This window comes from Pristiophorus japonicus, chromosome 2 (assembly GCF_044704955.1).
Source record: "Pristiophorus japonicus isolate sPriJap1 chromosome 2, sPriJap1.hap1, whole genome shotgun sequence".
NCBI classification, from domain to species: domain Eukaryota; kingdom Metazoa; phylum Chordata; class Chondrichthyes; family Pristiophoridae; genus Pristiophorus; species Pristiophorus japonicus.
This window is the reverse complement of record NC_091978.1, coordinates 255,140,521-255,428,878: the sequence shown is the minus strand read 5'-3', so window position 1 is coordinate 255,428,878 and position 288,358 is coordinate 255,140,521. Positions and strand designations below refer to the sequence as shown.

General features: G+C 45.4%; 2 protein-coding genes and 1 long non-coding RNA gene across 6 annotated transcripts in view; 1 reads left to right on the top strand and 2 right to left on the bottom strand.

Annotated features, from left to right (window-relative positions):
* The first annotated feature begins 58,305 nt into the window (after nt 1–58,305).
* On the top strand, nt 58,306–202,195 carry ap1ar (adaptor related protein complex 1 associated regulatory protein). 4 transcript variants are annotated; one of them, XM_070871255.1, is made up of 10 exons: nt 58,306–58,597; nt 121,639–121,687; nt 124,334–124,360; nt 131,220–131,245; nt 137,910–138,006; nt 146,149–146,247; nt 150,193–150,257; nt 156,155–156,231; nt 179,016–179,138; nt 201,671–202,195. In XM_070871255.1, exons 1-10 carry the CDS (start codon nt 58,464–58,466, stop codon nt 201,934–201,936), a joined length of 963 nt encoding a protein of 320 aa, XP_070727356.1. In that variant the 5' UTR covers nt 58,306–58,463; the 3' UTR covers nt 201,937–202,195. The 4 variants fall into 4 exon arrangements, with proteins under 4 accessions (XP_070727356.1, XP_070727360.1, XP_070727366.1 ...); XM_070871259.1 differs by lacking the exon at nt 146,149–146,247; XM_070871265.1 differs by lacking the exons at nt 58,306–58,597; nt 121,639–121,687; nt 124,334–124,360 and adding an exon at nt 127,043–127,292.
* On the bottom strand, nt 141,248–192,082 carry LOC139245734 (uncharacterized). Its single transcript, XR_011590077.1, has 2 exons — nt 191,965–192,082; nt 141,248–142,261 (listed from the first exon to the last, which is right to left on the bottom strand). It is a non-coding gene; the product is annotated as an uncharacterized lncRNA (long non-coding RNA).
* Nucleotides 202,196–265,467: 63,272 nt separating the features above from the next.
* LOC139233704 (TRAF-interacting protein with FHA domain-containing protein A-like) overlaps nt 265,468–288,358 on the bottom strand; it is a 24,426-nt gene continuing 1,535 nt past the window's right edge. Inside the window, exon 2 of the mRNA XM_070864120.1 lies at nt 265,468–266,093. Coding sequence (XP_070720221.1) covers nt 265,522–266,076 — 555 coding nt within the window. The 5' untranslated portion in view covers nt 266,077–266,093 and the 3' untranslated portion in view covers nt 265,468–265,521. The remainder of the gene's footprint in view (nt 266,094–288,358) is intronic.

Here is a 288,358-nt window from a genome sequence, read left to right as displayed (position 1 = left end):
GGGTAATGTACTGGTGTGGATAGAGAATTGGTTGGCATACAGGAAGCAGAGAGTCGGGATAAACGGGTCCTTTTCGGAATGGGAGGCAGTGACTAGTGGAGTGCCGCAGGGCTCAGCGCTGGGACCCCAGCTATTTACAATATACATCAATGATTTGGATGAAGGAATTGAGTGTAATATCTCCAAGTTTGCAGATGACACTAAACTGGGTGGTGGTGTGAGCTGTGAGGAGGATGCTAAGAGGCTGCAGGGTGACTTGGCCAGGTTAGGTGAGTGGACAAATGCATGGCAGATGCACTATAATGTGGATAAATGTGAGGTTATCCACTTTAGTGGCAAAAACACGAAGGCAGAATATTATCTGAATGGCAGCAGATTAGGAAAAGGGGAGGTGCCAACGAGACCTGGGTGTCATGGTTCATCAGTCATTGAAAGTTGACATGCAGGTACAGCAGGCGGTGAAGAAGGCAAATAGCATGTTGGCCTTCATAGCAAGGAGATTTGAGTATCGGAGCAGGGAGGTCTTACTGCAACTGTACAGGGCCTTGGTGAGGCCTCACCTGGAATATTGTGTTCAGTTTTGATCTCCTAATCTGAGGAAGGACGTTCTTGCTATTGAGGGAGTGCAGTGAAGGTTCACCAGACTGATTCCAGGGATGGCAGGACTGACATATGAGGAGAGACTGGATCAACTGGGCCTTTATACACTGGAGTTTAGAAGGATGAGAGGGGATCTCATAGAAACGTATAAGATTCTGACGGGATGGGACAGGTTAGATGCGGGAAAATTGTTCCCGACGTTGGGGAAGTCCAGAACCAGGGGACACAGTCTTAGGATAAGGGGTAGGCCATTTAGGACTGAGATGAGGAGAAACTTCTTCACTCAGAGTTGTTAACCTGTGGAATTCCCTGCCGCAGAGAGTTGTTGATGCCAGTTCATTGGATGTATTCAAGAGGGAGTTAGATATGGCCCTTATGGCTAAAGGGATCAAGGGGTATGGAGAGAAAGCGGGAAAGAGGTACTGAGGTGAAGGATCAGCCATGATCTTATTGAATGGTGGTGAAGGCTCGAAGGGCCGAATGGCGTACTCCTGCACCTATTTTCTATGTTTCTATGTTTCTAGAACACAAATAACTTTGTTTGCGCAGAGATTTTGGGAAAAAACATATAATTAAAATGGAAGGCATGGAGGAGGCAACACAACATGGGGGGGGTGAGGATGCTGACGAGAGCAATGAGGTGGGAGAGGAACTAGAAGTGGGAGGTTGAAAACGAGTTCGGAGATTCTCTGATGAGGGGAATGCCTCCCTCCTGCAGGAGGTGGAGTCACGTTGGGGTCAATTGACCCGGGGTGGGCATGGGAAGCCCACCCCAAAGGTTTACCAGAAGATTTGGGCCGACATAGCCGAGGTGGTCTCGTCAGCGACGAACGAGGTGTGTGAGGGCAACCAATGCCGCAAGCGCTGGAACGAACTTGTCGGATCCGCCAGAGTAAGTATTACATTTATTTACATTTAATTATATATTTATATAATTTGATTTGTAAGTGTAATGAGTGATTAAAATCAGATGTGATGTCTTGCCTTTATACCGGGAATGTTTTACTCAAAGCCTGCGTTCGCGGTATACGTCTTTGGGTAAATAATGATAAGTATCATAATAATCATGATTACATCTGTCGGTTATGTGTTGTATCAGTCTCTGTGACAGAATCTAGCAATGATCTCACGCAATGATCTCATGCCATGTCGTGCTGTTGTTACCTTTTGCAGAAGAAGCTTTAGAAGAATAAGGCCGAGCTGCGGCGTACGGGTGGCGGGCCACCAGTCAGTGAGCTGACAGACATCGAGGAGCGGGTGCTGGCACTAGTGGGGAGCCACCCCCCGGTTGGCCACGCAAGCAGCAGCAGAACCTGATGTGATGCCACGTAAGTAAAGTATACACCATTGTGTGATGTAAAGTCAAAAGATGACACATCCCTCATATCCGAACAATAATATATGATAGATGATTGATAAAAGTGTTATCTAAATAATGATGGCCTCATGAAAATTATTGTAATGCAGAAGTTGGTCATGGTCATGAAATGTGATGTTGGTGATGATTTTGATAGCGGTGGTGCTTTTTTGTTGCGCATATGCTATGTGTAGTGCTGGAATCACCTTGTGACCCTAGCATCCCCTTCTCCTCTAATAACCTCATTTATGTTTGTAGCTCAGCCAGCAGTGCGGCCCCATGCAACACCACCGAGCCAAGAAGTTGTGGGTCCGGAGGCGCCCTCGGCGGGGATCATCAGACTGGTGCTGAGGAGCCCCGAATCTCGCCTGTGGAGTTGCAGGATGCCTTCTCCACTGATGACAGTGCCAACTTTGAGTAGCCTGCATCAACAAACTCCATCATCTATGCAACCCCGATGACATCTAGTGCTCCTGCAGCCATGTCCTCCTCCACCGTGGAGGTCACGGGCCCAAGCACATTTCCGCAGGGCACCCCAAGTGTCTCCATGATAGCGCGGACCCCGCGTAGGTTGGTTCGATGCTGCAGGACTGCTCCACGAGTGGCAGATCTGAGCGGGGACATGGTGCATTTGTCCAGGAGGAATGTTGACATAGGTCAGCAGATCCTCCAGACAATAGGAGGCATATCCCAACAGTTGGCCAGCATGTCCGCCACCATGACCGAGTATGTGCCACGGATGGTGGAGGCCCTGGAGGTGATAGCCAGGAATACTGGTGCCAGAGGGCTACCCAGTGGTCCTGGAGCGCGGCACTGCACCCCAAGGTGCCGCATCCCCATTGCCAACGACACATGCGAGCCAGGAGGAAGGTCTTTCTTCTGGCTCGGAGGACGTTCCCTCCTCGGGCGTCCTCTCCAGCATCCGGCCAACCAGCAGCTCTGCCGACAATCCCCTCCCCCAATGAAGCAGCGCCTGAGGAGCAGTGCGGCAAGGCGACTTGGAGTCGGGAGGGGAAAAGGAAGGGGTAAAGGTGGGGAGGAGAAGCGACAGGGGGAAAGGAAAGTGAGGTGCATGGCCGCAGGAATTGTATTGGTCACAGTATTTTTATGTTGTTGTTGCTATTTTGTTGGGAGGTTTGGGGGAAGGGGGAGGGGGTATTTTGTTTTTTTGCATTTGTGTTCTAAGTTTCTGAAGTTTTGTTGGAAATGATAAAAATTGAATGGATTTTATAAATGTTATAAATTTGTTGCAGGGTGGGGTGTGGTGGGGTGTTTTTTTACAGCCATAATTATGATTTTATACAAATGTTCTTATTAAATGTTTTTTATTTCACATAACCTTGTTGCTCATTATCTCACATAGCTGCAACATTACACATTGGTGATTCCTTAACATGAAGGGGGATAATTCAATGTCACTTGAATCAACTTAAACTTTAACTGTCACCAAGGTAATGCACACCATTCATTTATGAGCTGCAGACACGGAGTCTTGCAGCTATGTAGCCACCCCGGGCCTTTTCCTGCAGTCTAAAGGGGGCGGGGCATGGTTTCATCGTCAGCCTGATTGTCTGCCACGAGGTCATCCTCCACCTGCTCGTCCTCCTCTTCCTCTCTCTCCTGAGGTGGACCGGCAGTCCCTTCTGGCAATTTTTGTCCCCTCCTGATAGCCAAGGTGTGCTTCTGCACACCACCACGAATTGAGCTACCTGCTCAGGGTGGTATTGTAACTCGCCTCCTGAGCGGTCCAGGCATCTAAAGCACTGCTTAAGCACTCCAATGGTATTCTCGATGATATTGCGTGTGTCTATGTGGCTCTCATTGTATCGGTTTTCGGCTTCTGTCTGGGTGTTACACAGGGGGGGTTATCAGCCAGGTGGCGAGGCCATATCCTTTGTCACCAAGCATCCAGCATTGACCTTGTGGCTGACTGGTAAATCAGATACAGTGCTCTCACGCAGGATGTGAGCATCATGGATGCTGCCTGGGAATTTTGCATTTACTGCCATTATAATTTGCTGGTGGTCGACAATGATTTGCACATTCAGGGAGTGGAATCCCTTTCAGTTCCGAAAAACCTCTGCAACCTGAAAAGGTGCCCGCATGGCGATGTGCGTACAGTCTATTGCTCCCTGCACCTTGAGGAAGTTTGCAATTCTGGAGAATCAAAGAGCCCTCAGTCTGAGCCTCCCTTGTCATAGGGAAGCTGATAAAGTCCATCCTACATGCGTAAAGGGCTTCAGTGACCTGTCGAATACAGCAACATGTGGCATGCTGAGATATAGCGCAAATGTCGCCAGCAGAGGTCTGAAAGGAATCCGATGCATAGAAGGCTAGTGCCACAGTGATCTTGACCTCAATGGACAATGCAGTCCTAATGGTGCTGGCAGGCTGCAGATCTCTCCTCATGAGCTGGCATATCTTATTGATAACCTCTTTCCAGAAGTGCAGTCCTCTAAGGCACGTGTTATCGTGCAAGTTCAGGTTAGACCGCTTCTCCCTGTAAGTGCATGGGGTGTAAGTTCTCGTCCTCCCTAGCAGTCTGCCACCTCTTTGATTGGGCACATAATGCTCTTGAATATACCTTCTGCCATCTCTAGTCTGCAGCATGTGCATATTCATCAAGATAGGCTGAGAAATTACAGGCCCCATTACAATCACAATCAGTATTATACCTATTGTTCACAAACATTAAATTTACCTACTAAAACACCTAAAATAAATTCAAATTGTCCACAGTATGATAAGATGTTTGTTCAGATGTTCAAATCACCTTAAAAGAATTCCAGAGTACATTAAAACTCCCCAGAAGTTGAAGCAGCCTTTTATATGAATTGACCTCCGATTTATAAAATGGCGTCCATACCACTAGGTTTAGTCCAGGAGAGAGCAACTTTTTCTCAGCGCTTTTTTTGGCGAGCGATATTTTCGGCGATATGCGGGCGAGGTGCCAAAAGGATCGCTTGCCGATATTATGGGCGTTAGTTTCATCCATTCTGATCTTTACGGCAAATAAAAGTGGGCGGGGGGTATTATTCTCGGCGTGAAGTAGATGCCAAATGTAACACTGGGCGATAAGTGAGCGATACATGGGCGTTAGTTTCCATTTTGTTGCTAAATGGGCGATATCTGGGCGTTATACCTCATCTCAGCGTTAAAATGGACGTTAAGTGGACGGTATCGATGCAAAAATAATGGAAAGTCTAGCCCATGGTCCAGCCACCTGGCTGATGACTCCCCACCACAACCCCACCACCTCTGCTGAGCAGCTCTACAATCACAGCCACACCGCCACCAGGAACATAATAGAGCAAACTATCAGGGGGCTGAAGCAGCATTTCTGCTGCCTTGACCGCTCTGGAGGGACCCTTTAGTACTCCCCTGATAGAATGTCCATGTTGACCATTGTGTGCTGCATGCTGCACAACATGGTCATCATGAGGTGCGAGCCATTGCCACCAGGGATGGCAGCTGCTCCTCAGGAGGACGAGGACGATGAGGAGCAAGATGAGGAGCATCAACCTTGGAGGAGGCAGCCTGAGACTGTTGCCGCTGCAAGAGCTGCTCATCAGAGACTCATCGCCCAACGATTCCAGTAAATGACGCAATACAGGCTGAGTAGCGAACCTAGTCACCTGGCTATGTGCTGAAGACATCGCGCCCCACCCTGCAAGCTTCTGAGTATATAAATCACACCACAATAATGTAAAGTGGCAAATGGTACTTTATTCACACCAAATAAAGTGTTCCCTAAATCAGCACAACACAGACCCATCAGCAGCAGCAAATTATGAATGAAACAACACCCCTCGAAACATAGAAACCCACAAGCAAGTGCAACTATATATCCCAATATCCCATCTGAAATAACAACACAACAGGCATGAACAAAATTGCTGAAACCATTCTTCCATACACAATAACGATTAAACACCAACAACTATATACATGCCTTAATATTCCAATAAGATCCCCAGATATGGCCATGCTGCGATGAGTCCTTAGTGGGACTTACTCCCATATTTCTCACCCCCTCCCTTTTCACCCCTCCCACATCTACTGCTCCTCCTTAATGGGGTCTCAATGCCTGCAGCAAGGCTGGTTGAAGACTGATCTGTGATGCAGAGACTACTGATGGCCTATGAGGACATCGCCGACCAGTTCAGGACCTGGCTGTGGACTGCACCACCTCAGGATGGGCGGTAGCAGTCTCGGCTCGATGGGTTGCAGACAGCAGCAGGTGCAAAGGCAAAGTGGCAGTGGTGGGAGCCATAACGATGTCCTCCTGAGAGAGGACATCACATTCCATCTCGACCGACACGCTGCCACTCCCCAGGAGCAATCTGGTGGAGTTCAAATTGCTGGCCTGCTTCAGCACCGTAAGCTCCCTGTTGAACTGCTGGGAACCCACACACAATGGTAGCAGTCAGTACTTGCGTGACATCAATGTGACTCTGCATCAGAGCAGAGTCTGCATCAGAACAGAGAGTGCATTGAGGCCTCCACGCACGGAAGACATATCAGCATTCAGGCATGGCGTGGATTCGGACTTGCGTTCAATGGCTACTGCCACATCAGCCATGGCACATGCCATCATGTCTGAGACCCCCATGGTCACTTGTGGCTTCCAACATCCATTAGTATCTATCAAGGATGGGCTCGATGGGCTACTGAGAGGCAAGGGCAAATCTTGAGGTGGACTCCTCCATCCTCACAGCAAATGCATCCAGGCTCTCGGGCACCCTTGCCAATGCACCCAACAGCTCGCTGTGCATCCGCAATGATTGTCTTGCGACAACCTCCAGCTCGGGCTCCTCATCAGAGTCCTGCTGAGCAGCACTCAGGCGTGCACTCACCCTCCAGGGAGCTGGCCCCCAAGTTTCCCTTCCCCCCTGGCGTTGCTGCAGGCCACTGGGTCGCCGAGCATCACCCACTTCAAAGCCCCCGAACAAGCTCTAATCCACATAGATGGTGTCCCCGTTCGCTGAGGCCGCTGGCTCCTCGATGACTGAGAGCGAGGTGTCCACCCCTTCATCTTCGTCTCCACCGACGTCGGCAGTCGAGGGCTCAAGGACAGGCTCCTGGGCCTCTGGTCATTATCTGAAAGCACAAAGCCAGAGAAGAGTGATTACCTGCAGGAGAGGGGCCAGGAATGGAAAAGGCGTTCAGAAATGTCAGTTTCATGGAAAGTGGGAAAGGATTGGGTATCAGGGCTAAGTGGTCTGATAGAAGATGCAAAGGTCCTCAACATACCGTCATTGTCCCCAGGGGGCTTGGCCTCAGCCAACGCCACTGCACCCACATATGCACCCATGAGGGCAGACACTCATTCCTCCACGTCGTTGAGGGCGTGGAGGTCAGGCTTCTCTCCTCCGCTCCGCATCTGCTCCCACTGGTTATGCGCTAGCTTGACCTGCAAGAAGAAACAGAACATCTGAGTTAGTGTGTCTGTCCAAAGTGCCTTGCATAGTTGACTAGCTGTTACTGTAGTTATGGTAGTCTTCAGATTTCGATATAACTCTGAATAGCTGCGCACACTTGGTGTGGCAATGCTGGGATTTGGGAGCCACCACCTAAGAGTTAAGGGAAGGCTATCGTCTTCCACATGCATATGAAAACCAGGGGTGAGTCTCAACAGCGGAGCAGGAAGGTTAAGTGCGCATACAGGCTCAGGGTGCGGCTGAGACTGCAAACGCGAACTTTGCATCTGTGTTCACCAACGAAGAGTATGGGGTCCTAGACATACTGATTGAGGAGAGACTGCACACTATACACTGTGCTCAGAGCCTGACATGCTAAGGTTCATGTAAAAGATACTCACCATGATGACCAGTGCCAGGCCAGGTTGTTAAACTTTTTGCGACACTGCGTTGCTGTCCTGTTTCTTGCGGATACGTGCTGTGTCACCTCCCTCCATAAACGGCAAATGGTCTGTGGCTGCAGTCTCCTGCCAGTATCTATCACAGCAATTCCTACTACCTCTCGACTGAGTCAAGGAGTGCCTCCATGGCGGTATCAGAGAACCGATGAGCATGCTGACGACCTCTTGCCTCTGCCATCTTCCCCCTCTGAGTAAGAGTGCGCAGACAGCGATGATCAGCATGAGGCTGTGCCATGTCATATAACCACCTCAATGAAATCCAGATGGTGCCAGTATGTCTGTTGTGCAGCTACAAATGCAAAATACCGCCCTGAGCTTACCGTTCCACTTACTGCTGTTTAGCATCTTCAGGCGGTAAAACTGAATTTTGCGGTAGACGGCGGTACTGATTTTCTCCCGCTGCGTATTTTTAAATGACTTTTTTTTCATTTTATAAGGGATCGACACTGCTTTCTAAAATAACAGGCTCACCTTCAGTGAATGCTGACTCACTCCAGGGGCGCTACGGCCATTCTATATTGGGCCTCCCGCTGAGACTACTGCCTGAAACAGTGGGTGTAAGGGGGTAGAAAATACAGACAGATGGTCACCAAAGTGGGTACTGAAGGTAGTGAATTGATCTGACACGTAAAATGGTCCAGATTAAAGGGCTTATCAGTATTAGGGGGTTGTGAGGAGTCAGAAGTTCCTCCACCTCAAGGTACGGATTGTAAGATATCGCCTATTGACAGTATATGTAAAACTTGCTTATAAATTATAGAAAATGGCCGTATAACATAAAATGGAAACTTTAGATATTTAAGACTGTAAAGGAATGGCATAGAATCAGGTTGAAGGGAATAGCTTATAAAGAATGCAGAACTGGCTATGAGAAACCAGGACAAGGTTAACACTGTAGAACAACACATTCCAAAAGGCCGAGATCAGACCACCTGCAATGGAGAAATAAAGACGCTACAAGACCACTCAGCAGCTAGACTGATAAGGCTTAACGAATCAATGTAACGCCGTAGATCAGTTGTAAGCCATCATCATAGGCAGTCCCTCGGAATCGAGGAAGACTTGCTTCCACTCCTAAAGTGAGTTCTTTGATGGCTGAACAATACGAGAGCCATAGACCCTGTTACAGGTGGGACAGACATTCGTCGAGGGAAGGGGTCGATGGGTCTGGTTTGCCGCGCATTCCTTCCGCTGCCTGCGCCTGACCTCTTCACGCTCTTTGCGTTGAGACTCGAAGAGCTCAACGCCCTCTCGGATGCACTTTCTCCAACTCGGGTGGTCTTCGTCCAGGGTCTCCCAGGTGTCAGTGGTGATGTCGCACTTTACCAGGGAGGCTTTGAGGGTGTCCTTATAACATTTCCGCTGCCCACCTTTGGCTCGTTTACCATGAAAGAGCTCCGCATAAAGCATTTGCTTAGGGAGTCTCGTATGTAGCATGCGAATTATGCGGCCTGCCCAGCAAAACTGATTGAGTGTGGTCAGTGCTTCAATACTGGGAATTAGCCTGGGCAAGGACACTGATGTTGGTACGCCTGTCCTCCCAGGGGATTTGCAGGATCTTGCGGAGACATCGTTGATGATATATCTCCAGTGACTTGAGGTGCCTTCTATAGCGTGAAGAGCCTGGGCAGGACCGGAACCAATGTCCTAGGGGGAGTGTTTGCTAGTGCTGTTGGGGAGGAGTTAAACTAATATGGCAGGGGGATGGGAACATATGCAGGGAGACAGAGGGAAATAAAATGGAGGCAGAAGCAAAAGATAGAAAGGAGAATAGTAAAAGTGGAGGTCAGAGAAACCCAAGGCAAAAAACAAAAAAGGCCACATTATAGCAAAATTCTAAAGGGGCAAAGTGTGTTAAAGGCTCTGTCCCTCAGTGCGAGGAGTATTCGGAATAAGATGGATGAATTAACTGCGTAGACAGCAGTTAACGGATATGATGTAATTGGCATCACGGAGACATGGCTCCAGGGTGACCAAGGCTGGGAATTCACCATCCAGGGGTATTCAACATTTAGGAAGGATAGGCAGAGAGGAAAAGGAAGCGGGGTGGCGTTGCTGGTTAAAGAGGAAATTAATGCAATAGTAAGGAGGAATATTAGCCTGGATGATGTGGAATCAGTATGGGTGGAGCTGCAGAATACCAAAGGGCAGAAAATGCTCGTGGGAGCTGTGTACAGACCGCCAAACAGTAGTAGTGAGGTTGGGGACAGCATCAAACAAGAAATAAGGGATGTGTGCAATAAAGGTACAGCAGTTATCATGGGTGACTTTAATCTACATATTGATTGGGCTAACCAAACTGGTAGCAATGCGGTGGAGGAGGATTTCCTGGAGTGTATTAGGGATGGTTTTCTAGACCAATATGTCAAGGAACCAACTAGAGAGCTGGCCATCCTAGACTTGGTGATGTGTAATGAGAAGGGACTAATTAGCAATCTTGTTGTGCGAGGCCCCTTGGGGAAGAGTGACCATAATATGGTAGAATTCTTTATTAAGATGGAGAGTGACACAGTTAATTCGGAAACTAGGATCCTGAACTTAAGAAAAAGTAACTTCGATGGTCTGAGGCGAGAATTGGCTAGAATAGACTGGCAAAGGATACTTAAAGGGTTGATGGTGGATAAGCAATGACAAACATTTAAAGATCACATGGATGAACTTCAACAATTGTACATCCCTGTCTGGAGTAAAAATAAAACGGGGAAGGTGGCTCAACCGTGGCTAACAAGGGAAATTAAGGATAGTGTTAAAGCCAAGGAAGAGGCATATAAATTGGCCAGATAAAGTAATAAACCTGAGGCCTGGGAGAAATTTAGAATTCAACAGAGGAAGACTAAGGTTTTGATTAAGAGGGGGAAAATAGAGTACGAGAGGAAGCTTGCAGGGAACATAAATCTGACTGCAAAAGCTTCCAAAGATATATGAAGAGAAAAAGATTAGTGAAGACAAATGTAGGTCCCTTGCAGTCGGATTCAGGTGAATTTATAATGGGGAACAAAGAAATGGCAGACCAATTGAACATATACTTTTGTTCTGTCTTCACGAAGGAAGACACAAATAACCTTCCGAATGTACTTGGGGACCAAGGTCTAGTGAGAAGGAGGAACTGAAGGATATCCGCATTAGGCAGGAAATTGTGTTAGGGAAATTGATGGGATTGAAGGCAATAAATCCCCGGGGCCTGATAGTCTGCATCCCAGAGTACTTAAGGAAATGACCCTAGAAATAGTGGATGCATTGGTGATCATTTTCCAACAGTCTATTGACTCTGGATCTGTTCCTATGGACTGGAGGGTAGCTAATGTAACACCACTTTTTTAAAAAGGGAGGGAGAGAGAAAACGGGTAATTATAGACCGGTTAGCCTGACATCAGTCATGGGAAAAATGTTGGAATCAATCATTAAGGATGAAATAGCAGCGCATTTGGAAAGCAGTGACAGGATAGGTCCAAGTCAGCATGGATTTATGAAAGGGAAATCATGCTTGACGAATCTTCTGGAATTTTTTGAGGATGTAACGAGCAGAGTGGACAAAGGAGAACCAGTGGATGTGGTGTATTTGGACTTTCAAAAAGCTTTTGACAAGGTCCCGCACAAGAGATTGGTGTGCAAAATCAAAGCGCATGGTATTGGGGGTAATGTACTGACATGGATAGAGAACTGGTTGGCAGACAGGAAGCAGAGAGTCGGGATAAACGGGTCCTTTTCAGATTGGCAGGCAGTGACTAGTGGAGTGCCGCAGGGCTCAGTGTTGAGACCCCAGCTCTTTACAATATACATTAACGATTTGGATGAAGAAATTGAGTGTAATATCTCCAAGTTTGCAGATGACACTAAACTGGGTGGCAGTGTGAGCTGTGAGGGGGACGCTAAGAGGTTGCAGGGTGACTTGGACAGGTTAGGTGAGTGGGCAAATGCATGGCAGATGCAGTATAATGTGGATAAATGTGAAGTTATCCATTTTTGGGGCAAAATCACGAAGGCAGAATATTATCTGAATGGCGGCAGATTAGGAAAAGAGGAGGTGCAACGAGACCTGGGTGTCATGGTTCATCAGTCATTGAAGGTTGGCATGCAGGTACAGCAGGCGGTGAAGAAGGCAAATGGTATGTTGGCCTTCATAATTAGGGGATTTGAGTATAGGAGCAGGGAGGTCTTACTGCAGTTGTACAGGACCTAAGTGAGGCCTCACCTGGAATATTGTGTTCAGTTTTGGTCTCCTAATCTGAGGAAGGACATTCTTGCTATTGAGGGAGTGCAGCGAAGGTTCACCAGACTGATTCCAGGGATGGCTGGACTGTCATATGAGGAGAGACTGGATCAACTGAGCCTTTATTCACTGGAGTTTAGAAGGATGAGAGGGGATCTCATAGAAATGTATAAAATTCTGACGGGACTGGACAGGTTAGATGCGGGAAGAATGTTCCCGTTGTTGGGGAAGTCCTTACCAGGGGACTTAGTTTTAGGATAAGGGGTAGGCCATTTAGGACTGAGATGAGGAGAAACTTCTTCACTCATAGAGAGTTGTTAACCTGTGAAATTCCCTGCCGCAGAGAGTTGTTGATGCCAGTTCATTGGATATATTCAAAAAGGAGTTAGATATGGCCTTTATGGCTAAGGGGATCAAGGGGTATGGAGAGAAAGCAGGAAAGGAGTACTGAGGGAGTGATCAGCCATGTTCTTATTGAATGGCGGTGCAGGCTCAAAGGGCCGAATGGCCTATTCCTGCACCTATTTTCTATGTTTCAATGTTTCTATACATCGTCCATGCCTCAGATCCATACAGGAGGGCGGGTATTACTACAGCCCTGTAGACCATGAGCTTGTTGGTCGATTTGAGGGCCTGGTCTTCAAACACTCTTTTCTTCAGACGGCCGAAGGCTGCACTGGTGCACTGGAGGTAATGTTGAATCTCCTCATCAACGTCTGCCTTTGTTGATAAGAGGCTCCCGAGATATGGGAAATGGTCCACGTTGTCGAGGGCCGCACCGTGAATCGGTAGTCGGGAGCTAGTGTTCACCTCGAAAACTGTATAACTGTGCATGTAGAACCCTTGTTCATTGAAGGTTCATTTGGAATGTTTCCCCTGCATATGCTTGAATAAAGATTGGAATATTGAACCAAGGTTTCGTCTGAGTGATTCTGTGGTCGCTATATGGGCGGGTGTCGAATCCTTATTTCAAGGAATCCACCTTGAAGAAGAGAAGTCTTCTTTCTACCCCAACAGTAGGTTACGCTGCTTCCATTCTTTTTGCGGTCGGCCGATTACTTAGGCCCGCAGTGGCATTGGCCATTTCCCGGCCTAATCTGATTTCTAGGCCACAATTTCATCTACTCCATTAAATGCCCTTCTAGAGAGGAGTTTTTAAATTTAGTTTTATTTTTAAATTGTGTGCATTGAATCAAAGTCCTGCTTACCTGATCTCCATTTTAGCTCTCCTTTCTTCTGCACAATGGGCATCTAGTCTTTCAGAATTTATATTCCTATGCTGCTAGCCCAGCTGATATAATTGACTTGTGGCAATGTTCATTTTCAGTATGACGGTGTCACACATTGGTACTCTGACACGCTGTATCATGAATTTGTTTGTGAGTTTGAACACCATGATCCCTCCCTGCATGGACAGTTCCCCATCACAATTATGCATTCGTCTAATAGCCTTTCAATACTCACTGTCCAAGCTCACATAAAGCATAGAAAATGGCTATTCACTCAAAGAACATGAATATTTGGAGATGTAATCACTGCAGACCACTTTCATATACATATTATTGCATACTCAGCTTAAGAGCAGCATTGCCAGTAATCTGGGGCAAAATTTAAGAGATTCTCTAAATATATATAGCAGAGTTATTGAAGGAATGCTTTAGAACAGCTGAACAATACATGCCTAATTAATCTACTTGCTGCTACAATTGCAGTTAGATGTCAGGTTCCACATGTACGCTGATAACAGCCAGCTCTCCATCACCACCACCTCTCTCTCTCGACCACTCCACTGTCTCTAAATTGTCAGACTACTTGTCCAACAACCAGTACTGGATGAGCAGAAATTTCCTCCAACTAAATATTGGGAAGATTGAAGCCATTGTCTTCGGTCCTCGCCACTTAGCCATTTACTCCATCCCTCTCCCTTGCAATTTGCTGAGACTGAACCAGACCTGTTTGCAAGCTTGGTACCATATTTCTCGATGCCATTATGCACTTTGGAAGAAAAAAATCGAAGAGCAAGTTATTATTTAAATGGAGAAAAATTGCAAAATGCCACAATACAGTGGGACCTGGGGGTCCTGGTGCATGAAACACAAAAGGATAGTATGCAGGTACAGCAATGATCAGGAAGGCCAATGGCATCTTGGCCTTTATTGCAAAGGGGATGGAGTATAAAAGCATGGAAGTTTTGCTATAGTTATACAGGGTATTGGTGAGGCCACACCTGGAATACTGCGTGAAGTTTTGGTTTCCATATTTAAGAAAAGATGTACTTGCTTTGGAGGCAATTCAGAGAAGGTTCACTAGGTTGATTCTGGAGATGATGGGGTTGAATTATGAGGAAAAGTTGAGTAGGTTGGGCCTCTACTCATTGGAATTTGGAAGATTGAGAGGTGATCTTATCGAAACGTGTAAGATCATGAGGGGGCTTGACAAGGTGGATGCAGAGAGGATGTTTTCACTGATAGGGCAGACTCAAACTAGGGGGCATAATCTTAGAATAAGGGGCCGCCAATTTAAAACTGAGATGAGGAGGAATTTCTTCTCTCAGAGGGTTGTACATCTGTGGAATTCACTGCCTCAGAGAGCTGTGGATCATTGAATAAATTTAAGATAAAGATAGACAGTTTCTTAACCGATAAGGGAATAAGGGATTATGGGAAGCGGGCAGGGAAGTGGAGCTGAGTCCATGATCAGATCAGCCATGATTGTACTAAATGGCAGAGCAGGCTCGAGAAGCCGTATGGCCTACTCCTGCTCCTATTTCTTATGTTCTTATGTTCTCCCCGAGATGAGTATCTGATAACATAAGCACACCATCACAAAGACTGCCTACTTCCATCTCCGCAACATTGCTCGTCTCCATCCCTGCCTCAGCTCATCTGCTGCTGAAACTGCCATCCATGCCTTTGTTCCCTCTAGACTTGACTATTCCAATGCTCTCTTGGCCAGCCTCCCAAGTTCCACCCTCCATAAGTTTGAGATCATCCAAAACTCTGCTGCCCCTATCCTAACTCGCACCAAGTCCTGTTCATCCTTTACCCCTGTGCCTTCTGACCTACATTGGCTCCCAATCTGGCAATGCCTCAATTAAAAAATTCTCATACTTGTTTTCAAATCCCTCTATGGCCTCGCCTCTCCCTATCTCTGTAATCTTCTTCAGCCGAATGGCCTCACTAGGGCTGCGTGGATAAGGCTCCTCCCACCCGACCGGACCCGACCCGAACCCCGCTCTCCCCCTCCCCCCACTCCCCCGGCGACTCGATCTCTGCTTCCCCCCACCTCCCCCCCCGGCGACCCGACCTCCGCTCCCCCACCCCCCGACCCGACCAGACCAGACCTCCGCGCCCCCTCCCCCCCCCGGACCACTGCGACTCTCTCTCCCCCCCACCTCCCGACCTCCGCGACTCCCCCCCCCGACCTCTGCGACTCCCCCTCCACCCCCCGGATATCCGCGACTCCCCCCCCCCAGACCTCTGCGACCCCCCCCCCCCCCCGAGACCCAACGCCACCTACCTGTAAATCCAGCCCAAAGTCTTGGGCCTGGCCGTTCAGCCTCCTTCGCTCCCTCCCTCCTCCCCCCTCCCCCTGCCCCCTACTCTCTCCTTCCCTCTTCTCTCCTTCCCTCCCTCCTTCCTCTCTCCTTCCCTCCCTCCATCCTCTCTCCTTCCCTCCCTCCATCCTCTCTCCCTTCTCCCCCTCTTCTCTCCCTCTCTCCCTTCTCCCCCTCTCCCCCCTTCTCCTCCCCCCTCTCCTCCTCCCCCCACCCCCCCTCCTCCCCCCTCCCCCCTTCTCCCCCCCACCCCCCCTCCTTCTCCCCCTATCCCCCCCTCCTCCCCCCTCCCCCTTCTCCCCCTCCCCCCTCCCCCCTTCTCCCCCTCCCCCCCACCCCCCCTCCTTCTCCCCTATCCCCCCTCCTCCTCCCCCCCACCCCCCTTCTCCCCCTCCCTCCCCCCCACCCCCTTCTATCCCTCCCTCCCCCCACCCCCTTCTGTTCCAAAGTGAAACTGTTTTAACTGACTAGAACTGGAGCAAACGAAATGCCGAGAATTCAAATTTCTAAGATACTCCATTCTAAACCAGTTGCTCCAAAAAAGCAGGAGCAACTCAGGCCGAAACTTGGCCCCTATTGTTAGCAACAAGGAGCGATTCTGACCTTGTTCGTGGGAGATATATACTGCTGGAAGCTCAGATCTCGCCCAGCTGCCTGATAAGCATATGTTTTGCAAGGCTAGTAACACTGATGGAAATATTTTCACAAAGATAAGTGCAGATGATTTTCCTTATAGCATCAACTACCTTTTCAGATTTTGCCTCCACTCCCCAACCTATAAGAACATTTCAGATATTAATCTGAACTTGTATATATCTTTCAAAAGTTTGTATTGATGTCCTTGTCTTGTGGATGTTGTTTGACTTGAAGTAATGCTCTGGATTAATCCTTTTTACCAAATAATATCATATATATTTTGAGACAGTCCTTTCCATTTGTCTCTTTTCAAGACTGAACATCGCAAATTTCTCTAACTTTTCCTGATGACTATGCCTTCTAACACTAGAGTCCCAACTTTCTAAGTCCGGCAAAATTGATATTGCTTTTACTAATGATACAGGCACGAGGAAGTCTGCCTCACTAAATTTTGCAAAGCAAGCTGTTCCCCTTTATTTGAATAGGTGCCCCTCACGTAGATAAAATGCACAGGGAGTCAGGCATGGACATCGCAACATTGTTCATGTGCGTTATGAGAGTAGCTCCTGCCTTTATTAATGACTCCAGGAGGTGCAAAGGAGGAGGGTGTTTTTGTGCCAATGGGCACACATCTGTAAACTCTCAGGTACAAGCTACATAGATGGGAGTATCTGAGCGACTGAATGTGGTCTTCCAGGTCCACTGTAGCTGGGAGCAAATGAGGTAAAAGTTCAGTGAGCACCAGAACTGCCAAGGCAATTGTAGGCACCTCTGTATACATACATACCCTTTTCTTCATATAAGGCACAGACCCAATATAAATATTTACCATCCTAGAAGCTTACTGAAGTTTCCCCCCAACCTATTTGAACCTTTGTTTTCGCATTCCTATTGCTTTCTCTTTATGAATTTTTGTCACATAGGAGACTTGTTGAATATCTCCTCAGCTGTATGACCCTAGGACATCTTGTAGCTCTTTGGAACTCAACAGCACATTTGTTTGATTGTCTGTGACCAGTATCAAAATTGATGAAGTTGGCAGCCCTGACAACCAGAGCATTTGTAACTTGCTTAATGCTGGTGTGAATTGTAAACTGACTAATCTAGCAGGACTCACCTGTTGTACTTTGGAATCTACCAATGACATAAAAATTTAGTTCAGTGTTCACTTTCTCTGCTACAGTAAGTCTGGTCCTTGGTCTGGAGATAGTTTGCAGTTTTGGTAGCAACACTGAATATTGCTCCTCCAGGGCATCAGAATTGAATTGCAATCTCCTCTGACTTAACTCCAGAGAGATATTCAAAAAGGTTCTCCTCGGTCTGTGAACCGTGTTAAGAACATAAGAAATAGGAGCAGGAGCAGGCCATTTGGCCCCTCGAGCCTGCTCTGCTACTTAATAAGATCATGGCTGATCTGATCATGCACTCAGCTCCACTTCCCTGCCCGCTGCCCATAACCCTTTATTCCCTTATCACTCAAAAATCTGTCTATCTCCGCCTTAAATATATTCAATGACCCAGCCTCCACAGCTCTCTGGGGCAGAGAATTCCAGAGATTTACAACCCTCTGAGAAGAAATTCCTCCTTATCTCAGTTTCAAATGGGCAGCCCCTTATTCTGAGACTATGGGCTAGACTTACCTTGTTTTTTGCATGCTTAACGTCCATCTTACCGCTGAAATGATGTATAACGCCCATATGTCACCCATTTAGCCACAAAATGGAAACTGACGGGCATTTTTCGGAAACTTATTGCAGAGCGTTACTTTGCCCTTGTGCGAAATGCCGGGAAAAGATAATACCACCCGCCCACTTTTGTGGGGCGGAATCATCAGAATGGGCGAAATCAACACCCATAATATCGGCCAGCGTTACTTTCAGCACGGAATTAATGCCGAGATTCAATAATAGCGCCCGCCCATTTTTTTTTGTTGTAAAGAGCACATTTGGTGAAACTAACGCCCAGGAGATCGCCCAGCGTCACTTTCAACACCTCGCACACATATCGCCCACAATATCGCTCGCCCAAAAAAAGTGGAACTGTTCTGAACTAAAGCCAGTGGTGAGGCTGCCATTTTTTAAATCGCAGGTCACTTCATTCAAAAGGTTGCTTCAACTTTGGGGGAGTTTGCACTAACTCTGGAGTTCTTCTCAGGTGAAGTGACCATCTCAACAGACATATTTTCAGACTCTGGACAATTGGGGGTTTAATCTAAGTGTATTTTAGTAAGGAAATTATTGCTTCTGATCAATCGCTATTATACTTTCATTGCAATGGGGCCAGCCATTTCTCAGCCTGCATCGATTAATACGCAGATGCTGCAGAGTGCAGATGGCTCAATGTGTGATGCACATCATGATGTCCCCAATTTAAGACGTGCAAGAATGAGGAGGAGGGCCAGACCGTACACAACCCGCACATACAGGGAAAAGAGGTCTTACCTCGATGTCTCCGACCACATCTGCCTTCGGAGACTGCGCTTCCACAAGGTGGTGATCAATGAAATATGTGAGCTCATCAGGCCACACATGCAGCCTGCCATCAGGACATCTGTGTCGGTCGCGGTCAAGGTCACCATGGCACTGTCTTTCTATGCGTCCGGTTCCTTTCGGGCCTCCGTGGTCGAGATTTGCCCTCTGTCTCACTATGCCACCCATCACTGAATTAGACAGGTCACAGAGGCCCTGTACATGAGAAGGATGGACTTTATCAGTTCCCTATGACCACCGAGGCTCAGACTGACAGGGTTGGAACATTCTACTGCATGTTTAAGTTCCCTAGGGTGCAGGGAGCAATACAGTGCATTCACACCGCCATGTGGCCACCATCTCAGGACCCGGAGTGTTTTCGTAACAGAAAAGAATTTCACTCCCTGAAGGCCCAACTAGTTGTCGATCACAACCAGATCATAATGGCAGTGAATGCCAAATGTCCGGGCACCTTCGATGAGGCTCACATCCTGCATGAGAGCGCTGTCTCTGACATCTTTAAGAGTCAGCCACAAGGACAATGCCGGATGCTTGGTGATAACCGATATGGCCTAGCCACCTGGCTGATGACCACCACCCCCCTGCGTGACATCCATACCAAGGTCGAGAAGCAATACAATCAGAGCCACAGAGACACACGCAATGTGGTCCACAAAACAATAACTGTGCTTTATGTAAGATTTCTAAATCTCTGGCATTAAATTGACAGCGAGACTGGTTCTTTTAAAACAATTCGGAACAGTTTATTAAACACACACACACGCACATTTATCAGCAGTCATCAGTTACCCTCCGGATCTACTTAGTTACAACAAATACATTGTTACAATAATGATTTATAAAAAGGTATACATCACCTCGTAAGGTGTAGGTGACACGTAGGGGATTTACTATAGTACAATAACATCTCCAGCGGAGAGTCTCCCCTTCCCATATCCTCAGTGCACCGTCGCTTCTCAAAGCACATTGATAATGTTCGTGAGTCATGATGCAGCTCTCACTTCTCCATTTTCCCTCGGCTTCAGTCGTGGACAGTATCGTCCTGACAATCATGAGGATCTGTAACATGGTCCGTGGGAAACAAGATCAGTGCAGTATTTACTCTTTGGCAGTTTTTAACAGATTAATGTGAAACCACTTCTTGTACTTAATGCCCTTTTCCTCCGGTAACTGAATCAAATAAACCACGGGGTTCAATCGGTCTATAATCTTATGCGGTCCCCACCACCTGGGGTCAAAGGCAGCTTCTTTTTCCCATAATTTGGAATCATTACTGAGTCTCCCACCTCGTATTCACAGGGACGTACTTTCTTGTCAAAGTACCTTTTAATTTGTCTTCTTCACTTCCCCAATTTGGTGGCCACAAATCGATTGATCTGATCAGTGTGATCTACCACTTGTTCCAGCCACTTGGAATTACATGTTTTCATTGTCAGGGGACTCATCCCTGTTAGTGTTAGCTGGCCTGGTGTTCTCATGAGCCTCTCCGTCATGGCCTGATAAGGGGAGACCCCTGTTGTTCTATGAGGTGTGGACCTCATTGCCATTAAACACATTGGCAGCATGTTAGCCCATTGAATGTCCACGCACTATTTTTTTAACATTAACTTGAGGGTCCTGTTCCTCCTTTTGACCCCTCTGGACGAATGGGGGTGGTAAGCAATATGTAATTTGTGTTTTATCCCCAACATTTCCTGCAGGTGGGTAAAAATTTTACCAGTAATGTGTGAACCTTGATCGCTGTCCACCGGTAAAGTGTGAACCTTGATCGCTGTCCACTTGTACTGGTACTCCCCACCTACAAAACAAATGATTCAATAGTGTTTTGGCTGCTGTGATTGCGGCGTTGGAGCGGCAGGGGAATGCTTTGATCCATTCAGTGAATTGATCCACCACCACTAGGGCATGCTGAAAATAGCCTTGCGCCTGTGGAAATGGCCCAATGAAGTCTATCTGGATGTGAGTCCATGGCCCTTGAGGTGGGGGCGCACTTTGAAGCATGTGAGAAGATTGTGTTGCAGGCACAGTAGGCATCGTGCCACGTATTGGTTGATTGTTTCCCTTATGGAAGGCCATCAAGCTATGGATGCCACATTTCAGAAGGTTACCAGGGCTGAATAGTGCCCTGTTGTGGAGTGAGAGTGAATGAGGGAGAGCAGTTCCTGACCCACCTCTGGTGGAACACACACCACTGCGCAGGTGTTTGGCTTTCTTTTAAACATCAACAACTGCTCATCTGAGTCAGGGGCAGTGGCTAGTATGGTATTGGGAGCCCAGGCTGTTGGTTGAGGAAGGGGTCTGCCTTCCTCATGCCAGGCGCTTACAACAGCATATGACCAGTATTGCTGCTGCAGGGATTTTAAATCTAGGTGATCTGTTGGGGAGGCCTTGCTAACAGCATTGCAGGCTAACAACTATATCCTCTATCTCCCCATCAATCGCAGCATCCTTGGCTGCTCTGTCTGCTCTGGAACTTCCCTCACTATGTCGACCCCCTTTTCTATGGGCTGCTACCTTTCCTATGAAGCAGGGCTGGAATCGCTGTTTAAGGTATGACCAGAGCAGGTGTAACCAGGGCCCATGGACCAGGGCCTTACCGTCTATCATACAATAGTCATTTTTGTGGTATAGGGGCAGGGAGAGCATGGTGTTTATAGCATTGGCACTATCATACCAAATATTCACGTGTCTATCTGAGGTTTCCTTCACAGCAGTTAGAAGTGCGGTGATTTCTGCATATTGTGAAGACTGCCTGTTTTATCTACGCTGGATGGTTCTTTCTGGCCATACCACAGCATACCCGATGTGAGGGGATCCTTCAATGTGATATGAGGACCCACCGATGTAGACATCTGGGACACCCTGTATGGGCTCTTTCTGCAAAGGATGGGTCTCAAAGTTAATCAGGGGTAGCGGACCTTCACGCGGGTCCCCTCATAGATCAGAAATTGAGGCAGCAATGTGGTGGGTTTGGAAATGGTATCAATGTCTTTTTCCATAAATTCCAATGTCCATTTGCTAAGGTGCTGCGAGGAAACTAGCAAATCTGCAGGTTTCATCAGTAGTTTCAGAGGTGTGTCCCCACTGTGCAGGATTGTAGACTGTAACCCAGTAATAAAGGTAAAGTGATGTACCGACCAGAAGACGGCCAGTAGGTGGCGCTCACATGTGGTATACGTCTTTTCGATTCGAGATGTATATGCAATGGGCTGTAGTCAATCAGCTCACATTTGGCACAGAGCTGCAGTGAGGCTTTGCTCTGTGGTCCTGACCTCCAAATGGAAGGGCTGCGTGGGATCAGGAGGGATCAAACATGCGGCCTTTTTCACTGCAGTTTTTAATTTAGCCTCGGACTGGGTGTGGGCATCAGTCCATGCCGGGCGTATGTCATCACCCTGCAGTTTTATTAAATCATACAGGGGCTTTGCACACTCTCAAAGCCTGGGATAAAGTTCCTTTGGTACTCCACCAAACCCAAGAATGATCGTAGGGCTGTTTTGGAAGTGGGTAATGGCAGTCGCTGTATTATCTCCACCTTGAGAGAGTCGGAGGATGATCCCTCTGGAGTAATGGACACTCCTAGAGAGGTGACCCGTTCTTTTACTAATTGAGCCTTACGGGGATTCACCTTTAGTCCCGTCTGAGCCAAAAATGTCAAAACGTTCGTGCAAAAGGGACAGATGCTCCTCCATGCTGTCGGTTTCCAGCGGTAGGTCATCTACATACTGCAGAAAGAAGGTAGGGTGGGAAAAGTCTTTTAAAATTGCAGCCATTCTTTTGTGGAAGATTGTGGGGCATTGTGAAACCCCTGAGGCAGGCACGTCCAGATGTAGCTCTGGTCCTCAAATGTGAACGCAAATTTGTACTGGTCTTCCCTCTTAACAGAGATGCTCCAGAATCCGTTGGTGATGTCGAGGATCGAGACGTACTTGGAACCAGCAGGAATTTGAGATAATATGTTGGGAGTTTCTCTTACTACCGGTGAGCAGGTTGGTGCTACAGAATTTAACTTTCTGTAATCAATAATCATCATCATCATAGGCAGTCCCTCGGGTCGAGGAAGACTTGCTTCCACTCTTAGCATGAGTTCTTAGGTGGCTGTACAGTCCAATACGAGAACCACAGTTTCTGTCACAGGTGGGACAGATAGTCATTGAGGGAAAGGGTGGGCAGGGAGCCTGGTTTGCCGCACTCTCCTTCCGCTGCCTGCCCTTGATTTCTGCATACTCTCAGCGACGATACTCGAGGAGCTCAGCGCCTTCCCGAATGCACTTCCTCCACTTAGGGTGGTCTATGGCCAAGGACTCCCAGGTGTCAGTGGGGATGTCGCACTTTATCAGGGAGGCTTTGAGGATGTCCTTGTAACGTTTCCTCTGCCTGCATTTGGCTCGTTATTCGCAGACGAATTCCGAGTAGAGTGCTTGCTTTGGGAGTCTCGTGTCTGGCATGCGAACTATGTGGTCTGCCCAGCGGAGCTGATCAAGTGTGGTCAGTGCTTCAATGCTGGGGATATTGGCCTGGACGAGGACACAAATGTTTGTGCGTCTGTCCTCCCAGGAGATGTGCAGGATCTTGCGGAGACATCGCTGGTGGTATTTCTCCAGCGACTTGACAAAGGTCCTACACCAGCCTGTAATCAATAGTCAGTCGCCAGCTGTTAGCAGGCTTTTTAACCTGAGTTGGGTGAATTGGTCGTGAAAGTGCCTGTCCTAAGAACACTCTGCTCGACTAGGGATTTTATGGTGTCTCGGATGTAAGGGTGACTCTCCCTTGGGATGGGGTACTGTTTGGTGAATGAGTGGGGGGGTCCCTCAATAGATTCCTCACCTGCCATTTTTCCACAGTCATGCTTGCATGTGGTAAACACCACTAGGTGTTCCTGAATTAGTTTTGCCACAGCTTCATTTTCGCTCCCCGGAGGGTCATACTCAGATGGCTTTTTAATAGCAAAAACTGAGTGAGCATCTGAAATTTCTATCATTCCTGCCTTATCGCTCAATCCCATCCAAACAAAGTCCTGATTAGAATTTTAGGGACTGATCTAACACATCAGTCCCTAAAATTCCCCTTCCGTCGGGGTGGTCATCAGCATCGGCGCTGGGACCTTACAGGTGAGGCCACCCAACTGAAGTTCAGTGGCTTTCCCTGTATACGGAGTGGTTGTATCACTGTTTAAACCCTTTAAGGGTCATACAACCTTTGCCCACCACTGCATGGCGTTCAGGATATGGAATGTGGATGATGGTAACGGCTGAGCCAGTATCGATAAGCATTATCTGCTGCTTGCCCCCTTTTAAGACAACAAGAACTACTGGTCCCCCGCTACCATCACGTCGGAATCCCACTTCCAACCAATCTTTGGGGGCTGAACCCTGTCATCAGGTCGATCCTGGAATGGGTCTCTCTTATGAATGTGCATCGGCGATTGTGTGCACCGGTAAATGACTTTGCATCCTTTTTTTGTATGAGGGTTATCAATTGATCCAATCGTTGATCTGTCCCAGAGGGCTTGGATTCATCCCTCGGGAGCTATCTATGCATTGCATCTTGGTTTGGTGCTGGTCTGGGTCTGCTGCAGTCTTTTGCTAGGTGGCCTACCTTCTTACTATTAAAGCACTGTCCCTTAAAGGGGTAGTTTCGAGATCCCTCCACCATTGACACTGGTTTGTTTGCGGTGGGTGGTGACTTCACCTTTAACTGGTCTTTTACCGTCTCCCAGGCTATTTGAGCGATGGTCTCTATATCTGTCCACTGATTGGTGAGCCTCATGGCTATGCCCAGGGTGGTTTTAACTAAAGGGCGGAGTTGGGTCGGGAACATTGATTTAAATTGTTCCTGATTCTTTGCTACTGTAGCATTTGCAAGTGCGTGCGTTGATAGATATCGTACAGGCGATTACTGAAGGCTCTAGGGGTCTCTTCTGGGTGCTGCTTGATCTGATTAAGCAGAGCCACTAAGTTGAAGTTTTGGATCCCTAAATGGTTTAGGATCTCGGTCATGAGTGCATCGGCCACTGCGCCAGGCTGGAGGACTGCGTCTGGCAGATTATCTTTTAGGGAAGTGGAACAGGCCAAGAGGAAGATATGTTAAGTCTCTCTCTTCCAACTCAGGGTGACCCCTCCTGAAATTTGCCCTCCTCCTATTAACTTCCAATGGGTTGTCCCCATTATTAATGGGCCCCACTCGTGTCTACACGCCGTGGCGTCAGCACCAGATATGGGCCGTGAATCGGTATGGTTACTGGTGATGTGACTGTGCGCATTATGTCATAAAGAAGTGGTTACTACGGCTACGATTGGCTCTTGTGTCTCCAAGGTATCCCATCCTACACAACCCTCCTGGGGATTATACTGATTTCCTTCCTCTTCCCAATCTGTCTCCCTCTTGTCCCCTTCTGCTGTCTCTGTTGTGGCTCTCTGTGTTATTGTAAATACCAGGGCCTTCTGCTCCCCGAACTTACTTTTTAGCCTCGTTATTTCTAGTTGGCACTGGGAGTGATCTGCCTCTCTATGCGGCTTCTTAATTACTTCCCATAATGCACTCCTAGCATCTTCTATCTCTTGCTGGAGCCTCAAGTTTTCCAATTTATATTTTTTTTAACTCTAATTTGATTTCATTTGCTTCAACAACGGCTGCTGTGGCATTTAAATTTGAAAGGCTTTCTTGTTATAGCAATGAAGCTGCCTGTTCGGCCCCTCTTTCTAATTGCCTCATATTGTAGTTTAATTGACCAATTTCTTGTCTTAAATGCTGTATTTCTCTCTCTTAACTACTACACAAGTTGGAGGCCTTCTTCCTTTTGTTGTTTTATACCTTCATTCTCTTTCTTTTAGTTGAATCTCTTTTACTTGCAATTCTTTTAAATCTTGTATCACTTTGGTCTCCTGCCTCATTAATTCCTCATCTCTCCGGGCACAATAAAATACGCTGAATGCCACAAGACCATTTTGCCCGTTTTGGCCTTAGTTCTCCTTTATCCTCCTTTATCTACTTTCTCCTGGATAAGTTGCCACCAGCTCCCCAAAGGCTGCAGGTTGACCCTTGCGGAGGTACTGTGCCTATGCCTTGAACTCTTCTAGGTCTTGTATCGGGAACTTTTTGGACAGCTTCTCCTGATAAACTAGCTCAACATTTCTTTTTATTGTTGGCTTTCTGTTCATGACTGATCCCTTCATTCTGTGTCCTTTGAATGTAACTATTGGTGGATCCCCACTTAAACAGTTACACCTATCAAGGCGACTGCTCATTAAGATGCAACTTCTCCCGATCCGTTTAATCATTTATAAGTTATGCTTCGCAACATAGGTTAGAATCGCAACTCCCAAAATTTCCAATTGTTCAAAAGAATCATCAAAAAGCTGTCTTGCCAGATGCCTGCATTCTCCACCAATTTGTAAGATTTCTAACTCTCTGGCATTAAATTGACAGCAATACTGATTCTTTTAAAACAATTCGGAACAGTTTATTAAACACACACATCTGCACATTTATCAGCAGTCATCAGTTACCCTACAGATCTACTTAGTTATAACAAATACAATGTTACAATAATGATTTATAAAAAGGTATACATCACTTTCCTCTGGCTGGCTGGCTGAGCATACGGCCTGCTGTTTCGGCTGGTCTTCAGCAGGAGGTCTGCCGTGTGCTCAGGAGAGAAGGAGAAAGGAGAGAAGAATCTTTGGCTTGAGTTCTTATACCTCTCAAAGCCATTGTTCCTCAGAAAGCCCCAGGATTGGATCTTGATCCCAGGGCAGTTCCTTATTGGCTCTCGTCACCCATGTGTCTGTCTGGAGGCATTCCTTGATTAGGTTAATGGCTTTCCAATTAACACCATGCACACTCACCATGCTGGAGATGTGTGAGCTTCCATTTTGAATCTTTCAAAACTGTCTTTTCATCTGGTCTACACTTTCAACATTTATACATACACAGAATCAATTTTACTACTGAGCACTTACATTAAGCAGCGCCTCAGATGTCTGGACCACTCAGGAGGGGAGTTACAATACAACCCTGAGCAAGTAGATAAATTCGTGATCATGTGCTCGATGCTGCACAACCTGGCTATCAGGAGGGGCCAAGAATTGCTAGAAGGGACTGATGGTCCACCTCAGGAGAGAGAGGAAGATGACGACGAGGGGCTGGATGCTGAGCTAGGGCCAGGCAATCAGGTTAGCTTTGCAACCATGCCCACGACCCCCTCCAGACCGCAGGAAAGGGCCCGTGATGGCTACATAGCTGCAAGACTCCTACATGAGGAGCTGATATCTGTACGATTTGCCTGAAAGAACATTGCTGTGCATGACAACGCTGACACACTGCTGTGTGTGTGCAGCTCAGACATCAATGGTGCACATCACCTTGGTGCCAGTTAAAGTTTACGTTGATTGAAGTTAAGTTTTATTTAACTTTCATGTTAAGGAATCACCAGTGTGTAACGGTCCAGCAATCTGAGACAATTCACAACAAGGTTTTGTTCAATAAAAAAAAATTTATACCAACATTGGTCTGAAATCCTAAGTATCACAGACAAAAACCCCCAACCCCCACCCACACCCCTCTTTTTCCACCATTGACATCAATCAAATGATCAACATGTCCAGCAACACAGAATACAAATGCAAAGCAGGAGGGTGGTCCCCTCCCCCCATACATTACAACAAATTGCATACACCCAGATGGAGATATAACACAGTCATCACCTGCGGACATGCACCTCACTTTCCTTCCCCCCTCCCCTTCTTCTCCCCACCTCTACCCCTTCCCCTCCTCGCTCCATGGCACCTCAGGAGCTCCTCATTGGGGGGGATGAAAGCAGAGGTGGTGGTTGCATGGGCACGGGAGCGGTGGGGTGGTGTGGAGGGGGCTGCCGAGGGGGCACCATTCTCTGATACAGAAGCAGGATCTTGGTCCTTGCTCTCATCTGTCATTCGCAATGGTGGTGCGGAACCTAGGGGTAGAGTGCCGTGCTCTGGAACTACTGTGAGGCCTGTGCTATCGCATCCAGGGCCACCGCAATCCGTGGAATGTACTCAGTCATGGTGGCCAGCTGTCGGAGTATGCCCACCAATGCTTCGATGAGCTGGTCACCAATGTCTACAGTCCTCCTGGACAACTATACCATCTCTCTGCTCTCATGTGGCGCTCGTGGACCAGACTTGCCGCGTCCACGAGGCCCCGGCAGAGTCAGCGCCATCCTGGGGACAAATGGGATGCGCTTTGGCGAGGTGTGTGGGGCCGGTACCTCCAGATTGGAGACGGAAATGACCAGAGGACCACTACATGGCCTTGGGGTGGAATGGCTTCTGGAGCATGGCGATGCAGGTTCCTCGAAGTCGGCGCTCTCATCCGTAGAGAAGAGACCCAGCGGATTGACGGGCGAGAATCGGAGCTCCTCAGCACCAGATGTAGGATTGTCCGACGAGTACGGCCCCGCGCCCCCACCTTCTGGCCTCTATGGTCTTGCCTGGGGCCGTGCTACTGGCTGAGCTGCAAAACACAAATGAGGTTATTAGAGGAGAAGGGGGTGCTAGGGTCACAAGGTGAGTCCAGCACTACACACAGCATATGCACAACAAAAGCACCCACCACTCTCAAACTCATCACAGACATCACATTTCATGACCATCAGCACATTTGCATTGCAAAGATTTTAATTCGGCCAGCATTATTTCTATGACAATTTTAGAAATCATCTATCATATATGATTGTTCGGATATGAATGGGTGTGGCATCTATTGACTTTACATCATGCAATGGTGTAAACTTTACTCACGTGGCATCACTTCAGGGTCTGCAGATGCTTCCGTGGCTGTCCGGGTGTACTTCCCCATGAGTGCGAGCACCCGTTCCTCCATGTCAGTGATGTCGCTGGGGACTTGTGACGCCCCACCCGTTCGCCTCTGCACGGAACTCATCGTCAAAAGCTTCTTCTGTAAAAGGTGACAGGACGACATGGCATGAGATCATTGCATGATATCATTGCTAGGTGCTGTCACAGAGACTGATACAACATATAACCGACAGATGTAATCATGACTATGAAGACAGTTATCATTCTTTACCTAAAGACGTGCATCATGACCGCAGGCTTTGACTACAACATTCCCGGTAAAAGTGAAAGACCTCACATCTGCTGATAGTCACTCATGACTGTTACAAATCAAATTATATAGGCCCTGAAATTCCAGTAACACCATTCCCGTGGGCAAACAACCTAAAAAAAGAAAAAAGATACGCACTTACCTGCTGCTGCTGCGCCTGTCCGAACTTCCGAGCCTGAGGCCCAGAGATGTCTGCGCGCGCAGTTCTTGCACGTGGGGACGTGCGCAGGCAGGGATCTAGTAACAGCAGCCAATCAGGTACAGTATAGTTTCTCATTCATAGCAATAGGAGTTTCGTAAGTACGGAACTCCAATTGCTATGAATGAGAAAACCCCCCACAAACACTTAAAAACCAATAAAAAATAGAAAATAAAGTACACAATTAACATGCATTTAAATTAAAGTTATAAAAAAAAAGTTTTCCGACTTTAAAAAATTTTTTTTATTGACACTTAAAATAAACTTACCGTAGTGGGGAGAATTTTTAAACATAAAAAGTGCTTTTATAACTTTATTTTTTATTTGTATGTGTATTTTTAACCACTTGTGCCTGTAAAAGTAAGCTATACGCCTGCATTTTCAGCCGCAGGATTTTAAAGGACATTTGCAGGGCAAGATATTCGTAAATATCGGAAATCTTACCCTGTAAGTGTCCTAACTCACGAGATGCGGCTATCTGTCAAGACCAAAAACTTGACAGATCGAAAATATCAGTTTCCAGCGCATGCGCGATGCGTGCTGGAAACCGGCTTTTCCGATGCTTTCCCGAGTCTGTAGGAACTTCCTACGGACCCGGGACATCGGAATTTCAGGGCCATTAATACATAAGTACATGTAAATAAATGTAGTACTTACTCTTGCGGATCTCACAAGGTCGTTGCATCGTTTTTGACATTGGTTGCCCTCACGCACTTCGTTGGTCGCCAACGAGACCACCTCTGTTATCTCGGTCCATATCCTCTGGTAGGCCTTTGGGGTGGGCTTCCTATGCCCTCCCTGTGTCAAATCACCCCAGCTTAACTCGACCTCCTGCAGGAGCGAGGCATTTGCCTCATGTGTACAGTTCTGGTTGTTATATTATAAAAAGGATATAGAGGCACTGGAGAGGGTGCAAAAAAAATTTACAAGGATGATACCAGAAATGCAAGGGTATACCTTTCAGGAAAGGATGAATAGGCTGGGTCTCTTCAAAAGAGAAAGTTGAGGGGTGACCTAATAGAGGTCTTTACAATTATGAAAGGTTTTGATAAGAGTAGTTATAGAGAGTGTTTCCACTTGTGGGAAGAGCATAACTAGAGGCCATCAACAGAAGAAAGACACCAAGAAATCCAATAGGGAATTCAGAAGGAAGTTATTTACCCAGAGAATGGTGAGAATGTGGAACTCGCTACCACAGGGAGTGGATGAAGTGAATAGTGTAGATGCATTTAAGGGGCGGTTAGATAAGCATAAGAAGGAGAAGGGAATAGAGGGTTATGCTGATAAAGTTCGATGAGGAAAGACAGGAGGAGGCTTGAGTGGAGCACAAACGCTGGCATGGACTTATTGGGCCAAATGTAAAGGGGACTGAACAATGGTAGTTCAGTTTGAATGGGGCAACTGTGCAGCATATTCTTAGGGTAACAATATGTGGAAGAAAAGCAAGATAGGTCAGTGACAGGATGTGCCCGTTACTGACAGTAGTGCTTGGTCACTGAGTTCCGCACCAATCTCCTACCCTGTACATAATCTCCACTGACATCACTCTTCTCTTCTTTTTTCTCTTCCTTTGGGCCTGATTCACCCTGTTGCCACTCCACATTGGACAGCAAAATTTACTTAAATATACAATTTAAATGAGGTTTGCGCATCCAGCCCTAAAACTGGCACGTGAGATCAGAGGCCCAATTTTCTGACCTGGGTGAGGCTCCACGCCATTGGGAGAATTGAGCCTTTGGGATCAGACTTGTGGCTCTTCTTTGCACCACTTCCAAGACTTGGAAACTTTCTTGACCAAAACTGAGCACAGTACTCAAGTGCAGCTTGACCAAAGCACTACAAAACTTCATCATGATGACCTGTACCAATTTAGCAACACGGCTCGGCATTCTGTTTCCTGAAACGAAAGACTTGAATTTATATAGCGCCTTTCACAACATCTCAAAGTGCTTTACAGCCAATGAAGTACTTTTGAAGTGTAGTTACTGTAGTAATGTAGGAAACACAGCAGCCAATTTACGCACAACAAACTCCCACAAACAGCAATGTGATAATGACCAGATAATCTGTTTTTATTATTTTGATTGAGGGATAAATATTTGGCAGGCCACTCCTGCTTTTCTTCGAAATAGTGCTAGGGGATCTTTTATGTCCACTTGAGAGAGCAGACAGGGCCTCGGTTTAACATCTCATCTGACAGTGCAGTGCTCCCTGAGATTTTTTTGTGCTCAAGTCCCTGGAGTGTGACTTGAACCCACAACCTTCTGACTCAGAGGTGAGAGAGCTACCCGCTGAGCCACAGCTGACATTACATTCACACTTCCTGTGCTATTTCCTCTTCCACAATGACTTGCCATGATTAGTGTTGGGTGTACTATCACTCCAGTTTTTTTCAGCCTTTCTGCCAGCCAGTTCATTCTGATATAATTATTTAAATAGCTCAACCAAACAAATGATGGTATTTGTAAAAAGACCTAAAGGACTGCCTGCTAAGAGGCCAGCATACTCTTATAATTAGTTGAGCCAAATAATGACTAAAAATAAAATGTAATTATAAGAGTATGAAATGATGAGCTCAGGTCCAGTCCTTTCATGTCATCCAGCATCACTTTCAAGGGCCAATCCATTTCGATAATGGTCAGGGAACCTTGTGCTGATTGTATCCATATTGCTGTGAAGATGAGAAACAATTCCAGATACCTTGGGGTTAACTTCCGCCCCCACCCCCGTTACCACCCTGTGTGCACCAGTTCACAAACCATAATGGTACGGGGGAAAGGTGCGTGAATCCCCATATCTGAGGTGCTTTGATGAAGAGCAGCAACAAAGTAATGCTGGTCTCCATCCCTTTTGTGCATGATCATCATCATAGGCAGTCCCTTGGAATCGAGGAAGTCTTGCTTCCACACCTAAAGTGAGTTCTTTGGTGGTTGAACAGTCCCACACAAGAGCCACAGACACTGTCACAGGTGGGACAGATATTCATCGGGGGAAGGGGGGGTTGGAACTGATTTGCCACACGCTCCTTCCGCTGCCAGGGCCTGACCTCTTCACGCTCGCAACATTGAGATTCGAAGAGCACAACGCCCTCCCGGATGCACTTTCTCCACCTAGAGCGGTTGTTAGATCTCTTAATTTCCAATGAAATACGAACTCCGATTGTAGTTTTAATGTAACTTTATTCTGGCAGCAGCAACAAGCTTCTGGCTTTAAGCCAGGCCTTTGTCCTTCTGAGACCACATGGTCAAAATGGCTGTACTTATACCTGGTTCAATTTACAGAAAAGAACTCGTCTTCTTTGACCTTATTGGCTCATTTGATAGTCTTTTAACCTTTAATTGGCTCGCTACCCAAAGGTCCTAAAATGTCAAGTTGATTGATGACTTAATGCAATGTGGTCTGTGTTTTTTCAAAACTGCAGCCGGGCTGCAGAGCTTGAATTCTCTATCAGCGGTCTTCAGCCAGGGTTTCCCAGGCGTCAGTGGTGATGTCGCACTTCACCAGGGAGGCTTTGTAATGTTTCCCCTGCCCACCTTTGGCTCATTTGCCATGAAGGAGCTCTGCATATAGCAGTTGCTTATGGAGTCTCGTGTCTGGCATGCGAACTAAGTGGCCTGCCCAGCGAAGCTGATCTAGTGTGGTTAGTGCTTCAATGCTGGGGATGTTAGCCTGGGCGAGGACACTGATGTTGGTGCATCTGTCCTCCCAGGGGATTTGCAGGATCTTGCAGAGACATCGTTGGTGATATATCTCCAGCGATTTGATGTGTCTTTTGTAAATCATCCATGCCTCTATGCTATGCCCCTTTCGTCCATGATATGCATTTGTGGTGGACAAGTGGGTGAGCATAGACAGCTTGTGGTGACTCAAGGAGCTTAATGCTATAAAATTAGTTAACATATCAATGAAACTCACATAGTTAATGCTCAGCTTTACTTTCAAAGGTGCAGCCAGGAGAGATCAGCAACAGGTCGTAAAACCCCGCTCCCACCAAAAGACCCCTAAGATACCACAGGAGGAAGCCATAGCAGGTACCGGAGATGGGGAAGTAGATCTGAATGTGTCAGCTGATGGTATTAAGAACATAAGAAATAGGAACAGGAGTAGGCCATACGGCCTCTCGAGCCTGCTCCGCCATTCAACAATATCATGGCTGATCTGATGAAGGATTCATGGCCAATTTCCCTGCCCACTCCCCATAACCCCTTATTCCCTTATTATTTAAGATGCTGTCTATTTCTATCTTAAATTTATTCAATGTCCCAGCTTCCATAGCTCTCTGAGGCAGCAAATTCCACAGATCCACAACCCTCTGAGAGAAGAAATTTCTCCTCATCTCAGTTTTAAATGGGCGACCCTTTATTCTAAGATTATGCCCTCTAGTTCTGGTCTCCCCTATCAGTGGAAACATCCTCTCTGCGCCCACCTTGTCAAGCCCCTTCATAATTTTATAAGTTCCGATAAGATCACCACTCATTCTTCTGAATTCCAATGAGTAGAGGCCCAACCTATTCAACCTTTCCTCATAAGTCAACCCCCTCATCTCCAAAATCAACCTTGTGAACCTGCTCTGAACTGCCTCCAAAGAAAGTATATCCTTTCGTAAATATGGAAACCAAAACTGTACGCAGTATTCCAGGTGTGGCCTCACCAATACACTGTACAACGGTAGCAAGACTTCCCTGCTTTTATACTCCATCCCCTTTGCAATAAAGGCCAAGATTACATTGGCCTTCCTGATCACTTGCTGTACCTGCATACTATCCTTTTGTGTTTCATGCACAAGTACCCCCAGGTCCCGCTGTACTGCAGCACTTTGCAATCTTTCTTCATTTAAATAATAACTTGCTCTTTAATTTTTTTCTGCCAAAGTGCATGCCCTCACACTTTCCAACATTATACTCTATCTGCCAAATTTTTGCCCACTCACTTTGCCTGTCTATGTCCTTTTGCAGATTTTTTTGTGTCCTCCTCACGCACTGCTTTTCCTCCCATCTTTGTATCATCAGCAAACTTGGTTACGTTACACTCGGTCCCTTCTTCCAAGTCGTTTATACAGATTGTAAATAGTTGGAGTCCCAGCACTGATCCCTGCGGCACCCCACTGGTTACTTATTCTGCTTCTCTTCTTTCTCTTCCTATTGTACCCTGCATTAATTGTCAGTGAACCACAATTATGAAACTTTCAAGTCACTTTTTTCTACTGAGGGTGACGTGAGCTCAACCTCATGGGAAACCATTCTACCATCTCCCCCACTTTATCTGCTGTGTCATGACAAAAGCAAGAAGCAGGCCACTCAGCATCCAATGATGCCAGCACTGTGCAGTATGTACCATCACTCACTCCATCCTTCCGAAACTGGAGCTTTGAGTCAGCCATCGCTGGGAAATTACAGAGTGAAGCAGAGGGGAATGACAGTCAGGTTTTGCGATTTCTGACTGTGCCTCCAAGGGAGGAACTTTGTATAATTTCCATTAAAAATGCTACTATTGAGATCATCTTAGCTTTGAAGGGATTAAATCGACAGGATAACTGGGTAGTTTGATGAGATTCGGCTTCCGAGGATCCGAATTAACAGAAGGGAAATCAAAAAAAGATCCATGTTCAGGATCAGTCAAATCTAACAAAGACTGTGAGAAGGAAGGTCTTGGCCTGAGTTAGGAATTAAAATATAGCAGGTCGGTTTTCCCAGCTAGAAGCTAACCTGAAACTAAACAAAACAAAATGTGAATATTCTGTCCACTAGTCAGGATAGCGTAGTGTGTTTTTGTTATTTTGTGTTGCTATGGAGTTTAAAAACTCTGGAATTGCTACTTCTGTCTATTCAGCAAAAGAAACCAGTATCTTGATTTGACATCGATCTCATCATACCAGAGTGTTTATCAGTTCCATTTATTGAAAGAATGGAGAAGTGTACATGGGACACTTGTGTGTTTATAGTTTCCAGTTTGTATGTCAAGGTGAACTACAATAGAATGCTAGAAGTGGAAAATGCAGGCTGATATCTGAAAAACTGCCTGTCCATATGTAATGCAGGAAGTTACCATGTATGGTGTGGCAGGACAGCTGATGCATCTAGCTTCAGCTTCTCTGGGTTTGGAGGTGGGAGGAAATTAGCAGCTCATGGCCATTATCCAATACCCCATGCTGCAAGTGTGTTTGGATTCTAGGTGAGACTAGGCTTGGATTTTGTCCCGTGATGAAATATGACGCACACAAAGCATTTGTAATTACAAACTCTGAAAAAATATAGGCCATTAAAAATCCTGAAGAATTACAAAACATTACACGCTCTGAAGAATTACAAACCATTACAAACCCTCAGGACTTCCTTCAGGACAGAAGTGAAAGGCAAGAAGCGAAAACTGGCAAAGAGAAAATAAGATGTGGGATTAAAAATTGCTGTCCATCACACCAAACTAGAGGAAAACAATCGAGCTGCACTTGCGGCAAAATAGAGTTAGGTGTTAATTAAGATAAAGCCACAAAATGCTTATAGTATAGAATTTCTAGTACAGAATTTCTAGCATAGAATTTCTTCTTACTTCAAAAATGATTTTGTACATTTATGTTCCCATCTTCTTGTTGTTCCAGTAGAAGTGGTTTAGCAGTATAGAAATATAGAAACATAGAAAATAGGTGCAGGAGTAGGCCATTCGGCCCTTCGAGCCTGCACCGCCATTCAACAAGATCATGGCTGATCACCCACCCCAGCACCCACCCCCAACGCCCTCTCCACACCCCCCGACCTCACCAGCCGCAAGGACCACATCCAACTCCCTCCCGAACACATCCAATGAACTGGCATCAACAACTCTCCGCGGCAGGGAACCCCACAGGCCATGAAGATGAAAGAAATAGAAAAAAAAGAACAGGGCTGATACCAGCCTGAGTAACTTGTCTTCCTGCTCACCTTGTACAGGTAATGGAGCAGTTTGACTAACACACACCTCTATAGAATTTCTTCAGCGATTAGAGAACATGCTCACAAGAAACAGGATAAGGACCCTGATCTTGCATACAAGGGTACTCACTGAAATGGGCAATAAAATTGGTCACAGTTTTGGCAAGGATCCTTTATGGAATGTTTAGAATTGGGAGCTGTACCAAAATATTGGAGAGAAAGGAGGATAACACAGATCACAGCGAGATTCAAAGGGGTGAATTTTGATGAACTTACTGTCCATTGCTGCCAACGGCCGTCCACTGCCGCCGACATTCCTCTGCTCAAACCGCCTGGAGTGGGCGGGAGGGGAGAGCCGCCGGGAAGTGCCCGCCGATGTCAGCGGACGACTGATGCGTGTAAGTACACTCCCACCAGCCGAGATGCCAGATTGTTGCAGGCGGGAGTCGGCTGGAGTCGACGGCAGGACGGCAGTGGATCGCTGCATGGAGGCTGCTCTGTCCTGAATGGTGAGTGTCAAGATCCTGTAAAAAAGGTAAGTAGAATGTTTCTAAATTATTTCTTTACAGGTACTTACCTGGATGAGGGGTCCCCTGAAGGTCATCAGATGTTTATTTTTTTTTTGATGATGATTTTTATTTTTACTTCTTTGACCCTCCGTGGGACCGGCTCCATCTTCGGCAGCACTTGGGTGGCAAGCACCTCTGCCGCCGAGAATGAGATGCCCTGCCTACTGCCGCCCAGATTGGCAACGTACGTCGTTGATTTGCTGCCTGACGACCTTCGAGGGACCTCAGCAATGAAAACCCCGCTGAAAGTACCATCCGGTACCTCGGCGGCCATCGACGGCACTTTGGCGGGCGGAGGCCTTGACCAAATTTGGCCCCAAAGAGACCAAGTCCATCACCAAGTGAATTTCCTTTTTTTAAATTTGTTTATCGGATGTGGGCGTCTCTGGCAAGGCCAGCATTTATTGCCCATCCCTAATTGTCCTTGAGAAGGTGGTGGTGAGTCACCTTCTTAAATCACTACAGTCTGTGTGGTGCAGGTACTCCCACAGTGCTGTTAGGGAGGGAGGGAGCTCCACGATTTTGACCCAGCGACGATGAAGGAACGGCAATGCACTTCCAAGTCAGAATGGTGTGTAACTTGGAGAAGAATTTGCAGATGATGGTGCTCTCATTTGTCGACTGTCCTTGTCCTTCTAGGTGGTAGAGGTCGCAGGTTTTGGAGGTGCTGCCAGGAGGATGCTATGAGGCTGCAGAGTGACTTGGATAGGTTAGGTGAGTGGGCAAATGCATGGCAGATGAAGTATAATGTGGATAAATGTGAGGTTATCCACTTTGGTGGTAAAAACAGAGAGACAGACTATTATCTGAATGGTGACAGATTAGGAAAAGGGGAGGTGCAACGAGACCTGGGTGTCATGGTACATCAGTCATTGAAGGTTGGCATGCAGGTACAGCAGACGGTTAAGAAAGCAAATGGTATGTTGGCCTTCATAGCGAGGGGATTTGAGTACAGGGGCAGGGAGGTGAGGCCACACCTGGAGTATTGTGTACAGTTTTGGTCTCCTAACTTGAGGAAGGACATTCTTGCTATTGAGGGAGTGCAGCGAAGGTTCACCAGACTGATTCCCGGGATGGCGGGACTGACATATCAAGAAAGACTGGATCAACTGGGCTTGTATTCACTGGAATTCAGAAGAATGAGAGGGGATCTCATAGAAACGTTTAAAATTCTGACGGGTTTAGACAGATTAGATGCAGGAAGAATGTTCCCAATGTTGGGGAAGTCCAGAACCAGGGGTCACAGTCTAAGGATAAGGGGTAAGCCATTTAGGACCGAGATGAGGAGAAACTTCTTCACCCAGAGAGTGGTGAACCTGTGGAATTCTCTACCACAGAAAGTTGTTGAGGCCAATTCACTAAATATATTCAAAAAGGAGTTAGATGTAGTCCTTACTACTAGGGGGATCAAGGGGTATGGCGAGAAAGCCATACTGAAGGGGGTACTGAAGTTGCATGTTCAGCCATGAACTCATTGAATGGCGGTGCAGGCTCGAAGGGCCGAATGGCCTACTCCTGCACCTATTTTCTATGTTTCTATGTTTCTATGTTTCCAAACCTTGGTGAGTTTTCCTGGAGTAATAAAAACTAAATATGGGAAAAAAGTTATAGATACATTTAAAAAAACTATCATTTCTAAGTACAACTGTGTATTTATGACTAGTTTCAGGAAATAGAAGGATTTTCTATTACCAAATAAGTATTTTAATGCTACAACATTTTAAATAATGTAAGTTGCCTGATTACACTTTTGTAAAGGAACTTGGGAATGGGGTGTTTTCCTATATTAGAGGTGCTATAAAAATCCCTTAGTGGCACTATTCTTGCTTTTCTTGTTACATATAAATGACCTGGACTTGGGTATCGGGAGTACAATTTCAAAGTTTGCAGGTGATAAAAAACTTGGCAATGTAGTAAATAGTAAGCAGGATAATAGCAGACTTCAGGAGGACATAGACAGACTGGTGAAATGGGCAGACACGTGGCAGATGCAATTTAATGTGGATAAATGTGAAGCGATGTATTTTTGGAAAAACAACATGGAGAAGTTGAATAATCTAAATAGTATTATTTTGAGGGGGTGCAAGAGCTGAGCGTCCTGGGGGTGCTTATTCACAAATCACTGAAGGTGACAGGTCAAGTTGATAAGGCGGTTAAGAAGGCTTACAGGATACTTGGCTTTGTAAATAGGAGCATTGAATAAAGAAACAAGTCATGCAAAACCTTTACAAAACACTGGTTAGGCCTCAGTTGAAGCAGGAAGGATGTCAGGGCCTTGGAGAGTGTACAGAAGGAGTTTAGCAGGATGATACCAGGATTGAGGAACTTCAGTTAAGTGGAGAGGTTGTAGAAGCTGGGATTGTTCTCCTTAGAGCAGAGAAAGTTAAGGGGAGACCTGGTAGAGCAAATAGGGAGAAACTGTTTCCTCTGGCAAGTGGATCGTTAACATTCGCATCACACATGTGCAGGCAATCACTATCTCCAACAAATGAGAATCTAACCACCGCCCCTTGACATTCAAAGGCATTATCATCACCGAATCCCCCACCATCAATATTCTGGGGGTGTCACCATTGACCAGAAACCTAAGTGGCTCAGCCACATAAATACTGTGGCAACAAAAGCAGGTCAGCGGCTGTGTATTCTGCGGCAAGTGTCTCACCTCCTGACTCCCCAAAGCCTTTCCAACATCTACAAGGCATAAGTCGAAATGTGATGGAATACTCTCCACTTGCCTGGATGAGTGCAGCTACAACAACACTGAAGAAGGTCGACACCATCCAAGAAAAAACAGCCCGCTTGATTGGTACCCCATCCACCACCTTCAACATTCACTCCCTCCATCACCAGTGCACCGTGGCTACGAGTACCGTGTGCAAGATGCACTGCCGTAACTCACCAAGGCTTCTTCGGCAACACCTCCTAAACCCCCGACCTCTACCACTTAGAAGGACAAGGGTAACAGGCGCATGGGAACGCCACCAGCTACACGTTCACCTGCAAGTAACACACCATCCTGACTTGGAATTATATTTCCGTTTCTTCATCGTCGCTGGATCAAAATCCTGGAATTCCTTCCCTAACAGCACTGTGGGAGTACCTTCACCACACGGACTGCAGCGGTTCAAGAAGGCGGCTCACCACTAGCTTCTCAAGGGCAATTCTGGATAGGCAATAAATGCTGGCTTTGCCAATGACGCCCACAACCCATGAATACATTTTTGAAAACAGAGATTTAAAATAATTGGCAAAAGAACTAGTGAGGAAATGAGGAGACATTATTATGATTCCATTGGAACTTTCTAAAGGCAATTGGACATGTACTTGAAGAGGAATCATGTACAGAGTTATAGGGAGAAAGCTGGGGTGTGGGACTAAATTGGATAGCACTTTCAAAGAGCCAGAACAGGCACAATGGGCCAAATGACCTCCTTCTGGGCTGTAAGATTCTATGGGGCTGAATTTCAGTGCAGCCAGAAAGCTGGTGGTGTTAAGACCTTATTTTCCCTGATTAGCGCCGTAAGGTTTGCAGCGGCCATTGGATCCAATTCAGCTTTTTGACCACAAAAAAGTGTTCCAGTCTTATTAGCCCTGCAAAGTTGAAATTTGCAGTCTTAATTGGGGCGTTATTCCCATGGGAAATTCACCTTTAGGGTGATATGGCAGCTGCCATTGCGGCATGGGTGCGAGGGAACGAGCGTATTGGTGCTGCTTTGGAGAGGATGGCCGCGGTTCTGCAAGAGTCGACGGAGCGTCTAAGTGCTATCATATCTGGTGGCTTTCAGACTGTGGCTGCTCGCATGCAGTCTCAGCTGGATGCCCCCCAGAGACCTCAGTGTTGCTTTCCCGCTGGGTCCACCATGGGCCACGGTGGTGATATTGTGCCTGGTGAGTTATTCAGGCACCTCGGGCCAGGATACGGATGATGCACTCCCTCCAGCTCGCAGCATTCCTGGCCCGAGACCTGTCACTCCGCCAGTGCCTCCACGCATGGCCTCGCCCGAGCCAAGCCAGACTGAACCGTCCCAGGTGGGTGTTGACCAATCTCCAGCTGGCCCTTCCAGGCCCAAAGCTGCTCGAGGGCATCCTAGAAGGACAACTGCACGGGAAAGACAACCGTCTTTCCAGACCCATGAGTCAGCCACAGGGGAGACGCTGAGGCAAAGTCACAGGTTAGACACGTGTAAGAGGGGTTATATGGAAATGCACAAGGGTGGTAAATGATGTTTATATGTTATTTTTCTGAACTGTTTATTGTTCTGGTAGTTGTTTGTAGCTATATTGATTATGTATTAAATCTTTATTTATCGCATCTATATCTGAGCTGCTGTATAAAGTGAGGTGAGCATCATCATCATCATAGGCAATCCCTCGGAGTCGAGGATGACTTGCTTTCACTCTAAAAGTGAGTTCTCAGGTGACTGAAGATTCCAATGCGGGACCGACTATCTCTGTCACAGGTGGGGCAGACAATGGTTGAGGGAAAGGGTGGGTAGGGAGCCTAGGTTGAAGCACGCTCCTTCCACTGTCTGCGCTTGGTTTCTGGTTGCTCTCGGCATTGAGACTCGAGGTGCTAAGCGCCCTACCGGGTGCTCTTCCTCCACTTTGGGCGGTCTTGGGCCAGGGATTCCCAGGTGCCGGTGGGGATGTTGCACTTTATCAAGGAGGCTTTGAGGGTGTCCTTGAAGTGTTTCCTCTACCCACCTGCGGCTTATTTGCTGTGTCAAGGCTCCGAGAAGAGCGCTTGCTTTGGGAGTCGCGTATCAGGCATGCGGACGATGTGGCCCACCCAGCGGAGCTGATCAAGTGTGGTCAGTGCTTCGATGCTAGAGATGTTAGCCTGGGTGAGAACACTGACGTTGGTGCGTCTATCCTCCCAATGGATTTTCAAGATCTTGTGGAGGCAGCGTTGGTGGTACTTCTCCAGTGCTTTGAGGTGTCTGCTGTATATAGTCCATGTCTCTGAGCCATATAGGAAGGCGGGTATCACTACTGCCTTGTAAACCATGAGCTTGGTGTCAGATTTGAGGTCCTGGTCTTCAAACACTCTTTTCCTCAAGTGACCGAAGGCTGCGCTGGCGCACTGAAGGCGGTGATGGACCTGGTCATCGATGCCTGCCCTTGCTAACAGTAGGCTCCCACGGTATGAAAAATGGTCTATGTTGTCCAAGGCCTCACCGTGGATTTTGATAACCGGGGGGCCGTGCTGTGTGGCAGGGTCTGGTTGGTAGCGGACCTTTGTCTTTAGTGTAAGGCCTATGCTTTCATATGCCTCGGTAAAGGTCTTGACGATGACTTGAGGTTTGGCGTTCGAGTGTGTGCAGATGCAAGGGTCATCTGCGTACTGTAGTTCAATGACAGAGGATGGGACGACCTTGGATCTAGCCTGGAGGCGGTGGAATAGATTCCCCATTTGTTACCGCACGGAATGCTGGGGCGACGTTTCCAGTCTGAGCCCCTGGATTGAGATTTTCGTTTTCTCCCTGTGAATCTCGGGATCTCTATTTCTCTCTCTCTCTAGTTTTTTTTTTACCTTTTTCTCTTTCTCTATTCCTATTTCTCTCTCTACCAATCACATTTTCTCTTTCTGTTTCTCATTCCCTTTCCTCACTTCTTTCTCTTTTGCTCCCTTCCCTCTCTCTCTCACACCCTTTCTCTTTCCATCTCTCTCTCGCACCCTCTCTTTTCCTCTTTCTCTTCCTCTCTCTCTCTTTCCCTCTCTTCCTCCCCCTCTCCCTCCCCCTCTCTCCCTCTTTTCCTCTCCCTCTCTTCCTCCTTTCCCTCTCTCTCACCTTTTCTCTTTCCCTCTTTCTCTCTCTCACCCTCTCTCTTTCCCCATCCTCTCCCTCCCCTTGAGTGCGGATTCTGTGCTGAACTCCTCCGGTCCATTGAAGAGGCTCCTGGACTTGTTGCTGAGCAATACGGAGATGGCTCCAGGATCTTGCCCTGTCCGGAGCTCGCTGATCTCCACCAGATGATCTCTTACCGAACTTCTCTGTGAGACCGACTCTGCTGCTATTACTTCGAGGACTCCGGGGAGCTTCCGACCCATCCTCAGGTTTGGATCTTACCTTCTTGCCCTTAGCTCCGAGATCTCTGCCACTCTGCACTGGCCCTAAAATCTGGCAGGGGCACCATCAGCTGAATGGCCAGCTTCTTAACGGTGAAAATGGGTCCGGGGGTTGAGTGACAACGGTGCGCACTTTTAGCGCGTCACTACTGCCGCAAGAGTCGGCAGTGGCCCATATCGCTGCAAGACCTCTTGGGCTAAATCTATGTCGGGGCAGCCAGTTGAGCCCAAAGCAGCGGCCATTCGATTTTGATGAATGGTCGCCGCAAATGGGCAATAACGGTCCTTCCCAGGACTGTGAAATTCGGGGCCTATGATTCTATTCCTATCTTAATTCTCCTTTCATCACCTATGTGCTTATACTTTATTATTTATTTTTGTGTTCTTTGAATATTTTTATTTCATATTTTCTATCTGTCTTCCTAACTGTCAGTTTAACCTCTTTCTTAAACTCATTATATTCCCTTTGTCATCCTTTCCTTTATTGTATATGTACTTTGTGTATGCCTATTTCTTTAGATTCAATTTTTTCTTCACCTCTTTATTTATCCACGATATCTTATTGTTGCTAGTTTGTTCTAGTTTTAATTGGAATATATTTCTCCTGCACTCTATTGATCTCCCTTTCAAAGATTTCCACTGATTATTTCTCTTTGTCGGTCAATATTTTGCTCCAGTTTACCTACCCGAGTTCCATCCTCATTCCCTCAGTTATCATTTCCAATCTATTTATTTGGTCTTTGTACGATCTATATCTCTCTCAATTGTTATCTTAAACCTTATCATATTCACTACTCCCTCGATATTGTCCCACACTTACTTCTTTTATCTGCTCCAGTTCATTTCGCATTACTAGGTCTAGCAGTGCTTCCTCTCTTTTCCTCAGGCACGACAGGCTGTCTTACATATTGAATCATTTGTATAATCACGACGTAAAATCTTCCATGAAGCAGCGCAAGTGAACAGCCTAATAGAACATAATTATTTATTTATTATTCCTTGCATTAAAAAAATATTCATTGGTGTAATTAAGAGTGGTAACTAGGTGCAGTTTTATTAACATAGCTGAAAATAAGTTTATCACAAAAAATAAGCATTTTTTTAATAAGAGTGTCTAGTCCACCACCTGTGAGTAAACTGATTTTAAATAATTGAAAATGACTTTAAAAATCTATTCCGAATCATTTAATATTTTGATTGGTGTACACTAGTCAGTTCTTTAGTAAATTAAATATTTAATATTTAAAACTTTTAAAACGTGTCTACTAGTGCCTTTGTGTCTAAACAATTAGATTAATTTGAAGAGCCTTCTCGAACGGTCACAAACGGGCCTAATTGGCGGAAACTCACCATGTTCATTATTTTGATCTGAGGGCGTGGCCAGTTTTGTGGGCAAGGCTGGATTCCAGCACAATGGGCCTAAAATTCCAGTCGGAGGCTTCTTTCGGAGGAACGCCTCCGATCAAGAATTTTTTACGAATTTACCTGGTGGTCCCAGAGGCGCCTGTGATTCCGATGGAGAGGTCTTCTCTTCCCGCACAGCGTAACGCGCTCCCATCCTCGATGTTCAGACGCAGAAGATGCAGTCATGTGTAACTGCACAACCAATCAGGTACAGTATTCTCATTAAAGCAATGAGAACTCTCTATCTACGAGTTCTTGTTGCTATTAATTAAAAAGAACAAACACACTAAACACAACATAAAAAATAAAAAACACACCTCGCATATTTAACATTAATTGAAATTAAAGTTCATTAAATGTTTTAGAAAAAAATATATATTTTTTAAGTGTTTTAATTAGGGTTTAAAATAAACTTACCTTAGTGGACAGGGTTTTTAACATAAATATGTGTTTTCAAATTTTATTTTTAATATGTTTTTTTATGTTTTAAAACTCTTACGCTGGTAAAAGTAGGCTATGCGCTTGCTTTTACCAGGCGCAAGAGTTTGAAGGACAGTAGCTGGGCAAGAGATGGGCAAATAGCCCAATCTTGTCCATGCGAATGTCCTTCTCCCGAAGATGTGGAGGATCTGTCAAGCCAGAACTTGACAGATCGGAAAAAACGGTTTTCGGCGCATGCGCATTGCGAGCCGAAAACTGGCTTTTGCGATACCTCCCCGGGTCCGTACACACTTCATACGGTGAGGCCGCGATTTCAGGGCCAATGTTTTTTAAACCAGTGTTAAAGATCGCAGGAAATCGATTTACGCTCAACATAACTTGTGCTTAAAATTCCGCAATCTTTTATGCTGGTTTGACCAATTTCAAGCCAATTGTGCTGTTAAAACAGTGCAAACAAACAGAGATTCTAGACTGTTATCTTTATCTCTTTTTATACTCTGACCTTTGCTCTCATCCCTTCTTTTCATATATTTAAGTTACTATTATGTCCACCAAACTCATCCCACCTTTTACTAGTTTGATGAGCTTTCTACAGTCGTATTTATTGTTTCTGCAAGTATCTTAGTCCCAGCAGTTCGCACATGGCACATGTGGTAATCCAGAGATTACCAGCCACGAGGTCCTGCTTTACAATTTAGCTCACAACTCATTGTCCCTCAGCAAACCTACCCACCATATTTTTACCTATGTTGTTGGTTCCAACATGGAGAAAGACTTATATTTATATCGCGCTTTTCATGACCACCGGATGTCTCAAAGCACTTTACAGCCAATGAAGTACTTTTGGAGTGTAGTGACTGTTTTAATTTGGGAACATGCACTTCGACAACTAATTCTTCCCCTCTCCTTCCAAATTCCTTAGCGAGCCACTTTGAAATATCCTTTACCTGAGACAACTCACACTCCTGGACTCTCGATTGCAACTGCAGAAAATTGTTATGTACATAACTATGTAATACTTGCCACCAGAGGACGTGACTGTTGGAGTCCTAATGGTCACCTGCACATACGTGCAGGGCCAGTATAAGAGGTTGGCTGCCATGTTGTTTAGGCACTCTGGAGTTGTAATAAAGAAGACTAAGGTCACACGAAGTTCAGCTCACAGTACTCAGCCTCGTAGAGTTCTTCTATACACAACAATTGGCGACGAGTAACAGAATACGAACCTTCACGCAAACACGGCTGCCGTTGGAATATTAGAGAGATTCATAGAGGATGATGATTGGGAAGCCTTCGTCGACCATCTTGACCAATACTTCGTGGCCAACAAGCTGGAAAGAGACACTAACGCGGCCAAGAGCAGGGCGGTTCTCCTCATCGTCTGTGGGCCTAAAATATACGGCCTCATCAAGAATCTGCTCACGCTGACAAAACCAACGGAGAGGGAATATACAGAGTTGTGCACGCTGGTGCGGGACCACCTCAAGCCGAAGGAGAGTCTCCTAATGGCCAGATATCGTTTTTACATGCACCGTCACTCTGGGGGCCAGGACGTGGCGAATTATGTTTCAACCTGAGACGCCTCGTGGGACTTAGCGATTTTGGAGCTGCGTTGGGGTAAATGCTGCCGGACTTTTTCATGCTGGGCATCAGCCACGAGGTCATTCTTCAAAAGCTGCTGGCTGCCGAAATCCTAGACCTAAGCAGGGCCATCGCGATCGCCCAGGCATGCATAGCCACGGACGATAACACCAAACAGATATCGTCTCAACATCGAAGCTCACCGGCAAGTACTGTGCATAAAATGACGTCGCTAGCATACCGAGCTGCATATGGCAGGGTCGATACGTCTGCAAGACCTGTGATGACCCAGAGTCCGCCATCGGGGGTGAATGTGAATCCATTAGCATCGTGTTAGCACTGCGGGGGTAATCATCAGGCCCATCAATGTCGATTCAAGCACTACGTGTGCAAAGGCTGCGCAACAATGGGGCACCTCCAGCGAACGTGCAAACGTGCTGCAACATACCATGTGGCAGAGGATGATCGATCCAGCATGGATCACACAGCACAGGCAACTCAACCCGATGAAGTGTATGGGGCACATATTTTCACCACCAGGAGCCCTCCTATAATGCTGAAAGTCAAATTAAATGGAGTTCCAGTATCCATGGAGTTGGACACGGGTGTGAGTCAGTCAATAATGAGCCAGAGGGCTTTCGAGAAACTGTGGGACAATAAAGCACAAAGGCCCAAGCTGCGTACCTACACCAAAGAGCTCATATCAGTCATTGGAAGTGCGGCAGTGAAGGTATCGTATGATGGAGCTGTGCATGACCTATCATTGTGGATTGCTCCAGGCAATGGCCTAACGCTGTTTGACAGAAGCTGGCTAGAAAAGATTAAATGGAATTGGAACTACATCAAAGCACTATCTTCAGTGGATGACGCCTCGTGTGTTCAAGTGCTGAGCAAGTTTCCCTCGCTATTCGAACCAGGCATCGGCAACTTCACAGGCGCCAAGGTACAGATCCATCTAGGCCCCGATGCATGGTCTGTCCATCACAAGGCTCGGGCGGTTCCGTACATGACGAGATCGAACTGGACAGATTCCAACGCGAAGGAATCATATTGCCAGTCGAGTTCAATGAGTGGGCCAGTCCAATTGTTCCGGTGTTGAAAAACAATGGCACGGTCAGAATCTGCGGAGACTACAAGGTAATGATTAACCGAGTCTCACTACAGGACCAGTACCCACTGCCCAAGGTGGATGACCTGTTCGCAACGTTAGCAGGGGGGAAGTCATTCACTAAGTTGGACCTAACCTCCGCCTACATGACACAGGAGCTGGCTGAATCTTCGAAAAAGATTGACGCGCATCAACACACACAAAGGACTGTTTATATACCACAGGTGCCCTTTCGGGATTCGCTCGGCTGCAGCCATTTTCCAGAGAAACATGCTGAAACCTGTTCCGCGCACCGTTGTGTTTCAAGATGACATCCTGATCACTGGTCGTGACATCATCGAACAGCTACACAACCTGGAAGAAGTTCTAAGTCGTCTAGACAGAGTGGGACTCAGGCTGAAATGCTGCAAGTGTGTTTTCCTGGCGCCAGAAGTCGAATTTTTGGGGAGAAAGTTTGCAGCAGACGGCATCAGGCCCACGGACTCAAAGACAGAGGCCATCAAGAATGCACCCAGACCACAGAATGTGACGGAGCTGTGTTTGTTCCTGGAACTCCTCAACTATTTTGGTAACTTTCTACCCGGGTTGAGCACGTTGTTAGAGCCTTTGCACATGTTACTACGTAAGGGTGACGACTGGGTTTGGGGCAAATCTCAAGACACAGCCTTTGGAGAAGGCCAGGAACCTGCTATGTTCAAATAAATTACTTGTACACAATGACCCAAGTAACCATTTAGTGCTAGCTTGTGACGCCTCATCGTACGGGATCGGCTGTGTGTTACAGCAAGCCAATGTATCGGGCAACCTCCAGCCGATTGCATACGCGTCTAGAAGTCTGTCTAAGGCTGAGAGAGCCTATAGTATGGTCGAGAAAGAGGTGTTAGCATGTGTATATCGGGTTAAGAAAATGCACCAATACCTATTTGGACTTTGGTTTGAGCTTGAAACTGACCACAAGCCGCTCATTTCACTGTGTTCAAAGAGCTGTTATAAACACCAATGCTTCATCCCGCATCCAAAGATGGGCACCAACATTATCCACTTATGACTATGTTATCCGCCACAGACCAGGCACTGAAAACTGTGCTGATGCTTTCAACCGGCTACCATTGCCCACCACTGGGGTTGAAATGGCGCAGCCCGCAGACTTACTACTGGTCATGGATGCTTTTGAGAGCGAGGGGTCACCCGTCACAGCTCGCCAGATCAGGACCTAGACCGGCCAGGATCCTGTGCTATCATTAGCTGCGTCCTAAATGGGAACTGGTCGGCCGTTCCCAGGGAAATGCAAGATGAAATTAAGCTATTTCACCGACGCAAAGATAAAATGTCCATCCAGTCGGATTGTCTCTGTCATGTATTCAACTATCATTGTAACCCATGTATAAGCTGACCTAAGTTGTACATCTTGAGAACATTGACCACAAGGGGGTGAACTTGTGGGAGACACTCCGAACCTGGACTTTCAGGTATAAAAGGGGAAGCTCCACCCACCTTCATCACTTGAGGTCTTGGTAATAAAGGTAACTGGTCACAGAGTGACCTTCTCTCAAGTATGGGCCTCGTGTGCATTTATACTGTATAGTAAGGACGTATCATTGGCGACGAGAAACTGGGAATTAAACCACGCGAGCATGGCCACTAGCAGCACAGAAGAGAGGTACTGTGTTGGTGATGATTGGGACGACTTTATTGAGAGACTACAGCAAAGTTTTGTCACTAAGGAATGGTCGGGACAGGATTCAGCCGACAAACGCAGGGCTCATCTCCTGACGGTTTGTGGATCCAGAACGTACTCCCTGATGAAGGACCTTCTAGCGGCAGAGAAGCCGATGGACAAGACATTCGAAGAGCTCAGTAAGTTGATCGGGGAGCACCTTAAACCGGCGAGCAGAGAAGGGCATGCACCGGCGGCGAGAAGGGCAAAGCGTTCCAGACTTCATGGCAGATCTCCAGATGCATGCAGAGCGAAGATGCTGCGAGACTTTTTTATTGACGGCATCGGGCACGCTGGGGTTTTCAGGAAACTGATTGAGACCAAAGACTTGACTTGGAAGCGGCGGCTCTGATAGCCCAGACATTTATCTCAGGGGAGGAAGAGACCAGAATGATGTATGACAAAAATCTTGGCTCAAATGCGGCAAACGACCAGGGAGTCAACATTGTTAACGCGGCACACAGTTCTCTAAGGAGACAAGGGCAATCAGACATGCCCCAGCATGTAGTCGAACCCACAGGGGGAATTCAACAGAGACAATGGCTAGCTGAACGGCGATTCATGGCATTGCAATGGACAATGCGGCCAGTAATGGGGCCATCAACACCTGCTAATGGTGCGCTTAAAGACAGTTACAGAGACAGTCAGAGACGATCGACTGGTAATGGACCTTTTGCTTCCAATAACGGGGCCTCCAGCTCATGCTGGAGGTGTGGAGGCAAACACCCAGCCAGAGCTTGCAGGAATTAGCAACACACCTGCAGAAACTGTAACGTCAGTGGTCACTTGGTGCGTATGTGCAGGAAGCCTGCAGCCAGGTTGATGTACGAGGAGGACGGGCCCGATGTAAGCCCTACGAGGCCAAATGAATACTGGGACAAATCGCTGGAAGCTGAAGTTCAGCGAGGTCATGTGGAGCACATATACAGTTCATACACCAGGACGCCACCGATTATGATGAAAGTGCTCCTCAATGGCATCCCAGTATTAATGGAGCTAGACATGGAGGCCAGCCAGTCCCTGATGAGTATCAAACAGTTCGAAAGGTTGTGGGTGTCCAAGGCCAGGAGGCCAAAATTATTGCCGATTGACGCACAGCTACGGATATATACAAAAGAGATCATTCCGGTGCTAGGCAGCGCCACGTTAGTCGAGACCCACAAAGATTCGGAGAACAGGTTGCCACTCTGGATTGTCCCGGGGGACGGTCCCGCACTACTGGGGAGGAGTTGGCTTGCTGTCATGAACTGGAAATGGGGCGATGTCAATGCAATTTCTTCTGTGGAGTATCATGTTCACAGGTCCTGTACAAATTTGACTCATTATTTCAACCTGGCATCGGCACTTTCATGGGGGCCAAGGTAGTGATTCACATAAACCCGGACGCCAGGCCAGTACACCACAAGGCCAGAGCGGTGCCGTACGTGATGTGGGAAAAGATAGAAGGCAAATTGGACCGCCTGCTGAGGGACGGCATCATCTCGCCAGTCAAATTCAGTGACTGGGCGAGTCCGATCGTGCCGATGCTCAAGGCGGATGGGTCGGTCAGGATATGTGGCGATTACAAGGCCACCATCAATCGGGTGTCACTCCAAGACCAGTATCCACTACCGAGAGCGGAGGATCTCTTTGCGACGCTATCCGGTGGCAAACTTTTTACAAAATTGGACCTAACCTCAGCTTACATGACCCAGGAGCTGGCGAGTGAGTCGAAGAAGCTGACCACCATCACGACACACAAGGGGTTGTTTGAGTATAATATATGTCCGTTTGGGATTTGTTCGGCCGCCGCGATCTTTCAGCGAAATATGGAAAGCCTCCTCAAGTCGATTCCAAGGACGGCGGTTTTTCAAGACGAAATCCTCAGCACGGGTCGCGATACTGAAGAACATCATCGCAACCTGGAAGAGGTGCTATGCAGACTGGACCGGGTAGGGCTGCGACTGAAAAAGGTGAAGTGCATCTTCTTAGCTCCAGAGGTAGAATGCCTGGGGAGGAGGGTAGCAGCAGACGGGATCAGACCCACTGCATCCAAAACGGAAGCGATCCAGAGAGCATCTAGAACCCGTAACACGATGAAGCTGTGTTCGTTCCTGGGGTTCCTGAACTATTTTGGTAACTTTCTTCCCAAATTGAGCATGCTGTTAGAGCCACTACATGTGCTCCTACGCAAAGGTCGCGATTAGGTCTGAGGGGACAGCCAGGAAAGGGCTTTTGATAGAGCACGCAATTTGTTATGCTCCAACAAACTGTTAACGTTATATGACCCGTGTAAGAAACTTGTTTTAACATGCGATGCATCGTCCTATGGGGTCGGGTGTGTGTTGCAGCATGTGAATGCAAATGGTCAGTTACAGCTGGTAGCTTATGCCTCCAGATGTCTGTCCCAGGCAGAAAGGGGCTACGGGATGGTTGGAAAGGAAGCACTGGCATGTGTATATGCAGTAAACAAAATGCACCAGTACCTGTTTGGCAGGGAATTTGAGCTGGAGACAGATCACAAACCCCTAACGTCCCTTTTGGCCGACAACAAGGCCATAAGCGCAAGTGCATTGGCCCGCATACAGAGGTGGGCACTCACGTTAGCCGCCTATGACTACACAATTCGGCATAGACTGGGCACTGAAAACTGCGCCGATGCACTCAGCAGGCTCCCACTAGCCACCACTGAGGGGGCAACTGAGCATGATGCTGAGATGGTCATGGCTGTTGAAGCTTTCGAAAGCGAAGGCTCACCTGTGACAGCCCGTCAGATTAAAGTCTGGACAAATAAAGACCCGCTACTGTCTTTAGTTAAGAAATGTGTCCTGAATGGGAACTGGGCAGCCACGTATGGTGCTCATTGTGAAGTTCTCTGATAAACATCTCTCTGCCCATCTGGGGAATTTAAACCGTTTTAAAGGTGCAAGGATGAACTCTCGATTCAGGCCGATTGCCCACTGTGGGGAAACCGAGTAGTCATGCCCCAGATGGGCAGAGAGATGTTTATCAGAGAACTCCACAATGAGCACCCAGGCATTGTCATGATGAAGGCAATTGCCAGGTCACACGTTTGGTGGCCAGGGATAGCTGCAGACCTAGAACTTTGTGTTCGCAGGTGCAACACATGTGCTCAGCTGGGCAATGCACCCAGGGAAGCCCCCCTTAGCCCCTGGTCCTGGCCTGCCAAGCCATGGTCACACATCCATGTGGACTACGCAGGACCTTTCATGGGAAAAATGTTTTTGGTTGTAGTCGACGCCTACTCCAAATGAATTGAGTGTGCCATTTTAAATTCAAGCACAGCCTCTGCCACGGTAGAAAGTCTACGGGCAATGTTCGCCGCCCATGGTCTACCGGATGTCTTGGTCAGCGACAATGGCCCGTGCTTCACAAGCACTGAATTCCAGGACTTCATGGCAGGCAATGGAATCAACCATGTCAGAACGACACCGTTCAAGCCAGCCTCAAACGGCCAGGCAGAATGAGCAGTGCAGATAATCAAACAGGGGATGCTCAGAATTCAAGGGGGTTCCCTACAAAGCCGCTTATCACGCCTCCTGTTGGCCAATAGATCCCGACCACACTCGCTCACAGGGGTTCCACCCGCAGAGCTGCTAATGAAAAGGACGCTCAAAACCAGGTTATCCCTTATACTATGAAAGAAATTGTTGAGAGCCGGCGTCAGTCACAATGTGACTACCATGACAGGAATGCAAGGGCACAATGTATTGATGTCAATGACTCTGTTTTTGTCCTTAATTACGCTGCCGGGCCCAAATGGCTTGCAGGCACTGTGATTGCCAAAGAGGGGAATAGGGTTTTGGTCGTTAAACTTACCAATGGACAAATCTGCTGCAAACATGTGGATCAAACTAAAAGGAAGTTCAGCAACCCCATAGAAGAAGCAGAGGAAGAACACGACGTAGAGTTTACTCCACCACAGGTGACCGAACACCAGAACCAAGTGGAGGAGAGCCCAGTCACTGTGGGCAGTCTGGACAGGCCTGAGGCACCGCAAACAGCAGACACTCAGGCCAGTGCCCAACAACCAGAGCCCCAACTCAGGCGTTCCACAAGGGAGCGTAAACCACCAGAGAGACTTAACCTGTGATCCCAATAAGACTTTGGGGGGGAGGTGATGTTATGTATTCAACTATCATTGTAACCCATGTATAAGCTGACCTAAGTTGTACATCTTAAGAACATTGACCACAAGGGGGTGAACTTGTGGGAGACACTCCGAACCTGGACTTTCAGGTATAAAAGGGGAAGCTCCACCCACCTTCATCACTTGAGGTCTTGGTAATAAAGGTAACTGGTCACAGAGTGACCTTCTCTCAAGTATGGGCCTCGTGTGCATTTATACTGTATAGTAAGGACAAATCAGTCTCTTATGGGGTAATCACGTGGTTTTGCCAAAAAAAGGCAGGGAAACGTTTATACGCGACCTACACAGTAACCACCCAGGCATTGTCATGATGAAGGCAATTGCCAGGTCGCATGTTTGGTGGCCTGGCATTGACTCGGACTTGGAGTCATGTGTGCATCAGTGCAACACTTGCTCGCAACTGTTCAATGCACCAAGGGAGGCTCCACTGAGTCTGTGGTCATGGCTCTCCAAACCATGGTCCAGGATCCACGTAGATTTTGCTGGCTCCTTTCTAGGAAAAATGTTTTTAGTAGTTGTGGACACTTACTCGAAATTGATTGAATGTGCAATCATGTCATCTAGCACGTCTGCAGCCACTATTGAAAGCCTCCGGGCCATGTTTGCCACCCTTGGCTTGCCTGACATCCTTGTCAGCAACAATGGACCGTGTTTCACCAGCTCGGATATTCAACGAGTTTATGACCCGCAATGGCATCAAGCATGTCAGGTCTGCTCCATTTAAGCCTAACGGTCAAGCGAAGCGGGCAGACCAAACAATCAAGCAGAGCATGAAACGCGTGACGGACGGCTCCCTGCAGACCCACTTGTCTCGCATTCTGCTCAGTTACTGGACGCGACCCCACTCGTCACCAGGGTTCCCCCGGCAGAATTGTTAATGAAGAGAGCCCTCAAAACCAGGCTTTCCCTAGTCCACCCAGATCTTAATGATCACGTGGCAACCCGGCGACACCGGCAGAACATGTACCATGATCGTGTGGCTGTTTCATGTGACATTGATGTGAACGACCCTGTGTTTGTCCTGAATTACGGTCATGGTCCGAAGTGGGTTGCTGGCACTGTTTTGGCCAAGGAAGGAAATAGGGTGTTTATAATCAAACTGTTAAATGGCCAAACGTGCAGAAAGCATTTAGATCAGAAAAAATTGCGATTTACTGACAACCAGAAACGACTTGAAGAGGACATCACCATCGACGATCCACCAACACACACCCAATCAGCAATCAACCTCGCTGTCAATCACGAGGATGAACTCACTGTTCCTGACAGTCCGGTCAGACCAGCGCGGTGCATTGCAGCAATGGTCCGGCCAACTCACACATGCCAGGGTTTGACAAGTTAGATGATCAACCAGGGAGCGAAGGGCTCCGGATCGCCTCAACTTGTAAATAACTTGTACCGAAGACTTTGGGGGGGGGGGGGGGAGTGATGTTATGTATATAACTATGTAACACTTGCCACCAGAGGGTGTGACTGTTGAAGTCCTAATGGTCACCTGCACACACGTGCAGGGCCAGTATAAAAGGTTGGCTGCCATGTTGTTTAGGCACTCTGGAGTTGTAATAAAGACTAAGGTCACACTAACTTTAGCTCACAGTACTCAGCCTCGTGGAGTTATTCTATACACAACAAAAATCCCCAAAGATTACAACCTTTCTATTCTGCTCCCCCCTCCCCCTTAAATGGCAGCATGTATTTGCAACATCAAAGTTCTGATTGGACCCCTGGAGGACAAGACACACCAAGTAGTTTGTCTGTAAAGTGTAATTTGATCCTGCCCGAGTAATCAAGATCTTTGCAACATGCAATTTGACCCATTCATTATGACAGCCAGGCTCCAGATAGAGTTCACAGCGCTAACACTACTGCTTTCAGAGAACAGACAGGGATCACCCTCCACGATTAGGACTTCTCTCCCCCCACAAGAAGTTCCTGGTCTTCTCCTTCCCCCACCCCCAGCCCTGAGTTCCTGACCTTCTCCGCCCCCCGTGATCCTGATCTTCTCCCACCATCCCCCTCCCCCGAGTTCCTCACCTTCTCCTCCCCCCCCCCCGCCATCCTGACCTTCAGCGCCCAACAAGTTCCTGACCTTCTCCCCCGATAACCTGACCTTCTACCCGCCTTCCACCACCATCGCCGCCCCCCCCCCCGCAACAAGTTCCTGACCTTCTCCCCACCTGAACTGAGCCTATAACCTGTAACTGGGTCCTGGGCTCTGGGGTTTGTGCTGGGCCTACAGGAAACATAGGCGCATGCACAGTTGGAATGACAGGTTCGCATGTGCGGCTCTGGTGGGGGGAGGGGCAGCACGGTCTTTAGGCATTGCCCCCCATATGGTGCGCATGAGCAGAACTCAAATTTGTTTGTGCAAATAATCACTCCGGTCTTTGTATTGAAAAGCCGGCTGCGCGGATTCTCTGGAGCGCTGAGCGGCAGCTTATGGGGAACAATGCACAGAATACACTCTTATTTTTAAAAATTCATTTATTCATTGCCATCCCCCCTAGTTGCCCATGAGAGGGTGGTCGTGACCTGCCTTCTTGAACTGCTGCAGTCTTGGGGAGTGGGGAAGGAGAGGGAGAATGTGGTGCAGGTATAAAGGGGATGGGGTGGAAGAATGTGTTCCAGGCCTAACAGAGGGTGGGGGAACATGATCTATCTTTGCATTGGATCACATTCTTGCTCTCATCCAGTCCCCCCATCCTTTAGCCCAGGATCACGTTCTTCCCCTTCCCCACCGTTCTCACTCTGCTCCCCCCAACAGTTCTTGACCTCCCTCCTCTAATCCCCTCTCCTCTCTCTCCCCCTTCAATCCCCTCCCCTCTCCCCTCTCCCTGTTCTTCTTCCTCCTTCCATCCGATCCCCTGACTTGCTCCACACAGAGCCGAGGAAAGTGTGGCGGGGCAGGCCGTAGCCACCGCACCGCTTGCTACTGCGCATGCACGACCAGATCAGCCAGGTGCGCATGCGCAGAAGAAAAGCGGTGCAAATAGTCACCCTGCCCTTAAATTGCCCCCTGCTCCACCCATCATCATCATAGGTAATCCCTCGGAGTCAAGGATGACTTGCTTCCACACTAAAAATGAATTCTCAGGTGACTGAGGAGTCCAATGTGGGATCTACAGTCTCTGTCACAAGTGGGGCAGATGGTAGCTGAAGGAACGGGTGAGTGCAGGGCCTGGGTTGCCGCACGCTCCTTCTGCTGTCTATGGTTGGCTTCAGCTTGCTCTCGGCGAGGAGACTAAGGTGTTCAGCGCCTTCCCGGGTGCTTTTCCTCCACTTTGGGCAGTCTTGGGCCAGGGATTCCCAGGTGTCGGTGGGGATGTTACATTTTTTCAAGGAGGCTTTGAGGATGTCCTTGAAGCATTTCCTCTGCCCACCTGGGGCTTGCTTGCCATGTTGGAGCTCCGAGTAGAGCGCTTGTTTTGGGAGTCTCGTGTCAGGCATGCGGACAATGTGGCCTGTCCAGTGGAGCTGATCGAGCGTGGTCAGTGCTTCGATGCTGAGGATGTTGGCCTGAGCGAGAACACTGACATTGGTGCGCCTATCCTGCCAATGGATTTGCAGGATCTTGCAGAGGCAGCGTTGGTGGTACTTCTCCAGTGTTTTGAGGTGCCTGCTGTACATAGTGCATGTCTCTGAGCCATATAGGAGGGCGGGTATCACCACTGCTCTGTAGACCATGAGCTTGGTGCTGGGTTTGAGGTCCTGGTCTTCAAACACTCTCTTCCTCAGGCGACTGAAGGCTGCACTGGCACACTGAAGGCGGTGTTGGACCTTGTCGTCGATGTCTGCCCTTGTTGACAGTTGTCTCCCGAGGTATAGAAAATGGTCCATGTTGTCCAAGGCCTCATTGTGGATTTTGATAACCGGGGGGCAGTGCTGTGTGATGGGGGCAAGTTGGCAGATGTTTAGTGTAAGGCCCATGCTCTCGTACACCTTGGTGAGGTGTTGACGATGGCTTGGAGTTCGGCCTCCGAGTGTGCGCAGATGCAAGCATCGTCTGCGTACTGGAATTCGATGACGGAGGATGGGACAACCTTGGATCTGGCCTGGAGGCGGTGGAGGTTGAACAGATTCCCATTTGTCCTGTAATTTAGCTCCACTTCAGCAGGGAGATTGCTGGGGGTGAGATGGAGCATTGCAGCAAGGAAGATCGAGAAGAGCATTGGTCCAAACGTGGAATGGGTCTGTGATAGATCCGTTGGTCAAGATGACAGCTTGCATATCATCATGGAGCAGGCGGAGGATGGTGACAAACTTTTGAGGGCAGCCAAATCTGAGGAAGACGCTCCATAATCCCTCACGGTTGACAGTGTCAAAGGCTTTTGTAAGATCAAAGAAGGCCACATACAAGGGTTGGTGCTGTTCCCTGCATTTCTTTTATATCTGCCGTGCGGTGAAGATCCTGTCCATTGTGCCCCTTAGTGGGCGGAATCCGCATTGCGACTCTGGGAGGAGCTCTTCAGACTCGGGGAGAAGGTGATTGAGGAGGATTCTTGCGATGACTTTCCCGGTGGTCGACTGCAGGGAGATTCCTCTGCAGTTACCGCAGTCAGGCCTGTCACCTTTCTTGAAGATGGTCACAATTACAGCGTCTCTAAGATCTCCTAGCATTATCTCCTCCTTCCAAATAAGAGAGATGAGGTGATGGATCCATGCCAGTAATGCTTCTCTACCTTGTTTTAATGCTTAGGCAGGGATTCCATCTGCTGCTGATGACTTGTTCTTTCGTTGGCGGATGGCCTTTTCAACCTCGTGCCGGGCTGGGGTTGTGCTGAGATGGTGGCGGGTGGCATGTTGTGGGATGGAGTCAAGGACACTCACGTCGAAGACAGAGTCTCGGTTAAGGAGATCCTAAAAGTGCTCCTTCCGTTGGGCACTGACTGCTTGTCTGACCTTGATGAGTACCTCTCCATTCTTGGCCAGCAGTGGAGTAGGGCCTTGGGTGCTTGGGCCGTAGGTCGTCTTGACTGCGCTGAAAAATCCACCGACGTCGTGGTTGTCGGCTAGTTGCTGGATTTCTTGAGCTTTCTCCACCCACGATCTGTTCTTTAGGTTGCGGACCTCAGTCCCCTGCTCCGCTGTGCCTTGGTTAGCTATTCGACTTTTCCGATCCTTTTCTTTGTATGATCGTATTATTTGGAACTGTAGTGAATAATGTGTTGTTAAAATTCTGAAAGGTGAAAAAATACATTTGTGCAAGCTGTGAGGAAGTCGATCCCCACATGGTTGCGAGCTGTTTTCCCACGCACCGCCAGGAGAGGGAGGCCGGCCGGTCGGCACGGCCCTCCCCGAGGAGCGGTGCGGGGGAAGGGGCGGAGCACGGCCCGGTGCGGCTGGTGGCGGGGCTGCCGGAAGAGGTGCGCGAGCCGGCGATGAGCAGGCGCACGCTGGGTCCCGGGGATGCCGCAGCTGCTGTCTGTGACTCTGACTTTATTTAATGTCCCGCTGTCGGAAACCCTGGCGGATGGGCCGATTCTATGGATGCGGGGTTGCTCTTCCTTTTAGCTCAGTGTCGCGTTGATGACCGAAGAGTATGTGCCATGGGGAATTGCTGGACTCAGTGCTTTCGGTTGTTTAGGAAAGAGGCCAACAGGATCCAGCGGGGTGGAGGGTGAGTCTTTTAATCATTGTTCAGAATGCAGCAAATTCAGCAATTGTGTTTTATTCCTGCGACACGGTTTAAAATGAAGCACGGTGGATTAATAGTTAAATTGTTCTGTGCATGCCGAGTTAATTATTGTTGCAGTTGTCAGAGACTGAAAGGCGTGCTGCTACTTAAAGCTACTTTTTTATTTTAAAAAAGCATTTTTTTATACTTTGTCACGGACGTCCTTGTGTTTGCAGTGCTGAATGAGGAAAGATTGGATAGTCTGGGGTTGTTTTCTTTTGAACAGAGGAGGCTGAGGGGAGACTTGATTGAGGTGTATAAAATCATCAGGGGCCTAGATAGAGTGGATAGGAAGGACCTGTTTCCCTTAACCGAGAGGTCACTAACCAGAGGGCTTAGATTTGAAGTAGTTGGTAGAAGAATTAGAGGGGAGATGAGAACTTTTTTGACCCAGGAGGTGGTGGGGGGTCTGGAACTCACTGCCTGGAAGGGTGGTGGAGGCAGAAACTAGATCAGTTTAAAAACAAACAAACGCACCTCTTTGGTCCATTGATCAATGATTGTACAAGCCTGATTGAAATGTCGAGGCATGTTCAAAAAAAATTCTAAGGTACATTTTGTGAAGTTGCTATGTGATGTGTTACATAGTATTTTCAGGAGAATACAATAACACATTGTAGTAGTCAGTGCAGTTGGAAGTAAGTTGAGGAATGTTTCAATGTGTCAGTTGCCAAAGTTCTATACATTTCACCTTTTCTGTAGGAAGGGGAAGTCAGGATGTGAAATATTCTTAAAAGTAATAGCCTAAGCTCTGTTTTAAGTCTCCAGGCTGCTAGAGAAGGGGTTACAAAGTTAGCATGCAGGTACAGCAAGTAATCAGGAAGGCAAATGGAATGTTGGCCTTTATTGCAAGGGGTGGGTAGAGAATAAAAGCAGAAGTCCTGCTACAATTGTACAGGGTATTGGTGAGGCCACACCTGGAGTACTGTGTGCAGTTTTGGTCTCTGTATTTAAGGAAGGATATACTTGCATTGGAGGCTGTTCAGAGAAGGTTCACTAGGTTGATTCTGGAGATGAGGGTGTCGACCTATGAAGAAAGGTTGAGTAGGTTGGGCCTATACACTGGAGTTCAGAAGAATGAGAGGTGATCTTATCGAAACATATAAAATAATGAGGGGACTCGACAAGGTGGATACAGAGGGGATATTATCACTCATAGGGGAAACTAATAGTAGGGGACATAGTCTCAGAATAAGGAGCTGTCCATTTAAAACTGAGATGAGGAGGAATTTTTTCTTAGAGTTATAAATCTATGGAATTCTCTGCCCCAGAGAGCTGTGGAGGCTGGGTCATTGAATATATTTAAGGTGGAGATCGACAGATTTTTGAGCGATAAGGGAGTCAAGGGTTATGGGGAGCGGGCAGGGAAATGAAGTTGAGTCCATGATCAGATCAGCCATGATCTTATTGAATGGTGGAGCAGGCTCGAGGGGCCAAATGACCTACTCCTGCCCCTATTTCTGATGTACACTTAATTTATTATTTATAGATAAGAACATTGGTCCAATTGTTTAGCTCTTCTCCTCCCTCTCCCCTCTCAAAGCTGAGTTTGTAATTATCAATATAAATGAACAACTTGGCTATGCTGGACCATGTATCCCTTTACTGTATACAAATATGGTTTGTAATGCTGCATCTGGGCAGCTCCAGTGCATTCTCGACAATGGCAACGCAGTGGACTCATTGCTTGTAGTATTGCCATAACATTTCCCACATTTCATTTTTTAAAAAATCCATTAAATGATTGCCCTTTTTTGTTTAATTGGGCAATTTTATGCATATCAGTTCAATGATGCTATTACTGAGAAAGGAATGAATTTGTTCCATTATCTCTCCATAGTCTCTCTTTCAATTTAGCTTCCATCATGCACAGATTTAGTGGCACATATCAGGTACAGAGTTCCAACATGACATTTTTAATCTTATACATACACATCCAAGGGGTTCCACTACTACTTTATCTGTCAGCCTCAAAAAAGTCAAGGTTTGTTGGCCAGAATCCTCACCATCTAAATCTTTACTAGCTACTGCTAAATTATTGCCATTCCAGCTTACTCCTTAGATTAGTTTCCATTATTTGACAAATTATTACTGATGTTACAAACTAATTGACCTGTAGTTCCATGGGTCGGATGTGTCATTCTTTTTCAATAATTCAGCATAGGTGCATACATTGGCTCCAATTCTTCAGAATGTTCAGTGATTCCTTTCATTTCCTACATTAGAAGTGTGACTACATTTCAAAACCACACTCTGCACTACCTGAAGGATGTTCTTTAATGTGACATTTCCATTTCTTATGAGCCAATCTTTGAAAAAGCTGCCAAATATGACCAGGAATGTTCTGTGGACTTTTCTATTGGGAGATTTCATGGCCACGACAGATGGAGTAGAATTTAAGGATACTAATCTACACTAGATTTGAATCCAGACCTCTGAGATGAATGTTGAATCAATTATATATTTTTAATGTAACCAATGATACGTCTTTTTGAAATCCATATGGTTCTCAATATTTTAAAGAAATTTGAGACTAACATTCTCCTCGGCTCTGGTGGAGACAAAGGTAGGAAGTTTGGGGATTTGCTTATTGTCAGAAAGAAAGACTTGGATTTATATAGCACCTTTCACGACTACTGGAAGTCTCCAAGCGCTTTACAGCCAATGAAGTACTTTTGAAATGTAGTCACACTTGTAATGTAGGAAACGAAAGGAATCACTGAACATTCTGAAGAATTGGAGCCAATGTATGCACCTATACTGAATTATTGAAAAAGAATGACACATCCGACCCATGGAACTACAGATCAATTAGTTTGTAACATCAGTAATAATTTGTCAAATAATGGAAACTAATCTAAGGAGTAAGCTGGAATGGCAATAATTTAGCAGTAGCTAGTAAAGATTTAGACGGTGAGGATTCTGGCCAACAAACCTTGACTTTTTTGAGGCTGACAGATAAAGTAGTAGTGGAACCCCTTGGATGTGTATGTATAAGATTAAAAATGTCATGTTGGAAATCTGAAATAAAACAAAACCTGTCAGAAATATAGTTCTTGAATTTTAGCACTTCATCTAGCTGTGACCTGGTATATTTGGACTTCCAGCAAACTTAAAGTTCCACAAGAAAGGCATCTACAACAACAGCAGCTTGAATTTATATAATGCCATTTGATGTTGTAAAACTCCCCAAGGTGTTTCACATGCGTGATTAGCAAACAAAATTTGATACCGAGCCACATAAGGAGGTATTAGGACAGAGTCAAAGGTAGGTTTTAAGGAGCATCTTGGGGGGAGAGAGAGAGAGGTTTAGGGAGGGAATTCCAGAGCTTTGGGCTGAGGCAGCAGAAGGCATGGCTGCTAATGGTGGAGTGACTATAGGGGTTGGCCAGGAGAGTGTTGGAATAGTCAAGTCTAGAGATTACAATGGTATGGATGAGGGTTTCAGTAGCAGATGAGCTGAGGCAGCAGTGGAGTCAGGCAATATTAGAGCTGGAAATAGGCAGTCTTGGTGATGGCGCAAATATGTGATCGGAAGCTCACCTCGGGGTCAGATACGACACCAAGGTTGCGAATGGTCTGGTTCAGCCTCAGCCAGTTGCCAGGGAGTCAGTGACTAGGGAATGGAGTTTGTGGCGGGGACCGAAGCCTTGATGTCTACACTTTTCTAAAGACAATAATTAACTAAAATTCACAGGAATCCAAGGTACAAGATGGGACTTAAGAAGTTGGTTTAAAAAATGTAGGGATTGGAGTACCTGTAAAAGGTGTAATGTTGATTAGAGTCTCAAAGGCCAGTGCTTGGACTCTAATCTATATTAGTTGGGTAATGAAAGCAAATAAGTATAAGGTTAATGCATTTGTTGACCACATTAAAGTAGGAAAAGCAGTAGAGAGGTCCAGGAGGTTATTGGTGCTGCAGAGGTGTCCGATAGGTGGGTCCAGGTTGGTATCCGTGCAGCATGAGTTTATGCTTAGGGAGTTGGGAAATGCACCTGCAATTAGGTCCAGAGAGGACTAAAGCTTAAACTTAGTCTTAGCCTTAGGTGTAATCTTACAGCAGACATCTCAAATTGCTGGAGAAATACCACCAACGATGTCTCCAAGATCCTGCAAATCCCCTGGGAGAATAGACGCATCACCGTCGGTGTTCTCGATCAGGCCAACATCCCCAGCATCGAAGCACTGACCACACTCGACTAGCTCCGTTGGGCGGGCCACATCGTCCGCATGCCCGACACGAGACTCCCAAAGCAAGCGCTGTACTCGGAACTCCTGCATGGCAAGCGAGCCAAAGGTGGGCAGAGGAAACATTTCAAGGACATCTTCAAAGCCTCCTTGATAAAGTGCAACATCCCCACCGACACCTGGGAATCCCTGGGCAAAGACCGCCCTAAGTGGAGGAAGAGCATCCTGGAGGGCCGCTGAGCTCTTGTCGCTGAGAGCGTGCAGAAACCAAGTGCAGTCAGTGGAAGGGAGCGTGCGGCAAACCAGACTCCCCACCCACCCTTTCCTTCAACGACTGTCTGTCCCACCTGTGACGGAGACGGTAATTCCCATATTGGACTCTACAGTCACCTGAGAACTCACTTTTGGAGTGGAAGCAAGTCTTCCTCGATTTGGAGGGACTGCCTATGATGATGAGGAAAAGCAATAGAGACTGAGGATGCAACAAAAACATTTTAATTATGAAATTGGACAAACAAAAGGTAAATTAGATTTGGCACTGACAAATTTAAAATGCTACAGTGGTTGGAAAAAATGTACATCTTAAGAATACAATAAGTCGAATTTGATTGAGGATAGGGGGAGTCAGAATTAGTGACTCAGCGAAAAGAAGTATCTCCAAACATGTAACCTAGTGCTATCCCTTAGCAATTTACACATCTCCTTGGTCCTCTCCAACCTAACAAACTAATTGCTTATCCTCTTGGACCGAGTCTAATCTTTCCTTATTTTAAAACCCTCAATGAAATCTCCTTGAAGTCTGCACTTTTCTAAAGTACAGAGCTCCTGCTTTCTTAGATTATCCTGGTAACAGAGGGCCATTAAATTCGCTATTCATGAAGTGGTCCTCCTCTGACCCTTTTCTGGAATCTCTCTCTTATGGGGAGTGGAGCTGAGTCCATGATCACATCAGCCAAGATCTTATTAAATGGTGGAGCAGGCTCAAGAGATCAAATATCCTACTCCTGCTCCTTTTTCTTATGTTCTTATGTATCCTCCAGCATGTGCTGGGACCAAAACTTGGCACAGTATTCTAGTTGTGTCCTGACCAAGGCCTTATACAGATCAACTGGACCATTGATTGGCTGTAATCGTACCGGCAGTACATCCTAACACCTTGTGTGCTTTTACAATAGTCTGACAACATTGGTCATGGACTTTTAATAACCCCCAAATCCTTCTCCCAAAAAAGGAGTCTTGAGTATGCAACCCTGAATGGTGAACACGTGTGTAGTATTTCCAAGAGAGCACACTTCACACAAGTCTTTTAAAATGGCAGATCCTCCAGAAGCCTGTGGAAGCTTCCTGCTTCTTGTCATGTGCCCTGTCTGTTTATTAAACACTAGTTGCAGTAACACAATGTCCACAGTGTGGCGCTACAGACATTATACTTCTCCCTCCTTTATTGAAGTTATTATAACAATCATCATACATAACTTGCATGGTTATACATAACAAAGGATATGGACTTATTTTGCCATATATACAAATTAAACTTAACCACTTGTTTTCTGTTTCGACGAGGGTACCTTCGCTCTCGAACAGAACTTTCCAAACATGGTGTCGAATTTAAACTCATTCAAGGCTGATCCTGAGGAAAGTTTTCCTCCAAGGGATGCCCTTGATTTCCATTTGAATTCTCTCTAACTTTAGACGGTTTGTTTTCCCGACTCGGACTCGGACTTAAATTCTGATTTTCTCTTGGATTTGTTTCCAGTACATTAGATGTAGGACATCAAAACTATCTGATGAGTGAAAAATAATTGAATCATTCCCACCTTCAACTACTTCCATATCTGTAGGTAAAATATGATCAATGTGAACAAACCTAACCTGTCCATTATCAAACATCTTGACCAAATATTTGCGAGGACCACATATCTTCACCACTCTTCCTAGTAACCATTTTACCCCTTTTATGATGGTTCTTCACTCTCACCTTTTGATTTAATTTCACACTTCTCTCTTTTACTTTACCTCTTATTATGATTCTCTTTCTGTCTTAATTGTGTCTCTTCTACGGACTGTGTCAAATTTGGTTTTAACAACGAGAATCTGGTTTGTGGCTGTCATTTGAGAAACAACTCTGCTGGTATTCTACCAGTAGTTGTATGAGGAGTATTATGATATGTAATTAGAAAATTATCCAATTTGTGATCCAATGACAACTGCCGTTTGTTTGGATTTGAATCTAACATTTGTTTGATGGCACGTTTTACAATTTATACAGTGCAGACTCTGCTGCACCATTCGAAGCAGGGTGGTACCATGGAACCTTGGTATGTTTCACAACATTTTTGTTCGTGAACTGTGCAAATTCTTCTGAACGAATTTGTGGCCCATTATCAGAAACAATTTCTTCTGGGAGGCCAAATGAAGAAAATAAACTTCGCAAAATGTCTAAAGTTTTACTTGTTGTTTTCCATATTGGAAACCCCTCAACCCACTTCGAATGGTTATCAATCACAATGAACAATTGTCCTCCTAGCTCAGCAAAATCAATATGTAGCCTTTGCCCACACCCTGGGAGGCCATTTCCATTGCTGTAATGGTACTGATGGTGGTTACTTGCTTGCCGATTGATATGTTGTACACAGACTCACTATGTACTCTATATCTTTATCAAGACCTGGCCACCATAAGTAACTGCATGCAAAACTCTTGGTCAGGTGCTGGTCATGGAGGTCTCCTAATCATTTGGACCTGAATTTATTTGGTATAACCATTCTTGCAACCCACATGATACAATCTTTATCTATCATTCATTCCTACGAATGAAGAATGGATGAGTATCTGTCTCTGTTACCTGGTTTGGCCATCCATTTGCAACATAATCATACATCTTTGACTTTACTGGGTCACATTTGGTGCTCGACCAATCTTCAGCTGTGACTGGCAGTTCATCAATGTATGAAAAATAGAACACTTCTTCCCTATCGGGTGTAACTTGTGATGGGGAAGGCAATCTAGACATTGCATCAGCATTACTGTGATCAGCTGATTGTATTCATTATCATGTGTATATGCTGACAAAATCAAAGCCCATCTCTGCATTCGGGCTGCAGGTAATGTTGGAACTGGGGACTTTGGATGGAGGATTGTTGTCAGGGGTTTATAGTCCATAACGATGGTAAACTTACGACCATACAAATATTTGTGGAACTTCTTGACCCCAAAAATTATTGCCAAAGCTTCCCTTTCGATTTACGCATAATTACACTCACTGGCACTGAGTGCATGAAGCAAAAGCAATTGGTCTCTCCTCCCCACTACGTGATATGAGATCACTGCCCCAACTCCATAAAGAGGGGCATCACATGCTAGCTTGATCTCCTTAGATAAGTTATAGTGAACTAACATGGTGCCCTCGATCAATTCACTTTTATTCCTTGAATGCTGTATTACATTCTTTTGACCACTGTCAATGGACCTGTTTTTTCAATAGTTAATTCAGTGGATGTAATACTGTAGCCAAATTTGGTAGGAGCTTCTCATAATAGTTCAAAAGACCCAAAAATGATCGTGACATTCTTGGGAGTGGGTGCATTTCTGATTGCATCCAGCTTTCCCATGGTTGGATGTAAACCATCTTTGTCTACTCTGTAGCCTAAGTACTCCACTGAATTTTTAAATAACTCACACTTACGAGCAGACACTCGTACTCTGTGCTTCTCTAGCCATTTGAGGACTTCATTCAGTATGTTGTTATGACTTTGCCTATTTTGGTGCTGAAATCAGTATGTCATCGAAATAACATACTTACCCCTTCAATACCTTGCAAAATCTGGTTCATCACCCCTTGGAATATGGCAGGGGTGGAAGACACTCCAAATGGTAGCCTATTGAATTGATATAGGCCTAGATGAATATTCACAGTCAAGCATGACTTGGACTCCTCATCTAGTTCATCTGTAAGTAGGCATTCATAAGATCCAGTTTTGAGAAGATTTGACCACCTGTCAGTGTTGTGAACAAATCTTCTATATTTGGCAATGTATTCAGGACATTACCCTCTAGACCCTGGTTTACGGTTACTTTATAATCACCACACAATCTTATCTTACCATCGGACATGGGTACAACAATGGGTGTAGCCGAATTGCATCGATCCATCTTAGAAATAACATTCTCAGTCTCTAGTCTTTTGAGTTCTTGCTCAACTTTTTCCTTGAGTGCATATGGTACAGAACGTGGCTTGCAGTAAACCGATCTACCATCCTTCTGTACCCTGACACTTGCCTTGAAGCCTTTGCTCGGACTGCCTGTTTCACAGAACACCTTCGGATAACTCTTGATAACATCATCCATTGATGCAAATCTCGTTTCAACACGGAAAATCTCACTCCAATCCAGCTTCAGTGATCCCAACCAATTTCTTCCTAGTAAGGCAGGCTTATCTCTTTTTACTACTATTAGAGGCAAGTTCTGAAATTGATCCTTGTATTTCGCCGCTCTACCTTGGATTTCTCCAATGGGAAATCACTCAATTTGTCGAGGTATAGCGACTCCGGTACTACACTCACGGATGCACCCATGTCGATTTCCATTGGTATCTTTAATCCCGCAACATCAGTGTGGATTTTGATACTTTTTGAATCGCTGTCCGTTAACCTTGTGCTCCTGATGACGTTTAACTCTAACATCTCCTTGTCCTGTTGTTGTTGTTCCATGCTATGTAGTCTCTGGGGATTTCTTCTCGTAGCTTTGAAAGCTGGACTTGGCTTTGAAAGCTGTTTTACCCTTTAGTCTGCATGCCTTCGCCAGATGCCCAGTTTTTCTGCAGAAGAAACACTCTGCCTTCACATGTGGACAACTTTGCGCAATGTGTTATCCCAGGCACCAATAGCGGGACTGCAATGCTACAATTTCCAGTTTCTGAAACTTTGGGCCCCCACCGCCTATTACTTTGAACCTGCAGGCGATTCACCTCAGTTGTGTGATGGCTGAAATTAGTCTGAAATTCTCGGGAATATTGGTTGGCCATGCTCATCGACCTAGCTGTCTGACAAGCGATATCAAAAGTCAAGGAAGGCGTTGTCAATAACTTTCTTCTGATTGCATCATTTTTCATCCCACAAACAAAACGGGCCCGCAATGCTTGGTTCTGCAAGTTTCCGAAATTACAGTGAATAGGTAGCTTTTTAATGCTACAATGTACTCAGATATTTTCATCGGCCTTTTGATTTCATATACCGAAACGATAGCTTTCAGCAATTTCCACGGGTACGGGGTTGTAATGCTGTTCCAGCTTAGTTAAAATCTCCATGAATGTTGTGTCCTTTGGCTCGGCAGGCAAAGCAAATTCATCAGCGTTTCATACAACTCAGGCCCAGCTTCAGTTAAGAAAGTAACACTTTTCCGTTCCAACACCGCCCGGTTCTGGTCTGCATCCTCTGGGACTTCGATTATGTTATTTGCAGTGAAATACATTTCTAGCCGATCCACATACGATTTGAATCTTTCCCGGTCGCGATTATATTCTCCTACAAATGCCCCATCACTCCCATAGGTGCAACCATTTTGACTCTGTGCTTGTAATTTACCTCGAATTTATAGCTGTAATCAAAACCGAGAAGTTCTCAAAGTCTCTGTCGGCTGGCTGAATCCTTCACCAACAAAAATTTCAGCTTTGTTTTATCCGATTATCCTATTTGTCATCGCCATTGTAGTATTTCCAAGAGAGCACACTTCACACAAGTCTTTTAAAATGGCAGATCCTCTGGAAGCCTGTGGAAACTTCCTGCTTCTTGGCATGTGCCGTGTCTGTTAATCACTCGTTGCAGTAACACAATACGTCCACAGTGTGGAGCTACAGACATTACAACGTGCTTGGAATTGTCCGTACCAAGTACATAACATATTTATCTATATTAAAAGACATCTGCCAGATACGGGTCCATTCCTGCCTGTAATCTATTTTTTCATCTAAGAGCCGTAGACCCCCAGATATCTTGTCATCCATGATCTTGCGGACCGTTCCCTCAATGCCGCCTACTGGATCATTGATCTAGGTTGTGAAGAGCAAGGGCCTAATGCTACAGAAAAGTATATAACTCAAACTAGTAATGAAAGAAACAACTTTCATTTATATAGTGCCTTGTCACATTCTCAGGATATCCCAAAGCTCTTCACAACAAATGAGTTACCTCTGAAGTATAATCACTGTTGTTATGTAAGCAAATGTGGTACCAATTTTGTATCCATCCTGAGGGGGCAGATAGGGCCTCAGTTTACTGTCTCCATCCGAAAGTTGGTACATTCAATAGTGCAGTACTCCCTCATTACTTCACTGAAGTGTCAGCCGAGATTGTGTGCTCAAGTCTCTGGAGTGGGCATGAACCCACAACCTTCTGACTCCGGTGAACGTGTTACCACTGAGTCAAGGCTGACACCTTAGAATTGAAAAGATGAGACCGGTGGAACCATTCCATTAATGTACAAGTGTTTCCTTACGGGCACAGATTCCAAGTTGCAAGAATTACATTTTTCAGATGCTATTCCCAAAATGAGTTTAAAGTACTGGTGAGAAATCAGTATTTTACTGAAATCTAGTGACTGTTGCACTTGTGTTTAATTTAATAATAAACCTAATTCATTGTGTATAGCCAAAGACATGTAGTCAACCATTGTTGTTTTGTCAGTTAGTTGAAGAGACTAGGAGAGTATTGGGTACTTCATATTTCAAGTAATCTTAGTGTCCGCATAAAGAGTTTATTGTTAGAGCATACGAATATAAGAAATGGAAGCAGGAGTAAGCACTTCGAGCCTTCTCCACCATTCAATAAGATTATGGCTGATCTTCGCCTTCAACTCCACATTCCCGCTCTATCCCCATAATCCCATGATTCCTAGTATCTGAAAATCTGTTGACCCCTGTCTTGAATCTGTGCAACAACTGAGCATCCACAGCCCTCTAGGGTAGAGAATTCAGCAAGAAGAGCTGCACCATCGACTACTTTGCACATAACAACTTGCATTTATATAGCACCTTTAACATAGTAAAACGTCCCAAGGCATTTCATAGGAGCATAATCAGACAAAATTTGACACTAAGCCAAAGAAGAAGGTATTGGGACAGGTGAAAAAGGTAGGTTTTAAGCAGTGTCTTTAAGGAGGAGAGGGAGGCGAAGAGGTTTGGGGAGGGAATTCCAGAGCTTACAGCCTAGATAGTTGAAGCCTCGGTTGCTAATGCTGGAGCAATGAAAATTGGGGATGTGCAAGAGGCCAGAATTGGAGAAGTGCTGAGATCTTGGAGGGTTGTTGGGCTGGCACAGGTTACAGAGATGGTGAGGGGTGAGGCCATGGAGGGATTTGAACACAAAGATGAGAATTTTAAAATCAAGCCTTTGGTGGACCGGGAACCAATGTAGGTCACTGAGAACAGGCAATGTCACATTTTGGTTGATAAGTGTTTATGGAGGCAACCTTTTGCACTGAGTCTGAAGATAGTTTCTGGCTGAAGCTTGAATTACAACAATTGCTGGTAGTGTAGGTGACATCAAATTCAACCTGTAGACCAACATGGGTGGTTTAAATTTAAATCAAAGTAAATTACTGGAAACAAACAGCAGTATTTGAGAGTGAGTACAAAGGTGTGAAAGTTATGGATCGCCAGCTAGAATTAGCATGTCTTGCTGTGGAGGAAAAGGACAAAGAACGTGCACACCAGTTAAAAATGCTTAGACTAGAAGCCGTGCCAGTACTAGGAGAACAAAGAATAGCTTTGGTTCAAGACTTAAAAAGGAGATACACGGGAGCTTTAAGGAGGAACAGTAAATAGATTCTATGTAAATCTATGTTTAAAAATAAGCAAGTGTCTGGACCTGCACATGGAGGATGTACACAAGCATGTGGTGGAGGAAAGGGAGAAATGGTGACAACATTTTCTATTTTCTATGTTTCTATAGGAATGGGGTACTGAAGTTGCATGTTCAGCCATGAACTCATTGAATGGCGGTGCAGGCTCGAAGGGCCAAATGGCCTACTCCTGCAACTATTTTCTATGTTTCTAACATAAGCTCACGGTGGCATCACAATGTGCAACAAATGTAATCTACGCGAGTGACAACTGGGGAGCTCTAGCCCATGATCTAATACATGATAGACTTAGTAAATCTACTCATTCTAAAAATCAAACGAAACATGGATTTTTACAGGAATTTAAGCTATCGATAAGGTAGTACAAGTGAGATTGTAAATCGTGGGCAGAATGACTGGTGCTATCACTCAGTGGGACAGACTTGACTGCATTATCACGAGGAGGGTGAGAACATTGGACTAACATCACAGTCGGAATTTACATGGTTATTCCATCTGGGGAACATGTTATCGATTAATCAGGGATGCCCAGTGTAGCACTATAGTTGAACACGACACCCTGACCATGATGAGGTAACTGTGTCTTTCCTCTCGAGGGGAGGATGCCGTAGGCCACATAATGAGCACTTCAGCTTGGACCAGAGTGATCGTCAGCTAGGCAGCAATCAAATAAATGCGGGCAGCTGTTGGTGAAGCCAGTGGAGAATATTGGACCACTATCACTGGCAGAGTTAGCTGTACCAAGTTGTTTGCTTGTTTTTTTCCCCAAAAGACAATGAGGTACTGAAATAAAAAAATTATTTGCTTTTGTAACACGTTCATCACGAAGCCAGCAGCCCTACCATATTTTGCAAGGTCTTTACTGACTACTGACTGATTTCAATCGCTGTCATAGGCTGATCAGAGAAAGCTTACTACCTACCCAACTGCCCCTAAACTGCCTCCTGTAGTGTCAAGTTGCGTATTAAATGAAGAGCAGCTTCAAAACTTATCTAGGTAAAGTAAGGAGAAAAAAGTAGTATTGGTTCTTCACTATTATTGATCATCTAGACTATTGTTGGTCACTTCTAAACATAATTTTACCAATTTAGCTCTGTGTAAACTAATACTCTTGTATCATCAACATGCTCCAAGCTGTTGAAATATGGTGGCATAGCAGTAGCCCTTAATGAATCTATCCAAAGAATCATCGAGATAATCTGAAAGAAAAGACACTGTAATAGAACAAAAAGACAGGAAGAGAAACCAACCAAGGCATTAAATTGGATGTGAAGTCCTTTGAGACCTTCTCAGGGCAGGGTAAGGCACTAAATAAATGCAAGTATGTTCTTTTTATGCGCTGGGAGCATTTTCTGGCTGAAGGATGTTACTAGTATGACTGATGCATTATTTTTCTTTAAATAGTAAGTGCCTTTCATCACATGCAGAGTAGATCTGTTTAAATTCACAACAATTAAGGAGAATGCACACAAGGATGAAACATAATAGTTTAGTCCATGAATGAGGAGACCATCTGAACTTGAAAGTGGTCTATGGATTGCTTCTTCAAGATTATAATATGTTTTGCACTGTTTCCCATTGTACCATTTAAGTGCAACACGTGCGAACCTAAGCAGTAGAAAAATGTGTTCAAAAAAAGTTTGTGGAAATTGCAAGTGTAAAAAGTACATTTGTACTTCCCAATATCTCATATGAGCTCCATTTCTTTCTACGTGATTGGTCTCTGTCTTTCAAATTGGAAAAGTATTACATTCAGGTGGCTATTTCTACCCCAGTTTGCTGTTTCACGAGTAAGCCATGAAGCTAAAGTTGCATGAGCCTGCGTAAAGACACAATTAGTAAGTGTTGCTGAGTTCATCTGTGCAGAAAGAAATACTACTTGGGCTGGAATTCGTTGGAGCGGGGCATCTCATGGCGTGCCTGGTTAGTTAAACTTTTTCCTGCACCCTTCGCTCAAAACTGTTTTACCCTGTAAATGATGAGGTAGCTCTGTCTTGCCTCTCAAGGGGAGGATGACGGAGGCCACATAATGAGCACTCCGCTTGGACCAGAGTGATTGCCAGCTAGGCAACGATCAAATAAATGCTGGAAATGGACCGAGGGCAATTGGGCATCTGGAATCTTCGTGAACAATGGAACCAATAGTCTATCTCCTTAACCAATGAGATTAAATGTTTGAGAAATACAGTGCAAGGAGGGTGAATTAGATTAGGTGAATTCAATGTCAAATCCTGTACAAAAGGAGAAATAAAAAGAGGGAAGGAATATTGGATTAAGATAGAGGAAAATAAGGACTGTAAGTGGTTTCTCTTGGGTGTTTTCGAAGCACCCCCACTTTACAATAGTTCTAATGCTGGGAATTATTACTGTATGGAACAGATAAATGAGTCACTGACAAATACCTCGGTCTCAACCGGCAATGTTTTATTAAAGTTAAAACGCACACCTGCACCCAGTACAACTAAACACACCCTGGTGTGTAAAACAAACAAATGCAGTACAATACACAGTGTGGCCTGTCTAAACAGGCCCCTAACGCGAAGTATCCACGTCTAAGCCACCTCCCCTATAAACCCCTAAGAATTTGGTTGGGAGAACGCACGATACCTCCTCACACCGTGGCTGTGATCTTAAAAGATGGGTGTGCAGAAATGTTCACCGATGCACTGGCTTACTCGCTGCTTCTTCCGATGAAAAGGTGTCTCTTCTGGTTTCTTCTTGTAGGGGTGAAGCAGCGAGGCAAGAGAGAGCTGTGGCCCAAACCACCTCTTTTATATCCCAAGTTCGTTTGCCATTTCAGGCTGAATAAAGTTTGCTTCGAGAGCTTCCTGTTGGGTCTAAAGTTTCTTCCTTTGTTTCGTCATTTCCTGTTATCCCAGTGATGGGTTTCCCTTCCGGCCAGTCTGGGCTTAATGGCTTTCTATTGTTCTGGTATCTCAACCAGGTAATGGCTCAATCAGTTCACTTGACGAGTTTGCTCATCACCTGCGATGAATTGCCTTAGCTTGGCCATTGTCTTCCCAGAACCCCTGCCTATCATTCTAAGTCCAACATGGAGCAGCACCCGGGCCCCTCCCACAAACAGCTTCCAGCTTTTTCTGCGATGAGAGAAATATTAAAATGCAAATTCTTGGGGATTAAAATGCAATGTCCAGATGGGGATTCAATGCTTACAGGACCAAAAAGAAGAGTACAATTTTGTAATTTTTAAAATGTAAAATTAACATTTTAACATCTCCAATAACAATTTCCAACCTGCAGGAATGAGACTCCACAGTTTAAATTGTTTACTTTCTGGACCAGATAGGATGATTGTTAACGCTTATCACATTATTAAAGGGGTACTTGCATTATGAATTACTCGACTTGACATTCTGTGGTGAGTTTTAACGGGTAATTGATTTGTAAATGCAGCAACTTCATGAAACCCATGGGGAGGTTAAAGGCAAGATGCCGTTTTCATGAAACGTCCAGCAACTTATGGTGATTCACAATTCATGGGGTATCTCTCCCTCGCACAAGTTGCTGAACAATTTTCACAATAATGGAGTACATCGTTCGAACGCAAAGTCAAAATATACCTTGTACCTTAATTGTAATTTAAACCATCTGTTGTGTAGTTTCTTCAGTGGTTGTATGATATAAGATGTTACACATTTATTAATGCACTGTTCTGTGGAGAGGGACAGCATGAGTTTCTAACTTTAGATAGGACATGGGCCTCTATTTTCCACAATAAAGATTTCTGGCACTTATCTTAATGTATGTTTTTTTTTTCCCACTGTTAGCGCAAAAAAACCTGGCACGTTCCCTGAATTAAAAGTTACTTTTAGTGTCGCGCTAAGAGTCCATTTCTGGGGGGGGGGGAACGGAGCTTGTAGTGTGTGCCGAAAATTCACTGCGCATACACTTAAAAAAAAATAGCCATGTGGTGCGTTGTTAAAAAAAAAGTTATTATAAAATATGTAGTTTTTTTTTAAGTTTAAATGAAACGGGCAGGTTCTATAAACCTATACTACCATGGGCCTGCGTTGCTGGAATTAGGTACATGTATCAGTGACCCAGAACAAGCCAAGATCCATGAACACCTTTGTACTACAGGTTGAACCTCCCTTATCCGGCATCCTCTGGACCTGGCCTATGCTGAATAAGGGATTTTGCCAGATGAGGGGAGGTCAGCAGCTGAGGTCGGGGCGGGGGGAGGGGAAAGAGAAGAGGTTGGCGCCCCGGGCAGGCCTGAAGTATCGGCAGGGCCCCAAGCGGGCTGGGTGTCGGCGCGGCCCCAAAGTTGGGGTGGAGATCGGCTGCGTTCTGCGCATGCAACCCAGACCGCTGGAATCATGCCGGACGAGGGGTGGTGCCGGATAAGGAAGGTCCAACCTGTAGTATGTAATCTTGTAAAGCTAGGATTTTCAAATGTAACCCAATTTGAGACAGTTAATGAATAGTAGTAGCCTGGCACAAACAAACAGACACATTTTGGTGAGATTCAATTTTTCACCCAAGTATTATGCTCAATTCATATGTGACCAGGCTCTTTGCAATAACTACTGCAGGGAGTCCAGACATTTTAGAGATTCTAAAATTGGGAATCAAGTTGTCATTAGGCAGGCTTCAATACAAAGTTAGTAAACCTATTTATCTGGTTGATCAGACCCTATTCTAGTGGATAACATTTTTACATTAATAATGTATCTCAAAATATTGTTTATTCATACATTAGCTAGGCTACAAACATATACAATATCTTTTTTTTTAAATTTTTGCAGCTCATTCAGTAAGACATTGCAAGACACTAAAACTGACTCAATCAACAAATAGTACAATTTTTTCACTGATGTGTACATTAGATGGAGAACTGCTTTGCAATTTTTTATTGGATGGAAACGGATACTCATACAGATCATCTCAGGCCAACCTATGCGTTACAACACTGTTTTCAAATGCAAACTATATGAGATAAATATTGCAAATGTAAGGGAAACGATTTAAAAACAAAGATCAATGTCCAGTCTTTACTATAATGCTTTCCTTTCTGATGAGACTGGAGTTTGTTGTATAGTCTTGCGTGGAGGACCTTTGGCCAGGGATAGCAGCAGGCCGGGTGCTTGGAAAAGGCTCTTCTGGATGTTGTAATGCGCTTGGAAGTTTCTTTTGCAATTTGCCTGGAGTTTGGTCTTCGATGGAAAAGGCTGTTCTGGAAGATTTTTTTGCAATTTGCCTGCAGTTTGTTCTTCGATGGAAAAGGCCCATCTGTTAGTTTCTTTTTGCTTGGTTTATTTTTACCTGCAGTTTGTTGTTCAGTTAAGCGTGGAGGACCTTCGGCCAGGGATAGAAGCGGGCCAGTGTCGATTTCATTAAGTTAAGGTAGGCTTTTTCAAAGCGGGCTCTAAGGTCTCTGTGCACCGTTTATTTTTTTTTAAATCGGTAATGGGGTAAATAGCCAGAAATGGCGCGGAATCACTTTTCTACGTAGACCAGTGCCGAAATCTCTGGTGCTGATAGTCAACACTGGCATCAAAACTTTGGTGAAAATTTAAGCTGACCATCTACACCAAAAAAAATCGGCGCCCAATGATGGCGAAAATAGGGGCCATAGAGAGTAGAATTGGGTTATGCCTACTTTCTCCCGCACTTCTGATTGCTTTGTCAAGGAGGATAACCAAAGCCCTGGAGGCAGGTCACTGGCCAACCACCTTGGATATAAGCTGTTGTGCAGTTAGATGAACCCCACCTGAATAAGGAAGCAGAAATATTCAAATCTTGTGTAATTATAAAACATTGTGTTGGTCTAATTAAAAAATGTTAGCGGTGACCAGCAGCTGATTCCCAGGTGTGTCTAGGATTTGGAAGTAGAAGGTGAATCCTCGTTTCTGATTTTCTTGCTATGTGGTTGTAAAGGTTAAGAAATTGAGAGCTAGCATTCATAGCACACGCTGATGAAATCAAGCTTTGCTGGTGACCCAGTTTGTTATGCCCTACAGCTCAGGTTGCTTGCTGATTGCTGTCTCAGCTGGGCTTTCAGTTATAGCATTTTCATTGTTACCTGAAATTTTCTCTCTCTCCTGTCAGCCGAGCTTTGTACTTATTCCTGTTCATAAGCTAAGACCCAGCAGCTGTACTAATAGCTGTAAAGGGCATGCAATTGTAAAATAACAGTGGAAACAGCATTGTGATGGACTTGCTTATGAGAAATCTTTAGCATATTAATAATAATTATTTCACTGAGTTCTGCAGACCTATTAGTGAGCTTCTGGTCATTTCTAATAGGACCTGGCTGTTGTGTAGATTTATGGACGCGTTTATTTGGAGCACCTAAAGCTCTGATTGGATCCCCTTGATCACATGACTGATCCCCTTGAAGGATAAGACACTCCCAGCAGTTTCTCTGAAATGTGTAATTAGAACCGCCCTGTCTACGTAATCAGTGATTTTTAAAGTGTAATTCGAGTCATTCTGACTGGCGACTCCAGGCAGAACGGAGCTCACTTGGAACAGACAGGGCTCACTCTCACGGGTTAAGACCTTTCCCCACCCTCTCAAATAAGTTCCTGCCCTGGCCGCCCAAGTGCCTGACCTCTTTTTTTTTTTTTCCCCTACCCAAATTCCTGTCATCCTACTTCCTCCCCCATGGATTCATGACCTTCTCCCCAACAAGGTCCTGAACTTACCCCCCCACCTCCCCTGCCATAAATGGGGCATTGTGTGTGGGCCATGGATTGTTGATTGGTTTATTGGATATGATGTGAAATCACCAGGTGTAGGGGAGGAGAGAGATCGTGATGTGGGTGTAAAGGGGGTGGGGTTAGAAGAATGTGATCCATCTTACCATATGGGTCACATTCTCACTCAACCGCCCCCCCCCCCCCGCCACCCCATACTTGGATCACATTCTTCCCCCATCCCCACTGTGCTCTCCGTGCTCTGTTAACCACCCCCCACAAACAGAGTTCCCTCCCCCTCTCTCCTCCCCCTTCCTCTCTCTCTCTCTCTCTCTCTCTCTCTCTCTCTCTCTCTCTCTCTCTCTCTCTTCTTCCCCCCCCCCCCCCACAGTCTCTGAGACTGAATCAAGCGCGCATGCTCAAAAAGGGGCGGAGTCCACGGTGTGCTTGCGCCGAAGGGAACACAAATGTTGGTGCACATAATCACACTCGATTTATCCCCGTTACACACACACTGGCTTAGGTATTGCTGTAGAACATTGCTGATGCTAAATGGACTATTTAAATAAATGCAATATTGCAAATTCTACTGTCAATTTGTGGTTCCCGTAATACAAGTGTTGAATATCATCATCAGTACTGTATACTAGTTTTGAACACTTGCCTACAAAGAAGAGGAAGAGCTCTCTGCCAGACTCTGGATATTGGTATACATGTTATGAGAATCATTTTGGACAGTACATTACTTTCTTCGGATATGTGTAGTTTTAATTAGTAGAGGGCTGCCTTTGTCTGATATCTTACTGTCCTAAGAAGCTTTTTTTTTTTAAAAAAGAGCCGAGATCATCAGACCAATTCCTCGGGTTTCTCCATTGTTGGTTAGTGACACCAATTCTTATCATGTCCATTACTGTGGTGACTGGGGAAGACTTTTGATGAATAGTCTGCCAATCTTACTGTATCATTGGCTGCATGACCTCAAAGTACAGGTAAGCCACATCCCAATTAGCAACTGCGACTCAAGCCATCCTGCAGCACTGCCCAGATAATTCTCCTCTTACTCAGCCAAATGACCATGCATCCGCCATAGCCCGACAGCCTGTAGCCGCAGCCGGATCCTTCCCCCACCCTCCGCACCATCGACATGGCACCCGCCATCGTGTGACACATCTGCTTTCATACACTTACTAAAATAAACACACACCTTCTGCTCCTGACAAAATCTGACACACCAATAGAACATTCTGTACTTATTTTGTTATGTATATTTATCTAAAATAACACATACATTTAAATCATATGCACAAGTTTTATAAAGGAGAGAAAGGGTGTGACTGTCAGGGAGCCGGGTAGCGGGGATTTAGGAGAAGTTGAGAAGGAGGTCCCACAGACACTGGTCCTCCTGTCCAACAGGTACAATGTACTCACTAACTGTGAGGACAAGGAGAAAGACTGCAGGGAGGACAGCCACATAAGAACATAAGAACATAAGAATTAGGAATAGGCCATCTAGCCCCTCGAGCCTGCTCCGCCATTCAATAAGATCATGGCTGATCTGGCCGTGGACTCAGCTCCACTTACCCGCCCGCTCCCCGTAACCCTTAATTCCTTTATTGGTTAAAAATCTATCTGTGACTTGAATATATTCAATGAGCTAGCCTCAACTGCTTCCTTGGGCAGAGAATTCCACAGATTCACAACCCTCTGGGAGAAGAAATTCCTTCTCAACTCGGTTTTAACTTGGCTCCCCCGTATTTTGAGGCTGTGCCCCCTAGTTCTAGTCTCCCCGACCAGTGGAAACAACCTCTCTGCGTCTATCTTGTCTATCACTTTCATTATTTTAAATGTTTCTATAAGATCACCCCTCATCCTTCTGAACTCCAACGAGTAAAGACCCAGTCTACTCAATCTATCATCATAAGGTAACCCCCTCATCTCCGGAGTCAGCCTAGTGAATCGTCTCTGTACCCCCTCAAAAGCCAGTATATCCTTCCTTAAGTAAGGTGACCAAAACTGCACGCAGTACTCCAGGTGCGGCCTTACCAATAACCTATACAGTTGCAGCAGGACCTCCCTGCTTTTGTACTCCATCCCTCTCGCAATGAAGGCCAACATTCCATTCGCCTTCCTGATTACCTGCTGCACCTGCAAACTAACTTTGGGATGGTGGTTCAGGGGTAGAATTCTCGCCTGCCACGCGGGAGACCCGCGTTCGATTCTCGGCCAATGCAGTATTTCGGAAACCGTGCATTTAAAAATTATCCAAAAAGAGTTTCATGCACAAGGACCCCCAGGTCCCTCTGCACCTCAGCATGTTGTAATTTCTCCCCATTCAAATAATATTCCCTTTTACTGTTTTTTTTTCCCAAAGTGGATGACCTCACACTTTCCGACGTTGTATTCCATCTGCCAAACCTTAGCCCATTTGCTTAACCTACCTAAATCTTTTTGCAGCCTCTCTGTGTCCTCTACACAACCCCCTTTCCCACTGATCTTTGTGTCATCTGCAAATTTTGATACACTACACTCTGTCCCCTCTTCCAGGTCATCTATGTATATTGTAAACAGTTGTGGTCCCAGCACCGATTCCTGTGACACACCACTAACCACCGATTTCCAACCCGAAAAGGACCCATTTATCTCGACTCTCTGCTTTCTGGTTCGCCAGCCAATTCTCTATCCATGCTAATACATTTCCTCTGACTCCGCGTACCTCTATCTTCTGCAGTAACCTTTTGTGTGGCACCTTATCGAATGCCTTTTGGAAATCCAAATACACCACATCCATCGGTACACCTCTATCCACCATGCTCGTTATATCCTCAAAGAATTCCAGTAAATTAGTTAAACATGATTTCCCCTTCATGAATCCATGCTGCGTCTGCTTGATTGCACTATTCCTATCTAGATGTCCTGCTATTTCTTCCTTAATAGTTTCCCCACTACAGATGTTAAATGTACATCAGTCATTGAAGGTTGGCATGCAGGTGCAGCAGGCGGTTAAGAAAGCAAATGGCATGTTGGCCTTCATAGCAAGGGGATTTGAGTACAGGGACAGGGAGGTGTTTCTACAGTTGTACAGGGCATTGGTGAGGCCACACCTGGAGTATTGTGTACAGTTTTGGTCTCCTAACCTGAGGAAGGACATTCTTGCTATTGAGGGAGTGCAGCGAAGGTTCACCAGACTGATTCCCGGGATGGCGGGACTGACCTATCAAGAAAGACTGGATCAACTGGGCTTGTATTCACTGGAGTTCAGAAGAATGAGAGGGGACCTCATAGAAACGTTTAAAATTCTGACGGGGTTAGACAGGTTAGATGCAGGAAGAATGTTCCCAATGTTGGGGAAGTCCAGAACCAGAGGTCACAGTCTAAGGATAAGGGGTAAGCCATTTAGGACCGAGATGCGGAGGAACTTCTTCACCCAGAGAGTGGTGAACCTGTGGAATTCCCTACCACAGAAAGTTGTTGAGGCCAATTCACTAAATATATTCAAAAAGGAGTTAGATGAGGTCCTTACTACTAGGGGGATCAAGGGGTATGGCGATAAAGCAGGAATGGGGTACTGAAGTTTCATGTTCAGCCATGAACTCATTGGCGATGCAGGCTAGAAGGGCCGAATGGCCTACTCCTGCACCTATTTTCTATGTTTCTATGTTTCTAACTGGCCTATAGTTACCTGCCTTTTGTCTGCCCCCTTTTTTAAACAGAGGTGTTACATTAGCTGCTTTCCAATCCGCTGGTACCTCCCCAGAGTCCAGAGAATTTTGGTAGATTATAACGAATGCATCTGCTATAACTTCCGCCATCTCTTTTAATACCCTGGGATGCATTTCATCAGGACCGGGGACTTGTCTACCTTGAGTCCCATTAGCCTGTCCAGCACTACCCCCCTAGTGATAGTGATTATCTCAAGGTCCTCCCTTCCCACATTCCTGTGACCAGCAATTTTAGGCATGGTTTTTGTGTCTTTCACTGAAGACCAAGCAAAATAATTGTTTAAAGTCTCAGCCATTTCCACATTTCCCATTATTAAATCCCCCTTCTCATCTTCTAAGGGACCAACATTTACTTTAGTCACTCTTTTTTCGGTTTTATATATCTGTAAAAGCTTTTACTATCTGTTTTTATGTTTTGCGCAAGTTTACCTTCGTAATCTATCTTTTCTTTCTTTATTGCATTTTTAGTCATTCTTTGCTGTTGTTTAAAATTTTTCCAATCTTCTAGTTTCCCACTAACCTTGGCCACCTTGTACGCATTGCTCCTGGATTTGATACTCTCCTTTAATTCCTTGGTTATCCACGGCTGGTTATCCCTTCTCTTACCGCCCTTCTTTTTCACTGGAATATATTTTTGTTGCGCACTATGAAAGAGCTCCTTAAAAGTCCTCCACTGTTCCTCAATTGTGCCACCGTTTAGTCTGTGTTTCCAGTCTACTTTAGCCAACTCTGCCCTCATCCCACTGTAGTCCCCTTTGTTTAAGCATAGTACGCTCGTTTCTGACACAACTTCCTCACCCTCAATCTGTATTACAAATTCAACCATACTGTGATCACTCATTCCGAAGGATCTTTTACTCGGAGATCGTTTATTTTTCCTGTCTCATTACACAGGACCAGATCTAAGATAGCTTGCTCCCTTGTAGGTTCTGTAACATACTGCTCTAAGAAACAATCCCGTATGCATTCTATGAATTCCTCCTCCAGGCTACCCCGTGCGATTTGATTTGACCAATCGATATGTAGGTTAAAATCCCCCATGACTACTGCCGTTCCTTTTTCACATGCCTCCATTATTCCCTTGATTATTGCCCGCCCCACCGTGAAGTTATTATTTGGGGGCCTATAAATTACGCCCACCAGTGACTTTTTTTCCCCTTACTATCTCTAATCTCCACCCACAATGATTCAGCATTTTGTTCATTAGAGCCAATATCGTCTCTCACAACTGCCCTGATATCATCCTTTATTAACAGAGCTACCCCACCTCCTTTCTCTTCTTGTCTATCTTTCTGAATCGTCAGATACCCCTGTATATTTAATTCCAAGTCTTGGCCACCCTGCAGACCAAGGCACTGTGACTCAGAAGGTTGTCCAAGGGAGGTAAAGAGCAGAATAGAAATGTGGTAGTGATGGGGGACACTATAATTAGGGTGATGGATATGCATCCTCTGTAGCCAAGAAAGTGAATCCCGAAGGGTGTGTTTACCCACCCCTTGCTAGGGTAAGGGATATCTCTCGGTGGCTGGAGAGGAACTTGGGAAGGGAGGGGGTAAATCCAGTTGTCGTGGTCCATGTTGGAACAAACAACATAGATAGGAACAGGGAGGATGTCCTGCTGAAAGAGTATCAGTAGTTAGGTTCTGAATCAAAAAGCAGGACCTTGAAAGTAGTAATCTCTGAATTATTGCCCGAGCCACGTGCAAATTGGCATAGAAGCAGACAAATCAGGAGAATTAACACGTGGCTAAATGGCTGGTGTGGGAAAGAGGGGTTCCTTTCCATGGGACACTGGCATCAGTTCTGGGACAGAAAGGAGCTGTATTGATTGGATGGGCTCCACCTGAACCGGGATGGGACCGGGATAGCGGAAAGGGTAAATAGGGAGGTGGCAAAGGCTTTAAACTAGTAAGATGCTGGGGGAGGTATCTACAAGAAACGTAACCAGCCTAAATATAAACAAAACAGGAAAAGAGAGCACATGAAAGAATAAAATAAGGGCAGACATTGATGGCAAGTGAATAAATAGAGTTAAAGAACAGGAGTCTAAGTGTGAGGAAATCCTAGTAAAAATGAGTTAAATTGTATGTACAGCAGTGCACACAGTGTCCGTAAGAAAACAGGGGAGGTGGAGGCAGTCGTGCGTTGCGAGGAACCAGACATAGTAGGGATTACTGAGACATGGCTACCGAAAAATCAGGACTGGGAATTAAACATTGCAGGGTATAACATATTTAGAAAAGATAGAGGGGGAGAAAGGGGGAAGTGGAGTAGCTGTACTTATTAGGGATAACATAATGACAGTAGAAAAAAGTGACGCAACTATCCACAAGACAAAAAGAATCCATATGGATAGAGATAAAAGATAAAGGATCAATCACACTATAGGCATAGTCTACAGACCACCTAACAGTGGAAGGGAGGTGGAAGAAGAATTATGCAGACAAATTGGGAAAATGAGTAAAAAAAAAACACAGAATATTAATCATGGGGGATATCAACTACCCGATATTAATTGGACAGAAGAGGTAGGTAAAGGGGATAAGAGAATGAAATTCCTACGATGTGTGCAGGACTCCTTTCTAACCCAATATGTCAAAAGCCCAACAAGGGAGAATTTGCTGAGAGATCTAGTAATGGGGAATGAACCAGAGTAGATAATAGAAATAAAAGTAGGGAAAAATCTAGGCAACAGTGATCATAATATAATATGCTTTAAGATGATAATTGAAAAGGGCACAAGTATGACGAAAAGCTGATTTTGAGGGGCTGAGAGTAGAACTTGTGAAAATAAAATTGGCCACAATATTGGCAAAAAAAAATGTAGAACAGCAATGGAAAACATTTTAAAACAGTGTTCAATAGAGTGCAGGTAAAATATATTCCGCTAAAAGGAAAGAACAAACTAAAAAAACTAATGAGACTCAATGGATGAATAAAGCCATAAGGGAACAATTGAGGGTAAGGAAAGAGGCATACATTAAAGTACATAAACAGCAGGGGAGTGCATGATCAGGGAGAAGATGAAAAGATTAGGAGAGAAGTAAAAAAAAAACAATTCGGAAGGTAAAGAGAAACTATGAAATTAAATTATTAAGGAACATAAAACAAAACAGTAAAATATTTTACAGGCACGTCAACTTAAAAAAGAAAGGTTGGGATGGGAATAGTGCCATTAAGGGATAGACAGGATAACACCACAAGTAACAATAGATGGCAGAAATATTAAATAATTTTGTTTCAGTATTTATCAGGGAGGTAGAACAGGTGGACATGGCACGTGATGATGATATTGGTAATGAAATAAGTGCATTTAAAATAAAAAGAGGGGATATATTAAATAAACTAATCAAACTCAAAGGATAAGACCTCTGGTCCGGATGGATTGCATCCATGTCTTTAAAAGAATCTAGGGAAGAGATAGCAGAGGCATGACTATACATATTTAATACTTCATTAGAAAAAGGTGTAGTGCCAGAGGACTAGTGGATAGCGAATCGAGAGGGGGCGGGGGGAGGGAAAGAGGGCTGGTGGGGGGGGGGGGGGGGGGGAGGTGGGGAGGGAAAGAGGGTTGGGGGAGAGGGAAAGGGGGGGGGGGGGGGGAAAGAGGGTTGGGGGAGAGGGAAAGGGGGGGGGGGGGGAGGTGGGAGGAGAAGAGAAAGAGGGCGGGCAGGTTGGGCTGTGTGTGTGTGTGTGTGGTGGGGGTGGCGGAGAGAAGATAGGGCGGGGAAGAGGGGCCGGGCGGCTGGGGTAGGGCGGGGGTGTACGGATTTCAGAGGGCGGGGAGGTTGGCCCACCAGCCGCCCGCCCGTCCATGCCCTCTGAAATCCTGACTCCCCCGCCCCGGCCTCTCCCCTGGCCTCAGCCGCCCAGCCTCTCATCCCCGCCCCGGCTGTCTGACCTTCTCTCCTCTTTCCCTCCCCCCCCCCCCCCCCACCCCCAGCCTCCTCCTCCGCCCGCCCAACTCTGCCGCCCTTTTCCTCCTCCTCCCCTCATCGCCCCCCCCTCCTCTTCTCTGTGTGTGTGTGTGTGTGTGTGTATATACAAGATAATTGTTGAATTGGTAACATTGTCATGCCACAAGTATGTTTTGATCAATGGGTAATGGTATTGCCTGTCATTTTCACTTGCAGCCGATGTGGTAGTTTAACCTCTATCAGCTGTTAGAACGAATGCACACCATTTCCTCTGAAGAGTGTGAACATTGCCATGGGAAATTAAAATGTGTGTGTATTTACACAGTCATTTTGCATTTATTTCTTTTAGTTTTCTTGATGGGAAAAAAAAACCCATGGAAAGCTCATAATATATTTCCGTTCTTTAGGCAGACGTATCCATGACCTGCTCAGTCCATGTCCTGTCAGTTAATGGGGTAGCAGTGGGGACAGTAGGCTAGTGTTTACCCAATCTTGTCATCAATAGTGGAAATCACAGAGGTAAAAATTAAATAAAGGAGGTAAATGTCACTTTAAATTACCTTTAAGCAGACTGTTGCTGGAGTATGATTTCATGGGAGCCAGCTGCCCTTCTGGACCTTATCCATACACACGTTCTTTGTGTGTGCTTAGACAGTGGGTGGCAACATGCTATTCAACTGTGGACACTAAAACCTAACCTCACTCGAGATCCCCAGTTGTACACATCTTCCCCCATGAATAACTTGACAGCGATTTTTTTTTTTTTTTTTTTTTTTGGTGAGGAACCCTGGTTGATTATTCTCCTCGGACCCAAGGACACTGACGTCAATTGTATTCATCATCATAGGCAGTCCCTCAGAATCGAGGAAGACTTGCTTGCACTCTTAAAATGAGTCCTTAGGTGACTGAACAGTCCAGTACGAGAACCATAGTCCCGTCACAGGCGGGACAGATAGTCGTTGAGGAAAAGGGTGGGTGGGACAGGTTTTCCGCATGCTCTTTCCGCCGCCTGCGCTTGATTTCTGCATGCACTCGGCGATGAGACCTGAGGTGCGCAGCGCCTTCCCAGATGCACTTCCTCCACTTAGCGTGGTCTTTGGCCAGGGACTCCCAGGTGTCAGTGGGGATGTTGCACTTTATCAGGGAGGCTTTGAGGGTGGCCTTGTAACGTTTCCTCTGCCCACCTTTGGCTCGTTTGCCGTAAAGGATTTCCGAGTAGAGCGCTTGCTTTGGGAGTCTTGTGTCTGGCATGCGAACTATGTGGTCTGCCCAGCGGAGCTGATCAAGTGTGGTCAGTGCTTCAATGCTGGGGATGTTGGCCTGGTCGAGGACACTAATGTTGGTGCGTCTGTCCTCCCAGGGGATTTGTAGGATCTTGCGGAGACATCGTTGGTGGTATTTCTCCAGCGACTTGAGGTGTCTACTGTACATGGTCCATGTCTCTGAGCCATACAGGAGGGTGGGTATTACTACAGCCCTTTAGACCATGAGCTTGGTGGCAGTTTTGAGGGCCTGGTCTTCAAACACACTTTTCCTCAGGCGGCCGAAGGCTGCACTTGCGCACTGGAGGCGGTGTTGGATCTCGTCGTCAATGTCTGCTCTTGTTGATAAGAGGCTCCCGAGATATGGAAAATGGTCCACGTTGTCCAGGACCGCACTGTAGATTTTGATGACTGTGCGGCAAGAACAGGCTGGTGGAGGATCTTTGTCTTATGGATGTTTAGCGTAAGGCCCATGCTTTCGTACACCTCAGTAAATACGTCGACTATGTCCTGGAGTTCAGCCTCTGTGCGCAGATGTAGGCGTTGGCCACGTACTGTAACTCGACATCGGAGATTGGGGTGGTCTTGGACCTGGCCTGGAGATGGCAAAGGTTGAACAGGTTCCCACTGGTTCAGTAGTTTAGTTCCACTCCAGCGGGGAGCTTGTTGAGTGAGGTGGAGCATGGCAGCGAGGAAGATTGAGAAGAAGTTTGAGGTGATGACACAACCCTGTTTAACCCCAGTCCGGATGTGGATTGGGTCTGTAATGGATCTGTTGGTAAGGATCACAGCCTGCATGTCGTTGTGGAGCAGGCGGAGGATGGTGACGAACTTTTAGGGGCATCCGAAACAGGAGGACGCTCCATAGACCCTCGCGTTGACAGTGTCAAAGGCCTTTGTAAGGTCGAAGAAGGCCATGTATAAGGGCTGGTGCTGTTCCCTGCATTTTTCCTGCAGCTGTCGCGCTGCAAAAATCATGTCCGTTGTGCCCTGTAGGGGATGAAATCCGCATTGTGACTCCAGGAGGAGCTCCTCGGCCACGGGAAGAAGACGGTTGAGGAGGACTCTAGCAACGGCTTTCTCGGTGGCTGATAATGGGGAGATTTCTCTGTAGTTACCGCAGTTGGACTTGTCCCTTTTTTTAAAGATGGCCACAATCATTGCATCCCTGTGATCTCCTGGCGTGCTCTCATGAGGTCATCTATTCACGCCAACCCAAGGACACTGACGTCAATTGTAGCATTCCTATTGTCACACAGCTGAAATCAGACAACTCAGCACAGCCTGAACACTTCCTTGATCTGTGTGGCTCAGTTCACCTAGACATGCAATTGCCAACGGAACCTGCAGAAGTGCTTATGTAGCTGTTTAAAGTACAACAAACACTTGGCAATGTAATACAGTAGTTAGATTTGCTTCATAAGAACGTAAAAACAAGTATCTGTAGAAAGGAAGTAAAATTATGAATTGCTGTATGTCTGAAAATTGGATTCCTCTTTCAGTTCCTCCAGTGTCACATTTCAAGAGTTGTCAACAATTTCTGTTGCCTGTAGATTTGCTGATGCTTTCTCTATTTCCACAATTGGGATTTTTAATGCAGTGTAATATCTAATAAACTAGTATTTGGGAATGTTTCAGCAATTTTCCTCACTTCTTGTTTCTGAATTGGAACTGTCCTACAAGCTGTTGCAAGATCACAAGGTAATTCTAGAGGAAGGTAATCCAGCCCATCTTAATTAATCGATCTTGAAAGATCCTAAAGCCCTTCTACTATAACATCTAATTATTTATATCAATTCAATCCCTTTTTATGTGAAGTAGGATCTACTGATATCAGTCCTAAAATTAACCTTTACTGGTGTTAGATCTCTTAATTTCCAATGAAATACGAACTCCGATGGTAGTTTTAACTGGCAGAGAGTAACAAACTGCTGGCTGATTGCCAGTTTCTTTGTCTTACTGAGACACATGGTCAAAATGGCTGTACTTTATACCTGGATCAATTTACAGAAAAGAACTCTCCTTCTTTGACCTTATTGGCTCAATTGAAAGTCTTTTAACGTTTTATTTGGCTCGCTACCCAAGGTCCGAAAATGTCAAGTTGATTGATGAGTTAATGCAATATGCTGAGCAGCACGTAGCAGCCTTGACTTGGGGGTCTGTGAATTTTCACAATCTGTCTAAATGAGCCTGTTTGAATACTCTATCAACTGGTTCTAACCTGTGTATCCTTCTCCGACAATTTAGTTTAAAGTAATATTAATAGGCTAAATATATATCCTGACTAAATTTTCCCTGAATTTAGTCAGTATTGTACGTAGAGAGTTAATCTCCCTCCCTCCCTCCCTCCCTCTCGGCCACCCACCAGGTCGGGGCAGGTTCAGGTGAGTGACTATAGAGACAGATTAATATCTCTGCTGAACTTCTTCTTGGGCTACTCCCTGCAGCATCACTTCACAATCAGATGGATCCCAATCCTTTGAATTGGTTATTGTATCTAAAACATGATGAAACAAAACCGGATTTGAAATTTCGATCGGAATGACACTTCCAGTCCGGCACTTTCGGTTGGATCGCGGCGGGGATGCCACAGATCCTGCACAGTATAAATGATCACTTTGACTTACAAATACATTTCAATAGTTCACTTACAAACCAGTCTCTTGCTAGTTTTCTGTAACTGAGAAATCTGCAATCCCATGTTCAACTGAAAGAGGGATACTTGATGCTATTTGCAAAAAGATACATTCCATTTTACTCAATCTTCCCTACCATATGCTACTGGCAGAGGAAGAGAACTAGTTTGCAGCTTTATGTGGGAGACACCATTGCTGCTCCTTAATCAAGCTTTTGGCAATATTTCACACTGGTGCCATAAACTTCTAGTCTGCAATGTTCCTGTTGTAGTTACACATCATTAGATTTTCTAAAAATATACTTCTTCATACCTGATCAGAATTATTATTGGCCATAATTTACATCAAAGTCATAAACTTAGCTCTGGACATTGAAGGTTGGGGCAAGAAATTGGTCAACGCCAGTAGTGCAGTTGGCAGCCCATTTTATATTTAGCCTGATTTTCCTTTCTTTGTGAATTCAATGGAAGAGAAATTCGAGCACCATGTAGCAGGGGTTGCCGAGTCGCTGTAGACCATTTCACATCTTGGCTTTTCTGGTCATCACAATTATCGCTATAAATTAATTACCACTAGCAAATCGGAAAATCTAGGCTTAAACATTCCTTTTCTCATTTTGTTTAGCTCCACATTCTCTAGATAGCTTTCTCTATTTTAAATAAACTGGTTAACATAGAAACATAGAAAATAGGTGCAGGAGCAGGCCATTCAGCCCTTTGAGCCTGCACCATCATTCAGTATGATCACGGCTGATCAGGCAACCTCAGTACCCCACTCCAGCCTTCTCTCCATACCCCCTGATCCCTTTAGCCGTAAGGGCCACATCTAACTCTCTTTTGAATATATCCAATGAACTGGACTCAACCACTTTCTGTGGCAGAGAATTCCACAGGTTCACAACACTCTGGGTGAAAAAGTTTCTCCTCATCTCGGTCCTATATGGCTTACCCCTTATCCTTAGACTGTGTCCCCTGGTTCTGGACTTCCCCCAACATCTGGAACATTCTTCCTGCATCTAACCTGTCCAGTCCCGTCAGAATTTTATACGTTTCTATGAGATCCTATCTCGCTCTTCTAAATTCCAGTGAGTATAAGCTTAGCCGATCCAGTATTTCCTCATGTCAGTCCTGCCATCCCGGGAATCAGTCTGGTGAACCTTCGCTGCATTCCCTCAATAGCAAGCGCGTCCTTCCTCAGATTAGGAGATCAAAACTGCACACAATACTCAAGGTGTGGCCTCACCAAGGTCCTGTACGACTGCAGCAAGACCTCCCTACTCCAATACTCTCATCCTCTCGCTATGAAGGCCAGCATGCCACTTGCCGCCTTCACCGCTGTACCTGCATGTCCACCTTCAATGACTGATGTACCATGACACCCAGGTCTTGTTGCACCTCCCCTTTTACTAATCTGTCACCATTCAAATAATAATCTGCCTTCCTGTTTTTGCCACCAAAGTGGATAACCTCACACTTATCCACATTATACTGCATCTGCCATGCATTTGCCCATTCACCTAACCTGTCCAAGTCTCCCTGCAGCCTCCTAGCATCCTTTTCGCAGCTCGCACTGCCACCCAGCTTAGTGTCATCTGCAAACTTGGAGATATTACACTCAATTCCTTCGTCTAAATCATTAATATATATTGTAAATTGCTGGAGTCCCAGCACTGAACCTTGTGGTACCCCACTAGTCACTGCCTGCCATTCTGAAAAGGATCTGTTTATCCCGACTCTTTGCTTCCTGTCTGCCAACCAGTTCTCTATTCACGTCAATACATTACCCCCAATATCATGTGCCTTAATTTTGCATACTAATCTCTTGTGTGGGACCTTGTCAAAAGCCTTTTGAAAGTCCAAATACACCACATCTACTGAATCTCCTTTATCCACTCTACTAGTTACATCCTCAAAAAACTCTAGAAGATTTGTCAAGCATGATTTCCCTTTCATAAATCCATGCTGACTTGGATTTCACCCTCTGATCAAGTGTATTAAAGATTTAGCGAAGCAGCAGCTGTTTTATCCTTTCTACCTCTGATACCTTGCATTTGGATTTTTTTTGACATTTTGTAATTTTTAATCTAGAGTGGAGCAGTAATACCTTGCAGGTGAAATTTTAAATGCTACTTTTTTAATTTGATCTTGTGTGTGGTGATGTTGGCGAGGCTGCATTTATTACCCATCATTACTTGCACTGAGAAATTATTGAACCATCTTGAACCCTAGTGATAGTGCTCCTGCAGTGCTGTTAGGTAGGGAATTCCAGGATTTTGACAGTGACGATGAAAGCTCTGCAAAGTCGGATGATGTGAGATTTGATCAGGAATCTGGAGAGACTAGCATTTCTTAATCTTGCTGCGTTTGTCTTTCCTGGTGATACAGGTTATGGGGCTGGGAGGTGCTGTTGTAGTTTGTTGAGTTTAAAATGTTGCAAGTATTAAAGGTCAATAGGAACCCTCATTTTACTGGTAACATAAAAGTAAAATAATATATAAAGAGGTCCTGACGAGTGGTTGACTTTGTTAATATTTTACCCTCCACCTCCCAATCATTGCTCTGTTGTGATTGAACTGACTGTACTGCTTTAATAATTCTGTTTAATTGTTAGTTTTTACTAGTGTGAGGGATTTTTTGGGGGTAATGCCCATCTTCAAACTATCAGGCAGTGCATTTCACATCCTAATCACTCATTCTGTAAAAAGTTTTCATCACCTTGGGGTCAAGTTTTGGCCGCCTGCTAGAATGGTGCACATCGGAGAGGACCGCCTAATTTATGGAACAAAAATTGCGCCAAATACTTACCTCGCGATTCTCCGTTAGCTGAAGGCCCATTTCCACCTCGGCGCTGCACAGCAGGAGCTGCTGGGGGCGGAGCTACAGCCCTGCGCCAAAAACAGTGCCGGCAGCTGCGTGTGTGCGCAGTAGCTCCCGGCGTCCTGTCTCCGGGGCGACGACCCTACCTTAGGCCGAAGGGACGTCGCCCCTATCCCCGGCCGAGTGGCCTACGCATCTTACCTCAGCGGCGGGGCCCGCCCGCCCGACCTCTCGCTGGGGCGGGCCGCGCCCGAAGAGACATCGGCAGCCCAGCATCGGCTGCTTGCGGGCCTCGCCCGAAGTCCTCGGCGGGGCCCGGCATCGTCATCATAGTCTTCTCTTTATTCCTCTCTTCCCCTTCTCCCCCCCCCCCCCCCAACATCATCTCCTCTCCCCCTTCCCTCCTCCCCCTTCCCCCCCATCTTCTCTCGTTCCTCCCCCTTCTCTCCCCCCCCCTTCCCCCCCCATCTTCTCTCGTTCCTCCCCCTTCCCCCCATCTTCTCTCGTTCCTCCCCCTTCCCCCCCATCTTCTCTCGTTCCTCCCCCTTCTCCCCCCCCCCCCCCCCCCATCTTTCTGGGTGAGTAGAAATATTTTTTTATTGAATGATTTTTAATTTTTTTTACATTTATTTGGATTGATTTATTTTATTTATTTATCATTTATTATTGATGATGGCTCTTTATTTGTAAAAGTGAAGTGTTTAATGTTTGTAAACCCCCCCCCCAGCCCCCAATCTCTCTTCCTTACGCCTGATTTCTAAGTGTAGGCAAGGTTTTTCTGAGTGTACAAAAATCTACACTTACTCCATTCTAAGTTAGTTTGCAGTAAGTTTTCGCTGCCTAAGCTTGCAAAACAGGTGTAAGTGGCCGGACACGCTGCCTTTTGGGGAAAAAAAAAATCTGTTCTAAAATGAAACTGTTCTAACTGACTAGAACTGGAGTAAACTAAAGGCCGAGAATTGCAATTTCTAAGATACTCCATTCTAAACTAGTTGCTCCAAAAAAATAGGAGCAACTCAGGCCGAAACTTGACCCCCTTGTCTCTGGTTTGCCATTCACCTTAAATCTGTGCCCCTCGTCATCAATCCTTAAGCCATTGAAAACAGTTTCTCTATTTACTTTATCTAAACGCTTCATGATTTTAAACACTATCAAATCTCCTCTTGGCCTTCTCTGCTCTAAGGAGAACAACCCCAAATTCTCCAGTCTATCCACGTAATTGTAATCCATCATCCCTTGAATCATTCTAGGAAATCTCTTCTGTACCCTCTCCAAGGCCTTCATGTCTTTCCTGAAGTGCAGTGCTCAGAATTGAACACGCTGCTCCAGTTGAAGCCAAGCCAGTGTACAAAATAATGTGATGACGCAGAACTGCCCAAATCAGAATGTGGCACTTTTCAGTTTAATGCCGAGTGATAGTAACACACACTTTCACATATTGTATAAAATGTCACCGTGTACTGCCAGCCGTACTGGAAGAAAGTCCACTGCTGAAGTTATCACAATGCTGAAGTTGGCATTAAAATTCAAAATCATCACACAAACTGGGAAGTGGTTTCAGCCAAATATGCAGCTGGAAAATATTAGTGTGAAGTAACTTATTTGAAAGTAGGTTGAGACTTCATTTTACATTGTGTTACCTGCCAGTTTGCAAAAGAAAGCTTACAAATATAACCTTGGTTACACTTGCTTGAAGTATTCATTTGATACAGTTTCATTGAGTGAATATAAACATTTCATATCATTAAACCTTTTTCATTTGAGGCTGTATTTGAATTTTAATGCCAATCAATTTTTTTTGAAAAGTAATGAAATTAGTTTCTGCATACAGGCATCTTGGCAAATGTTATTAAATAGCCTCATTTTGTACTGCTGGCAGTATATAAGCCTGTTATTCATAGAACTTAAATATTTTGGTGGATAAAGTATTCTAGGCACTTGTAAGAACCTGAGGAGTGAGTGAGTGTTAATCAGCACCAAACATTGACATTGCATTGATTCTGTTCAGTATCTTATTCAGAGCTTGGATGGCTGAAGTTAAATCTGCACTGAGACAGGTACAGGAGCTAAGTACCAACAATTCAGATCTATTGCATCCATGAACAGCTTATCAGTGTTCATGAATATCATTTGCTATAGGTCACACTGCACCTTTTACTGAAACCTTTAGTGAACTAAGTTTAAGGTATGGTATGCATTAATCGTGGGTGAAAAAGTTTTCTCGAAGCGGCATGCAAATATTCAAAGATAAAGTATTTCTTAATTGCTACTTATTCTAGGTCCACCAAAACTCTCATAATCCAGGGTATTTTACTTTGTATGGCATTGCTGCATGCAATCACTTAAAAGAAGGCCACGATCCCGCCACTCCTGGGCCACGACCCCGCCACCCCGAACTCGCGCCTCTTCTGGGCCCCGATCATGCCGCTCCTCCGCCGCGATCTCTCTCTGCTCCTCCTGCACCTGGGTTCCGACCCTGCCGATAGTCCCGCCCACGCTCCAATCGGCAACCTGGATTCTTGTAACGTCAATCCAGTCGCCCTCCTCTAAGCCGTCTCACCCCTGGAACCAGCTCAAGCTGCTCCCTGCAGGGGCTAGCTCCAGCTCTTATAGTCCCGACCTGTGTTCTCTCCTAGGTCGAGAGGGGAAGCTGTACATAATGTGTAGCAGTTGCATGTCTGGAATTGATACTGTTCAGGCAGCTACTATTCTGCTACAGGTGAAAAGTTTGTAATGGTCTATAACTGGCTTAAATAAATTGTATTTGACCTTCAGATATTTAAAATCTGTATAAAAACAAAATAGCAAAAAGCATGCAGGAAATCTGAAATAAAAACGGAAAATGCTGGAAATACTCAGCAAGTCCGGCAGCATCTGTGGAGAGAGAAAGAGTTAACGTTTCAGGTCGATGACCTTTTATCAGAACACCTACAATTTTCATGAGGTTGTAAATGAGCAGACAGCACATCCACCTGAAAGGGGTGAAAGACTGTATACATATGCATATCGGTGTTCTACGCCATATGTACGACTCCGTTTGCAATTTTCAGGTACAAATGGATGGATTGTGTGTCCCGCAATTTACATCAGATGGTGAACGGCTCCTTAAAGGGATCGCTGGAGGCTGCTCCAGAAAAGTCTCAGAAATTTTGGGGAGTGAATTTCCTGCTCCTGGCCTCAATCTGTGATCACTTCTGGCTCAGCTCATCCATGGAGCCACTGGATTGTGGCTTCTCCCCGTCCTCTTTTCCCTTGCACTTGGCAGCTCACCCGAATTATGCTGATGAGGCCTAAACCCGATAATAGTTTGAGCATCCCAACGTGGGCTTTGGACGAGCGGCATGGCCATTCCGCCGAATTTATGCTCGTTTCGGGCAGACATTGAAGATTTTGATGTTTAAAAGTTACACTTTTCCCCCATACTTTCATTTACCCTGATACCACGTGCAATTGTGAGGATTATTAGATTGCACCATAGATAGGGGGTGTAAGAGTAATGGGTCATTTTGATGTGTTGTTTTCTGCTCTCTGTATGCATCCACTTTAGCCGTTGACTGATTAAAGCCTTGCATGGTGCTAGTGCTTTACGTCAGAAGCAATCAACTTGTGTTCCTCTCTCTCAATCTATGTCTCAATGGTCAACTCTGAAATTAGAGAGAAGAGCTTGCATTTGAATAGCACCTTTCATGTCTTCAGAGTGCCCCAAAGTGCTTCATTGCCAATTAAGTACTTTTGAAGAATAGTCACTTATAAGGTAGGAAAACCTGGCAGCGAATTTGCCCACAGCAAAATCCCACAAACTGCAGTGAGATAAATGACGAGACAATCTGTTTTTGGTGGTGGGTGAAGGATAAATGTTGGCACCACTGACCGTGCAGTATTCCCTCAGTGTGAGAATGGTACTACTGAGCCAAGACTGCCACCTGAAATTCTTCAAGTCCTGGACTTTAGCCACATAGTGCATTGTAAAACATTCACTGTGTTAGTTCATTAGCATCTCAGCTACTGGAAGATTTAAGAATGACTTCATAAAGTTATTTGAAATTTTTTAAGACAAATATGGTGTGAACTTTTGTCATAACCATATACTTACTACCTGTTGGTGTGTTTTTTTTTCCAGTTTTCAATTTACCTATAATTTTTGAGCACAAGATGATTATAATGACCATAGTCATTTCAATGCATAGTCAGCAAATTCAAAAGTAAAGCCTCAAATATAAAGTAGAAACTACTGGACTAAAGGTCACAAAACTATTTCTTTGGAGTACCTGTATTGCTTTTAATTTTACTTTTTTCTTTAATTTTTGATTCCTTACTTTGAGTCTTCATGTTGGACACTATCTGTGGACAAGCATTCATGCCCAGCTTAGGGGCGCAGGCAAACGAATTGTGTATGAGCAATCGAGGGAAAATCCTTCAAACGTGTCGCCTTGGGCAACATTTAATGAGCCCATAGCTGTCTTGCAAATAAAAATTTGAAAATTGCTTGGGAAAAGTTAATCATGCCATGTTATCTGCAGTATATCACCTTGCCTTTAAATCTGGACCTTTTAAGCAAAGTTGAACTGTTACTTGTTCTGGCAGAATGCCTTCAGCTATAGTTATTTGAAAGATTGAGTTGAGGGAATATTTAATTTTGCCTGAAGCTTACTAAATGTCACGCTGGCATTTCAAATGCACAGAGAGCACTGCTAAATTATTTTACAGCAGTTCCGTAGCTCTGCAGGTTACCATTTTCCCACACACAGGATTCTTTCTCTTTTTTTCAAAACCCAAACACAACATCGAGCATAGGATTTAAGAGAAGTTACCCGGACTGGCAGAAAGTGGGAAATGGGATCCGTGCTGGGACCACTGTTCATCATATACACAACTAATTAGGATGTAGAAATTGGAGCAATTATGTTGATATTTTAAGATGCTACAAATTGAGAGGTATATCTAAAGGTAGAGGACTGCATCAAAATAAAGGAAGACATAAACAGGGTTGCAGAGTAGGTGGATAAATGGCAAATAAAATTCAGTGCAGGTATAGCAAAGTGTGAGATGGTTTATTATGGTAGAAAAAATAAGGGGGGCACATATCCCTTGGAAGATAAGAATTTAAATGGGGTAGAGGAGTAGTGATATCTAGGAATACAGATGCATACATCACTAAAAGTAGCAATATAAGTTGATAAGTCCACTAAAATTGGAAACAAAGTCCTGAGGTTTGTTTCTAGAAGAATAGAATTCAAAAGTAGGAAGGTAATGTTAAATTTATATGGAACCTCGGTTAGACCACACTTGCAGTACTGTGTGCAGTTCTGGTCTCCATACTATGAAAAGGATATTGAAGCACCGGAGAGAGTGCAGAAAAGATTTAAAGGATGTTACCAGAATTGAGCAAATGCAACCATTAAGAAAGATTAAGCTCTCTGTGGGGGGGGTGGGGGGAGGAGAGAAAGACTAAGCCTGATTGAAGTGAATGTGGAGTAACTGTTTCCACTTTTGTGTGACTCCAGAACAAAGGGACATTTATATAAAATAGCCATTAACAGATCAAGTAAAGAATTTAGGAGGGATTTCTTTAGAGTGGTGAGAATGTGGAACTCTCCACATGAAGAGGTTGAAGCACACAACATTGATGCATTTAAGAGACTTGAGACATGGTGAAGAGAATAGAGGGATATGGGGAAAGGGTGGAACGAAGTAATTGGAGTGAAATATAAACACTGGCATTGACCTATTGGGCCGAATGGCCTGTTCCTTTGCTATAGATTCTATGTAATGCTTTGTAAGAATGTATTCCACTATATGCAACTTTAAAAAAAAAGATATGAATGAGTGTTTCAGTAGCAGATGTAATGAGATTGGGGCAGAGGCAGGTGATGATAGAAATGGAAGTAGGTTGTCCTTGTGGTGGAGAGGCTATTCAGTCAGAAGCTTAGTTCAATTGTATAGGATGCTGAGGTTACGAACAGACTGGTTTGGCCTGAGACCGAGGCTGAGAGGGGAATCTTGTTTGTGGCAAGGGTAAAGAGTTTGTGATGGACTGAAGGCGAATGTTCAGTCTTCACAATGTTTGGTTGGCTCATGCAAGATTAGATGTCGGACAAGTTGCCTGACAACACCAAGGCAGTGGAAAGGTCGAGAGGTAGTGACGAGTGGAGCTGGGTGTTATAAGCCTACATATGGAAGCTAATTCCTTGAGAAACTCTCAGCCGAGACTTCATCCAGCAACATATGTAATGCCTTTTTACAGTGTGGGCCACTGGATAACGATTAAAAATGGCCACCCATCTGATCTTTTTCTTTTCTTTTTCCCTGCTGTCTGCTCAGGAACACTGCTGGCCTGGCTGGGATCAGCACCTGGGACCTTCAGTCTATGTGGCTCAGTGCAACACCATAATGGTGAGTGAAGAGCAATTTACAGAGCCACTGAGGAAGCCCCTCAGTAGTAAAAAAGAAATGTAAATTAATGAAGTCTGAAACCTTAAACTAGGCACAATTCCCTACTAATTACAGCAAACTTTATAATCCAACTATATAACATTGCAGCTTTGTTACTTTGAGGGAAAGGTCATATTGTCTTACTGTGCAATTTTCTGGATAATTTATTATATCCTGAGCATAGACTGCATTCCCCCCCATTTCAATGGCATGAAAGTTGGAGCTGAAACGATAAACCTCGAACAAATCTCTCCTCCACCCACCCCCAAATGAGTGAATCAACACGTAATTAAAAACCTTGACTCAAGTGTGTTCTAAGCAAGAGTACAGAGTGAACTGATTTTGTCGGGTCTATTAGATTGCAAACCTTGAGCCTTGGACAATTGCTGATAACAGGAGCTATGCAAGGTGAGTATGCCACTCTTGATGACCCTTTCAGGTTGGAAGTAATTTCAGTTTTTACAATGCATGTCAACTCTTAGCAATTTGGGATTGATTTTTTTTTGAGCTTCTGAAGCATAAAGTAAAATTACAGGTGGGGAGAAACATAGTACATTTATGAAATTGTTTTCTTTGATACAGAGCAAACTTTAGAAAAGGCTGCTGCAGAATTGAGTGTGAGTGTGTACAGTACTATGTTTGAAACGACGACCGGAATGTTCCTTAACTTGGAGGGTCCTGTTGCTGGCGCCATCCTGCTGTAGAAAATTACCTTGCCTTAATGGGGCCTATTAAGCCTGCCCAGCGTGTTACCCAGTCCAATGAGATGGAGTGGGTTTGGTGACCCGTTTTAAGCTGGGATCCTTTAAGGAATCTGCCCACATTAAATGTTAAGTTTAATCTACCATAGTGGGTGTTCAATCTTTACCGTACAATAATATAATAAAAGTTATATATAAGTGACAAAGAAATATTTAAATAAAATTATCATTAAGTAATATGACCCCATCTTGTTAGAAGTAACCAACTTACAGCTATCTCTGGTCACCTCAATAATCAGGATCGACTGTAAACAAATATGCATTGTGTTTAATCAGAGTTTAAGATAGAATATAACACACTAGTTATACAGCAAAAACCTACGACCGTGACAAGTAGCTGGTACTAATCCGATCGGATAGATGGCTGGCACACTTGATCAGTTCTCTGGCTTGCGGTCTTTTTCTCTTCCTCTCATCTAGAGCCTCCTGCGCTGAGCATAGGATCACTCTCGAAAGAGTGATCGACCAGCCCAACGTCAGTATGGCTCTCCCCTCCACCATCTGTGGAGACAAGCCCTCAGGGTGTTATATTCATTCTGTTTTAGGGGTGGGCCTGGAATGGGATATTGACAAGACCTTTTTAACCTATAGAGGTTCCCCTAAAAATTCAGTACCGAATGGGATGTTGAGTATTTTGTCTTGATTCATGAATCAAAGTCCTCCCCTAAAGGGGTCTCATGATCTTGTTCATGTGTCTTTCCTGTTTTTACTTTCTGAAGGTTCCTTCATTGGAATTTGTGTCTTATCTTCCTGGTCCCTATCCTCTCTGGTACAATTCGTACAAGGCCAGGCCCTGTACACTTTCAACAATGAGGCCCAAGCCAGAGTGGTCTCACTTCAGCTGGTCGTTATCTCCTTTTCATCTAGCAAACTGCTCCATTCTGAGATGGATACCTTAACCTCCCCAAATTCCTTCCATACATAAACAAAGTTCAAATCTTAACTTGAAAACAACAGATAATCGCTTGGAAACAAGAAGATTCTGTTGTAGTGCAGAATGCTATAACATCTGCAGGGAACCAAAACATTAGCACATTCTAAGCATCCATCTAGTTATTCTAATACTAGTCTGCGGAGACGTGTTGTCTCCAGTTCTAACGCGAATAATGCAATGCTTACATAATTGTGTCAGTTTTGTTCACATAACCATATACATTTTGGGCACCCCGATTTCTAACAATCTACAAATACAGTCAAGAACATAATTTAAAAATACAATAATTGGGAAGTTATTGGTGCTTTAGTCAAATCTATACACTTTTGTATCAGTGACTGGTACGAATAAAAGATCTGTGTATAGGTAATACATAAAATTAAGCAGATTTTAAATATAATTGTAAAGGGATGGATTTACAATCTTCTTCAAGTTCTGGGGAAGAGCTGCGGAATCCCTGACAAACGGTGTAAGTGGTTCTTACAGTATGTTTCTGGGATTTCTGCAGCTCTTCCATTGAAGTTAACAACAGACAAGTGAGAATCTCTGCAGAAATTCACCCTATAGTCTGACTGAAAAATTGAATTAGTCATATTCAGGGACTGAAGGCAAATTGAACCAGTGGAATAAGTGATGAGAATGACATTGTTATAGTTCATGACTTGATTTAATGTATAACTGGACAATCACAATATATTGAGGAAAAACCTGACCAGAAACAGCATAAAAAATTATTTAAATAGCATGTCATTTTTTTTATAGTGCAGACCAATTCACTGCAATTACTGTTGGAAGGTAACAGCTGAGAATGGCCAGTGAAAAATTAACATTTTCCGGCAGCGAGTAGCTTTTCAAGTAGAACAGAATCTCCACCAATCTGTTAGCTGATGTAATCAAAATGTTTTTATCTTGGTTTGTTTTTCATGCTGTTAAGTAATCAGCTGGAGCAATGGCCACAGAACTCACGCCTCAGATTGACAGATGTGGTTCCCGGGCTGTGTGAATCCTGTGGCCATGCAGGGAAATTTTAAAAGTATGGGGGAAAAGGCTCTTAAGTGCCTGTAAAGTACCTCTTAATGATCTCAATTGGGTCCTCTGTCGCTGCAGGTCAGGTCGGCTCCACACTAACAGACACACCTGTGGGAAAGGCACTTGGGAGCGAGATGACAGTGGGATCCCGACCCGCTGTCCAAAAAACAACTTTCCCACCCGGCCTGACACAGTTCGCGCCTGCTACCACCCAGGAAAATTCAGCCTTACAGACCGGAATTTGCAGGATGACGGCGAATTGGCAACTTTTGCTGTCATTCCGCCTTTGAAACTGACCACAACTTCGGGATTTCCACATGTGCCTTGTGGTCTGTCCATGGCAGTTCTAAAACTGGCTGCCCTGTGTCCCACCCCATCCCACAGAGCTGGCAATCTGAAATCTCATAAATCATTGAAACTGAAGAAAACTTGGGCTCTTCCGCAGTTAGAACGCTGTTAAATTCCCCACTAAAAGTTAGACCCAAAGGGATTAGGTGTAACTGGTGTTTTAACAGCGTTATTACTGCTAAACTAATGTTAGGGGCCTGGAAAACAAATTTTAATTTGTGCCATGTGAAATTTGTCCAAATTAATAAAAAAATAATTTAAAGAAACTTTTCAAAAAATAGGGGCTAGAAATTCCATTTTTTGCCATAGCGGTATTTTTCCGCCAAAAATACTCGTGACTCCGCTATGATTACGAGGTCTAACATTCGAGGAAAAATGCACCCAGCAATAAAAATCAGCATTGCACGAGAATTCGTGATGCAAAATGCGAATTTTCTGCAACTTTTCTCCGAGGTCGATACCGCTGTGAGTTGGGCCTAGGGAGGGGGGGGAAACACACCCCAATAAATAAATAACACAACATTCACAAGACACTTAACTATCGAATCGCTGCAAAAGAATTAAAAACTAAAAACATTAATTTCTTTTTGCAGGTCTTCATACCGCTGTTCCAAGAGCTGCAATGTAGGCTTTTCCCAGGCTTTTTTTTTGGTCCGATCTACGGATGCGCTGCGAGCCAAATTTTTTTTTTTGTGCCAGCAAGTGTTTTTTCTAGTCTTTCACGCCGGCAGTCTGCTATCCAGCGGTATTTAAAAACCGCTGGCACAAGCTTCAGCAAATTTCCCGGTTCACCGTTTTTTGTCCACAACAGCGAAATATTGCCTAAAAACCGGGCGCAAGTTTGGGGAATTTCCAGCCCTTCCAAAATGATTAGCTTTTTTAAGTTTGTTCAACCTTTCTTTTGCGCTCGCTTAACTATTTTGAAAAGTTAGAATTTTAAGGGATTACTTCCTTGTTTGCTGTCTGAGAATTCTGCCATTTGATTGGCTGCTTAAACAGCCTGTTGACATCACAGCAATTCAAATAAGGGGATCCCCATTAACTTCCATTGAATTGTAGTTGGAAAACCCAAAGTTTTCGACACGGGGATTGTGCGATCCTTGTGCAGAGCATACTTTGGGGCCAGCAGCGAATGCCTTCGCTCCAGTTTGGAAACCTATTGCTGTACATTTGAACCACTACCTGATACTGATGCTTTCTTTATACAGTTGTAACAGCAGTCAGATGTTATAGAATTTGAAATTGAAATATATGCAGGGCTTTCTCCAAAATGTTGGAGAAACATAATAATGGGCATCAGCACAGAGATTTATGTGTACTGCACTTACATTTAATATTTTTAAAAGGGAGAATGCAGAAAAAATTCAAGTGATTATACTTTTCTGTTTTTTATGTTACAAGTATTATAGCATGAAAGGAAAAATTTAAATTTCACCCATGAACTGTTCTGAGTGCAATCTAATCCTTCCCTTCCATGTGATGTTACCAGTGAGTGAAACAGTTGAGCTCAGAACCTACCAAAAGAGAGTACAGGCCTGGAAGCCATAACTCCAATCACCAAATGCATAAAAATACAATTGGAATATCCCTGAAATATTTGCTAGAATTGTATATATTAGCTAGCATGGTGTGATTTAGCTTACCTTCAGGTAAGCAAGGAGTTAACTACTACCTCGTACCAGTTTATCATCAAAGCTTCACTTTTCTGGATGGTATCCACAAAGAAATACGGTTTTCCTTTTTAAAATTGAGTCAGTGGGTTTTGTGTATGCATTATTGTTAACTTTTTACCTTGTAGCAAAAAATCCACAATTTTTCCACTGACTGTCCCAGATTTTGCAGTGGTAATGACTGCAAAACTGTCAGCGTTCGCCATCATTACTCCTCTGAAAGTGACAGCAACTTCTCAAGTCAGCACGTGCACAGATAAATGTGGAAATTGCTATCTGTCATTCCCTACGGTCAACTGCAAGGGTCTATGGAGCAGCGTCCTCTGTTTCAGATGCCCCCAAAAATTCGTCACCATCCTCCGCCTGCCCCATGATGAAATGCAGGCCATGATCCTTGCCAACGGATCCATCACAGACCCAATCCACGTCCAGACCGGTGTCATCGCCCCAACCCTCTTCGCAATCTTCCTCGCTGCCATGCTCCACCTCACAGTTGACAAGCTCCCTGTTGGAGTGGAACTATACAAAACCAGTGGAAAGCTGTTTAACCTTCGCCGTCTCCAGGCAAGGTCCAAGACCACTCCAACCTCTGTCGTCGAGCTACAGTACGCGGACGACGCCTGCTTCTGTGCGCGCACACAGGCTGAACTCCAGGACGTAGTCAACGTATTTACCGAGGCATATGAAAGCATGGGCCTTATGTGAAACATCGGTGAGACAAAGGTCCTCCACCAGCCTGTCCTCGCCGCACAGCACTGCCCCCCAGACATCAAGATCCAGGGCGTGGCCCTGGATAACGTGGACCACTTCCCTTATCTCGGGAGCCTCCTATCAACAAGAGCAGGCATTGATGTCGAGATCCAACACCGCCTCCAGTGTCGCCTTTGGCTACCTGAGGAAAAGAGTGTTTGAAGACCAGACCCTCAAAACTGCCACCAAGCTCATGGTCTACAGGCCATAGTAATAGCCGCGCTCCTCTGTGGCTCAGAGACGTGGACCGTATACAGTAGATAACTCGAGTCGCTGGAGAACTACCACCAACGATGTCTCTGCAAGTTCCTACAAATCCCCTGGGAGGACAGATGCACCAACATCCCCAGCATTGAAGCACTGACCACGCTTGATCAGCTCCGGTGGGCAAGCCACATAGTTCGCATGCCAGACACGAGATTCCCAAAGCAAGCGCTCTACTCTGAACTCGTCCACGGCAAACGAGCCAAAGGTGGGCAGAGGAAACGTTACAAGGACACCCTCAAAGCCTCCCTGATAAAGTGCGACCCCACTGACACCTGGGAGTCCCTGGCCAAAGACTGCCCTAAGTGGAGGAAGTGCATCCAGGAGGGCGCTGAGCACCTCTAGTATCGTCGCCTCGAGTAGCCCGCAGAAATCAAGCGGAAGGAGAGTGCGGCAAACCAGGCTCCCCGCCGACCCTTCCTTTCAACCACTGTCTGTCCCACCTGTGACAGAGTCTGCGGTTCTCGTATTGGACTGTACAGCCACCCAAAAATTCATGCTAAGAATGGAAGCAAGTCTTCCTCGATTCCGAGGGACTGCCTATGACGATGATGATTATTACTCCTCTTCTGGTTACGCTGTGGAACTCTCCAGAGCCGGCAATCAATTCAAATTGCATGTTCCTGACGAAAACTGTCTCAATTACACTGGAATATCGCTGTTAAACCTAATTCTCCCTCTTTCTCCACCCCCCACCCTGACGACGTTAAGCCTTGTTGAAACAGGTATTGATTGAACAACCAATCTGGCACTGAAAAACGAATTTTCTATTTGTGGAATATCACATTTTTCCACTAATATAAGAATTACATGGCTTTTAATATAGTTTTTAAAGTTTGATATTTCAGTTTCTACCTTAATCCCATGTGTATGTCCCAATCTTTATTTCCTTGTCTATAAAATTTATAAAAGTTCAATTATAATGTGTATTTTACTTCCACAGTTTGAATGTGACAATTCTTCAATGTGATTGGCTGCTTAGCCCACTTATGACTTCACTGATGCTGGTCATTGGAGATTCACTTGATTTGGTGTCAGATTCAAACTAATGATGGGAGAGCTTAAATTCACACCACAGAAATTGCTAGACCTTCAAGGTCAGCAACAAGCGCTGTTGCTTCTGGGCCAATAACTAAGTATTTCACAATGAAATCCTGCATTGGTCCCATTGTTGAATGTGTTTTTATTTAGAATGTTATTTGGTAGTAAATTTAAAACCTCAGCCCTACAATGGATGGCCTCTCAATTGCAGCTATCATTTTGCACCATTTCAAAAGCCTTTGGGAAGGAAACTTGCACTCCTTAACTGAATTACGGAGACGTGGCTCCAGGATGAGCAGGGCTGGGAACTCAACATCCAGGGGTATTCAACATTCAGGAAGGATAGAATAAAAGGAAAAGGAGGTGGGGTAGCATTGCTGGTTAAGGAGGAGATTAAGGCAATAGTTAGGAAGGACATTAGCTTGGATGATGTGGAATCTATATGGGTAGAGCTGCAGAACACCAAAGGGCAAAAAACGTTAGTGGGAGTTGTGTACAGACCTCCAAACAGTAGTAGTGATGTTGGGGAGGGCATCAAACAGGAAATTAGGGGTGCGTGCAATAAAGGTGCAGCAGTTATAATGGGTGACTTTAATATGCACATAGATTGGGCTAACCAAACTGGAAGCAATACGGTGGAGGAGGATTTTCTGGAGTGCATAAGGGATGGTTTTTTAGACCAATATGTCGAGGAACCAACTATGGGGGAGGCCATCTTAGACTGGGTGTTATGTAATGAGAAAGGATTAATTAGCAATCTCGTTGTGCGAGGCCCCTTGGGGAAGAGTGACCATAATATGGTGGAATTCTGCATTAGGATGGAGAATGAAACAGTTAATTCAGAGACCATGGTCCAGAACTTAAAGAAGGCTAACTTTGAAGGTATGAGGCGTGAATTGGCTGAGATGGATTGGCGAATGATACTTAAGGGGTTGACTGTGGATGGGCAATGGCAGACATTTAGAGACCGCATGGATGAACTACAACAATTGTACATTCCTGTCTGGCATAGAAATAAAAAAGGGAAGGTGGCTCAACCGTGGCTATCAAGGGAAATCAGGGATAGTATTAAAGCCAAGGAAGTGGCATACAAATTGGCCAGAAATAGCAGCGAACCTGGGGACTGGGAGAAATTTAGAACTCAGCAGAGGAGGACAAAGGGTTTGATTAGGGCAGGGAAAATGGAGTATGAGAAGAAGCTTGCAGGGAACATTAAGACGGATTGCAAAAGTTTCTATAGATATGTAAAGAGAAAAAGGTTAGTAAAGACAAATGTAGGTCCCCTGCAGTCAGAATCAGGGGAAGTCATAACGGGGAACAAAGAAATGGCGGACCAATTGAACAAGTACTTTGGTTCGGTATTCACGAAGGAGGACACGAACAACCTTCCGGTTATAAAAGGGGTCGGGGGGTCTAGTAAGGAGGAGGAACTGAGGGAAATCCTTATTAGCCGGGAAATTGTGTTGGGGAAATTGATGGGATTGAAGGCCGATAAATCCCCAGGGCCTGATGGACTGCATCCCAGAGTACTTAAGGAGGTGGCCTTGGAAATAGTGGATGCGTTGACAGTCATTTTCTAACATTCCATTGACTCTGGATCAGTTCCTATGGAGTGGAGGGTAGCCAATGTAACCCCACTTTTTAAAAAAGGAGGGAGAGAGAAAACAGGGAATTATAGACCGGTCAGCCTGACATCGGTAGTGGGTAAAATGATGGAATCAATTATTAAGGATGTCATAGCAGTGCATTTGGAAAGAGGTGACATGATAGGTCCAAGTCAGCATGGATTTGTGAAAGGGAAATCATGCTTGACAAATCTTCTGGAATTTTTTGAGGATGTTTCCAGTAGAGTGGATAAGGGAGAACCAGTTGATGTGGTATATTTGGACTTTCAGAAGGCGTTCGACAAGGTCCCACACAAGAGATTGATGTGCAAAGTTAGAGCACATGGGATTGGAGGTAGTGTACTGACATGGATTGAGAACTGGTTGTCAGACAGGAAGCAAAGAGTAGGAGTAAATGGGTACTTTTCAGAATGGCAGGCAGTGACTAGTGGGGTACCGCAAGGTTCTGTGCTGGGGCCCCAGCTGTTTACACTGTACATTAATGATTTAGATGAGGGGATTTGTAGTATCTCCAAATTTGCGGATGACACTAAGTTGGGTGGCAGTGTGAGCTGCGAGGAGGATGCTGTGAGGCTGCAGAGCGACTTGGATAGGTTAGGTGAGTGGGCAAATGCATAGCAGATGAAGTATAATGTGGATAAATGTGAGGTTATCCACTTTGGTGGTAAAAACAGAGAGACAGACTATTATCTGAATGGTGACAGATTAGGAAAAGGGGAGGTGCAAAGAGACCTGGGTGTCATGGTACATCAGTCATTGAAGGTTGGCATGCAGGTGCAGCAGGCGGTTAAGAAAGCAAATGGCATGTTGGCCTTCATAGCGAGGGGATTTGAGTACAGGGGCAGGGAGGTGTTGCTACAGTTGTACAGGGCATTGGTGAGGCCACACCTGGAGTATTGTGTACAGTTTTGGTCTCCTAACCTGAGGAAGGACATTCTTGCTATTGAGGGAGTGCAGCGAAGGTTCACCAGACTGATTCCCGGGATGGCGGGACTGACCTATCAAGAAAGACTGGATCAACTGGGCTTGTATTCACTGGAGTTCAGAAGAATGAGAGGGGACCTCATAGAAACATATAAAATTCTGACGGGGTTAGACAGGTTAGATGCAGGAAGAATGTTCCCAATGTTGGGGAAGTCCAGAACCAGGGGTCACAGTCTAAGGATAAGGGGTAAGCCATTTAGGACCGAGATGCGGAGGAACTTCTTCACCCAGAGAGTGGTGAACCTGTGGAATTCTCTACCACAGAAAGTTGTTGAGGCCAATTCACTAAATATATTCAAAAAGGAGTTAGATGAGGTCCTTACTGCTAGGGGGATCAAGGGGTATGGCGAGAAAGCAGGAATGGGGTACTGAAGTTGAATGTTCAGCCATGAACTCATTGAATGGCGGTGCAGGCTAGAAGGGCCGAATGGCCTACTCCTGCACCTATTTTCTATGTTTCTATGTTTCTATGAAGTCCCACACCAATATAATTGACACTTAACTGCCCTCTGAAGTGGCTTACCAAGCCATTCAATTATAACAAACTACTACCACCACTACCTGCTCAGGGCAACTAGGGATGTGCAATAAATCTCTGAGGTCGCATAGTGGTATGCTGCTGGACAAGTAATCCAGTGGCATGGACTAATGATCCGGAGAGATGAGTTCAAATCCCACCTTGGCAGTTTGGGTAATTTAAATTCAGTTAATTAAGTAAATCTGGAATAAATAGCTAGTATCAGTAATGGTGACCATGAAACTACTGGATTGTCACAAAAACCCAACTTATCCTTTAGGGAAGAAAACCTGCCATCCTTACCCAATATAGTAGACTCATAACTGCCCTCATAAATGGTGTAGCAAACCGCTACGAAAAACTATAGGAAGAATAAAGCCACCTGGCATCAACCTAGGCACCAGCTTTGAACACAACAATGGCACTCCCAGTCCAGTCGACAGTGCGGAGGACTTTACAGGAACACCTGGGGACTTGTACCAAAATTGGGAGAGCTGTCCCGCAGACTAGTCAAGCAGCAGCCTGATATAGGTACAATTCTGTGAGTATGACTTTCAATGTCCCAGACTTGTCCATCACCATCCCTGGTTATGTCCTGTCCTACTGGCATGACCGATCCACCAGAGTTGCATACAATCTGGAGGAAGTGTCCCTGGGAATCCTTAGCATTGACTCTGGAGTCCATGAAGTCTCATGACATCAGGTCAAACATGGGCAAGGAAACCTCCAGCTAATTACCACCTAATGCTCTCCCTCAGCTGATCAGTACTCCATGTTACACCGTGCTTCTTCCAAATGGTGTTTGAGAGTAGCAAGGGCACTGAATGTGCTCTAGATGGCGGACTTCAATGTCCATCACCAAGAGTGGCTTGGTAGCACCACTACTGACTAAGCTGGCCGACTCCTGAAGGACATAGCTGCCAGAATGGGCCTGCGGCAGGTGGTGAGAAGAACTACTTGACCTTGTCCTCACCAATCTACCTGTCGCAGATGCATCTGTCTATGACAGCATTGGTAGCAGCGATCACCACACAGTCATTGTGGAGATAATATCCCGTCTTCACACTGAGGATACCTCGATCGTATTGTGTGGCATTACCACCGTGCTAAATGGGATAGATTCAGAACAGATCAAAACTGGGCATCGGTGAAGCGCTATGGGCCAATAGCAGCAGAATTGTATTCCACCACAATCTTTAACCTCATGGCCTGGCATGTCCCTCACTCTGCTATTGCCATTAAGCCAATGGACCAACCCTGGTTCAATGAGTTTAGCAGAGCAGGCCTACCTAAAAATGAGGTGCCAACATGGTGAAACTACAACATGTGCATGCTAAACATTGGAAGATAGAGCTAAGTGATCCCACAACCAACGCATTAGATCAAAGCTGTACAGTCGTGCCAAATCCAGTCTGGAATGATGGTGGTCAATTAAACAACTAACGGGAGGAGAAAGCAGCTCGACGAACATCCCCACCCTCAATGATGGCGGAGCCCAGCATGTGAGTGCAAAAGCCAGGGTTTAAAATTTCGCAACCATCTTTAGTCCGAAATGCCGAGTGGATGATCTACCTCGGCCTCTTCCTGAGGTCCCCACCATCACAGATGCCAGTCTTCAGTCAATTCGATTCACTCCATGTGATATCGAGAAATGGCTGAGCGCACTGGATACGGCAAAGATTGTGGGTCCCGATAACATCCTGGCTGTTGTACTCCAGAACTAGCTGCACCTCGAGCCAAGCTGTTCCAATACAGCTACAACATTGGAATCTACCTGACCAAGTGGGAAAATTGCCCTGCTATGTAACCATCAGTCTACTCTTAGTCATCAGCAAAGTGATGGAAGGTGTTGTCGATAGTGATATTGAACAGCACTTACAAATAACCTCACCAATGCTCAGTTCGGTTCCATCAGGACCATTCAGCTGCAGACCTCATTACAGCTTTGTTCCAAACATGGACAAAAGAGCTGAATTCCAGAGGTGAGGTGTGAATGACTGCCCTTGACATCAAGGCAGCATTCGGTTGAATGTGGCACCAAGGAGCCCCAATAAAATTGAAGTCAATGGGAATCAGGGAAAACTCTTAATTGGTTGGAGTCAGACCTAGCACAAAGGAAGATGGTTGTATTTGTTGGAGGCCAATCATCTTAGCCCCAAGATATCGCTACACGAGTTTTTCAGGACAGTGTCCTGTGTCCAACCATCTTCAACTACTTCATCAATGACCTTCCCTCCATCATAAGGTCAGAAGTGGGGATGTTTGCTGATGACTGCATATTAGTTCCATTCACAGTTCCTCAGATAATTAAGCAATCCGTGCCCACATGCAGCAACATGGACAACATCCAGGCTAGGGCTAATAAGTGGCACGTAACATTCGCACCATGAAGTGCCAGGCAATGACCGTTTCTAATGAGTGTCTAACTCCCCTTGACATTCATTAGCATTACCATCATTTAATACCCCACCATCAACCTCCTGGGGTCACCATTGACCAGAAACTTAACTGGACCAGTCACTTAAATGCTGTGGCTACAAGAGCAGGTCAGAGGCTGGTTTTCCACGATGCGTGATTCAACTTCTGATTCCCCAAAGCGTTTGGCCTCCCACAAGGACTACAACACATTGGGCCGTAATTTGTGTGGCCCCTAAGGGGCGCGTACAAGGTGCGCAGGCACCTGTAGGGGCTACGCAATTTTCGAGTTTAGACATGCGCTAAAACCGGGAACTTGTGATCTGTCAAGAATTCTCGACAGATCCTCCTCATCCCTGGGAAAAGGGCATCTGCGGGTGGAGAGTTGGGCTATTCTGCCCAGTGAGTGCCTGTGAAATTCGGCAAGTAAAATCAGGCGTACGGTCTGCTTTTCGCAGCGTAAGAGTTTTTTATTTTAAAACTAAAATAAAATGTTAGCAATAATTTATACATTTAAGAACCTGTGAAACAAGGCAAGTTTATTTTTAGCCACTTTAAAACATGTCAATTTATTTTTCAAAAACTTAAATTTTTGTTTAAAACAGTATTTAATTAAATATTTACATTTTAAATACGTGATGTTTTTTTAAATTTATTTGAAGTGTAGGGGTATGGAGTGAAAGCAGGAAAGGGGTACTAAGGTGAAGGATCAGCCATGATCTTATTGAATGGTGGTGCAGGCTCGAAGGGCTGAATGGCCTACTCCTGCACCTATTTTCTATGTTTCTAATATTTGGGGTATTCCCTTTCATTCGGGAATTCTGTGTTAACGGATTCTCAAGCATGAATGGGGAGCCCCTTTTCATTTGCAAACTGCCTGCACCCTGGGATACGTGGGTCTCTTCCCGCAGGTACCCAAAGAGCCCCAGGACCGCTAGTCTCCGTACCTCCCGGACCACCAGGTACGCGGGCATTTTATTTGTGGATCGGAGGCATTTCCCTGCAGGAAGCCTTCGACCGCAAGTTCAGGGCCATTGTTTTCCCACATTAGTGGAGTCTGATGCAACTGACTGCTACATGAAGTTAGAAGCTTATACAGTCCAGGCATCAATCACTGACTATCTCGTTAAGTGACTCTTTAATGATTAATGTATAGTATGCGTTTTATTTGTATGAAAATAAAAATACATTTTAATTGATTCCCATGAATTTATTAGTACAGTACTGTATTTACTAGGTAAGTTCATCAGCTAAGTACTATATGAAAAAGCCTATGTGGCCAACTTATGACCATCTTCGTACAACCTGGTTGAAACTACTGAACTGTACGTCCAGTGCATAGTGGCCATTTTGAAAATACAAAGACCTGCAAAAAAAGGGCACTTGATACAAGTCCTTTTAGTGACCCTAATTTATAGGTTTCACTATTTTCATCAACTGTTTGAAGCACAAACACTTAGTTACCCAGACGATAAGCATAGTCATTCAGATAACAATACATGTTACCAAAGATTAGATTTTTTTCAATGTCATTAATTTAAAATGGATGACAGGAAATTAGTACTGTGGACAACAGTATTGAAACTGGAGTTGAAGAAACAACACTATGCTATTTGTGTTGAATTTATTTGTAGTTTAATTCAAAAGGCTGTACTGCGGATTATGTAGTGTGTCTCAAGACTGCAGGTGTAAGACTGCATGTGCAAAACACAAGTGAGCATGCACACACAAAAAGGGAGCTGGGCTGTATTTTGGAGCTTCTAATATTTTAGCTACATTTGTGCATCAGTCAGTTTCTATCACTGCATGGATTCCTTCAAATTCTGTAATGTGACAATATGTTGATTTAAAGCATCGCTGGTGTTTTCCTTTTATAATGTGTAAACACATTGCCTCAAAGGAAGTGGAAATGAATTTTGTGCATTGTAAAAAAAAAAAGGAAAGGCAATAATCGTGGGCGATTTTAACCTTCATATTGATTGGACAAAGCAAATTGGCCAGGATAGCCTTGAGGAAGAGTTCATAGTGTATCCGGGATAGTTTCCTTGAACAGTACGTCGAGGAACCAACCAGGGAGCAGACTATCTTAGATCTGACACTGTGTAATGAGACAGGATTAATAAACAATTTCCTAGTAAAGAATCCTCTAGGAATGAGTGGCCATAGCATGGTTGAATTTGAAATTCAGTTAGAGGGTGAGAAAGTTGGATCTCAAACCAGTGTTCGAAGCTTAAATAAAGGAGACTACAAAAGTATGAAGGCAGAGTTGGCTAAAATGAACTGGGAAAATAGATTAAAGTATGGGACGGTTGATGAGCAGCAGCAGACGTTTATGAAGATATTTCATAACTCGCAACAAAAATATATTCCAATGAGCAGGAAAGCCTGTAAGAAAAGGGATATTCCAGATTCCAGCATCTACAGTATTTTGCTTTTGAATAACCATCTGTAGCTAACTAAGGAAATAAGGGATGATATCAAATTGAAAACAAGGGGGCATACAAAGTGGCCAAGACTAGTGGGAGGCCAGAGGATTGGAAAACTTTGAAAGCCAGCAAAGAACGACTTTTTAAAAAAAAAAAAATGATAGAGCAGGAAGATAGATTATGAAAGTAAACTAGCACGAAATATAAAGAGATAGTTAGAGTTTCTACAGGTACATAAAAAAGAAGAGTGGCTAAAGTAAATGTTGGTCCCCTAGAGGATGAGATTGTAGAATTAATAATGGGGGAACAGGGAAATGGCAGACGTTGAACAAATATTTTGTATCAGTCTTCACGGTAGACGACACTGAAAACACCCCAATAGTGGATAATCAATGGGCTATAGGATCTTAATACAATCACTATCACTAAAGAAGTAGTACTCAGTAAAATAATGGGACTAAAAGCGGACAAGTCCCCTGGACCTGATGCCTTACATCCTAGGGTCTTAAGAGAAGTGGCTGCAGAGATAGTGGATGCATTGGTTGTAATCGACCCAAATTCCCTGGATTCTGGGGTGGCCCCAGCGGATTGGAAAACCGCAAATGTAACGCCCTATTTTTTTTTTTAAAAAGGAGGCAGACAGAAAGCAGGAAACTATAGACCAGTTAGCCTAACATCTGTCATTGGGAAAATGCTGGAGTCCATTATTAAGGAATTATGCTTTTCCAAATGTCCAGGGTGGATAAGGGGGAAACCAGTGGATGTGGTGTATTTAGATTTCCAAAAGGCATTCGATAAGGTGCTGCATAAGAGGTTACAGCACAAGATAAAAGTTCACGGGGTTGGGGGTAATATATTAGCATGTATGGAGGATTGGCTAAATAACAGAAAACTGGATAAATGGGTCATTTTCCGGTTGGCAAACAGTAACTAGTAGGGTGCCGCAGGGATCGGTGCTGGGACCTCAACTATTTAATATCTCTATATTAATGACTTGGATGAAGGAACAGAGTGCAGTGTAATCAAGTTTGCTGATGATACAAAGATGGGTGGGAAAGCAAATTGTGAGGAGGAGACACAAAAATTTGCAACGCGATTATGGGCTCAATTTTCTCCCCAACCCCTTTTTTCGGCGCTCTTACCCTAGATGCGGCAACTTTGTGCGCTGGAAACGGCGCGGAAAAAATGTGCCCCCATCCTGGCCGCTCTGCCGAGTGTCCCGGGTCCTGGCGCGGCGTATATAGTGCAGTGGGGGGCGGAGCTACAGCCGAAAACCGTGTCGGCAGCTGCCCGCATGCGCAGTGGTGTCGGGTCCGATGTGCGCGCATGCTCAGTAGTGCCGAAACTTGGCACTCGGGCAGCATCTCTCTCTCTCTCTCTCTCTCTTCCCTCCCCCCACTGATGCCACGTACGGTCGCTCTGCTTCGCACCAGTCCCATTGATATCGAGGCCAGCATCTCTTCCCCCTCCTTTCCCCCCCCCCCCCCCGGGATGCCTCATTCGGTTGCTTCCACAGCCGCCCTAGCCCTGGATGACTGGGCTCCCAGTGCATGTCTTGCTGCCCCTATCCCAGGTCGAATGGCCTCGTGCACAGGCCGGCCTGCTGCCTTCCCGGGCCGACTTTAAAGATTACGGTCGGATTTACTTGATTTCTATTAGTATTTTAACTGTTTGAACTTTTCCTTGCAATGTTTGGTGCTTGGTTGTTTAGTTTCAAGTCCATTCCGGTTCCCTTCCCTCCCCTATCCCTGGCCTAATGTCTGCTGATGTACTAATGTGCGCCGCTTTCTTAACTGCCTGCAAGCTTTTTCAGAGCTGGCCACATACGCTGACCTAAGTCGAGTTGGAGTAAGTTTTGGCTGGCCAAAGTGGCATAAATGGCCAAAACTGGGGTAAGTGTCTCGGAAATGCCCCCTTTTGGGAGGGGGGGGGGGAAATCGCAACTAAAAAAAATCGGACCTAACTGATTTACTCTGGAGCAAGTTTATTGGGGAAAGTGGCATTTTTTAAACTTACGCCAGAAAAACCAACTTACTCCCAAAAAATTGGAGTACATCATGGCCAAAATTGAGCCCATAGACAGGCTAAGTGAGTGGGCAAAAATTTGGCAGATGGGAGTATAATGTGGGAAAATGTGAGGTTGGCAGAAAAAATAGAAAAACAAATTATAATTTAAATGGAGAAAAGGCGCTGTAGTACAGAGAGACCTGGGGGTCCTTATACATGAAACACAATAAGTGAGTATGCAAGTACAGCAAGTAATCAGGAAGGTAAATTGAATGTTGGCCTTTATTGCTAGGGGGATGGAGTATAAAAGCAGGGAAGTCCTGCCATTTTCAGAATGGCAGGCAGTGACTAGTGGAGTGCCGCAAGGTTCTGTGCTGGGGCCCCAGCTGTTTACATTGTACATTAATGATTTAGACGAGGGGATTAAATGCAGTATCTCCAAATTTGCGGATGATACTAAGTTGGGTGGCAGTGTGAGCTGCGAGGAGGATGCTATTAGGCTGCAGAGTGACTTGGATAGGTTAGGTGAGTGGGCAAATGCATGGCAGATGAAGTATAATGTGGATAAATGTGAGGTTATCCACTTTGGTGGTAAAAACAGAGAGACAGACTATTATCTGAATGGTGACAGATTAGGAAAAGGGAAGGTGCAACGAGACCTGGGTGTCATGGTACATCAGTCATTGAAGGTTGGCATGCAGGTACAGCAGGCGGTTAAGAAAGCAAATGGCATGTTGGCCTTCATAGCGAGGGGATTTGAATACAGGGGCAGGGAGGTGTTGCTACAGTTGTACAGGGCCTTGGTGAGGCCACACCTGGAGTATTGTGTACAGTTTTGGTCTCCTAACTTGAGGAAGGACATTCTTGCTATTGAGGGAGTGCAGCGAAGGTTCACCAGACTGATTCCCGGGATGGCGGGACTGACCTATCAAGAAAGATTGGATCAATTGGGCTTGTATTCACTGGAGTTCAGAAGAATGAGAGGGGACCTCATAGAAACGTTTAAAATTCTGACGGGTTTAGACAGGTTAGATGCAGAAAGAATGTTCCCAATGTTGGGGAAGTCCAGAACCAGGGGTCACAGTCTGAGGATAAGGGGTAAGCCATTTAGGACCGAGATGAGGAGAAACTTCTTCACCCAGAGAGTGGTGAACCTGTGGAATTCTCTACCACAGAAAGTAGTTGAGGCCAATTCACTAAATATATTCAAAAGGGAGTTAGATGAAGTCCTTACTACTCGGGGGATCAAGGGTTATGGCGAGAAAGCAGGAAGGGGGTACTGAAGTTTCATGTTCAGCCATGAACTCATTGAATGGCGGTGCAGGCTAGAAGGGCTGAATGGCCTGCTCCTGCACCTATTTTCTATGTTTCTATGTTACAACTGTACAGGGTTATTAGTGAGGCCACACCTCTGGTACTGTGTACAGTTTTGGTCTCTGTATTTAAGGAAGTATATACTTGCATTGGAGGCTGTTCAGAGAAGGTTCACTAGGTTGATTCTAGAGTTGAGGGGGTTGACTTATAAAGATATGTTGAGTAGGTTGGGCCTATACTTATTGGCGTTCAGAAGAATGAGAGGTGATCTTATTGAAACATATAAGATAATGAGAGGGCTCGACAAGGTGAATGCAGAGAGAATATTTCCACTCATAGGGGAAACTAAAACTAGGGGACATAATCTCAGAATAAGGGGCCGCCCATTTAAAACTGAGATGAGGAGGAATTTCTTCTCTGAGGGTTGTAAATCTGTGGAATTCTCTGCCCCAGAGAGTTGTGGAGGTTGGGTCATTGAATATATTTTTAAGGCGGAGATAGACAGATTTTTGAGCGATAAGGGAATAAAGGGTTATGGGGAGCGGGCAAGTAAGTGTAGTTTAGTCCATTATCAGATCAGCCATGATATTAAATGCCGGAGCAGGCTCGAGGGGCCAAATGGCCTATTTCTGCTCCTATTTCTGATCTTATCGAATAGTCCTTGGTAATCTATTTAGCATTAGAAATATGCATCATGCAATATTTCGCATGCCTAGCTGTAGTTGTGGAATTGTTACATCATTATCACACGTCTTTTTCGCCTCTGCAAATTGTATTTGCTGTATTTCCCATTTACTTATGGTGAATGCAGTTGTTCTGATGGTTGGTGGTGTTGCATATTCAATTTGCCCATTTATTTTATGTTAACAGTATTTCTAATTCTGAGCACCTTCACTGTATACATAGTTTAGTCCTAATGTTGAAAAGAATTGAAAGCCTTGATACTAATTCAATTTGTTCATGTTCTTATAATTAATGCTATATATTCAGAAAGAACAAGTCAACAAGAAACCTTATTGCATTGGTGCTGCAGCGTGCTGTGGAAAGTCTTGGGCAAAAGGATCACATCAATGATTGATTGCTCCATATTCCAAATTTTTCATCTTAACCGTGGTGCAGAGAGGAACAGCTGCTTCCTTCCCCAAAGAGAGTGAAATTCACCAGGAGAATAATTCAGTCTTTGAGTTATTCCCCAGTAATTGAAGAATAATTTGCATCTGTTTTCGCAAAAAGAGGGGCGATGCAGACTTTGCGATGAGGAAGGAAGCATGTGAAATATTAGAAGAGATAAACCTAGTGAGAGAGGAAGTATTAAGGGGCTTAACAGCTTTGAAAGTGGATAAATCCCCAGGCCTGAATGAAATGTATCCCAGGCTGTTAAGAGAAGCAAAAGAGGAAATAGCAGAGGCTCTGACCATTTTCCAGTCTCCTCTGGCTACAGGTGTGGTGCCAGAGGACTGGAGGATTGCTAATGTTGTACCTTTGTTTAAAAATGGAGAAAGGGATAGACCGAGTAATTACAGGCCAGTCAGCCTAACTTCAGTGGTGGGAAAATTGGAAAAAATCTTGAGGGACAGGATAAATCTTCCATTTGGAAAGACATGGATTAATCAAGGACAGTCAGCATGGATTTGTTAAGGGAAGATCGTGTTTGACTAACTTGATTGAATTTTTTGAGGAGGTAACCAGGAGCGTCAATGAGGGCAGTGCGTGTGATGTATTTTGTATGGATTTTAGCAAAGCTTTTGATAAGGTCCCACATGGCAGACTGGTCACGAAAGTAAAAGCCCATGGGATCCAGAGCAAAGTGGCAAGTTGGATCCCAAATGAGCTGAGGCAGGAAGCAAAGGGTAATGGTTGATGATTTTGTGACTGGAAGGCTGTATTCAGTGGGGTTCTGAAGGGCTCAGTGCTGGGTCCCTTGATTTTTGTGGTGTATATATCAATGACTTGAACATAGGAGGTATGATTAAGAAGTTTGCAGATAACACTAAAATAGGCTTTGTGGTTGATAATGAAGAAGAAAGCTGCGGGTTGCAGGAAGATATCAATGTACTGGACAGGTGGGCAGATCAGTGGCAAATGGAATTCAGTCCGGATAAGTGTGAGGTAATGCATTTGGGGGGAGTCTAACAAAGCAAAGGTACACATTAAATGGTACGACACTGAAAAGTGAAGAGGAACAAAGGGACCTTGCAGTGCAGGTCCACGGATCCCTAAAGGTAGCAGGACCGGTAGATAAGGTGGTTAAGAAGGCATATGGAATACTTGTCTTTATTAGTTGAGGCATGGAATACAAGAGCAGGGAGGTTATGCTTGAACTGTATAAAACACTGGTTAGGCCACAGCTGGAGTACTGTGCAGTTCTGGTCACCACATTACAGGAAAGATGTGATTGCACTGGAAAGGGTGCAGAGGAGATTTCCAAGAATGTTGCCTGGACTGGAGAAAATGGCAAGTTGGATCCCAAATTGACTGAGGCAGGAAGCAAAGGGTAATGGATGATGGATGCTATGAGCAATGATTGGAGATGCTGGGTCTGTTTTCTTTGGAACAGAGGAGGTTGAGGGGAGACCTGATTGAGGTGTATAAAATTATGAAGGGCCTGGATAGAGTGGATAGGAAGGGCCTGTTTCGCTTGGCAGAGGGGTCAGCAACCAGGGGGCGTTGATTTCAAGTAATTGGGGGAAGTTTAGAGGAGATACGAGAGAAAATTTCTTCACCCAGAGGGTGGTGGGGGTCTGGAACTCACTGAAAGGGTGGTAGAGGCAGAAACTGTCACCACAGTTTAAAAAATACTTGGGTGTGCACTTAAAGTGCTGAAATCTACAGGGCTACAGACCAAGAGCTGGAAAGTGGGATTAGGCTGGTTAGGTCTTGGTCGGCCGGCGCAGACACGATGAGCCGAAATGGCCTCCTTTTGTGCTGTATATTTCTATAATCCTATGATTAGCTGCGAATATGACATTGGAATGGCCTGGGAATGGGTCCTGTCTGTCTTCTCAACTGTAGGCAGGAAAATGTGAAGGAAAAAAATAGATGGGAAAATGATGCTTATTCACACACATTACACTGAACATTAACCTATTGTATTCTCTTTTACATTTAAAAAAAAATAGTTATAGGGTATTGCAGTTTTCAGCAGCTGCAGAAGGACTTGGAAGCATGTCTGAGTACCAAACAGTATCAGTATTGCACAGCTTCTTGCAATCTAAACGATGTAATACATCTTGACAATGAGATAAAATGACAACTTTGGAGGCACTCTCAGCAATGCAAAAGGAGTTGCATGGTATATTGCTTTGAGAGTAGCTTTCCAGTAGATATCCTCCTTTTTTTTTTCTCTCTCGCCCACCTATCCTCAGTCTTTTCATTCACAAACTGACCAAATATGGAGATAATTCCAAAAACTTCCGTGCGTGTTACAGATTCCGTTGCTTGCCTTGGGTAACAGTTACAAATTTTATCCTTCTAAACTTGTGTTGTGCCTGGTGAGATCGCAACTCATTTTGTCCTCTTCCTTTACATAAACTCCACTATTCATGGCCTCCCTTTGACCTTGCCATCTCACACGGTGCCTCTACTCCCACAGTCTCAATCACCCGACCACTTTCTTGTATACCTCACCCTACCCCCTTCAAATCCTACTTCCTTCTGCGACCACCCCTCAAAAACTCTTCGCCCAAGTCATTAAAATGCCAATTGCCTAACCTTTGACCACCTAATCCCCACAATATCTTTGCAGCTATTGATCTGCTTCACCATTCTCACACCTCCACCTTTGATGCCCTTGTACCCAGTAAAATTCTTGCTCTCTCCCATCCTGGTCATTCTCCAATTTTCTTCTCTCAAATTCTTGAACATATTGTACCCATCTCTCCCACACGATGATGTTTGAACCTCCCCAATCAGGTTTCTACCTCTGCCGCAGCACTGAAATGGCCCTAATCAAGGTCACAAATGGCGTCTTATGTGACTGGTGCATTATACCTCCTTGTTCGCGATCTCTCTGCAGCCATGTGACACCATCCTCCAAGTCTCCTCCGTGGTCTATCTGTGATTCCACGCTTACCTTTTCAATTATAGCCAAAAGTAATGGCTGCACTATTACCTCTTGGAGTCGCCCAGAGTTCTATCCTCTTACTCTTCTGTATGCTATTTGTTGGCAACATCGCCAGAAAACATGGGGTCAGCTTCCACATATATGCTGCCAGCCACCAACTCTACCTCTCCACTACCTCTCTCAACCTTTCCACTGCCTCCGTGTTATCATGCTGCTTTTCCAACATTCAGTGGTTTGAGTCGCAACTCCTTCCAGTTAAACATTGAAGACCAAAGCCATCCTCTTCAGCCCCAGCCGTAAATTCTCTATTCTTGCCCCCGATTCCATCCACTCCCAGTCACTTAGTTGGGTTCAATCAGATTGTTCACAATTTCGCTGTCCTTTTTGGCCTCTAACATTTCCCACCTCCTCTACAGCTGAAACGCTCATCAATGCCTTTGGCATAGTCAAGTTTGAAGGTGACTTTGCTCTCCTCGCCAGCCGCCCTTCCTTCCATGCTCTGTTACCCTGAGTTCATGCAGAACGCTGCTGCTCATATCCTGCTCTTGGTCCCCCAATGCCTCCAATTTAAAATGTGTTTAAATCTTTTCGTGGCCTTGACCTTCCCTATCTCTAACCTCCTTGAGCTCTACAACCACTGGAACACTTTGTTCCACTGACTCTGGCCTCTTATGAATGCCCCACCCTTTAGCCACCTAGCCCCATCTTCTGATATTCTCCCCCTGAATAGCTCTGCCTCTCCACCTCCCGCTCCTCCTTAAACCAAACTTTTAGTCACCCCTCCTAATATCGCCTCCTTTAGCTAAGCATCTATTTCTTTTTTGATTACTTCTCTGAACCACCTTTTCTACATTAAAAGTGCTATAAAATTGCAAATTGTTGTTGAGAACATAATGAGGTGTATAATACCAAGCTGAAGTGTTGATGATTACAGGTCTGCCCGCTTATGATGGTGCTGGAAGCAATTTGTGGTGAAGAATAAATACTTATTTAGAATTAAAACATATCAATGTCTAAAGTGTGATTTGTTTTTCTTCAATGTATTGGTAACTAAGCCTAATGGTAACATTAATAACAAGTGAAATTGTGTTGGTAATCTATATAAAGAGCTAATTTACTAAGAAAATTGTTGGAGAAAACACACGCAATGCATTGATCAAAATAAATAACCAAAAATGTAATATGCTGCATTTCACTTGCTATCAAGTGCCTTAATCTAGACTGACATCCATATAGTTTTTCTATTGTACTAGTCAGTTTATTATTGTGTGGCTGCTTAGTTAGATTTTTGATGAGGCATCATATATTTATCAGGCAAAACTTAACAAAAGCTCTTTCTTTTCCTAGATCAAAGTATTTTAAAACAAGTTCTATTGGGGAGCACTTTACTATAGAGGTATGTGATCTGTTTATTACACATCATCTGACTTGCACACCATTCACCTTATTTGACTAATACTGTGCAGTGACAAAGATGACTAAGTAAATTACTATAAATAATGGAGCATAATAGATTGTGGCAGAATTAACATGGCTATAGAAGACTGAATTATTTCATCATTTAACATTGCCATTTGGCGAGGTATAAATAGGATTTCTCATGTCAAATTGATAAAGTATCCAGTTCACAGGTAAGATGTGAACCTGCAGCGCCCTCCAGTATCTGTTGTTTCCGGAGTTTTGGAGACTTCTGGTTCTGGGCCTCAACGCGAAGGCCTGCGTAGAAGCCCACGTATCCCAGGAGCATAGGGTTTCATACGCATCACTGGGATCACATGGGCTGGCCCAACCTATCAAAGTAGGGGTATTCCCACTTATATTTATGGTGATTCCGGAATCACGATAAATATGAATGGGAATACCCCCGAAAACATACAAACACTTAAGATAAATTTTAAAAACATCTCAATTAAAATTAATAATGTTATTTAAAACAAAAATGTAAATTTTTTGAAAAATAAATTTACATATTTTAAAGGGTCTGAAAATAAACGTAACTTACTTAATAGGATTTTAAATGTTTAAATAGTTGAAAAAATGTATTATTGTGTGTTTTTTAAAAGTCTTGCGCTGATGAAAGCAGGTAGGCCTTACGCCTGCTTTCATCAGTCATAAGCATTTTAAGCGCATTCGCTGGGCAGGAGATGGGCAAGTAGCCCAACTCTCCGCCCGCAGAGGCCCTTTACATTCGGATGCGTGCGATCCGTCAAAAGAATTCTTGACTGATTGCAAGTTGCGGGTTTAGATGCATGCGCTTCGCATGCCTAAACCTGGAACTTGCGCAGCCCTTACATGGGCCGGTACCTTGCACGTGCCTGTAGGTGCTATGAATTCAGGGCCAATGTCCTGTGCCTTGGAGTTCTTAGTGAACCTGACTCCTTATCACAAAACCTTGAAATATATTGGCATAATTTTATAATTTCCAACCCCCACACCCAACCAGCGCACTTTTGTGCTACAAGCATTTCCTTGTATCCTCATACTTAAACCCTTCAGATAGAATATCCTAGCATACTGAGCTGGAGGCCAGATTTTCCTCTTTTACACTTGGGTGTAAATAATCACCTGGGTAGAATGCATGGAGGAAATTGAGCGGGGCCACAAATTTTCCATCCATTTAAATCCAGGCAGGCTTCCATGACAGGCATGCAATCTGCCCATGAAGTCCTATCTTTACCGTTTCTTAAAATGGCTCCTGGAAAGTTAACTTTATTTTACTGCCAAGTTTTATTGTTGATGTAATTTGTGTTTCTATTATAGCATCCTTGTCAATTCTTGAGGGCTACAATATATCTTAAACTTCTGATACTTAATGTGGAAGAAACGTTTTTGTTAAAACTCCCCTTTTTATATAGAAGAAAATAACTATTTTAATTTTTTTAAATCTAGAAATCCTGATGTATTTGTAACTCCTGGGTGGTTTTGTGATGGGTTGAAGTCTCCCACATTCAAGCTAAAATTGCAGTATACCAGCATCTAGCACAAGCAAACATCCCACTGTTCATCCAGTAACGACTGCCCTTGTCCTTGGCTTGCAGGGTTATCTAGAGGAGAGCGCAAAAAATCCCAGCCCTCAGTGATGAGGTTTATTCCTCTATGTACCATTTAATGACTCGGACTGGTTGGTCAATCATCAACTGTGCCCTCGAATATTGCAGCCTGATTGGTTCAGGCATCTGATTATCCAGAGGCTTGACTTTGTTTCCAGCTTCCATTGTCAAGTGTATCATCTTAAATCACCCCAAACCCAAAGAGACTGCTTACCCCCTCCCTTCCCCAACCCCCAAAACCGATCAGGAACTAGATAGTCATTAGACCTGATGCTGAGGGCTATAAATCTCACTAGACTTCTCGCGAATGCCATATTAGCAGCACAACTCACCAAAGTGATTTTATTGACATTGTCTTCCTGACCATAGCATAAGCACACACCATCCCCCATCCAAGTGGTTCCATCAGTTGGTGGGCATAGCAGCAGTAGCTGTTTGTCTTTCTGCAATCCAGTCATGGTAGTCTGCCCGATTTTAAATACAAAACCTGCATTAATATGAAGTTCCTTCACTAGAGGTCGCTATTGGGATGCTATTATTGGATCTCTAGATGCAGCTAGCTGGTGCATTGATTGATGTCTCTGTTTATTTGGGGGTGTGGTCATGATAAAATTGATATACATTTGATTCTTCGTCTTACAATACATTATGGTCTAAATTGCCTACATGTAGCCTCCTTTATTCCTTTTGAACAGTTATTGTAACATCTATTTCTATTATGTGAAATTATTATTACTATATAACAAAAAGTAAATTTGAGGTCTCTTAATTTCTGTAAGGAAGACTTGCTATGGTCAACTTATTTGTGCCTTTCACTGAAACTGGAGGCCTTTGACTTGGCAATCCTTCTTAGTGCATTGTTCTCGTGTACAAAATTTATCTCTGATGCCCTTTTTCCACTGTGTCCCATATATCAGATTGTATAGAAAAAGCATCTCCATGATGCATGACACCAAGTTAAAATTGACCATCACTCTGTTTCTTATTTACAGTTTGAGAATTTGGTGGAAAGTGATGAGGTATGTTTAATCAGCTCCCTTGGGGAATCTGTCAAAGTGCATTTATTGACTATTAGCATTTAATTGTATCACAGATGTGTTCCCTGCAGGCTCATGAGATCACCATTAAATATATCTAATGCTACAATTGAGGCTAGACAAAAGGTCTCTAGCTGTAAAACAGTACAGGAAATTCTATTGTCCATGTGTCAAATTTTGGTAGTTAAGAATCAGCATTAGCATGCTCCATGTTTCCAAACATTAATTGCTGTGATCTTTTAAATCTGGGATTTATTTTTCAGAAGAAATGGGAAAACTTTTTTTCCCTTAAATATACTATAATGATCTTGTTTTGCTTTGCTTTATTGGAGTATTTTCCTAGTTCTCAGCAGTCAGCATCTATATTTGAGATGCGTTCTATCCTCCATTGATCTAGTAATAATTGTATATAAATATAAGATATATGGCATAAATAAAACCTGTGATAATTGGTCATCCTAATTTGGTATTATGGTAATAAAACGTGATAAATAACAAACAGTGAAGACTATACCACAATGTTTTAATTTGTATAGGATAATATTTCCCGGACAAACTGAGCTTATGGTATTCTGGAATACAGTGAATGTGTTAGACAGGGAGTGCAGATAACCATATTCTCTTATAGTGTACATTGGGTAATTTTTGCAAGGGCAAAGTATTTGCAAGAGTGAGCTTAATGGAAAAGCTTGCTTCGCTATAATTTCTCACCTTTGATCCTTGACCCTTGCTGTTATGTAAAGTGATGTGCACTGGCAGACCTTTTAAGAATCAAGTATTGTTCTGGGGAACTTCCAGACCCAAACACTCTGCTGCCTGAGTGAAAACAGATTGCAGTGGAAGCTATCCAGCACATGGATGCAGTCCTTCGAGCATATTTTTTACAATGCGAGATCCCCAAGTTATACTTATCCGCTTTAAAACTGCTTCATACCAAACTGCTGGTTTCCGCATGTGGCCAAGTGAAAACAAACTTTCCAATGGGCTTTGGAAAAGGTTGAAGCTAAAGCTCAAATAGAAAATTTTAAATCTACCCTGATTCACACTACTGATCGCTTAAATAAAGTTAGTAATACCATTTGCTATTCATTGATACTGCTGCATGAATAGATATGCGAGTAACATTGCATGTCACTGTTGGTAACTTCATATAGTGTTCATGATTTTGATTAATAGAAATATAACTACTATGCTACTTTCTAAAACATTTTAATGCAATTTTATAATAAACATGACAGTCACAATTGGTTACTTATTAGGATAGAAGACTGATTTGAAATTTGCAAAAATAAAACCCTTGTAAATATTTCCACGTTTACAGTAGTAAAAATTTTAAAATTCTGATAGTAGTGATATCACTGTTAATCTGGCATAAAACCTTTAAATTTCTAAAGTTTTATGTAATCCATTAGCGAAAGAAAATATACTTTTTCAGTTTATACAAATCGCTTTCCAAACATATGGAGCACCCTCAGATTATTTAAGTTTCATCACCTGATACAGTTCCTAGAAAAGTACAAGTACAGCGTCGAGAATCCGGAGTTCTAGAATCCGGACACCGAAAATGTTCTGGAATCTGGACCCCCGCCTCGGGCCACCGCCGACCTCTCCCCCGGCGACCTCTTGGCCGCCTCGGGCTGCCGCCATTCGACCCCCACCTCCCCTCCCCTACCTTGGCCCAGGCATTTCCAAACTCGTTACGTCGGACAAACGTTCCAAAGTCCGGAAATACACAGAATCTGGAGCGGCCTTGGTCCCGAGGCTTCCAGTTTTTTGACGCTTTATCTGAATCACAAAGGGTTATAACCCCAGGTCTAAAGATATCCAGTGGCTATGTCTGCAGAAGTGGCAGTCCATCAAAGGTGAACACGAGTGCTATGTGCAATCACCAATTGCTAGCCCTGTTGAATGATGAACTCATAAGCTTACAGTAGGGAATAGATGCTGCAAATTTGGTGTGTTTTTAATTTTAGTATTTGGTTGGTATTGTTAAAACAAAATGAACAGACAAAATTTGCTAAGTTTTTATGATGTAAAATGTCAAAGAAAAAGCAATCACCCTTTTAAGGATCTTCCCTGTGTAAATACAATAGATACATTTTATGTCAGACGGGCATTAGAATTAATTTCAACTGTTTAATTTGAAGTCCTTTGACCATGCATAAACATTTTGTCACCTATTAACATATAATATTCAGAAATGAAATTATTTTCATACCTTTTATTTTTACTCCCTGCTGTGGCTTATTGCTTCTGAAGTGTAAATCTGTGTTAACACTGTCCTGTAATGCTCGTGCATACATTTACTGTGTCACAAGCTGTAAAACATGGGGCTCAATTTTGCCCAAGCCAGTTTTCTGGCATATTGCCAGAGTTACTCCCTTTTTTCTAGGCCAGAAATGCGCAGGAAATAATTTGCTAAAGTTTCCCGAATCTATAATTCGAATTTGGCACCGCACAGCTAGTTATCTCGGGGGGGGGGGGGGGGGGGGGTCTGTGCCGGAAAACGATGCTAACTTTCTGCGCATGCATGGGTGGGGGGGGGGGGGGGTGAAAAAGTTATGTTTCTGACATAATTTCAATGGATGCGCAGGCGAAATACAGCTCCGAGTTGGCAAGCAGCCATTTTTAAAGAGCCAGTTGCGTGTGTGAGAAGGAGTGCTGTGTGAGAGCATTGGAAAAATCGCAGCTGCAGCAGTACAAGATGCAACGCGGTGCAAGGACCAAGAATTTCTTGCAGGAAGACCTGGAGGCACTAGTTACTGTGATTGAGAACAGATGGCAGGAGCTGGACACCAGCAGAGTTCACACAAGTTCCACCCAAAGAAATGAAGAAATGCTGGAACCAAGTTGCAGAAGATTACTGTGCAATGGTGACCACCACGAAATCTGAATGCCGGTGCAAAAAGAAATGGTAATTAGTGTAAGTAATATTTTAATTTATTCACTGCAATTGTAAATGTGACCATCTGTATGTTCCACCCAGTAGAAAGACACCTTCTTTAAAAAGTTAGGTTTTCATCTTTGCAGAGGAAGCAATAAAAGGGAAAGAACATGAACAGGCCCGGAAAATCTGCACCCACTGACACCCTTGGAAGAGAGGGTCGCTGCTTTGATGGGTCCTGTCTGAAGAAAAGCAATCACCACTGCACAAGCTGGGCCCACACTCGAAGGAGAGAGTAAGTCCTGCAAATTCATCGTGGTCCTTCAAATCAACCTGCTGTCTGGCCTGCGATGTGTGAGCCTACTTATGCCACCCACCCTGCCCCCTCCTCTGCTGCTAACCATTTGACTGTTCTGTTATATTTTGCAGAAATTGAGGCTAACCCTGACAATGCAGAAGAAGATTCAGACGCGGACAAGCCTGAAGAGAACATCTTCCAAACCAACCCTCTGGACCAAGCGGTGAGGGGGAGGGGATGGAGCTGGATGAAGCTCCCACTGTTTTACTGACTTTGAAGGAGGCGAAGCTCATTGCGGTGACAGTCCCTTCCGTGACTCGTGATTTGAGTGCTGGTGGGACATTCTATGATTTCCCACCTTCTGAGGTTGCGGATCCCAGTGGTGTGTAGCAAGGCATACCCAGGGCCCCACCTTTCGATGTTGCTGGTCCCAGTGGTGGGGGGCAGTGAGTCACACCTGAGGGGTGGAGGGGAAGGAGAGCTCGACCGCACTCTCCTGAGGTGCAGGATCTAACAGATATGGTTCAGATGATGTCATTGAGTGTGGAGAGCATTGACCTTACCCAATCAATCCTGGATGCCATCAATGGTGTGAGTGATGAAGTTGCGGGACTGTCGGGAGAGGTAACAGCAATGACACGAGAAATGGGAATGATGTCCAGGACCATCAGTGAGGGAATAGTGGCCATGAGGGAGGGAATGTCAGAGGTAGCTGATGCGCTGTCAATGGAAGGAATGTCCAAGCGAGTGCAAACACAGTCACTGACCATAAAGGAGGGAATGTTGTAGGCTGTCGGGGAACATGAGGGATGGCATGTTGAAGTTAGCTTCTGTAATAAGGGAACAACGCCAGACCCCTGACCTATTGACAGAATCAATTGTCACTCCCCACACCAGCCTCTGAAGAGCCCAAAGCCGGGCCCTCCAACTTACCGCCTGCCGCCGACGCCCCCCCCCCGCCCCCCCCTCAACAGGTGCGCAGTACCCGAGATCTTCAAGAATGAGCTTGGTACCAAGCCCAGAAACACTGCGCCACTGCCTTTGGGCAGAGGTGGTAGAAAGTCCAAGACCAAGCGCAGCGGGCTGTTGTTGTTACTGTTGTAACTATTCTCAAATTAAAAGTTTTTTGTAAGTTATGTAAATTTACAAGTTTAAAAATTTGTAAGCGATCTTAAAGTTTTTAAGTGATCTTAAAGTAAAGTTTGATGCAAGAATAATTTTATTTAAGTTAGTTACAAAAGAACTGTTTGGTAAACTTTTGAATAAAATATCTTTTACATTAAAACTGAATCATTACCATTATTTATTCCATTAATACAATACAATGTTACGGAACCGCTCCAAACAGTGAACATGGTCCATGTGGAATAATTGTCGCTGAGCCCTCGGGTTGTTGTTGCTCAATCCATTGCCTCATTGAGAGAAATTAGTATAATGTGTGGAAAGAGGTAGATAGAGATAAATCACGTTTTAGTATCTACTTGAGAACTGAAGGGTCAATAAGCTAAGGGCACAGATTTAAGGTGATTGGCAAGAGAACCAGGGGCAACATGAGGAAAAACATTTTTTACGCACTGAGTGGTTAGGATTAGGAATGCACTGCTTGATGGGGCCTGGAAACAGATTTAATACTAGCTTTCAAAATGGAATTGGATAAATACTTGAAGAGCTGCTGGCGCAAGGCTCGAGCAATTGTCAAAGGGGCACGATGGCCTGTCCTCCTCCGTCATTGTGCTCTGGCCTCAGGCACTTGCATGGCTTCCTCATCTTTGTTTTCCTCCTGCTCATCATCTGCATCTTCCACATCATTATCATCAGCCACTCTCACTGCAGGTGGGTCTTCCACTCCCAGGTGCTGCAGCCTCATGATGGCTAAGTTATGCAGCATGCAGCACTAAAGAATGATCTGACTGACTAGCACAGGGGAGTACAGCAAGTAGCCTCCGGAATGGTCCAGGCATCGGAAACGCTGTTTCAAGATGCCAATGATCCTCTCTCTGATGCTGTGTGACATGTTGTATTCATGGTCAGCTTATTTCCAGTTTACGCGTAGGGACGTCATGAGCCAGGTGGCAAGGCCATACCCTTTGTCTCCCAGTAGCCAGCTCTGCCCTTCTGGCTGCTGCTGCAACATGGCAGATATAACACTGTTGCGTAGGATGAACGCATCATGGGTGCTCCCAGCGTATCTTGCATCGACTGACATGATATGATGCATGACATCACACATGAGCTGTGCATTAATGGAGTGGAAGCCTTTTCTGTTCCTGTATATCACAGAATCCTTGCAAGGCGATGTGGGTACAATCAATGCAGCCCTGTACCTTTGGGAAGCCAGAAATTCTTGAGAAGCCCACAGCCCTGTCATGGATTGCTTGGGCAGTCATGGTGAACTTGATGAAGTCATTCCCCCGCGCATACAGTGCAGCCGTGATCTGGTGAATGGAGACATGTGTTGCATGTTGAGAGATGGCGCACACACCCCCAGTTGTAGCTTGAAATGAGCCGGAGACATAGAATGAAAGTGCAGCTGTAACCTTCACTTCAACTGACAAAGCAGTCCTCCCTGATGCTTCTAGGTTGCAGGTCTGCTTTGACCAACTCACATCTGTTACAACTTCCTTGCGGAAATGCGGCCTTCTGACACAGTCTGCATTACTCAGGTGGAGTACAAACGCCTGTCTCGATATACCTGAGGTGGGTAAGGCTTCCTGCCCAGCACCCTATGGGCGCTGATGTTCCTGATGCGATGATGTCAAATCAATTGTCTCCTACATAGCACCATGATCAGAAGATTCGCACAAAGTATGACATTGTCAGTATTGCCCCCATAATTAAATTCAACCTTTTGAAAGAAGCTCAAAACGGCAGGAAAGCAGGCAGGACAGGCTCACAGTTCTCTCTCTCTCTCTCTTTCTCTCTCTCTCTCTCTCTCTCTCTCTCACCAAGGTCTGTATGGATGGACCACACCCAAGGTCTTTTGACTTGTCCCCCGCCCCCTTAACTAATCTTTTTCTCTCTCGCTCCTTTCTCTCTCGCTCTCTCCTTTCTCAAAAAAAAATGACAACTTCTGACTTCAACAAATTTACATTTACTGCCTTGACTTGTAAAAAAGAAGTTGCACTTTATTATTGATTTTGACAGCGTTCTTGACTCCCTCCAAAATTTTCGATTTAAAAACAATGGCGTCTTTCAGCGCCGATTTTTTTCAATGTGCGCTGGTTTTAAGTGCCCAGAAGCTTTTTCGGGAGCGGCTAGATACGCCAACATAGGAGGAAAAAATGTTGGCAAAATTGCAAAAAGTTATAAAATCCGACGAAAATGTGAGGGAACCAATGGCGTCAAAAAAAAACTAGAAAAAATCGTAACACAGTCAGTTATGCCGGCGCAGATCGCAAGGGGAAACTTGGGAAAAAAAATACGGCAAATAAAACGCCGCGCACCAAAAAAAAATTTTCAATGACCGGGGAAAATTGAGCCCATGGATTCTAATACTTTACAAACTTTATAATACTTTACAAGCAGGGGAGACAAACTGTCTTGTATGTAAACTGTAAACGTTTAAACTGTATGACACAAGATGGATGAAAAATGATTGCTTAAGCATTTTAAAAGTCTCTCTTTGAAACATCAAGTGATTTTTATTTTTATTTTTGCAGGCTGAAAGCCCAGGATTTAGCCAGAGGTAAGAAGCTTGAAAAGTGGTATAATTGAAGGAATACATTTTGTAGCTGAAGCCTGATTTATTTGTGTGTCCATAGGAGTTAGCTGTGTCATTCAATTTAATCTTTAAATTAAAATAAAATTCTTCCTCTTTTAATCTGTAACCTAAAGATCATCCAAACAAATGTTGTTTCCCTCAGATCTTATACCTAGAGGTAGAGAAACCTACTCTCTCCTATCTAGTCTCAAACTCATGGAAGGTAATAATCACCTTTTTAGATGATGACCCAGTTAGAGGATGATTTTATTTCCCCTTAATCTGGGGACTGCTGAGGCTACTTGTAGTGCCTTTGCTGTTGCCAATTGATGATCAGTTAGGTTTTAAAAAAAGGGAATCGGGCACAATCTTTGCATTGAAATGATAAACGAGTAATGGAAAAAGAAGATTGCTGAAGCTTGCATGTAAATGGATTCGAGACATTTGGGCATGTTTCTAGAAACAGAAGGAATTAAGGGATCCATGAGAAGATGAGCAGGTGGGGTTGATTTATGTTTATTTTAAATGAGTTAACACGTGTTAAAATGGCAGACAGAGGAATATTATACAAGCATGTTATGTTCTTCCAATAGTAATTTCTAGGTTATTCAGTCTTGAATGCAAAACCATAAAATTGAAAGGTCATCCAAACTGAACATAGTGATTTATATTGAATTGCTCAGCAAGAATTTTCGCAGTTCTAATCCTGACGAATAATGAAATAGCTACAATTGTCTGGATTTGCTTATATACACTAGTGGCCTCAAAGGCACAGGCTATTTTAGCAACTAACCATCATAATTGTATTCCAGGTCTAAGACTGCCTGAAAACTACATAAGATCTGCTAGCATCTGCCTGTATTATACTAACTACATCTTGTACTTCCTGTCAATTATACTTGATGTGTTGCACTCGAGTTTCTATGTCACTTCAAAAAAAGTATTAAAATGCAAAGCCTATCATGATTCATGATTACTTTAGCAGCAGAATATTATACTCTTTTATATGGTATAACATGATCCGTGTAAGAGACTTTGAGCAATGCCATTGGAATCTCTAGCAGTATAAGTAAAACTTGATAAATATTCATCACACTCCAAGTATCATGTATGCAAACTCCTGCGCTATATTTTATATTTTAAAAAAAAAAACATTTTCCCTGATTTTTGCGATAGAAAAAATGCTCAGCATTATTATGGATTTTATGGCGTCCACATATGCAGTTACACATGGAAATCTGGAAGTTGCTGCCCGATTTTTGCCTTGCTCCTTTGCTACACTGGTATCTCGCTGATAGATTTGGCATTGAAATCCATGTAAGGGTGTGAAATTGCGGTACTTGTATGCACTAGTTACCCATTAAACATGCCAGAAAAAGTTAGGGCTGGTGCATTCAGTTGTAAGTGAATTTTTAATGTTGTGATAAGTAATATAGACTGCCAAACAACATCTTTGGCTCTTAAAAGTATGGAGTCTCATTCCTTCAGAATTTAATTATTGTTGGAGATCTAAAAAATGTTTTTCTCTCTCTCTATTCCATCGTTCTTTACCCCTCTATTTCTCTTTCTGTGCATGATTTTTACATTGAATTAAATATTATACCTTACACTTCCTGGTTTAGACTCTGCGTGCCTCTGTTCGGATTCTTCAATCTGATTAGTTGAAGAGACATGCTGTTGCTTGACCTGCTCTCACATACCACAGATCCTCTGTAGAGGGTGCTGTGCTGGATCAGACAACCAATGACAGCAAGTTGCCGCTCAAAAGCCCGCGAAAAGTCTGTGGCCAATGAACGGCAAGTGCTGTTCCTTCGCCACTGATTGCAAAATCCGGGCCATTAAGAATAAAAAGAAGAAATATTTTGAATTTACAAAGACGTTTCCCCAGTAGCAGAAAATGCCTAATTGGAATGTTAGGATGTACCTAAGACAGTTAACCTCTAATTGACTTGAGGATGTTGGCAATTAGACCATGGGACTTAAAGGGACAGATCCTTTGCAGCAAAATAATACCTTCTGCTTTATATAGGATAATGTTCTGTCTTTGTAAAACAGCCTGAACTCCAATTTTCCATGAACAATGGTATGGGAGACATGTTGCATGTTACTAACTCCTAAATTTTAAGAGTCTGTAGGCTTTAAGGTAGCACATTTGATTATTTGTCTTTTTGCAATATGCATTTACGTAAAGCCTATAGGGCCCGAAATTCAAAGACATACTGCCGAAAAATACAAGTTTTGTCAAAAAAACAGTTCGGCGGAAGATTCATCATTGACATACCGCCGGCGGTATGCGCTCCATCTGCCATGTAGAATTGCCCACATACAGCCCAAAAAGTGCAAGTTTGATGACATACCATCGGAGCTGCATACCGTCCTGGAGAAGATGGTTTTACTCTGTCTTAAGTGGGCGGTAGTGTTTGGTGCTGCCATTTTGAAATCGGGAACAGTCAGCAAAAGCAGCACCTCAGTATTCAGATGAACAGTTACTTTACAGGAGGATTTACAGTGGGAAAGATATTTATATTGGTACTGAGTACATTATTAAGAAAGAAGGCATTTGAGTTTATATTTTTTTTATTGAAAAATCATTTGAGTTTATCTCAGCATATTTGAGGAGATTCTGGAGATTTAAAAAGAATGGGGCCCGAACTATCTCCGCCTCTATTGCTGACTACTTGTCCAATGCAGGATCCAGATAGGAGAAGGTTTATTGAGCAGAGTTATCAGGGTAATGGAGGAGGTCACAGACTGATGAGGAGGAGGAGGAGGCGGCCTTGCCCCCAAAGGATTTTCAGGGAGAAGTGCTCATACTTGGACCTGACCGATCCACAGTGCATTCGAAGGCTGCGCTTCCAAAAAGAGGTGATCAGTGAGATTTGCCAGCTCATTAAGGCAGACCTGCAGCCCAGTACCACCAACATTACTGCACTCTGTCGAGATGAAGGTGACTGCGGCACTTTCCTTTTATGCATGTGGCTTTTTTCAGCTGGGGACATATACTCTGTTTCTCAGCAAGCTGCTCATTGCTGCATTCAAAGCACTGTATACATGCCGGATGGTATTTATAAACTTCCCAATGACCAGGGAGGCACAGAGTGAGAGGGCTTTGGGTTTTGCATGCACTGCCGGCTTTCCCAAGGTGCAGGGTGCTGTTGCCTGTACCCATATTGCCTGCGAGCACCATTACAGGAGGCGGAGGTGTACCGAAACCAGAAAGGAATCCACTCCTTCAGCGTGCAGCTTTTCTGAGACCGTATGCAGCACATCGTAGCAGTGAATGCCAACTTTCCAGAGGGCATCCATGATGTGCGTGCACTTGCGTGAGAGCACGGTGTCTGACTTGTTGAAGTCTGAGCCACAAGGTAAATGCTGGATGCTGGGGGACAAAGGTTACAGCCTCGCCACCTGGCTCTTGACCCACCCCCCGCCCCCCCCCGCCCCCAACTGCGGAAACCTTACACACAAGCCGAGCAACAATATAATAAGAGCCATATAGCCACGTAATATTATTGAAAAGACAATTGGAGTGCTGAAGCAGTACTTTCGATGCTTGGACCACTCAGGAGGCAGGCTGCAATACCACCCTGAGCAGGTTGCTCAGTTCACAGTGGTGTGCTGCATGTTGCATAATTTAGCAATTGTGCAGGGACAGGAATTGCCACATGGGACTGCGGGACCACCTGAGGAAAGAGTGCAGGAAGATGAGGAGGAGCTTCGCGATGAACCCATGGCACCACCATGGGGGTCAGATATTGCAGGCACAATGAATGTGGCCTCAGGCGAAGCTCGTGATCCGGAAGGCACGGCTTCAGGGCTGGAAGCTGCTGGCAGCTCCCCACCCTCTGGTGTTGCCGACCCGACTACGATGGCACGGGGGGATTCTGCACCATATCCCGATCCTGTCGATTGCCGCATGGCATCGGCGGTTCACTCCATTGCGGTGATCAGACGCGATATATCCTCAGACTGTCGTTCTGAATGTGCTGAGATGTTTACGGCTATCGTAGCCATGGCCTTGAGCAGCTCTTGACCTATGTCGACGCTGGCCTGTGACAGACACACCATGTCCTGGTACGCACCTATCTGTCTTGCAGCAACAGACCTTTTCTGCACCAGCCTCCGTCGCTGCGGCAAAGGTGCTAGAACGCTGGGGGTGCCTTGCTGCGTACCGCTTGGTCCCGCAGAATCAGAGGAGGCATGGGGGCATTTCCTGAATATAGAGTCTGTGGCGGAGGATGTTCTAGTTGGCCCAGATGTAACTGTTATCTCCTCCTCTATCTCCACCCCCACCTCCACTGGCTCCAGGATGAGCTGCTCTTCCTCTTCCTCATTTCTGACGGGAGTGAAGTCTGAAGAGGACTGGGTGACGTCAGAGGTGGAGGCACTTGGTCTGCCGTCTCTCTGCAGAGGTCTGGTCTGAATCCGCCGAGTCGAAGTACAAAACAACATTTAAAAGTTCTTGGCACCAGGGGAGGGGTCAGGGTTGCATGACTACATGAGTGCAGACATGTAGTGCAGCCTTACTTAAATGTCCACCACTACTGTATTACATATTGCAGACAAACAATACCCATATACATATGCCTTGTGTTACATGCCCCCAACATTGCAGTACATCACAAGCCCAACATTATAGCGCAATAAATTTGCATTACATTACATGTAGCCAACATTACAGTTACATTACATGACATTGCACAACCGCAACACAGACCGGGGATTGTATTGGACAGACCATCCTGTGTGGGTGGGTCAGCTCCAATGCCGGTGGTGGCACTATCCCCAACCAGCGACAGGGCACGGATCTCTGTTTCCATTAAGGCTTCTTGCATTGGGCTCCTCCCCCCGTACGCCGCTGATGAGCAGCTATTGCAGATGTCGTCTTCTGCAGAAATGAAAGTAAATATCTTCAATCCATTTAACTTCGCACACACACACACACGCCCACACCCCTTGGGATAAATAACATCATCCCTGGTACACTGAACCTACATTTACATGGCACATGGGGGTGCATAAATAAAATCATTACTTTTGCTACCCTCGCCAGATTGTTCCACCTCTTCCGACACCTTTTCCAGTGCATACCACTGTACTTGTGGAGGAGACAGCCTCTCCGATCTCGTCCCATATTTTGTTGTACAGCTGTGGGGTGAGTTTTCCACAACCACCCTTGGTTAAGTCAGAGTATCTCTCAGTGATATTCTCCAGCAGGCTAGATAGCTCCGTTTCATCGAAGGCGGACGCCCTCAATCTCCTGTCCTTCTCGATATTCTTGCGCTTATTTATAAAATATATATTATTATTACTTGTTAATATTATTTGACTATGGAATTTCTGATTGAAAACAACCAACCCTCGAATACTTTGCTCTAACTCTCTCTCTCTCTAACTCTCTGCGCATGTGCAGGTGACCCCTGAAATTGCGGGGGTGAAGGAGCTGTTTTTTAAAAAAAAAAAGTCAAAAATAAATAAATTTGTGCATACACAGTGCAGTGCCACACTGTCCATTGAGAAGAAAGTTGATCTTGATCGACTTTAATGCTGAATACCGCTCGCTGCACACTGCTCGCATACCGCCGGAAAAAAGAATGATGAAACTAGCGGACTTTGGTCTCTGTGGTATTCCGACGGTTTTCAACCACACACTGCTGGCATACTGCCGAGAATGGGCAGACCTTGCATCTTGATGAATTTCAGGCCAATAGTGTCTCTTGCATTGTGTAAAATGTAGCTCTACACTGCCTTGAGCGCACCAAACTATAATACCTTCCTATAGTAATGTGGCAATCTTTGTAATGTCATGACTGGGACAGGCTCAATGGACGTCTTTTTGTATGCTCAGGTGTTCTTATTAAGAGCAGGTAATTGGAGTTTAATTCATGGTCATAAAAAATATTCAGTTGCCCAGGCCTTAAGCTCTGGAATTCCCTCCGACTCTCTTTCCTCCTTTAAGACGCTTTTTAAAACCTACCTCTTTGACCAAGTCTGCCCTAACTTCTCCTCATGTAGCTCAGTGTCAAATTTTATTTTACAACACTCCTGTGAAGCACCTTAGGATGTTTTACTATGTTAAAGGCGGTATATAAATACAAGTTGTATTAAAAAATTTCAAGAAAATGTTTTTGTTACACCTACTCACATCAATCTTTTATTGTAAAAGTAAACTGTGTTATTAGAGTTTTAGTATCTCTTTTTTTAAATTGTTCCTTTGCAAGACTTTTTTTTTTATAAATAGAAACTTACAATCTTGTATTGAGATTTTTAGAACTGTCAATCTGATATCATGATGCTAGCTTCTTTCTAGAATAAGGTATTAACCGCACCCTGGGACAAGAAATATTGAATAATTTTGTCGTTATGATTTTAAAGAAGTTCAAACCCAAATAAAAAAAAATTTTAATTCATGTTTGGGGTATGGACGACACTGGCAAGGCCAGCATTTCTTGCCCATACCTAGTTGCCTTTGAGAAGGTGGGCCGTCTCCTTGAACAGCTGCAGTTTACATGATGAAGAATTTAAAAATGTTTTTAATCAATGGCTATGGTGTGGCATAAACTTTGTTGTGTTTTGTTAACCCTAACAACTGCGGTGCTTTTGATGTGAATCTGCTAACTACAGTCACTGTCTGTTCCAATTTTGACAGACCAATTAATGAAGATGAAGTCCAAATCCTTCACAATAGACAGTATGATGCTATTACGCAGAAACAAGTCGCAACAGACACACAGCTCCAGACTGAGGTACAATGCATAGTTTAGTTTGTTCTTTGCTGTTTAAGTGTTCAAATAATTAAAATGTTTTTAAGTTGCTAGCTTTCAAAATATTAATGCCAAAAATTACTTGTGTTGGAAGCTTTGGCTTGCTGTACTACTTTGTAATGGAATCTCTATTTAATACATGTTAAGTGGTAGTATGAAAGCAGAACCTGCAACTTCAAACCCAAGGAGCACTAGATTTGTTTTGCATAGTAACTAGAGCATATAGAGCCATACAGAAGTCCTACTTTTAGTTAAAGAGAGCAGATCTCCTTCGACTATCTCAGTCAGCTGAATGGGCAGTTATGTGCACTTTTCAGCACCAGTCCATTCTACGGATTGACAGAGGAATGGCTACTGCAGGTAAGATAGACATACTTCTGTTGTGTGGCTCATGAGATTTCATTCACATTCTGTGATAGCTGATTCCTGTTGCATTAAAATACTAGTAGTTACATACAGCATGTCTTAACTCTAATTGACTAGAAAGTATTAATTCGAAGGCTGATGGGCTCCAGTAGGACATTGCATTGCAGAAACTTTAATTATGAATTTATAAGAAAACAAAAAATGCCCCAACCTTCTGTGCATTGCAGTGGGAAATTTGATTTTATGCATAATCCCATATCGCATTAATTTCTAACAATTCTCTGCAAATTTTTCAGAAATGGTTGTATTGATTCATTTTTCACAATGCAAGCAACCTGAAGGTATTAAAATGTTAGTATGGTTGTTGAAGTGGCATGGAATTGAACTGGAGGTTATGATCTAAACGGATGAGAATTAAGTATTTTGCCTGGGAGATCCTTAGTCCATTATCAGTTAATTTCTACTAAACATAGATTTGAAATACATTGGGAATTAATGGAAAATTATATTCCTATTAATCACATTTTAATTTGTGCTCTGAGAATACTCTGTTCAATATTTTCCTTTAAACCTTTGAGTTGGAATGTCCCATCTCTTGTCCTAGCTAACAAATAACCAATATTGTGAGGCTTAGTAAAGAGTAGGTTGAAGTATTGGACAATGCATAGCCTCTTCAACTACAGATGTGCATGATGAACACCATAGTAGCTGTGCTGCCTGGTCAGACTAGCTTTGCTGCATGCTTTCACTCTCTCGAATCAATTCAATGTATTCCTGAAATACTGATTATAATTGGTACTTTAGCAGACTCTACGCGACACAGCAAATTACAAGCATTATCCCTTCACCTCTTGAATATAAATGTAGCCTGACACAGTTTTTAAAAGGTATTTTCTCCTTTGCCCTTGCCACCGGCTATGCCTGACTGAGAGGAGCTGCCAGGTATTTCCCAGCCTCTACCAGTGCAGGTCTAAAATCAACCACTGAGGCACCAGCCAGGAATGATTCTCTGCCCTTCCTTGGGGAGGCATGTGGTCTTTGCTCTGTGCTTTCCAACAATTATGCACCTGAGACTGGGGGCTACTGGTGCGAACCCACATCATACTACTCTGACATACCATTCTTGAGTCCAACATTTTCTGTCAGCGTCTTATAGCTGTTAATATTTCTAACAGTTGAACAGTCTCAATTCAATTCTTAGTGGGTAGCTAAGGTTAAGCCATGTTATTAAATGATGCAGGGTGAATTCTACACTGTTACCTACATGGGAATGAATAATGTTACTGAATGGGGGGGGGGGGGGGGGAAATAAGAAAATCCATTTCTCTCTGCTGTCATTCCTCGCCTTGATGGGTAGAAGATCTTCATACACTCAAGTGGTGCCTTTTTGAGCAACTGATCATGCAGTCTAGAAACGAGACTAAATAATAATCCTACTCTGCTTAACATTGAGTTCAATTAAAATTTCCTTGTTCAGCTAAGGGCAATATCATGGCCGGAACCAGAAGTGAAAACGGTCAGCAGTGATAAGTGATGGTAAACAAATATTATAATATCAGACCACCAAATATTGTATTCTGGAAATAAATAAATTTAATTCCATTATTTCAGATTATTACAATCGGATGAATGGGTGAAAGCCACTTGCACTTCAGCCTGTGTACCTGTGTGTTTTTTAAACTCTCCTATAAAAATCAGTTTACACTTCTAAAGATCCATTAAAACATGAAAATAAAACTTCAAAGATCTTCTAACGTTTTGTGTTGTATGCGAGCCTTAAAATGTAAGAGAAGCTGAAACAAAACAGTCCAACCAAAGACTGCTGTATGGAAATGAAAGGGTTAACTTTATTAGAAAATGTAAGGAATAAGATAAATCATCCTTTCTGGGTGCGGCATGTTGTAACCCGAAGTACCAGTTACAAAAGATACCCAATTCCTAGTTGCAAACTGCTCCAACTGGTGCCTCCAGATTAATTTCAAAGATCTGATCTGAGTTTTACAACTGCTTTTGGGCATGTCCAAGACAAATCCTTTGGAAGATCATCCTCACCGAAAGGGCAGAGATGATTGGAGTAAGGAACTTGATGCCATTCGAATTCCTCTGGATTGTACCTGCTGAATAATTTATTTACCTGTCTGCCTCCACGTTCAACGGATCATTCCGCCACCTCCAGCGTGATCCCACCACCAATGAACCCTCCCCTCCCCTCTCAACATTCCGAAGGGACCGCTCCCTCCGCGACACCCTGGTCCATTCCGTAGTCACCCCCAGCACCCCCTCCCCTTCCCGTGCAAGCACAGGAGATGCAACACCTGCCCTTTTTACCTCCTCCCTTTCTACTATCCAGGGCCCCAAATACTCCTTCCTGGTGAAACAGCGATTTATTTGTACTTCTTTCAATATAGTATACTGTATTCGCTGCTCATGATGTGGTGGTCTCTACATTGGGAGAACAAACGCAGATTGGGTGACTGCTTTGCAGAACACCTCTGTTCAGTCTGCAAGGGTGACCCCGAGCTTCCTGCCACTTTAATTCTCCGTTCTACTCCCAATCTGACCTCTCCATCCTCAGCCTCCTTCACTGTTCCATTGAAGCTCAACGCAAGCTCGAGGAACAGCACCTCATCTTACGTTTAGGCATTTTACAGCTTTCCGGACTCAACATAGAGTTCAACAATTTCAGATCAGCACCTCTGTCCACTTTTTGTTCCCTTTCCTCTTTTATTTTTACAAAAACTTCCCCTGCTCCCTTTTTGTTTTTATTTTGTTTCTCTCTCCCATGGCAGCTGGCATTTATTCCGCCATTTACATCCTGAAGTGGAGTATTTAAAATAAACACTCTACACTAGCTGGGTTCGAAGATTCAAGTAGTCTTTATTTTGCACCAGTGGGGAGGTGACCTGCTCTGGGTCTAACCAGGTCACTGTCCAAAGATACACAAGTTTCAACAGCTTTTTATACACTTAAAGGTACATGCTCAATCTCAATTCTGTGGCACCATTGGATTCGTTCAAAGTCCACATGCATAGTGGCTGGTTGGTTACCTATTTTTATGCCTAGCTCGCGTAAAGTTCAAAGTTCACCTGAGGTTTGTGGTTTGTACATTTGAAGCTGTTACTACTTCTTGGACTAGCCATTTACCAACCACATCCTGTGCTTGCACTTCGGACGTTAATTTAGGGGATTCTTTTTAGCTTAAGCCTGTCTGCAGTTTGTGTACGTGCCATCTCAGCCATTGCAGCTAGTTTGTAGGTTGCATTGTTAACCCCTTAATTCCTGAAGGACGCAATGTCCCACTTCAGTCCCCCCTTTTGGTACTTGGCTACCCAGCCCAAGATTACCAATCTAATTCTGTTCCATCCTGTGTCCCCTGCCCTGTTCTGTGGTGATCAGCCCACACAATTTGGAGGACCTGGAACGCAACCTACGTCTCAATATTTCAGGGTGCTCGGCTAGTAATTTCCGCTGTTCCATAGTCAACTTCTTTGCTTTCCTTTTCCTGCATGCCAGAAATAACCCAATTCCCTATCCCACTGCTAATCCTTACTGTATAACAACCAGTACATGCGAAGCTATATGAATCCATGGATGGATATACACATTCATTCCCCAATTCAATACATGTTTCCACCACTGAGTGTCCTTTAGGGTTTCTTTGATGTCCTTCGAATGCTTTATGGTATCTTCCAAAATCTCATGATGTCCTGTTACTTTCTGTGTCCTTTTTCAATTGCATCAAATGTTCTTCAAGACGGGGAATGCTCTGCCAACTGGGTAGCTCGAATTGTTTCATTTTATCATTCCAATCGGGGTTGTTCAAAGTCCTCCTTTTGTAGGAATAGATATCGATGGCCTATCTGGACCACAGCTTTGGGCGTAAAACAGAAATTAGGTTGTGGGATCGCACATATGACATTACCATGCTTGTACTCATTTTCCTTGGTGGATATGCAGTACGTCCCATCATCCTGGGCTGCCACCTCAGTCCCTCCCTGACTAAGGGGGCTGGTTTCCAATGTGCAATTAACCATCTGAGTGAACCCGCACTCTATACATTGCCTTCCTTCTATGTGGTGTGCGCACACTATCAGATCATCCAAATATTGCGTGCAGCCTTCGATGTGCACCCCTTGGAATGGGTCACTTAGTTTCACCACATAGGTGGGCATATCCTGGAATAAAACCTGGGATTGACCTTGTATCTCGCCAATGTTCCGTACCTTCCACAGAGGTCCACCCTCCGCATCCTCTATCTGTGGGACAGCTAGGACCATACCTATCGACTTCACCTCTTTGGTGATACAATTACTTGGGGACAAAAACACTTGTGTTGCCTTGCGAACATCACAGAGGGTAATACCGTCCCGAGTCCATTTGGACAACTGATTATTTGTCCAATCGGATATTTTTTCCTGTTTCATCTGGTTTACATTGTATCAGATGTGCCATACATTGCACATACAAGTTCTTTACATGTTTCTTGGATTAGATCAGTCGCACACTTATCTTATTGATAGTTTGGGCATGAGGCCCTCAGATTTCCTCGATTTGCAGCATTTGTCTGGCGACCTCCTCCCCGGTTTCTGACAACTGCAAAGTTACATAGTTTCTCTTTAAAAGGTTTCTCAAATGTTGGGCTAAGTCTTGAAATTTTTGATCTATACTGGCTATGTATTGTTAACCCCTTAATTCCTGAAGGACATAATGTCCCACTTCACACCCTGTCTAGACTCACCTTTTTCTATCCTAACTTGTGCCATTACCATCTCAATTTGGCCCATCTCCTTGTGTCTCAAATCTCTTCTGCCTTCCACCCTATCACAGACCTTCCCTTTTGTTCTCCCTCCCCCCCCCCCCCCCCCCTCTTCCAGGACCCCAGCACTTCCTTAAGAATCTGTTACATTTTGAACTATTGCCAGTTGTGACAAAGGGTCATCATCGACCTGAAACGTTAACACTCTTTTTCCTTCCACACATGCTGCCTGGCCCGCTGAGATTTCCAGCATTTTTAGATTCTAGCATCCACAGTATTTTGCTTTTGTTCAACACATACCTTTTGTTTAACAGCATAGACATCTGATGAGGACATGGAGAAGAATATGTTTGCAGAACTGGTTCTGTGCTTCTCTAATACTGTGCACAAAACCGAGCAGGGATGCCCAACTCTTGATATCGGAAATTGACCTGTAGTTCACCTCTGTGCATATTCTCTCCTTCCTCACTCTCAGCAGCACCCCTCCCTCGCAGTCCTCAAACCAACCAACCACTGATTTGCTATCAACACAGAACGCAGATATATGCAGGAGGAAATGGGAATAATAGCTACATGCATATTGTTTTTTAAACTAGAGTTGATGCTGTAGGACGTTGCTGCAAGTTTTTCTTGCACAGCAGGCTCTACTAGCTGGTTCTCATGTTTCTTTGATATATTAGATTACAGAAGTATTAGCTAGTAATCTCTTGGACTTAGAGGATGTGAAAAGGACATGTTGGCAAATATAAGTAAAGTGTAGAGCTAAAAGACTACAAGCATCAAATGCTGACATTTTTAGAAGCTGTTTTAAAGAACTTTAGCTCTTTTGCAGTTGTGTTTACTTTAAGTTACGAGGTAACCAAATGTTCTGGATATACTCAAACCTGCAATGCTCCTGTTCCTTCTTATTCTTTCCCACCCCCTATGTTTCCTCTGAGCTTGCCTGCACAAAAGAGCATATCGCTAGTGCATAGATCATGCATTCTGCTAGTTGTGTATATTTCACTGCACCCAATTTTCCCTTGCCCCTGCAGTGAGATGATTGACCTCTGCCCAATCCATCCCGTTAGTATGGGTTGTGATGAACTTCATAGAATGGGGAGTCAGGCTTGTACCCCTCCAGTTGATCATGTACTATGTTGTCTACGGGAGCATCTTTTGAAATTAGGAAAACTTAGCGGAATCAAAATTAAAACTGAGGTGGACTGCTCCTCAAGCCAGTTTAATGTGTTAATTGGGCATTGCTTTTCAGTGGACTGTGCAGAGTCCAAAATCTGTGAATAAATATTTAAGCATGTATTATTTACCCTTTTTTTTTGAGGGGTTGCCAGACATTGTTAGTCGACCCCTTGTATGAACATCTGATAAAGCATGGAAATGTATATTGGCAATCAAATGATGAAATATTGTGTGTAAGTGACAGGACCCTTATTTTGGTACAGGTTGAACCTCCCTTATCCAAAACTCCCTTATCCAGAACCACTCCCGGTGGCGCATGCGCAGAACTCCAACTTGAACAAATTGAAGTCCTTCCTCGCTGCTGACTCCCGCAATCGCTGGCCTGACCTTGCGATCCACCCCCACCCCCACCATGATCTCTCTGCCACACTCCCAGCCCCAAACCAGCCAGCCCCGCAATCCCCTTGCTCAGTACCTGTACCATTCAATTTAACATGACCACCCCTCGTTTGGAAAAATCCCTTATCCAGAACGGACCCGGTCCGAGGGTTCTGGGTAAGGGAGGTTCAACCTGTATATAATTTAATACAATCCAATGTGATATTTAGCAAAATTATGGTTTTACATTTTTTTTAAAGCAGGCTTCTATATTAAAGTAAATTTGTTGTTTTTATTTCATGTTGGCAGTTGCTTTTTCTCGGCTAACTGTGCAAAGGACATATAGGTGGGTCATTTTGATTAGAATTGTTTCTTTGGCCATTGCTAATATGAATGGGATTGCCTTACAGTGAGTACAGTTTTAGTTTTAATCATTCCCCCTCCCCCCACAAATCTGAGGCACATATAGCAACAGCTTCAAGAGGAAAAAGAGGAAGAAATTGGAAACGGAAAACACAATTTTCCACCATGTGATTTTTAAAACTGAATTCACAAACAAAATATATTTAATTGCTGCTGTGGAAAAAAACCAAATAACATACTGAGTTGTATTCAAAGAAGGATAGAATACAACTCAAAATAGATGATAGCGTGTCGGGCACTGGCTTACTCCATCTGGAGTTCTGTAAACTACTGGTCCGTCATACCATGGAAAGGATATGACTGCCCTTGAGAGTGCAGCATAAGACAAAACAATGCAAGGACTTGAGATCAGGAAAGATTGAAGTAGCTGGGCTTTTTCTCATTGGAAAAGAGTCTGAAGATCCAACAGATTTTAAAGGTGATTAATATTGAAGATGATCCAAATTGTTAACACTGGTTCAAGAATTAGAAGATATAATTTGACAATCAATAGGAAACTAGAAGTAACTCGGATATTTAGGTAGAACTATTTCACACAAAGGGGAATAGATGTATGGAATAAGTTACCAGGGAAGGCCATTGAAACAAATATTGGCTCAAAAGATAAACACATCTTTATCTGAAAAGAGAGCAAATTAGGGAATATGGTAAGAAGGTTAGAAGATGGGTTGCGGTAACCAAAAAAGAATTGGGTCAAATTATTTCCCTGATCTTAAAATACCCATGTTCCTAACCATGTTATGATTTGCTTGTGCTTAAAATTAAATGCCGAGTTTTTGTATTGACGTGAGCAGTAAAACTAAAAATCGCTATTTTCATCCTGTTTAACTTTGATTTTTGGCAATTTGTTATGATTTCCTTTTCTTTTACTTTCATTTTTAATTAAGTTGCACATTCTTTCTTTTTGTGTTGTATTTATACATAGGAACACTATGCCGCTGATCAAAATGCTTTTAACATAATTTTGTTTTTTTAGAGAGGTTTATTATTTTGTTAACCCTTTTTATTTCGTTCACATGCAGTTAGCTGCACAAGAGGAGCAGTTAAGGATAGAAGAAGAAGCATTTTATGCTGCACAACGTGAAGCAGCCAGGGCAGCAAAGCAGAAAAAGCTATTGGAGGTGAGGGCATGAAGCCCCTATTTTGGTTTCGGATCTTCAAAATTCTTTACTCATCTCTTGTTAACAGGCCATATTTAAAGTGACCACACACCATTACAGTAAGCTTTTTTTTAAACAACAAAAGGTCTTCTCTAGTTTAGGGTAATGACTGTGCTTATTTTAAATTAATTATTGCTTATGGGCTCGATTTTCCCCAGTGATTTGTGCCTTTTTTTGGGAGCAGGCTGCTTTTTTTGGTCTAATTTTTTTTTAAGTTTCCCTAATCAATTTGCACCAGTGTAACTCAGTTACAATTATTTTAGGTAAGTTTATTTTTCAGCCAAAGGGCACGTAACCTGCCACCCGTGCCAATTCTGGCCATTTAGGCAAGTTTGGTCAGCTGAGAGTTACTCCAGTTCTGCTTACGCCAGCGTATGTGGCCCCTGCAGAAAAACCTTCTGGAAAGTTAACGAAAGCGGCGCAGGTAAGTGCAGCAGATGCCCGGACAGCAGCAGCAGGAAAGGGGAGAGAGAGGGAGTGATGGGGGGAAGCCTTTCAGATCTAGTTAGGTGTGGGAACTGGGAGGGAGGAGGCCATTCGGCCTGGGAGAGGACCGGGAGGCCATTCGGCCTGGCTAGGGGCAGGGGAGCAGGCTGGGAGGCCACTCGGCCTCCGATAGGGGCGGGGGAGCATACAGGGAGGCCATTTGGCCTGGGCTAGGGGAGCTGCACTGGCAAGGAGCTCGGGGCGGGCTCGGCAAGTCCTTCGGCCAGGGCTAGTGGTGGGGGAACGGACCGGCAAGCCCTTCGGCTAGGAGTGGGGGAGCAGACCGGACCGGCAAGGCACTCGGGGCCAGGGTCGTACGAGGAAACAGACCAGTAAGCCCTTCGGCTAGGGCGGGGGACTGGCAAGGCACTCTGGGTGGGGGAGCTAGAGCTGGACCGGCACTGGCAAGGGGCTCTGGGCAGGCTAAGCAAACAGACCGGCAAGCCCTTTGGCCAGGGCTGGGAGCAGGACTGGCTTTAATAATTGGAGGCAAGTTGCTGCAATATATTTTAATGTGTTTTTAAGTTGATGCAATATGTTTTAATGTGTTGGGAGCTGGCTGTATGTTTCACTTTGCAGCCTTAGCTCGCATTGTGTTCCTGGTTACTGTGGCAACCCAATCTTTTTGGCGCAGATCAAGGCTCCACCCTCAAAATTAAAGGACAGGTTGGGCCACACCAAAATGAAGAAATCCAACGGGGAAACTCAGAATTTTTTGGGGCGTATTTGGGCCCCCAAAAAACAGGCGTAACTCTTCAAGTACGCCAAAAAAAAGCTTTGGGGAAAGTTGAGTCCTTTTAATCCATACCTAGAAGTGTGTTCTTTTTAGGAGAAGTTGTCACTGGTACTTCATTGAATCCAATAGGCCAGCAAAACTTCCATTTCTGCATCGTTGCAACTTGAAGCACGAAGCGCAGTATAACTCCAGTGCAATCAAAATGTTGGAAGCCTTAAGAAATTAGTCTTGGATCTCACATTGGCTGCTGTATAATAGCAACTGATGCAAGTCAACTTTCAAAATTACATTTTTTTATGGATTATGATAGTCTGGTAGACAACCTTTTAAGTTTTACTCATCATTAACATTAATATTTCACTGGCATTCCAAAGCTGGTGAGCAGATCATTGTGGATGGGTTTAAGTACACAAGTGCAGAGCTCTGCTTTGCCTGACTATGGAGCAGGTACAAAGCTACTGGTAGAATTGTGCTGTCAGCTCATGCCAATCTAAATGTAAACTAGTGTTTTATTGCAGGTGCCAGTTTAAGTAACAACAGTTCATTTAGGATTTCTGCCATCCTAACTATACATTCTTATTTGATAATTTGACATCACCTATAATCCACACTGACCAATGTTGCCACTGTTATGATCGGGGCAAGTGACAATTGGTATATTTGAAGAGGGTAACCAACTGGATGCCAGCATTTGAAATTTAATCTATTGAATGTAATATTCTGTTACTATTGGATTATAAACAAGCGCATTACTGAGACTTTTAAAACACTGGGGCCAAAATTTCCCCTTTCTATAAAGCCCACGGCCACAAGTCGATGCAGATTAGCTGCCAAGTTTCCACGGAGAAGCCGCCATTTTTTAAATTGCCCTTCCTCCATTTTGGAGCGGTGTAGGGGACCGCTCCGCCCATTTTCCCGCCACGGCGTGCACGCGCCGACCCCTTACTGACCAGTGGCAACCCCTTCCCGAAATTGCCCCGCGAGAGCGACGCTGCCACCGGTCGGTGCCCCAACAGCTTTTTGTGTCTGCCCTTTCTGTGCCTTGGCGGCACGGCTGCCCTTAAAGAGGAGGTGGCGCTACCAGTGACTCCATGTTTTTTTTGTCAGTCGACTGCCAGGTCTCCAACGAGAAACCACTTGCAACTCACTAAATCCAGCCCTTGCCTGGTTCTACATTTACCTATCCAGTCATAGCCAGAGAATCTCCTGCAATGGCTTCTCTTCCCACCCCTACAACATTACTTCTGGAGTCCCCCAAAGATCTATCCTGGGCGCTCTCCTATTTCTCAAGTATGCTGTCATTGTTTTCGGCCTTCGCCACAATCTCCGTTCTCTCGTCATCAATTCCATTCTCTTCCCTGGCCATTGCCTCGGGCTGAACCAGACTATTCATAACTTCAGCGTCCTATATTTGACCCTGAGCTGAGCTTCTAACCCCATATCCTCTCCGTGACAAAGACTGACTACTTCCACCTCTAGAACATTGCCCATCTCTGCCTCTGCCACAGCTTATCTGGTGCTGGTACCCTCATCCATGTTTTTTATGCCTCCAGAATCGACCATTCCAATGCTGTCCTGGCCAGTTCTCCATCTTCTACTCTCCATAAACTTGTGACCATCCTATGTTGCCAATAGGAGTCTCGCTCTGGAGTCTCGCTCACCTATCGCCTCTGTGCTTGTTCACCGACAATGGCTCCCAGTCTATCAGCACCTTTATTTTAAAATATTCATCTTCATATTCAAATCCCTCCATGGCCTCACCCCTCCCTATCTCTGTAACCTCCTCCAGCCCTACAATCGTGTGTGTTACTCCAACTCTAGTGTCTTGTACATCGGCCCCCACTCCTTTCGCCCCACTATTGACAGTAATGCCTTCAGCCTTATAGGCTCTAAACTCTGGAATTCACTCCCTAAACCTCCCTGCCTTTCTACTTCAAGATCCTTCTTAAAACCGTCCTCTTTAACCAAGCTTTTGACCACTATTTCTAACATCTTCTTTGGCAAATTGTCAACTTCTGTCTGATTTATGCTCCTGTGAAGTGCCTTGGGACATTACGTTAAAGATGCTACATAAATACAAGTTGTTGTTGTTGAAGTGCTGAACTATTTTGAACAGACCACCTGGGCAATATTACAAAATGTAAAATCAAACGACCAATTTTAAATCAAAAAGCAATTAAAATCACTATTTTTAAACCTTTGCTTCAACATATATTTATTTTTCAAGTTGCAGTCGAACCTCTTCACTTCATAGTGTATTTTACTGATTGTTTTGATATAAATAATAGGAAATACTTGCTGGAACAACATACTCCTAAAGTAGTCAAGGAACAGTAAAATACAGAGAAATAATTTCAAGATTAGTTCAGATTTCAACTGATAGATTCTGAAAAGCAGTTGATTCTGAGAAGAATATGAAAATTCATTTTGTTTGGGAACTAACTATTTAACAAAAGTTTACATTCTTGAGGTTTTTACTTCACTTTTCTTGCTCTTTTGCTTTACGCTTTACAGCTCTCTAATATTTAACCAATTCAAAATAATCTTGATTGCAGTCCCACTTGTAAGTTAGACATGTTGTATATTTTACTGCTTCGCTCCCTCCTCTGGCTTCTGGTCTGAAAATTAAGTTATATTATGCTGTATGCAAAGATGACTCATTAACCAATGTCTGTGCTTTATAGCAACAAAGGTTGCAAAAGATGAAACAGAGGGCCAAGTCTGCTGCAAACCCTGATCATCAAAAAAGGTGAGAACTTTCTTTTAATTTTAAAGGTGTATCCAGTGAGTTTTTATGTAGAAGTTGCAATTGAGTTTTTACTTTGCAGATAATGGGCTCTATTTTAGCCAGGAGTTGGTCCATTTTTTTTGGAGTAACTTGATTTTTCTGGCGTATCTTAAAAATCCACATTTTGCACATTCAATTTGTGCCAGTGTAAATGAGTTGGTTACGATATTTTTAGTTTTTTTTTCTCAAAAGGGGGTGTTATCAGCCAGTTTTGGCCATTTAGGCAACTTTGGCCAGCTAATAGTTACTCCAAATCTACTTAGGCCAGCGTATGTGGCCACTTCAGAAAACCCTTGCGAGAGTTAAGAAATCAGCACAGGTAGGTACATCGGTGGCCATTCGGCCTGGGCTAGGGGCAGGCAGGAGAACTGATAGTGCTCTTGCCTGGGTGATTTCTATCAGTTCTCCTGCCTGCCCCTAGCCCAGGCCGAGTGAGTTTCAAAAGACTAAAATTTAATTTGGTCACCAATAAAGAAACTTAATGACTAAAGAATGTGAATAGGATCAAACAGCTATACAGGACATCACCTGACAAACTTCGCAAAGTTAATTTACTATACAACAGAAGCATTCATGGAAGTTTAAACTACAAAAATAAAAAGTGAAGAGGACCTGCACCTAAAGCACCAAGCCTTACAAACTACCAAACCTTGCAAACAAACAGTTCTAAGAATTAAATAATAAATAAAACCATTGAAGTAAGTCCTACCTTCATGGCCTGGGAAGGCAGCAGGCTGGCCTGTGTGGGAGGCCACTCGGCCTGGGCTAGGGGTGGGAGCGATCGGCATCGGGATTCAACCGGCATCTGTATTCCATTGAGGGGGAGAGAGAGGGGGAGAGAGAGAGAGAGAGAGAGAGAGGGGGAGAGAGAGAGAGAGAGGGGGAGGCAAATGAACGGGGGAATGGGGGGGGGGGGGGGGGGGGGAAGAGGGAGGAGGAAGAAGAAGAAGAAGAAGGCTGGGCCGATTGCCGAGTTTCGCCGCTATTGCGCATGCGCGGACATCGCGGCCCGACTCCACTGCATCTGTTCAGACGTCCCGGCACTGTTGTCAGCGCAGGACGCTGGCTCCACCCCCGACTTGGCTGGCCACGCTGCACAACGACCAGGGAGGAATTTGTGGCCGCACTTCTGAAAGGAGAAAAGCGGCACATCTCCAGTAAGTGCGCCGAAAAAAGGGGTGGGCTGAAATTGAGCCCAATGTAAGAGATCAAGCGTTCGTTGTGGTTTCTGTTTTGAATTCTAGTAAATCTTTTGGAGGATTGTTTGCCCTAAGACATTCAGGTGGCAGAGCACACAGGAGTTACAACCCGTAGCAAAAGGGAGCTTGCATGTACGCTTCCCCAATAATGCAGATGGCTAGGGCAATGAGCAACTGAGCCAATTGAACAAAGATCTGGGCTAAGTTGGCCAATCTCAGCCAGTGGTGGTAGTGGTACTACAATTGGCCTCAGCGCCTGTGGATTAAGGAAGGGAAAATCAGTTCTTTCCTGGTTCTGTTTGATATCCTTGTGATGCACTCAGTAATCGACACACACTTAAGCATGCTATTTAGGCTATCGCTTCAAGGCTGTACTGAGGGAGTGCTGCATTGCTTGAGGTGCGATCGTTTGGATAAATAGAGGCTCCATTTGCTTATTCAGGAGGATGCAAGACACTCCCTGGTACTAGAAGTCCAGGGAGTTTGCCCAGTGTCTTGGCCAACATTCCTCTTAATCATCTATATTCAAGGGAATACAAGCCTGATCTATGCAATCTGTCCTCATAATTTAACCATTTTAGCCTTGGTGATTCTGCACTTCCAAGGCAAATCTATCCTTCCTGAGGTGTGGTGCTCAGAATTCTTAAAACAGTGCACCAGCTTGGGTCTGACCAGAGCTCTCTACAACTGTAACAAAGCTTCCACCCCTTTGTATTATAGCCCTTTTGAGATAAAGGCCAACATTCCATTAGCACCTGGCTCAGGTTACAATCCAGAGATTATTACCTTTTGAGGTTCTGCTTTTTAATTTGCATCCTAGCTCCTCAAACTCCCTCAGCAGAACCTCATTACTGGCTCTACCTATGTCATTAGTTCCTACGTGGACCACGACAACTGGATCCTTCCCCTCCCACATCAAGTTCTTCTCCAGCCGCAAGGAGATGGCCTTAACCCTGGCACCGGGTAGGCAACACAACCTCCAAAACTCCCTGTCACGGCTGCAGAGAACAGTATCTAGCCCCCTGACTATACTGCCACCTACCACTACCACATTCCTTTTTAGTCACCCCACTTGAATGGCCTCCTGCACCATGGTGCCGTGGTCAATTTGCCCATCCTCCCTGCAGCCCTTGTTCTTATCCATACAGGCAGGCAGCAAGTACCTCGTATCTGTTGGACAAGGTCAAGGGCTGAGACTCCTCCATCACTATATCCTGGGACCCCATACCTTCCTGACTCGCAGTCACACCCTCCTGTCCCTCATAATTGACAAACTCTAAAGTACTGCTTAACCTAAGAGGTGTGACTGCCTCCTGGAACAAAGTGTCCTGGTAATTCTCCCCCTCCCTGGTGCATTGCAATGTCTGCAGCTCGCATTCCAGCTCAACAGCTTATATTTATCCAAATGCTTAGTCACTCTGTCCTTAACAACAGATTCTCGTAACTTCTCCACAACTGACTGAAGACTAATGGGCCTATAATTTCCTCATTTATATCTCCTACCGTTCTTAAATAATGGCGTGACATTGACACTTTATTCATTCAAGGAGACAATTCCTAAATTGAGGAAGTTTTGGAAGATAATGACTAATGCATCAAAAATGTCCTCACCTATTTCTTTTACTATCCAAGGGTGGAAACCATCAGGTCTTGGAGATTTGTCTATCTTTATCTCATTAGTTTCTTCATTACCATTTTTTTAAACTTGTATTGAATCTAGTTAGTTCCTCTCCTTGATTTATTTCTAGTTTTCCTTGTATCTCTTGTACTTTATCTTCAGTCTTTACTGTGAAGATCAATAATATGTATCCTATATGGTTACTGCTTGTACTATTACAAGGTGTGCCATCAGAGGTCACCTCAGTGGGAGACTTGTAGGTTATCTGTACAGGTGTGCCAGGTCTCGTATAAAAGGCAGGCCACCAGGTGTGATCCTCACTCTGGAGTTATCAATAAAGGACTAAGGTCACTACAGTTCAAGTACAACACATTGCCTCGTGGAGTCATTATCAGAGCATCTAAAGACATAACAAATGCAAATTAGCTATTTAGTAATTCTGCTATTTCCTGATTTCCAGTTCTAATGCACTTAAGGAAGTTGTTTTTCTTTCCTGATGGATATCCAGTTACCTTATTGAAAAATACATACGTGTTGATATCAAACAATCATAGAATGGTTACAGCATGGCAGAGAGCCATTCGGACCGTTGAGTCCTTTGAGTGTGGATAAAATTAAGCTTGGGTATAAAGTCCTCCATGGCTCAGCAGGGCTTAGTACTAGGTCCATTGCTTTTCATGGTATATATCAAAGATTCAGACTTAAAAGCCAGGGGCATGATTAAGAAGTTTGAAGATGATACAAACATTGACTTTGTGGTTGATGGTGAGGAAAAAGCTTTAGACTGCAAGAAAATATCAATGGACCAATCAGGCGGGCAGAAAAGTGGCAGATAAAATTCAACCCGGAGAAGTGAGGTAATGAATTTGGGGAGGGCTATCAAAGCAAGAGAATGGTAGAATACTGAATAGTGTAGAGGAACAAAGGGACCTCGGAGTGCATGACCACAGATTCCTGAAGGTAGTAGGAAATGTAGATGAGGTGGTTAAGGCATACGGGATACTTGCCTTTATTAGCCGAGGCATAGAATACAAGAGCAGGGACGTTATGCTTGAACTGTATAAAATACTAGTTAGGCCACAGCTAGAGTACTGCGGCCAGTTCTGGTCGCCACCTTACAGGAACGATGTGATTGCACTAGAGAGGGTACAGAGGAGATTTACAAGGATGTTGCCAGGACTGGAGAATTTTAGCTATGAGGAACGATTGGATAAGCTGGGGTCGTTTTCTTTGGAACAGAGGAGGCTGAGGGGAGATTTAAATGAGGTGCATAAAATTATATGCAACTTGGATAGAGTGGATAGGAAGGACCTATTTCCCTTAGCAGAGAGGTCAATAAGCAGGGGCATAAATTTGAAATAATTAGTAGAAAATTAGAGGGGATTTGAGAATCATTTTCACCCAGAGGATGGTGGGGGTCTGGAACTCATGCCTGAAAGGCTGGTAGAGGCAGAGACCCTCATCGCATTTAAAAAGTAATTGGTTATGCACTTGGAAGTGTCGTAACCTACAAGGCTACGGACCAAGAGCTGGAAAGTGGGATTAGGCTGGATAGCCCTTTTTCGGCTGGCATGGACACATGGACCGAATGACCACCACCTGTGCTGTAAATTTCTATGATCAAATAATCTGATGACACTTGCTATCTAGTCTCACATGAAGACTAGCCTGAGATACCTGGAAATTGTCCAAATGATCAGTCTCCAACGAAAAATTGGACATGCTCGGCTTGGCTTTTAGATTGCTTTGGATGGAGTTTGCTGTTAATATTGTCAAAGTACAGATAATATCCATTTAAAATAAAACACTGACTTGAGGAGCTTCCACTGTGATTTCATGAAGTGGGGACATCAAATGAACTAAGATCCACTCCCTAATCAGCCTTTTTCTTCCACCAACTGCTTCCTTAAACACTATCCCCTTGCCCCCTCCACTCGCACCTCTAACAATAAATGTGAGGAGCTCATGAATGTCTTGTCACCAAGAAAACAACTCTCCATTCAGTTGGCTCGGCTGCTTCTCTTACCCTTAGCCACCAATTCAAATATCCCCCGTGTTCTTCTCCCCAGCCCTTAATCCCCATCTCTTTCTAGCTTCTCTCCCATTTTCCGTCTTCCCCCTTGTGCCTTCCAAGCTTATCTCATCCATGAGATCCACCTTCTGCTCTCTTGACCCCATTTCCACAAAGTGCTGACCACTAACTGCCTTTCAGGCGCCCAATACTAATATTTGCGGACCAAAGAAAGCAAGAACATCTTTCAAAGAAAAGGGAGAACATCTGTGTCATGTGAATATCCTTGCCTCACTTGCCAATGTGAAAGTATGCCAGGACATGTAAAAGCAATTTGACAGATGTTTACATATTTCAGTGTGTTTACTCCCTAGAGTAGATAATAAAAATAATTGTAAGGCAGCAGAAATACCCTCTGGTCAGGAAATCTGCTCCTACTCACCATGTAGAAAATCTAACATGGTAACTCCATCTTACCTAACTTTTTAAAGTAATAAACTCGACTCAGAATTATTTTGAGATTTTTAATATAAATGTACTGCATCTTGTATTAATCAACTGCTTGTTAAAGTTCATCTTATAATTGCCAGTTCATTCCCAGGTAAAATTGGGAATGTATCTGTAATATATATTATGTTTGTGACAAAGTGTAATATAAGTTTTAATTAAATATTACATTGCACCTGGTTGTCAAGAGCATTGGAAGACTGAATACTGCAGCCTACGTATGGAATTTATAAATCTTTATCAGCAAGACATCTTCAACTGAACAATAAGGGTCAATTTTACAAATACATACACCTTGCAGGGAGCATTTGCTGTCCAGGTTCATCAGAAAATCAGGCATGCTCTCATTTTTCTGTCCATTTAAATTTAATCATGGGAACATGCCTATAATTTCCTGATTTGCATTTGAGGCTGGCATGGCTCCCAATGGGAGCACGCATTCAGAAAATCAGCTCCACATGTCTATAAACTGACTGCACATGAATAAATGGATTGTTTTACTTTTCTACCCTGTTTTGTGCAGTGAGACAGGGGAAGAAGACTTTGAATTATATCTGCAGCATGCAAAATCTCAATCTGAAGCTTTCAGGAACCAGCACAGTAAGTTTGCTCCCAAATGCTATTTGCCACAGATATATTTGAAAACGCATGAATCACTATTTTGGCTGACCCCTCCTCTTCCATATCTACATGGTGCCACTTGGCAGTACTGTTCATTGATCATCTTCCATCTGTATGCTGATGGAAGTCAATTTTATTTATTTTCTATCATTAACTCCACAGCTGTTGCTATGCAATCTGATCTCATGTTTAAAATCAAGTCATTATTGACGCAGATTTCTGCAGCTTAAAATTAAATTAGAGAAAAGCCATCTTGTTCAGTGACCACCAAATGTTTTGCAGCACCTCCTTCAATTCATTCCCTCTTCCCACCTGCTCACTGATGTTGAACAAAAAGTGGCCAATGTTGATTGATGCTGAGCTAAGTTTCAAATCCCACATCCTATCAACAGTACTAGCTATTTCCAGCTCGACAGTGCTGCCCACTTCTGTCCTAATCTCACATAGAAACATAGAAAATAGGTGCAGGAGTAGGCCATTCGGTCCTTCGAGACTGCACCATCATTCAATAAGATCATGGTTGATCATTCACCTCAGTACTCCTTTCCTGCTTTCTCTCCATACCCCTTGATCCCTTTAACCGTAAGAGCTATAATCTAACTCCCTTTGGAATATATCCAGTGAACTGGCATCAACAACACTCTACGGTAGGGAATTACACAGGTTAAATAACTCTGAATGAAGAAGTTTCTCCTCATCTCAGTCCTAAATGGCTTACCCCTTATTCTTAGACTTTTTCCCCTGGTTCTGGACTTCCCCAACATTGGGAACATTCTTCCTGCATCTAACCTGTCCAGTCTCGTCAGAATTTTATGTTTCTATGAGATCCCCTCTCATCCTTCTAAACTCCAGTGAATACAGGCCCAGTCGATCCAGACTCTCCTCATATGTCAGTCCTGTCCTCCCAGGAGTCAGTCTGGTGAACCTTCGCTACACTCACTCAATAGCAAGAACATCCTTCCCCAGATTAGGAGACCAAAATTGAACACAATATTCCAGGTGAGGCCTCACCAAGGCCCTGGACAACTGCAGTAAGACCTCCCTGCTCCTATACTCAAATCCCCTAGCTGTGAAGGCCAACATAGCATTTGTCGCCTTCACTGCCTGCTGTACCTGCATGCCACCTTTCAATGACTGATGTACCATGACACCCAGGTCTCATTGCACCTCCCCTTTTCCTAATCTGCCGCCATTCAGATAATATTCTGCCTTTGTGTTTTTGCCCCCAAAGTGGATAACCTCACATTTATCCACATTATACTGCATCTGCCACGCATTTGCCCACTCACCTAACCTGTCCAAATTGCCCTGCAGTCTTTTAGCGTCCTCCTCACAGCTCACACCGCCACCCAGCTTAGTGTCATCTGCAAACTTGGAGATATTACACTCCATTCCCTCATCCAAATCAATAACGTATATTGTAAATAGCTGGGGTCCCAGCACTGAGCCCTGCGGCACCCCACTAGTCACTGCCTGCCATTCTGAAAAGGACCCATTTATCCCGACTCTGCTTCCTGTCTGCCAACCAGTTCTCTATCCACATCAGTACATTACCCCCAATACCATGTGCTTTAATTTTGCACACCAATCTCTTGTGTGGGACCTTGTCAAAAGCCTTTTGAAAGTCCAAATACACCACATCCACCGGTTCTCCCTTATCCACTCTACTAGTTACATCCTCAAAATTCTAGAAGATTTGTCAAGCAGGATTTCCCTTTCATAAATCCATGCTGACTTGGACAGATCCCATCACTGCTTTCCAAATGTGCTACTATTTCATCTTTAATAATTGATTCCAACATTGCCACTGAAAATCTTATCCTTTTATTGGCACTTCCACACTAGACTTTGCTGTGCTTTCGTCTCAAGCTTCGCCTACACATACTCCAGCTCCCCAACTGCATTTTAACCCATACTACCTCTGCTCACTTATCGTCCCCCATCTTCATTGCAGTCCAGTACACTGATTTCAGAATCTTTGTTTGCAAATCCTTCCATGGCCTCACTGGAACCTCCTCCAGCTCTGCATTCTAGCTTTTCAACCTTTGTTATTCTGATTCTGATCTATATGCCTCTTCCTCCTTACCGCTCCCCCCCCCCCCTCCCCCACTACATTCCGATATTAATGGTTGATCCTATAGTTGCCATGCCTCTGGAATTTTCTTCCTGAATTCCTCTGCTTTGCTGTATCTCTGCATTTTCAGAAACATCTTCAAAATTTACCTCTTGGACCATGCCTTTATTTAATCCCTTTAACTTCCATAACTACTTTTTCCTCCTCTCCGAACCACTTTTCCTCTGTTAAAAGTGGGAGGAGTACGAGTTGTTGTAGTCAGGCCTTGAACACAGATGACTTGAACACATTATCAAACTTACAGGACCTTGACAACCATGACATGTTTCTGTTAGTATAGTGCTGTTTCAAAACTGAATGCTTGAAGCTTTATGGCAGATATATGTGGAAAAAACCTGTCTCATCAAAATTATTTGTGTACAAATTAAGCAGTTCTATGATAATGCAGTACCATAAATAATTTACAGACTGCTCCATACATCAGTTAACTGGGTGCTAAATTGTCTGAATGCTTTTAAACCAATGCAAGATTTAAACATCATTATCCCTTGAGCCTGAGAGTTGATGATATAGCTTATTGGTACAGTTCCAATGCATTTTTGGATTTGAAATGAAGGGTAAAATGTGGTTTCTAGCAGTAGTTTAGTGATTTGATTGTAGATGCAGTGGAGTCCTTCACAAAGCATGCATAAGGAGCTGCTCATATATCAACTGAAGCAGTTGAAAGTAGGGGAAATAAGATGCATGAATTTGAAAAGCCCATCACTGAAGGTCAACAATTTATGACTGCATGCATGATTGGAAGTCTCCTTAAACTAAACATAATACTCAGTATTGTGATGTAGGGAAATGTGGCAAATACTTTGTGCATAGCAAAATCCCACAAACAGTAACTAAATAAATGATTAGATAATCTGTTTTAGTGGTGTTGTTTGACGGATAAATGTTGGTGAGAAATTCCCTGCTCCTCTTCGAATTATCGTGGCATGGGATCTTTTGCATCCACCTGAGAGGGCAGCACTCCCTCAGTACTGCACTCGAGTGTCAGCCTAGATTATGTGCTCAAAGTCTCTGGATTGGGGCTTGAAACCATGAGCTGCTGACTCAGACAAAAGTGCTACCACTCAAACAATGCTGACTATGGAAGCTCAGTAGTTAATATTGCATGATATATTGACACAAAATATTAGCCACGTGTAAATGGAGTAGAGTGACTGCTTTTTATTTGTGTTCAAATTGACCATCAAACAGGTATTGCTAACTTAATTTGAATGGTCTTTTGCTATTAGTCAGGCTGCCAGATTTAAGGCCGTAGGTGGTAAGAATAAATAGTTTGTTCTTCTTTTTTAAAGTTAGTTGATGGACCTTAGGCTTATATGAGCAATGTTTAAAATTTGGCTAGTGCTTGAATACTTGAAAGTTTAATTTTTAAATCCACATTTTTAAAATGTACTTAAGTTGTACCATTCTTCCACTCTCTGATTACATCCAGCCATAAACTTGTGTACATAACAAAATACAAGAAAACCTGCAAATGCTGGAAAGTCAAAGCTTGGAAAGAAAGGGGGAGGGAAGATGGAGAGAATGAACAGATATGCTAATTACATAAATGGGTAACTGGACTGAATGACTTGCAAACTGCTTAACGGATGACTATTAAATGATATCAAAGGTCATCATTGAGGTAATGCAGAGACAGCTGACTCAATTTTGGCCAGGAGTAGCTTTGTTTTTTTGGAGTAACTTGCTTTTTCTGGCATAACTTAAAAATCCCCAATTTCCCCAATCAATTTGCACCAGCATAACTCAGTTAAGTTTTTTTTTAAGGTTTGTTTTTTTTCTCAAAAGGGGGTGTTACCAGCTACCTACGCCAGTTCTGCCCATTTAAGCAACTTTGGCCAGCTAATAGTTACTCCATTTCTACTTAGGCCAGCGTATGTGGCCACTTCAGAAAACCCTTGCGGAGAATTAAAGAAATCGGCGCAGGTAAGTACATCGGAGGCCATTCGGCCTGGGATAGGGGCAGGAAGCGAAGAGGACCTGCACCTAAACCAATCAAGCCTTACCCTTAGCAATGTTTGCAAACAAAAACTACTAACAATTCTATAAGAAATAAAAAAAAATGAAGTCCTACCTTCATCTTCAAACTGCAATTCACCTTTCTGCACTCGGCCTGGGAAGGCAGTGGGCCGGTGCAGGAGGCCACTCAGCCTGGGATAGAGTCAGGACAACGCACCGGGAGGCCACACGGCCAGGGCTAGGGGCAGGCAGGAGAACTGATAGTGCTCCTGCCTGCCGGTGATTTCTCAGTTCTCCTGCCCGCCCCTAACCCAACAAAGGAGGCAGAATAAATGCAGAGAATTTTACCTAAAGGAGCCCAGCAACACAGGGAGGAAGAACATCGCCACACTCTCAAACTGACAGAGACCTACATCAATTGGGACTGTTGTTGCAGACTCACAGCGCCACTGCGCATGCGCGGACATCACAAATCACCGCTGCGCATGTGCAGACATCCCGGCACATTTTCCAGCGCAGAACGACTGGCCATGCTGCATGACTGCCGTGAAGAGGCCTGACAGCGGCCAAAGTTCCAACATTTTTTTCCGGCGCATCGTGGAACCTACATAAGCGGCGCAACTCCGGTAAGTGATCCGAAAAACAGGCTCGGCCAAAATTGAGCCCAAAAAAGGACAGAAGAATGGAAACAACATCATCATCATAGGCAGTCCCTCGAAATTGAGGATGACTTGCTTCCACTCTAAAAGTGAGTTCTTAGGTGGCTGAACAGTCCAATACGGGAATTACAGTCTCTATCACAGGTGGGACAGACAGTCGTTGAAGGAACGGGTGGGTGGGACTGGTTTGCCGCACGCTCCTTCCGCTGCCTGTGCTTGGTTTCTGCATGCTCTCGACGATGAGACTCGGTGCTCAGCGCCCTCCCGGATGCATATCCTCCACTTAAGGTGGTCTTTGGCCAGGGACTCCCAGGTGTCAGTGGGGATGTTGCATTTTATCAAGGAAGCTTTGAGGGTGTCTTTGAAGCATTTCCTCTGCCCACCTTGAGCTTGCTTGCCATGTAGGAGTTCCAAGTAGAACGCTTGCTTTGGGAGTCTGTTCGCATGCCTGACACAAATGTGGCCCGCCCAGTAGAGCTGGTCGATTGTGGTCAGTGTTTCGATGCCAGGGATGTTGGCCTGATCGAGGACGCTAACGTGGTGCGTCTGTCCTCCCAGGGGATTTGCAGAATCTTGTGGAGATGTCATGGGTATTTCTCCAGTGATTTGAGGTGTCTATTGTATATGGTCCACGTCTTTGAGCCATACAGGAGGGCGGCTATCACTACAGCCCTGTAGACCGTGAGCTTGGTGGCAGGTTTGAGGGCCTAATCTTCGAACACTCTCTTCCTCAGGCAGCCGAAGGCTGTGCTGGCGCACTGGAGGCTCTGTTGAATCTCGTCATCGATGTCTGCCCTTGCTCATCATAGGCTCCCGAGGTATGGAAAGTGGTCCACGTTGTCCAGAGCCGCACCGTGGATCTTGATGACCGGGGGCAGTGCTGTGTGGCGGGGTCAGGTTGGTGGAGGACCTTTGTCTTACGGATGTTTAGTGTAAGGCCCATGCTTTCATACGCCTCAGTGAATATGTTGACTATGACTTGGAGTTCAGTCTCTGTGCACAGACACAAGTGTTGTCCGCGTACTGTAATTCAACGACAGAGGTTGGGATGGTCTTGGATCTGACCTGGAGACGGCGAAGGTTGAACAGGTTCCCACTGGTTCTGTAGTTTAGTTCCACTCCAACGGGGAGCTTGTTGAGTGTGAGGTGGAGCATTGCAGCAAGGAAGATTGAGAAGAGAGTTGGCACGATGACACAGCCCTGCTTGACCACGGTCGAGACGTGGATTGGGTTTGTGGTGGATCCGTTGGTCAGGATCACGGCTTGCATGTTGTCGTGGAGCAGGCAGAGGATGGTGACGAACCTTTGGGGGCAGCCGAAACGGAGGAGGACCCTCCTTCATTGGAAGGCGAAAAGACATGGAAGAGGCACATGCATGCTAACAAGGTGAGAAAGTTGGGAAAAATAGAAAAAGGTAGGGATGGGGGAGGGGGGCGGCGAGCAAGTACAGATCCTGCAGATCTGGAATTGGAACAAAGGATGCAAAACAAAGTGGGTCTGCCAGTCACCAGCAAAGACAAAACAGATCAACTTTATGGGCTTGGACCCCCTGCCAGTTCTGATGAAGGATCTGCCCCCCAAAGTAAACCCATCTCCCCTGGGCACCAACGGACACAGCTCACATCGCCAGCATCCCTAGCTGTAAAAATAATTGAGGATGTAACTAAAGTCTCGAGCTGCGTGAAGTCAGTGGAGTGTAAAAGGAGAGAAATGTGTGAAGTTTAGCCTTCGAGGTGCATTTGGACAGCAGGCGTTTCCCCCCCAAACGTAATACTGCTATGAAGTGAGTAAATAAAGTTTGATTCTTCTGGAAGGTTGGTGCTCATGGGAGTTCAAGTTAACACAATCTATATATTTTTACGTTCAATACAAAGGGATGGCAGTGCTATGTGCTAAGTGCATTATGTGGGCCATCAAGAATCCACACACTTTCCACGGACAGCACATTTGCACTAAGATTGTAAAATTGAGTCTCTGGAGCAGAGGATCTCTGGGCCCAGCACCAATTGGTCGCACTCAATAGCACCAGAGAGGATGAGGGTTTCTGGATTGTACTTTCCAGAATGTGGTCATGCAGGAAAGTTTAGGGCCCCTAATATAGAAAGAGGGAAGTGGGTGACCCATCCACAAGAGTGATAGAGATCAAAACTCTCGCATGCAGGGAATCCCGGAGCTATTGGAATTGTCTAATAGATAATTAGCTATGGACAAATATTAAGTAAATAGTGACTGCAACTTTTTTGTTTCCCTGGTGCCAGGGTGAAGGGAATCATGGGAAAAACCTCTGAGAAGGGAAGGAGAATGGCCAAAGGTCATAAAATAACATAATCTCTCAACATTTTAGAGCACAGAAACGAGCCATTTGGCCCAGTTAGTCTATGCCGGTGTTTATGCTCCACATGAGCCTCCTCCCACCCTACTTTATCGAACCATGACATCATATCCTTCTATTCTTTGCTCCCTCGTGTATTTCTCTAGCTTCCCCTTAAATGCATTTGTTGTTAAATGTTTCCCCACTGCTCTACTTACCCGCTCCCCAAGGAGCGGGTGCAGGACATTCTGAAAAGGGAGGGAGAACAGCCAGTTGTCGTGGTGCACATTAGTACCAACGACATAGGTAAAAAAAGGGATGAGGTCCTACGAAACGAATTTAAGGAACTAGGAGCTAAATTAAAAAGTAGGACCTCAAAAGTAGTAATCTCAGGATTGCTACCAGTGCCACATGCTAGTCAGAGTAGGAATCGCAGGATAGCGCAGATGAATACGTGGCTTGAGCATTGGTGCAGCAGGGAAGGATTCAAATTCCTGGGGCATTGGAACCGGTTCTGGGGGAGGTGGGACCAGTACAAACCGGATGGTCTGCACCTAGGCAGGACCGGAACCAATGTCCTAGGGGGAGTGTTTGCTAGTGCTGTTGGGGAGGAGTTAAACTAATATGGCAGGGGGATGGGAACCAATGCAGGGAGACAGAGAGAAACAAAAAGGAGGCAAAAGCAAAAGACAAAGGAGATGAGGAAAAGTGGAGAGCAGAGAAACCCAAGGCAAAGAACAAAAAGGGCCACTGTACAGCAAAATTCTAAAAGGACAAAGGGTGTTTTAAAAAAACAAGCCTGAAGGCTTTGTGTCTTAATGCAAGGAGTAGCCATAATAAGGTGGATGAATTAACTGTGCAAATAGATGTTAACAAATATGATGTGATTGGGATTACAGAGACATGGCTCCAGGATGATCAGGGCTGGGAACTCAACATCCAGGGGTATTCAACATTTAGGAAGGATAGAATAAAAGGAAAAGGAGGTGGGGTAGCATTGCTGGTTAAAGAGGAGATTAATGCAATAGTTAGGAAAGACATTAGCTTGGATGATGTGGAATCTATATGGGTAGAGCTGCAGAACACCAAAGGGCAAAAAACGTTAGTGGGAGTAGTGTACAGACCTCCAAACAGTAGTCGTCATGTTGGGGAGGGCATCAAACAGGAAATTAGGGGTGCATGTAATAAAGATGCAGCAGTTATAATGGGTGACTTTAATATGCACGTAGATTGGGCTAGCCAAACTGGAAGCAATACAGTGGAGGAGGATTTCCTGGAGTGCATAAGGGATGGTTTTCTAGACCAATATGTCGAGGAACCAACTAGGGGGGAGGCCATCTTAGACTGGGTGTTGTGTAATGAGAGAGGATTAATTAGCAATCTCATTGTGCGAGGCCCCTTGGGGAAGAGTGACCATAATATGGTGGAATTCTGCATTAGGATGGAGAATGACACAGTTAATTCAGAGACCATGGTCCAGAACTTAAAGAAGGGTAACTTTGAAGGTATGAGGCGTGAATTGGCTAGGATAGATTGGTGAATGATACTGAAGGGGTTGACTGTGGATGGGCAATGGCAGACATTTAGAGACCGCATGGATGAACTACAACAATTGTACATTCCTGTCTGGCGTAAAAATAAAAAAGGGAAGGTGGCTCAACCGTGCCTATCAAGGGAAATCAGGGATAGTATTAAAGCCAAGGAAGTGGCATACAAATTGGCCAGAAATAGCAGCGAACCTGGGGACTGGGAGAAATTTAGAACTCAGCAGAGGAGGACAAAGGGTTTGATTAGGGCAGGGAAAATGGAGTATGAGAAGAAGCTTGCAGGGAACATTAAGGCAGATTGCAAAAGTTTCCATAGATATGTAAAGAGAAAAAAGTTAGTAAAGACAAACGTAGGTCCCCTGCAGTCAGAATCAGGGGAAGTCATAACGGGGAACAAAGAAATGGCAGACCGATTGAATAAGTACTTTGGTTCGGTATTCACTAAGAAGGACACAAACAACCTTCCGGATATAAAAGGGGTCAGAGGGTCTAGTAAGGAGGAGGAACTGAGGGAAATCCTTATTAGTCGGGAAATTGTGTTGGGAAAATTGATGGGATTGAAGGCCAATAAATCCCCAGGGCCTGATGGACTGCATCCCAGAGTACTTAAGGAGGTGGGCTTGGAAATAGCGGATGCATTGACAGTCATTTTCCAACATTCCATTGACTCTGGATCAGTTCCTATCGAGTGGAGGGTAGTCAATGTAACCCCACTTTTTTAAAAAAGGAGAGAGAAAACAGGGAATTATCGACTGGTCAGCCTGACCTCAGTAGTGGGTAAAATGATGGAATCAATTATTAAGGATGTCATAGCAGCGCATTTGGAAAAAGGTGACATGATAGGTCCAAGTCAGCATGGATTTGTGAAAGGGAAATCATGCTTGACAAATCTTCTGGAATTTTTTGAGGATGTTTCCAGTAAAGTGGACAAGGGAGAACCAGTTGATGTGGTATATTTGGACTTTCAGAAGGCTTTCGACAAGGTCCCACACAAGAGATTAATGTGCAAAGTTAAAGCACATGGGATTGAGGGTAGTGTGCTGACGTGGTTTGAGAACTGGTTGTCAGACAGGAAGCAAAGAGTAGGAGTAAATGGGTACTTTTCAGAATGGCAGGCAGTGACTAGTGGGGTACCGCAAGGTTCTGTGCTGGGGCCCCAGCTGTTTACATTGTACATTAATGATTTCGACGAGGGGGTTAAATGTAGTATCTCCAAATTTGCAGATGACACTAAGTTGGGTGGCAGTGTGAGCTGCGAGGAGGATGCTATGAGGCTGCAGAGTGACTTGGATAGGTTAGGTGAGTGGGCAAATGCATGGCAGATGAAGTATAATGTGGATAAATGTGAGGTTATCCACTTTGGTGGTAAAAACAGAGAGACAGACTATTATCTGAATGGTGACAGATTAGGAAAAGGGGAGGTGCAACGAGACCTGGGTATCATGGTACATCAGTCATTGAAGGTTGGCATGCAGGTACAGCAGGCGGTTAAGAAAGCAAATGGCATGTTGGCCTTCATAGCAAGGGGATTTGAGTACAGGGGCAGGGAGGTGTTACTACAGTTGTACAGGGCCTTGGTGAGGCCACACCTGGAGTATTGTGTACAGTTTTGGTCTCCTAACTTGAGGAAGGACATTCTTGCTATTGAGGGAGTGCAGCGAAGGTTCACCAGACTGATTCCCGGGATGGTGGGACTGACCTATCAAGAAAGACCGGATCAATTGGGCTTGTATTCACTGGAGTTCAGAAGAAAGAGAGGGGACCTCATAGAAACGTTTAAAATTCTGACGGGTTTAGACAGGTTAGATGCAGGAAGAATGTTCCCAATGTTGGAGAAGTCCAGAACCACGGGTCACAGTCTAAGGATAAGGGGGTAAGCCATTTAGGACCGAGATGAGGAGAAACTTCTTCACCCAGAGAGTGGTGAACCTGTGGAATTCTCTACCACAGAAAGTAGTTGAGGCCAATTCACTAAATATATTCAAAAGGGAGTTAGATGAAGTCCTTACTACTAGGGGAATCAAGGGGTATGGCGAGAATGCAGGAAGGGGGTACTGAATTTGCATGTTCAGCCATGAACTCATTGAATGGCGGTGCAGGCTAGAAGGGCTGAATGGCCTACTCCTGCACCTATTTTCTATGTTTCCATGAGATCGGTGCTGTTTTGGTTCAGGTGGAGGTTGTCCCTTCAGTATAGCATTCCTTTGTTTGAAAAACAAAACTTTGTGTAGTAATCTTTGGATTACTTCTTATGTCACGCACTGGCCTAGTTAAGCAAAAAAAAGAGTACAACGGTCATCACATGGCTGCAGGGCAGAAGGGTTCATGTGTGGGGCATTGGAGTGATTCCTGGAAGAAGGGAAGGCTATACTATTGGGACAGCCTGCACCTGAACCAAAATAGAACTAATGTCCTTATGGAAAGGGTAAGTCGAGAATGGAGGAATATTTAAACTGATGTCGATGGGGAAAGTCTAGGTTTTAGACTAGTGAAAGAACAGGAATAAGAAAACTATTGGATTTGAAGCAGGCGGTTTATCTGAAATAAATAGTGGAAAAACGTCGAGAGGAGAAAGGGAAAAAATCAGCCTGCAAAGTAGAATGAGAATGCAAGGAATATATTTAAAAAAAATGAGAAATCCGAAAAAACAATAAGGGTCAATGTTGCAAAAGATTGGAGTCAGAATTTGAGTGGTATTTGAGCAAAAAGGTTTCCAAAATTTGGAGAGTTTAGATGCATTAATAAAAATGGAAAGACATGATATGATATAGCTACAACAGAGGCATGGTTTAAGTTTAGACAGGACTGGAAACATGTTGGGCTGGATCTTGCTGTAGTGGAGCATTGTGTTAGACTTTTTCGTGCACTCTTCAACTCAAATTTAGCGCTCCGTAACTTGATGGAAGAGTGAGCTGATAATGGCATGACAAGGGCAAAGGGGTATCTGAGCTTTTAGTGAAAGGTGGGACCAGCAGTGTATATCCTTAACCAATGAGATTTAAGGATTGAGAGAGTCATAAAGGAACAACAGCGAAAGAGGGTAAATTAGAGTGGGTGAATTAATCAAATCAGGTGCAACTCGGGAAAGAAAGATTGGATTAAGAGAGAGAGAAAAAAGACAAAGGAAAAGTAAGAAAAAAAAATGTAATGTTAAAAAATCTTCAATCTACTACATGCAGGAATGTGATGAACAGTTTAAATTGATCAGTTTCTGGGCTAGAGAGGTTGATTTAACTTTCTGCAGTAAGTTTAATGGGCAATTAATGTGCAAATCCAGCAACTTCTTAGAAAGAATCAGGGGGGGTGGGGGGTGGTACTCAGGGTGAGATGCTGCTTATGAGAAGCAAATGCGGAGTGGTGTAAATTGACCAGCAAGTTCTGGAGATTTGCAACTCAGGATTTTTTTCTTGATCTCCTAAACTTGCTAGCTGATTTGTACATTGATAAAATAGTTATTTTACCAACGAGGTGCGGCCCAATATTTCTAATTGTAACAAATTCAGGAGAGATATGGAAGAAAACTAAATGGGGATCCTACCCAAATTTATGGGCAGAAAAAATAACCAGTAGATCATCAGATCAGCAATGGGAAATCTTCAAATACGAGATAAATTAAAGAGAAAAAATGCTACAAAGCAAAAAGGGATGTATCAAACTGTTCCATGGAGAAGTTGTCAGATTAAACCGAACCTAAAACATAAATGGGAGGAATATGAGGAAGTTAGTATTACTAGCACTAAAGATAGTCATGGAGTATAGAAAGTGCAGTAAGGAGGTGTGAGAGAGACTAGAAGAGCTAAAGGGTAATATGAAAAAAGACTAGCAGACATATTAAAATAAGAGCTATTTATAAGCATATATTCAAGGGAGGGTTGCACCTCAACAGAGCTGGGACCAGTATCCTCACGGGAGGGTTTGCAAGTGCAGTTGGGGAGGGTTTAAACTAGCTTGGCAAGGGGATGGGAACCGGAGAATAGATTCAGTGGGGAGAGAAGCAAAGCTGGAATTAGGCTGCAGAAAAGTAGAAAGTGAATTTGGAACACTAGGGAATGAGGGCTGGAAAATAGACAACAAGGGAATTTGTCAATACTAAATGGTATATATTTCAATGCAACAAGTATAGGGAATAACGTAAATGAGCTGAGAGCAAAGATAGACACTTGGGAGTATGATATTATATCTATTACTGAGACATGGCTGAAAGAAGGGCAGGTATGGCAGCTCAACATTCCTGGTTACAGGGTTTTATGACTGGATAGAGAGGGGGGGGGTCGCAGTATTAATTAAAGAAACAATTACAGCTGTGAGAAGGTATGATATGTTAGAGGGGTCACCAAACAAGGCCATATGGATTGAATTGAAGAACAAAAAGGGGCGATCACACTACTGGGAGTGTACTTTAGGCCCCCAAATAGTCAGAGATAGAAGAACAACTATGTGGGCAAATTGCTGCAAAGTGCAAAAACTATAGAGCTGTAATAGTGAAGAATTTCAACTACCCTAATATTAACTGGGAAAAAAGTAGTGTGAATGGTACAGAGGATGCGGAATTCCTAAAATGCATTCAGGAGAACTTCTTTAGCCAGTATGTAACAAGCCCAACAAGGGAAGGAGAGGTTCTAGACTTTGTTTTGGGGAATGAAGAGGGGCAGGTGGAAGGGGTATCAGTGGGAGAACATTTTGGTGATAGTGGTCATAATTCAGTAAGATTTAGGGTAGTTATGGAAAAGGACAAAGGTGGACCAGGAATACAAGTTCTCAACTGGGGTAAAGCCAATTTTGCTGAGCTGAGATGGGATTTGGCAAAAGTGGACTGGAACCGGCTACTTGATGGTAAATCAGTGTCACTGCAGTGGGAGGCATTCAAGGTGGAGATCCTGAGGATACAGAGCAAGTATGTTGGCTTTTTTTAAAAAAAAAGGTGGAGCTAACAAACCTAGAGCCCCCTGGATGTCAAGGTTAGGATGAAGAAAAAAAGCGAAGCTTATGGCAGATACTGAGAACGCAATACTGCAGAAACTCTAGAGGAGAATAAAAAGTGCAGGAGTGCAATTAAAAAAGATATCAGGAAAGCAAAGAGAGAGCATGAAAGAATGTTGGCAAGCAAAATCAGGGGAAACCCAAAGCTGTTTTATAAATACATTAAGAACAAGAGGATAACTAGAGAAAGAGTGGGGCCTATTAGAGACCATAAAGGAAATCTGTGTGTGGAGGCAGAAGACATGGGAATGATTCTTAATGAATACTTTGCATCTGTTTTTACCAAGGGAGGGGCGATGCAGACTTTGCAATGAGGGAGGAGTGTGAAATATTATTCAAGGTAAACATAGTGAGAGGAAGTATTAAGGGGCTCAGCAGCTTTGAAAGTGGATGAATCCCCAGGCCCGGATGAAACGTATCCCAGGCTGTTAAGAGAAGCAAAAGAGGAAATAGCAGAGGCTCTGACCATCATTTTCCAGTCCTCTCTGGCTTCAGGTGTGGTGCCAGAGGACTGCTAATATGGTACCTTTGTTTAAAAAGATAGAAAGGGATAGACTGAGTAATTACAGGCCACTCAGCCTATCCTCAGTGGTGGGAAAATTATTGGAAAAAATACTGGGGGACAGGATAAATCTTCATTTGGAAAGACATGGATTAATCGAGGACCGTCAGCATGGATTTGTTAAGAGAAGGTCGTGTCCAATTAACTTGATAGAATTTTTGGAGGAGGTAACCAGGAGGGTTGATGAGGGCAGTGTGTATGATGCAGTGTATATGGATTTTAGCAAAGCTTTTCATAGGGTCCCACGTGGCAGACTGATCACGAAAGTAAAAGCCCATGAGATCCAGGGCAAAGTGGCAAGTTGGATCCAAAATTGGCTCAGAGGCAGGAAGCAAAGGGTAATATTTGATGCGTGGAAGGCTATATCTAGTGGGGTTCTGCAGGGCTCTGTGCTGGGTCCCTTGCTGTTTGTGGTATATGTCAATGACTTGGACTTGAATGTTGGTATGATTAAGTTGTTTGCAGGTGACACTAAAATAGGCAGTGTGGTTGATAATGAAGAAGAAAGCTGTGGACTGCAGGAAGGTATCAATGTACTGGACAGTTGGGCAGATCAGTGGCAAATGGAATTCAATCCAGATAAGTGTGATGTAATGAATTTGGGGAGGTCTAACAAGGCAAGGGAATACACATTAAATGGTACAACACTGAAAAGTGTAGAGGGACAAAGGGACCTTGGAGTGCAGGTATACAGATCCCTGAAGATAGCAGGCCAGGTAGATAAGATGGTTAAGAAGGCATATGGAAAGCTTGTCTTAATTAGTCGAGGCATGAAATACAAGAGCAAGGATGTTATGCTTGAACCATGTAAAGCACTGGTTAGGCCGCAGCTGGAGTACTGTGTGCAGTTCTGGTCACCACATTACAGGAAAGATGTAATTGCACTGGAAAGGGTGCAGAGGAGATTTCCAAGAATGTTGCCTGGACTGGAGAATTTTGGCTTTGAGGAAAGATTGGAGATGCTGGGTCTATTTTATTTGGAACAGAGGAGGCTGATTTTATTGAGGTGTATATAATTGAGGGGCCTGGATAGAGTGGATAGGAAGGTCCTGTTTCCCTTGGCTGAGGGGTCAACAACCAGGGGGCATAGATTTAAAGTAATTGGGGGGAAGTTTAGAGGAGATATACGGGGAAATGTCTTCACCCAGAGGGTGGTGGAGGTCTGGAACTCACTGCCTGAAAGGGTGGTAGGGGCAGGAACCCTCACCACATTTTTAAAATATTTGGATGTGCACTTAAAGTTCCGTAAGCTACAGGGCTACGGACCAAGAGCTGGAAAGTGGGATTAAACTGGATCGTTCTTGGTCGGCCAGTGTGAACACGATGGGCCGAAATGGCCTACTTCCGTGCTGTAAATTTCTATGATTCTATGAATTGTTAAAAGAATCTAGAACCACTCAGCTGAAGTAGAGTCAAATTGTGGAGGTTAGAGGTGTGACCGAAATGGTAAATAAATATTTTGTATGAGTTTTTCCACAAATAATGGTAGAAGTGAGAACATAGATATTCTACATAAGGATATGGACCAATCGGTTGGAGATACCTGTAGAAAAGGAAATGGTTTTCAAAGAATTAGCAGAGCTCAAGGTGGATAAGTTACCAGGCTAAAATGGCATGTATGCTAGGCTATAGTTCTATGCCTAGCATACATGGTTCTAATTTTTGAAACCTGTTTTTAAAAAAAAAAAAGCAAATTGTGCCAGGGACCAAACAGTAGCCAATGTAATTTATTTTTAATTCAGTTACTTGATGTCGGCATCGCCGGCAAGGCCAGCATTTACTATCCATCTCTAAGTGCCCTTGAGAAGATAGTGGTGAGCCATCTTGTTGAACTGCTGCAGTTCGTGTGGCAAAGGCACTCCCACGATGCTGTTTGGGAGTGAGTTCCAGAAACTTAACTGGACCAGCATCATAAATACTATGGCAACAAGAGCAGGTCAGAGGCTGGGTATTCTGTGGCGAGTGTCCCACCTCCTGACTCCCCAAAGCCTTTCTAACATCGACAAGTCAGAAGTGTGATGGAATACTCTCCACTTGCTTGGATGAGTGCAGTTCCAACAACACTGAAGCAGTTTGACATCATCCAGGACAAAGCAGCCTGCTTGATTGGAACTCCATCCATCACCTAAAACATTCACTCCCTCCACCACCGGTGTACTGTGGCTGCAGTGCATCTGCAAGGTGGTGTACTGAAGCACCTCCCAATCCCGTGACCTCTACTACCTAGAAGGACAAGGGCAGCAGGCGCATGGGAATACCATCACCTGCAAGTTCCCCTCCAAGTTACACACCATCCTGACTTGGAAGTCGCTGTTCCTTATCGTCGCTGAGTCAAAATCCTGGAATTGCCACACTAACAGTACAGTGGGAGTACTTTCACCACAAAGAATCGTAGAAATTTACAGCACGGAAGGAGGCCATTCTGGCCCATCGTGTCCATGCTGGCCAACAAGAAGCTATCCATCATGGGCCACCCCGACCTGCAGGAGAACATCTCCGCAGGTCGGGGCTATAAATAGAGCTGGAGCAGCGGGCCCTTCACCATCAGCCACCCCGATCTGCGAGAGAACGTCTTCCCTTAACAAATCCGTGCTGATTGTCCTTGATTAATCTGTGCTTTTCTAAGTGAAGATTTATCCTGTCCTTCAGGATTTTTTCCAATAATTTTCCCACCACTGAGGCTAGGCTGACTAGCCTGTAATTACTCTGTCTGTTCCTTTCTCCCTTCAACAAAGGTACCACATTAGCAGTCATCCAGTCCTCTGGCACCATACCTGAAGCCAGAGAGGATTGGAAAATGATCATCAAAGCTTCGATTATTTCCTCCTTTGCTTTACTTAACAACCTGGCATACATTCAATCCAGGCCTGGGAATTTATCCACTTTCAAACCTGCTAAATCTCTTAATACCTTCTCTCTCTCTGTTTATTTCATCTAATATTTCACATTTCTCCTCAATAGTAGTGTCTGCATCGCCCCTCTCTTTTGTGAAAACAGATGCAAAGTATTTATTAAGAACCATATCCACATCTTCCACCTCCACACACATATTACCCTCATGGTCTCTAATAGGCCATACCCTTTCTTTAGTTATCCTTTTGCTCTTAATATATTTGTAAAACATCTTTGGGTTTACCTTGATTTTACTTGCCAACAATTTTTCATGCCCTCTGCTTTCCTAATATCCCTTTTAATCTCACCCCTGGACTTTCTATACTCCTAGAGATTCTGCAATATTTATCCCTTGGTATCTGTCATAAGCTTCCCTTTTTTGCTTTATCCTACCCTGTATGTCCCTCGACATTCACAGGGCACTTGATTTGTTAGTCCCTCCCTTTTTCTTTAAGGGCACATATTTGGCCTGAACCCTATGGATCTCCTCCTTGAATGCCTCCCACTGCTCTGACACTGATTTACCTTCAAGTAGCTGTTTCCAGTCCACGATGGCCAAATCACTTCTCAGCTTAGCAAAGTTGGCTTTTCCCCAATTTAGAACTTTTATTCCTGGTCTATCCTTGTCCTTTTCCATAACTACCTTAAATCTGACTGAATTATGGTCACTACCATCTAAATACTCTCCCACTGATGCCCCTTCCACCAGCACAGCTTCATTCCCTAAAACTAAATCCAGAACCGTTCCCTCCCATGTTGGGTTTGCTACATACTGGCTAAAAAAGTTCTCTTGAATGCTTTTAGGAATTCCACACCCTCTATACTCTTCACACTAATTTTGTCCCAGTTAATGTTAGGATAGTTGAAATCCCCTACTATTACTGCCCTATAGTTTTTGCACTTCTCAGAAATTTGCCTACATATTTGCTCTTCTATCTCCCTCTCACTGCTTGGGGGTCTATCGTACACTCCCAGCAGTGTGATCACCCCTTTTTTGTTTTCAATTTGACCCATATGGCCTCGTTTGATGATCCCTCTAACATATCATCCCTCCTCACAGCTGTAATAGTTTCTTTAATCAATACCATGACCCCCCCCCCCCCCCCCCCACCCTCCCTTTTTACCCTCCTCTCCATCCCGTCTGAAGATCCTATAGCCGGGAATGTTGAGCTGCCATACCTGCCCCTCTAACCATGTCTCTATAATAGCTATAATATCAAACTCCCAAGTGCCTACCTGTGTTCTCAGCTCATCTGCCTTATTCACTATACTCCTTGCATTGAAGTATATACCATTTAGTACAGCCAGACCTCCTTGTTGACTACTTTCTAGCCCTTGTTTCCTCTGTCCTTCAAATTCACTTTCTCCATTTTTGCTTTCCAATTCCAGCTTTACTATCCTCCCTACTGAAGCTATTCTCAGGTTCCCATCCCCTTGCCAAGCTAGTTTAAACCCTCCCCAACAGCAGTAGCAAAACCCCCCTGCGAGGATATTGATCCGACTCTGTTGAGGTGCAACCTGTCTGGCTTGTACAGGTCCCAATCCCTCCTGCACCATCTCTCCAGCCACGCACTCATCTGCACTGTCCTCCTATTTCTGTACTCCCTACTTCTGGCCTTACCAGCGATGTCCACATCCCATGAACGGATACAAAAAAAAATGTTGACCCAGTGATAAAGGAACGGCAATATATTTCTAAGTCAGAATGGTGTGTCATGTGGAGGAGAACTTGGAGATTGATGGTTTTCCCATGCACCTGCTGCCCTTGTCCTTCTAGGTGGTAGAGGTCAACAATTTGGGAGGTGCTGTCGAAGAATCTTTGGTGAGTTGATGCAGTGCATCTTCCAAATGGTGTACACACCAGTCACGTTGCGCTGGTGATGGAGAGAGTGAATGGTTAAGATGATGGATGGATCTGCTTTGTCCTGGATGGTGTTGAGCTTCTTGTGTTGTTGGAGCTGCACCCTTCCAGGTGAGTATTCCATCACATTACTGACTTGTGTCTTGCAGGTGGTGGGAAAGGCTTTGGGAAGTCTGCTGGTGAGACACTCGCCGCAGAATACCTAGCCTCTGACCTGCTATTGTTTCTGCTGTCGTCATCATCCATCATCATCATCATCATCATCATAGGCAGTCCCTCGGAATCGAGGAAGACTTGCTTCCACTATTAACATAAGTTCTTAGGTGGCTGTACAGGCCAATTTGAGAATCACAGTCTGTGTCACAGGTGGGACAGATAGTCGTTGAGGGAAGGGGTGGGTGGGACTGGTTTGCCGCACGCTCTTTCAGCTGCCTGCGCTTGATTTCTGCTTGCTCTCGGTGAACGAGGCTCGAAGTGCTCAGTGCCCTCCCGGATGCACTTCCTCCACTTAGGGCAGTCTTTGACCAGGGACTCCCAGGTGTCAGTGGGGATGTTGCACTTTATCAGGGAGGCTTTGAGGGTGTCCTTGTAACATTTCCGCTGCCCACCTTTGGCTTGTTTGCCGTGAAGGAGTTCCGAGTAGAGCGCTTGCTTTGGGAGTCTCGTGTCTGTATTTATGTGCCTGTTCTAGTTCAGTTTCTGGTCAATGGTGACCCCCCCCCCCAGGATGTTGATGGTGGGGAATTTGGCGATGGTAATGCAGTTGAATGTCATGGGGCGGTGGTTAGACCCTCGCTTGTTGGAGATAGTCATTGCCTGGCACTTGTGTGGCAAGAATGTTACTTGCAACTTATCAGGCCAAGCCTGAATATCATCCAGCTCTTGCTGCATGTCGGCATGGACTGCTTCATTTTCTGAGGAGTTGCAAATGACACTGAACACTGTGCAGTCATCAGTGAACATCCCCACTTCTGACCTTATGATGGAGGGAAGCTCATTGATGAAGCAGTTGAAGGATGGTTTGGCCTAGGACACTATCCTGAGGAACTTCTGCAGCAATGTCCTGGGGCTATGATGATGGACCTCCAACAACCACAACCATCTTCCTTTGTGCTAGGTATGACTTCAGCTAGTGGAGAGTTTTGCCCCTGATTCTCATTGATGTCAGTTTTATGAGAGCTCTTTGATGCCACACTCTGTCAAATGCTGCCTTGATGCAAGGACAGTCACTCTCACCGCTAGAATTCAGCTCTTTTGTCCATGTTTGGACCAAGGCTGTAATGAGGTCTGGAGCGGATGGTCCTGTGGAACTGAAACAGAGCGTCGGTGAGTGGGTTAGTGGTGCGTAAGTGCCGCTTGATAGCACTATCGATGACATTTTCCATCACTTTGTTGATGATTGAAAGTAAACTGATAGGGGCAGTAATTGGACAGATTGAATTTGTCCTGCCTTTTGTGGACAGGACATACCCGGGCAGTTTTCCACATTGTCGGATAGATGCCAGTGTTGTAGCTGGACTGGAACAGCTTGGCTAGAGGCATGGCTAATTCTGGAGCTCAAGACTTTAGCATGACAGCCGGGATGTTGTCAGGATCCATAGCCTTTGCTGTATCCAATGTGCTCAGCCATTTCTTGGTATCAAATGGAGTGAATCGAATTGGCTGAAGACTGGCTTCTGTGAGGAAGTGGATATGGATCATCCACTCGGCACTTCTGGCTGAAGATGGTTGTAAATGCTTCAGCCTTGTCTGTTGCATGCGTGTGCTGGGCTCTACCAACATTGAGGTTGGGGATATTCATGGAGCCTCCTTACCCCTTTAGTTGTTTAAGGTCCACCACCATTCATGACCGGATATGGCAGGATTGCAGAGCTTTGATCTGATCCATTGAGTATGGCATTGCTTAGCTCTGTCTTATAGCGTGCTGCTTCTGCTGTTCAGCTTGCATGTAGACCTGTATTGCAGCTTCCCCAGGTTGGCACCTCATTTTTAGGTACACCTGGTGCTGCTTCTGGCATGCTTTTCTGCACTCCTTATTGAACCAGGGTTAGTACCCTGTTTTGATGGTAATGGTAGAGTGAGGGATATACCGGGCCATAAGGTTACAGATTGTGATGGAATACAATTCTGCTGATGGCCCACAGTACCTCATGGATACCCAGTTTTGAGCTGCTAGATCTGTTCTGAATCTATCCCATTTAGCACAATGGTAGTGCCACACAACACGGTGGAGGGTGTCTTTATTGTGAGGACTGGACTTTGTCCCCACAATGACTGTGTGGTGGTCACTGCAACCAATGCTGTCATGGAAAGATGCATTTGCGACAGGTAGATTGGTGCGCACTAGGTCAAGTAGGGTTTTCCCTCATATTGGTTCACTCTCCATCTACCGCAGGCCCAGTATGGCAGCTGTCCTTCAGGGCTTGGACAGTAGCGGTGCTACCGCGCAACTCTTGGTTAATAACTGAATCTAACTAACTGAATCTTGCTCCTGACATTTGTCATAAGTCTCCTTTTTTCTGTTTTATTTTCATTGTTATTTCTTCTGTCATCCAGTTCACATTAACTTTGGATGCTCTACCTTTCCCCTTCAACGGAATACGACAAATTGATACCTGAACTAGCTCTTCCCTGAATGGCCCTCATTGTTTCATTACAGTTTTGAAGATTTAGTTCGGACCTGGAATTTTAGGTCCATCATTGAAACACCTGTGAACTTTTTGATGTGGAAGCAAGTCATCCTCGATTCGAGGGACTGTCTATGATGATGATTACAGTTTTAACCTGCAACCGCCTGTTCCAATCTACTGGTGCTAGGTCCCTTCTTAAATCACTGAAATTTGCTCTTCCCCAGTTAAGCATTTTTACACTTTTGATATTTTATGGTCTCTTTCCATAATTACTCTAAACAGAATTATGTTGTGGTCACTTTTTAACCAGATGAACTACTGTAACACACTCCACTTGCCCTACTTCATTTCCTAGAACAGGATCTAACACTGCTTCCTTCCTTGTTGGACTAGAGACATAATTGATCGAGAAAGTTCTCTTGTACACATCAAAAATTCCTCTCCTTCCCTACCCTTAGCATCATGTTTTTCCCAGTAATTAAAGTCTCCTAATATTGCTACTCTATTTTTGTTACACACCTTTGAAATTTGTTGACAAATTTGCTCATCCATCTCCTTTTCACGTGTTAAAAATTAAAACTAAAGCAAACAGGAAGAAAAGGAATATTGAAATACAGTCACATATTTAAAGTCCAATAATAACAGATGGCATTGTGCTATATTTTCATATTCAGTTTCCGTTATGGCTTTCAAGTATAATGCTAGCCTAGCTAGTTATAAATTATGAAAGCTGTATTAATATTGTATAGTACTAGATGAAGCGAGACGCCAAATAAAGCAATTCCTTCTACTGCACAAACTTATGTAATAAAATATTGATACTGTATGTTAACTTGCTATCTCTAGCTGCTTAGTTGATAAATCTATAGTGGTACATTATCTTTATAGAATATTAAAATATAGAATGAGCTATTTATGGTTAATAACACAATGAAAAGAAAGAAATGCAAACATTATTGAAAAATAAAGTGGCCCGTGGTACAAGCAACAGTCATTGCAAATATTTGATTTTTTACCAAGCAGATTAGAATATGAAAGTGTTATTTCTGGATCAACTATAATGCTGTTTTAAAAAAAAATGCAGTGTGTCTATAGCTTTGTGTCATAACTGTAAGGAGTTTAATCAGTACAGATTTGTTCGTTGACCTAGAACCTGCATATTTTGAGAGTGAATTTGAATTCATTGTTTAATTTCATTTTTTAAGAATTGTTCCTGCCTTCATGCTAGGAATCTCCTCAGAACCTACTATTCTGACACCAAACACTGAAAGCAGCTGTGACTTGACAACAAAAACCAAATCAACAAATGATGACAGTACTTCACTGGATCTCGAGTGGGAGGATGAAGAAGGTAAACCTGTTTAGATTCGTTAACTTTTCATTCCTAATCTCAATTATATCCTGGTTACACAATTTTCAGATGGGTTAGGGAGGGGGAGGTCGTGGTATTGATTAAAGAAACTATTACAGCTGTGAGGAGGGATGATATGTAAGAAGGATCATCAAACGAGGCCATATGGGTCGAACTGAAAAACAAAAAAGGGGTGATCACACTGCTGGGAGTGTACTATAGACCCCCAAACAGTGAGAAGGAGATAGAAGAGCAAATATGTAGGCAAATCTCTGAGAAGTGCAAAAACTATAGGGCAGTAATAGTAGGGGATTTCAACTATCCTAATATTATCACAAGGGAGGGGCGATGCAGACTTTGCAATGAAGGAGGAGGAATGTGAAATATTAGTCAAGGTAAACATTAGTCAAGGGGCATTGGAACCGGTTCTGGGGGAGGTGGGACCAGTACAAACCGGACGGTCTGCACCTGGGCAGGACCGGAACCAATGTCCTAGGGGGAGTGTTTGCTAGTGCTGTTGGGGAGGATTTAAACTAATATGGCGGGGGGATGGGAACCAATGCAGGGAGACAGAGGGAAACAAAAAGGAGGCAAAAGCAAAAGACAGAAAGGAGATGAGGAAAAGTGGAGGGCAGAGAAACCCAAGGCAAAGAACAAAAAGGGCCACTGTACAGCAAAATTCTAAAAGGACAAAGGGTGTTAAAAAAACAAGCCTGAAGGCTTTGTGTCTTAATGCAAGGAGTATCCGCAATAAGGTGGATGAATTAACTGTGCAAATAGATGTTAACAAATATGATGTGATTGGGATTACGGAGACGTGGCTCCAGGATGATCAGGGCTGGGAACTCAACATCCAGGGGTATTCAACATTCAGGAAAGATAGAATAAAAGGAAAAGGAGGTGGGGTAGCATTGCTGGTTAAGGAGCAAATTAAGGCAATAGTTTGGAAGGACATTAGCTTGGATGATGTGGAATCTATATGGGTAGAGCTGCAGAATACCAAAGGGCAAAAAACGTTAGTGGGAGTTGTGTACAGACCTCCAAACAGTAGTAGTGATGTTGGGGAGGGCATCAAACATGAAATTAGGGGTGCGTGCAATAAAGGTGCAGCAGTTATATTGGGTGACTTTAATATGCACATAGATTGAGTTAACCAAACTGGAAGCAATACGGTGGAGGAGGATTTCCTGGAGTGCATAAGGGATGGTTTTTTAGACCAATATGTCGAGGAACCAACTAGGGGGGAGGCCATCTTAGACTGGGTGTTGTGTAATGAGAGAGGATTAATTAGCAATCTCATTGTGCGAGGCCCCTTGGGGAAGAGTGACCATAATATGGTGGAATTCTGCATTAGGATGGAGAATGAAACAGTTAATTCAGAGACCATGGTCCAGAACTTAAAGAAGGGTAACTTTGAAGGGATGAGGCGTGAATTGGCTAGGATAGATTGGCAAATAATACTTGAGGGGTTGCCTGTGGATGGGCAATGGCAGACATTTAGAGACCGCATGGATGAACTACAACAATTGTACATTCCTGTCTGGCGTAAAAATAAAAAAGAGAAGGTGGCTCAACCATGGCTATCAAGGGAAATCAGGGATAGTATTAAAGCCAAGGAAGTGGCATACAAATTGGCCAGAAATGGCAGCGAACCCGGGGACTGGGAGAAATTTAGAACTCAGCAGAGGAGGACAAAGGGTTTGATTAGGGCAGGGAAAATGGAGTACGAGAAGAAGCTTGCAGGGAACATTAAGACGGATTGCAAAAGTTTCTATAGATATGTAAAGAGAAAAAGGTTAGTAAAGACAAACGTAGGTCCCCTGCAGTCAGAATCAGGGGAAGTCATAACGGGGAACAAAGAAATGGCGGACCAATTGAACAAGTACTTTGGTTCGGTATTCACTGAGGAGGACACAAACAACCTTCCGGATATAAAAGGGGTCGGAGGGTCTCGTAAGGAGGAGGAACTGAGGGAAATCCTTATTAGTCGGGAAATTGTGTTGGGGAAATTGATGGGATTGAAGGCCGATAAATCGCCAGGGCCTGATGGACTGCATCCCAGAGTACTTAAGGAGGTGGCCTTGGAAATAGTGGATGCATTGACAGTCATTTTCCAACACTCCATTGACTCTGGATCAGTTCCTATGGAGTGGAGGGTAGCCAATGTAACCCCACTTTTTAAAAAAGGAGGGAGAGAGAAAACAGGGAATTATAGACCGGTCAGCCTGACATCGGTAGTGGGTAAAATGATGGAATCAATTATTAAGGATGTCATAGCAGTGCATTTGGAAAGAGGTAATATGATAGGTCTAAGTCAGCATGGATTTGTGAAAGGGAAATCATGCTTGACAAATCTTCTGGAATTTTTTGAGGATGTTTCCAGTAAAGTGGACAAGGGAGAACCAGTTGATGTGGTATATTTGGACTTTCAGAAGGCTTTTGACAAGGTCCCACACAAGAGATTAATGTGCAAAGTTAAAGCACATGGGATTGGGGGTAGTGTGCTGACATGGATTGAGAACTGGTTGTCAGACAGGAAGCAAAGAGTAGGAGTAAATGGGGACTTTTCAGAATGGCAGGCAGTGACTAGTGGGGTACCGCAAGGTTCTGTGCTGGGGCCCCAGCTGTTTACACTGTACATTAATGATTTAGACGAGGGGGTTAAATGTAGTATCTCCAAATTTGCAGATGACACTAAGTTGGGTGGCAGTGTGAGCTGCGAGGAGGATGCTATGAGGCTGCAGAGTGACTTGGATAGGTTAGGTGAGTGGGCAAATGCATGGCAGATGAAGTATAATGTGGATAAATGTGAGGTTATCCACTTTGGTGGTAAAAACAGAGAGACAGACTATTATCTGAATGGTGACAGATTAGGAAAAGGGGAGGTGCAAAGAGACCTGGGTGTCATGGTACATCAGTCATTGAAGGTTGGCATGCAGGTACAGCAGGCGGTTAAGAAAGCAAATGGCATGTTGGCCTTCATAGCGAGGGGATTTGAGTACAGGGGCAGGGAGGTGTTGCTACAATTGTACAGGGCCTTGGTGAGGCCACACCTGGAGTATTGTGTACAGTTTTGGTCTCCTAACCTGAGGAAGGACATTCTTGCTATTGAGGGAGTGCAGCGAAGGTTCACCAGACTGATTCCCGGGATGGCGGGACTGACCTATCAAGAAAGACTGGATCAACTGGGCTTGTATTCACTGGAGTTCAGAAGAATGAGAGGGGACCTGATAGAAACGTTTAAAATTCTGACGGGGTTAGACAGGTTAGATGCAGGAAGAATGTTCCCAATGTTGGGGAAGTCCAGAACCAGGGGACACAGTCTAAGGATAAGGGGGAAGCCATTTAGGACCGAGATGAGGAGGAATTTCTTCACCCAGAGAGTGGTGAACCTGTGGAATTCTCTACCACAGAAAGTTGTTGAGGCCAATTCACTAAATATATTCAAAAAGGAGTTGGATGAAGTCCTTACTACTAGGGGAATCGAGGGGTATGGTGAGAAAGCAGGAATGGGGTACTGAAATTGCATGTTCAGCCATGAACTCATTGAATGGCGGTGCAGGCTAGAAGGGCCGAATGGCCTACTTTTGCACCTATTTTCTATGTTTCTATAAGAACATAAGAAATAGGAGCAGGAGTATGCCATACAGCCCCTCGAGCCTGCTCCGCCATTCAATAAGACCATGGCTGATCTGATCATGGACTCGGCTCCACTTCCCCACCCACTCCCCATAACCCCTTATTCCCTTATTGTTTAATAAACTGTCTATTTCTGTCTTAAATTTATTCAATGTCCCAGCTTCCACAGCTCTGAGGCAGTGAATTCCACAGATTTACAACCCTCAGAAGAAATTTCTCCTCATCTGTTTTAAATGGTTGGCCGCTTATTCTAAGATCATGCCCCCGAGTTCGATTCTCGCCCATCAGTGGAAACATCCTCTCTGCATTCACCTTGTCAAGCCCCCTCATAATCTTATACATTTCGATAAGATCACCTCTCATTCTTCTGAATTCCAATGAGTAGAGGCCCAACCTACTCAACCTTTCCTCATAAGTCAACCCCCTCATCTCCGGAATCAACTTCGTGAACCTTCTCTGAACTGCCTCAAAAGCAATATATCCTTTTGTAAATATGGAAACCAAAACTGCACGCAGTATTCCAGGTGTGGCCTCACCAATACCTTATAGCTGTAGCAAGACTTCCCTGCTTTTATACTCCATCCCCTTTGCAATAAAGGCCAAGATACCATTGGCCTTCCTGATCACTTGCTGTACCTGCATAATATCCTTTTGTGTTTCATGCACAAGTACACCCAGGTCCCGCTGTACTGCGGCACTTTGCAATCTTTCTCCATTTACATAATAACTGGCTCTTTGATTTTTTTTCTGCCAAAGTGCATGACCTCACACTTTTCAACATTATACTCCATCTGCCAAGTTTTTGCCTACTCATTTAGCCTGTCTATGTCTTTTTGCAGATTTTTTGTGTGCTCCTCACACATTGCTTTGCCTCCCATCTTTGTATCGTCAGCAAACTTGGCTACGTTACACTCAGTCCCTTCTTCCAAGTCGTTAATATAAATTGTTATTGGTTGGGATCCCAGCACTGATCCCTGTGGCACCCCACTAGTTACTGGTTGCCAACCAGAGAATGAACCATTTATCCCGACTCTGTTTTTTGTTAGTTAGCCAATCCTCTATCCATGCTAATATATTACCCCCAAACCCGTGAACTTTTATCTTGTGCAGTAAGCTTTTATGTGGCACCTTGTCAAATGCCTTCTGGAAGTCCAAATACACCACATCCACTGGTTCCCCTTTATCCACCCTGTTCATTGCATCCTCAAAGAACTCCAACAAATTTGTCAAACATGACTTCCCCTTCATAAATCCATGCTGACTCAGGAAGTATTAAGGGGCTCAGCAGCTTTAAAACTGGATAAATCCCCAGGCCCGGATGAAACGTATCCCAGGCTGTTAAGAGAAGCAAAAGAGGAAATAGCAGAGGCTCTGACCATCATTTTCCAGTCCTCTCTGGCTTCAGGTGTGGTGCCAGAGGACTGGAGGACTACTAATGTGGTATCTTTGTTTAAGAAGGGAGAAAGGGATTGACCGAGTAATTATGGGCCAGTCAGCCTAAACTCAGTTGTGGGAAAATTATTGGGAGAAAATCCTGAAGGACAGGATAAATCTACATTTAGAAAGACGCGGGTTAATCAGGGACAGTCAGCTCAGATTTGTTAAGGGAAGGCCACGTCTGACTAACTTGATTGAATTTTTCAAGGAGGTAACCAGGAGGGTCGATGAGGGCAGTGCGTATGATGCAGTGTTTATGTATTTAGCAAAGCTTTCGATAAGATCTCACATGGCACAATGGTCACGAAAGTAAATGCCCATGGGATCCAGGGCAAAGTGGCAAGTTGGATCCAAAATTGGCTCAGACAGGAAGCAAAGGGTAATGGTTGATGGGTGTTTTTGTGACTGGAAGGATTCCGCAGTGGCTCAGTGCTAGGTCCCTTGCTTTTTGTGGTATACATCAATGATCTAGACTTGAATATAGTGGGTATGATTAAGAAGTTTGCAAATGATACAAAAATAGGCTATGTGATTGATAATGAAGAAGAAAGCTGCGGACTGCAGGAAGATATCAATCAACTGGTCAGGTGGGCAGGACAGTGGTAAATGTAATTTAATCCAAAGTGGTGTGAGTTAATGCATTTGGGGAGGGCTAACAAGGAAAGGGAATACATTAAATGGTAGGACATTGAGAAGTGTAGAGGAACAAAGGGACCTGGGAGTACATGTCCATAGATCCCTGAAGGTAGCAGGCCAGGTAGATAAGGTGGTTAAGAAGACATATAGAATGCTTGCCTTTATTAGCCAAGGCATAGAATACAAGAGCAAGTGGATTATGCTTGAACTGTATCAAACACTGATTAGGCCACAGCTGGAGTACGGCGTGCAGTTCTGGTCACCGCTTTATAGGAAGGACGTGATTGCACTGGAGAAGGTACAGAGTAGATTTACCAGGATGTTGCCGGGAGTGGAGAATCTTAGCTATGAAGACAGATTGGATAGGCTGGGTTTGTTTTCCTTGGAACAGAGGAGGCTGAGAGGAGACCTCATTGAGGTGTATAAAATTATGAGCGGCCTAGATATAGTAGATAGAAAGGGCCTATTTCTCTCAGCAGGGGATATAAATTGAAAGTAATAGGGAGAAGGTTTTAAAGGGGATTTTTGGGGAAATTTCTTCAGAGTTGTGGGGGTTTGGAACTCACTGCCTGAAAGGGTGGTAGGGGCAGAAACCCTCAGCATATTATACTTGGATGTGTACTAAAAGTGCCGTAATCTGCAGGGTTACGGACCTAGAGCTAGAAAGTGGTATTAGGCTGGATAGCCTCTTGTTGGCCGGCGCGGACACGATGAGCCAAAATGGCCTCCTTCTGTGCTGTAAACTTCTATGATGCTATGAGTTGGTGTATGTGCACCCTGTCGGATCATAGCCATTCATGGTCGGGCTTGAAAGCACTTCAAAACAATTTGAGGGGAAGTTATGTGTCACAGCTGCTCAATACACTACGTTGCATTTGTATCTTCACACTTCACTTGAAGAATAATGTGAAGTAATGGAAGGATTTAACAACAACAATTTGTATTTATATAGCGCCTTTAACGTAGTAAAATGTCCCAAGCATTTTGCAGGAGCTTTATCAAGCAAAATTTGACACCAAGCCACATAAGGAGGTATTGGGGAAGATGACCGAGTTTGGTCAAGGAGATAGGTTTTAAGGAGCATCTTGAAAGAAAGAGAGGTAGAGAGCCGGAGAGGTTTCGGGAGGAAATCCCAGAGTTTGGGGCTTTGGCAGCTGATGGCCTGGCCACCAGTGGTGAAGTGATTCAAATCAGGGATGCTCAACAGGCCAGAATTGGAGGAGTGCAGATATCTGCGGCCTGTCGGGTTGGAGGAGATTAGATGTAGGGAGGGGCGAGGCCATGGAGGGATTTGAAAACAAGGTTAAGAATTTTTTAATCGAGGTGTTGCTTAGCCGGATGCCAATATAGGTCAGCAAGCGCAGGGTGATGGATGAACGGGACTTTGTGCGAGTTAGGACAAAGGCAGCAGAGTTTTGGATGACCTCAATTTTATGGAGGGTGGGAGGTCGGCCAGGAGTGTGTTGTAATAGTCAAGTTTAGAGGTAACAACGGCATAGATAAGGGTTTAAGCAGCAGATAAGCTGAGGCGGGGGTGAAGTCAGGCAAGGTTACGGAAGTGGAAATAAGCGTTCTCCGTGATGGCCCAGATATGTCGTGGGAAGCTCATCTTGGGGTCAAATATGACTCCAAGGTTTCAAACAGTCTGGTTCAACCACACAGTTGCTAGGGAGAGGGTTGGAGTCAGTAGCTAGGGAATGAAGGATATTTCTGTTCATCCATTACTAGATGTAGGACAAGCAGTCTGAAGATTTTGAGACTGGAGGCGTCGAGCGAGGTGGTAGTGAGGTAGAGCTAGGTGTCATCAGCGTACATGTAGAAACTGACGCTGTGTTTTTGGATGATGTTGCCAAGGGGCAGCAGATAAATGAGAAATAGGAGGGAGCCAAGGATAGATCCTTGGGGGACACCAGCGGTAAATGGTGCGGGAGTGAGATGAGAAGCCATTGCAGGTGTTTCTCTGGCTATGACTGAATAGATCAGAATGAAACCAGGCGAGTACAGTCCCACTCAGCTAGACGACGGTGGCGACGTGTTTGAGGAGGAAAGCATGGTCAACAATTTCAATGGCTGAAGACAGGACAAGGAGGGATAGTTTACCTTTGTCACTGTCACATAGAATGTCAGGTCGGTCGGTCTTATGGGCAAGCTGTGCTCAGAAAGGGCATATGGGGAGATAGGAGAGAAACTGAAGAATGATGAGAATTCAGGGCTAGTGTAAGGGGGATCCTTAGAGGAAGTTTGGCCTGGTAGGCAGAGGTATTTTTGCAGATGAGAGCAAGACCCGATTGTGCTTTATTTGGTCCAGCCAGAATGGCTAAACCAGTTGTCACAGGTTAATTAACAGTCTGACAGGCTGCAACATGACACTTCTGCCATGTCTGGAACCATCTTAATGCCTACTGGTACGGTGGCTAGTCTTAATTGGCAGGAGGGTTTTATGGGCTCCCACAAACCATATAATGAGGGTGGCAACCAATGTTTTTTTGTACTGAGTGGGCTATGAACTCCTTTTGAGCGTGACCTTTTTTGTCCTTGGGTAAATTTTACGACAACAACAACGACAGCAACCATTTAAAAGCATATATACAGGAATGCCACATTGCCACCCCACCATCTCAAATCATGAGACAATCAGACATGGGTCTACAAAAGTTGAACATAACTTCTCGGCTTTAGAATTTCATTCCTCTAGCAATGAACCCCAATGCTTTATTTACACTTCTGTGGCTTATTTAGCCTTTGTTACTACTTTTGATGATTTGTGAATGTCTACCCCAAGATCTCTCTGCACCTCTACTCTATTTAGACTTTTATTTTCCAAGGAGTAGGAAGCCTCCTTATTCTTCCTACCAAAATGTACCACCTCAGTTATCTATATTGAAATTCATCTATCATTTACATGCCCATTCTGCAAGTTTGATTATGGTAGAATTAATTAAAAACTTTTACAAACATGTACAAACTTTTTTTAAATTATTTGTCAGAAATGACTGGGGTATAAAAGAACTGCATAATAATGCATTAACACTTCAGAAATGTCACTCAGTTACACGGTTGTGCATCAACAAACAATCCCAAAGCCCAAGGTGAGCTGAAAGGCATATCTATTCATGTAATTTGTACTAATTTTAAAGTTTACAATGTATTAGCCCATCCCTCATGTCACTATAGCAATGGTTCAGGGGCAGCAGCTTTCCTATGGCGCTGATGTGCTGGATGTTCACATAAGTAATTCGAATATTATTCACAATGCAGCCAGACACCCAACAAATATAAAGTGTTGTAGCTCTTTAGTTCACAGTAATGAAAAGAATTCAACTCCATTAGTAAATGTTGTCTTCTTGAACCAACACACATTCCATGTCAGAAATGCAGCACTTATTCACAAGTGCAGGAAAACACATTCACAATTTGTGTACCCGAATTAAAAACAAAAAGCAGGAAAAGCTATGATTTTACGGAAATAAACATTCGGTCTTCCTTCCTGGACAGAAGAACTAATCAGATTGACTTGGAAATGTTCACTAGTATGGTGATGTAAAGATGTTAATTTACAAATTTTGCTTCTATTGTTTTGCTCTCCAACATTCTCCACATTATTAATTCCTGCTCAAGAGTAAGGAAGTCTGGAGTACTGTGCACAGTTTTGGTTTCCTTATCCAAGGATGGTTATACTTGCCTCAGAGGCGGTGCAACAAAGGTTCAGTAGATTGATTCCTAGGATGAGAGGGTTGTCCTGTGAGGAGAGATGGAGTAGATTGGGCCTTTTTACTCTCCGGAGCTGAGAAGAATGAGTGGTGATCTCATTGAAACATACAAGACTCTAAGGGGGATTGTTTCCCCTGGCTGGAGAGTCCAGAACTAGAGGGGCATAGTCTCAGGATAAGGAGTCTGCCACAGTATGGTTGAATTTGTAATACAGATTGAGGGTGAGGACGTAGTGTCTCAAACGAATGTACTATGCTTAAACAAAGGGGACTACAGTGGGATGAGGGCAGAGTTGGCTAAAATAGACTGGGAACACAGACTAAACGGTGGCACAGTTGAGGAACAGTGGTGGACTTTTAAGGAGCTCTTTCATAGTGCTCAACAAAAATATATTCCAGTGAAAAAGAAGGGCGGTAAGAGAAGGGATAACCAGCCGTGGATAACCAAGGAAATAAAGGAGAGTATCAAATTAAAAACCAATGCGTATAAGGTGGCCAAGGTTAGTGGGAAACTAGAAGATTGGGAAAATTTTAAACGACAGCAAAGAATGACTAAGAAAGCAATAAAGAAAGGAAAGATAGATTACGAAGGTAAACTTGCGCAAAACATAAAAACAGATAGTAAAAGCTTTTACCGATATATAAAACGGAAGAGAGTGACTAAAGTAAATGTTTGTCCCTTAGAAGATGAGAAGGGGGATTTAATAATGGGAAATGTGGAAATGGCTGAAACCTTAAACAATTATTTTGCTTCGGTCTTCACAGTGGCAGACACAAAAACCATGCCAAAAATTGTTGGTCACGGGAATGTGGGAAGGGAGGACCTTGAGACAATCACTATCACTAGGGGGGGTAGTCCTGGACAGGCTAATGGATCTCAAGGTAGACAAGTCCCCTGGTCCTAATGAAATGCATCCCAAGGTATTAAAAGAGATGGCGGAAGTTATAGCAGATGCATTCGTTATAATCTACCAAAATTCTCTGGACTCTGGGGAGGTACCATCGAATTGGAAAGCAGCTAATGTAACAAATAAAAAATCCAAAATTTGCAGATTACACAAAGATTAGTGGGAAAGCGGGTTGAGTAGAGGACACGGAGAGGCTGCAAAGAGATTTAGATAGGTTAAGCGAATGGGCTAAGGTTTGGCAGATGAAATATAATGTCGGAAAATGTGAGGTCATCCATCTTTGGGGGGGGGAAAAAAAACAGTAAAAGGGAATATTATTTGAATGGGGAGAAATTACAACATGCTGCGGTGCAGAGGGACCTGGGGGCCCTTGTGCATGAAACTCCCAAAAAGTTAGTTTGCAGGTGCAGCAGGTAATCAGGAAGCCGAATGGAATGTTGGCCTTCATTGCAAGAGGGATGGAGTACAAAAGCAGGGAGGTCCTGCTGCAACTGTACAGGGTATTGGTGAGGCCGCACCTGGAGTACTGCATGCAGTTTTGGTCACCTTACTTAAGGAAGGCTTTGGAGGGGGTACAGAGACGATTCACTAGGCTGATTCCGGAGATGAGGGGGTTACCTTATGATGATAGATTGAGTAGACTGGGTCTTTACTCGTTGGAGTTCAGAAGGATGAGGGGTGATCTTATAGGAACATTTAAAATAATGAAAGGGATAGACAAGATAGCGGCAGAGAGGTTGTTTCCACTGGTCGGGGAGACTAGAACTAGGGGGAAACAGTCTCAAAATACGGGGGAGCCAATTTAAAACCGAGTTGAGAAGGAATTTCTTCTCCCAGAGGGTTGTGAATCTGTGGAATTCTCTGTCCAAGGAAGCTTTTGAGGCTAGCTCAGTGCATGTATTCAAATCACAGATAGATAGATTTTTAACCAATAAGGGAATTAAGGGTTATTGGGAGCGGGCGGGTGGGTAAGTGGAGCTGAGTCCACGGCCAGATCAGCCATGATCTTGCTGAGTGGCAGAGCAGGCTCGAGGGGCTAGATGGCCTCCTCCTGTTCCTAATTCTTATGTTCTTATGTTCTTATTTGGTACTGAGATGAGGAGGAATTTCTTCACTCAAAGGTTTGTGAATCTTTGGATTTCTCTCACCCAAAGGGCTATGGATGCTCAGTCGTTGAGCATATTCAATGCTGAGATTGATAGATTTTTGGCTTCAAAAGGAATCTAGGGATATGGGGATAGGGCAGGAAAGTGGAGTTGAGGTCAAAGATCAGCCATAATATTGCATGATGGAGCAGGCTCGAAGGGCTGTATGGCCTACTCCTCCTATTTCTTATGTTCTTCTATTCTTAAGCAGAGTGTTTCAGCCTTTGCATGTTAAAATTGGGGACCAAAGTGAATGGCCCAAAAACTGGTGTCAAATCAAACAGTTGATCCCAAAGCATTTGAGCCATAATCAAAGGGTAGCAGTTATATTTGGAGTAAGTACTGCAGAATCATTGGCATCACTGGCACAAGTTTTTTCTTTAAGGGCCAATCAAGTCCCTTGTAAAGGGGCTGATTTTCTGTTAATGCTTGCATTTTTGGCTAAATGTTTGGACCCTCCGGCTAATGGCTTGTTTGGCTGGGTACTGCCTGCTTTGAATTAGGAAATTCCTGGCATCAGGGACGATTTTTGGGGTAGATGGAAGTTCTTCTCAAACAAGTCCCAACAGAAACTACCAACAAAGACTGAGACCTGTTGGATCCATGTCCTGATACAATTTCTGGCCACTTAAAAGTACTTCCAGGAGACTTATCAGTGTGGCCAATAGCCCTGCAGATTAGTAAAATAATGTTTCTTTAACTTACACTACGCTTGTTACCGGCCAGGATTCATGCTGACGAGCACTCTGGTTGCTGAGGTACAGACTGACTTGTCTTTCTTTGACTGTCTAATAACCTGCTCGGGCCACACTTGCACTCGCGCAGCACATTGAAGCTTTGCACCGGCGACACTGACTGGAGGCGGCAGCTGCGATAACCGCTCCTCACTCTCAGCCATCTAATTGGCAGGCCAGTCTGATTGGCAGACCAGTCTAACCACTGACGTGCGTTGGGAGGGTCCTGCCTTCGCTTTGCATTGATTGGCCAGCGAACCCTGGTTGAGAGAACCCGCAAACACACATCAGTGGCTGGACAGGCCTGCCAATCACACAGCCTGCCAGTCACACAGCTGCCAGTGAGGTGTGGTTACCACGCAGTTGCCTGCCTTGAGTCAACGTCCCCGGCGCGAGGCTTCACTGTGCCGCGGGAGCACGAGTGCGCTACCCGTTTATTTACCTTCACAACCCAATCAAGAGTGCTGCGCGGTCGTACGCGCGCAACTTGGGGAATAGTGGCAGCAACCCATACCCACCAAACATGAGTATCCCATTGGATTAGAATTCAGAGTCGGAGCTTCAGCCCTCACTCCCTGGGCCCAACATTGCCCAAGCCGTTTTGTCGGCGCACTGACCTCGAGCGTGCCGACTTTGCACGGTGGAAACGGCGGCGGGAAAAACTCGCCCCATCCTGGCCGTTGTTGATAGCCCCCGGAGTCCTGGCATGGCGTCGATGGTGAAGTGGGGGGGGGGCGGAGCCAAATCCCCGCGCCGAAAACAGTGGCCGCGCATGCGCAGTGGTGCCGGCCCCGCTGTGCGCGCATGCGCAATCGAAAGAAAACGTGGCATTCTGCCATTTTTAAAGAGCATCGCAGCCGGTTGCTCGGCGGGCTCTTCCTCTCCCAACGCGCAGAACCAGCAGCTTCTCCGGTTGCTCGGTGGGCTCTCTCTTCCTCTCCTCCTCCTCCTCCCTCCCCCCCGGATGAAACGCGCAGACCCAGTAGCTGCAACTTCTCCGGTCCACAAACTTGCACTTCTCCGCTGCGTCTTCCCTCCCCTATCCCAGGCCGAATGGCCTCGCGCACAGGCCGGCCCGCTGCCTTTCCCGGGCAGACTTTAAAGATAAGGTAGGATTTACTTTTTTTATTGTATTTTATTGGTTTGAGCTTTCCCTTAATGTTTGCTGCTTGGTTGTTGAGGTCCTCTCCAGTTCCCTTCCCTCCCCTATCCCTGCCCTAATTTCTGCTGAATGTACGCTGCTTTTTCTTCACTGCCCACAATGTTTTTCAGAGCTGGTCACATACGCTGACCTCAGTGGATTTGGAGTACATTTTTGCTGGCCATAGTGGCATAAATGGCCAATACTGTCGTAAATGTCTGGGAACGCCCCCTTTTAGAAAAAAAAACTGACCTAAAAAAAAATCGTACCTAACTGACTTACTCTGGAGCAAATTTTGGGGGGGAAATGACATTTTCTAACTTACGCCAGAAAAAACAACTTACTCCAAAAAAAATTGATGCACGTCATGGACAATGTTGGGCCCCCATAGAAGTACTGTTTTCACTCTGTTCCCACCTCACTCCAATTCCGTGCGCACTCTGGTATACTCTTTTCTGATGTTTTCATGTCTCAAAGCAAGCTAGACCATTTCTAATTCCTTATATACTGTGACAGAAAGACAGAAACCAGTACTACAATAAACAAGTATACTATTTGTCAATCACCTCCAAATTTAATTTGGGTCGGGGGTTGTCGTACCCTCACTTGTTTCCCCTCTGCCATCCATCATAGATTTCACAGTGTAGGTCTGCGGAGAGCATTTTATTTTTATATTTACTGAGGTCAAGACTTTAGGGAGTCCTGGTCATTGTTTATGTTGTAAGGAGAGGGCTTTTAAGTAATTTTTTACTAAGTAGCATAAAATGTAATGGCTAAAACATTTTTTACAGTAATGAACTGTCTCGGATCCAGTGGTGAAATATCCTGAGTGATACCAACACTTTTCAATTCTGTGAACAAAAAACATCGTCCCATTGAGCAAACCAGCTTTTTTAAATTCAAGGGAGCAATTCTGCTAGTTAAAGCAAAGAAACAAATCATTCTGATCGATTGATTAAAGACCCATTTGATCTTTGAGTAAATGGAACATGTAATTAAAATGTTGCTGCGATATTTTATACCAGTATAAATAAAGCAAAATTAAACTTGTTGCTCCAACATGTAACGATTGCCCTTTTACTAACTGACCCATTGAGTTTCTTAATTTTTGGTTTCATACAAGAAGTGACCATTCTTGAAATAGCATGTGCGGTAATAACTAGTTCCTTTTTCCAAAAAAAGAGAACTAACTAAAGTAGTGAAGTTAATCCTTTTACTTCATATTCAGTTTTGTTTTGTCCTGTTATGGTACCTTTACTGGTTATTTATTGAAATGAGATTGGTCCTGCTAGTAGCTCCCCACCACACCTGGCCCAACCAGCAAGAAGCTCAATTCTCTCAATTGGAATGGCAATTAAGATTGGGGATCTGAATTTACTCCGAATAAAATTACCCCCTTCTGCAGGAGTGAATTGTCTTCCTTTTCTCCCCCTACTCTAATTTATTACTGCATATTTTTCTGCAGTTGACTATCATTGGGAATAAATTATGTTTGGTGTCAGGTTGGTGACACTATGCCTGGAACACTACAGTTAGTAGACACTCTAAAACATTGGCCTCTATCACCCCCCGGAGGGGTTAAAGGTGTAAATACGGGGGGCTGTGTTCCCAACATACTTTTTGTATGACGACGGATATCTGGGCGCGGTGGGACATATTTAAAATTTAAATCTGGCTCCCACACTGCAATTGGGAGCCTGTTTTAAAATGTACTGCTGCTATATGTGTTTCCCAGAGGTCGGAAAACCTGACAGTGAAAGGCAGGCAGGAGCTGTCAGCTGCACAAAGTAAATGCATTTTTCAGCACACCTCCGGCCCCTCAATGAAGCCTTCAGCACTTCAGCCTCCCCCCTGCTGATCACAGCCTCTTTATTTTCCCCTCCTTTCCCTCAAACGATTGTTGTTGACCGTCACTAGGGGTCCCCAACTGCAGTCTCCTGCCATTAGTTTTCCCTCCCACTTGCCCGCCAGACTATCAATTCTGCCAGCAGGATCTCCATGTCCCCAGGTTCTTTAGCTGTTTTCGGCCTCCCCCTGCAAATATCAGGGTCATTATCTTTGGGACCCATGCTTGATCTACTGACTTTTTAATGAAAGGTGTTGTTGTAGATTGAGGTCTGCCATGAATACCTTCTTGGGTTCTGTGGCATTAGTTGCTCTTTTAAATAGTCAGTGTGTTACTTTTATAGAAATTGACTCTCAGTGCCCTATAGGTACTCGTACAATAGCATCCCCTTGTAAACTGGATTGGATATTTGTGTCCTATCACACAAATGTTTCTTCAAATTTCCGAACCAAGCAAACACTTTGAAAACCTTGATATGAATTGTTGTTACTTTATTTCACAGTGAGCAATAGCTATCATCAGATTCACTTGGTTCAAACAGTGCAATATATGCTCACATAATGATTAAAAAAAGAAAGATCACACCTTGCTTCCCCATGTCAGTGGGTTGTCTTGCTCTTTTACAAGATGTCTTCTTGCCTGTACCATCAGCACTTTTTCTACTTTGAGCCTGCCTAAAGCTTTTGTAGCTCTCTATTCAAAAACTGGACTGCCCTCATAGCCTTTCCAATTCTCTGAAAATGCTTCTGTCTCTTACTCTCTTTTTTTTTTAATGAAGCTAAAAAAATGCTTATTGATTAGTCTCTGGGAAAAAACAACTTCCATTTAGCGCATTTGACCACCTTTAGCTCGGTGCTTTTTTTAAACATGGGGGAATGCATTTTGCTTAACCATCTAAACATTAAAAGTAGCTTTTTTTCACCCAAATGGTCAAAAAATTCCTGAAATGTGACAAGTGTATTTTATATTTTCTTTAAGTAAATTTCAAACAATGATGGTGTTGAGCAGTGTTGAGGACCACAAATTTACCCACTAACCTGGTTTGTAGATTCTGCAATCTGAAATAAAAATAGGAAATGCTGGAAATCTCAGCGGGTCAGGCAGTATCTGTGGAGAGAAACTGAGTTAGCATTTCAGATCGATGACCCTTCATCAGAACCTTGTTTGTAAGTTGCTTTTCCTCTCTGATGTAAGTGTTCTAATTAATACAATGTGTAGTGCCACAGCACAAATAGTAGAGGTGTGGCGTCAGCCGATTACAAAGTCTAATGATGCTTCTCTAAATAGAGGGAGAATTGGAGGCAAATCTGTGACAAAAATGATGTTTTTTTTGACTTGATTTAGCTTGGTGGAGTTCCTTTTAAATCTAGTCACAAACAAAAGCATTTTAAAAGCCAGCTTCTGCCAGATTCTTGAACCAAGCTTACTCAATGCAAATATTTCAATTTTTGTTCTGCCGCCTGCAGAGCTCGAGAGGGAAATAGTTGCTTTGAGCAAACTGACTCTCTCCATTGAATTACATATTTTAATGCCATTTATTTTAAAATATGCAGTTATTTACAAATCCAGGAAGTCTCAGTACAGGTTGAAACTCCCTTATCCGGCACCACCCCTCGTTCGGAACCGTTCCCCGGCGTCGGGTGGCACATGCACCGAATGCGGCCAGTCAAAATCCTCAAAATATCAATGTAAAAAAAACCGTGGCCATTTACACTTGAAGACCCACAATAAATTTACTCAAAATATCAATGTAAAAAAATTTGCCGAACTTCGGAGCCAATACCTCAGGGGTCCGCCGACATCTTCGGGGCCCGACGGCCCTCCAACAACACTCTGACTGACAATCGTTCCAGCCAATCGACGCGCACACACACTGAAAACTCGTAACCTCCCCTTATCCGGAAATATCCCTCATTCGGAACAGGCAGGGTCCCGAGGCTTCCGGATAAGAGGTGTTCAACCTGTAGCTGTTTTCTGGTATGTTTAAGGAGCTTTAGCTGCTCAAATGAGATTTGGTTTGAAATTAAGCCAGCATCCATTCCCACAGTGGTAAGAAAAGCAGAAAGCAAACATTGTGCATATAAAAGTGTTGTATAAAAGAATATTAGGATGCACCCTTTTATTTTCCTTTCAAAGCTAGATTTTTGCTGTATTTATGTCACCCAAGTTTTTTGCTTGATCACCTTTTGTAAAATAAATTTGCTTCATTTACATTTAAAACAAGATCCTAATTAATCGAAAGGTTTGTCTGTTAGTTTTCTTGGGGCACATTTGCGAGTATCTTAGCCGTGCCATCGAAGTATGATTTCAGCAAAGACATAGGGAGTTACGGCTCACCTGTGAGTGATCTGAATTGTGGAGGGTGAAGAAAATTTGGAGTAAGGACAGAGAAGACACAAAATTTTACAGTCCAGACGAGGACATATTAACTTTTGGCCAAGGATCACAGCTCCAAGCAATGATTTGAACAAGAACTGATCTCAAACCCATATTAAGGTACTGACTGGATTAAAAAGAGGTTTGCCAACTTTTGCCAAGTCCAAAACCAGATTGCAAAAGGACTGGTACAAGGTTTGATGTACCATGTCGTCTAGTAAGTTGCGCAGAAATAATTTAAATGCTGTCTATCTGCACACGTCAACAGCAATTTATTTTTCTAATCACTATTAGCGATAAGTAAACCTAATTATTGAATTCAATTCAAATCCGGACTAGCTGTAATGGAGGCACATGAGGCCCCACAGTTGGAGCATGAGCCATACTGAGAATGCTGGCAGTATAGTGCAGTATTGATATTGGTTTGCAAACACATTGTCTTACCGTCCTTTCAACTGGCAATGGTCTATTGGAGAGGGTTAGCAATAATATTGATACCATGCTTAGCACTTTCGTAGAATGCACATAGAATTAAAAAGTCATGTTACCAATTTATTTTTGAGGTTCTGGTGTACCACTGTTTGTGCCATGGCATGCAACAAAGTACATTTGAGAGTCCAAGTGAGCAGCCTGTTTTCTCATCTATGCTAATGTCCCTCTGAACTGACATTCCACATACATCAGGAGCCCATAAATAATTGTCCTCGTCTTCACGCAGCAGCGCAACTGAGATTAGGAACTCTAGTATGGGAGTTCAAACCATGCCAACAACCTGTAGAATATTATGGCTTTAATAAAGAAAATGTGCAGGATAGATGATGGGGGTATTGTGATTTACTGAACTGAGTAATGTTTGCGGCAGTTATTCTTGATCAAGACTGACTGACGTGCTGGTTTAACCCAGTAGATCAATGGTACATACATTTAATTACCTATCTATGCAGACATTTTTATATGACATGGTTTGTTTTAATTATGGAAAACATTTTTATACACTTTCATTGGTGGTGGTGGCTATTGTGCATGAAGATGTTTAATGTGCAATGTTTGATGTGACTTGCTGTGCATCACCCCTGTCCTCACTCACTTACATTGGCTCCCAGTCTGGCAATGCCTCAATGTTAAAATTCCCATCCTTGCTTTCAAATCCCTTCATGGCCTTCCCCTCCCTTGTCTCTTTAATCTCCTCTAATTCTGGCCTCTTGAGCATCCTCTATTTTAATTGTGCCATCATTGGTAGTCATGCTTTCAGCTGCCTAGGCCCTAACCTCTGGAATTCCCTCCCTAAACTTTTCTGCCTCTCTTTCCTCCTTTAAGGCACTCTTTAAAAGCTCTTTGACCAAGCTTTTGTTCATTTGCCCTAATATCTCCTTATATGACTTAGCATCAAATTTTGTTCCTGGGGACGTTCTATGTTAAAGATGCTATATAAATGCAAGTTGTTGTTGGAACATTTATGCTGGTTCAAGAAATAAGACGCATGTAATTAAGAGAAATTATCCAGTGATAAAATGTGTAGCACTGAAAATCTGAATAATAGAATGCGTTAAGTACATTGGGCCCAAATTTGCCCAGGAGTTGGTCTGGTTTTTTTTTGGAGCAACTTGATTTTTCTGGAGTATCTTAAAAATCCCCATTCTGCACATTTAATTTGCACCAGTGTAAGTGAGTTAGTTTGGATTTTTTTTTTTCAAAAAGGGACATTACCAGCCACCTAGGCCTATTTTGGCCATTTAAGCCAGTTTGGACAGCTGATAGTTGCTCCAAACTAACTTAGGCCAGCGTTTGTGGCCACACAGAAAATCCTTGCGGAGAGTTAAGAAATCAGCACAGGTAGCCAGAGATGGGGGGGGGGGGGGGGAAACGAAGCACAGAGGACCTTCCAAAGCACTAAATACCTTCACAACAACATTCAAGAAGCATAAAAACCATCAATAATAAATAAATAAAACTTGAGTCCTACGTCGGCCCGGGAAGTCAGCCGGAGAACGCAGCGACTGTAACATGCACCGGCCAGCCCTTCGGCCAGGGCTAGGGACGGGAGAACGCAGCGACTGTAGCATGCACCGGCCAGCCCTTCGGCCAGGGCTAGGGACGGGAGAACGCAGCGACTCTAGCACGCACTGGCAAGCCCTTCGGCTAGGGCTAGGGGCGGTAGGTGGGAAGCCCGGGCGGGAGAGCAGTGAACTGGCCACACGTGCAAGCAGCAGCAGGCTGGGCTCGCAGAAGGAGGCTGGCAGGAGGGAATTTAAAGGGAGGCTGGGAGCACACAGGCTGCAGGAGGGAGCTTAAAGAGGGGCTGGCAGCTCACAGCACTCCTTCAGGCACCAAAAATCAATGAGAAGGCTTTCCCTTTAAAAATGGCCGATTGCCAATGTTATCATCATCATCGGCAGTCCCTTGAAACAAGGATGACTTGCTTCCACGCCAAAAAAGGATGAGTTCACAGGTGTTTCAATGAAGGACCTAATATTTCAGATCCCGAACTACATCCTGAAGGGTGGAAGATGCCTGTGCGTGGATTTTTTTAACGTGTGGTGGCCATTGCACACCAGACACCACATGGGCTTGGCAGAGCTCGGCCTTGATCCAGCCCCCATTGCGCATGCGCAATGCTGCCGGTGCTATTACAGACGCTGGGCCCTAGCCCCGCCCCCTGCTGGCTCTCTTTCAGCAGCACGGCCCTAGTTCCGCCCCCCGCTGTGCTTACCATGCCACGCCAAGGCCGAGGATGGTCCACAGAGTGGGGAGAATACGGCGCTACATTTTCGGCGCAGTTTTGGGAGCAGAAAGTCGGCACACCTCGGGTAAGTGCACCGAAAAAACTGGAGGGCCAAATTTGGGCCCATTAAATGTAGAGAGCAAAATGATTTTATGATTATGGATTTATGACAGTATCTGCTGTGTAATTTTTAAATTCAACTTTAGGTCAGTAGAAATCTACATGAAATTATTTAAATGCCTCTGGGAAATTCCCCAAGTAAGTATATAGTTTGATGCAGAAGAATGTGGTTCTGTAATCTAACCATACAACTCCTAACCTAAGTAAACAAATGAAATTATAACCATTTTGAGAGAGATGGTTGTTCATCATTCATGATTAATAAAGTGGAAGTGGCCTGTGAGTCAGTTGCAATCTAAATAGCGACCTAGACAAAGGAACTGCATCCGAACAAGCCAGTGATGAAGTAATATGCATCTGGTGAGTGGCCTGGCTGTTTTACCAGCATAGTGGTGGAAAACAAACAACATGGTGCAAGCCATTCCAACTTGGTGAAATACCACTTGAAACATCCTCGTTTGCTTTACCTTTGTGTGAAACATCTTTTAATTAATTGCTGAACATTCTAATGAAAAAATAAAAGTTATCAGTCACTTTTATTAAAGTTCTTTGGTATGAAGTCCAAAGATCTAATGTCACGATCAGCATGCCTCAGGAATAAAAATATTCTTTCCCAGAAACATGCCATGCATATCTCAACCTTGTTTACAGATCCCTCCATGGCCTTGCCCCTCCCTATCTCTTTAATCTCCTCCAGCCCCACAACCCCCCACCCCCGGGATATCTGCACTCCTCTAATTCTGGCCTCTTGAGCATCCCGGATTATCATCGCTCAACCATTGGTGGCTGTACCTTCAGCTGCTTTGGCCCTAAGCTCTGAAATTCAATCCCTAAACCTCTCCGTCTCGCTAACTCCCTCTCTCCTCCTTTAAAACACTCCTTAAAACCTACATCTTTGACTTCATCTGCCCTAATTTCTCCTTATGTGGCTTGGTATCAAATTTCATTTTATAACGTTCCTGTGAAGTGTCATGGGATGTTTTACTACGTTAAACGCGCTATATTAAAAAAAAAAAGTTGGTGTTATAGATAACCTCTTTTACACTGTATGGGTTGTTCTGTTAGTCTGGTGTATGATGACTATCAATCAATAGGTGTTTAGTTAATCTAAATGAATCCAATCACTAACATATCAAGGATCCTTGCCGGCCCCCCCCTTCCTATTTCTCATGTACACCCTGTCACTCGACGACATCCAAAAACACAATGCCATATTCCACATGTATGCTGACAATACCCAGCTCCACCTCTCTCAACCCCTCCACTGCTTATGATTTGTCATGCTGCTTGTCTCAACCCAGTATTGGATGAGCAAAAATTTCCTCCAATTAAATATTGGCAAGACCAAAGCTATTCTCTGTTCCCTAGTCACCGATTCCATCCCCTTCCCTGTCCACTATCTGAGGCTGAACTAGACTGTTTGTAACCTCACCATCTTATTTGATCCCGAGCTGAGTTTCTGATTCCACATCCTCTTCAGGGCCACCTATTTCCAACCTGTAATATCGCCAGTTTCCACCCCTGCCTCAGCCCATCTGGTGCTGAAACCTTCAATGCTTTTGTTACTGCCAGACTTGACTATTCCAATACCTTCCTGGCCAGCCTCCAATCGTCCATCTTCCCATAAACTTGAGCTCATCCAAAACTGTGCTGCTCATAACCACATTCGTACCAAGTCCCATTCACCAATCATCCCTGTGCTCACTGACCTACATTGACTCCCGGTCCAGTAACTGCTCAAATTTAAAATTCTCATCGTGTTCAAATCTTTCCATGGCCTTGCCTCTCCCTACCTCCTCTCGCCCTACAACCCTCTGAAAACATTTGCTTTCTTCCAATTCTAGCCTCTTGGGCATCCTTGTTTCCTTCACCCCACCATTGGCGGCTGTGCCTTCAGCTATCTAGGCTATAAGCTCTGGAATTCCTTCCCTAAACTTCAAGAACACAATCATTTTCTTTCATTAAATATTGAAATGTAGGATTTAATACCTTTTCTAAGAATGAAGTAGGAAATAATTTCCTTAATGTACCTGCTTTACTATAAAAACTAAGATTCTTAATCCTAGAATTTTTTACTCCCTGGGTTAAAACAAAATGCCTGTTTTTTTTCTTTTCAAGGAATTAATAGAATGATTCCGATGAGAGAACGCTCCAGAACAGAGGAAGATATACTCCAAGCAGCCTTGAGGCACAGCAGCCGTAGACCTGGGAGTAACCCTTTGTCTGCATCAGATGAGTCAACTGGACTAGAATGGGAAAATGATTTTGTCAGTGCTGAGATGGATGATAATGGGAATTCTGAATATGCAGGTTTTGTGAACCCAGTTCTAGAACTCTCTCCTAGCGATGTGAAAAATACAGACAGTGGTCAGCAGGGTAGATAGTGTTCTTGCCAGATAATGTGGATTGGTTGAGACCAAACTTTTAAGATGTTGTATGAATGTATTTCAACTCTAGTAGGATGTTTTACCTTTGAGTGGTGGTCTGACTACATAGACTGCAAAAGAGCACGACTGCTTTGTATCGTGCCAGCACATACAATTTATAATTAAGTGCAATTCTTGTAAACTTTCAGCTTACGAATGAATTTTTTAAGCCATTACCTTGGGTGTTGATTAAAAAGGCTATGTTGTAAAGGAAAAATGTGATGTGAAGTTTAATTGACACAACTTTCTAGCTACAAGATGCATGTTTGTAGGTATTCATTTTTATGAGTCACTGCGGTTCTGATTGTATAAGCAGCAACAAATAAGTGGATACACTGGATTAGTAAACTGGTTTATTGATCAGGTTTGATAACTACCGTTACATTAATATGTAAATATCATGAAGTCCTATGAGATTGAATTTTTTTTTCTTGCATAAAATAACTGAGCCTTGGTTTGTATTAAGTTTGTACTATCTTTACTTTTATTGAGTTATTCTTAGCTGACTGTTAGCTCATATTTCTCCAACAAATGTTTGTTACATGATTTTTTTTTTCAAACATAAATATTCCATCATTGCAGGTCAAGTAAAATTAGTTTGGTTCAGTGATCTATGGATATGTCAACTTCTATATTAATTATGTTGATTTCTGGCCACCTTCTATTCCTGCTACCCCCTCTTTAAATTGGGGAAGTAGGTGGGATAGCAAGAGATAGTTGTTATGTGACTGGGGTTCTGGCAGGCTTTAGCTGAAATAAAGCATTCCTTTAAAGTGAAGTATTCTACAGCCTGACCAAGTATTGCAAAGTTCACAAAAAGAGTGAATTCAGCTTCAGATGTGTGTAGGTTGGGTTTCCAATTTAGGTCACCTGGTATGGAGTCTATATTACTCAGACCAATTTACAGAGAGTGATGGTATAGTGGTTTAACATATTATCTCATCGCCCGCTAACATAGATTCAGATATATCTTGGTATGTATAAATGAAAGCCTCCTTTTTGTGCTAACTGTAGGGGACTTGTGTGAAATAGATTTGGTCAATTTTAATGTACTTCCTACTGGAAAAAGGCCTGTAACACACAATTGCAAATAATCTTGTCACTAAACTGGCATTTAGTGCAGCCACAAGGATGACTGGTATAAGAACTGGAAGTAAAAATGACAGTACAGCGAGGGGGGGCTGTTCTCGGATTGAAGAATAACACCTTGTTGCAGCAGAGTACAAAGGCCTTTACTTTGCACCTGTGCGAAACGTAGCCTGGAAATATTTGAGATCCGGTATCGGTATCAAGTGTTTAGTGTTCTATTCTCCAGCCCTGGCATGTTACTTTAAACACAAGAAAATTCACCAAAAAATTGCTTCCAGTTCTGCGGTTTGCTTTTCAACACAATGTGAAATTATAACACGTTAAAAATAATTCTATATAATTTTTATAAGGAAATGAATTTGTGAGCTAAATATCAGTATCCAGCAACTACAATTTGAAAAGCAAAATACTACAAATGCTGTAAATCTGAAATAAAAACTGGCAATGCTCAGAAGGTCAGAACATCATCTGATGAAAGTCCATCGACCTGAAACATTAACTCAGTTTCTCTCTCCATGGATGCTGCCTGACCTGAGTATTTCCAGCACTTTCTCATAACTACAAATTGAACTTTTTTTGTTCTCCAAAACATTTTCAACTTTTTGATTTGTTTTTAGGCAGACTGACTGGCCTTTTATCTTGCAGATTCTCTGGAATCAAGTCTTGGGAAAAGCTGCACTGTAACAATCTCCATGCTTTTCCTGATTCATATTTCTCCTCTGACACCCATCCCCATAAGCTTGGTGGAGGCTGATGTGGAAAAACTCACTGTGGATGTGGAATAAATACACGCAAAACCAATTCTGCTTGTTCAGCGACACAGCAAGACCCATGAAAAAGAAGTGACATCAGAACTCCAGAAGTTTCACTACACTCAAGAGTCCAGTAGATGATGGGAGAACCAGGGGAAGCAAATAAGTACATGAGGGAGAAGGGAATGGAAGGATGTGTTGATAGTGAGATAAGTAAGTTGGGAAGAGGCTCAGGTGGAGTATAAATGCTAACACAGACCTGTTGGGCCAAATGGGCTGTTTCTGTGCTGTAAATTATATATAACTGTATAATTGTTCAAAATCCATCAGAGCTGCTATATTGGCCTGAGAGTTTATCATAGGACAACATTTTTTGATGTAGTTTTGTTTAATCCTGCAGCCTTGATCATTGGCACAAATTGCATATTCACATTGCACATTTGATTATTTCCATAGTGTGTTAATAAATGTAAACAACCTTGTGAAACACTTTAAAAATATAATGGTGCCTCTTGTAGGCGTGCAATGAACTCTTACTAAAAACGTTCACCATTTTGAATTGTTGTTTGGACTCGGTTGTATTAATTGTCTTCCATTGTACCAGTTTCAGCATAACCAAATGATTTTGTTTAGTGTGTTTTAGCCTCACACTGTCAAATGACTAGTCAAAAAGTGGTGATGTAAAAAGTGATTTTGAATTTTTTTAGTCTAATACACTCATTGCAGACTAATGTATTAACAACTATAGAGTAAATATAAAGATGCATTTAGACAAAAAATACAAAACCCTTTTTAAAATAACCACATTTCAGGAAGAAAATAACTTTAATTTTGTTTTGTAATGATGTAACAATTCTCTCGAAGAAATCTATTGGTCTTATGGCAGTAATGAACTCATAAGGTATTAGTGTGTGTCGCTTTTTAAATACACTCCCAGTTCTGGCAATTGGCTTTCCGTTTGCTTTTTGGGTCAGAGGCATGTAGGGATACAGATGTTCCAGTGATTAGTGAACCTGGACAGGAATCAGTCAAAGAAAGTCACACTGCTCTACATATTAATTAATCAAAGTTACCTTTAATGATTTAAACATTGCACACAGCATTAAAATAGTTCACACAAGCATCAAGCAAATCAATAAATGCATAAAACCTTTTACACCAAGGATCTCAGCATCAAGGCAGGTGTGATTATCTCGTAGCTTTTGAAGTTTGTTCTTGTTCCTGGATGTTTTTCCTCTCGGCTAAGCTTCTTAAGGTTCCTCTGACTGCAGTAAAGAATATGCCATGATGTCCCGTTTTTATGATTTTTGCCAGTTGGGTTGTGAATGAAAGTCGAGAGTTCCTATTTTTGACCACTCTGCTGGATTCATTAATGATGGGCAGTTGGCTGGGCCACTCAACCGTATGAACCCAGGTGCAGCCTTTCTACTGTGCGAACCCAGTGTGTGAAATCTTCTGTAGCCTCTTTGTGTGAAACCAGGTGCTGAATTTTAGTTGTCTTAAAGATTTATGACTGTCCTCAGTACCGTTTTTCCAAGTCAGTTATTTTGAGAACCAAAGACCTGCTCACAGTTTCTGCACATCACTGACTTCGCTGTTTAAATTTACAATATTCAAATGTAATGTCCAAAGGGGCAAAGTTACCCCTTTCCTACAGTCGGTCCTTAAGTGACTCATGTCAGATCTTCCAACTGATTCACTTCATATACCTTGAGCATTGTTCTTAGTTGTTAGATTTTTATCGTTATTTCAGTTTCCACTTATAACGTGTTTGTCATGACATGGCAAAGAAATATTCATTTTGCATATGTTTTTGAATTAGAGGTCTCATCACAGCTTCAAAAATGATCATTAATTCTAGTGTACATTCCATACATATTAAAGCCATGCTAGTCATTTTAACCCATGGGTGTTATTCAACATTATAATACTGTCTCCCACCAGGATTTAGCCCCAAGCATTCGGATATCTTTCTCTCTTTTTTCACCAAATGCATCTAAGAGGTAAAACTTCTATCCAAGACAATTTTGAGACTGAATGATAAAGAAGGATAAATTGATGCTCAAATTGATATATTAGGTGTGTCCCGCCACCCATACCTGCAATCTGAAAGTTGATACTGAGATCAACCACAGTTACCGGGGACAACCTGAAGGCACCCTAGTTGCAACTCATGGGGGAGGTTATTTCAACTTTTTGATTTGTTTTTAGTCAGGCTGATGGGCCTTTTATCTTGTAGATCCTCTGGTATCTGCTGTTGGGAGAACTGCACTGCAGCAGTCTCCATGCATTTCCTGATGTATATTTCTCATCTGGCACCTAACCCCATAATCCTGTTTGGAGGCCTTTTATTTATTTGTTCCTGGGATGTAGGAATGCTGGCAAGGCCAGCATTTATTGCCCATCCTTAACTGCCCTTGAGATGGGGGTGAGCTGCCATCTTGAACCATTGCAGTTCGTGTGGTGAAGGTACTTCCACAGTGCTGTTAGGTAGTGAGTTCCAGGATTTTGACCCAGCAATGATGAATGAATGGCAAATGTATTTCCAAGTCAGGATGGTGTGTAACTTGGAGGTAATGATGTTCCTGTGCACCTGCTGCCCTTGTCCTTCTAGGTGGTAGAGGTCGTGGGTTTGGGAGGTGCTGTCGAAGAAGCCTTGGTGAGTTACTGCAGGGCATCTTGTAGTTCGTACACACTGCAGCCACGATGTGCTTGTGATGGGGGGGGAGTGAATGTTTAAGGTGGTGGATGGGGGTGCCAATCAAGCAAGCTGGTGTCGAGCTTCTTGTGTTGTTGGAGCTGCATTCATCCAGGCAAGTGGAGATTTTTGCCAGTTAGAGAGTGAATTAACGTCAAGAGATCCTATTTTGTGGGTTCATTAATGATGGGTAGTTTGCTGGGTCACGCAAAACCATGTGAATCCAGGTGCAGCCTTTCCATTGTGAGAAACCAGTAAAATCAGAGGGTCATATTATTAGGAATCATGTCACCCTCAATAGGGATGGCATTGATATATTGTCCTCCACGACAATGTTCTAGTTGTTTTATTTTCGTATCATCGGAGAGGGTCTCCTGTCCGTTGGTAGGCAATGGCCAATTGTATTCCGGGTTGGGAAGGACATGGCTTTCCAAAACCAAAGGCGTGCCGTCCTTGACGGTTATTGTATCATTGACTGTTCCTTGTACCAAGATGACGTATTCGGCTAACAGAGATATGTGTCATTTCGACAAGAGGTTGCCAGTGCTGATAATTGCATAAGATCACCAAACAAAGGGATTTTGTTCCTTCAATGGTGGCTACCCTACCATATCTATCGCTTTTTGCACAGCACTTAAAGATTCAAGCATTTCATCTGGATTAATTATCAGTTACATAATCTGCATCTTTGTTAATATCTTAACTTAAGAGTTAAGAGCAGGTGTAGACCATACATTCCCTTGAGCTTGCTCCGCCATTCAACAAGGTCATGGCTGATCTTCGACCTCAACTCTACTTTCCCACCCGATCTCCATCTCGATTTGATGCCGGCAGAGTCCAAAAATCTATCTATCTCAGCCTTGAGTGTACTCAACAACTCAGCATCCACAGCCATCTGGGCTAGAGAATTCCAAAGATTCACAATCCTGAGTGAAGAAATCCCTCCTCATCTCAGTCTTAAATGGCCGACCCCTTATCCTGAGACTATGCCCCCTGGTTCTAGACTCTCTAGCCAGGGAGAAACAACTTCTCAGCATCTACTTGTCAAGCCCCTTCAAACTTGTATGCTTCAATGAGACCATGTCTCATTCTTCTCAACTCCAGAGAATATAGGCCTTTAGCCTTATAATAATACTAATAATCTTCTTTGTCTTTTTACTGAATTGTGACGATCTTTTGTTCAGTCTCGTTGAACAAGAGTTGAATCATCACATTCTAAATTTCTTCTACATTTACGTATCGTGACCGTCTTTGTCAGACACTGGGGGCGTGTACCTATCAGGTATACCTTTGGCCTTGGTCGCCTAGGTCTCTCTTGCAACAGGTGGGTGTAATATGTCACCATCCTTGTCCCATAGCATAGGAGCGATGTGAGTAATCCTTCTCTCCATCTGACTGACCACATCTCCTTTAACTGATTGACATGGAACCATTCATCTTTTCCCTCTCAAGGGGCGACTTTGTACACAGATAGACTAACTTTATCCACAATGGGATAGCTTTGTCCATAAAAAGGATCCACAAATGGCCCTGCGTGTTGGTATATTGCCACAACTGTTTGTCCCACATCCCAATCTACTGCTTTGCCTTTGGTGTCAAAATGTATCTCGGTCTTTTTAGATTGTCCAATATTGGCGGCTGCAAAGATCATTATTGCAGTTGGTCATGTAATTGAGTGAAGGCCTGATACTGAGGGTCAGACATATCCCACTGATGTATTAAATTTTATGGGGTTCTCGTCACTCTTCCTGTCATTAGCTCATAGGTACCTTGATGGTACGTGGCTCAGTAGATCTCATAGCCATTAATGCCAAGGGCAAAATTTGGTTCCATATTTTGGGAGATTGCCCAATCAACTTCTTTAGCATTATTTTTAATGTTCGATTCATTCTTTCCACTATGCTTGATGAAGTAGGATTATGGGAGATAAGGAATTTTGTTTTGATTCCTAGCTGCTGCAAGACAGCTTCCATTACCTCCCCCGTGTCACCCCTTTCCACCAGTAAAATAACTTACCTGATCGAGTTGCTGGACTTTGGGAGTTCCCATCTGGTGAAAGAAGAAAAGTAAAAGTGGAAGGCAGAGAAACCCAAGGCAAAAATCAAAAAGTGCCACATTACAGCAAAATTTAAAAGGGGCAAAGTGTGTTAAAAAGACAAGCCTGAAGGCTCTATGCCCCAATGCGAGGAGTATTCGTAATAAGGTGGACGAATTAACTGCTAATGTAAAACCAACTTTTAAAAAAGGAGGGAGAGAGAAAACGGGGCAATATAGACCTGACATCGGTGGTGGGGAAAATGTTGGAATCAATTATTAAAGATGAAATAGCAGCGCATTTGGAAAGCACTGACAGGATTGGTCCAAGTCAACATGGATTTATGAAAGGGAAATCATGCTTGACAAATCTTGAATTTTTTGAGGATGTAACTACTAGAGTGGACAAGGGAGAACCAGTGGATGTGGTGTATTTGGACTTTCAAAAGGTTTTTAACAAGGTCCCACACAAGAGATTGGTGTGCAAAATTAAAGCACATGGTATTGGGAGTAATGTACTGACATGGATAGAGAACTGGTTGGCAGACAGGAAGCAGAGAGTCAGGATAAACGGGTCCTTTCCAGAATGGCAGGCAGTGATTAGTGGGGTGCCGCAGGGCTCAGTGCTGGGACCCCAGCTCTTTACAATATACATCAATGGTTTAGACAAAGGAATTGAGTGTAATATCTCCAAGTTTGCAGATGACACTAAGCTGGGTGGCAGTGTGAGCTGTGAGGAGGATGCTAAGAGGTTGCAGGGTGATTTGGACAGGTTCGGTGAGTGGGCAAATGCATGGCAGATGCAGTATAATGTGGATAAATGTGAGATTATCCACTTTGGTGGTAAAAACACAAGGCAGAATATTATCTGAATGGCGGCAGATTAGGAAAAGGGGAGGTGCAATGAGACCTGGGTGTCATGGTACATCAGTCATTGAAAGTTGGCATGCAGGTACAGCAGGCGGTGAAGAAGGCAAATGGCATGTTGGCTTTCATAGCTAGGGGATTTGAGTATAGGAGCAGCGAGGTCTTACTGCAGTTGTACAGGGCCTTGATGAGGCCTCACCTGGAATATTGTGTTCCATTTTGGTCTCCTAATCTGAGGCAGGACATTCTTGCTATTGAGGGAGTACAGTGAAGGTTCACCAGACTGATTCCTGGGATTGCAGGACTGACATATGAAGAAAGACTGGATCGACTAGGCTTATATTCACTGGAATTTAGAAGGATGAGAGGGGATCTCTATGTTTCTATGTCTCTTTCCACTGCCTGTGCTTGTTTTCTGCATGCTCTCGGCGATGAGACTCGAGGTGCTCAGTGCCCTCCCGGATGCACTTACATAGAAACATAGAAAATAGTTGCAGGAGTAGGCCATTCGGCCCTTCGAGCCTGCACCACCATTCAATAAGATCATGGCTGATCATTCTTTCAGTACCCCTTTCCTGCTTTCTCTCCATACCCTTGATCCCCTTAATCGTAAGAGCCATATCTAACTCCCTCTTGTTGATGCCAGTTCAGATATATTCAACTCTCTGCGGCAGCGAATTCCACAGGTTAAAAACTCTGAGTGAAGAAGTTTCTCCTCATCTCAGTCCTAAATGGCCTAAGACTATGTCCCCTGGTTCTGGACTTCCCCAACATCGGGAACATTCTTCCCGCACTTCCTCCACTTAGGGCGATCTTTGGCCAGGGACTTCCAGGTGTCGGTGGGGACGTTGCATTTTATCAAGGAGGCTTTGAGGGTGTCCTTGAAATGTTTCCTCTGTCCACCTTTGGCTCGTTTGCAGTGAAGGAGTTCCAAGTTGATGCTTGCTTTGGGAGTCTTGCGTCAGGCATGCAAACAATGTGGCCTGCCCAGCGGGGCTGATCGAGTGTGGTCAGTATTTCAATGCTGGGAATATTGGCTGGACGCAGACACTAACGTTGATGCGTCAGTCCTGCCAAGAGATTTGCAGGATCTTGCGGAGACATCGTTGGTGGTATTTCTCCAGCGATTGGCAATGTCTACTGTATATGGTCCTTGTCTCTGAGCCATATAGGAGGGTGGGTTTTACTACAGCCTTGTAGACCATGAGCTTGGTGGCAGATTTGAGGGCCTGATCTTTGAACACTCTTTTCCTCAGGTGGTCGAAGACTACACTGGTGCACTGGAGGCAGTGTTAAATCTCATCTTCAATGTCTGCTCTTGTTGATAAGAGGCTCCCGAAGTATGGGAAATGGTCCATGTTGTCCAGGGCCGCGCCATGGATCTTAATGACTGGAGGGCAGTGCTGTGTGGTGGGGATAGGTTGGTGGAGGATCTTTGTCTTACAGATGTTAGTGTAAGGCCTATGCTTTCGTACGCCTCAATGAAGATGTTGACTATGTCTTCGACTTCAGCCTCTGAATGTGCGCAGACGCAGGCATTGTCCGCGTACTGTAGCTCGACGACAGAGGTTGGGATGGTCTTGGATCTGGCCTGGAGACGAGGAAGGTTGAACAGGTTTCCACTGGTTCTGTAGTTTAGTTCCACTCCAGCGGGGAGCTTGTTGAGTGTGAGGTGGAGCATGGCAGCGAGGAAGTTTGAGAAGAGGGTTGGTGCGATGATGCAGCCCTGTTTGATCCCGGTCCAGATGTGGATTGGGTCTGTAATGGATCCATTGGTAAGGATCACGGCCTGCATGTCGTCATGGAGCAGGCAGAGAATGGTGACGAACTTTTGGGGGCATCCGAAACGGAGGAAGATGCTCTATAGACCCTCGCGGTTGACAGTGTCAAAGGCCTTTGTAAGGTCAAAGGCGGCCATGTACAAGGGGTGATGCTGTTCCCTGCATTTTTCTTGCAGCTGTCGCGCTGTAATTACAGCATTGTACCCCATAGGGGACGAAATCCGCACTGTGACTCCGGGAGGAGCTCTTCAGCCACAGGGAGAAGACGGTTGAGGAGGATTCTAGCGACAACTTTCCCAGTGTCTGATAACAGGCAGATTCCTCTGTAGTTGCCGCAGTCGGACTTGTCCCCTTTTTTAAAGATGGTCACTCCGATGCTCATAATAAAGGATGAAACTGAATGTTGTGTACAATGAGCAAGTGTGACCTTCGCTCCTTTAATAAGACTCCAGAGTGCAGGTGGCTTGCTGATATACCATGCTCTCAAGGGATGCTGGGATCCCTTGGGAGTCCGACAAGTAGGCCCTCTGGTGGTAGTGTAATACAGGTTACAAGGGGTCAAATACATAACATCACTCCCCCTGAAGTCAACAGTACACTTATTTACAAGGTGAGACGATCTGGGGCTTTTCACTCCCTTGTCGATCGTCTCGGTACAAATGCGGGTGTGGGTGAGTTGGTTAGTTCTTCACTGGGCTGCTGGGCAGCCGGCCTTGCCAGACTGCTGGGGATGGTGAGTTTGGCTTCGTGGTCAACCATGATGTCAGTTACCATTTGTGTGTGTGTTGGAGGGTCAAAGTTGGTAGTGTCTTCTTCGGGTTGTTCGTAGCTGTTGGTGAACCGCAATTTGATTTGGTCCAAATGTTTTCTGTGTGTTTGTCCATTGGCCATTATGACCTGAAACACCCTACTCCCCTCTTTGGCTGTGATCATGCCAGTGAGCCATTTGGGACCATGTCCATAATTGAGCACAAACACAGGATCATTGATCTCAATATCGCGTGACAAATTTGCGCGATCATGGTATACACTTTGTTGATGCCGTTTGCCCTCCACGTGACCATGGAGATCAGGGTGGACAAGAGAGAGCATTCTTTTTAGCGCCCTTTTCATGAGCGGCTCAGCTGGGGGAACCCCAGTGAGTGAGTGGGGTCTGGTGCGGTAGCTGAGTAGCACTCGGGACAGCCGGGTCTGCAGGGAGCCTTCTGACACGTTTCAAGCTTTGCTTGGTGGTCTGAACTGCCCGGTCTGCCTCACCGTTGGATGCGGGCTTGAATGGGGCAGATGTGATGAGTTTGATCCCATTGCAGGTCATGAATTCCTTGAATTCAGCACTGGTGAAGCACGGCCCATTGTCGTTGACTAAGACATCAGGCAAGCCGTGCATGGCAAATATGGCTCGTAGGTTTTCAATAGTGGCCGTGGATGTGCTTACAGACATTATGCATATTCAATCCAGATGGAGTAAGCATCCACGACCACCAAAAGCATTTTGCCTAGAAATGGGCCTGCATAGTCCACATGGATCCTCGACCACGGTTTGGAGGGCCACGACCGCAAATTTAGCGGTGCCTCTCTGGGTGCATTGCTCAGCTGAGAGCATGTGTTGGACTGGCGCACTCATGACTCTAAATCTGAGTCGATGCCTGGCCACCACACATGTGATCTGGCTATGGCTTTCATCATTACAATGCCTGGGTGGGTGTTGTGCAGTTCACATATGAACGCATCTCTGCCTTTCTTGGGCAAACAGAGAAAATAGGTGCAGGAGTAGGCCAATCGGCCCTTCGAGCCTGCACCACCATTGAATAAGATCATGGCTGATCATTCACCTCAGTACCCCTTTCCTGCTTTCTCTCCATTCCCCTTGACCCCTTTAGCCGTAAGGGCCATATCTAACTTCCTCTTGAATATATCCAATGAATTGACATCAACAACTCTCTGCGGTAGGGAATTCTACAAGTTAACAACTCTCTGAGTGAAGAAGTTTCTCCTCATCTCAGTCCTAAATGGCTTACCCCTTATTCTTCGACTGTGACCCCTGGTTCTGGAACTCCCCAGCAATGGGAAAATTTTTCCTGCCTCTAACCTGCCCAATCCCGTCAGAATTTTATATGTTTCTATCAGATCCCCTCATTCTTCTAAACTCCAGTGGATACAAACCCAGTTGATCCAGTCTCTCCTTGTATGTCAGTCTGCCATTCCGGGAATCAATCTGGTGAACCTTCGCTGTAATCTCTCAATAGCAAGAATGTCCTGCCTCAGATTAGGAGACCAAAACTGAACACAATATTCCAGGTGTGGCCTCACCAAGGCTCTGTACAACTTCAGTAAGACATCACTGCTCCTATACTCAAATCATCTAGCTATGAAGGCCAACATGCCATTTGCCTTCTTCACCGCCTGCTGTACCTGCATGCCAAACTTCAATGACTGATGTACGAAGACACCCAGGTCTCGTTGCACCTCCCCTTTTCCAAATCACTCACCATTCAGATAATATTCTGTCTTCCTGTTTTTGCCACCAAAGTGGATAACCTCACATTTATCCACATTATACTGCATCTGCCATGCATATGCCCACTCACCTAACCTGTCCAAGTCACTCTGCAGCCTCTTAGCATCCTCCTCACAGCTCACACCGCCACCCAGCTTAGTGACATCTGCAAACTTGGATATATTACATACAATTCCTTCATCTAAATCATTAATGTATATTGTAAATAGCTGGGGTCCCAGCACTGAACCCTGCGGCACCCCACTAGTCACTGCCTGCCATTCTGAAAAGGACTCATTTATTCCGACTCGCTGCTTCCTGTCTGCCAACCAGTTCACTATCCACGCCAATACATTACCCCCAATACCATGTGCTTTAATTTTGCACACTAATCTCTTGTGTGGGATCTTGTCAAAAGCGTTTTGAAAGTCCAAATACACCACATCCACTGGTTCGCCCTTGTCCATTCTAGTAGTTACATCCTCAAAAAATTCTACAAAATTTGTCAAGCATGATTTCCCTTTCATAAATCCATGCTGACTTGGACCTATCCTGTCACTGCTTTCCAAATGCGCTGCTATTTCATCTTTAATAATTGATTCCAACATTTTCCCCACCACCGATGTCAGGTCTATATTACCCCGTTTTCTCTCTCCCTCCTTTTTTAAAAGGTGGTTTTACATTAGCTACCCTCCAGTCCATAGGAACTGATCCAGAGTCAATAGAATGTTGAAAAATGATCACCAATGTATCCACTATTTCAAGGGCCACTTCCTTAAGTACTCTGGGATGCAGCCTATCAGGCCCTGGGGATTTATTGGTCTTCAATCCCATCAATTTCCCGAACACAATTTCCTGACTAATAAGGATTTCCTTCTGTTCCTCTTTTTCGCTAGACCCTCGAACCCCTAGTATTTCTGGAAGGTTATTTGTATCTTCCTTAGTGAATTCAGATCCAAAGTATTTGTTCAATTGGTCTGCCATTTCTTTGTTCCCCATTATAAATTCACCTGATTCTGTCTGCAAAGGACCTACGTTGGTTTTCACTAATTTTTTTCTCTTCACATATCTTTAGAAGCTTTTACAGTCAGTTTTTATGTTCCCTGCAAGCTTCCTCTCATACTTTATTTTCCCCATCCTAATTAGACCCTTTGTCCTCCTCTGCTGGATTCTAAAATTCTCCATGTCCTGAGGTTTGCTGCTTTATCTGGCCAATGTATATGCCTCTTCCTTGGATTTAACACTATCCCTAATTTCCCTTGTTAGCCACGGTTGAGCTACCTTCCCCTTTTTATTTTTAATCCAGACAGGGATGTACAAGTTCATCCATGTAGTCTATAAATGTCTGCCATTGCCTATCCACTGTCACCCCTTTAAGTATCATTTGCCAGTCTATCTAGCCAAGGGTTATACAAGACTACACGATTGCCCCACAACAAACAGTCCGCCTGCAGGGACATTTCGTCTTTGCGCCTGTGGAACAGCTTAATCACCTCCTGCATCTCCGCTGGAATACTGGACCAGCTCCCATGGAGGACACAGTTTTTTTACCAAGGACAGTAAAGGATCCTGGCTGGTCCAGGTCCTAATCTGGCAGGCCGTAACGGGGGACTTTTCGTTCTCGAATGCCTCCATGACCATGAATAAGTCCGCTAGCTGTGCCATTTCCACTCCAGTGGTGGGCAATGGCAGCCGACTGAAGACATCTGCGCAGTTCTCTGTGCCCGGTCTATGGTGAATTACATAGTTGTATGCCGACAGCGTGAGTGTCCATCTTTGGATGCGAGCAGAGACATTGGTGTTAATCCCTTTGCTCTTAGAGAACAGCGATATGAACGGCTTGGGGTCAGTTTCAAGCTCAAACTTGAGGCCAAATAAGTACTGTGCATTTATTTTACCCCGTAAACGCACGCCAGAGCTGTAGGCCCTTTCGGTCTTGGACAAACTCCTGGATGCATAAGCGACCGGTTGCAAGATCCCCGATTCGTTAGCCTGTTGTAACACACACCCAATCCCGTATGACGACGCATTACAAGCTAGCACTAATCTCTTACACGGGTTATGCAGGACAAGCAGTTTGTTTGAACACAACAGATTTCTGGCTTTCTTAAAGGCAGCCTCTTGTGAATTCCCCCATACCCAGTTGTCTTCCTTGCACATTAGCACATGTAGGGGTTCCAGCAGGGTGCTTAACCCAGGTAGGAAATTACTGAAATAGTTAAGGAGTCCCAGGAACGACCGCAGCTCCGTCATGTTCTGTAGTCTCGGTGCATTCGTGATGGCCTCCGTCTTGGCGTCGGTGGGTCTGATGCCGTCTGCCACGATTCTTCTTCCCAAGAACTCGACCTCCTGTGCCAGGAAAAAACACTTCGAGCATTTCAACCTGAGCCCCACGTGATCCAACCGACTAAGAACCTCTTCCAGATTCTTCAAGTGCTCAATCGTGTCCCGACCTGTAACCAGTATGTCGTCCTGGAAAACCACGGTGCGAGGAACCAACTTCAGCAGGCTCTCCATGTTCTGTTGGAAGATTGCCGCGGCCGATCGAATCCTGAACAGGCACCGGTTATCGATCGAATCCTGAGCGGGCACCGGTTATAGATGAACAGACCTTTATGCATATTGATGCAGGTGAGGCCTTTCAAAGACTCCTCCAGCTCCTGCGTCATGTAGGCCGAGGTCGCGAATAGGTCGTCTGACTTGGGTAGCGGGTACTGGTTCTATAGCGAAAAACGGTTAATCGTTACTTTATAGTCCCCACAAATTCTAACCGTGCCCACCTCTTTAAGTACCGGGGCAATCGGACTGGCCCACTCATTGAATTCCATCGGCGCGATGATGCCTTCTCACTGCAGCCTTTCCAGCTCAATTTCCACTTTCTCACACATTATGTACGTTACCGCCCGTGCCTTGTGGTGGATGGGTCGCGTACCGGGAACCAAATGGATCTGCACTTTCACCCCCGAGAAGCTTCCAATGCCTGGCTCGAACAACGATGGGTAACATGCTCAGAATTTGGGCACATGAGGCGTCATCAACAGACGAAAGCGCTCGGATGTCGTCCCAGTTCCAGTGGATTTTTCCCAGCCAGCTTCTGCCAAACAACGTGGGGCCATCCCCTGGCACAATTCACAGCAGGAGTTCGTGTACTGCTCCGTCATAGGAGACTTTGACTTCTGCACTGCCAAATACAGGGATTAGTTCATTGGTGTAAGTCCTTAGTTTGGTGTGAATGGGACTGAGCTTGGGCCTTTGTGCCTTTTTGCCCCACAGCCTGTCGAAGGCCTTTTTACTCATTATGGACTGACTTGCACCCGTGTCCAGTTCCATAGATACTTGAATACCGTTCAGTTCAACTTTCAACATTATTGGTGGACCTTTCGTAGTGAATGTGTGTACCCCGTATACTTCTGCCTCCTCGGTACGAGTCTCCAATTCAGCCTGATCCACAGTGGATCGATCTTCCTTTGCAACATGGTGGTTTGCAGGGTTTGCAGCTCGCCTGCACATTCGCTGGAGGTGTCCCATTGTTCTGCAACCGTTGCACGCATAGTGCTTGAAGCGGCACTGATGGGGCCGATGATCACCTCCACAGCACCAACAAGGTGTTAACTGCCTCGCATTAACGATTGATGGTGGACTCTGGGTCATCTGAGGTTGGGCAGCAGCAGCCAGTGTGTACGTTTTGCCATGTATATTCCTGCTCGAAACTGACGTTACTTTATGCACAGTACTGGCAGAAACTTCTTTACTCTGCAAAATCTGTTTGGTGTTGTCGCTGGTGGACATAAATGCCTGGGCTATTGTTATGGCTTTACTTAGGTTCGGAGTTTCTACAGTCAACAGTTTGCGAAGGATTGTTTTATGGCCAATGTCCAGTACAAAAAGACTCTAGGAATCCCTCAAACTCACAATGTCCTGCGAGGTGCCTTCGTTCGGCGACATAGCTCGCCACTTCCTGGCTCTCCGATCATTGACACACGAAGAACCAATATCTCGCCATCAAAATGCTTTCCTTAGGATTTAGGTGCTCCCGGACTAGCGTACACAATTCTTCATAGGATTTCTCTGTTGGTTTTGCCAGAGCTAGGAGGTTCTTCATGAAGCCATAGGTTGTTGTCCCACAGAAAGTTAGGAGGATCGCACTTCGTTTAGTAGCGTTCTCGTCCCCTTCCAGCTCGTTGGCTAAGTAGTATTGGTCGAGTCTCTCCACGAAGGCCTCCCAATCGTCCCCTCTGAGAACTTCTCCAGGATACCAACTGTTCTTTGCATTTTCGCGCGGTTGTTCGTTACATAGTCGCCAATTGCTATGTTCATAATAAAGGATGAAACTGGGTGCAGTGTACTATGAGCAAGTGTGACCTTAGCTCCTTTAATAAGACTCCAAAGTGCAGGTACCTCATGGGTGGCCTACTTATATAGCATGCTCCAAAGGGATGCTGGGATCCCTTGGGGCTCCAACAGGTAGGCCCTCTGGTGGTAGTGTAATACAGGTTACAAGGGGTTAAATACATAACAGTCACGATTACTGCATCTCTGAGATCTCCCGGCATGCTCTCCTCCTTCCAGATGAGGGAGATGAGATCATGCATGCGTGCCAATAGTGCCTCTCCGCTATACTTTAGTGCCTCAGTGGGGATTCTATCCACTTCCGTAGCCTTGTTGTTCTTAAGCTGACTTATGGCTTTTTCTACCTCATGCAGGGCTGGGGTTTTGCTGAGGTGGTGGCGGGTAGCATGCTGCGGGATGGAGTCGAGGACACTCGAGACAAAGGCAGAGTCTCGGTTGAAGAGATCTTCGAAGTGCTCCTTCCAGTGGGTCCTTACTGCTTCGGTGTCCTTGATGAGTGTTTCCCTGTTCTTGGCCAGCAGTGGGGTGGGGCCTTGAGTGTGTGGGCCGTAGGTGGCCTTGACTGCGGTGAAGAATCCTCGCACATCATGGCTGTTGGCCAGCTGTTGTATCTCCTGTGCTTTCTCCATCCACCACCTATTCTTTAGGTCGCGGGTTTTTTGTTGGACCTCAGCCTTGAGGCGTCTGTAATGCTGCTTTACTGCTCCCGCGTTGGGTTGTTGTTTTAGGTTCAGAAATGCCCTGCGCTTGCGATCTATTAGTTCTTGGATCTCCTGGTCATTCTCATCAAACCAGTCCTGGTGTTTCCTGGTTGAGTGACCGAGCGTCTCTTCGCAGGCACTGGTTATGGAGGCCTGGAGGGCAGACTGTGGGCATTCTGCAACTCGGGGTCATCAAGTCTTGCCAGGTTAGCAGCGAGGAGCTGGCTGCATAGGGCTCTCTTAGCTTGGTCCTTGAGTGCCCCAGCATTGACTTTTTTGTGGCACTGCTTCTGCTGCTGTCGCTGCTTTGGGGGATGTTAATGATGGAACGGATTAGGCGATGGTCCGTCCAGCAGTCGTCAGCTCCTGTCATGGCATGGGTGATGTACACATCCTTGCGATCCCTGGCTCGAATGATGACACGTGCCAGTGTTTGGAGCGAGGGTGTTGCCATGATGCCTTTTACTTGTCCCTCTGGTGGAACAAGGTGTTGGTGATGATAAGGTCGTGTTCTAGGAATTTTGTCAGGAGCAAGGTACCCCTGGAATTGGTTTTCCCTACCTCATCTCTGCTGATCACGCCTCCCCAGTGGGCTGTGTCCTTGCCGACCCTGGCGTTGAAGTCACCGAGGAGGATCCGTTTGTCATCCGCAGGGGCGCGGGACAGGGATTTTTCGAGGCTGGAGTAAAAACACTCTTTGGTCTCATTGTGTGTTGGGGCGTAACACTGATGACTGTGGGGCATTGATTCCGGGATAGGGTGAGTCGGAGAGTCATGAGACATTCATTAACCCCGCAGGAGCCTCTGAGGCGGTCGACCAGGTTGTTTTTGACAGCGAAACCGACTCCTTGGAGGCGGCGTTCTTCCTCTGGTTTCCCTTTCCAGAAGAAGGTGTAACCTCCACCTTGTTCCTTGAGCTGGCCTTCCCCGGGTCTTGCTTAGGGTGGCGATGTCGACATCGAAGCATCTAAGTTCCCGGGACACTATGGCTGTGTGGCGTTCCGACCTGTCGCTGTTGGAGTTGTCCATGAGGGTCTTGACGTTCCAGGTCCCGAACTTCATGTTGAAGGAGTGGAATATGCCTTAGCTGAGCAAGGTCTTGGTCCAGTGGCAAGGGGGTTCAAGGCAACTGGAGGGTCCAAGATGGCTGGAGACCAGGCACTGTGAGAGCCTGGTTGTTTATGGCGATATGCTGGCCTTAAGCTCGGCGCTGAGTAGCATCCTTCGATGAGATTGTAGGTGATCGAAGTTTGACTGGGGGCAGGCATTGGGAAGGTCAGGGTGTTCAGAGTGTTAGGAGATCAGGGTGGCCACAGCCATTGTGCTCACCACGTGTTGGAGGAGGAGGCCCAGTCGCCGCTGGAGGGGAGGAGGCCCAAACCTGTGGTCGGAGGCTCAACGGGCGTCGTCTGGGATCAGGTGGAGCAGCTGAGTCAGCCACGTCCAGTCGGAAGCGTGAGGTAGGCTCACCACCTCCGGATCAACAATGTGATAATAACCAGATCATCTGCATTTTGGGGAATAAATGTTGGCCAGGATACCAGGATAACGCCCCTGCTCTTCTTCGAAATAGTGCCATGGGATCTTTTACGTCCACCAGAGGAGCAGACGAGGCCTCAATTTAATGTCTCATCTGAAAACGGCACCTCTGACAGTGGAGCAGTACCTCAGCACTGCAATGGAGTGTCAGCCTAGATTTTTTTGTCCCTTGAGTGGGATTTGAACCTACAACATTCTGACTTAGAGGCGAGAGTGCTACCCATTGAGCCACAGCTGAGAGGGGGAAGAAGGGAAGAAGAGAGGGAGTGCAGAGGAGAGGAGGGGGAGGGGAGGGAATGGGAGGGAAGGAGAGGAGGGAATGGGAGGGGAGAGGGGAGAGGGGAGAGGGGAGGGGAGAAGGGAGGATAGGAGGAGAGGGGCTGGATGAGAGGAGGAGTTGGGAGGGGAGGGGGTGTGAGGGGAGGAGCAGGGGAGGGAGGAGAGGGAAGAGGGAGAGGGGAGGAGAATAGAGGAGAATAGAGAAGGGAAGGGAGGGGAGGGGAAGGGAAAAGAGGGAAGGAGGAAGGAGAGGGGAGGGGAAAGGGCAGGGGGAAGAAGAGGGGAGGTAGGGAGAGGGGAGGGGAGTAGAGTCAGAGAGGAAAAGAGGGAGGAGGAAGGAGAGTCAGAGGAGAGGGGAGGAGAGGAGTGAAGAAGGGAGGAAAGGAGGGAGGAGGAGTGGGGAGGGGATGGGAGAGGGGAGGAGAATAGAGGAGAGGGGAAGGGAATGGAGGAGAGGGGACAAGAGGGGAGGGGAGGGAGGAGGAGGAAGGAGAGGGAGAGATGAGGAGAGAGGAGGAGAGCGATGGGGAGGAGAGCTGGAGGAGAGGGGAGAGGGAGAGGGAGAGGGATAGGGGAAGAGAATAGAGGAGAGAAGAGGGGGGAGGGAAAAAAATAGAGAGGCAAAGGGAGAAGAGGGAGGAAGGAGAGAGGGGGAAGGGGAAAGAGGGGAGGAAGAAGAGAGGAGGAAGGGGAAAGAGGGGAGGAAGGAGAGAGGAGGAAGGGGAGGTGAGAAGGAGGTGGAGGGAAGGGGAGAAGGGAGGAGACTGGAGGAGAGGGGAAAGGAATGGTGGAGAGGGGACGGGAGGAGAGGGGAGGGGAGGGAGGAGGAAAGGGGGGGAGGGAAGGAAAGGGGAGGAGAGTTTGAGGGGAGAGTCGGAGAGAGGAAGAGAGGGGAGGAAATTAATGGAATGGGTAGAGGGGAAGGGAGAAGCAGGGCGGGGAAGGAAGGGGAGAGGGAGGAGAAGGAAGGGAGGAGAGGGAAGGGGAGGCATGGGAAGGGAGGAGAGGGTAGAGGAGAGGGAGGGGACAGGGAGGAGAGGAGAATGGAAGGGAGGGGAGGAGAGGTGAGAGGAGAGGTTGTTGAATCAGCAAAATGTACTCACTATTCCTGACCTGGTTAGATCATTAAATCGCTTTCTACAATGCTCCTGCTGCTCACCTCCTCAGTTACATCCAACCAACATTCCTCCTCATCCATCATCCATCATCCAACATCCATCTTCCTCCTCCATGTTCACCATTTATCCTCAACACCTGCAATTTACATTTGTGGACTGTTCCTTTAAATACAGCTGCGATCGCATCATGCGAGTGCGCATCATGCCCGCTGTGCAGCTTGGAAATGTGAAACCCGGAAGTCCAAATTAATTGGTTCAATTCAATCAGAGATCAGTAATTCTGACCCGCTCAGTTGACTTCCGTATTTCCCCATGCAATTCCACACTCCCCACATGGAAGCCACCATCAGATTAATATCTGGGCCAAAAAGTCTATAGTCATCATATGTGTTGTGTCTTAAATAAAGCAATGTGACTGAGTACTGTAGACTTGAGTAAGTGTGACCTTATTCTCTTTATTCTGACTCCAGAGTGCTCGCACAGCATGAGAGGCCTGCTTATATGCAGTGCTCCCAAGGGATGCTGGGATCCCTTGGGACTCCAACAGATGCACCCTCTGGTTGTGGTAGAATGCTGATTACAAGGTGTTGCATACATAACATCACTTCCCCCCAAAGTCAATAGTACACTTATTTACAGGGTGAGACGATCTGGAGCTTTCCGCATAGTCGATCGTCTCGATACATACACAGGTGCAGGTGAGTTAGTTGGGCCTTCGCTGGCCTGCTGCGCAGTTGGCCTTGCTGGGCTGCTGGGGATGATGAGTTCAACTTCGTGGTCAACCGTGATGTCGGTTGCCACTTGTGTGTGTATCGGAGGGTTGAAGTTGGTGGTGTCCTCTTCAGGTTGCTCATGGCTGTCTGTGAATCGCAATTTGGTTTGGTCCAAATGCTTACTGCAAGTCCATTTGCAAGTTTGACCTCAAACACCCTACTCCTTTCTTTGGCTACGACAGTGTCAGCAAACCATTTGGGACCATGTCCATAGTTGAGTACAAATACAGGGTCATTGACTTCAATATCGTGTGAAAAAATTTGCGCGATCATGGTACATGCTTTGTTGATGCCGCCTGCCCTCGACATGATCATGGAGATCAGGGTGGACTAGAGAGAGCCTTGGTTTGAGTGCCCTGTTCATGAGCAGCTCGGCTGGGGGAACCCCGGTGAGCGAGTGGGGTCTTGTATGGTAGCTGAGCAGGACTCGGGACAGGCGGGTCTGCAGGGAGCCTTCCGACACACGTTTCAAGCTTTGCTTGATGGTTTGGACTGCCCGTTCTGCCTGACCGTTAGATGCGGGCTTGAACAGGGCAGATGTGATGTGTTTGATCCCATTGCAGGTCATGACTTCCTTGAATTCAGCGCTGGTGAAGCACGGCCCATTGTCGCTGACAAGGACATCAGGCAGGCCGTGCGTGGCAAACATGGCTCGTAGGCTTTCGATGGTGGCAGTGGATGTGCTTACAGACATTATTACACACTCAATCCATTTTGAATAAGCATCCACAACAACCAAAAACATTTTGCCTAGAAACAGGCCAGCAAAGTCAACGGTTTGGAGCCATGACCACAAACTTAGCGGTGCCTCCCTGGGTGCATTGCTCAGTTGAGAGCAAGTGTTGCATTGACGCACGCAAGACTCCAAATCTGAGTCGATGCCGGGCCACCACACATGGTATCTGGCTATAGCTTTCATCATTACTATGCCTGGGTGGGTACTGTGTAGGTCGTGTATGAATGTTTCCCTGCCTTTCTTAGGCAAAACCACGCAATTACCCCACAGAAGACAGTCCGCCTGTATGGACATTTTGTCTTTGTGCAGTTGGAAGGGCTTGATCTCTTCATGCATCTCTGCTGGGACGCTGGACCAGCTCCCATGGAGGACATAGTTTTTTTTACCAGAGACAGTGAAGAATCCTGGCTGGTCCAGATTCTGATCTGGCGGGCCGAAACGGGTGACTTTTTGTTTTCAAATGCATCCATCACCAAGAGCAAGTCTGAAGGCTGTACCATTTCTACCCCGGTGGTGGGCAATGGTAGCTGACTGAGAGCATCAGCGCAGTTCTCTGTGCCTGGCCTATGGCAAATTACATAGTTATATGCAGACAGCATGAGCGCCCATCTTTGGATGTGGGCAGAGGCATTGGTATTAATATCTCTGAGAATAGCGATATGAGCAGCTTATGGTCAGTTTCTAACTCAAACTTGAGACCAAACAGATACTGGTGCATTTTTTTCACCCCGTAAACGCATGCCGGAGCTTCTTTTTCAATCATGTGTAGGCCCTTTCGGCCTTGGACAAACACCTGGACGCGAAAATGACCGGTTGCAATGTTCCCGATTCGTTTGCTTGTTGCAACACACACTCGACCCAGTATGAAGATGCATCGCAAGCTAACACTAAACGTTAACATGGGTTATACAGAACAAGCAGTTTGTTGGAACATAACAGATTTCTGGCTTTCTCCAAAGCAGTCTCTTGTGATTTCCCCCATACCCAGTCATCTCCCTTGCATAGCAACACATGTAGAGGTTCTACCAAGGTGCTTAACCCGGGTAGGAAATTGCCAAAATAATTGAGGAGTCCCAGGAACAACTGCAGCTCCAACACGTTCTGTGGTCTCGGCGCGTTCTTGATGGCCTCGTTCTTGGCGTTGGTGGGTCTGATGCCGTCTGCTGTAATTCTTCTCCTTAAGAACACGACCTCTGGCGCCAGGGAAACACACTTCGAGCATTTCAACCCGAGTCCCACACGATCTAGCCGACTTAGAACCTCTTCCAGGTTCTGCAAGTGTTCGATGGTGTCCCGACCTGTGATCAATATGTTGTTCTGGAAAAGCACAGTGCGCGAAACCGACTTTAGCAGACTCTCCATGTTCCTTTGAAAAATGGCCGCGGCCGATCGAAAATCAAACGGGCATGTATTGTAGATGAACAGACCTTTATGCGTGTTGATGCAGGTGAGGCCTTTCGAAGATTCCGCCAGCTCCTGCGTCATGTAGGCCGAGGTCAGGTCCAACTTGGTGAACGTCTTCCCTCCTGCCAGCGTTGCAAATAGGTCATCTGTCTTGAATAGTGGATACTGGTCCTGCAGCGAAAAACGGTTAATTGTTACTTTATAGTCCCCATAAATTCTGACCGTGCCATCGCACTTGAAAACTGGAACAATCGGACTGGCTCACTCGTTGAACTCAACCGGCGCGATGAAGCCCTCTCGTTGCAGCCTGTCCAGTTCGATCTCCACTTTCTCTCACATCATGTATGGCACCGCATGCGCCTTGTGGTGGATGGGTCGTGTACCGGGAACCAAGTGGATCTGCACCTTCGCCCAAGAGAAATTCCAATGCCTGGCTCAAACAATGACGGGAACTTGCTCAAAACCTGGGCACATGAGGCATCGTCGACGGATGAAAGCGCTCGGATGTCGTTCCAGTTCCAGCAGATTTTTCCCAGCCAGTTTCTGCTGAACAGAGTGGGGCCATCTCCTGGTACAATCCAGAGTGGTAGTTCGTGCACCACTCCATCACAGGAGACCTTTACTGCTGCACTGCCAATTACAGGGATCAGCTCTTTCGTGTAAGTTCTCAGCTTGGTATGAATAGGGCTCAGTTTGGGCCTTTGTGCCTTGTTGCACCACAGCCTCTTCAAGGCCTTTTTGCTCATGATAGACTGACTCGCACCCGCATCCAATTCCATGGATATTGGAATACCGTTCAGTTCAACTTTTAACATGATCGGTGGACATTTCGTGGTGAAGGTGTGTACCCCGTACATTTCTGCCTCCTTGGTTCGAGTCTCTAGTTCAGTTTGATCCGCCATGGATCGGTCTTCCTCTGCAATGTGGTGGTTTGCAGGGTTTGCAGCTTGTCTGCACATTCGCTGGAAGTGTCCCTTTGTTCCACAGCCTTTGCGCATATAATGTTTGAAGCGGCATTGATGGGCTCGATGATCACTTCCGCAGCGCCAACAAGGTGTCAATTGCTTCGCATTCATACTTGATGGCGAACTCTGAGTCATCTGAGGTTGTGCAGCTGCAGGCATGATGCATTCCTGCCTGAAAACGACGTTACTTTGTGTACAATACTTGCCGATGCATCTTTATGCTACGAAATTTGTTTGGTGTTATCGCTAGTGGACATAAATGTCTGGACTATCGTTATGGCTTTGCTCAGGTTCAGTCTTTCAATAGTCAATAGTTTGGCCAATATCAAGCATAAAAAAGTCTCTTAGCATTTGCTCCAGGAATCCATCGAATTCGCAATGTTCTGTAAAGCGGCTTAGTTCAGCGACGTAGCTCGCCACTTCCTGGCCTTCAGACCGTTGACATGCATAAAATCAATACTTTGCCATCAGAACGCTTTCCTTTGGATTTAGGTGCTCCCGGACCAGCGTACACAGTTCTTCATACGATTTGGTTGTTGGTTTCACCGGAGCAAGAAGATTCGTCATGAGGCCATAGGTTGTTGCCCCGCAGACAGTGAGGAGGATCGCCCTTTGTTTGGCAGCGTTCTCATTCCTTTACAGCTCGTTGGCCACGAAGTATTGGTCGAGTCGCTCCACGAAGGCTTCCCAATCGTCACCTTCTGAGAATTTCTCCAGGATACCAACAGTTCTCTGCATAACGTAATGGTTCGTTATCTATTACTTGTCGCCAGTTGTTATGTCTCAAATAAAGCAATGTGACTGAGTACTGTAAACTTAAGTAAGTGTGACCTTAGTCTCTTTATTCTGACTCCAGTGTGTTTGCACAGCATGGGAGCCCTGCTTATATGCAGTGCTCCCAAGGGATGCTGGGATCCCTTGGGACTCCAACAGATGCACCCTCTGGTGGCGGTAGAATGCTGGATACAAGGTGTTGCATACATAACATCCTGTACCAAAGAATTAAATTCTAACTGCTATCTACATCCACTGTGACTATTTCCATGGTGTTCTGGTCTCTCTGCGCAATCTCCCCTTTTGGTACTGCACACTCGATCCGGTCACACATGCGCAGTACCAAATGGTGCAGCGTTTGCAGCCTGCACCCACCGACACGCTTTCTTTGGCTCCATGCAAAGAAGGTCAAGGGATCCAATTGGGGGGTGGGGGAGAGGAGAAGTGATCGAAGGGGGCAGAGGAGAGGGGATCGAAGGGGTGGAGGAGAGGAGAGGAAATTGAAGGTGGAGGAGATCAAAGTTGGGGTATTGAGAGGGGAGGAGAGGAGATCGAGGGGGAGGAGAGTGGATTAAATGGAGGGATCGAGGTAGCGTTGAGGGGAAGGGGTAGGGGAAGGGGTAGGAGAGGGGACCGAGGGGGAGAGGATGGGATTGAGGGGGGAGGGAGAAGAGAAGAGGGGATCGCGGGAGGAGAGGGGATTGAGGGGAGATGGCCAGGAACTCAGGGAGAGTGGGGAGAAGGTCAGGAACTTGATGGGGGGAAGCACAGTGAGAACAGTGGGGAGGAGGGCTAAAGCAGTGGGCGGGGGAGGGGGGTTCAGGGGATGAGAGCAAGAATGTGATCCAGATGGGAAGATAGATCATGTTCTCCCTCCCTCTGTTGGGCCTGGATCACGTTCTTCCTCCCCAAGCCCTTTATACTTGCACCACATTCTCCCTCTTCTCCCCACACCACTCTCTCCCCCCTCCATCCACCCCGCCCCCCCGCAGACTGCAGCACTTCAAGAGGCAGTTCACGACCACCCGCTCAAAGGCAACTAAGGGTCGGCAATAAATAAACTATTTTTTTAAAAATGAGAGCGCATTCTGCGTTGGTCCTACCAACATGTATAACATTACATTCATGTGTTAGTTGCCAGACTCGACTATTCCAATGTTCTCCTAACCAGCCTCCAATCTTCCACCCTCAATGAACTTGAGCTCATCTAAAAATCTTCTGCATGTAACCTAACACACAGCAAGTCCCATTCACCCAGCACCTCTGTGCTCATTAACCTACATTGGCTCATGGTCCACCAACAACGTTCCCGCTAAGCCGTATGGGTGCGCAGCTCTTTGGAGATCCCACACAGGCTGCTTATCAGCTTTTGAATGGGAAATTTTGCACATGCGTGAAATTCTGAATTGACCGCACAGCCCGTTAACAGGACTGCGCAACCAAAAACAATTAGGGGGAACTTTGTCCACCAACACCTTGGGGTAGAAATTCATTAACTTAGGAAGGCATCTTTTAAGGCGTTCCGAGGCCAGCTCTTTAGCTCAGGATTTTCACTTGCTCAGCCGGCCTAAGAGAGGTGTGGAACGCCTCCCTTAGAGCTCCGCTCCACACTCGGTCCAGCTGATGCATTTTGTGGCTGCAGACGCAAACCAGTTCCTGGCGCAAAATTTACCATCTCGCCGCCATTAGCAACTTAATTAGCCTCAAACCAAATTTCCACCTCTACGATTTTAAAATTCTCATCTTCCTTTATAGGTCCCTCCATGGCCTCACCCTTTCCTATCTGAACTTGACAATGTGAGTACTCCTAACCCAGGAGAGTGAACTCTATGTGTTCCCTGAAAGCAGTAAAGTTCGCACTGAGAACTCAGTAGTCTATCTGACAAAGATGGGATCAAATTACACATTGCGGGAGATCATGATTACTCTCCAGCAGGCAGGATCAAATTACACATTCCAGTCAAACTGTTGGGTCTGACTTGACCTCCAAGAGGACCAATCAGAAATCTGGTGTTGCATATAGGAGTGACCGTCTTCAACACGGTAAAATAAAGTCATCATCGTCACAGGCAGTCCCTTGGAGTCGAGGAAGACTTGCTTCCACTCTAAAAGTGAGTTGTCAGGTGACTGAACAGTCCAATACAGGATCTATTGCTGTGTATTTGATACCGTCTTTCGGATGAGATGTTTAACCTGTAATGTATGTACATAAGGTCTGTCCATCAATATGGGGCACTACCGTCGGAGGTCCTAGGGTCATAGGTACCTTCGTGCTTGTCCTGGTATATAACCTGAACTTCACCTTTGCATCTTGACTTCTGGAAGCCATTAAAGACTGACTGGGTTACACCTCATCACTGGCTCACAGTATGGAGTTCATTGTATCATTTCATACACTACAACTGGCGACGAGGCAAATACGAACCCACGCAAAAGTATGGCGAGCACAGCACGATCGAGTACTATTGGAATTCTCGAGAGATTCAATGAGGAAGAGGATTGGGGAGATGTCACGGATCGTCTTGACCAGTATTTAGTGACAAACAACCTAAACAAAGCAGGGTAGCTTCTCTGCAGAGAAGCGCAGGGCAGTTCTTCTCACAGTCTGTGGCCCCACGATCTATGTACTCATCAAGAATCTGCTCTCACCTACTCTTTCTACAGAAAAGGATTGCAAAGAACTGTGTGCTCTAGTTTGGAAATACCTTAAACCCATGGAAGGAATCCTCATATCCAGATATCGTTTGTATACGCACGTTCGTCCAGAAGGCCAGGACGTAGCGGCATTTGTTGCCGACCTGAGATGTCTTGCAGGACCTTGCAAATTTGGGCCTGTGTTGGAAGACATGCTGCATGGCTTTTTCGTGATTGGGGTCAACCACGAGGCGATCGTAAGTAAGCTGCTGGCTGCAGAGACGCCGGACCTCAGCAAGGTCATTACCATCGCCCGGGCTTGCATGTCCACGCAGAAAAGCACGAAGCAGATATCGCGACAAAACAAGAACTCCACAAATGCACAGTATAAAATTGTATCGACGGCCAGCAGAGCTGCACATGGTAGGGCTTACTTGACTGCATCTACAAGACTGGGAGCCACTCAAAGCCCACCATCGGGCACAAATCCGAGCTCAACATGTTGGCGTTGCGGGGGCGATCACCAACCCCATCAGTGCTGCTTCAGGCAGTATGTATGCAGAGGGTGTGCGAAGACGGGGCATCTTCAGCGGACGTGTCCGCAGTGGAGCAAGCGAGCTATGACATGAGTATGGATCTGGCGATGCAGCCCGAGGCATTTGAGAGCTCGGAGGAGGAAATGTATAGCGTACATGCGTTCCTAACAAAGAGCCAACCGATAATGATAGAGGTAAAATTAAATGGCATGCTGGTATCCATGGAATTAGACACAGGTGCGAGTCAATCGATAATGAGCCAGAGGACTTTCGAAAAGCTGCGGAAGACCAAGGCAGAGAGACCCAGGCTGAGTCCGATAAATGCGAAGTTGCGTACCTACACCAAAGAGCTCATACCAGTGATCGGTAGTGCAGCAGTAAGAGTATCGTACGAGGGAGAGGTTCATGATCTACCGTTATGGATTGTCCCGGGCAACGGCCCATCTTTATTCGGCAGGAGTTGGCTCGAGAAAATAAAATGGAAATGATACGATATCAAAGCTTTGTCATCAGCGGCAGCGGATGATGATTTGTGTGCTCAAGTACGAGGCAAATTTCCCTCACTATTTGAACCGGGAATTGGCAGCTTCAAGGGAGCCAAGGTGCAGATTCACCTGGGCCCAGACACAAGGCTAGGGTGGTCCCGCACGCACACAGCACTGTTTATTTACATCAGGTGCCCTTTTGGCATTCGTTCGGCGGCAGCCATATTTCAGAGAAACATGGAGAGCCTATCGAAATCCGTCCCCAGGACCGTGGTATTCCAAGACAACATCCTAGTCACAGGTCGTGACACCGCTGAGCACCTGCACAATCTGGAAGAGGTTCTGCGTCGTCTGGACAAAGTGGGACTCAGGCTGAAGCGTTCGAAGTGCGTTTTCATGGCACTAAAGGTCGAATTCCTTGGACGAAAGATTGTTGCAGACGGAATCAGGCCTACAGACGCAAAAACAGAGACCATCAAAAATGCGCCCAGGCCCAGAATGTGTCGGAGCTCCGTTCGTTCCTGGGTCTTCTCAACTACTTCGGTAACTTCTTACCCAAATTGAGCACAGTATTAAAGCCTTTGCACAAGCTGCTCAGGAAAGGAGATGACTGGGTGTGTGGTGAACTTCAAGACAAAGCCTTTGAGAAGACTAGAAATCTGTTGTATTCCCACAAGCTACTGGTACTGTATGGCCCATGCAAGCGTCTAGTTTTGGCCTGTGATGCGTTGTCCTATGGGGTCGGCTGCGTACTCCAGCAAGCCAATGAGTCAAGCAAGCTACAACCAGTTGCATACGCCTCTCGAAGCCTGTCCAAGGCAGAAAGAGCCTATGGCATGGTAGAGAAAGAAGCTTTAACATGTGTTTATGGGATTAAAAAAATGCACCAGTATGTGTTTGGGCTTCGCTTCGAGCTGGAAACCGATCACAAGCCGCTTATATCGTCGTTCTCGGAACATAAAGGTATCAATACCAATGCGTCGTCCCACATCCAGAAGTGGGCAGTGACATTACCTGCCTATGATTATGTCATTCGCCATAGACCAGGCACTGACAATTGAGCCGGTTACCGTTGCCCACACCGGAGATGGAAACACCAATGCCCACAGAGCTACTCATGGTCATGGATGCCTTTGAGAGTGAAGGGTCGCCTGTCACTGCTCCAGAAGTTAAGACCTGGACCAGCCAGGATCCGACCCTATCAGTTGTAAAACGTTCTGTTCTTAAGAGGGACTGGTCGACCATCCACAAGGAAATTGATTATGAAACCAAACCGTACAGTCATTGCAAAGATGAGCTTTCCATCCAGTCCGACTGTTTACTGTGGGGTAATCAAGTTGTAATGCCCAAGAAAGGCAGGGCGAGATTTGTACGGGAGTTACATAGTACGCATCCCAGTATTGTCATGATGAAAGCCATCGCCAGGTCCTATGTTTGGTGGCCTGGCATTGACTCGGACTTAGAGTCATGCGTGCATCAGTGCAGCACTTGCCATCATCATAGGCAATCCCTCGGAATCAAGGAAGACTTGCTTCCACTCCCAAAATGAGTTCTTTGATGGCTGAACAGTCCGATACGAGAGCCACAGACCTTGATACAGGTGGGATAGACATTCGTCGAGGGAAGGGGTCGGTGGGGCTGGTTTGCCGCGCGCTCCTTCCGCTGCCTGCGCTTGGCCTCTTCATGCTCTTTGCGTTGAGACTCGAAGAGTTCAACGCCCTCCCGGATGTACTTTCTCCACCTTGGGCGGTCTTCGGCCAGGATCTCCCAGGTGTCAGTGGTGATGTTGCACTTTACCAGAGAGATTTTGAGGGTGCCCTTATAACATTTCCACTGTCTTCCTTTGGCTCGTTTACCATGAAGGAGCTTCACGTAAAGCATTTGCTTAGGGAGTCTCGTATCTGGCATGCGGACTATGTCGCCTGCCCAGCGAAGCTAATCGAGTGTGGTCAGTGCTTCAATACTGGGGATGTTAGCCTGGTCGAGGACACTGATGTTGGTGTGCCTGTCCTCCCAGGAGATTTGCAGGATCTTGCGGAGACATCGTTGGTGATATATCTCCAGCAACTTGAGTTGCCTTCTATACATCGTCCATGCCTCAGATCTATACAGGAGGGCGGGTAGTACTACAGCCCTGTGGACCATGAGCTTGGTGGTAGATTTGAGGGCCTGGTCTTCAAACACTCTTTTTCTCAGATGGCCGAAGGCTGCACTGGCACACTGGAGGTGATGCTGAATCTCCGCATCAATGTCTGCCTTTGTTGAGGAGAGGCTCCCGAGATATGGGAAATGGTCCATGTTGTCCAGGGCCACGCCGTGGATCTTGATGATTGGAGAGCAGTGCTGTGCAGCGGTGACAGGCTGATGGAGGACCTTTGTCTTACGGATGTTAAGCAAATGGCCCATGCTTTCATATGCCTCAGTGAATACACTGACTATATCCTGGAGTTCAGCCTCTGAATGTGCGCAGACGCAGTCATCGTCCGCACACTGCAGCTCAATGACAGAGGTTAGGGTGATCTTGGACCTGGCCTGGAGATGGCGTAAGCTAATCAGCTTCCCACTAGTTCTGTAGTTTAGTTCCACTCCAGCGGGGAGCTTGTTGATTGTGAGGTGGAGCATGGCGGCAAGGAAGATTGAGAAGAGGGTTGGAGCGATAACGCAGCCCTGTTTGACCCCGGTCCAGACGTGGATTGGGTCTGTAATGAATCCGTTGGTAAGGATCACGGCCTGCATGTCATCGTGAAGCAGGCGAAGGATGTTGACAAACTTTTGGGGGCATCCGATCGGAGAAGGACGCTCCATAGACCCTCACGGTTGACAGTGTCAAAGGCCTTTGTAAGATCGAAAAAGGCCATGTATAAGGGCTGGCGCTGCTCCCTGCATTTTTCCTGCAACTGTTGCACTGCAAAGATCATGTCTGTTGTGCCCCGTAGGGGATGAAATCTGCATTGTGATTCCAGGAGGAGCTTCGCGGTCACAGGGAGAAGACGATTGAGGAGAACTCGAGCGATAACTTTTCCAGTAGCTTACAGCAGGAAGATTCTCTGTAGTTGCCGCAGTCGGACTTGTCCCCTTTTTAAAAAATGGTCACAATCACTGCATCTCTCAGATCTCCCGGCATGCTCTCCTCCCTCCAGATGAGAGAGATGAGGTCATGTATCCGCGCCAACAGCACCTCTCCGCCATACTTTAGCGCCTCAGCAGGAATTCCATCCGCACCCGTAGCCTTGATATTCTTGAGCTGTTTTATGGCTTTGCCAACCTCGTGCAACGTTGGAGTTTCACTGAGTTGGTGGCGGGTCGCATGCTGCGGGATGGAGTCGAGAACACTCGAGTCAAAGGCAGAGTCTCGATTGAGGAGATCTTCAAAGTGCTCCTTCCATCGGGCCCTGACAGCCTCGGTGTCCTTGATGAGTGTTTCCCGGTTCTTGGCCAGGAGTGGGGTGGGGCCTTGGGAGTTTGGACTGTAGGTGGCCTTGACTGCAGTGAAGAATCCTCGCATATCATGGTTGTTGGCCAGTTGTTGTATCTCCTGTGCTTTCTCCATCCACTACCTGCTCTTTAGGTCCCGGGTTTTTTGTTGGACTTGAGCCGGCTGTAATGTTGTTTTGCAGCTCCTGAGTTGGGTTGTTGCTTGAGACTCAGAAATGCTTTGCGCTTGCGATCTATTAGTTCTTTGATCTTCTGATCATTTTCATCAAACCAGTCCAAGTGTCTCTTCACAGGCACTGGTTATAGAGGTTTGGAGGGCAGACCAAGCGCTATGGGCATTCAGCATCGCAGGGTAATCAAGGCACGCCAGATTGGCTGTGAGGCGCTGGCTGTATCGGGCTCTCTTAGGTGGGTCTCTAAGTGCCCTGGCATTAACTTTTTTGCGGAGCTGCTTCTACTGTCCCCTCTGCTTTGGGGCAATGTTAATGTTGATGATGGATCGGATTAGGCAGTGGTGCGTCCAGCAGTTGTCAGCTCCTGTCATAGCGCGGGTGATGCGCACATTCTTGCGACCCCTGGCTCGGACGATGACATAGTCAAGCAGGTGCCAGTATATGGAGTGAGGGTGTTACCACAATGCCTTGTATTTGTCCCTTTAGCGGAACAGGGTGTTGGTGATGAGGAGTTCATATTCTAGACATTTTGTCAGGAGTACAGTACCGCTGGAGTTGGCTTTCCCTACCCCCCTCTCTGCCAATCACGCTTCCCCAGAGGGCTGTGTCTTTGCCAACCCTGGCGTTAAAATCACCCAGGAGGATCAATTTGTCACCCGTGGGGACACAGGACAAGGATGTCTCGAGGTTGGAATAAAAACCCTCTTTAGCCTCATCCATTACATCGAGTGTAGGGGCGTATGCACTAATGACTGTGGCACATTGGTTCTGAGATAGGGTAATGCGAAGAGTCATGAGGCGTTTGTTAACCCCAATGGTGGAGTCTTTGAAGCGGTCGACCAGCTCATTCTTGACGGCAAAGCCGACTCCATGAAGGTGGCGTTCTGCCTCTGGTTTCCCTTTCCAGAAGAAGGTGTAACCTCCACCATGTTCCTTCAACTGGCCTTCCCCTGCCCACCAGGTCTCGCTTAGGGTGGCGATGTCAATGTCAAAACGTCTTAAGTTCCCGGGCAACTATGGTGGTGCGGTATTCCGGCCTGTTGCTGTTGGGATTGTCCATGAGGGTCCTGACGTTCCAGGTCCTGAACTTCATGCTGACGAAGTGGAAGATACCTGTGCGTGAGTTCTTTTAATGTGAGGTGGCCGCTGCACACCGGCAATCACACGGGCTTAGCTGAACAAGGTCTTGGTCCAGTGGCAAGGGGGCCCAAGACAACTGGAGACCAGGCACTGCTGTATAAGCCTAATTGCCTACGGCGAAGTGTTGGGCACAAGCTCGGCGCCGAGTAGCGCCATTGATGGTAGATGGCCCGACGCTTAGTTGGGGGGCAAGCATTAGGAAGGTCACTTCCAACGTTGTTTTAAAAGTTAAAAGTTGATAGAGATTCCCAATTTATTTTAAAAGTTTCTAAGAGTTGTTAAAAAGTCGAGGATGTAAATCAATAATAGGTTATAGAAGTTTCCCTAGTTTAAAAAGTTTCTAAAGATTGTTAAAAAGTCAAGGATGTAGATCAATAATAGATGTTTAAAAGTATTTCGATTAAAAATCTAAAATGTAAGTTTTAAAAGTTCTCCCATATTGTTTAAAAAGTTTAAAAGTTGATTAAAAGTTTAAAAATTAATTAAAAGTTGGTTAGGAGTTTAAGACGTTGGGTTGAATGCTGCCGCCGCAGTCCCTTCGGTCGGTTCAGCGCCGGCCCGGAGTCCCTTCGGCCGGTTCCACGTCCCCCCGAATCTGTCAGCACAATGAACACCTGGTGTGCGACCACAGGGACAGGCATGGGCAGGTGTGGAATCCTTTTGGCCGGGATGGCCCGGGACCGGTGTGGAGTCCTTTCGCCCAGCACGGGATCCCTTTGGCCCGGGACAAAAACGGCCGGCGCGGGGTCCCTTCGGCAACTGCAAGGTAACGTTTATTTGTTATCCCGCAGGGGCTGCTCAGGATCTACTGTATGTTGTCTCGCTGGGGCTGCTCAGGATCTACTGTATGTTGTCTCGCTGGGGCTGCTCAGGGCCGGCTGTGTGTTGTCCCACTGGGGCTGCTCAGGGCCCGCTGTATGTTGTCCCGCTGGGGCTGCTCAGTGCCCGCTGTGTGTTATCCCACTGAGTCCGAGGATCAGTGTGGAGTACTTTCGGCCGGGACAGAAGAGGCCAGCGCGGGGTCCCTTCGGCCCGGGACAGAAGCGGCTAGCACGGTGCACGACACTAGCATTGTTTTACTGCAGCACTTGCATGCAGTAAAGCAATGCCCCAAAGGAAGCTCCGCTCAGTCTGTGGTCATGGCCACCCAAACCGTGGTCTAGAATCCACATCGACTTTGTGTGGGCCCCTTCCTTGGTAAAATGTTTTTTGTGGTGGTGGATGCATACTCCAAATGGATAGAATGTGTGATCATGTCATCCAGCACTTCCACTGCCACTATTGAGAACGTGAGAGCCATGTTCGCTACACAAGGTCTGCCAGACATCGTTGTCAGCGACAACGGACAGTGTTTCACGAGCCTGGAGTTTCAAGAGTTCATGAAACGCAACGGTATAAAACACGTGAGGTCAGCCCCGTTCAAACCCGCGTCCAATGGTCAAGCGGAGCAGGCAGTTCAAACCATCAAGCAGAGCCTGAAACGCGTAACCCACGGTTCCTTGCAGACACGCCTGTCACGCATACTGCTCAGTTACAGGACAAGGCCACACACGCTCACCGGGGTCCCGCCTGCGGAACTATTGATGAAGAGAGGCCTCAAAACCAGGCTCTCTCTAGTCCATCCTGACCTTAACGATCATGTCGAAACCCGACGTCAACGCCAGCAGTGGTATCACTACAGCGCCGCATTGTCACGCGACATATCTGTAAATGACCTAGTGTATGTACTTAACCATGGTCAAGGGCCCAAGTGGCTCCCGGGCAATGTTACGGATAAGGAGACTTAGCTCAAAAATGGGCAGATGTGCAGGAAACACATTGATCAAATCAAGCTAAGACACACTGACGAACCGGAACAGTTGGAAGAAGACATCATGAGCTTAGACAACCAACCAACTCATGTCCAGCCATCAGAAGAACCCACTGTGGTCAACGCCCAGCTCCAAGTCATGAGAGACTCGGAAAGCACTGGGATTGTACTGAGACGGTCAACCAGGGAGCGAAGGGCTCTGGGCCGTCTGAATTTGTAATATGGACTTGTGCCGAGAACTGGGGGAGAATGATGTAATGTATGTACATAAGGTCTGGGAGAAATTTAGAATTCAGCAGAGGAGGACAAAGGGTTTAGTTAGGAGGGGGGAAATAGAATATGAGAATAAGCTTGCAGGGAACATAAAAACTAACTGCAAAAGCTTCTACAGATATAGAAATATAGAAAATATGTGAAGAGAAAAAGATTAGTGAAGACAAATGCAGGTCCCTTACAGTCAGAATCAGGCAAATTTATAATGGGGAACAAAGAAATGGCAGAGCAATTGAACAAATACTTTGGTTCTGTCTTCACTAAGGAAGACACAAATAACCTTCCGGAAATACTAGGGGACCGAGGGCCTTGCGAGAAGGAGGAACTAAAGGAAATCCTTATTAGTCAGCAAATTATATTCGGAAAATTGATGGGATTGAAGGCCGATAAATCCCCAGGGCCTGACAGTCTGCATCCCAGAGTACTTAAGGAAGAGGTCCTAGAAATAGTGGTCATTGGTGGTCATTTTCCAACATTCTATAGACTCTGGATCTGTTCCTATGGCATGGAGGGTAGCTAATGTAACCCCACTTTTTAAAAAAGGAGGGAGAGTGAAAACATCGGTGGTGGGGAAAATGTTGGAATCAATTATTAAAGATGTAATAGCAGCGCATTTGGAAAGCAGTGAAAGGATCGGTCCAAGTCAGCATGGATTTATGAAAGGGAAGTCATGCTTGACAAATCTTCTAGAATTTTTTGAGGATGTAATTAGTAGAGTGGACAAGGGGGAGCCAGTGGATGTAGTGTATTTGGACTTTCAAAAGGCTTTTGACAAGGTCCCACACAAGAGATTATTGTGCAAAATTAAAGCACATGGTATTGGGGGTAATGTACTGATGTGGATAGAGAAGTGGTTGGCAGACAGGAAGCAAAGAATAGGAATAAACGGGTCCTTTTCAGAATGGCCGGCAGTGACTACTGGGGTACCGCAAAGTTCAGTGCTGGGACCCCAGCTATTTACAATATATATTAATGATTTAGACAAAGGAATTGAATGTAATATCTCCAAGTTTGCAGATGACACTAAGCTGGGTGGCAGTGTGAGCTGTGAGGAGGATGCTAAGAGGCTGCAGGGTGACATGGACAGGTTAGGTGAGTGGGCAAATACATGGCAGCTGCGGTATAATGTAGATACATGTGAGGTTATCCACTTTGGTGGTAAAAACAGGAAGGCAGATTATTATCTGAATGGTGACAGATTAGGAAAAGGGGATGTGCAACAAGACCTGGGTGTCATGGTACATCAGTCATTGAAAGTTGGCATACAGGTATAGCAGGCAGTGAAGAAGGCAAATGGCATGTTGGCCTTCCTAGCGAGAGGATTTGAGTATAGGAGCAGGGAGGTCTTACTAGAGTAAAAGTCCTATTAAACGGCATCCCTGTACGCATGGAGCTGGACACAGGGGCCAGCCAGTCACTCATGAGTGTTCAACAATTCGAAAAGCTGTGGCCACTCAAAGCCAGCAGACCCAAACTAGAACGCATTGAGATGCAATTACGGACATACACCAAAGAAATCATTCCAGTGCTAGGCAGTGCAATGTTGGCGGTCACACACAATGGATCGGTGAACCGGCTGCCGCTCTGGATTGTCCCGGACAATGGTCCCGCACTGTTGGGGAGGAGCTGGTTAGCTGAGATGAACTGGAAATGGGGAGCTGTGCACGCCATGTCATCTGTGGAGCGAAGTTCATGCTCACAGGTTCTACAGCAATTTTAGTCACTATTTCAACCTGGCGTCGGGACATTCAAAGGTACCAAAGTAGTGATACGCATCACCCCGGATGCCAGACCAGTGCACCACAAAGCTAGAGCTGTGCAGTATGTGATGCGGGAGAAAATTGAGAGTGAGTTGGACCAGTTGCTGAGAGAGGGCATAAATTTGCCCATTGAATTCAGCGACTGGGCAAGCCCCATCGTTCCCATCCTAAAAGTGGACGGCTCAGTCAGGATCTGTGGCGACTACAAGACCAATACTCGCTCCCGAGAGCGGAGGATCTTTTTGCCACGCTGTCAGGCGGCAAGCTGTTCACCAAGTTGGGCCTCACTTCCGTCTACATGACCCAAGAATTGGCCAACGAATCTAAACTACTGACCACCATCACCACGCAAAAGGGACTGTTTGTTTACAACAAGTGGCCGTTTGGCATTCGATCAGCGGGCGCGATTTTTCAAAGAACATGGAAACCCTGCTCAAATCCATTCCGGGAACAATAGTATTTCAGGACGACATCCTCATCACCGGTCGTGACACCGAGGAACACCTCCACAACCTGGAGGAGGTACTACGCTGACTGGACCAGATAGGCCTGCGACTCAAGAAGTCTAAGTGTGTGTTTTTGGCTCCCGAGGTCGAGTTTCTGGGCAGGAGGGTTGCTGCAGACAGGATTCAGCCTACCGAATCCAAAACAGAGGCGATTCGACGAGCACCCAGGCCCTGCAACACATCGGAGTTGCGTTGATTTCTGGGACTCTTGAACTATTTCGAAAACTTTATGCCGAACGTAAGTACATTGTTGGAGACGCTACACGTGCTCCTGCGTAAGGGTTGTGATTGGTTTTGGGGAGACTGTCAGGGACGGGCTTTCAATCGGGCGCGGAACCTACTTTCTTCAAATAAGTTGTTGACCCTATACAACCCCCATAAGAAATTGGTTCTGACATGTGATGCATCGTCCTATGGGGTTGGGTGCGTGTTGCAACATGGTAATGCTGAGGGCCATCTACAACCTGTGGCTTATGCCTCCAGGTCGCTCTCTCAAGCTGAATGGGGATGTGGGATGGTTGAGAAGGAAGCACTCGCATGTGTCTATGGGGTGCAAAAGATGCATCAGTACCTTTTTGGCAGGAGGTTCGAATTAGAAACGGACCACAAGCAGTTAACATCCCTGTTGTCAGACAGCAAGGCCGTCAATGCCAATGCATCAGCTCGCATACAGCGATGGGCTCTCACGCTCGCTGCGTATGACTACACCATCCGGCACCGGCCCGGCACCGAAAATTGCGCTGATGCGGTCAGCAGGTTTCCACTGGCCACCACTGAGGGGGCAGCAGAGCAAAACGCTGAGATGATCATGGCTGTCGATGCCTTTGACAGCGCAGGCTCCCACATCATAGCCCGCCAGATCAAAATCTGGACCAACAGAGATCCCCTCCTATCCTTGATTAAGAAATGTGTCCTGACTGGGGATTGGGCGCCCGCACACGGAGCATGCCCTGAGGAGGTCAGAGCGTTTCACAGACGGATGGATAAGCTCTCCATCCAAGCTGACTGCCTACTATGTGGCAACCGGGTAGTCATGCCCCAGAGGGGCAGGGAAGCATTCATCAGGGAACTCCACAGCAATCACCCAGGCATCATGCTGATGAAGGCCATTGCCCGGTCACATGTGTGGTGGCCAGGAATTGATTCAGACCTGGAACACTGTGTTCGCAGATGCATGACGTGTGCCCAGCTAGGTAATGCCCCCAGGGAGGCCCCGCTCAGCCCATGGCCCTGGCCCACCAGGCCATGGTCACGTATTCACGTAGACTACCCGGGCCCATTCATGGGAAAAATGTTTCTCATTGTGGTTGATGCGTACTCGAAATGGATCAAGTGCATCATTTTGAATTCGTGCATGACATCCACCACCGTCGAGAGTCTGTGCGCGGTCTTTGCGACCCATGGCTTGCCGGACATCCTTGTTAGCGATAATGGCCCATGTTTCACAAGCTACAAATTCCGGGAGTTCATGTCGGGTAATGGCATTAACCATGTAAGGACAGCACCGTTCAAGCTGGCCTCCAATGGCCAGGCGGAATGTGCGGTCCAAATCATAAAACAAGGCATGCTCCAGATTCAAGGACCCTCCCTTCAATGCCACCTATCGCGCCTCCTGCTGGCCTATAGGTCCCAACCGCACTCGCTCACGGGAGTCCCGCCCACGGAGCTACTCATGAAACGAACACTCAAAACTCGCCCATCCCTCATTCGTCCAGTCCTGTCCGATATTGTTGAGGGCAAGCGCCAGTCCCAAAACGAGTACCATGACCGAAATTCAAGCGGGAGATGTATAGAAATTGATGACCCCGTATTTGTTCTCAATCACGCTTTGGGGCCCAAATGGCTTGAGGGTACTGTAATAGACAAAGAGGGGAATAGGGTCATAGTGGTTAAACTTAACAATGGGTAGATATGCCGCAAGCATCTGTACCAAGTAAAACAAAGTTCAGCATGGACACTGAGGAACCTGAGGAAGATCATGAGATGGTATTCACACCACCGTCAGTGAACGATCAACAAGAACATTCAGCAGCATGCACAGTCCCTGCGGTCAGCCCGGACAGGCCGGAATCACCACAGGGGACAGACACGCATAACAAGGCTCAACAACCAGAGCCCCAACTGTGACGCTCCACGAGAGAGTGCAGACCACCCGAGAGACTTAACCTATGATCGCAATAAGATGTTGAGGGGGAGGTGATGTCATGTATGTAATCTTTATGTAATATACGTAAGAAATGCACACCTTGACCACAGGGGGTGAACTTTTGGGAGACACTCCTCACCTGATCATCCAGGTATATAAAGGGAGGTCCCACGCAGGGTCATCACTTCTTGGTCCTGTGAATAAAGGTTCAGGTCATGGAGTGACCTTGTCCATAGAATGTGCCTCGTGTGGATTTGTGGTATTGTATAAGGACTTTACAATCCACTCCTACGATGTCCCTTGTAGGGGATTGGAAGAACGTGATCCATCTTCCCCCCACCCGTGTCTCCCCATTCCTCCCCCCCACCCGTGTCTCCCCACTCCTCCCCCCACCCGTGTCTCCCCACTCCTCCCCCCCCACCCGTGTCTCTCACTCTCCCCCAGTCTCTCACTCTCTCTCCTCAGCCTGTCTCTTCCCCTCCCAGTTTCTCTCTCCCCCCAGCCTCTCTCTCTCTTTCTCTCCCCTGCATCTCTCCCCCCCCCACCTCCCGCAGACTCTCTCATGCTATCGGGCCCACGTCTGCCGCTCTCGGGCCCAGGAACACTCCTCCCAAACCCGCGACCTCTACCACCTAGAAGGGCAAGGGTAGCAGGCGTATGGGAACACCATCACCTCCAAGTTTCCCTCCAAGTCACGCACTATCCTGACTTAAAAGTATATTGCCATTCCTTCATCGGCACTGGGTCAAATTCCTGGAACTCCCTCACTAACAGCACTGTGGGAGTACTTTCACCACACAGACTGCAGCGGTTCCAGGAGGTGGCTTACCACCATCTTCTCGAGGACAATTAGCGATGGGCAATAAATGCTGGCTTTACTAGCAATGCCCACATCAGTGAATGAATTAAAAAATAAGGAATAAAACATGCAATTAGAAGTGCAAAACAGCTTAAAAGGTATGATGTAGCGGGCATCACTGAGACCTGGCTACAAAGTGAGCATGACTAGAAGATAAATATTCCAGGTTATAAGAACTTTATAAAGAAAAGGGACATTGGAAAAGGAAATGCATTGGAATATTGATGAAGGACAATATTATGGGCTAGATTTTGGGTTTTGGGAATTTTGGGGTGTTAATTGCGGTCAGGCGTTAATGTTAGTGCCTGAAGATAGTTTACGCCTTTGATTGCAAGTTTCAGCAAGAAAGTAAGTTGGAGGAGCATTGGTGTTAAGTCAGGCGATGCACAAAAGGCTTTGTGCGCCCGAGCCAAAACTTGTGTCATTAAAGGAGGTGGCCATTTTGCGCACATTTTCCAGGTCGCAAACGCTAATGCAGGACATGGCAGCTTCCTGCGCACATGTGCATATAAACTGCCCCACTTCAGCAGAGATGGAGGGGCAAGAGGGAAGGCAGCGTGCCAGGCGCTTCACCTATGAGGCGAGTGAGGTGTGAGTGAGCGCGGTGGAGAGGAAGTGGTCCTCACTCCATCTTGCTGGGGGAGCCAGATCACTGCCACCTGTTTTTAAATGAATATGGAAGGAGATTGCTCAGGACGTGTCTGCTTCAGACTCTGTGGCCAGAACTGCCACACAATGCCGTAAAAAGTTCAACGACCGTACCAGAGTCGATAGGGTGAGCACCATTATCATTTATCCATGACTTCTAACATGAATCTCACACACTATGTGAAGTTTTTAATGCGTATGGTCCCTCTCAAGAGCCCATGGTGTGGTTTTCACAATGCATAACAAAGATGAAGGATTACTTCTGGATCCTTGGGCCTCTAATGATCAAAGCACATAAACGCAATAATTCCTCCTCACAATACACTCCCACTTCTGCTATGCCTTTCAGAAAGATCACCTATAGCCCTCTTGTTACATCCCACTAAACTCCTAACAATTCCTCATGAAGCACATGCAACATCCAAACAGATTGAACGGAAGCCACTAGAACATTCACACACCATTGTACAATGGTAGGCATTTGTGCCATAACAGCAGAGGAACCCTTCCTATTTTTCTCTCTGCAGTCGAAGCACTCCCACAACAGAAGGGAGCAGCTGCAAAAAGGCGGAGCCCCCCCCCAATTATTGCCACTAAATGATGTCGAGGAACGGGTGTCGGCCCTCATTGATGTACCAGCTCGGACAGTTGCTGGGGCGATGTTGAGCCCCCTTTGGGTAATGAGGATACGTAAATGGATAGAACGAGTGAAGAGACTGTATTGAGACATATAATGAAGTGGCAACGGGCCATGTTCAAATGAACATGCGCAATACCAGCTTCCTCCTATCACTCTGCTCCCTCCGCTGCTGCTAACCACATGTCTGTTGTTTTCGGCTTGCAGTTGACCAGCCACAAGCGCAACCAGCTTCAAGGGAGCCCTCCACATCTGGCCATGGGGTATACGATGATGGAGGGGAAGAGAGTGTTTTGCTGGAGTCACAGAGCCCACCGGTTGCCCCGTTTGGGCTCACTACATCAGGGGATGAGGCGGATTTCCCGGGGTTTGAGGAGTCGGAGGTTGCTGGTCCCAGTTGCGTACAGCAATGCAGTGTGAGAGGGGAATCTCGTAGGACAGCTTTCTGGAGGGTGAGTTGGCAAAGTCGGTCTGCTCAACGACAGACAGACTATGGGCTAGAACCTCCACTTTTGTGCTTAGCACCCAAAAATGGGCGATATTTCCGGTGTGGGTGGTAAAAAAGGGTTTTCAGATCGCCGGCTTCCCGCCCATTCTCAAAACACCTAGTTTACATTTTTGAAAATGGGCGTTATCGTGAGCAATATCAAATGGGCGGTAGCGTAAAATTTTTTTGACCTTCTGCCGTAGTATGGCTGTCCTTAGCAACGGCATAGCAACTCGATTCCCGAGATTCTGGAGATCAAGGGTCATCATGACATGCGCAGAAGAGGAGACAGAGAGAGAGGGAACTCAGAAGAACTGAAGGCCTGTCTGGGTGTGGTGTGGCTGCTTTGGGAGGAAGGAGGGAGACTTTAGAACTTCACAGCAAGTAGAGAAACAAAAAGTAGCTATTACCAGCCACATATTTGACCGAATTTGCCCTATAATGGAGGGAGAGGAGGAGGTGACACAGCACGCTGTGGAGACTGACGCTGGCGAGAGCAGTGAGCTGGGAGAGGAGCACATTGGAGGGCGCAAAAGAGCGAGGAGGTTCTCGGATGAGGCAAATGCTTCCCTCCTGCAGGTGGTCTAGTCACGATGGGGTGATTTGACACAGGGAGGGCATGGGGAGCCCAACCCAAAGGCCTACCAGAGGATATGGACCGAGATAGTAGTGGTCTCGTCGGCGACCAAGAAGGTACGTGAGGGCAACCAATGCCGCAAACGATGGAACGACCTTGTGGGATCCGCAAGAGTAAGTATTACATTGATTTACATGTATTTATGTATTTATATAATGTGATTTGTAACAGCCATGAGTGACTATCAGCAGATGTGAGGTCTTGCACTCTTACCGGGAATGTTTTACTCAAAGCTTGCGGTCACGGTGTACGCCTTTAGGTAAAGAATGATAACAATTATAATAATCATGATTACATCTGTCGGTTATGTGTTGTATCAGTCTCTGTGACAGTGCCTGGCAATTATATCATGCAATGATCTTATCCCACGTCATCCTGTCACCTTTTACAGAAGAAGCTATCGACGATGAGGTCCGTGCAGAGGCGAACGGGTGGGAGGGCACCAGTCCCCAGCGATATCACTGACATGGAGGAGCGAGTGCTCGCACTCGTGGGGAAGCACACCCGGACAGCCAATGATGCATCTGCAGACCCTGAAGTGAAGCGACATGAGTAAAGCTTACACCATTGCGTGATGTAAATTCAATAGATGCCACACCCACTCATATCCGAACAATCATATATGATAGATGATTTCTAAAAGTGTCATAGAAATAATGCTGACCTAATGAAAATCATTGCAATGCACAATGTGTTGATGGTCATGAAATGTGATGTCTGCGATGATTTTGAGAGCGGTGGTGCTTTTGTCATGCATATGCTGTGTGTAGCGCTGGACTCACCTTGTCACCCTAGCACCTCCTTCTCCTCTAATAACCTCATTTGTGTCTTGCAGCTCATCCAGCAGCGCAGCCCCAGGCAAGTCCACAGAGGCCAGAAGTGGGGGCGCGGGGCCGGAATCGGTGGACGATCCTACATCTGGTGCTGAGGAGCTCCGATTCTCACCCATCTATCCGCTGGGTCTGTTCTCGACGGATGAGAGTGCGGACTTCGAAGAACCTGCATCGCCATGCTCCAGAACCCATTCCACCCCAAGGCCATCTAGTGGTCCTCCGGTCATTCTCGCCTCCACTCTGGAGGTGCCGGCCCCAAGCACCTCTCCACAGGGCACCCCATTTGTCCCCAGGATGGCGCCGACCCCGCGGAGGCCTTGTGGACACGGCAGGTCTGTTCCACGAGCGCCACATGAGAGCAGAGAGATGGCACAGTTGTTCAGGAGGTCTGTAGACATTGGTGACCAGCTCATTGAAGCTTTGGGGGGCATATCCCGACAGCTGGCCACCATGACCGAGTACATTCCACGCATGGCGGAGGCCCTGGATGCGATAGCCAGGAACACTGCTGCCATAGCCCTCCCAGTAGTCCATGAGCAAGGTACTCCACCCCTAGGTTTCACACCACCACTGCGAATGACAGATGAGAGCAAGGAATAAGATTCTGCTCCTGCATTAGAGAATGTTACCCCCTCAGCACCTCCCGACTCTCGTACCCGTCCAACCAACGCATCTGCCTTCATCCCCCCCAATGATGCACTGCCTGAGGAGCTCCTCGACTAGGCACCATGGAGCGAGGAGGGGAAGGGGTATAGGTGGGGAGAAGGAGAGGAGGGAAGGAAAGTGAGCTGCATGTGCGCAGGTGATGGCTGTGTTATATCTCCATCTGCGTGTATGCAATTTATTGCAATGTATGGGGGCTGGGGACCACGCTTCTGCTTTGCCTTTGTATTCTGTGTTGCTGGACATGTTGAACATGTGATTTATGTCAATGGTGGAAAAAGTGGGGTGTGGGCGGGAATTGGGTGTTATTGGCTGTGTTACTTATGATTTCAGACCAATGTTGGTAATAAACTTTTGTGATTGAACATAACCTTGTTGCGCATTGTCTCAGATAGCTGGACCGTTACACACTGGTGATTCCTTAACATGAAAGGGTTAAATACAACTTAACATCAATCAACGTAAACTTTAACTGGCACCAAGGTGATGGGCACCATTGATGTCTGAGCTGCACACACACAGCAGTGTGTCAGCATTGTCACTCACATCAGCGCTCTTTCAGACAAATCTTTCCAATGTCAGCTCCTCACGTAAGAGTAGGATTGAACATATGCCAGCCACACCACTTTTTGTGGGCGTTTTTTTGAGCGAGCGATATTGTGGGCGATATGTGTGCGAGGTGGTGAAATTGATGATGGATGATCTCCATGGCTGCTAGTTTGGGTAAATATGCTATTTACGACAAAAAACAGTGGTCGGGCGTTAATATTGAATCTCGGCATTAATTCCGTGCGGACAGTAATGTTGGGTGATATTATGGGTGTTGAATGCGGACATTCTGCTGATTCTACCCAAAAAAAGTGGGTGGGCGGTGATATTTTTTCTTGGCGTTAAGCACGTTGCGAAAATAATGCCCGGCGTTATGTCTCCTAAAAAAGCCCGTCAGTTTCCATTTTGTGCCAAAATGGGCGATATCTCGGCATTATACGTCATTTCAGCGGTAAAATGGCCATTAAGTGGGCATTAAGCAGGCAAAAAAAATGAAGGTTCTAGCCCATGGAACTGGACTTGATGGAAATGTCCAGGGAAACCACAGGAATGCATTGTGAGCTTATGGATGCATTGGGACAGATCGTGGAGAGCATTGACAAGCTCACTGTGACTGTTGCGGAGGCAGCGTTGCAGATTGACTTTGCGACTCGGCCCACACACAGGGCCCAAGTTTCCACATGATTCGCGCCTGATTTTTAGGAGCAACTGGTGGAGAACGGACTATTTTAGAAATCGCAATTCTCCACATTTTTTTTTCTGCAGTTCTAGTCAGGTAGAACAGTTCTAGTTTAGAACAGAATTTTTTCTTCAAAAGGGGGCGTGTCCGGCCACTGACGCCTGATTTGAAAGTTTCCACAGTGAAAACGTACTCCAAACTAAAGTAGAATGGCGCCAGTGAAGATTTTTGTAGAACTGAAAAAACCTGTTCTACACATTAAAAAATCAGGCGCAGGTTACAAATTAGGCGTCCAGAACGAGGTGGGGGGGGAAGGGAACTCATTAAATTTGACAATAAATCCTTATTTATACTTCTACAAAAATTATACAAATAAATCCAACCTGAATAAACATTTATAAGCCAAGAAAAGATTAAATAAACCATCTTCCTACCTGTGTGAAAGTGCTTCAGCCAGGGAGAATTCTGCAGCTGTTCGTGCCGCTGAGCGAGAGAGGAAGGGAGGGAGAGAGAGAGAGGGAGGGAGGGAGAGAGAGAGAGGGGGAGGGGAAGGGGGGAGGGGAAGGGGGGGCAGCGGGTGTCGGGTCGGGGGGGAGGAGCGGGTGTCGGGTCGGGGGGGGGAGCGGGTGTCGGGGGGGTGGCGGGTGTCGGGTCGGGGGGGGGGGCGGGTGTCAGGTCGCGGGGGGGAGCGGGTGTCGGGTCGGAGAGGGGGAGCGGGTGTCGGGTCGGGTCTGGTCGGCGGGGGGGGGGGGGGAGCGGGTGTCGGGTCTGGTCGGGCGGGGAGTAGGAGCTGGCCGTGGGAGGAGCCTCATTCACGCAGCCCCAGTGAGGCCATAGGGCTAGGGGCTGCGTGCTTCGGGCCCCTCCCACACAGTTCGGCGCCTGGAGCTACTGCACTTGCACTGTTTTCAGCGCCGGGACCTGGCTCCGCCCCCCCCCCCACAGCTCGTGCTGGCTGCGCCGAGTGCCACAGGACCTGTAAGTCGGTGGAGAATACCGAGGATTTTTTTAGGCGCCGTTTTAGGCGCGAAAAACGGGCGCCCAGCTTGGAGGGGCGCCCGTTTTTTTTCTTGTGGAAACTTGGGCCCACAGAGGCTAGTCGCCTTGAGCAGTGACAGTGGCATTCCAGAGGGTGTGGCGCTTGCCCTTGATCATGGCGCAAACTCGGGCACATCGCAGGCATTGGCTCTGTTTCAGCTTGGTGTTGTGATGCGGTCGATGTCTGCTACCATACACTCTCTGCATTCCCCACTGTCCATCGGGGATAGGGACGGTGCCAAAGCAGTCCAGCAAGTTGTGGCGACACATTGTGCTCCGGATGTTCAGGCCCAGAGTGAGTGGCTCCCAGGAAATGGAAGGTGCTGCCTTTCCTCAGGGTGACAGCATTCCAGCTCCCACCACTCAGTCACCAGCCATGCACCAGTCATCAGTGGCTGCACCCGTTGATGATGAGGTGCAGTAGTCTGCAGCTGAGCCTTCCAGGCCAAGAACTGGTCCAGCGTCTCCTCAGATGCAGTCTGCATTGTCTGCCCCCTCCAACACAGCAGCCCTCTCGCAGCCTTACTGTATGCACTGAGGCCTCATTGAGGGGAAGGTGGGGTTGCAGCGATGATTCGCTGCTGTACGCCAACATGCCGGCGAATCTACACTTAATTCTGCAATAGTTGTGGTCTAACTACAATGGCTTCCTCACCAGGCTCCTCTTCCTCGTCCTCTTCCTCCTGAGGTGCTCCTGCAATCCCCCCATGCAATGCCTGGCCCCTCATGATGGCTAAGTTGTGTAGCATGCAGCACACCACAATGAACTCGATGACCTGTTGAGGGGAGTATTGAAGGCTGCCTCCACAGCGGTCCAGGCATCGGAAGCACTGCATGAACACACCAATTATCTGTTCGATGATGTTGCGGGTGGATGCATGGCTGTCATTATAGTGCTGTTCGGCTTCTGTTGCAGGGTTCCGGAGAGGGGGTTATGAGCCAGGTTGGCAGGCCATATCCTTTGACCCCGATCAGCCAGCTCTGACCTTGTCTTTGTCGCTGAAACTTTCATGACACACTGCTCTCACACAGGATGAAAGCATCATGTGTGCTCCCTGGATAGCAGGCATTGACTGTGAGGATGTGCTGCGTGTAGTCACAGACTAGCTGTACACCTAGGGAGTGGTATCCCTTTCGGTTTCTGAAGACCTCGGCATTGTGTAATGGTGCTCGCAAGGCGACGTGTGTGCAATCAATGGCACGTTGAACCTTGGGGAAGCCTGCAAATCATCAGAATCATAGAGCTCTTTCATTCTGGCTTTCCCTGCTCATTGGGAACTTTATGAAGTCTGTTCTGTGTGCGTACCGTGCCCTTGTAACCTGGTGAAGACAGCACTATGCAGCATGCTGAGAAATGCTGCACATGTCCCCTGCTGCTGGAAGGAGCTAGAGCCATAGAAGGCCATCACCACACTCACATCACCTTGACGGGCAGCGCAGTCCTGTTGGTGCTGGAAGTCTGTAGGTCTGCCTGTATGAGCTGGCATAACTCTGTCAGCACTTCTTTTCTGAAGCGCAGACTTATAATGCACTGCGTCTCCGAGATGTGGAGGTATGAGTGCTGTTCCCTGTAAACCTATGGTGGGTAAGGCCTCCTCCCCATACGTCTGCGATCTCTTCGAATCCGTCGCCTAACATGGCCATGAACCCTTCTTCCAGCTTGAAGCCACCTGCCAATAGCAACCAGCATGATACGCTGGGGAACTAGTATTGCCCCCATTGAAATCTCTCACTGACCTTGTAAGCAAAGTATCATGGGACATAAAAGTGCCATTTGCAACTCGGAATCTCAAGCAGCATTCTGCGCACAACCGTAGCAGTCACTGACAACTGCGATTTAAGATCCTCCAGCCCCCGTTTGAATATGCCACCAATAGCGTCTGCTGCACCCTGGGAGCTCTTGGATTTTTAAGGCGTTTCCTGGGGCGGGCGTTAAATGAGGCGTTAAGGCAGAAAGTTCCGGGGCAGCTGTGCACGACGATTGACGTTATAATCACGCTACGACCAGAGGGTGGTGCAGTAAGTTTTTGCGCTGGTGCAAACCAATAGTCGAATCTCCCGGCCAGGCGCTAAATCCTAGATGCCCGGCATAACATCCAAAGACAGCATTAAACGCTCCAAGGAGGCATTAACCGAGGAGCAAATGAGCCGAAAATCTAACCCTTCATCTTTAGAAAGTGGCCCTGATTTCCCTTACCTTGGTGGGTCTGTGGCGGACGAAGTCAGTGGCGGGTCCCGATCTTGCTGCTGGCTCCAACCCGCTGTGTAGAATGATTTTCCATGGATAGGGTTTGTTAAGCCCGCCCAGCACGTTTTCCATCCATTTGAAGGAAGCGGGTCTGATTACGTCATTTGAAGACACGTCATCAGCCGGTTTCCTTAAAGGGACCATGTGCAAATTTATTTTGATAGTTGTGCTGTCAGTGTTCTACAGCATTGAGGTGCACCCAGGGCTGGGCTGCAGCCAGCCTCTCCCATGACTCCCTCCATATGCTTATCCTTATCCTGCTGTGCCACTCATCACATCCCCAACACTCTGCCTTCCCTACACTACTGCTGCACATTCTTACTCACACCAACTTACTTTGCACCTCCACCCATCCTTCTCTATCTATGTTATCACTTCCCCATCTCACTAACCAACCCTCACACTCACCCTCATCCTAGTCCAATCATACCAACTAACAACACTCAAGGGTAGACACTTGGGTGTTTTATGCAATGATCATGTAAAGTTTCTGTTAATGTGGTGTCAAATATTGAAACCTTTCTTTTCAACACTTTGGGGTCGAAATTGCCCATTTCTATAAGGCCTCTTATATGGGTCAGTGCGGAATGGCCGCTGAGTCGTGGCGGACTGGCCGCGCTCGCAGCATTGCCCTGATGGGTTTTTCTGGCGGTGTGGATATCCGCCTCGCTCCCCGCCCTCCCCCGCCGCCACTTCTGCCCCGTTCCTGCAGATGTGTCGTTAATGACGTCATCAGATCGCGCACTGCTTCAGACCCGCCCCGGAAGTTAAATTCAGCTCAAATCACCTTCTGGCTGCCTGTTGGTGCCAACAACAGGTTTTTGGATCGGTACACAGTGCTTGCTCAAGACCGCCAGCAGCATTTAAAGGCATGTGTGTAGCAGCATTTTTGTCGCCAAGGTTTTTTTCTGACTTTTTCTACCATTGCGAGTAGCCTTATTGACAGTTGCTCAGGCTCTTTGTACTCTACAACAGAGAGCCGTGATTCTGGAGGCTGGGCTTGCAGAGGAGAACTAAATGGGGTCGGTGCTGGCAGTAGAATGCCCCCTGCACATTGTGCGCGGCAGGGAGGCACACAGGAGAAGGTGGCGCCGGCTCCAATGGCTGGAGAGGCAGCAGGCAAGGGATGCAGCTCACATGGCTGTCAAACATGCAGAAGGCCACAGAGATGGCGACAGACCTCAACTGATGCCCCAGGAAGGACCTGCCATCAGGAGCAGGGTCAGGTATGCTGACCCCCGCACCACATAGTGGGCGAGATGGACAAGAGGCAGCATGTACAGGAAGATCATCATCATCATAGGCAGTCACTCGGAATCGAGGAGGACTTGCTTCCACTCTCAAAGTGAGTTCTTTGATGGCTGAACAGACCAATACGAGAGCCACAGACCCTGTTACAGGTGGGACAGACATTCGTCGGGGCAAGGGGTCGGTAGGTCTGGTTTGCCGCGCGCTCCTTCCGCTACCTGCACCTGGCCTCTTCATGCTCCTTGCGTCGAGACTCAAAGAGCTCAACGCCTTCCCGGATGGACTTTCTCCACCTCGGGCGGTCTGTGGCCAGGGTCTCCCAGGTGTCAGTGGTGATGTCGCACTTTACCAGGGAGGCTTTGAGGGTGTCCTTATAACATTTCCGCTGTCCCGCTTTGGCTCATTTACCACGAAGGAGCTCCGCATAAAGCATTTGCTTAGGGAGTCTCGTATCTGACATGCGAACTATGTGGCCTGCCCAGCGAAGCTGATCGAGTGTGGTCAGTGCTTCAATACTGGGGATGTTAGCCTGGTTGAGGACACTGATGTTGGTGCGCCTGTCCTCCCAGGGGATTTGCAGGATCCTGCGAAGACATCGTTGGTGATATTCTCCAGCGACTTGAGGTGTCTTCTGTACATCGTCCATGCCTCAGACACATACAGGAGGGCGGGTATTACTACAGCCCTGAAGACCATGAGGTTGGTGGTAGATTTGAGGGCCTGGTCTTCAAACACTCTTTTCCGCAAGCGGCCGAAGGCTGCGCTGGCGCACTGGAGGCGATACTGAATCTCCGCATCAATGTCTGCCTTTATTGATAAGAGGCTCCCGAGATATGGGAAATGGTCCACATTGTCCAGGGCCGCGCCGTGGATCTTGATGATTGGAGGGCAGTGTTGTGCGGTGATGATAGGCTGGTGAAGGACCTTTGTCTTACGGATGTTAAGGTAAGGCCCATGCTTTCATATGCCTCAGTGAATACATTGACTATATCCTGGAGTTCAGCCTCTGAATGTGCACAGATGCAGGCATCGTCCGAATACTGCAGCTCAATGACAGAGGTTGGGGTGATCTTGGGCCTGGCTTGGAGGCGGCGTAGGTTAAACAGCTTCCCACTGGTTCTGTAGTTTAATTCCACTCCAGCGGGGAGCTTGTTGATTGCGTCGTGGAGCATGACAGCGAGGAAGATTGAGAAGAGGGTTGAAGCGATAACGCAGCCCTGTTTGACCCCAGTTCAGACATAGATTGGGTCTGTAATGGATCCGTTGATAAGGATCACGGCCTCCAGGAGGAAGATGCTTGCCAGCAGCAGGCTGCAGAAGGTGAGGACCAACAACAGCAGAAGGGAGAAGGCAATGAGGCAGCTGTCAGAAGAAGATGCCTACATAGATATGTGGGGGCAGAAGGCCCTATTGTCAAAGGGTCTACAGACAGCAATTCTTCTCCATGGAGACAAGGGCTACCCACTGTGCACTTGGCTGCTGACTCCCCTTCACATCCCCAGGACTGCTGCGCAGCAAGCCTACACTGACTTTCATTCAGCCATCAGATGCATCTTGAACTGATCATCAGAATCCTTAAAAAGAGGTTCCGTTGCCTGGATCGCACAGGAGTGTTGCAGTACTCGTCTGAGCAGGTCTCCCTATTCGTGGTCATCTGCTGCATGCTTCATGGCCTGGCACTCAGGAGGCTAAACCACAGGAGGACGAGGCAGCAGTACTAACTGAGGAGGAGAAAGACCAGGAGGAGGAGTCACAGGAGGAGGACCAGCATGCTGGTCGGTGGCCACACAGGAGGCGGTGTCGCTATCCAAACCCTGCAAGGGAAGTGCAGAACCATCTCATTGCTGCTCGTTTCCGCTGAGTTCATGCGCACTTTACCCTTCATCTTTGCATCTCCATGGGCAACCCAATGAGCCCTTTCACACATCATTGCTCACAGTGAAATGAGAGACCTGCGCAGATATTGAAACACAAAATAAAGATTTATTAGACCAGAAATAATGGACCCACAAAATATACACATTATCAATTCTCACCCATGTGCATTTCCTTATAACCCCTCTTAAGCATACCTATTATGGAACTACGCCGCAGTGTCTCCCTTGTGGCTGCATCATGACTCTGGGAAGGCCGCTGGGTTTCAGGTGTAGAAGCTACAGATGTCCTTCTCGGACGCCCTCGACCAGCTCTGGCCCTGGATGGGCCGGCTGCAGATGGGGCTGCCTCCTCCTCTGTGCCTTCAGTCTAAATTGGCTGGTGCAATGGTTGGCAGCAATGGTGGAGGGGCAGGCCTCGGCTCAGGACTGCTGTGGATCCTGAGAGAGCACATCAGGATCCTGGTCCGATCAGCCTGCGCCACCCCCCTGGGGCAGCACCTCACAATCCCCAACAATCTGCTGGGGCATTGGTCGGTGGGGTGGCGTGTGGTGGACCCAGCAGTGATGGCAGCAGTCAGATCTCGCATGGCTTCCAGCTGAGACTGCATGAGAGCAGACACAGTCTCGATGCCACCAGAGAGGACAGCAGTAAGATGCTCCGTGGCCTGTTGCCCAGTGTGCAAGAGAGCATTCTGGGATTCCAGGCCAGCGGCCATCCTCTCCAAAGCAGCACTCAATCATTCGCTTGCGCCTGAGCTATAATGGCAGCTGCCACATCGCCCATGTCATCACAGCTGGATCCTCATGGTCACTCTGGGAGTCCACCATTGTCCGCACACTGGCAATGATGTTGGTTCCATAGTGCATGCAGATCTATCCACAATGCTTGAGGCAGACTCGTTCACGCTCCTGACCACCACTTGCGACAGGCTCTCGGGCACCCTTGCCATTGCCCCCAACATCTGGGAATGCATGGCCTCCACCCTTGTTTCATAAGCCCCAACATCGATGGGCTTGATGGGCTCATCTGAGTCCTCTACAGCAGAACTCGTGTGTGATTTCGCCCCCCGGAGAGATGGCATCCGAGGTTGCCTTTGCCCTTGACCATGAAGCAGCTCGCTAGTGATTCACCCAGTGCAGACCCCTCTGCTAAATCTAACTGACTCGACTGCTTACTCCCAGTATCTGAGCTGGCGCGTGCGAGTGTAGGAAGCAGTGACGTGATGGCCTCCTCCTGCTCCTATTTCTTAAGTTCTTGTGTTCTTATGTTCCCTCCACAGCTTGGACGTGGGTCTAAAGTTCAACATCCTAGAAGTAGCTGGCTCTCCTTAAACCTCTTGCATTAGGTATTCCTTCATAAGCAACAGAGACAAACTCAATGCTCAGGGTCTAGCTGCAAACCCTGCCCTTTAAGGCGGCCAGGGCGCAGCTGCCTCATTATCAGTAAATCGACACCAGCTGAATTTCGCGGCCCAATCGGCCAGTCTGCCCCCACACTGCTACAAAGAGCCCATTCCTGCCACCAATCTCGCACGGCTCCTTTATTTCAGCAAAATTGCTGAATTTCGCTCTAATGGCTGCCTCATCCATTGCGGCAGTATGCATGCCACAAAGCAGTAGATGCGCCTCGTTTCGGGCGGTGGCCAATTTCGGCCCCTTTGTGTTCTTGGACAGATTTGTGTGCATCTTTGGAAGTGGCTTAGTAAATTGCAGTGAATGGTGAGACATAACGGTTCCTCCTGCAATGGTGATGAGTGTGAAAGGAATGGCTTAGTCATTGTAGGGATGTGTTATGATGCTGGTGTGGGGTGGTGCCAACCTGGCGCATCCTGTAGCAGCCAGGGTATAGAGCGTAAAGTAAATCTGGCCATGGTGAGGCCAGTCCTGGAGTCCTGGGCAGCAATATGGTTGGGTATTGATGCTCTGTGTCCTATGCAGCATCATTTGATTGCGGAAAAGGTTGGTGCTATTGTGGGTGCTGCTGGTGTGCCTGCTGCTGCTGGTGTTGGGGCTGATCGTCGTGGGATTCTGAGGAACAAGGTGAGATAGTTTCAAGGGCACCAATGCTCATGTAATAGATGGCAGGTGAACTTGAGATGACAGAAGCGATCTGACAGTGGTGAGAGAGGTTGATCCAATGAGGTGACACTGGTTAGAGTTTACTCCAAACATAAAAACCTGCATAAAGCTCAATCTGTCTTCCAAGTGCAGTAAGTAACAGCTTCTGATCTTGGAAAGTGAACAGCTGTGAGATGGGAGCTTTTTATAGCACTTTTGTAGCTGTCAAATAAAGAGATGATTTCATGGTAACTCAACTCTTAACTTCCTTACCTGACATGATCCTTGAGTAGCATGGACCCCATGGGCGACCTCGTAAAATTAAGGTGAGCTCAAATATTTTTTAAGTGGCTGAAAACAACGTCATTATGACCTGAATTGTCTCCCCCATCGCTGCGTGCCATGTCTGTTCAGCCCTGACAGACCCAGCATCTGGGAAAGGGCGTGTGGCAGCGGTTTGACAGCAGGTTCCAAAATACATAGAATTACACCGAATTTACAGCACAGAAACAGCCATTCGACCAACTGGTCCAGGTTAATATTTGTGCTCCACGGAAGCCTCCTCCCACTCTACTTCATCTAACTATTAAAATGTCCTTCTATTCCTTTCTTCTGCATGTACTTATCTAGTTTCCCCTTAAATACATCTATGTTATTTGCCTCAACTGCTCCATATGGTAGCAAGTTCCACATTCTAACCACTCCCTCAGTAAAGAAGTTTCTCTAGAACTCCTTATTGGATTTATTAGTGACTATCTTATATTTATGATCTCTAGTTTTGGACACCCCACAAGTGGAAACATCCTCTCTACATGTACCCTATCAAGCCCATTCATAATTTTAAAGGCCTGTATTAAAGAAAGACTTGGATTTATATAGCACCTTTCATCGGATGTCCCAAGGCACTTTACTGCCAATTAAGTACTTTTTGAAGTGTTGTCACTGTTGTAATGTAGGAAACATGGCAGCTAATTTGTGCATAGCAAGCTCTCACAAACAGTAATGTGATAATGACCAGATAATCTGTTTTAGCGATGTTAATTGAGGGATAAATTTCGTGCTGTTCCCTGCCTTCTTTGACCTCACAAAGGCATTTGACACTCTCAACCGTGAGGGACTATGGAGCTGCCCCCAAAGGTTTGTCACCATCGTCCGCCTGCTCCATGATGACATGCAAGCCGTGATACTGACCAACGGATCCACCACAGACCAAATCCACATCCGGACCGGGGTCAAGCAAGGCTGCGTCATCGCGCCAACTCTCTTCTCGATCTTCCTCGCTGCAGTGCTCCATCTTACTCTCAACAAGCTCCCCGCTGGAGTGGAACTAAACTATAGAACCAATGGGAACCTGTTGTGCGTAAATCAGTGTCGGAACAGTGGGAGGCATTCAAGGGGGAGATCCGGAAGGCTCAGGCCAAACATGTGCCCTTAAAGAAAAAGGCTGGGAAAAATAATTCTAGAGCCACCTGGATGTCTAGGGACTTACAGGGGAGGATTAAAAAAAAGTGATGCTTATGTCATATACCAGATACTTTAGAATCTATATTGACATTCGTTGTCATTAAACGCCTATTCTGTATATTTATTAACATTGTTTTGTATTTTGTTGCAGTCTTCCTCAGTATTAACTATATCCCCAATTTGGTGCTACCCATAATTTTTTTTAAACGTACTTCCAATTCCCAGTTTCCAAATTGTGAATAACAGTAGTCCCAGCACCGTTCCCTGTGGAACATCACTTTTCACATTCCACCAGTCTGAGTACATAACACTTACTCTCAGTTTTCTAGCCAGCTTGCTATCCATTCTGCTATTTATCCCCTGATCCCATATGCTCCGACATTAGTTATGAATCTACTATGTGGCATTTTATCAGAGACCTTTTGAAATCCAAATATATTACATCTACTGTATTACTCTTATCTACTCTTTCTGTTACTGCTTCAAGGAATTCAATAAGGTTGGTCAAGCATGACCTTACTTTTTGAAATCTGTGCTGACTTTCAGTTTCTTCTTGTTTATTTATTACAGTAAGAGATAGAGGCGGATAAGAGTAAAGTGGGGCCCTTAAATACAGACACAGGTGATATTGTAATTGAATATCAGGAAATGGCAGACTTGCTAAATACCTGTACTTACTTCACAGCAGAGGAAGAAGATAAAGTACCAGAAATATCAGGAAAACTAAGACTAAATGATGGGGAAGAACTTACTGGATTTAATTTAAGTAAAAAAAATGGAGAAAATTAGATGTAAAGTAGATAAATCTCCAGGATCTGATAGGTATTAAAAGAAGTAGGTGAGATGATTGTAGATGCTCTAAGTTATGATCTTCCAAAATTCTCTTAATTCAGGAATTTTCCCCTTGGATTGGAAAATTGCTAATGTCACTCCATTATTCAAGGAGAGATAAACTAAGAAATGATACGCCTATTAGTCTAACATCTATTGTGAGGCAGTTACTAGAATCTGTTATTAGGGACAGAGTGATTGAGAACTTGGATAAATTTGAACTGACCAGAGAGCCACATGTCTAACGAACCTAGCTGAATTTTTTGAGGAGGTAACTAAAGTTATAGATAAGGGAATGTCTATGGATGTTATTTATATGAATTTCCATATTTACAAATACAGAAATAGAAAACACGGAAACAGGTCATTCGGCCCAACCAGTCTGTAGAGGTGTTTAACCTCCATGTGATAAAATAGTTCTAATCACATTTACCCATCCTGTTCCCATATTCCTTCAAACTCAACCCTGGAAGTGGACGCAATCATTAGAACATAATAAGAACATAAGAAATAGGAGCAGGAGTAGGCCACATGGCCCCTCGAGTCTGCTCTGCCATTTAATACGATTATGGCTGATCCGATCATGGACTCAGGTCCACTTCCCTGCCTGCTCTCTATAACCCCTTATTCCCTTACCATTTAAGAAACTGTCTATTTCTGTCTTAAATTTATTTAATGTCCCAGCTTCCACAGCTCTCTGAGGCAGCAAATTCCACAGATCCACAACCCTCTGAGAGAAGAAATTTCTCCTCATCTCATTTTTAAATGGGCGGCCCCTTACTCTAAGATTATGTCCACTAGTTCTGGTCTCCCGCCATCAGTGGAAACATCCTCTCTGCAACCACCCTGTCATTTTTAATTCATGTTTTGCCTTTGTGCCAATGATCCTAAGACTGGCCTGATCCACTTGCAGGTTTGCCTGAATATTGTATTGGGCAGTTGAGGAGCTGGCAATTTTTTAAAATTTTAACTGCCTGCCACCTCATTGTTCATCCTGGCCTCACAAAAATGTTTATTGGCCGTTTTGTGAGCAACCTCCAACTGTCCCTTTAAGGATTGGTGTTAGGCTTTTCAAAGCTTGTACCAAAGGAAGGGGTATGCATGGTGCATGGCATACCCATTGGTACTGACATTTCCAGTCAGGGTCCTACAACTGGCGTGGGACCCCAGGTTATATAGTCAAGTAGACCCCTGCCTGTTTCAAACTGAAATTATGCCCACTTGCAGGTTTGCCTGAATATTGTATTGGGCAGTTGAGGAGCTGGCAATTTTTTAAAATTTTAACTGCCTGCCACCTCATTGTTCATCCTGGCCTCACAAAAATGTTTATTGGCCGTTTTGTGAGCAGCCTCCAACTGTCCCTTTAAGGATTGGTGTTAGGCTTTTCAAAGCTTGTACCAAAGGATGGGGTATGCATGGTGCATGGCATACCCATTGGTACTGACATTTCCAGTCAGGGTCCTACAACTGGCGTGGGACCCCAGGTTATATAGTCAAGTAGACCCCTGCCTGTTTCAAACTGAAATTATGCCCACTTGCAGGTTTGCCTGAATATTGCATTGGGCAGTTGAGGAGCTGACAATTTTTTTAAATTTTAACTGCCTGCCACCTCATTGTCTATCATAAAGGAGCAGACAACAGTTAAATATCATCTCAATATGTCAGAAATAGTATTTCCCTGCCTCATTTTTTAATAATTTGAAGAATGTATTTCAAACAGAACATTTATTGTTGTTAGAGTTTAACCGCTTTACTGAAGACATTGCCATTTTTATAGATTTCAGGACAGTCATAGGACCATTGGCGCAAAGGCATAACATGAATTAAAAATGACTGACATGTTTTACAAAATCATCCATTGTTAGTTAACTGGGAAATTGACAAGTGTGGCAAAAGTCACTGGACCTGAAATTCAGTGCCGCTGGAAAGCTCGTGCTTTCCCCACCTTTTTGTGGCCATTAGCGCCAAAATGTTTTCGTGGCTGGCCCACCCCATATTCAGCTCCAAAAGTGAACAAATGGGTTCCAGCGCTAATGGACCCTTCCAAAGTGGGTTTTTCAGCAGTGTGGCTGTCTTAATTTGAGCGTTATCACCACTGAGAAATTCAGCATTCAGGTAAGGGTTTCTAATGAGCCAGTTTTTTTAAAGACAAGGGTTTTCAGCAAGGCCCTGAGGGGGGGACGGAGTTTGGAAGGATGGCTGGTGTAAGAGATACAAGGAGAGCCAACAGGTTCACTGATATGGAGTTGGAGACACTGATGGACAGTGTGGAGGACAGAAGAAGAATACTGTTTCCTGATGTGGAGAGACCTGGCAGGCAGGAGGGTGCTGGCCAGTCTGCACCCAGCCCTTCCAGGGTGGCGATGGGTCGACATCTCCTAGCTCTGGGGCGACAAGGATCGTCCTCTTCTTCCTGCGCCTCCTCCTCCTCCTCCTCAGGTGGTACTGCTGGCTCGACAGGAACATCTGGAGAAGAGGCCGATTTTCAGGGGTTGGAAGACTCTGAGGGTCCTGGCCCCAGTGACCTACAGCAATGCCAAGCAGGAGGGCCAGTTCTCTAGAGGGTGAGTCAGCACAGAAGTCCTGCTGAAGAACAGGCAGATGAGGACCTGGATTTGGTGGCAATATATAGTAAAAACACACAGATGCACCACGAGCTCATGGGTGCATTGGGTAGGATCCCCGAGAGCATCGACAAACTTGCTGAGTGTTGCGGAGGCTGTCTCATGCATTGTCTCTGCATCTCCAGACTCCAGCGGGACCATCCCTGACCACTCACAGAGGCAGGTAACCTCCAGTAGCGACAGTGGCGTGCTCGAGTGTGTGGTGCATGCCCTTGATCACGTTGCAGAATTAAAAGCATCGCAGGCACAAGCTACGCTGCAGCTTGGTGATGTGATGCGGACGATGACTGCTGCCATACTCTCTGTCTTCCCCAGTGTCCAATGGGAAAGTGATGGTGCCGAAGCAGGCCAGCAAGTTGTGGTGACACATCGTGCTCCAGATGCTGAGGCCCAGCCTTGTCTGAGTGTCAGTGGTTTCCAGGAGATGGAAGGTGCTGTCATTCCTCAGGGTAACTGCATTCCGGATCCCACCACTAATTCTCAGACCACACACCTTATGCGGTCGACGCCTGACCTATCGGAGACTACCTCTGCCGATGCTGAGGTGCAGCAGTCCGTAGCCAGGCCTTCCAGGCCCAGAACTGGTCGAGGGTGTCCTTCTAGGCAATTTACACTGTCTGCTCCCTTAAACAGCAGCCCTCAAGCAGCATTGCTGTAGGCATTGAGGAGGAGCACCAGGTGTGGGAGGGGGATGAAGGGAATGGGAGTAAATATCTGGTGAAGACCCATTAAGGGTTGGGAAAACCTTGAACACTTGCCCTGAGATGTATAAAGTACTCCTGTAAATAGTTTTTGGTTGTGAATGAAGTTGTTACAACGTTTCTAGTAGCAGAATACTGCTTCTTCTTTTGTTTGCTTTTGTAGCTTTATTGTATCGTTTAATCGTGTTGGTGGGGGGGCCGCGGGGGAGGTGAAGATTGTTTGTAAATTTTTCAGATAAATATTTCACTTTGGCCGTTTGCGGTTAGTGTCCTGTGTATCATTGAAAAGCTCAGCGTAGATGTGCCTTTATGGTGGCACAATGCATGGTCGGTATTAAATGCATCCCTCAGCTTCATTCATTCAAGCAAACCAGTCTGGTGCTGACATGTGGCTGCATATGTCCCATGTTGTTGCCTCGAGGGAGCCGAGCCATAGAAGGCCAGCACCACAGTAACCTTCACTGCGACGGTCAGCGCAGTCGTGTAGGAGATGACATATCTCTGTCACCACTTCCTTTCGGAAGCGCAGCCTTCTGACACATTGCTCCTCAGATAGCTGAAGGTATGAGCATTGGTGGCTGTAAACCGGTGGGGTGTCAGCCCTCCTCCCCACACGTCTTCGGCCTCTCCTCATCCATTGCCCGACATGGCCATCAGCCCTTTTTCTAGCTTGATGCCGCTGGCAATAGCATGCAGAATGAGATACTGGCAAACTAATATTGACCCCATTAAATCTTCTCATGGACCCTGTAAGGACACTATAATGCCAGATAATGGTGCCGTTTGCAGGTCTCAGCTCCACACAGTATTATGGGTGCATCCATTGCAGTGACTGTGTAATGCGATGTAGGATTCTCATCTCCCCGTTTCCAAAAGCCGCCAATGCTGCCTGCTGTACCCTGGGAATGCCTGCTTTTTCAGATGTTTCCTGGGGGGGGTGCATTAAGGCATAAGGGCCGAAATTTGCTAGCGCAGAATTGCACGAGGATTGACATCATGCTCTCAGTGAAACACGAGGGCAGGGCGGTAAAAGCTGTACGCCCGATGTTATGCCTAGAAAAGCCATTTACTGCCTCTTCGGGGCGCTAACTAAGGTGCAAGTGACCCGAAAATCCAACCTCTTGTAAAATGTGATGAAAGGTGATAAAGGGGTCTTTCAAATTTCCTTTGGAGAAAGGAATGCTCAACAGTTCACCTTAATTCTGACAATATCAATTTCAATAGATATATTAAATGGCAATATCACCTTTAAGTCCAATGGTTTAATAACTTGAAAGAAAATAAAATCAGAAATAGTATGCCTTGAGCTGTAACAAACAATCCATTAGATTTACATCAGTTAAAATAGTTATTCCTTTTAATATAATCCACACTGAGCTTTAGAACATATTTTTTCTAACCATTCTTGTTTTCAGACTGCAGGAGTCATCACAGTCATGTCTGATCCTATCTTCCTTTGATGTACACAGGTCACCAGATCGCAGAGGAGCAGCAACATGTGATGCTTCTTTTCCCCCTTTCTCTAGCTCAGATGCGCTAAACTATTTGAACCCTGTGCCATTGCCTTTGCTGCAATCAGCGCAGGCCAAGCCATAGAACCAGTTTGTTCCTCTTCTGTATGGGTCAGTACACCCATGATGCATCCAGAGAGTCATTGAGAAGCTGCTTTCTTGGTTTTCTAAAACATGACTGATACAGGTGTTTAACTTTTTTTGGACTGGATTGTCAAATGGTTATGTGGCAACATGCTTATAATAACTTATTTGTTGATGATATGAGGCTCCTCTTAAAATGTTGAGCAAATGTTCCTGTTCTTGTAGGCTGACAAAGACAAGTTTTCCTTGTTCTAGTGAAGGCGAGATCACAGTTGTCCTACTTAATGTGCAGGAAGTAGTGAATGCTGTATTTCAGCAACAGTTTCATGAACATTTGCAAACTCACAAAATACATACACACAAGTGGAATATGTGACAAAAAGCAGAATCCAATTGGAAACCTTAATTTACAAGTACTGTAGTATTGGTGAATCTTTGAAAGTTCACAAACAGCTGTGGAGAACTGATGCCCCACACCAACTTGAAGAGAAAACATTATAATGGTGACTAGCAGTAGGATGATCTTTAGGAGTGGGAGAGAGAGGAGTCGATCTGTTTTTAAAAATATTTTTATCCGTTCCCGGGTCTTCCATACTATGTGCCATCAATGCAATTCAAGAGTGACCAGGCAGGCTGTGAACATTAACTTGCAATCCATCACTTCACGGCACCAATGCTCTGGCGTTTTCACCCTTTTGTAGAAAACAAAGTTTTTTTAAATGGTCATTGAGGTGATATTATTTTTGTGCAAATGAAACTCATCAAAAATTAAAAACAAACCTATTTCCCAAAGAACCCCATTGTTTGACTGGAGGAATTAATTTATGAAATTGAAAAGGTAAATTGTGTAGTTTGGATTGCTTTAGCAGAGAATGACAATGGACAACACTCCACCATAAATTATCACCTATATTGATAAAAGATATTCATAGACCAGAAAACGAAAAAAGTTAACATTTTATATTCTGATTGTTATTTTCACAAGCACTGTTAGAAATTAGGGTTACCTGAAAATGATACTGTGTTTAAATGATTGTATGTTTCTGCTCAAGGCAAGTAAAGGGTTAATGTATAAGCCATGTTTTACCCGAGAATGCTTAAGTTTCGCTTTCCTCACTCAGTGTTTTTAAAGAGTTAGATTAGAGAATGCATAACATTTTGACTTATTCTTTAATTTGGCCAATTATAATGTTAAGGTAGAATTTGGAGTTTGTTTAACAATAAAAGTTTATTATTATAAAGGCATAGAATGTATAACTAATGGAAGTTAAGAGTTTCCATGACAACCAGCTGGAGTAAGATGGTTTTAACAAAGGACCTATCTTTTAATGGCCCACGATTATGTTTGAGAATGCAACAGGAGGGCAGGGCAGGACGAGATAAGAGGGGTCCAGATGGATGGATTGGCCTTCAAAACCATTAACAAGAAAGATGCGTAATGCTGGTGAAGATCACTCCTTCAGGGTGAGTTTTCATCAGCAAGTGCAGACAAAGAACGTGGATCAGGATTGGGTGTAGACTTTTAAAGAGAACCTCAATAGGTCAAAAGGTGTTGTCAATATACCATTCCAGGTCCACCCCTAAAAATGGAATAAAATTAACATCCTGCAGGCCAATCCCCCCATACGGTGGAGGGAAATACAGCGAGCTGTGCTGGTTGATGGCGCTTCAGCAATCAAGATTGGGTGTAGACTTTTAAAGAGAACCTCAATAGGTCAAAAGGTGTCAATATACCAAAGAAGAATCTAAGAGAAGGAGAGGCCACAAGCCAGGGAACTACTCACACGCACCAGCTGTTTGCCTGATCAGGATTGGGTACCAGCTACTCATCACGGTTGTAAGTTTTTGCTGTATAATTAATGTGTTATATTCCGTCTTAAACTCTGATTAAACACAATAAACCCACCATATTGGTTTACAAAGAGCCTGATTATTAAAGTGACCAGAGATAGCCTGAATATGCGATATAGTAAGACAACAAGCATATGAAGGTTAGGGCATTTTGTCTATCCTTTTGAAACAGAGGAAGATATACTGCTGTGGAGAGACCAAAGCGGTGGGATTATTTTTGGATTGCTCGAACAAAAAGCTGACATAGACTCAAATGCTATATTTCTCGTTGCTGAATTTCAAAAACAGGCATCCAGTATAAAGGATTAGTAAAATACCATAAGATATTGGGAAAATAATAGTAATATGGCAAACAAATGTCATTCTTAGCAGTTGTGAATTTGCCTGTAGCATTACAGTTCTGAATGCTTCAACTTAAAATGTTTTCAAATATTTGATATATTATGCATTTGCATAGATCACACATTCCAGAATATTAGATAAAAAGGAAAACACTAATTTCTACTGGATAGACAATGTCAAGAGTGATTTGTCACAGAAATGGATACAGCTGGCTGAAGCAGCCAGGCTAGCTCAGAACCGACAACAATTGAGTTCATCCGTTCGGCCCCATCGTCGCTGCTATAATCAAACAATGTATTAGTAGCTTTATACTGCTATGGCCATAAATCACAGAGAATATCTGAATAGCACATAAAGACTGGCTCAAATTCTCTACTTATACCATGTAGCAAATTAAGTAATCTTATGGCACTAATATATTAAATTTCATTTTCATCAGTCTCCACAGCAGACTGAGGAACTGGAACCTTTACATTCTTCAAAATGCCACATTCAGGTACAGGGTGTGCTAGAGTCTCCACATTGGCCTCTTGACAAAATGGAGTGAGGGAAGGTTTGATGAAGATTTCAAAGTGTTCTCTAGCTTCTCCGTCCTCTTTTTCCAGATAGAATTGGTATTCACCAAACCGCAAAATACACTTCCTTGGTAAATCGATCTTATTGAGGTGATCCAGAATTGCATTATCGACAGACAGTTTAGTCTTCAAGCTTGTATTTTTGATTTCAAAGCAGAGTTCTGAGCTTTCGTTGTGTCGGAAAGCTTGGATGGCAAACTGAATTCGTGAGGCACGCTTGTCTAAGAGAGGAAAATGACATACTTTGGAGTCACGGCCGAACTTTACCAACGCCTCGGTTCGATACTTCTGTTTCTCAATGAAATTTAGGGACTTAAACACTCCTGCCTGTGGGTGGTAGATGTTGATATCAAGACAAGTTAAAGTCTCTTCAGTGTCAGCATTTTCAAAAGACATCATGTTGCACGTTTATATTTCTGCAAAAACAATAATCATCATCATTGTTTCGCTCCATTACAACAGTGGCTACACCGCAAAAGTAAATCATTGGCTGTGAAATGCTTTGGGAAGTTCTGAGGTTGTGAAAGGCAATATATAAATGCAAGTCATTTTTTTTTATATACATTGGTTTCATAAGTACACTGAATAAACTATTTATCCAAGCAATCTAATATTCTAGGCATTTAAACTTATAATGAACTCTTCACTCTTAATACAGTAGAAGCCCTTTAATGGAACAGCCAGTGGCCAGTAAAACAATTATTTTATTTTATTGTAGCTACTAAGCAAATTCCCACAAATTGAAATCATTAATGCACCTCTAAAAGCAGGCTTGCATTGAAAGATGAGGCTGTAAATTAACTGTTTAAGCCTCTTCAAACTGGAGGTAACAGTGGAAAGTCAAGCAAACCTACCCACGCAATAATTATACCAGTATGCCTCAGCTGGAGTATTGTGTTTAATTCTGGGCACCACATTTTAGGAAGGGTATCAAAGCCTTAGAGAGGGTACAGTAGAGATTTACTAGAATGGCACCAGGGATGAGGGGCTTCAGTTATGTGGAGAGACTGGAGAAACTGAGGCTGTTCTCCTTAGAGCCGAGAAGTTTATGAGATTTGATAGAGGTGTTGAAAATCATTAATGGTGTTGACAGAGTAAATAAGGAGAAATTGTTTCCAGTAGCAAAAGGTTTGGTAGCCAGAGGACACTGATTTAAGGTGATTGCGGAAAGGACCAGAGGCAACATGAGGAAACTTTTTTACACACTGAGTTGTTGTGTTCTGGAATGCACTGCCTGAAAGCGTGGTGGATGCAGATTTAATAGTAACATTCAAAAGAGAATTTGAAGGGAAAAAAGTACAGGTTATGAAGAAAGAGCAGGGGAATGGGATTCATTGGATAGTTCTGCCAAAGAGCTGGCACAGGCAGGATGGGCCGAATGGCCTCCTTCGGTGCTGTATCATTCTATGTTCTCTATTTAGAAAACAGTACAGTTGAGGGAGAGCCTGAATCAATTCTCGACAATTTTTAAAAGTATACACTGTAATTAGATAATATCACACAATAAAATTACATTTTTCTCAGCTCCTGTGTTATTAGTTCTACTATGCAAAAAGTACATGTTACTTGTTTTCTGTAAATCGCAATGCATTTACATAGAATCATAGAAATTTACAGTACAGGAGGAGGCTATTCGGACACGTGATATGCAGGCCATGATCCTTACATAAGAACATAAGAACATAACAATTAGGAACAGGAGTAGGCCATCTAGCCCCTCGAGCCTGCTCCGCCATTCAAAAAGATCATGGCTGATCTGGCCGTGGACTCAGCTCCACTTACCCGCCTGCTCCCCGTAACCCTTAATTCCCTTATTGGTTAAAAATCTATCTATCTGTGATTTGAATACATTCAATGAGCTAGCCTCAACTGCTTCCTTGGGCAGAGAATTCCACAGATTCACAACCCTCTGGGAGAAAAAATTCCTTCTCAACTCGGTTTTAAATTGGCTCCCCCCTATTTTGAGGCTGTGCCCCCTAGTTCTAGTCTCCCCGACCAGTGGAAACAACCTCTCTGCCTCTATCTTGTCTATCCCTTTCATTATTTTAAATGTTCCTATAAGATCACCCCTTATCCTTCTGAACTCCAACGAGTAAAGACCCAGACTGCTCAATCTATCATCATAAGGTAATCCCCTCATCTCCGGAATCAGCCTAGTGAATCGTCTCTGTACCCCCTCCAAAGCTAGTATATCCTTCCTTAAGTAAGATGACCAAAACTGCACGCAGTACTCCAGGTGCGGCCTCACCAATACCCTATACAGTTGCAGCAGGACCTCCCTGCTTTTGTACTCCATCCCTCTCGCAATGAAGGCCAATATTCCATTCGCCTTCCTGATTACCTGCTGCACCTGCAAACTAATTTTTGGGATTCATGCACAAGGACCCCCAGGTCCCTCTGCACCGCAGCATGTTGTAATTTCTCCCCATTCAAATAATATTCCCTTTTACTGTTTTTTTTTCCAAGGTGGATGACCTCACATTTTCCGACATTGTATTCCATCTGCCAAACATTAGCCCATTCGCTTAACCTATCTAAATCTCTTTGCAGCCTCTCTGTGTCCTCTACACAACCCGCTTTCCCACTAATCTTTGTGTCATCTGCAAATTTTGTTACACTACACTCTGTCGCCTCTTCCAGGTCATCTATGTACATTGTAAACAGTTGTGATCCCAGCACCGATCCCTGTGGCACACCACTAACCACCGATTTCCAACCCGAAAAGGACCCATTTATCCCGATTCTCTGCTTTCTGTTAGCCAGTCAATTCTCGATCCATGCTAATACATTTCCTCTGACTCCGTGTACCTTTATCTTCTGCAGTAACCTTTAGTGTGGCACCTTATCGAATGCCTTTTGGAAATCTAAATACACCACATCCATCGGTACACCTCTATCCACTATGCTCGTTATATCCTAAAGAATTCCAGTAAATTAGTTAAACATGATTTCTCCTTCATGAATCCATGTTGCGTCTGCTTGATTGCACTATTCCTATCTAGATGTCCCGCTATTTCTTCCTTAATGATAGCTTCAAGCATTTTCCCCAATACAGATGTTAAACTAACTGGCCTACAGTTACCTGCCTTTTGTTTGCCCCCTTTTTTTAACAGAGGCATTACATTAGCTGCTTTCCAATCCGCTGGTACCTCCCCAGAGTCCAGAGAATTTTGGTAGATTATAATGAATGCATCTGCTATAACTTCCGCCATCTCTTTTAATACCCTGGGATGCATTTCATCAGGACCGGGGACTTGTCTACCTTGAGTCCCATTAGCCTGTCCAGCACTACCTCTCTAGTGATAGTGATTGTCTCAAGGTCCTCCCTTCCCACATTCCTGTGATCAGCAATTTTTGGCATGGTTTTTGTGTCTTCCACTGTGAAGACCAAAGCAAAATAATTGTTTAAGGTTTCAGCCATTTCCACATTTCCCATTATTAAATCCCCCTTCTCATCTTCTAAGGGACCAACAGTTACTTTAGTCACGCTCTTCCGTTTTATATATCGGTAAAAGCTTTTACTATCTGTTTTTATGCTTTGCGCAAGTTTACTTTCGTAATCTATCTTTCCTTTCTTTATTGCTTTCTTAGTCATTCTTTGCTGTCGTTTAAAATTTTCCCAATCTTCTAGTTTCCCACTAACCTTGGCCACCTTATACGCATTGGTTTTTAATTTGATACTCTCCTTTATTTCCTTGGTTATCCTCGGCTGGTTATCGCTTCTCTTACCAACCTTCTTTTTCACTGGAATATATTTTTGTTGAGCACTATGAAAGAGCTCCTTAAAAGTCCTACACTGTTCCTCAATTGTGCCATCGTTTAGTCTGTATTCCCAGTCTACTTTAGCCAACTCTGCCCTCATCCCACTGTAGTCCCCTTTGTTTAAGCATAGTATGCTCATTTGAGACACTACTTCCTCACCCTGAATCTGTATTACAAATTCAACCATACTGTGATCACTCATTCCGAGAGGATCTTTTACTAGGAGATCGTTTATTATTCCTGACTCATTACACAGGACCAGTTCTAAGATAGCTTGCTCCCTTGTAGGTTCTGTAACATACTGTTCTAAGAAACAATCCCATATGCATTCTATGAATTCCTCCTCCAGGCTACCCTGTACGATTTGATTTGACCAATCGATATGTAGATTAAAATCCCCCATGATTACTGCCGTTCCTTTATCACATGCCTCCATTATTCCCTTGATTATTGTCCGCCCCACCGTGAAGTTATTATTTGGGGGCCTATAAACTACGCCCACCAGTGACTTTTTCCCCTTACTATCTCTAATCTCCACCCACAATGATTCAACATTTTGTTCATTAGAGCCAATATCATCTCTCACAACTGCCCTGATATCATCCTTTATTAACAGAGCTACCCCACTTCCTTTCCCTTCTTGTCTATCCTTCCGAATTGTCAGATAACCCTGTATGTTTAATTCCCAGTCTTGGCCACCCTGCAACCACGTTTCTGTAATGGCCACCAAATTATACCCATTTGTAATGATTTGTGCCGTCAACTCATTTACTTTATTTCGAATGCTGCGTGCGTTTAGGTACAGTGTTTTAATACTAGTTTTTAAACTATGATTTTTAGTTTTGACTCCTCCTGCAGCCCCTTTATATTCATACATATTGTCCCTTTCTATCACCTTGTGGTTTACACTTACCCCAATGCTATTCTGTTCTGTTGCCTCCTGCCTTTTGCATTCTTTCTTGGAGTCCTGTTCATCTGAGCTCTCACCCACTCTAACTAGCTCAGAGCCCTCTCCTGGGTTGCGAATACTCCTCGCATTGAAGCACAGAGCTTTCAGGCTTGCCTTTTTATTACACTTTGACCCTTTAGAATTTTGCTGTACAGTGGCCCTTTTTGTTTTTTGCCTTGGGTTTCTCTGCCCTCCATTTTTCCTCATCTCCTTTCTGTCTTTTGCTTCTGTCTCCATTTTGTTTCCCTCTGTCTCCCTGCATTGGTTCCCATCCCCCTGCCATATTAGTTTAACTCCTCCCCAACAGCACTAGCAAACACTCCCCGTAGGACATTGGTTCCGGTCCTGCCCAGGTGCAGAACGTCCGGTTTGTACTGGTCCCACCTCCCCCAGAACCGGTTCCAATGCCCCAGGAATTTGAATCTTTCCCTGCTGCACCACTGCTCAAGCCACGTATTCATCTGAGCTATTCTGTGATTCCTACTCTGACTAGCACGTGGCACTGGTAGCAATCCCGAGATTACTACTTTTGAGGTCCTACTTTTTAATTTAGCTCCTAGCTCCTTAAATTCGTCTCATAGGACCTCATCCCGTTTTTTACCTATATCGTTGGTACCTATATGCACCACGACAACTGGCTGTTCACCCTCCCTTTTCAGAATGTCCTGCACCCGCTCCGAGACATCCTTGACCCTTGCACCAGGGAGGCAACATACCATCCTGGAGTCTCGGTTGCGGCCACAGAAACGTCTATCTATTCCCCTTACAATCGAATTCCCTATCACTATTGCTCTCCCACTCTTTTTCCTGCCCTCCTGTGCAGCAGAGCCTGCCACGGTGCCATGAACCTGGCTGCTGCTGCTCTCCCCTGATGAGTCATCCCCCTCAACAGTACCCAAAGCGGTGTATCTGTTTTGCAGGGGATAACCGCAGGGGACCCCTGCACTACCTTCCTCGCACTGCTCTTCCTGTTGGTCTTCCATTCCCCATCTGGCTGTGTACCCTTTACCTGCGGTAAGACCAACCAGCAGTTCCATTACAGACCCATTCCACGTCTGAACCGGGGTCAAACAGGGCTGCATCATTGCTCCAACCCTCTTCTCAATCTTCCTCGCTACCACCTCACTGTCAACAAGCTCCCCGCTGGAGTTGGACCAAACTACAGAACCAGTGGGAAGCTGTTTAAACTGCGCCGCCTCCAGACCAGGTCCAACACCACCCAAATCTCTGTCGTTGAACTGCGATACACAGACGACACCTGTGTCTGCGCACATTCTGAGGCTGAACTCCAGGATATAGTCAATGTATTCACCGAGGCATATGAAAGCATGGGTCTTACGCTTAACATCCGTAAGACATATGTCCTCCACCAGCCTGTCCTTGCCGCACAGCACTGCCCCCCAGTCATCAAGATTCACGGCGTGGCCCTTGACAACGTGGACCACTTCCCATACCTCGGGAGCTCTTGTCAACAAAGGCAGACAATGATGCGGAGATTCAACATCGCCTCCTGAGGAAAAGAGTGTTCGAAGACCAGGCCCTCAAACCTACCACCAAGCTCATGGTCTGCAGGGCTGTAGTAATACCTGCCCTCCTGTATGGATCTGAGGCATGGACGACTTACAGAAGACACATCAAGTCGCTGGAGATATATCACCAATGATGTCTCCGCAAGATCCTGCAAATCCCCTGGGAGGACAGACACACCAATATCAGTATCCTTGCCCAAACTAACATCCCCAGCATTGAAGCACTAACCACGCTCGATCAGCTTCGCTGCGCAGGCCACTTAGTTCCAGACACGAGACTCCCTAAGCAACTGCTATATGTGGAACTGCTTCATGGCAAACGAGCCAAAGCTGGGCAGCGGAAACGTTACAAATACACTCTCAAAGCCTCCCTGGTGAAGTGTGACATCACCACTGACATCTGGGAGACCCTAGTCGAAGACCGCCCTAGGTAGAGAAAGTGCATCTGGGAGGGCGTTGAGCTCTTCGAATCTCACGCTGCGAGCGTGAAGAGGTCAGGCACAGGCATCGGAAGGAGCGTGTGGTAAATCAGTGCCACTCCCCCCTTCCCCCGACGAATATCTGTCCCACATGTGACAGGGTTTGTGGCTCTTATGTTGGACTGTTCAGCCACCAAAGAACTCACTTTAGGAGTGGAAGCAAGTCTTCCTCGATTCCCAGGGACTGCTTATGATGATTTAGACACGATGGGGTGAAATGGCCTCCTTCTGTGCTGAAAATTTCTATGATTCTATGATTCGGCCCATCATGTCCGTGCCTGCCGACAAAGAGCTATCCAGCCTAGTCCCACTTTCCAGCTCTTGGTCCATAGCCTTGTAAATTATGGTACCTCAAGTGCATATCCAAGTACTTTTTAAATTCTACAACGGTTTCAGACCTCCACCACCTTCTGGGTGAAAGCATTTCTCCTCAAATCACCTCTAAACCTCCTACCAATTACTTTAAATCTATGTCCCCTCTGCTAAGGGAAATAGGTCCTTCCTATCCACTCTATCTATGCCCCTCATAATTTTATACACCTCAATTAGATCTTCCCTCAGCTTCCTTTATTCCAAAGAAAATAACCCCAGACGATCCAAACTTTCCTCACAGCTAAAATTCTCCAGTCCAGGCAATATCCTCGTAAATCTCCTCTGTACCCTCTCTCATGCAATCATATCAGTCCTGTAATATGGTAATCAGAACTGCACGCAGTACTCTAGCTGTGGCCTAACTAGTGTTTTATACAGTTCAAGCATAACCTCCTTGCTCTTATATTCTATACCTCAGCTAATAAAGGAAAGTATCCCGTATGCTTTCTGAACCACCTTTTCTACCTGTCCTGCTACCTTCAGAGATCTGTGAACACTCCAAGGTCCCTCTTTTCCTCTACAATTCTTAGTGTCCTACCATTTATTGTGTATTTCTTACCTTGTTAGCCCTCCCCAAATGCATTACCTCACACTTTTCCGATTTAATTCAATTTGCCACTGTTCTGCCCACCCCCAGTCCATTGATATCTTCCGGCAGTCTACAGCTTTCTTCTTCATTATCAACCACACGGCCAATTTTTGCATCATCTGCAAACTTTTTAATCATACCCCCTACATTCAAGTCCAAATCATTGATATATACACAAAAAGCAAGAAACCTAGTACTGAGCCCCGCAGAACCCCACTGGAAACAGTCTTCCAGTAACAAAAATACCCATAACCATTACCCTTTGCTTCCTGCCTCCGAGCCAATTTTGGATCCAACTTGCCACTTTGCATGGGCTTTTACTTTTGTGTCAGTCTGCCATGTGGGACCTTATCAAAAGGTTTGCTAAAATCCATACACACTGCATCAAACGCACTACCCTCATCAACTCTCCTTGTTACCTCCTCAAAAAATTCAATCAAGTTAGTCAGACATGACGTTCCATTAACAAATCCATGCTGACTGTCCTTGATTAATCTGTGTCTTTCTAAATGAAGATTTATCCTGTCCCTCAAAAATTTTTCTAATAGTTTTCCAGCCACCGAGGTTAGGCTGACTGGCCTGTAATTACTCGGTCTATACCTTTCTCCTTTTTTAAACAACAGTACAATATTAGCAGTCTTCCGGCACCACACCTGTAGCCAGAGAGGTTTGGAAAATATGGTCAGAACCTTTGTTATTTCCTCTCTTGCTTCTCTTAACAGCCTGGGATTAATTTCATCCATGCCTGGATATTTATCCACTTTCAAAGATGCTAAACCCCTTAATAATTCCTCTTTCACTATTTTTATTTCATCTAATATTTCACACACCTCCTCCCTGATTGCAACATCTGCATCGCCCCTCTCTTTTGTGAAAACAGATGCAAATTATTCATTACGAACCATACCCACTTCTTCCGCCTGCACACGCAGGTTACCTTTATGGTCTCTAATAGGTCCTACTCTTTCATTAATTATCCTCTTGCTCTTATTGTATTTATAAAGTATCATTGGGTTTTCCTTGATTTTACCTGCCAATATTTTTTCATGCCCTCTCTTTGCTTTCCTAATTTCTTTTTTAATTTCAACCCTTCACTTTCTATACTCCTCTAGGATTTCTGCAGTATTGAGCCCTCGGTATCTGTCATAAGCTTCCCTATTTTTCTTTATCCTACCCTGTATGCCCCTTGACATCCAGGGGATCTAGTTTTGTTAGTTCCAAGCTTTTGTTTAAGGGAATATATTTGCTCTGAACTCTTACTATCTCCTTCTTGAATGCTTCCCACTGCCCTGACATTGATTTACCGTCAAATAGCTGTTTCCAGTCCATATTTGCTAAATCACATCTCAGCTTAGTAAAATTGGCTTTTCCCCAATTAAGAACTTTTATTCCTGGTCTATTTTTGTCATTTTCCATAACTACGCTAAATTTAACTGAATTATGATCACTACCACCAAAATGCTCTCCCACTGATACCCCTTCCACCTGCCCAGCTTCATTCCCGAAAACTCAGTACAGAACCGCCCCCTCTCTTGTTGGGCTTGCTACATACTGGCTAAACAAGTTCCCCTGATTGCATTTAAGAATTATGCTTCCTCTATAGCTTTCACAGTAATTCTATCCCAGTTAATATTAGGGTAGTTAAAATCCCATAATATTACTGCCCTATTGTTTTTGCACTTCTCAGAAATTTGCCTACATATTTGCTCTTCTATCTCCCTCTGACTGTTTGGGGGGGGGGGGGGCGGGGGGAGGTCGATAGTACACTTCCAGCACTATGATTCCCCCTTTTTTGTTCTTCAGTTGAACCCATATGGCCTCATTTGATACAAAAGCAAAATATTGAGGATGCTTGAATCTGAAATAAAAACAGAAAAAGCTGGAAATCTCAGCGGACGACCCGAAACGTTAACTCTGCTTCTCTCCACAGATGCTGTCTAATCCGCTGAGATTTCCAGCATTTAAGGAGGCCTCACAGTTAGAGAGCACATGTAGTTAAGGAGGTCTCACAGTTGGAGAGGCATTCTGGAGACCTGCAATAAAAGACTAAGGTCACACGTTACTTTGAGCTCACAGTGTTCAGTCTGACTCCTTCTCCATACATAACAACTGGCGACGAGATACAGATAGTGAACCCAAAGATGCAGAGAACAGTGGGCATCCTGGAGAAATTCTCGGAGGGAGATGATTGGAAAACTTTTGTGGAGCAACTCGACAAATACTTCGTGGCCAACGAGCTAGATTGGGAAGAGAACACTGTCAAACGAAGGGCGATCCTCCTCACCGTCTGTGGGGCACCAACGTATGGCCTCACAAAGAATCTGCTCACTCCAGCGAAACCCACGGAAAAATTGTACGATGATTTGTGCACACTGGTCCGAGAGCATTTAAATCCGAAGGAACGCGTTCTGATGGCAAGGTACCGATTCTACACCTACAAAAGGTCTGAAGGCCAGGAAGTGGCAAGCTATGTCGCCGAGCTAAGACGCCTTGGAGGACATTGCGAATTTGAAGGACATTTGGAGCACATGCTCAGAGACTTTTTCACACTTGGCATTGGCCACGAAACCATACTTTGCAAACTTTTGACTGTAGAGACTCCAACCTTGAGTAAGGCCTTAGCGATAGCCCAGGAGTTCATTGCCACCAGTGACAATACTAAGCAAATCTCTCAGCACACAAGTGCTGCTACAAGTACTGTGAACAAAGTGATGTTGTTTTCGAATCGCAACGTACAGGGCAGGTGATACATGCCTGCAGCTGCGCGTCCGCAGATGTCTCAGAGTCCACCATCAAGGGTGATGAATGCAAGACCATTAACATCTTGTTGGCGCTGAGGGGGTGATCATCGTTTCCATTCATGCCGCTTCAAAGGGTTTGTTTGCAAGGGCTGTGGAACAAAGGGACACCTCCAACGTATGTGCAGGTGAACTGCTAATCCTGTTAAACCTGCAAACTACCATGTTGCAGAGGAGGACAGATCCACGGAGGATCACGAAGCCACTGATCGAGGAGGCAGAGGTACATAGGGTGCACACATTCACCACAAATTGTCCCCTGATAATGCTGAATGTTGAACTAAATGGACTCCCGGTGTCAATGGAACCGGGCACGGGTGTGAGCCAGTCCATCATGGGCAAAATGACTTTCAAAAGACTGTGGTGCAACAAGGCCTCAAGGCCAGTCTTAACTCCAGTTCGCACGAAACTAAGAACTTACATGAAAGAACTGATCCCGTAATTAGCACTGTTACCGTAAAGGTCTCTTACGATGGAGTGGTGCACAAGCTACCACTCTGGGTGGAACCGGGCGATGGTCCCACGCTGCTCGGCAGGAGCTGGCTGGGAAAGAAACACTGGAACTGGGACGACGTCGGAGTACTATCGCCCACTGACGACACTTCGTGTGCCCAGGTCTTAAACAAGTTCCCTTCACTGTTCGAACCAGGTATTGTGAAATTCCAAGGAGCAAAAGAGAAGATCCACCTCATTCCGGGGGCGTGACCCATCCATCACAAGGCGAGAGCAGTACCGTACATGATGAGAGAAAGGGTAGAGATCGAGCTAGACCGGCTGCAACGAGAGGGCATAATTTCACTGATCGAGTTCAATGAGTGGGCCAGCCCGATCGTTCCTGTCCTCAAGGGAGATGGCACCGTCCGAATCTGTGGTGATTACAAAGTAACTGTCAATCGTTTCTCCCTGCAGGACCAATACCCACTACCAAAGACCGACGACTTCTTTGCAACGCTGGTGGGAGGAAAGACGTTCACGAAGCTGGATCTGACTTCAGCCGACATGACCCAGGAACTGGAAGAATCATCGAAGGGCCTCACCTGCATCAACACGCACAAAGGTCTTTTTATTTATCACAGATGCCCATTTGGAATTTGATCAGGGCGGCGATATTCCAGAGAAACATGGAAAGCTTACTGAAGTTGGTCCCGCACACCGTGATCTTCCAGGACGACATCTTGGTCACAGGTCGGAATACAGCCGAGCATCTGCAAAACCTGGAGGAGGTTCTTAATCGACTCAACCACATGGGGCTCAGGTTAAAACGCTTGAAGTGCGTTTTCCTGGTGCCTGAAGTGGAGTGCTTGGGAAGGAGGATTGCAGCGGATGGCATCAGGCCCACCAACGCGAAGACGGAGGCAATCGAGAACACACCAAGGCCACAGAACGTGACGGAGCTGCGGTCGTCTCTGGGACTCCTGAACTACTTTGGTAACTTCTTACTGGGTCTCAGCACACTGTTAGAACCACTGCATGTCTTACTATGAAAAGGGGATGAATGGGTTTGGGGCAAAAACCAAGAAAATGCCTTTGTAAAAGCAAGACATTTGTTAAGCTCAAACAAATTGCTTGTGTTGCATGATCCATGTAAGAGTTTGGTACTAACATGTGATGCGTCGTCAGGCAGTGACTAGTGGGGTGCCACAGGGCTCAGTGCTGGGACCCTAGCTATTTACAACATACATTAATGATTTAGATGAAGCAATTGAGTGTAATATCTCCAAGTTTGCAGATGACACTAAGCTGTGCGGCGGTGTGAGCTGTGAGGAGGATGCTAAGAGGCTGCAGGGTGACTTGGACAAGTTAGGTGAGTGGGCAAATGCATGGCAGATGCAGTATAATGTTGATAAATGTGAGGTTATCCACTTTGGGGGCAAAAACACGAAGGCAGAATATTATCTGAATGGCAGCAGATTAGGAAAAGGAGGTGCAACAAGACCTGGGTGTCATGGTACATCAGTCATTGAAAGTTGGCATACAGGTACAACAGGCGGTGAAGAAGGCAAATGGTATGTTGGCCTTCATTACTAGGGGATTTGAGTATAGGAGCAGGGAGGTCTTACTGCAGTTGTACAGGGCCTTGGTGAGGCCTCACTTGGAATATTGTGTTCAGTTTTCGTCTCCTAATCTGAGGAAGGACGTTCTTGTTCTTGAGGGAGTGCAGCGAAGGTTCACCAGACTGATTCCCGGGATGGTAGGACTGACATATGAGAAGAGACTGGATCGACTGGGCCTGTATTCACTGGAGTTTGGAAGGATGAGAGGGGATCTCATAGAAACATATAAAATTCTGATGGGACGGGACAGGTTAGATGCAGGAAGAATGTTCCCGATGTTGGGGAAGTCCAAATCCAGGGGACACAGTCTAAGGATAAGGGGTAAGTCATTTAGGACTGAGATGAGGAGAAACTTCTTCAGAGAATTGTTAACCTGTGGAATTCCCTACCGCAGAGAGTTGTTGATGCCAGTTCATTGGATATATTCAAGAGGGAGTTAGATATGGCCCTGATGGCTAAAGGGATCAAGGGGTATGGAGAGAAAGCAGGAAAGGGGTACTGAGGTGAATGATCAGCCATGATCTTATTGAATGGTGATGCAGGCTCGAAGGGTTGAATGGCCTACTCCTGCACCTATTTTCTATGTTTCTATATGGTGCCGGGTGTGTATTGCAACAAGCTAACGCATTTTGGAAACTGCAACCGGTTGCTTATGCATCCAGGAGTCTATCTAAGGCTGAGAGAGCCTCCAACATGATTGAGAAAGAAGCGTTAGCGTGTGCCTATGGGGTAACGAAAATGCATCAATACCTGTTTGGGCTAAAATTCGAATTGGAAACTGACCGTAAGCCACTCATATCCCTGTTTTCCGAGAGTAAAGGGATAAATACCAACGCATCGGCTCGCATCCAGAGATGGGTGTTTACGTTGTCCGCATACAACTACGCCATCTGCCACAGGCCAGGCACAGGAAACTCGTCGATGCTCTCAGTAGGCTGCCATTGCCCACCACGGGGGTGGAAGTGGCGCAGCCCGCAAATTTAGCCATGGTTATGGAAGCATTTGGGAGTGAGCAATCACCCGTCACTGTCCAACAGATCAAAACCTGGATGAGCCAGGACCCCTTATTATACCTAGTCAAAAGCTGTGTGCTTTACAGGAGCTGGTCCAGTATCCCAGTGGAAATGCAGGAAGAGATAAAACCGTTCCAGCGGCGCAAAGATGAAATGTCTATACAGGCAGACTGCCTTCTGTGGAGCAATCGTGTAGGTGGTTCCCAAGAAGGGCAGAGATACCTTCATCAATGACCTCCACAGTACCACCCAGGCATCGTAATGATGAAAGCGATAGCCAGATCCCACGTGTGGTGGCCCGGTATCGATGCGGACTTAGAGTCCTGCGTTCACAGATGTAATACATGCTCGCAGTTAAGCAATGTACCCAGGGAGGCACCGCTAAATTTATGGTCTTGGCCCTCCAAACCGTGGTCTCGGGTACACGTCGACTATCCAGGCTCGTTCTTGGGTAAAATGTTCCTTGTGGTTGTAGATGCGTACTCCAAGTGGATTGAATGTGAAATAATGTCGGCTAGCACGTCCGCTACCACTACGGAAAGCCTGCGGGCCATGTTTGCCACACACGGCCTACCTGATGTACTGGTAAGCAACAACGGGCCATGTTTTACCAGTGTTGAGTTCAAAGAATTCATGACCCGTAACGGGATCAAACATGTCACATCTGCCCTGTTTAAACCAGCGTCCAATGGTCAGGCAGAGAGAGCAGTGCAAACCATCAAGCAAGGCTTGAAGAGGGTAACTGAAGGCTCGCTGTAGACTCGCCTATCCCGAGTCCTGCTTAGCTACTGCACGAGACCCCACTCGCTCATTGGGATCCCACCTGCTGAACTGCTCATGAAAAGAGCACTTAAGACAAGGCTCTCGTTAGTTCACCCTGATCTACGTGCGAGAGAACAGCTCCGCAGGTCGGGCTATAAAAGAGCTGGAATGGCTGGCCCTGGAACATCGTGGCCCCCCCGACCTGTGATAGAACACCTCTGCAGGTCGGGCTATAAAAGAGCTGGAGCAACATACCACTACAACCTCCAGCGCAAGCTGCTCCAAGTGTGCGATAATTTTGAGATGGGCGACTGGGTGACGTCATCAAAACCCTGGTCATCGTTTTGGAGCGTGGGCAGGAACGTCGGCAGGACCCAGGTACAGAGGAGTGAGAAGGTCGGGGTGGGGCGGATGAGCAGCGAGTGTTTGTGGCGAGATGCGGTGAATGTTTATGGCGGAGAAGCGGCGATAGATCGTGGCGGAGGTGCGACAGATGAGGGTACGGGGCCCAGGGGCAGCACGGGCCAACCCACTGCGATATGTGTGCGTGCTAGGTCCGGGCAGTAGAGCAGGTCTCCAGTTGTCTTGGTTAATCCTTGCTACTGGACCAAGACCTAGCTCTGTCAAGCCCGTGTGGTGGCTGGTGTGCAACGGTCACCACACGTTAAAAAAATTCACGTACAGGCATCTTCCACCCCCTCAATTGGAGTTCAGGACTGGAACATCAGGTCCTTCATCAAAACACCTGTGAACTCGTGGAAGCAAGTTATCCTCGTTTGAGGGACTACCTATGCTTGACATGAACAGGTAGAGAGTAGGTGGCTTCAACAAAGTACATACCATGTTAGCGCAAATGTGTCACACGAGATTTAAATCAATGATCCTGTATTTGTATTGAATTATGGACAAGGTCCCAAGTGGCTTCCCGGCACTGTCGTGGCCAAAGAGGGGAGCAGGGTGTTTCGGGTCAAACTTTCAAATGGATTCATTCACCGGAAGCACTTGGACCAAATCAAACTCATATTGACGGACTATCCTGAGCAACCCACCTTGGACTCTACCGTTTTTGATCCCCCAACATACACACCACTGGCAACCGGCCAGGCAGCCCAGCAAGGCCAGCTGCACAGCAGCCCGGCGAGGGCCCAACAAATGACTCAACAATACCAGCTTTCACACTGAGACGATCAACCAGGGCAGGAAGGGCCCCAGGTCGACTCACATTGTAAATAGTTACACTATTGACTTTGGAGGGGGAGTGTTGTTATATATGTTATATATATAAACTTGTATTTACTCTGTACAGCCACCAGAGGGCTCATTCTCTGGAGTCTCAAGGGATCCCATAATCGCTTGGGAGCACAGGTATTTAAGGAAGCCTCACAGGTTGGAGAGGCACTCTGAAGACCTGCAATAAAAGACTACGGTCACACTTTACTTTGAGCTCACAGTGTTCAGTCTGACTCCTTCTCCGTATATAACAATCACCTCTCATTCTTCTGAATTCCAATGAGTAGAGGCCCAACCCACTCAACCTTTCCTCATAAGTGAAACCCCTCATCTGCGGAATCAACCTAGTGAACTTTCTCTGAAGTGCCTCCAAAGCAAGTATATCCTTTCGTAAATATGGAAACCAAAACTGCACGCAGTATTCCAGGTGCGGCCTCACCAATACCCTGTACATCTGTAGCAAGACTTCCCTGTTTTTATACTCCATCCACTTTACAATAAAGACCAAGATTCCATTGGCCTTCCTGATCACTTGCTGTATCTGCATACTAGCCTTTTGTGTTTCATGCACAAGTATCCCCAGGTCCCGCTGTACTGCAGCACTTTGCAATCTTTCTCCATTTAAATAATAATTTGCTCTTCACGGTAGAAGACTCTAAAAACATTCCAATAATGGATAATTAAGGGGCTATAGGTCGGGAGGAACGTAATGCAATCACTATTACTAATGAAGTAGTACTAGGTAAAATAATGGGACTAAAATAATGGGATATAATGCCTTACATCCTAGGGTCTTATGAGAAGTGGCTGCAGAGATAGTGAATGCTTTGGTTATAATCGACCAAAATTCCCTGGATTCTGGGGTGGTCCCAGCGGACTGGAAAACCGCAAATGTAACGCCCCTATTTAAAAAAAGAGGCAGACAGAAAGCAGGAAACTATAGACCAGTTAGCCTAACATCTGTCATTGGGAAAATGCTGGAGTCCATTATTAAGGAAGCAGTAGCGGGAAATTTGGAAAAGCATGATTCAATCAAGCAGAGTCAGCATGGTTTTATGAAAGGGGAATCATGTTTGACAAATTTGCTAGAGTTCTTTGAGGATGTAACGAGCAGGGTGGATAAGGGGGAACCAGTGGATGTGGTGTATTTGGATTTCCAGAAGGCATTCGATAAGGTGCCACATAAGAGGTTACTGCACAAGAGAAAAGCTCACGGGGTTGGGCTTAATATATTAGCATGGATAGAGGATAGGCTAACTAACAGAAAACAGAGAATCGGGATAAATGGGTCATTTTCCGGTTGGCAAACAGTGACTAGTGGGGTGCCGCAGAGATTGGTGCTGGGTCCTCAACTATTTACAATCTATATTAATGCCTTGGATGAAGGGACTGATTGCAATGTAGCCAAGTTTGCTGATGATACAAAGATGGGTGGGAAAGCAAATTGTGAGGAGGACACAAAAAATTTGCAAAGGAACATAGACAGGCGAAGTGAGTGAGCAAAGATTTGGCAGATGGAGTATAATGTGGGAAAATGTGAGATTATCCACTTTGGCAGAAATAATAGAAAAGCAAATTATAATTTAAATGGAGAAAAATTGCAAAGTGCTGCAGTACAGAGAGACCTGGGGGTCCTTGTGCATGAAACACAAAAAGGTAGCATGCAGGTACAGCAAGTAATCAGGAATGTTGGCCTTTATTGCAAGGGGGATAGAGTATAAAAGCAGAGAAGTCCTGCTACAATTGTACAGGTTATTGGTGAGGCCACACAGTTTTGGTCTCCGTATTTAAGGAAGGATATTGTTGCATTGGAGGCTGTTCAGAGAAGGTTCACTAGGTTGAGTCCGGAGAGGAAGGGGCTGACTTATGAAGCTAGGTTGAGTAGGTTGGACCTATACACATTGGAGTTCAGAAGAATGAGAGTTGATCTTACTGAAACTTATAAAATAATGAGGGGGCTCGACAAGTTGGCTGCAGAGAGGATATTTCCACTCATAGGGAAAACTAAAACTAGAAGTCATACTCTTAGAATAAGTGGCCGCCTATTTAAAACTGAGATGAGGAGGAATTTTTTCTCTCAGAGGGTTGTAAATCTATGAAATTCTCTGCCCCAGAGAGCTATGAATACTGGGTCATTGAATATATTTAAGGCGGAGATAGACAGATTTTTTGAGCGATAAGGGTTATGAGGAGAGGGCAGGGAAGTGGAGCTGAGTCCATGACCAGATCAGCCATGATCTTATTGAATGGCAGAGCAGGCTCGAGGGACCAAATGGCCTACTCCTGCTCCTATTTCTTATGTTCTTATGTTCTTTAATCAATACTGCGAACCCCCCTCCTTTTTTATCTCCCTCTCTATCTCGTCTGAAAACCCTGCAACCAGGAATGTTGAACTGCCATAGCTGCCCTTCTTTCAGCCATGTCTCAGTAATAGCTATGATATCATACTCCCACATGTCTATCTGTGCCCTCAGCTCGTCTGCCTTATTCCCTAGACTCCTTGCATTTAAGTATATCCCATTTAGCACTGCCAACCTCCCTTGTTGTCCATTTTTTAGCCTTTGTTTCCTCTGCCTTCCAAACTCTCTTACTAATGTTCTGCCTTCCATTTCCAGCTTTGCTTCTCTCCCTTCTGAATCTACTCTCAGGTTCCCATCCCCCTGCCAAGCTAGTTTAAACCCTTCCCAACAGCACTAGCAAACCCCCCTGCGAGGATATTGGTTCCGGCTCTGTTGAGTTGCAACCCGCCCGGCTTGTACAGGTCCCATCTCCCCCAGAAACGGCCCCAATGCCTCAGGAATCTAAAGCCCTCCCTCCTGCACCATCTGTTCAGCCACACATTCATCTGCTCTATCCTCCTATTTCTGTACTCACTAACACATGGCACCAGAAGTAATCCGGAGATTACTACATTTGAGGTCCTGCTTTTTAATCTCCTTCCTCGCTCCCTAAAATTTGCCAACAGGATCTCATCCCTCTTTCTATTTATGTCATTGGTACTATTACGCTCATAATAAAGGATGAAACTGAGTACTGTATGCAATGAGTAAGTGTCACCTTAGCTCCTTTAATTAGACTGCAGAATGCTGGTGCAGCATGGGAGACCTGCTTATATACAGTGCTCCCAAGGGATGCTGGGATCTCTGGTGGTGGTGTGACACTGTGATACAGTTTGCCAGGAGTTAAGTACATAACATCACTCCTTCTTAAAGTCAATAGTACACTTATTTACAGGGTGAGACGATCTGGGGCTTTTTGCTCCCTTGTCGCACGTCTCGGTACAAATGCAGGTGTGGGTGAGTTGGTTGGTTCTTCACAGGGCTGCTGGGCAGCTGGCCTTGCCGGGCTGCTGGGGATGGAGAGTTCGGCTTCGTGGTCAACTGTGATGTCGGTTGCCACTTGTGTGTGTGTTGGAGGGTCGAAGTTGGTGGTGTCCTCTTCGGGTTGCTCGTCGCTGTTAGTGAACCGCAATTTGGTTTGGTCCAAATGCTTTCTGCATGTTAGTCCATTGGCCAATTTGACCTGAAACACCCTACACTCCCTTCTTTGGCTATGACCGTGCCAGCGAGCCATTTGGCACCATGTCCATAATTGAGTACAAACACAAGGTCATTGACCTCAATATTGCGTGACAAGTTTGCGCGATCATGGTACATGCTTTGTTGATGCCGCCTGCCCTTGATGTGATCATGGAGGTCAGGGTGGACAAGAGAGAGCCTTGTTTTAAGCGCACTTTTCATGAGCAGCTCAGCTGGGGGAACCTTAGTGAGCGAGTGGGGTCTGGTGCGATAGCTGAGCAGAATTCGAGACAGCCGGGTCTTCAGGGAGCCTTCCGACGTGCATTTCAAGCTTTGCTTGATGGTTTGAAATGCCCGGTCTGCCTGGCTGTTGGATGCGGGCTTGAACGGGACAGATGTGACGTGCTTGATCCCATTGCGGGTCACGAATTCCTTGAATTCAGCACTGGTGAAACAAGGCCCATTGTCGCTGACTAGGACATCAGGCAGGCCGTGTGTGGCAAACATGGCTCGCAGGCTTTCGATGATGGCAGTGGATGCGCTTACAGACATTATTACACATTCAATCCATTTTGAATAAGCATCCACAACAACCAAGGATATTTTGCCGAGACATGGGAGGGCAGAGGCAACATAGACCACAGTTTGGAAGACCATGACCACAAACTTAGCGGTGCCTCGATGGGTGCATTGCTCAGTTGAGAGCAAGTGTTGCTCTGGCGCACACATGACTCTAAATCTGAGTCGATGCCTGGCCACCACACATGGGATCTGGCTGTGGCTTTCATCATTACAATGCCTGGGTGGGTGCTGTGTAGGTCGCGTATGAACGTTTCTCTACCTTTCTTGGGCAAGACCACGTGATTACCCCACAAAAGACAGTCCGCCTGCAAGGACATTTCGTCTTTACGCCTGTGGAATGGCTTATCTCTTCCTGCATCTCTGCTGGGATGCTGGACCAGCTCCCATGGAGGACACAGTTTTTTACCAGGGACAGTAAAGGATCCTGGCTGGTCCAGGTCCTGATCTGGCAGGCCATAACGGGTAACGTTTCGTTTTCGAATGCATCCATCACCATGAACAAGTCTGCAGGTTGTGGCCATTTCCACCCCGGTGGTGGGCAATGGTAGCCGATTGAGAGCATCAGCGTAGTTCTCTGTGCCCGGTCTGTGGCAGATTACATAGTTGTATGCCGACAGCATGAGCGCCCATCTTTGGATGCAGGCAGAGGCATTGGTGTCAATCCCTTTGCTCTCTGAGAATAGCGATAGGAACGGCTTATGGTCAGTTTCTAGCTCAAACTTGAGACCAAACAAATAATGGTGCCTTTTTTTCACCTCATAAACGCACGCCAGAGCTTCTTTTTCAATCATGCTGTAGGCTCTTTTGGCCTTGGACAGACTCCTGGATGCATAGGCGACCGGTTGCAAAATCCCCGATTCATTAGCCTGTTGTAACACAAACCCGACCCCGTATGACGACCCATCACAAGCTTGCACTAATCGTTTACATGGGTTATACAGAACAAGCAGTTTGTTTGAACATAACAGATTTCTGGCTTTCTCAAAGGCAGCCTCTTGTGATTTCCCCCATACCCAGTCGTCTCCCTTACGTAGTAGCACATGTAGGGGTTCTAGCAAGGTGCTTAACCCGGGTAGGAAATTACCAAAATAGTTGAGGAGTCCCAGGAACGACCGCAGCTCCGTCACGTTCTGTGGTCTCGGCACGTTCTTGATGGCCTCCATTTTGGTGTCGGTGGGTCTGATGCCATCTGCTGCGATTCTTCTTCCCAAGAACTCGACCTCTAGCGCCAGGAAAACACACTTCGAGCGTTTCAACCTGAGTCCCACGCGATCGAGCCGACTTAGAACCTCTTCCAGATTCTTCAAGTGTTCGATGGTGTCCCGACCTGTGACCAGTATGTCGTCCTGGAAAACAACGGTGCATGGAACTGACTTTAGCAGGCTCTTCATGTTCCGTTGGAAAATTGCCACGGCCGAACGAATCCCGAACGGGCATCTGTTATAGATGAATAAATCTTTGTGCGTGTTGAGGCCTTTCAAAGATTCCTCCAGCTCCTGCATCATGTAGGCCGAGGTCAGGTCCAACTTGGTGAATGGCTTTCCTCCAGCCAGGGTCGCAAATAGGTCGTCTGCCTTGGGTAGCGGGTACTGGTCCTGTAGCGAAAAATGATTAATCGTTACTTTATAGTCCCCACAAATTCTGACCGTGCTGTCACCTTTGAGTACCGGGACAATCAGACTGGCCCACTCGTTGAATTCCACTGGTGCGATGATGCCTTCTCGCTGCAGCCCGTCCAGCTCAATTTCCACTTTCTCTCGCATCATATACGGTACCGCCCGTGCCTTGTGGTGGATTGGTCGTGTACCGGGAACCAAGTGGATCTGCACTTTCACCCCCGAGAAACTTCCAATGCCTGGCCTGAACAATGATGGAAATCTGCTTAGAACCTGGGCACATGAGGCGTCGTCGACGGACGTAAGCGGTCGGATGTCGCCCAGTTCCAGCGGATTTTTCCCAGCCAGCTTCTGCCGAACGGTGTGGGGCCATCCCCTGGCACGATCCATAGTGGGAGTTCGTGCACTGCTCCATCATAGGAGACTTTGACTTCTGCACTGCCAATTACAGGGATCAGTTCTTTGGTGTAAGTTCTCAGTTTGGTGTGAATAGGGCTGAGCTTGGGCCTGTGTGCCTTGCTGCACCACAGCCTGTCGAAGGCCTTTTTGCTCATTATGGACTGACTCGCACCCATGTCCAGTTCCATGGACACTAGAATTCTGTTCAGTTCAACTTTTAACATTATTGGTGGATATTTCGTGGTGAAGGTGTGTACCCCGTACACTTCTGCCTCCTCGATTCGAGTCTCTAGTTCAGCCTGAACCACCATGGATCGATCTTCCACTGCAATGTGGTGGTTTGCAGGGTTTGCAGCTTGCCTGCTGGAGGTGTCCCATTGTTCTGCAGCCGTTGCACGCATTGTGCTTGAAGCGGCATTGATGGGGCCGATGATCACCAACACAACGCCAACAAGGTGTTAACTGTCTCACATTAATGATTGGTGGCTCACTCTGGATCTTCTGAGGTCGTGCAGGAGCCGGCGTGTATGTTCTGCCATGTATATTCCTGCTCGAAAACGACGTTACTTTGTGCACAATACTAGCCTAAGCCTCTTTATGCTGTGAAATTTGTTTGGTGTTATCGCTGATGGACATCAATGCCTGGGCTATCGTTATGGCTTTGCTCAGATTTGGTGTTTCAGCAGTCAATAGTTTGCGAAGGATTACCTCATGGCCAATGCCAAGCACAAAAAAGTCTCCAAGCATTTGTTCAAGGAATCCATCAAATTCGCAATGTCCTGCAAGGCGCCTTAGTTTGGCGATATAGCTCACCACTTCCTGGTCCTCCGACCGTTGACACGTGTAGAACCGATACCTCGCCATCAAAACTCTTGCCTTTGGATTTAGGTGCTCCCAGACCATCGTACACAATTCTTCATAGGATTTGGTTGTTGGTTTTACCGGAGCTAGAAGATTCTTCATGAGGCCATAGGTTGTTGCCCCACAGAAGGTAAGGAGGATCGCTCTTCATTTGGCAGCGTTCTCGTC

Excerpts from the sequence above, each read along its gene's own strand:
- ap1ar (XM_070871255.1), top strand. The coding sequence starts at position 58,464 with ATGGATGCGGGGTTGCTCTTCCTTTTAGCTCAGTGTCGCGTTGATGAC. Across the intron at positions 131,246-137,909 it reads AGCCCAGGATTTAGCCAGAG|ACCAATTAATGAAGATGAAG; the intron begins GTAAGAAGCTTG and ends CAATTTTGACAG. Across the intron at positions 146,248-150,192 it reads AGCAGAAAAAGCTATTGGAG|CAACAAAGGTTGCAAAAGAT; the intron begins GTGAGGGCATGA and ends TGTGCTTTATAG.